Below are 288358 nucleotides of genomic sequence, written 5' to 3' on the forward strand. Positions count from 1 at the left end.
CAGAATGTAAAGGGGCAGAAAATATAACAAGTCAGAGGAAGCACTTAAAAATGATGGGAAGGTATGGATCGTGTCAAGAGAACCAAGACAGTTGTGTTATAGATCCAAGGGAGGAGTTTTGAGAATGAAGTAGTGAAATAAATCATCCAACTTGTTGATTTCATACTCACCCGATATCCTTTAAAATTTGGCTTCTCATGTAAATGTTCCTTTTGAGTAAAAATGTGTACACAGTTTTCTGGTCTTCTTGGCAGTTATGAAGAATTTGGTTTATATACCAGTCTCTAGTAAGTCTGGTTGGCATGAATCATCCCACTGGATTTAAATTAGCTCTGGTTACATGGGACTGAGTGAACTGATGAGGATGATTATAATTTTTGTGACTTTGTTTGAATTAAAAAAAAAAATCCCCCCCCCCAAAAAAAATTAGCTCTGGAGGTTAACAACATTAACTTTCTATCTCTGCAAACTGAGGACCAGACTGTAGAATACAGAGTGAAATTTTAAGTTCACTTTCATACTGTAACACCCTTTGCTAACCATTAGGAACTATATTTGAAACATTTGAAATATAATGACTTAAGAATGCTCCAAGATTTTTGAACTTTTAGCTTTCCATGTTTGCTGTTTTGACTATTCTGTTTTCCTATGAAACTTATTTGCAGTGCCTACAACAAAGGGAAAGCTGAGTGGACTATCCCTGGCCCAGCTGGGAGAAGAGTAGGTCATGGTCATCTGTAGCCATTCCAGGTTTCTAGGGCTAATTCAAGTGGTCTTTGGCAAAGACTGGTCTGGGAGTGGTAATCAATAAGGAAACAACTGTAATGATAAATGCCAAAGAAAAGCTGGGGACAGTCTGGTTGAGAAAGAAGAAACTGATTTCAAACCGGCGGGATGAATTAGTACGATCCAGTGATTGAATGGTGAGTGCAGTGATTGGTGTGTATTAAGGATCTAACAAGGCAAGATTTCAAGTCCAGGTCACTCTTGAGAGCTGGACCACTACTGACATCCATCTCTTGTGAGTACAACTGGGAAAGGAAACTTTCCTTACAGATCAGAGTACAATGTTTTGCAAGTATTTGTGCAAGCAGTATCTTAACAGGTGTTCTTGTAAATGCACTTATCTTTTGTTTTTGTTTTCGTTTTTTTAGTTATTACAGGTATCCATATGGCAATTAGCAATTGAAGGAGACGGAAGCAAAATCTCAAGTTTGAAACAAATTTGGCAAAGGTAGCCAATTATTAAAAGAACCTTCTCCACTTCTTTTTCTCATCTGGTGTGTGATCTTCGCCGCCGCTCAGGCACAGTGTTTCTTTTTTTTTCTTTTTTAAATTTATTTATTTAATTTATTATTTTTGGCTGCGTTGGGTCTTCGTTGCTGCCCGCGGGCTTTCTCTAGCTGCGGTGAGCGGGGGCTACTCTCCATTGCGGTGCGTGGGCTTCTCATTGCGATGGCTTCTCTCCTTGCACAGCACGGGCTCTAGGCCCACGGGCTTCAGTAGTTGTGGCTCGCGGGCTCTAGAGCGCAGGCTCAGCAGCTGTGGCGCATGGGCTTAGTTGCTCTGCGGCATGTGGGATCTTCCCTGACTAGGGCTTGAACCCGTGTGTCCTGCACTGGCAGGCGGATTCTTAACCACTGCGCCACCAGGGAAGCCCCAGGTGTTTCTTTTTAATGGCGCCTCTCTTCCTAGACCTTCTTACTTTCCAAGCCTGCACAGAACTAGCTATTACACACAGGGAGGCCCCGGAACTCGTGTTTCCACGTCTTCAGATTCGATGGAGAAATCCAGATTTCAGGATTGCTGGCCGGGGAGCAGGCGGCACCCACGGCCACTCCAGCCCCGACCCAGTCCGTGACCTTCGGCCGCTGCCCGCGCGTGGCTGGGCGCCGGAGCCTTCGAGGACCCGCAACGCGACGCACATGCCCGTGCCCGCCTTCCGCGTCGGCGAGAAGAAAGGGAGCCCGGACGCGCGGAGGCTGACCCGGAGCCTACCCATGAGGCAGCGCGCCGGCTCCTCGAGAGCCCCCCCACCCCGCCCACGGCTCGGCCGCCTGCTCCGCAATGGGAGCCGCCGCCGTCGCCGCCGTGTAGTTTTTCGTGCTCCTCCTTTTCCTCCTCCTCTTTCTCCTCCTCCTCAGGGCCCCAGTCAGGCCGATCCGCTCCGCTCACGGTAAGCGCCCCCCGCCCCCGCCCGCCCCGCGCTGCAGCAGGCAGAGGCCCTCCCGCGCGGCCTGCGCCGCCTCACTCCGGGGGCGCCGGGCTGGGGGTGTCGAGGCCGGCGCGGGTCGCCGAGAGCGCCCAGGGCGCGGGGGAGGGGACCGGCTGCGCGGCGGCGGCCGGACCGCCATCTTGCGCCGGCCCTGGCGGGGGAGGGATCGCGGCGCGACGCGGCAGCCAGCTCGGTGCGGCAGGCCGGGGCCGCGCAGGCCGCGAACGACGCCGTTTCCCCGCCCCGCCTCGCCCCCCAGGGCCTGTTTGCCCCTGGCCTGGTTTGGGCTTTTCTTTTCGGAGGCTGCTCCGTTGGTCTTCCGTACATTTTGTGCCGCTGTTTGGCGGGGACCCGTGCCCTTCTCGCTCCAGCTCTCCCCCCGAGTCTCGTGAGTCGTAGGCAGAGACCACAGGGGGTGCCGAACTTTGAAGCTCGGGGACCCTAGGGCCCAGGTTCCCCCGCCCGGGTGACCAGTCAGTACCTGCTCACACCCTCCTTGTCAAAGGACTTCCCCGCTCTGCCCTACACGTCCCGTTATTGTCTGCAGGAGAGGGGCCCTGAGGAGAAACGTGGACTTGATAATACAGTTCCCTAACTGAGCTTGCAGGTTTCACTTCGTGAGACGGAAAGAATGATCTCACTCTGAGGTTTTATCCTGCTCTAGAGATGGACGGAGTTCCTCCCAACTTATCTCAAGTGTTAAACGCTTTTACGGAGCGATCGGCTAGAGAGGAGAAACGTCAAAGTAAACCCACTTCTGCAAGCACGGGAGACCTTCGTTCCAGGGGGTTCTCTTTGTTTGCCAAGAGTTGTTAGTTAAAAAAAAAAAAAATTCTGTGAACTTAAACCTGATTTATTTATTGTTTTCAGGTTTGAACTGTGTTTTAAGAATTTGACGTCTTTTAGCGGCATTAAACATAAAATTGAAGCATTAGAGGAGTGATTTAAAGTACAAAAGCCACCTCTCTGCAATTGTGAGGTGTCCTGCTTTGGGGGATTACTGTGCCAACTCAGGCTGTCTCTAAGCAGAAACTTACTGTGCCTGTGACCAAGGCACTGGTTTGCTTAGAGAATTAAGTTGGGGCTGTGTGCTCTCGATGTTTTAAAACATCAGTACAAATACCATTCTAATTGTATCTTGCATTTGTATGGGTCATTGTTACCGGCTGATACGTATCTCCTAACCCCTTTTACAGTGGTCTTTGCTGCTAGAACTGATTTTGAAGGTTAGGAAAGAGAGCTCAGGGTGAGAGGTCTCTAATGAAGTCATGGCTAGGAAGTGATAGAGCCTTTTCTAGAACCTTAAGTCTTCGGATTCCTCATTCAGTGCTCCATTCACTATGTTTCATTTTTTTGTGAGAATGAAGTGAGTGAGGAAAAGAGCAAAGGAGGCTCACCTACAAAATTTAAGAAGCACTATTCATTTGCCCCTTCCTTCGCATTTTTATTTTTCAGAGTTCATTTCTTAGCTTTTTAACTTTTTGTTATTTAAGTTTTCAGTTATTTTTTTCCCCAGACTTTGAAACGTTGAATAGCCGGGTTGAGCCCTCATACCCACCACCTAGTTTTTACGGTTGTTACTGTTTTGCCACATTTGCTTTACCCACCTATCTCACGGTTGTTTTTGGTGAACATTTTCAAAACATATTTCATACATCACGACAGTTCACACCGAAGTACTGTGTGTGTCTCAGTATGTAGATCATAAGATTAAGGTCAATTTTCTTTGTAACTGCAATAGGATAATCACACTTAAAGTTAAGAATAATCCCTACATAATTCCTGATAATCTAATGTATGTGTGTAGTATGTATTCACGTGTTCTTCACATGTTCCTTGTTGTCCCCAAAATGTTCTTTTTAGTCATTTATTTTGGAACAGTCATGCATTACATTTGTGTTAGTTCCTTTTAATTTAGTGTAGTTCCCTCTTTTTTTAAAATTACATTGACCTTTTGAAGAGACCAAGCCAGTAGGCTCATAGAATAACCTACATTCTGTATTTTACCGACAGTTTCTTCCTCATGGGGTTTAACTGTACCCTGTATCCCCTATACTTCCTATAAACTTGAAGTTAGGTCTAAAGGCTTGAGTAGATCAGGCTAAATATTTTTGGCAAGAATACTTCACAAGTCATGCAGTGTACTGCTCATTATACAACATCAGAAGGCACGTAAAGTGGGGTTATCCTGTTGGTAATCCTAAATTTGATCTCTTGGATAAGATGGTGACAGACTATCTTTCCACTGTAAGCATTTCCCTTTGCAATTAGCAGATAGTCTATGGGGTGATATTTTGGCATTAGTATTTGGTAAGAGTTTTACTGCAGTAATCTGATAACACATAGTTGGGAGCAATTGTCTAGAAATGGGTGTTTGGGGATGAAGGAGGGGAGCAGTTTTGAAGGATAGAACTAACTTACCTAGTTTAGGAAACTTGGAATTGCTGCTCTAGTTGACATCAGAGCCTACAGTGGCTAGGGGAGAGGAGACAGTAGATATCAGACTTTGCCTCCTTTGAAAGTTTGCTCAAGACCCTTGTAGGAGTAGTGAGCTGTGAGAAATAGAAAGTTCTGGGGTAGTTTGGTTTTGGAGGACTGCAAACCTCAGCATCCCCACTTCAACTCATTCTTTCCAGTTAGGCTATCTCATCCAGTCCTGCTTCTTCAGTCCAGTGTTTTACTACCCAGCATTGGCTTTCTTAGTAAGGGAGAGGAGGGCAAAGGAAAGGAATAAATAATTTTGTACCCTTCTCTCCCACACTGTTTTATTTATTGAAGAGAACATTTAGAACCATACCAAGATTTCTTTTTCTTTACTAATTGGGCAGGGGATGTACCTACGCGGAATAGCAATTTTTGTAAATAGAAAGTAAATGATAGTTTTAGATGACAGGAAATTGGAGATTGTTGACAATATATTTTGTTATTTCAAAAGTAACTTTTGAATGATGAGAAATATTTTTGATATACTAATTAAATATATAGTCCTGAATAGTTTATTTTTTCCTGCTTCAGAGGACTCAAAAATATTTGATTTTTTCAGTCAAGTTGTTTTAAAGATATATAATGATTTGATTTACTTGGTAACATTTTTCAAAAATGTGTTTTTGGGATTTTTATTGATTTTTTTTCAAAGCAGTTTTGTTTTAAGGATTCTTTTAATTCTCAATATAACAGGAAAAATAGATACCACTCTTTATCTTCTAGATCAAAAGGAACTTTATTTTTTAAAAATTATTTATTTATTTATTTATGGCTGTGTTGGGTCTTCGTTTCTGTGCGAGGGCTTTCTCTAGTTGCGGCATGTGGGGGCCACTCTTCATCGCGGTGCGCGGCCTCTCACTATCGCGGCCTCTCTTGTTGCGGAGCACAGGCTCCAGACGCGCAGGCTCAGTAGTTGTGGCTCACGGGCCTAGTTGCTCCGCGGCATGTGGGATCCTCCCAGACCAGGGCTCGAACCTGTGTCCCCTGCATTGGCAGGCAGATTCTCAACCACTGCACCACCAGGGAAGCCCAAAAGGAACTTTTATTTTTTAAACATTTTAAATTATTTTATATTTAAAATGTTTTTATATATTTTATATAATTTTATATCATATAATTTGTATAATTAACAGAAGAATAAAGAGGTAATGTAAAACAACTTATTAGAGCTTTTAATAAGAATTCAAACATAGCAAATATTTTTGTATATACTTAGAAAAATAAGAAACAAAAAAAATATTTCATGCATCTAATTAAATACTACCCCTACAATTAATATGCATCACATTTGAATGCTCTTGGCAAATACTATAATTGTAGCCCACAGTTTTTTGGGTTTTTTTTTTAGTTTTTTACCCACGCAAAGAGCATCTTCCTTTATTCTTACACTCGTGCGCAAGAATATTGTATCTAGAGGGTAAGAGAGAATTCTCTTATAGTTCCTGCAAGTGCTTTTCCTAGTTGCATGAGGAATGTTCTTCTTGGTAACTTACAGTTTTGTAATTGAAACTTTCCCCATACAATGATCATAATATCAGTCATAGGCCATCATCTTCAAGTCATTATTTTGCAAGTACAGTTGACCCTTGAACAACATGATTTTGAACTGTGCAGGTCCACGTGGATTTTCTTTTTCAATAAAAGTGCTACAGTACTATATGATCAGCATTTGGGTTGAATCCATGGATGCCGAACCATGCATACAGAGGGGCCCGCTATTACACACTGATTTTCAACTGCACGGGGCTTGGTGCTCCTAACCCCTGTGTTCAGCAATCAACTGGATAGATTCTAACTTTCTTAATCAGTGTCTATCCCTCCTTCAGTCTTTTTATACAGTACAACTCTCTCCAGGTTAACTTATGCAGGATTTTTAAAAACTCACTGATGCTTGAGAATGCATTGAGCTGAGAAGAGTACTCGTTTTTCTTAGGACCATAAGAATCATCACATATGTTTGAAAACCAGATTATGTGCAGTTGACTTCTCTTCCTTTCCCTTTGTGAAAATGCACAGAAGTTCAACCTTGTTCTTCCTGATATTGCCAACTGAGGAAAATCTCTCACTAGATAATACTAAGCCAATTCTAAACTTATAAAAATTTGTCACAAGTTGTGTTTCTGACAGAATTTTCAAATTCTTTTGTCAATTCTTGTAATAATCTTGGTTCTGCTCTCACCCCTTTTCTGAATCACTGTGTAGATACGCATTTTTTCAAGCTTACAGTGTTACACTGTCACATGTTGCCCAGATTTTTAGTCTATATTTTTCAGGATTGAAGCTTGCCTGAAATGGGCAACATTGTCTGCATGTGACTAACTCATCAACTGTCATACGTGAACCTGGAACATAGTGATTTGGGATTTCAAATACTTCCCCAGTAGGTTCTTGCTTATCATTCCTTCTGGATCTTCTTTTTGCAGTGTGCATCATCAGATGCAACACTTGAAGGATTTTTTGAAAACTTGTATGGTTTAAATTTTTGTTGAAGGGAAGATGGCCATCTTTGCTTCATAATTGCAAGGTATTTTCAGTTTTAGTTTTCTAGACACCAATTAGAATAATCAATCCAATGAATTAAAATTTCTACATCATCTGTTTCCTTCTAATCACCATTGTATACACCTGCATTCAACACTTCTCCACTTATGAACTGTATCAAGTTAAATTTTAGCCTACAAACGTGAAGGATGAAAGAATACTGTCACATGTCCTTTTAGCAAAATAGCATGGTCCTGCATTTTTGTAAAAACATGGCATCATGAAGTTCTTCCTGCTGAATGAGAATACTGTATTTCCTTTTAGTTTTTAGAAATATATTGTTCACTCGTTGATTGTTGGAGTTTGAGAAAATCTATTTAGGGACTTAGTCTAAGATTTCCCACATTTCACTGTCATTATTACAGTCTGAAGTGCTTGCTATCTACCTTTGCATTTATCTTTAGTTTCATCTAATAATTCTGAAATGTCTCCTCTGTTAGTTTTCTTCTCTTCATTATGAACAGAAAATAAAAAGTTCTGACTTCATAACAGTAGTCAGTGAAAACTAAAAGCAGATGAAAGGATCTGCCACCCTAAAATGTGCCACTTTGACATAAGGATTATTTTGAGCAGAAGGCAATTGAGAACCAACAGATGCAGGAAGAGCCCTCTTCCCATCCCCTCCCCCCCCGCCCCGCCCCAAATTAACTGCCTAAAAGCAGGGCATACATTTCTTTTTGTGAAGGTTCTTACCTTACTGTACCAGGAAAGGAAGAGTGACTCGTATCACCTAAGATGGAGAGTTGATAGATGAGTGTGCATAAACAGACCCAACTAAAATAACCCTTATCTTCCATTAGTTCTGCCACGTATTTCCTAGTTTATTCCCCAGGATTTATTGTCTCTCAAAGCCCCAATTCCCTTTCCTTTGTTAAAATGGTTTATACACCCTGAGTCTAACTGCTTCTTTGAGTTTTACTTCTTTTCTGTGAACTCCAGTGCATGTAAATATTAATAAAAATTATGTGCTTTTTCTCCTGTTGATTTTTCTGTTGTTAATTTAATTCACAGGCCCCAGATACTACAACCTAAAAGGGTAGAACTAAAGTTTTTCCTTCCTGACACAGACTGCAAAGATAATGCCTTGAGTCTTCTATACCTTTTGGGAAGCTGATGCAGTATTTCGTGCGAAACAATAGGAAAACTCAAGAAAAGAAAGGTGAAGGATAATGCATTAGTGATGATTTATTTCACTCTTCCATTATCCTTCTAGGCAATTAAATCGTTCTTCTGTTTTCTTATTATTTTAGTTTTTTTTAAAGCATAATTGGGAAAAATTGATGCTCAATGGTGAAATAACACCTAGGATGGTGGAATTAGCAAAATATTTTGAGGTGTAGGAAGAATAAAATCACTAATATCCCATAATGTACCTTAGATTTATAAAAGGATTCTATGGGCTCACCTACTAATTGTAAGAATGAGTTTTATTTTCTTTTAAAGTAATAAGTAACTTTTCCCTTTGTTGTTTGAAGATCTCTAGGAAACAATGAAAGTCATAAAATGTCAATTTTTAAAACTAGAACTGCTAAGGAAAGAAAATTAAAAACAACCTATAGACTCTGATAGTGTGCTGAAGGTTAATGGTTAGTTTGGATGGTAAGGTGCAGAGTTCCACTGCTTTCCAACACTGCTTTCCTCCTACTACTATGATAGGTTTTTTTCACCCTTTTGCACTCCATCTCTAATGGAGTAAGAGTTCTACAAGGCCCTCCCTTTACCACGTACCTATTTTATGAAACTGGATTTTCCTCACTTCAACAGAACAAGATGGTGTAACAGATTGAATACAGAAGCAGATAAGAGAATCCAGCTGTCTTTATGAACACAGATATTAAAATTAATGAGATTGTAAAAATGGAAAACAATGCCACTCCTCTAAATTTTTGTTTTGGAAAATACATCTATTTTTTATAAAAGTATTTGTGTTAATATGCAATGGGTTTGTTATAGTCACTTTTAAGTATATTAATATATATTTCTTAAATTTCTCAGGTTGGGTTTGTAGGCTTCATCCTTAGAAGTTAATCAACTGCACTCTTTTTTTTTTTTTTTGCCAGGTTTGATTTCTTCAGCATGACAACTGCCTGAATGCCTTTCAGTTGAGGGATATTAACCAAAGCAAAGATCATTAGTCTATGAAATAATTTGCTCCTTGCTTCTAGGTTCTACCCGTGTGTTCCTTATTTTGTGGGTATTTGTTCTTAACCTTTGGCAAGTTTGAGAAGCAAAACTTGGAGAGTTTGGGAGAGGTCTGAGGATTTTAGGTATATCCTAATCCCTATCTCCTTTGTTTACTCACTCACTCATTTTGCTTTTCCTATTCAGGGTTTAAGATTATCTGACTTTCAACTATACAGGATTGCTGACTGCTGATAGAAAGGTCCTCATGGAACAAAATGCACCATGGAAGTGGCTTTGTTAAATTCCATGAGGAAAAATAAATAATATATCTCCCAACTGTATTGAATAGAAAAAGGTAAATAAGAAAATTGGCACTACTTTTGACACTACATTGTTAGTATTTGTGTTTTTTTGAGACGTTATAACACAAGATATCTTTCTAATTTTTCATTTCTTTTATTGTAGTGTTTTAGTGACTATAAAGTATTTCATGGTTATATTTCATCCTCAAAATAAATAGTATTTGGAGATGGGTGGTATTATCCTTTACAGATGAGGAAATTGAGTTTCAGAAAAAGTTCATTTCATTCATTGTAGTACTTACTGGGTGCCAGACACTGCATATTCGTTTTGTAAGGTGTGATACCGTGGTCTTCCCTCACTTCAGCTTCAGCCTTTCTAGCTCAGAATTGTGTTCTCTTCTCTTTAGGTTAGACAGTGCAGGCCTGGCAGCACAACCTCTGGTGGAAGTGCCAGCTCCTAGAGCATTTGGTCTATTCTCTGCCTCACTGCATTCTGCAAGCTTCTGGTACTAGTATAACCTAGCTCTGCATGTGTTGGTGGAGAGTTACTGAGTTTGGAATTGATAAGTGACACAATAACAGCATTATTTTAGGAAATTGTTAATTTGGTGGTTCTGTATTGAATGGATGAAAGCAGATAGATCCAGATGCTGAGAGACAGTATAAAGTGAATCTTATAAAGTAAATCTGTTGCTATAGGTGTGAGGTTCTAAGGGCCTGAACAAGTACTATGAATGGAAAGGCAAGGTTGGTTGTAGGAAATATCTTGAAGGAAGACTATAGGACTGGGGAATTGATAGGATGAATGAAAGAGGGAAACGTTGAAAAAAACTGCAAAAGGGTGACAGTTTCATTTGTAGAAAAAGAGAAAGGCAAAAGTAGAACTAATTGTTAAAAATCGGGGTAAGATTAATCTAACATAAAATTACCATTCTTGACTAAAGTGTACAATTCAGTGGCATTTAGTATATTCACAATGTTGTGCAATCATCAATGCTATCTAATCCCAGAATGTTCTCAGTTTCTCAAACCCTTACCCATTAAGCAGTCTCTCTCCCCTTCCTCCCTCTCCCCCAGCCCCTGGCAACCACTGATCTGCTTTCTGCTCTATGGATTTGCTTATTCTGGGCATTTTATATAAATGGAAGCATAACATATGTGACTGACTTCTTTCACTTTGCATAATGTTTTCAAGGTTCATCATGTTGTCACATATATGAGTACCTCATCTTTTTTTAATTCCCTTGTATGGGTGTATCACATTTTGTCTATCCATTCATCAGTCAGTTGATAAACATTTAGCTTGTTTCTACTTTTTGGCTATTATGAATAATGCTGTAGAGGGGCTTCCCTGGTGGCGCAATGGTTGAGAGTCTGCCTGCTGGTGCGGGGGACGCGGGTTCGAGCCCTGGTCTGGGGGGATCCCACATGCTGCGAAGCGGCTGGGCCGGTGAGCCACAATTACTGAGCCTGCGCATCTGGAGCCTGTGCTCCGCGGCAGGAGGGGCCGCGATGGTGAGGGGCCCGCGCACCGCGATGAAGGGTGGCCCCCGCTTGCCACAACTGGAGAAAGCCCTCGCACAGAAACGAAGACCCAACACAGCCATAAATAAATAAATAAAATTTAAAAAAAAATGCTGTAGAACTAATTTTTGGGGGAAAGTTAATGTTCAGTTTTGGAAATATTGAATTTGAGGTGAGTTTAAGTATCCATATAGCAGTTTTCAGCAGTTAAGAGATGAAGGACTGAAACATAGTTAAGACGTTAGGGTTGGAAGTTAATATTTGATGATTTTATAGGCTACTATTGAGAACCGATAGCTAAGACTATGAAGTTTATTAGATCTGTCTTTTAGGGAACAATTTGTGTAGGGCTAAGGTCTAAACTTTATAGAACCTGATTTTACATTGTTTAAGAAGGAAGAGAATATGGAGAATCTGTAAAGAGTTAAAAAGGAGGAGATGGATAGAGAACCAGTCTGTTGGCATACAGAAAATTACTGAGGAGCATGTCTCAAGAAATTGGGTTAGGACTTCCCCGGGGGGTCCAGTGGTTAAGACTGTGCTTCCATTGCAGGGGGCGTGGGTTCGATCCCTGGTCGGGGAAGTAAGATCCTGCATGCTGTGTGGCATGGCCAAAAATAAATACACTCATAAATAAATAAAAGGTTTAAAAAAAATTGGGTTAAAATTGATGCAAGGTAAGGAAAATGAAAATGGAAGAAAGGGTTATTTGATTTGGCTGTTGGAAAGATTATTGGGATCTTAAGATGGATACCTTCAGCAGATTACTGTGTGGTAGAAAATGTAGCTGTCCTGCTGTGCTCAGCTCAGTTCTGACTGACTGGGTGGTGATAACTACAGTAAATCGACTGCATCCTGGATCAGGATCAGCAGGAGGTTTTATAATACTTGGACCAAGTGGAGATGGTGCAAAGAGAGATTCCCGATACCTTTTTGTAAAGAAGGGTTGCTTTTATCAATACATAGGAACTTTTAATGATTGTGCTGATTTGGATTGCTTTGTAGATTTAAGTAGTCTGCTCAAGCACAGGCTTGCTTTCTACTTATTAATATTACATTAAAATTTTTTGTGTTAACAAAAATGTTAAAATTCTAAAAAGTTGGTTTGTCATGATGATTTGAGGCTTGAGATGTTTGCTCTGAATCAGTATCTGTTAAATAGATCTTGATATCATTGGGAGTTCTGAGTTAAGCCACCAAACAGGCTTACTTATTAAAATGCAATTTATATTGTTTATTTAAAATTATTGGGGATTTCCCTGGCGATTCAGTGGTTAGGACTCTGCGCTTCCACTGCGGGGGGGCCTAGGTTCAATCCCTGGTCAGGGAACTAGGATTCTGCATGCCACGTGGGTGGCCAAAAAAAAAAAAATTATCAACTGCTTTTGTTTTTTTTTTTTTTTTTCAGGAATTTACTTGCTTCAAATAAACTCAAGAATTTCATTCTGAGTGTTGAGTTTCATTCTTTACGTTGTACTTGAGAGTTTCTAGAAAATCTTTGGGTATAGTAGGTAGATTACTAAAATTCTTAATTTCTAATTCCAAAATGAACTTTCATAATTCAACATTCTCAATTAGGGCAGTTTTTTTACTGAAATATGACAAATCCCCCTTTTCTTTCAGTCTAGGCAAAAAATTTACAAATACTAGATGAATATGTTTACAATATTAGGGTTGGAAGGATCCTTGGGGATCTTGAAAGTGACCATTTTCAATTGCATAATGTTTGAATTTTTCTTTGGTGGTCTGTCACATCTCAAGTTCATCTCATTTCCTGATATTTTAAGTGCTGATTGTTTTGTTTTTATATGAAATCTGCCTCCCTGTTATTTTGGTCTTGTTCCTGGTGGAGGCAAATAATATGTGGCTGAAATCTCTGGCCTTCGAAGTGCCTGGGTTTGAATCCTTGTTCTACCACTTAGTTTTGTTACTTTGGGTAAGGTGCTTAATCTCTATAATTCAATTTCCACAGCTGTAAAGCAAGGACACTAATGGTGTCTGCCTCATAGAGTTTTTTGGGGATTGGATGAAATGCATTGGATGCATGTATTTAATTAATTAGCAAATGGTAATGATAATTGTTATTATAAATAATAACATATAATAGTATGTAATGAATTAAGTAGTTGTATTGAAGCTCAAACTAGGAATGAAATTCTCTAGTTTACTCAAAACAAGTAAATATTAGCAGTGTTGTTATCGTTATTATCACTTGAGCCACAAGGAACAAGTCACCCTCTTGCCTTTTTTCTTATGACAAACTTTAAAATATCTGTAAACAGCTTTCACTTCTGCCACCCCTGCCTCACAGTCTCATGTTTTTCCTAGGTTAGATATATTAGTCCTTTGACCTAGACAAAGCTTTAATTCTAATTCTTTGTAGTGGGCATCTGTTGTTTTTGCTACCCAACATCCATTCACCCTTACCTCCCTTACCTTGGTAACATATGTCTTGATCTTGATTTTCCTGTGGGGAACCATCCCCTCCTCCAGTATTTATCTTGTGGTTGGTGTGTTGTAACTGCACCCCCCCGCCCCGCCCCTTTTGGGTCTCTGGTACCAGGAGGATCAATAGTGATTGGTTTAGGGAAGGGCATATGACTTTAGCCAAGCCAGTCAACTCCAATCAGAGCTGGTCCTCTTATCATTGTCCTGGTCTTGAATGTTGGAAGGTGTTAAGTTGAGCTGCTGTAGTCATTCACAATGGGAGGACCCTTTCTGAGGATAGAATCAGAATAGAGGAAGTGAAGCCTAGGGATGGAGAGAGAAAAACCAGGTTTACATATCATTGTTTAAAATGTGCCTACAGTGAATTCTGTAAATGAGCCAATAAATTCTTTTTTGCATAAGCCAGTTTAAGTTGGGTTTTCTTTCTGTTACTTAAAAGTTGAAAGAGTCATAGCCAATACACAGTATTCCAAGTGGGGATTGAATCCGACAGAATAGAATAAAACCATCATCTCTTTGACTTTAGACTCAAATTCTTTTATTTTGACACTGTATCACAAGTCTGATTATATCAGTTCCTGCTTAAAATCCCCTCAGTGGCTTTCCAGTTGCTCTTCGGGTAAGGACAGAATTCCTTAACATGGTCTCCAAAGTGGGGCGTTGTTTGACTCCTATCTTACCTCCCATTGTATACCATCTTGCTCTCTTTTCCAGTCACACTGGTTTCTTTTCAGTTTCTTATATTTTCTGTGCCATAGATCTTTTGCACATGCTGTTGCTTTTGCATGGAATGCTTTCTTCCCTCTCCTGTTTGCCTAGTTAACTCTAACTCATTCTTCAAACAACAATTAATCATTGCTTTCTTAGGGGAGCCAGTTTTGATTATGCTAACTAGACCTAATTTCCTTACTCTGAGTTTTAAATTTCCTTGTCCATAGCCTTCATAGCACATATTGTCAGTTTAATCTGTTTGTATGAGTGTTTGTCGCTGTCTCTAGACTGTAAGGTTCATGAGTGCAAGACCTGTGACTTAATTTTTGACCGTCATTGTATTCCTGCCTGGCACGATGTCTGGCACATAGTGCATGTTTAATAAATGTACTTTTTTTTTTTTTTGATGTGAACCACTTTTAAAGTCTTTATTGAATTTGTTATGATATTACTTCTGTTTTATGTTTTGGTTTTTTGGCCCTGAGGCATGTGAGATCCTAGCTCCCTGACCAGGGATTGAACCCTCACCCCCTGCATTGCAAGGCGAAGTCTTAACCACTGGACCGCCAGGGAAGTCCCTAAATGTAGTTTTTAAATGAATGAACTTTGGACTTACTGCCTCTCTGGTAACTAAAGCTGATAAATAGTATATCTTCAATTTATATTTTTTGTAAATTTTGGTTTTTGAGCAAATACAAAACTAATTTCATGCTAGATTTTACCATTCATCCTACTTTGTTGAGATCTGTTGAAAGTCTCATTTGTTATTTAACATGCATTATACTATTTACTCATCTATAAATGTAATCTGTACACAGTATGGTCTTTATCCAAATTATTGCTGTGAATATTGCCCTTTGTTAAGACATATAAGACATTGGAATGCCTTTCTTATCCCTGAACCATAACCCTATCTGTATCTTCAATCAGTATTATTATCCACTGCATCACATAGCAAACTCTGATGCGTGGGATTGGGGGTAGGGCAGGGGAAGGAATAAGGATTCATACTTTTTACTCTACACAATTCTGTATGTTTGAGTCCCCTTTTATTGAGCATTTTTACTTTAAAAAAAACACTAATGAAAACATCTTTCCTTTAGAGATTAATGGGTATGTTTATCCCATGGTGGGGCATTTCCAAATCCTCCAGCTAGATGTGATTACTTTTTTTCAACCCCTGACCTAGAGATTCTTAGCCTTTTTGGTTCATAAACCCTTATAACAGTTTGATGCCCCCAGAAAACGTATGTGTGCACAAAATTTTGCACAGTTCTTATTTCTGTGGTTTCCTCAGCACCTTGTCAAGAACCTCTGCTATAGCATTTCCAATTTTTATTTTTATTTTTGTTATTTGTTATTGGCGTATAATTGCTTTACAATGTTGTGTTAGTTTCTGCTGTACAACGAAGTGAATCAGCTATATGTATACATATATCCCCTCCCTCTTGGACCTCCCTCCCCACGCCATCCCACCCATCCAGGTCATCACAGAGCACCGAGCTGAGCTCCCTCTGCTATATGGCAGGTTCCCACTAGCTATCTGTTTTACACATGGTAGTGTATATATGTCAATCCTAATCTCCCAATTCATCCCCCCCTCCCCTTCCCCCTCTGTGTCCACATGTCCATCCTCTACGTCTGCGTCTCCTGCCCTGGAAATAGGTTCATCTGTACCATTTTTCTAGATTCCACCTATATGCATTAATGTACAATATTTGTTTTTCTCTTTCTGACTTACTTCACTCTGTATGACTCTAAGTCCATCCACATCTCTAGAAATGACCTAGTTTCATTCCTTTTTATGGCTGAGTAATATTCCATTGTATATATGTATCACATCTTTATCCAGTCATCTGTCGTTGGACATTCCAATTTTTATCATTGCAACTACCATGCCCTGTTTCGTATGATATTTATATATTTATCATAATCCCCCTACCAGATAGTTTCTAGATTAATAGGAGAAAAGGTGTACAAATTTTATTTGATGTTAATATTTTAACTTTTACGTTAGTGGAGGTCTTCATCCAAAAAAAAATGAAGACTCAGGGGTGGTTAGACATGGGGGCTTATATACCATTTTTTTAAAAGACGGTAAATTTCGGGAGAAGTGGCAGGTCAAAGGAAAAGAGGTTTGGGCTTCTAGGAGTGGTAAATTGAGGGAATGTACATATATGGGGGAAACTAATGGAAGATTAGGGCTATTTTAGTAAGGTTTGTTTGTGCAGCCCCATCTCGATGCCGACTTTCTGTCTCCAGTGATAATGGTAGTTTTTCCTCCTCCTGGAATGGGAGAGGGAAAGGGGAAGACCTTCACAATGGGAAATGTATGTCCTGCTTTTAGACAGATAGGAGGAGGGCGGAGAGCTCTTTCTGTGTTTCCTACTTCTTAATTGCTGAAGTGGCATATGTTGATCTCCTATAGGCTTTAAGGAATTCTGGATTTCTTCTAATTTCAGAGAATTAAAGTGTTAATTCTTTGATTACCTACCTTCAGAGAAAGAAGTTTTTTTTGTAAATTAAGAGGTGGACAGGAGAAGCTGGCCTAATTGCTTTTTAAGTCTTATTCTTGGAAGTAGCTAGGGCAACCTATTTCAAGACCTGGATTTTCCCTATCCTTGTTCTGATCTCATTGTAGGCCACTTCTTTCAAGGCTGACTCCCAACCCTTCCCCTTCTCTGTTTGCGTCTTTCTCTTAAGATTCCTGAATGAATCATCTTTTTTTAAAATGACATTTGAAATTTTTGGTTTATTTAAAAAATAAAACTGTGTATATCCATACTCTCCCTTTTTAAGGTCGTTTTCTCCCTTTCTTGAAGTGACCATTTCCAGAAGGCAATGTTCTACTTCAAATAAAAATTAGAATCTTTCAGAAATTGGGTGAGATTTGATGAAATATCTTCTAGAGTTTCTGTAATTCCCCAGTATTTTGTCTGCAGTATTTTAGCTGGTAGTGATCAGATGTTTTTAGTTGTACATTTTGTGTGGTTAGAATGTGCAATTTTCAAGAATAAGTCTGTGGTTTTTAACAGTAACAACTAGACTGATTCTGAAAAAGATAGATGTTTAGTTTTCTAACAATAAAACAAAAGCCATAAAAGGAGGAAATACTGATTTAAAATTTCATCTGCTTAATGTTTTTAAATAAAAATTATAAGTTATTTATAAAATTTCAAATTTAAATACCTGAATTTTATGAAATCAAATTTCTGTGGGTCTTTCAATTATATACAGGTTTATCTTATGATTTAAGGTTTCTATTTGTGTGACTTGTCTTAGAATGTCAAAGTAGACATGATCATTCTCTGCTTTTCTAATCCTGTTAAAATTAATTTCCATGATGGGATCAGTAGGTGATGGATACTAAGTGATAAAAAACTGGAATTTTAAACATGACTCTTCTTCTTCAAAAGACTGTATGGTTTTAAGATAATGAACATTAAATTAAAATTAATTTTCTAGTATCTTCTTGAGTTAGTGGAAATTCTTGAGAGATCATAAAACCAGGGTTGGAAATATTAGATTGTTACTCATAGTTAAGAACCCACTTCGAATCCTTAGAGCTCTATTCATTTGGGATTAGAATTCTAAAATTATAGACCTCCATTTCAGTATGACGTTAATGACAAAGACTAAAGAATTATTTATAAAAGGAAATGGAACATAAACCAAAGCTTTAAGTCAGTGGAATGATTTGAATGCCTGATTTCTTGTGAAATTTGTGAGAGGAGAAAAGTGATAAATCAAACTTTTTTGAACAATGTTCCATGACCCTGTGTCATCCAAATCATTCCTCTGAAGAACTCTTCTAAGTATATAAGCAAAATTGTTAAAGGTTTAATGTTTCTTATAGCTAGCATGTTAATCTTAGACTAAATTTATGTTAGTTGAACTTTATTTTTATGTGTTATTTTGAATATAAATTTTCACCATTTGAAATGATTTTATTAATTTCTGTTTCACATTTTCCCTTTTTTTTTTTTGATGTGGACCATTTTTTAAAGTCTTTATTGAATTTGTTACAGTACTGCTTTTGTTTTATGTTTTTGGTTTTTTTGGCGCCGAGGCATGTGGGATCTTAGCTCCCCGACCAGGGGTTGAACCCACACCCCCTGCATTGGAAGGCGAAGTCTTAACCACTGGACCGCCAGGGACGTCCTCTCACATTTTCCCTTTTATGTTAAGTTAATCATATCTGGTTTTGGAGTTGCCAACTTCTTGGTTAGTAATGTAACCCCCAATGAAAACATCATTTTTTATGATGAAAAAAAAACAAAGATTAACTTCATAATGTGATTTCTTGGATTATTTTTTTGAATAACTCTAACTTTTGGGGTCTGGTTAGATGGAGAACTTAACCATTTACCTTATTCTTCACATTCACTTTTGTATTCTACTTACCACCTACTCATTTTTAAAAATGATTTTTTTAGAATTAAATTATGGGGATGCATACATAATGAGAGTGCTTTTTTAAAAATGGAAATGGTATAAGACACTTTATCCAAATGTTAATTTTTATATGTTGGTATTTTTGAATTAGATACTTATTTTATTCTATAAGATTAGTAGTGTATAATTTAAGTGTTGATAAATTATAGGTGTGTGTTATGTGCATATGAGGGTTTAACATTTTTTATGTTAATGAGTGTTTTAACTAGTTTATAAATGCTTTTTTAAAAGATGAAAATATCGCAGGATAGATTTGACAGCCACATTCCAGAAGGTTTATTTATAAAGCTAAACTTTTATTATGAGGGATCTACTGTAATGAAGATGCTGTACGACGAAATGATTTCTAAATGCTCAGCTGATAGCTTATAAATTTCAGTATAATAATGAAATTGCGGTCTGTTTTTAGAGTTCTTTAAAATGGGATTTAGCCCAGAGTTAAAAGTGGTTAAGATTGGGCTTCCCTGGTGGCGCAGTGGTTGAGAATCTGCCTGCCAATGCAGGGGACACGGGTTCGAGCCCTGGTCTGGGAAGATCCCACATGCCGCGGAGCAACTGGGCCCGTGAGCCACAATGAGCCGGCGCGTCTGGAGCCTGTGCCCCGCAACAAGAGAGGCCTCGATAGTGAGAGGCCCGCGCACCGCGATGAAGAGTGGCCCCCGCTTGCCATAACTAGAGAAAGCCCTCGCACAGAAACGAAGACCCAACACAGCCATAAATAAATAAAAAAATTTTTAAAAGTGGTTAAGATTTATTCAGTGATTTCTGTGTGCCAGGCATTGAGCTATGTGCTTTATGTATATTATCATTTAATCTCCATTATAACTCTGTGAATTATGTTTTATATATATATATATATATACACACACACGTATATATGCATATATACGTGTGTCTGTGTGTGTGTGTGTGTGTGCAGGCAAAGCACAGAGATTAACTAACTTGGCCAAGGTCATACAGCTAATAAGTAGTTGAGTCAGAGTTTGAACCTATTATTCTTCACCAAATTTTACTGTTTATGGTTAATAAATGTTTAAAGTATACAGTAAAGTATAAAAAGCTGAATTAAACCTTAGAGGTAATTCACCTGAACTAAGAGCTGAGACCCAGAATTGTAAGGTAACTTGACTGAAAGTTGTGGCAGTGCTGGGGCTATGACTTGGTTCTTCTGGCTTCTAGCCTAGTACTCTTTTTATGTGTAGACTCTACAGCTGTGGATTGTGGAATGGCTTAATTTTTCCCTTACCAGAGAGTATATAGGACTAAATGCATTACCTTTATTATTTAACACAGTGACATTGCATCAGGTGGTATCTATCAATGGCTGAAAGTAAAATTTTCAAGCAGTTAAAAATTTAGACCCCACATTTCCTTTGACTTAAACAAATTTTTTGTAGGAAAAAATCCTTAAGATATAGTTTAATTTTAGATATATAAAATCTGAAACAAAAGATAATAAAGTAGAAATTATAATTATTTATGTGAGCAGTCTCCAAAAGTCAATGAATTATAATATAAAAAAGTCTTGTAAGTCATTTACTTGGAATTCATTTAGAAACAAGCATATTAAACATGGTCATAAAATTTCTACCTGAGTCAGTAGCTGAAGTGTAGTGTATTCTCTTTTTCTGGCTGTTTTGGAGCCACCTCTGAGCTGCAGAAGCTGTTGAAACCTTTTGGAGCTTTGAGATCCCCACTGCATACCTTTGTTGGATATTTCACTTCACTGGCAGCTGATTTAACCTTCATAGAATTCCATGCCTTACCACTAAAATTCTGAAGTAGTTGACTTGAGAGATTTTTACCGTGATACTTTTGGCATGTTCCAGTGGCTGACATGCCAAAGGAATCCATGAAAGTGTTTGTTTATTAACCAGAATGAAATAAGGCAATGACTCTTTAGACCAGCATTGTCCAGTAGAAATGTTCTGTAGCTGCACTGTCAAATGCAGTAGCCACCAGCCACATGTGACTTTGAACATTTGCAATGTGGTTAGTGAAACTGAGGAACTGAGTTTTAAATTTTATTTAGTTTTAATTAAACTTAGTCACCTGTGGCTAGTGGCTACTGTATTGCACAGTGCAGCTTTTGGCTGAATTACAGTTCTAATTGCCAGCTTTTTAGTGTGTTTGCTAGTGTGTCAGTTGAGGTTCCTAAGTAGCTACTATGATCCTCAGGCTTCTGAAGTAGGTTATCTTAAAGTCATCTTTATAGTCATAGGTAATGGATATCTTGTTCATATGGACAGGTCATTTATTAATTGAATATTTGTAAATTGAGTACTAATTTTAAAGTTTTGCTAAATGATATTTATATGATCACTTAACAAAAATGTTATATATGAGTCTCATAAGCTGTGTAATTAAGGCTCTTAGAGAATATTCTGTATTCTTGGTACTAGGAGGTCCTTAATGTTGAGCAAGGATTGTCATGTATCTGCTTAGGTACCGCTGATGTTAGTTTAGGGGCAGGCTACAACTATTCAAATAATTGAGTTAAAGAGACCTCATAACTTGGTGAATTTAGTTGAACACAATATTCACTAGAGTCTCTTGTAATAGTAATTTAAACATTTGTAGCAATAACTTCTGAGGTTAAAATAATTTTTTTTCCTGTGGACTAATTCAATCCAAATAACTTGGAAATTAAAAAGCAGGAAAACTAGCTTTTGTCAGCCTGAGAATAAAGAGGAATGTGAAGATTGTATTAGCTGTGTATCTTAATATTTTAGGTTTCTGTCATCTAATTTTTTCCTTTTTTTCCTTTATAAGTAAAGCAGTTTTAAAAATTTTTGTATATTTAAAAAAATTTATGCTATTGTATGTGTGGGAATCCAGAAAGCAAATTCTTGTTTTAAATAAGGCAATTCAATTTTTAAAAAATAGATTTTATTTATTTATTTATTTATGGCCAAGTTGGGTCTTCGTTGCTGCGCGCGGGCTTTCTCTAGTGGCAGAGAACGGGAGCTGCTCTTTGCTGTGCGTGGGCTTCTCGTGGTGGCTTCTCTCGTTGCGGAGCGCGGGCTCTAGGCACGCGGGCTTCAGTAGTTGCGGTGCACAAGCTTAGTTGCTCCGCGGTATGTGGGATCTTCCCAGACCAGGGCTCGAACCTATGTCCCCTGCATTGGCAGGCAGATTCTTAACCACTGCGCCACCAGGGAAACCCCAATTCAAATTTTTTTATGTTTATTATAAAAGCATTTGTTTTGAATTATAAACATATTAGATTATAAATTTTTGAAGGCAAGTACTGTGACTTATTTATCTTTGTTTTTTCCCTAGAACTTTGTACATTACCTTACATACAGAAAGCAATGAGTATGATTAGTTTGAATAGTTATTTTTTGAATGAATTAATCTATGATGAAGTACTATATCCAACTAATTTTTTCCTTTTAAATTTCATTGATTAAAAAACCCAGAGAAATATAAACTAAAACTTATTTAAGATTATGTTTTATTATGGAATGTGAAGAATAGGTAACAGTTAAAGATTAATGTCACTTAGCATCTGAAACATTCAGATTTATTAAAATAGTACATTATGAGGCGATTATTCATTTTTACACAAGGATGCTTTTAAAAAACTATTTGTAATTTAATAATTTCAGACTTCTTCAAATAGTAAGAGCTTAATAGAATCACCATTTTACTTATTAAATTTGGGTTCATTCAAGAATGAACCAGTTATGTAGAGTGAGTTAAATGTTTATGTTAAACTTATCAAATTTAAAAATTGAGCTTTTTATAGGAAGAGTGATTAAGTATGTGTATAATGAAATCCACTTTAATACTAGGTATCTTTATTTTATAGGAAGGAAAAGAGATATAACTTGCTGCCTTGTGTGGAGTCACATGATGATCAAAATTAGATCCAAGAATTTCTAAACCCCAGGTTTCACGTTTCAATATTTGGCTTTACTTAAAGTGACTCATAAAATTGACTGATATCTTGTGTCAGTACATAAATGACAATTTACAGAAAGTCAGCTCTTCAACTTGATTGGCGACAACCCTTTTCAGCCAAAAAGTAAGTGTTGCTGCCACTACTGATACTAGTATATGTGGCTTTTGTACCGATAACTTTGCGTCAGGAGAAAGGATGAGAGGTAGGCACATTTCCTTAAAAACAAAAACACTTAAAATTGTTAAGGTAACAATTGCTCACATAAAAACAAATAATGTGAATTAAAATATGAGTAAAGTAGAAATGATTTCTCTCTGTCCCTGGTGATCGCTACTATTATTAGTTTGGTATACATAATCATGTATGTTTCTTCTATGCATAGACAAAAATTAATTATTTCTAAAAAAATTGTAAAGCTGTTACGTATCTTCAAAAATTTTTTTCTCAGCAATATATCCTGTGTATATTGACAATGGCAGTACCGTGCTAAAAACAGTAAGGAAGGTCTTTGTCTTCTGCATGAGTTTGGTAGGGCTGCCATGACAAAGTATCATAGACTAGATGGCTTAAACGACAGAAATTTATTTGCTCACAATTCTGGAGCCTAGAAGTCTAAGATCAAGGTGTTGGTAGGGTTAGTTCCTTTTGAGGGCCGTGAGGGAAGGATCTGTTCCAGGCCTCTCTCCTTGGCTTATAGGTGGTCATCTGCTTCCTATGTCTTTCCCTTCAGAAGGTCTTTCCTCAATACGTGTATCTGTGTCCTGATCTGCTGTTCTTCTTTTTTTTTTTTTTTAATTAATTAATTAATAATTTTGGCTGTGCCAGGTCTTAGTTGCGGCACACAGGATCTTAGTTGCAGCATATGGACTTCTTAGTTGTGGCATACATGTGGAATCTAGTTCCCTGACCAGGGATCAAACTTGGGCCCCCTGCATTGGGAGCGCAGAGTCTTACCCACTGGACCACCAGGCAAGTCCCCTGATCTTCTCTTCCTTTAAGGAAACTGGTCATAGTGGATTAGCGCCCACACCCTGTCCCATTCATATATATATATATATGGTATATAGCTATATATACCCTCTTTATATATCTAGTTAAGCATCACTGTATCCATCTCCATTGCTGTTACTTTAGTTTAGACCTTTAGTACTGTTTCTCTTTTTTCCCTCCTCCCCTCCTCTTCCTTTTTCTCCTCCATCTCAGCTTAAAGTAATATATATACATAGTTTTAAAAAATCAAACAACCTAAAAAGGCTTTAAGGGGTTTAACCTCAGTTTCTTGAAGAGTGCTTATGTGCATATATGTGTGCTGTCTGTTGCATAGTCAGTTTTAACCATTTTCTAGTGATGTTTATCATGAGGATTTATGCTTTCTTACAGCTACGCCTTCCTTCCCTCTATCTCTCAACATAAAAAATCAAATCCGTATTTGATATTTTCATTATGATGACCATATAAATACTGTTCACTGACAAGCATGGTAATATGCTATTAATATGCCATTATATATAGAATAGCATATGAGAGGATACATTTCTTTTTATTTTTTTTCTTTCTTTCGTTGGTGTACCCAGCAATTAATACTTTTCATGTTTTTTAATTTGCTAACTTGTATTAAAGTCTATAGCTAAATCTCACACTCTCAAGAGCCTCTCAATCCAATTCTCTATACTGTAAAACTTGTCAGGTAGTCTAAAAGTTTATATTTTAATCATCTTTTCTTTGGCCTCCTAGAGACATTCCTCCTGAAGGTACTGTTCTCCTGAATTAGTCTGGACTGGTTGTTCTCTAGGCCTACTGAACTTCTGTTGTTCTGGGACTTTGTATTGTGTTGAATGCCATGTTTTCTTCATCCTGTGTCTTCCTCTTTCTTGATTGAGTCTCATGTTTTGGTGGATTGTATAGTAGCTTCCTGAGAAAGGGTGCCTGGGAAGTAAATCTTGTGTGATGTTGCTGGTCCTTACTCTCACACTTGATGAAAAGTTTGAATTCTAAATTGAAAAATAATTCTGGTAAGAATTTTTAAAGTATTACTTCACTGTCTTTTAGTTTCTGTTCTTATTACTCTTGATCTTTTCTATATGACCTGTTTCTGCCCCCCATCCCCTACAGATCTGAGGATATTCTCTTTATCTTTTTTGTTCTGAAATTTGATAATTATATGTCTTGGTATAACTTTTTTCTTGATTATTGTACTGAGTATTAGTGGGATCTTTCAACCAAGAGATTTTTGTCTTCTGATCTAGGAAATTTTCTTACATTATTTCTTTGATAACCTACCCCCTGCTTTTTCTCTATTCTCTTTCTGTAAATTTTATTAGGTGAGTGTTGTACCTTTGAAATTGATTTTCTAACAACCTTGTGTTCTCTGTTTTGTTTATATATATACTTGTGTCTGTGTATGTATTTATGTATATATAAATATTTTTTTTTCTCTCTTAGTTCCACCTTTGACATTTTGGTTTTTTTAACTGAATTAAAAAATTTGGCTATCGTATTTTAAATTCTATTTTTGTTTCTGAACATTACTTTTTATAACATCCTTTTTTGTCTCATATCTCTAAAAATGCTAATTATATTTTTTCTAGTATTTGTCTTGCTTTTTGCATTATCTCTTTTCCTTAGGACTCTTTATCTGTTTTATTGATTTTGGTCTGAAAGACAAGAGGTTTTCCTAAAATTTCTGGTGCTAATTGGTTGTCTATTACTGAGGCACTAAAATGCTTCCTAGGAGGTCTGTGCTTGGTCAGAACTCCTAGGATGGTGATATTTACTATATGTTCTTCGGTCTGTTTCTTCAAGCGAGAAATGTGTAATTTTCCCTGATTGGAATAAGCCTCACTTTGTTCTTTTATTTTAGTCTAGCACCTCATCCCTGCTTTGCTGTGTACCTGGCATTCCTGAGTTTGATTCAGTTTTTCTGTTATATCTCCCACCTGTTGCCTCTTATTCTTAGTTTATCTGCCTTTTGTTAGTATATTTTTTTTTTTTGATAATGGTTAGGTGCAATCTGTTTTTGTAGATGTAATCATATTCTAGGCATATGACTGAAACTGACTTTGTTCCCAAATTTTCTGTCCACTGTAAAGAACTACTATCAAACATCATCCATCTGTCTATCTATCTGTCTACCTATCTATCATCTCTTTATCTAAATCTTACTAGTTTATATCTTAGAGAGTGAGCTCTGGGTTTCTCATTGTTGCTACCATGTACTAACTATAAATATCAATTCAGAAAGTGCTATTAGGATTATTAAAGTAGATCTTAAATATCATACTATGTATTACAAAAAATGTATTTTTCTTTTTGAAAATAAGGTTTGCTTCTCTCCTTTTGAAAATTAGATAAATCAAAAATGGCAGAACTCTTTATGGAATGTGAAGAAGAAGAGTTGGAACCATGGCAGAAGAAAGTAAAAGAGGTTGATGATGATGATGATGATGAGCCGATCTTTGTTGGAGAGATATCAAGTTCAAAACCAGCAATTTCAAGTGAGCCTTTACTTTTAGTGAAGCCCAGTTTTGTAAGATACTGTTTCTAATAGAAAAACTTGTGAACTGTTTTATAGGTATTTAATTAAGTCCTTGTTCCTCTGTAGGGAGTTAGGGATGAAAGATTAGGTGGGAGGTCAGTAAGAATTTCAGAGTCAGGGTTTTGACTGGGGACTAAAGGAAGGAGGTAAGAGGTTAAAATATCAGATGTGAGAAAAAGAAACGGACTAAGATTAGCTGGTGACACTGGGGGTCTTTTCATATTAGAAATCATAATTTTTAGTGGAGCCAGGTAAACCTATTTATCTTTTTGTTCATTTTCTTTTTTTTTTTTTTTCCTCTTTTAAACTCAGAAACAGAAGAGTTTAGAATATTTTGCTTAAAATGTCAGAATACACTAAATAAGTTTGGGTTAGTCTCAGATAGGGGTTCTCACATCTAAGCAACTGCCTCATTGCAGTGTCATCTATACATAGCTACAGAATGTATAGGCAGTGAATGATTTCAGTTAGAGTAATTCGATTTGACATTGTTATAATGTTAAAGACAAACGACACTTGTTAAAACGTCCACTCAATAATGTATAGAAGTACAGAGAAATAATGTACAAATTTCAGGGGAGAAAGAGAAAATAGATCCCTTCCCATTGCATTTACATGTTTGTTTGCTTGTTTAAGTCAGGAGAATTTACCAAAGAATGTAACCAGCATACTAGTGTTTTCTTACCAAGTTAGTGCATAGAAGTGTAATTAAGAGACTACTTCTAAATTTTCTGAAGGCCTGGCTCTTTCTTCTGTTGCCTCTAAATTTGGAATGGCATTTTTAGTCAGTTTTATTAGAGGAAGAATAGCTTAACCAATTGAATTCTCAATAGCATTTTTTTGTGGCAGATTGATAATAACTCCTAGAGGTTCTAAGTGGAGTGCCACTTCGATTATAAATTGAACGAGGCATGATGGCATGCTTGTTGATGATAGTGGAACATAATTATATATTCTCTTAATTACTGTTTCTTGTCACTGTGATTATTTTATACTGGAATATTACCATATTGCAAAATTGTTACTCAAGTTCTCTTATTGAAAACATGACAGTTAAGATTTAAATTGAATTTATACTGATTGTAGATGACTGTTAACAGTATTCAACTGGAATAACGTATATTAGTTTTAAGATAATTCTGTCAGAAGGGGATTGACCAGGAAGAATTTCTTTTCTGTACTCTTAAGATGCACAATTTAAATGATTTTATTGCTGTTTATGTATAAGCCATAAAATATTTTAACATATGGAGTATGAGCTAAATGTTTATATACAGTTGCCAGAAAGGAAGGTACAAATTTTTGTAGAATACAAATACCGAAAGGACTTTAGCAATAGTTCTTTGATGGTTTGAGTAAATACTTAATCTTGAATTTCTGAATGAAAATGGGGTCAAGTTGCTTGAGCAGATTTTTCTCCTTTAAGACATCTCTAGTACTTAGGTATAGAGCACTGCATTGCCATTTTCAGAAAACAGTCCTACTTTTATATGGTCCTTTACTTTATAGAATTATTTTATGGGAGCTGGTTCCTTTCTACTACGAGGGGAAAAAAGGAAATTTATATGAGGTCTGGTGTTTGTGCTTTTACCTTTTTCTAACCAACAATTTCAGGCAATCCTTACTCTTCTAAATTTTAGTTTGATTACTGAAAAACCTGTAATTAGGAACTTTAAAATGCAATTAGGAACTTTAAACTGATCTTGAAAGTCATATTACACTCTGACTTCTGGTATAGTGATAAATTTGAAGCCCCTTAGGTTGTAAGATATTCTGGTAAACTGTATGTTCATTGCAGTCTGTATTCTCTGATAGTTTCCCTTTCAGGACTCAGTAATGGTGTAGATAATCCAGTGAGATCCCTTATGATGACACTTCAGGGCTTATAAGGGTGTGAATTGGATATGGACGTTAGACAGGGTTTGATTTTGAGTAATAGGAACTTGAGTGTATGTATAGCCCTTTCATCACTCAAAGAAAGATATAAACTTCAATTATAGTTGTATATGGATATATTTTTAGAAATTTTTTGCCAATTATATGACTATTTCTTTGCCATGCAGAAGGTTTGACTTATATGTAGTCATATTTATCAATCTTTAACTTCTGGCTTTTGGATTTTGAGTTACAGTTAGAAAGATTGTTCTTATTCTGTAAGATAATTAAGATGCATAATCTTATTTCTTTAGTAGATAAAGATATATATGTTTAAAATTAACTATATTCATAATTCAGTGTTAACTTGTATTCTCCTTCTAGGAATCTGTTTGTTTTCAGTGTGTGATTTCTATTATCTTAATATATATATCATTCAAACAATGAATTTTAAAATAAATGTAATCTTTTATAGATATTTTGAATAGAGTAAACCCCAGCTCATATTCGAGGGGAATAAAGAATGGTGCGCTCAGCCGAGGTACAGTATTATTGTACTATTTTTTTTTTTAAAGTGAAGTATTTTGACATCATTGATTACATAGAAATATATTCAATGTGTTGTGTAATTTTAAAATACAGGTATTACTGCTGCATTCAAGCCTACAAGTCAACACTACACGAACCCAACATCAAATCCAGTGCCTGCCTCGCCAGTAAATTTTCATCCTGAATCTAGATCTTCAGATAGTTCTGTTATTGTTCAGCCTTTGTCTAAACCTGTAAGTGTTTCTGAAACTACACAGTCAGCTCAGGGATACATTGGATATTATTTATCAGTATCAACAATGCCTAGTTAAAATTCTGTACTACCATGGGTAATCATCCAATGGAATCATAATCAGCATCAGAAAATGTCACCATCTCTATGATAGCTCAACTGGTACCCAAATAATAATTGCAGTAGCAAACTCCTCAGCCTGTTTTTAAATCAGGTAATATGCTTAAATTAAATAGGTACAGTATTGAAAACTGTGCTATCAAAACATGAATAAAAGTATAATTAGTAATGAATATTGCATAATGGCAAACTATTTCAGATTGTAAATTGGGCCAAATGTTCTTAGTTTTTAATTGGGAAAATTGCTAAGAGGTTACTGGAACTTTTTATTCTGAAAACATACCGTCATAGTTTAGTTAGTTTAAATAACTCTTAACAAAAACTAATAGTTAACATTTATTGAGTTGTTAATATGTGTAAGGCTTTGTGCTAAATGCTGTACATGAATTAATCTCATTTAATTCTTAAATGTTCCTATGAAGTAGGCACTATTATTTATCTCTGTTTTATAGTTGAGGAAACTGAGGCTCACAGTGAATTTAAATAATTAAATATTAAATTTAATAATTTAAATAATTCACTCAGGGTCACACAGCTGGCAAATGATAGATCTGGGATTTCAATCCAGACGAATCCGTAGTTTATTTGTATTTGTATATACATGCATGTGTATTGTACATAAATGTATACTTCTAAAAAAAATGGGAGCATTGCCTTAGTGTGAAAATTTTCAAAGTGTAGTCTTCAGTCCCCTGGGGTTCCCCTAAGACTCTTTTATAGGTTTTGGATCAACAGTATTGTCACAATAACACAAAGACACTATTTGCTTTTTTCACTGTGTTGACATTTGCACTGATGATGCAAAAGCAGTGGTGGGTAAACTGCTGGTTCCTTAGTATGAATAGTAGTTTTTGTATTAGTCACCACCCTGCACTCACAATAAAAATTATTCCAGTCATACTCCGTTCCCTTGATGAAGAATTAAGATGTTACTAATTTTATTAATTCTCTACCCTTGAATACATGTGTCTTTTAAAATATTTTGTGTGATGAAATGGGTGGTGTGCATAAAGTATTACTGTGTCTGAGGTATGATGATTATCTTGAGGAAAAGCACTAGTGTGATTAAATTGTGAGCTAAACTACCCAGAAGACCATTTTTTACTTGAAAGGATGACTGACAAACCATGGTTTATACTACTATTAACTTAGTGGTTTAAAAACACCTACTTTTATTATCTCACAGATTTTGTGGGTCAGGAGTCAGGTCATATCTTCATAGTCCCTCAAGGCTTCATTCAAGGTGTGGGCTCTGTGCTTGCAGTCTCATCTGAAGCTCAACTGAGGAAGTATCTGCTTCCAAGTTCTCATGGTTATTGGTACCATTCGGTTCCTTAAGGGTTGTCAGATTGAGAGTCTCAGAATTTTAGTGGCTTTTGGCTGGCTCCTTGCCAGGTGGGTCTTTCCAACATGGCTTCTTACTTCCCCAAAGCACACAAGGAAGAGAGAATCCTTAGCAGGATGGCATTACAGCCTTATGTAATGTAATCACATACAAAAAATCATGTACATTCTGTCACTTTTGCTATATTCTGTCAGAAACAAGTCACATGTCTTGCCCACACTCCAAGAGAGGGAATCACGTAGGACATGAATACCAGGGCGTGGGGATCATGGAAGCTACTTTAGAGTCTGTCTGCCACACACGAGTTCTTCAGTCTTTGCCATATGGTAGACAGTTCCTCAAAATTGAACAAAGTGCACCTGTCACTTCAAGGAAAACAACTGGTGGTATTTCTTGCCACGGATGAAATTTGAGCTATCAAGCAAAGTTAGAATTTTGAACAACTTGTATCTGCCATCATGATCTTGACAGCTTCCCAGTACGTAAAGTCTTTTCTGGTGGGTGGCGGTATTAATAAATACGATTTTTTGATATTGCGTAATTTTTCAACATTTGGAAGATCTGCGTAATTCAAAGAAACCAATATTTTCTAAATAACTAATGTATGATGTAATAAAATCATGCATGGATAAGATTCATTCAAAGTGCAAGATAAGACTAATAGATTTTAATGTAACAAAGTTCAAAAAACTCAGTGTTAAGGAGTCAGATTCCACATTGCAACAAACCTTTAAGAAAATACCAACTGTTGAGTTTTGGTATTGTATCGAAGAAATATAACCCCATTTATTCTAATTTGCTATTAAAATATTCCCTTTTTTCAACTATTAATCTTTATGAAGCCAGATTATATTCTTCAGCCGAAACAACATATTTTAACAGAATGAAAGCCAAAGCAGGTATGAGAGTATAGCAGTTTTTGATTAATCTAGACATTAAAGAGATTTGCAGAAATGTAAAACAGTGCCACTATTTTCACTGATTTTTTGTGTTTGCTAGATAGCCATTTTTTACAAAATGTTATTTATGTTAATCTGTAATGGATTTATTATTGTTTAAAATGAAATTAATAAATAAATATTTTAAAAATTTCTCTGTTTTAATCTCTAATATGGTAAATATCAGTAGATATAACCTACCTAAATAAAAATTCTTTTGGGTCCTCAGTAATTTTTCAATGTGTAAAGGGGTTCTGAAACCAAGGAGTTAGAGTACTAAAACAAAAAGTTACCGAAAATGTGAAGATTCTTTGCTACTGGAATTGAATTAACTCAGTGGTTTTTTTCATGCTTCATAAGCTATTTGGCATTGGCCTTACAGAAATAGTAAATTTCCCCTAAAATGTTTGTTCTTTTTACAATAAGTGAAACAACTACCAAAGCACCTATAAATTTTCTTGCAAATATTCAAGTTCAAAACCAGAATTGAATCCAGATATTTTTGGTATGACTAATCCATTTTTCCTTCACTTTATATCGTATTACTATAAGGTAATCTACATATTTGTTACCACTAAAAATTGATATTTGAGGTGTAGCTTTCATAGAAGACTTACTAAATTTAATTTTATTTACATGAAAAGAAAAATCTATGGCTAAATAAACTCTGCCCCCACTTATATTTTGAAGAGGTCATATATCATAAAAAATAAGAGTATCTTTGGGCAAATACCGCCCCCCCCAAATCTTTTCTGTAGTTTTAGCATTCTGAAATAATAATATTGATATGAGCCCTGGACTAGTAGTTTAAATAACTTAAGATTGAAGCAAGAGACTTGAATGCTGATCCTGCCCTGTTCTTAACTAAAGCATTGGCAAAACCTCTCTGAGCCTCATTTTCTTCATTTCTAAAATGAGAGACAATTTTACCCAGACTGCTGACTCTCAATCTTGGATCCTAAGATGGTAAGCTACCCAAAATGTAAAGATTCTTTGTTATTAGTGGAATCAAATTAACTTGGTAGGTTTCTCATGCGTATTGTAAGCTGTTTGGCATTTGGGAGGATAGAAAACCGGAAAAAGAAACTTTATTATTTAATTCAGTTTGATAGATAAAAATCTTTCCAACATTGGACCCAGGGAGAAAAAAAAATAAAGTGAGGGGTGGTATCTTTGGCGTTGTAAAAGTTAGAAACTAGAGCTTTTTCTAACTCAAAATGTTTTACTTCTATGGGCATAGTTTTAAAATCAAAACACCTCAATTGATAGTTCCAGATCTTGGGGAATTTTTAAAAGGCGAAATTTTGTCAATTGGTCTGGGTGGATGGGTCTTGGAAATAATACACTTTAAAAAGCTCTCCAGGTGATTCTAATGTGCACAGATAAGAATGACATATTCTGGAATGAATTGAGGATGCTATGTAAGGGAATTATTTACTGTGAATTTTGGAAGCCACTGCTTTTAATAAATTATAGTTTTTCATTTTATGTCATGTTTTGTGTGTATGTGTATATTTACTTTTTCATGTAACATCTCTATACTTCAGTGTCTCTTTCAAATCTGTTTGAGGTAGTGGGGATATATTGCTATCGTTTAAAAAGTCAGTGTGATATAGCTTAAGGGCATAGGCTTTGTAATTAGACCCAACTTCTAATTACAGCTCCATCAGTAATAAGGGGCTGTATTGGGAACCTTGCATAACCACACCTAACCTTAGTTTACCTACTTATAAAATGGGGTATAAGGTCTTTATTAGTACTGTTGTGACAACTACTTGATTTAATACATGCAGTGAACCGTGAAGTGCAAGTATATTTAAAATATGACTGTGGCTGTTTTTTAGGTGTGAAGGGTGAATAACTTCAAGTTCAGAAGTGACTTGCCCAAGGTTTTGTAGCTAAATAAATGTGCGGATTTTCTGGATCCCAGTCTAGCACCCATTCTACCCTTACTATTGTGTTTGATATTTTTCTGAACAGTTTTAGGAGACATTAAAATTCCATGTTGGATAATTATTTTAACCAGTTATTTTTTGTTTTTTAAATTTTTAAAATTTATTTTTGGCTGCATTGGGTCTTCACTGCTGCACGCGGGCTTTCTCTAGTTGTGGCGAGCGGGGGCTACTCTTCGTTGTGGTGCGCAGGCTTCTCCTTGTGGTGGCTTCTCTGGTTGTGGAGCACGGGCTCTAGGCACACGGGCTTCAGTAGTTGCAGCACGTGGGCTCAGTAGTTGTGGCTCGTGGGCTCTAGAGCGCAGGCTCAGTACTTGTGGCACATGGGCTTAGTTGCTTCGCAACATGTGGGATCTTCCCAGACCAGGGATCGAACCCATGTCCCCTGCATTGGCAGGTGGATTCTCATCCACTGTGCCACTAGGGAAGTCTACCAGTTATTGTTGAATAATGTGTGCCTGCTCTCTGAAATTGTGGTGCTTACATTAGCCAGAGTTATTTCCTAGGAAAGTGTTTAACAGTATTAACTTTGTACTTCTGTTAAAGAACTGTTTTAGAAAATGTAGGTGAATATTATCCATTTTTAAGTGTAAATATTTGAAGAAAATATTTATCTTGAAGCAAGATTGTGCTTGGTTACAATTAAGTTATATGGCATCACAGATTTTTTTTTTTTTTAAATGTTGCACATTAAGGCTCAAATGCAAATATCTGCCTGTTAGGCCTCAAATTCTGTGAGTGGCTTGGGTTACTTCGATACCCGTTTCCATAACAACTTCTATTTTTTTAAACAGCAACAATCATTTATTTAGTCACAAATCTGCAATGTGTGCAGGGTGTGGTGAGGAAGGCTTATGTCTTTTCTAAATTAAGAAAAAAATTTTTATTGAGGTGTAGTTGACATACAGCATATTTGTTTCAGATGTACAGCATGATTCAATATTTGTATATATTGTGAAATGATCACCACAGTAAGTCTAGTTAAAGTGCATCACCATACGTCGTTACAGAATTTTTTACTTGTGATGAGAAATTTTAAGATCTCTCTTAGTAACTTTCACATATGCAGTACAGTATTATTAACTTTAGTCACCATGCTGAACTTCACATCCCTATGATTTATTTATTTTATAACTGGAAGCTTATACACTTTGACTCCCTTCACCCATATTTTGTTTCTATAACTTCCTATAGACAAACTCATGTCAATAGAAAAGTTAGTAGTAAACCAAAATTCTTAAAACTTATTTGTCCCTTAATTTATAAGCACAAAATAAGCAAAACCTTCCTGTTTGTATTTTGAAATAATCTGTATTTTGAAATAATATGTATTTTGTTGGGAAAGTTTAGAGAGAAGTGTACATACTGTATTTTGATTTTTTTCCCCCTTCAAACAGTATAGATTATATCAGTCAGAACCATACTATATACACAGATGCGTATTTCTCTTTTTTCACTGAACATTCTACTAGGAATGTGTCACTGGATATTTCTCAAAAACATATTAGTGGTTGCATGGTAATCTTTTAATTTATTTAACCATTTTTCCATTGTTGGACATAAAGATTTTAATTTTTTGCTGTTAAAAATAATTCTCCAATAAACATTTTCACTTCCTTACTATAAATTTTTAAAGTGGAATAGTTGGATGAAAGGATGTGAACTAATATAAAGCCTGTGATAGCTACTGCCAAAATTTTCATGTGGAAAAGTTATACCTAAATATAGCTTCTATTTTGCCAATAGTATATGTTATCATTATTTTTTAATTGATAAATTTTAATTTTATTTCAAGCTAATTTTAGACTCATAGGAAATATAATACAATATCCCTAATGCTTACATTTTACTTATCAAAACTAAATTGCAGACCTTATTTGAATTTTACCAGTTTTCCCATTAATGTCATTTTTCGTTCCCAGTATCCTATTTAGGATCACACCTTAACAGTTTGTTATTTCTTTTTAGTCTCCTCATATTTTTCTACAGTTACTTACTCTTTGTCTATTACGACCTTGATACTTTCAAGAGAAGTGGCAATTATTTTGTATTATGTAATTGCCATTGTCTTTATTTGCATTTCTTTGACTAGTAAGTTGGGAAAAAAGTTTTTTGTATGTATTGGTCATTTGATTTTTGCTTTTGAAGTGCCTCAGTTTATGCCCTTTGCCCATTTTTCTTTTAAAGTGACTTTTTCCCTTTTGATCTTTACGTCTTGTTAAATCTTAGAGCTTTTGCTTGTTATATATTATGACTCATAGAATGGTCCAAAATCACTCTAATGAGAGCTCACTCTGTACAATGATGGTCTTTTATAAATAGAATTGGGATCTATTTTTTTGTGTGTATCAGTATATTTAATATATAATAGTTTTGGAGTACATATATATCCCTAAATTATACTGACCACATTTTATGATTACTTATATTAATATATGTGTGTGCTAACATATAAATTTATACTACCTTATATTTGACTATATTATGATTCATTTCATACTTTTCACTCTTAATATCTTCTTGTTAACTGGGACCACACTTTCTCCTGATGGAAGGGCTGAAACTTTCCTTGAGCTCCAAGCCCTTCAGGAGTGGAGCAGGTGTCCCAGATCATTCCTATAGACAGCTTCCATTCTAAACCCTGTGTGCCTAGCTTTCTTGTTTGTTCACCCTGCTGACCTGGCAGTTTTGTATTTGCCCTAAGAGGTGGGAGATTGCCTGGCCCAGCATGGCTTTCTGTAGGGTGCTGGGAAGAGGGGGGACCCATTCATTTTCTTTCATACACTTGGCTTATAAATTTTGCCAGTAAAGACGATCCCAAAACTCATATCATGTGATATGTTCATCCTTAACCCTGATGCACCGTACTGCAGATTAATTCCCAGTATGTTTGCCCTGATATTTTTATCTGTGGGGTTTATAGAGGTATAGAAGCTTTTAAAATTGTACGTATGTCAGAATATTTACATATTTTTTTCCTTGCTTTTACCCAAAGATTTTGGTAAGTTCTATTATTTGCTCTTTGATAGGAATCCTGCATTTTTATTGACTCTCTGAAGTGTATCAATCTTACTGATTTAAAATGGGTTTGTATGTTTCTTTTACCTTGAAAAAAATCAGGCTAGAATTTTCCCCCCATTTTAATTGACTAGTCAGGAACAAACCAGCTCTAAGTAATAGCTTGCTTTCAGTTTTAGTAGATGATAATTTTGGCATAATGGTAATAATTGCCTTTGTGTTTTATAACATTAGTAATGGAGTCATCAAAGGTTATCCTTATAATATTGGCATACAGTTAAATTTACCTTTATAAAAGCTTATGAAACAAAATAATTATAATTATGTTGAATATATGTAATGTTCTTCCTTTGAAATATTTTAACAGGGTTATGTAACGAAGTCATCACGAGTTGTTTCTAATAATTCTTCAGAGTTACTGTTTGACTTGACCCAGGATACAGGATTACCACTTTACCAAGGAGGACCAACACTTTCTATAGCAGGTTGGTTTTAGCACTTTTTCAAAAAATTAGAAAAAGAAACTTGATGAATATGCATATGGAATTGACTTTCTGTTTTGAAGTCCATGCCTTCAAGTTAAGTTTTTCACATATTTTAAGGTGTAGTGGCGCTAATAGTTCTCGAATGCCTTTTTTGGTGGTTTTAAATGAAATCTTATTTACTAATAGAATATTTTATTTCTTCCTGTTAATTAAGTAGGCTAACCAACTTTGACCTTGTTCGCACTTGGCATTAAACATGGGCTGAAAAAATCTTTATTTTTATTTTTTTTATTTTAATTTTATTGGAGCAGAGTTGATTTACAATGTTGTGTTAGTTTCAGGTGTACAACAAAGTGATGTTATACATATACATATATTCATTCTTTTTTAGATTCTTTTCTCATATAGGTTATCACAGAATACTGAGTAGAGTTCCCTGTGCTATACAGTAGGTCCTTGTTGGTTTTCTATCTGATATATAATAGTGTGTGTATGTTCATCCCAAGATCCTGATTTATCCCTCCCCCACCACGTTTCCCTTTTGGTAACCATAAGTTGGTTCTCGATATCTGTAAGTCTGTTTCTGTTTTGTAAATAAGTTCATTTGTATCATTTTTAAAAATTAGATTCCACATATGAATGATATCATATGATATTTGTTTTTGTCTGACTTACTTCACTTAGTATGATAATCTCTAGGTCCATCCATGTTGCTGCAAATGGCATTATTTCATTCTTTTTATGGCTGAGTAATATTCCATCGGATATATGTACCACATCTTCTTTATCCATTCCTCTGTTGATGGGTTGATGGACATTTAGGTTGCTTTCATGTCTTGGCTATTGTAAATAGTGCTGCAATGAACATTGGGGTGCATGTATCTTTTCAAAGTATGGTTTTCTCCGGATATATGCCTAGGAGTGGGATTGCTGGATCATATGGTAACTCTATTTTTATTTTTTTAAGGAACCTCCATACTGTTCTCCGTAATGGTTATACCAATTTACATTCCTATCAACAGTGTAGGAGGCTTCCCTTTTCTCCACACCCTCTCAAGCATTCATTGTTTGTAAACTTTTTGATGATGGCCATTCTGACCGGTGTGGGTGATACATCATTGTAGTTTTGATTTGCATTTCTCTGATAATTAGTGATGTTGAGGATCTTTTCATGTGCTTTTTAGCCATCTGTATGTCTTCTTTGGAGAAATGTCTATTTAGATCTTCTGCCCATTTTTTGATTGGGTTGTTTGGTTTTTTTTGACATAGAATTGCGTGAGTTGTTTGTATATTTTGGCGATTAATCCCTTGTTGGTTGTTTCGTTTGCAAATATTTTCTCCCATTCTGTGGGTTGTCTTTTCATTTTGTTTATGGTTTCCTTTGCTGTGCAGAAGGTTTTAAATTTAATTAGGTCCCATTGTTTTGGTTTTTATTTTCATTACTCTAGGAGGTGGATCAAAAAAGATATTGCTGTGATTTATGTCAAAGAGTGTTCTTCCTGTTTTCCTCTAAGAGTTTTATAGTGTCTGGCCTTACATTTAGGTCTTTGATCCATTTTGAGTTTATTTTTGTGTATGATGTTAGAGAATGTTCTAATTTCATTCTTTTACATGTAGCTGTCCAGTTTTCCCAGCACCACTTATTGAAGAGTCTGTCTTTACTCCATTGTATATTCTTGCCTCCTTTGTCATAGATTAATTGACAGTAGGTGCGTGAGTTTATTTTTGGGCTTTCTATCCTGTTCCATTGGTCTATATTTCTGTTTTTGAGAAAAATCTTAAAATAATATATATAAGTTAGAGAAGTCCTCTGATACCCTAAATACTCTGTTAAAAGAAATATTTATTAGGTTCTATGGCCACTAGTATGGAAAAGTGTATGGTTATAGTTAAATTCTCAATTAGGTTAGTGTGTTTATATTCAATAAACGATTTAGGTATAAAATATTATTACAGAGTGCTGTTATAAAGTGGCTGCACTAAATTCGTCTATAGTCATTACTCAGTAAATGCCTATTGAAGGAGTAATGAAATTTCCCTATTGAAGAAGAGTTACTTTTATTATATACTATTAACAAAGTTCTTCATTAACCTAAAATAAATTAGTGTGTTATGAAAGAATTTTATCTAATTGAAAATTCCTTGTACAGGCAATTATGCTTTGTATACTAGCAATTTTGATATATTTCAAATACTTGACTAAATAGAGATTTGGGGGAATTTTTAGATTATTCACTAATAAATCAGTGTGGAAAATTTACCAAATGCTTCCTGATTTTTTTTATAGTATTATCAGTACCTAAAATGTTTTTCCATTTAGATAATATTTAGTTGATATTCATTTCTTTGGGTATCACCTACAGATTTGTAAAAAACTAGTTAGTAAAATAGGTAAGAACCAAAAGAAACAAGGAGAAAAAATAATTGTCTTAAGTCTGGTTTTACAAAACACATGAACTTTATAGAAAAAGTCTGAGTTATTGAAACTTCTTGGGACTAAGGACAGTGACTCCTGCTCTCCTTCTAAGTTTTTTTCTGCAGAGAGACTTTAGCCTGTAGATTTGAACTGCTATTCTTAAGATTTTTGTAGTCTTTAGCATGTCTTTACACTTCAGTTTTCTCATACTATTAAAATGGAGATTTTATTTTTCTTATTTAATGCAGTCATTCTCCAGACCTTCAATCAGCCATTTGTAGATATAATTTTAATTCTTGCTCTATTTTAGTTAGGGCTTCTGAAGCCCAAATAAGATAAATAAAATGTGAAATGCATTATAAGCTTTAAAGGACTCTACAACAAATATTTGTTATGAATGGTAACAGGTGCAATATGTTCAGTTGCATTAACTGATCAAGGTCAAGTGATCATGGATGTTTGGAGAGAACTGGGTTTGAGTTTGATCTTGAATGAGAATAGGATTTTTACTGGCCGAGATAGAGGTGTTGAGTGTGGGCAACAATACAAGCCGAAGACAATAGAGATAAATTAAAGGGTCAGAATTTAAAACTCTTAAATTCAGAGTAATTTTATTTCTTATGTTAAAAAAAATACTTATAATAAAAGTCTGATGTACTGTCTAGCCTGTTATATAATCAGAATATTAATGCAAAATACCAGCACTCATTAGCTTTTCAGGTAACCTCAGCATCTCACAAGAATGCTACTGTGATTACACAAAATGTTTCCCGAGTTCCCATAGTATAGCCGTCAGTAATCACATGCTTTGAAGATAGAAAAAGAAAAAATCATTTTTATGTTCAGTAATCACATGCTTTGAAGATAGAAAAAGAAAAAATCATTTTTATGTTATCTCAAAGGATGAAACAGAGGGGCCAACTATTGTAATACTCTTATTTTCCGGGCATATTTCTCCTTATTAAAAAGCTGACAGGTAAATCTACTACAATAATTTTTTCCCCTCTGAAGTAAGTTAAGATAGAAAATATTTTATTAGTAATGATAATAGCTGTTTTTTTAATTATTGAATACTTTCTATGTGCTAGATGTTGTGTTGGTTGCTTTTAAAAGTAAGTTAAGATATGAAATTTTTTTAGTAATGATAATAGCTTTCATTTATTATTGAATGCCTTCTTTGTACCAAATATTGTGTTCGGTGCTTTAAATACAGTATCTTATTTGATCTTAAAAGCGCTTTGTAAAATAAGGTATTAAAACTCTTACTTTATAAAAGAACAAACTGAAGCTCTGAGAAGTTAATTACATAAGCCAAGAATACATAGCTATTATCAGTGACAGAGCCTGGATTTGAACTTACCCTGTCTGGTTTAAAAGCCTGGAATATTTCTAGTGTATTTACTGCTTCTACTTTTAGTGTACAGTTGGGAGCATTAAAATATGATGTGCAGTTTTAAAATCCTTGTTACCCAGCCTAGTTATAGCCTAAATATCCCTATTTCCCTTGCTAATGCTCTGAATAAGGCTAAAATCCTTTAGCAAAAAGGTTATAGTTTTCAAACTAAGACTTCATTTAGGAGTAAAATCCCTGTAAAAACAAAATTTTATGCAAAAGTCTAATAAATAAAATATAAAAGCAGAGTTTCTCTGTCAAACACACCCAGTGTATTCCCTATGAGGAGCCCATTAAGCTCTGGGGAAGATAATTTGAAAACCATAGTATAATACTAACTCCTTCTATTATGAACCCTTTCACATGAATGAATGAGGTTTTATCATTCAAGATTAGTAGTTTCCACTTTGTATGTAGGAATAAATGGATAATATAACCTAAAGCCATGAGTAGACCACCTCTTTGTTAGGTGGACAAAACTAACTTTTCATTGGACATTTTAAGTCGTTAAATAAACAGCTTCTAAAGTGTCTCTCTAAATTTTTGGATTTTTTTTTTTTTTTTAAACAAACTCACTCACTTAAGCATCTAAAGTTAATTCATTTGTGGGAACCCTGGCATATTCTTTGTGCTTTAACCTTTTTTTTTTTGCTTGCTCTGCCTTCTTTCATAATAGCTGTTTATATATTTCCTTATTTGAAGTTATATTTAGTATTGTCTTACATAGAAAGGTATTTTATGACTAATTTGAATATATATAGTATGTAATAGATATTTATACAGTTTCTTTATATCCCTTAACTTTTGATCACATCAATTTTTGTCATTATTTATTGTTATTTGTATGATGTGATAATTCAATTATATTACATTTAATTTCACTCCAAAGTATTTTTACTTAGTTGTAAGCAATGTTCTAAAGTCTTTAAAAATATTTTCTCACTATTTAAATCATTATAGGTATGAATGAAAGTTCATTTTTATCAAAACGTCCTTCTACTTCTGAAGTAAACAGTGTTAATCCAAAGAAGTCTAAACCCAGTGAAGGTGTTTCTGGAACAAATTCCTCAGCTGTATTTTCTTCAGTTAAATCTCTTTCAGTGACATCTCCCCAGGCTGTGCCGTCAAAAGGTAAATATGAAATGTGGCATATAAAAAAGAAATTATAGTATTTATATATGAATTATAGAAATTGTAGTACAGACTATCAGTAGTGGTTATTGAAGGTTAAAAAGTGATGAATTTTGAATCATATATATTTTGAATTTATTTTAGGTACAAATATCTCATCAAATCAATCTAAAAATGGAACACCTTTTCCAAGAGCTTGTCCAAAGTGCAATATTCATTTCAATCTTTTGGATCCTTTGAAAAATCACATGAAGGTAAAACTTTTTCAAAATTTAATTTTAAAAAGGTTTGCAAATCCCTAAAAATATTGATTGATTTGCAGTAAATAATGATTTGTTCAGATATTTAGATAAGAAATATTCTCATATTGGTATTTCCATATAAGTTAGGTAAAAGTTTATATTCATAATGATTGTCTTCATATAAGATTTTAAAATTTCTGAATCATCAAATTTAAAAAATTAAGTTCATATACATTATAATGTCTGCTTATTGTATTCTAATTTTAAATGAAAATAATGCATTATTCAGAATATCTTATTTACTAGCTTATGCATACTTGAAACTTCTTAAAAATAGGCATTTTATTATGTATTTAATATTTCATATAAGTTAACAGTTCCTTTAGTTATCTTTTTTGTTCATACTAACATGTGCATGTCATATTACACAATGAAAATCTTAGTTTTACTTTAATTTCAACACTCAGACATAAACTTCAAATGATGGAGGATTTTATATGAAATAATTGTTTTAACTTAGTCCATAATATAGTTTGTGTAATTGTTATAAATTAATTTGAGCTTTTTATTGGTATAAGAAGTTCCTGAAATTAGATTTTAAGAAATTTTCAAAGTACAAATGAAATAGGAGGTTTAGGTAACACTTCACTTAAAATACTTTGGTAGAATCTTACAGTACCCTGCTGTGTCTATGGAAAGATAGCCTGTATTCCTCTTCTGTGCCCGGTATAAATGCAAGGAAGGGGGAAAGAGACAAGAAAAAAGGCAATGTAGATCATATGGAGAAAAGAAGGAAGGAGAAGGATGCAATGGTAAAGAAATATCTAAGGAAAAGTTTCAGGGATTGCTCACTGTTTCAGGGATTGACAAATCTTTTTTGAAATTCAGTATTTTACAAAAAAAGTAGAAAAAAATAAAGGAACTTTTTTATTTCAAATATAGTCTCTTTATTTAAATACAAAACTCTATTTGGTCTGTCACTACTTCTAGCTCACAGTATGTACTCCCTGATAATTGCACTTTGTGGTTTGTTCTTATATGAGAATTAACCTGTACAAGTGCTTTCAGTTTTCCTATTTATGTAATATTTTGATGAGATACCTGATGTTTTTTCATGTTTTGCATTTTGGACATAGGGAAAAAAGAAAGGGCTAAATTCTTTAGTTATCTTTAGTTATTTGAATAGGTAATAGTCATATGATTCAAAATTGAAAAGTTTACAAAGGCATACAAGTAAAAACTCTTATCCCTGTCTCTTATTTATCTGGTTCCCAGTATGACTCTCAAAGAAAATAATTTTTATTAGTTTGTTTTCTATCCTCCCTGGTCTTCTTTCTGCATAAACAGGTGAACACAAGTGCTCTTACTTCTTTTCTGTTTTGTGTACAAGCTGTAGCACATTATATGTACTGTACCTGGTGAGACTGGCAATCATTTTCCAAAATGTAGTTTTACTTTCAAAACATATTATAGCATTGTTTGTGATTACTCATATTAGAAAGAATCACAACTTCATATAATATTCATATAATAAAACACTATGCAGCATTTTTAAAAAAGGTGGAATCTCTAGAATGATGATATGGGAAGATAGCTCTAAGATATATTATTGAACTAAGTTGAATGTAATATGAATAATTTATTATATTCCTTTATATCATAAAGAAATCTTAGAGAATAGTCACCAAATCTCGGACAGGGAAGTATAAAATTATGGAGACTTTATGTTCTAGATTATGCATTTTATACATAAATTATAATTTACAATAATAATTTCTATTTTGAAAAAAATAAGATTTTTAGATTATTTGTAAATGATTTTTTTGCTTTTATTATAGGTGAGTAGATGACTGTACCACAGAAATAATGTTTTCTTTCAATGAAGAATACCTAAAACATAATTCAAATATGCTACAATAATAAGAACAATATACTTACCTGAGACCATGTGAGACTACTAAGCTTTAAATACATTATTTCATTTAATCCTTAGAAAATTCTTTGAGATAGACATTTTTCTCATTGTTTTATAGCCAGTTAATTGGCATAACTGGTGTTCAAACTTTTAATGGTAAAAAGCTCAAGTTCTCCCAAATACTTATTGTTATTCCCCTTTTGACAAGTGTATGGGCTATTTAACTTGAAGATAGGTACGTTATTTCTTTTTTAGGGAATTTGATATTTATCAACCAGATCTAGCTTATTAATTACATTATTTAGATTTCTGTAACTTAACTTATTTTTTTGTTTACTTGCTCTGTCATGGATTGAGAAATACCACATCTCAATCTACATCTTTCACCACCAATATATTTTTTTGGTATATTGCAATTCTGTTTTAAGATTGTTGCTATTGTTTGTGATACAGATGAATCTCTTTTATAACTGTATTGTGAATGCGTCCTTTAGCATTTTTATAAAATGTCCTTTTTTGTCTTAAAGTTTAATGCCTTTTAGGCTCACAACCCTTGTTTTCTTCTGGTTTCTATTTGCCTAGTGTATTCTTTGTTTATCCTTTTATTTTCAACCCTTCTGAGTGGCTTTGTTTTAAGTATGCCTCTTGCTTTAAGCAGAAAGTTGTGATCCTATAATGAAAATCTTTTTTGTTTCAGTAGTTGAGTTAAATTTACTTATTTTCATAGATGTGACAGGTTTATTTGATCTTGGTTCTGTCACAATTTTTTGCTGAACTCTTTTCTTCCTCTCTTTCTTTCTCTCTTTCTTTCTTTCACTATGTGGTTGCTTTACATGCATGTAATTTGGGTTTTTAGGGAAGTTGTATTTTTGTTTTCCTGTTTATCCTTCTAATTTTAACGTTAATATAATTCTGGTAGTCTTCTATTCCTTTGGCTATTCTCTACTATTAAAATTGATTAAAGTAGCATTAAATTTCCTATTCTTAACCCCATCCTTACTTTCTCCTCTCCTACTGATTTTAGTCAATATTATCTTTCTGAGTGTACTATTTCTTTGTACTATTGAAAATGCTCATACCTTCACTTCTTTATTTGGTAGCTCTAAATTATATTCCTTGATGTACTGCTACCATATGTGAAGCAATCTATGAATTCTCTTGACCTCATATTTATTGTCCTTTTACCTCCTTTCAGTTTTTATTTGTTGGTTGTATCATTTTTCCATTGTCAGGGCATATGACATTTTCATTTAGTTTTCTTAACCTTATTTCTGTATTTGTTTTAATCCTTTTCCACAGTAAATATATTCAGTACTCATCACCAGTCTTTCTGTTATGGTTCCTTTGGTTATCTCTTGTTTGACTAAAGTTTATCCCACAGTAATTTCCTCAGGAAGGGCCTGGGAACAGTATTCTTTGAGTTCCTTCATGTTCAAAACAGTTTGACTATAGTCCATTCATGAAAGACAGTTTGGCCAGATATAAAGTTGGATCCCACTTTGAGGATCTTGTTGGTGTTGCTTTTGTTTTACAGTATCTAATGTTGTTGTTAAGAATTTGGGATAAGCTTGAATTATTTTGCCCTATATAAATGATTTGCTGTTTTTGCCTGGCTGTCCAGAGGATTCTTTATTTTGAAAGACTGATAATTCTACAGTGACTTCGTGTTGAGAATTTTGGATCAGTCTTTTCTGAGATACAGCATGTTCTTTCAGCTTGTAAATTTGTGTCTTCCTTTATTTTAGTGTAGTTTTCTTCATTTGTATCTTTAAATTCCATACAATTGTTTTGTTATTTGGGGGGCTGGGTGTTGTCCAGTACTCATTTGTTCATTTGTTCAATGTCCTTTGTCTGGCATATTTGTGATTTTCTTCCTAATCCTTTTAGTTCTTTCTCTTTTCCCTCTTCTCCTCTCCTCTCCTCTCCTCTCCTCTCCTCTCCTCTCCTCTCCTCTCCTCTCCTCTCCTCTCCTCTCCTCTCCTCTCCTCTCCCCTCCTCTCCTCTCCCCTTCCCTCCCCTCCCCTCCCCTCCCCTTTCCTCTTTCTTTTAATTTACTTTGCTTTTCTCATTTATTTTATTTTCCAACATCTGTTCACCAGTGTACTTTTCTAATTTGTGTTTAGCTATCTGGTTTTATTTTTTTTCTCTACTTTTACTCTTGATTTTGCCACTCTTTATGTCTTCTTTTTGTCTTGCCATCTCTTCTTGCTTTTTGGTCTTCCAAATAGACACAGTTGCTTCATTAAGTTTTTTAAAATTTATGGCAAAAATTTTGGCCCCTATTTTCATCTGCATCTGCTCTAAGGTGTTTTTGTGAGAATTTTACATTTCCTCAATTTATCTTAAAGTATTTTTGTTTAGATGTAAGTCCCTATCATATTGAACAAGTCAGATTTTCTTGGGTTAGTTGTTTTGTACAAAGCTCCTTTTGGGAAGCATAGGTTGCCAGGATAATCTCACAACCTATTAGCTGGTTTATACAACTTCTTCCTATAAGTATAACTTGTGTGTCTGATTTTATATGTAGCATTCCTTTTCTGTTTCTCTGTACTGAATGAGGTTTGAGGAATTTCTGCCATCCTTCTTGCTCCAGCTCCTATACTTGGTTTTGCAAACAAAGAACATAGATTTGTGCTTCATGATGTGCATTTCACCTTAGAATGTATGTTTTGCTGACACTTTCTAAGGTCTGTTAACATTGGGTTCTTTTGATTTCTCTGGTCTGCTTCCAGCTGCCTGTCTTCTGCCTGATCTTGCTGCTTTTGGTAGTGCTTTCATATGTTGTGGAGTCTGTGGATTCTATCTGACTTTGAGTTTTAATGAAAATTAAATTTTTGGAATTTGGTTGTTGTGGCTTTTTGGATGTATCTCACAAGGAGAAGGGAAAAATGTTGACTTATGTAGGATGACCATATGGGAAGTTTTTTTTTTTACTATTTAAACATGGTACCCCTTCTTTGCTCTGGAAATCCCATCTAAATTTTTAGGTACTAAGAAAGCAACAGAACATGGTATGTCTATTGGGAGGAGTTAAGATTAGAATGGTGTTTAGATGTTATCTACTGTTTGTCAAATTATAGTATATGGCATTAAAGTGTTTAATATTTGCAGAATGACTAACCCAGGAAAATAAGGGATGAACCTGGGGTTACAGTGAAGGGCTAGAACCAAAAGTGTACTAGGGCTGAATAAAAGGTGACCAGTTAGTGTTGGGCCATAGCTCAGCCGTGCCATCCATCACTTGTTCTGTCTTACCATAAAACTTTAAATCTAAGCCTAGTTCTCATTTCTTAACTTGCTTTCTTGCCTTTTGGATATTTTCTGGAAGATACTTTCCTCTCAATTACTAAATCCCCCAACCTTCTTCAGTGCACCTCATCCATTCTTGGTTGTCAGTGGTTTATCATTCAGCTATTTTATAGGAATATGAAACATTGTTTAAAGGATATTGTGAATGAGATTTGCATGTTTATTTTTAAAATCTTGCTTTTCTGTAGAACAAGAAAGAAAATGGAAGAACAGCAAGCAATTGATCGTCTATTATGCATTTATGAGTATTTAGAGTAACAAACGTTTATAATGTACTAAATTAGACATTTCTGGAGAATATAAACCTTACAGCACACTCTACTGTAGATTACATAGATTATTTTGTAGATTTCAGAAGAGAATCAATTCTCAAATATGACTCAGAGTAACTCCTACAGTCTGAAAGCCAGATTTAATGTTTGAGTAAATAAGATTATCCACATTTCTAATTAGTGAGACTATTCTGTATTATGTCATTTTGTGCATTACAATTTTTTCCAGTTGATGTTTGAGATCATCCCTATAGTAAAACTGCAGATAAGATGAGGAATTTTGTCTATCAAATGATGTTACTGATACACATCATTTGTAGTAAGACATATATTAAATCATTTTTCTAACAGTGCTGGTGAGTTTACTCTGACTCATCCTTTTCTCCATTTGTCCTTAAAGTCAAAAACAACATTTTTAGACTTTAGCTTTCTAAAGTCCTTTGTAACAGTGTGACTTTTTAAAAAAAATAATTTATTTATTTAATTTATTTATTTTTGGCTGTGTTGGGTCTTTGTTGCTGCAAGCGGGCTTTCTCTAGTTGCGGTGAGTGGGGGCTACTCTTTGTTGCAGTGGGTGGGCTTCTCATTGCAGTGACTTCTTCTGTTGCAGAGCACGGGCTCTAGGTGCATGGGCTTCAGTAGTTGCGGCTTGCAGGCTCAGTAGTTGTGGTGCATGGGCTTAGATGCTCCGTGGCATGTGGGATCTTCCCAGACCAGGGCTCGAACCCATGTTCCCTGCATTGGCAGGTGGATTCTTAACCACTGCGCCACCAGGGAAACCCCAGTGTGACTTTCTTAAGTTTGAGCTCTTAAATTTTATGTGTCTTAAGAAGAATCTAGAAACATAGGTAGCAAAACCTTTCTCATTTCCCTCTTTTTATCGTGGTTTCATTTCAATTGTGTTTATTCAGAGTGGTAGACTACAGAGGGTCATATTGTATTAGAGAATTAATACCCTTATCCTAATTCAGCTTATGGGTGCAACCTTAACTCCTAAGCATAAATTCTGTCACTTTTTTGTCAGTTCGTTTTATTTAGTATTTTTTTCTCCTCTCTTTTGGATCTATTTCAGATTTTTTTGTGTGTGTTGTTTTCCTCTGTAGGTTTCAGAATTGACAGGTGAACAAAATAAGAGCAATCGAAGGAAATATTATAGGTCTGTCTTGCATCAAAAGTCCAGCTTCTCATGTGACACAAAGTTTCACCAATAATGTAACATTTCAATATGGCAGGAGAGGAAGTGGATTTTGTTATTCTTAGAAATGGAATAGAGTTGTGTTTAGATTTTCAGACTTTCTTATGATGCTACTAATTTACGAGATGACATGTTTAGGAAGGGTTTAAGTCAGTTGGTTTATGTTGTAAAAGAATTACATAGGTGCCTTGTTAAAAAATATAGATTTCTGGGCCCTACCTCTAGACTTTGTGGCTTATTGGTCTGAAGTAGGCCCAGGAATTAGCATTTTGACAAGCACTTCTGGTTTTTCTAATGCAGGTCTTCCTTGGATAGCCCTCTGAGTAAAACTGCCTTAGAGAAATTCTAAAACTGAAAATTATGTACAATAAATTAATTATCTTGTTGGAAAAAAAAAGCTCATGTATGAAAGTATTTCACATTGGAACCAGTTTATATGACATCTTGATTTTCCAAATGAGGAACTAAATTTCCCCGTCAAATATATAAGCATTCTAGATTTCAAGATGTAACTGTTGAAGCTTTCAAGACATAACTGATGGTTCTTTATTTTTTCCCTATGCATTTTTTAGCACCTTGAGTCTAAGGAATGGCAGGTTAGCTGTGCTCAATGTCCAGTTCCAACCAGATATTATGAAATTTAGTATATATATAGTTAAACATATACATTATGGCATGTAAAACTACATTTCCTTTCTATACTCTGTCATGGCATGGATATGAACAATGTTTAGTTTTGTTAATTTAAGTGTTGTTAAATATTTACATCTGAAAAGACAAATTATAAGGAAAAGACTATTAGATCAATAGTTGAGTCCTGGTTTTAAGGTTTCTCTTTTCTTTCTTTAAAAAAAATTTTTTTTATTAAGGTAATAGATGTTTATTGTTTGAGATTTTGAGAGTATGTATATGCACCACAAGCTTTTGGTGAATATTCTTCCAGATATATCACCAAGCATAGTTTTACATGGTCTGACCTTAGTTGTAAACAAAGAACCGTATTTTGGTTTCTAATTGTTTTAAGAGATAAATAAGACTTCTGTTTTTTCTCTTTCAGTACTGTTGTCCAGACATGATAAATAACTTTTTGGGACTGGCTAAAACAGAATTTTCAAGTACAGCAAATAAAAGTAAGACTGTTGATTCAGAAAAAGGAAAACTGATCATGTTAGTTAATGACTTTTATTATGGAAAACATGAAGGAGATGTCCAGGAAGAACAGAAGACTTACACAACCTTTAAGTGCTTCAGTTGCTTGAAAATTCTTAAAAATAATATTAGGTATGTTAGCACTTATTTTTATTTCTATTTGAAAATTGGAATGCTACAGATATAAATGTTGTATCTTTATCTTGCATTTTTTAATGTTATTCTAGGTAAGAGATTTTAACACTTTGCACTAAGAACAAAGACAGATTCTCTTGTTAAAAAGCTTTTGTCCTTTCTTATATTTTAGAGTTGACTCTTGGATCCAGTTAGTTGTATTTCTTTAAAATAACTTAAGAAAGGATAAACTTTATTTCAAATAAAACAAAATTAACTTCTTTTACCTATATTATCAGTGATCTAGGAATTTTCATGAGATAATTTTCATATTTAACTGCTTTTGAATTTTATTTTTTTTCACACCACATGAAGAACCACTTATTTATGTTTTGTCCAGTTTGACCTCTTATATAATCTTGTTTAATGCTCAAATCTCTCAATTTATAATTTTTAGAACATTTACCTTGCAGGTAAAGTGATATTCTTTGGAGAAGTACCAGTTCTAGGAAACATGACTGCTTTGATTTTAAATTTTAACACCTTTAAAAATTAGAGATTTAATTGCAGTGGAATTTTGAAATTTTTACACATGTATGCTTCAAATTTTAGGAACTTACAGTAATCTTTGAGTTACATGGCATATTAGTAGCTGTCATCCTATAAAAGAGTTAGTTATAAGAATAAAATGAGAAGACATATTGATTGATATTTTTATTGGTTACATAGCTTGACATTTATATTTGGTAAGGTTTTTTACCATCATTTTATTATAAAAATGTTCAACATTCAACAAATTTAAAAATATTTTGTAATGGACACTTGTATACTTATCATCTTGATTCTATCATTAACATTTAACTGTACTTGCTTTATCATATAGCTATTCATCCTTCCTTCAAACTATTTGGGTTTTTTTATGCATTTCAAAGTAAGTTGCAGATGTCAATGTACTTCCGTCAGTTGAGGCATGTGTGTGTGTACAAACATATATATGCATACCTTTTTATGTTTACCCTTGGTGACTGTTATTTGTAATTAGCATTCTTAGGCACCTATAGTTTACTTGTAGACCCAGCATTTATTTTATTTTCCTGTGAGTTCTTGGGTCCAAGAAGAAGCATATAGAAAAACCCTGAAATACACTGCGATAAACTCCTATAATAATTATTTTTTTATGGTAGTGCTTTATAGTTTTAAAAATTCTTTTAGATACATTATTTCATATGAGTTTTCACATTTATCTCCTTTCATCAAGTTTTAACAGCCATCAATAGCTAATGGTCCCAGTAGTTTCACAGAAGGAATATTGTACTTCGTGATATAACACTGAAACAATATTACAATAGAACTCTTTCCCCTATTTTCATATTTTTACCATTTTAATAGTAAAATACACCAGAAAAATCATGTTAATAAATATAGTAAAATGCATAGAAATACGGCTCCCCTGCTTAGTTCTTTGTTATTCTTAAATGTTATATATATATGATATTAGAATTTATTTCAGCAGTAGCTTTTTTTATTTTCCGTTGAGATTAACACATTAATATTAAACATATGAAAGTAAAAATTTTCTTTTTTTTGTTATTGTTTCAGAATACTAGTTACATATTTCTAGAGTGTCCTAATATCTAGAAATTTTAAGCAAGCAGCATCTGGTAACATCCAGGAATTGAACGTTTTTGGAAATACTGATTGTTTAGTAAATGTAAACTTCATAGAAAACAACTTATAACCAAAGAAGTTGAATATGTTAAGTAATATTTTACCTTGATAGTAAAAACTGGGAGGGTAAATTGATATTTGTAGAGAATGGTAAGAAGGTGATAGCTGTAGATTTCTATTCTCTGCCCTGTCAACGTATGGTGGTTTTTTTTTCCCCCTACATTGAGTGTCACCCAAAACAGGTTTATTTTATTCTGTGAATATCCTTGCAAGATGTTTGCTTTTTTTGTTTCCCTCATTTCCATCTGTTGGTTTAAGTAGTATGAGCTCCTGATGGGGGCTCATATAATAATTGAGAGAAAGCTTGCTAGTTAAGAAATTATTTTATTTAGATATTTTAATTGCTGAAAGTTGTAAGCTGAGAGTTTAATGGCTCATGACATTTTCTCTATACATAAATATTTAGCCAAGACTAGGATTTCCTATAGGTGTTTGTAGAGCTGGTGTAAAAACCAAAGGAAGTCTAAAAGATATTTCAAAGTGTACCATAACCTGTACTAAAGAGTAGTGTTGTGCGAGGTGTGAAAAAAAATAAATGTTATAACCTTTATGATGATTGCTATCCAGATTGATGATATTATCACTTAATTTCAACATTATTTCCTGTAGTGACTCAAAGTGAGTAATTGTTAATAGTTGACCCCGTCTAAAAATTGTTATTTTGATTGAATAACTTTACTTTCAAATTCAGCAAAAAGCTTCAGTAAGCTCTTTTTAATAGGCATTCCCATTTATATTGCACTCTCTGCTGTTGAAGGTCATAGTTCCTGCTCATAAGAAGCCTTTTTAGGGAAGCTGAAATAGCAGAATGTAAAACTGAAAAATGGACGTTGCCTACAAAGGGCACAGTCTGCAAGTTAAAATGAACAGTCTTTGCTAACAGTAAACCAGTATCATTAAGTAAGACAAAAGGTTCTTGTAATTGTGGGCATTAAAATTGCTATTACATGCATTTAGAAACCAAGACACAAGTAAAAATACCAGTAATTTGTCTTTTAAGCAGCTAGAATTTATTGTATATCTTCATAGCTTAAAAGATTTCTCTCATGACTCTGTAGCTGCTTTTGGTGGTAGAGTTTCCTTCCTTTCAGTATTTTATTTAAAAATGTAAGTAGTATTTCTTGTATGGAGAAGAAACCTGCTGTTTTATCTTTAAAAAAATTTTAATAATCTGAAATCAAGAGAGCAAATTAGTGATATTTCAAATTAATAATAACTATTTATTTTAAAACAAGGGTGAAAAGATGTTTACTTAGTTACTTAATAAAAGTGATTATTTAAAGTGCACACTTTTCTAGAGGACTTTAAGACTTTAGAGATTTTATTTTCAGTAATCATATCTCTAATTTTAAGATTTAGATTCAAGTACTTATTTGTGAGATTTTTGTTTTTAAATCTGAATTTTTGCACCTGTTGACAATCATTTATAGGTTTATGAACCACATGAAACATCATTTGGAACTTGAGAAGCAGAGCAGTGAAAGCTGGGAAAACCACACCACCTGCCAGCACTGCTACCGTCAGTTTCCCACACCATTTCAACTGCAGTGTCACATTGAAAGTACACACACACCCCATGAATTTTCTAGTAAGTTACAATTTCATTTAAATATTGAGTATTGTTGATTTTAACAATGTAAACTCTGAGAAAAGTTTGTTACTGAACTCTGAACAAGTGTGTTAGAAAAATAAGAATAAGAAGATGACTTTGAAATTTGAGAGTAAAGTTGAAAAAGTTAATTTTTAACTTATATAAACTTTTAAATAAAATTAGTTACTGAAATTAAAGTCCCTCTTGTAAATAATTCACTATGGTAAATAACCTGTGCATTACATGTGGGGGACTAAATTAGAAGCCTCAGATCATAGTTTTCAAATATGAAATCAGTGCCCTTCTTTTAAATTTGAATGAGAAAAGTAAATACAACGGTAGTTAAAATCACAGATTTTGGAGCAAGATAGCCTGGGTTCACATCCAAGCTCTGCCTCTTAATATGTGATCTTAATGTGATCTCAGACAGGTCACTTAATATTTGAATAATGGGGATAATAAAAATACCTGCTTCATAATGTTTTGATGGGAACTGAGTGAGTTAATGTAAGTAAAGTCCTTAGAACTGGGCATGGCACACAGTTAACAACTATGCAACTGTTCACCACTACCACCACCACCAATACTACTACTATTATTACTGTTGTTGTTGATATAGGTGTACAAAATGAATTATATATGTATATATCTGATTTTGTTTATTTGCCTCAATAGGATACTTTAAAAAAAAATTGAGGTATAATTGACATATAACATTGTATTAGTTTCAGGTGTACAACATAATGATTGAATACTTATGTGTGTATATATATCTTAAAATGGTGTAATGTCTTTTTTCCCCCACTTTTAGCCATTTGCAAAATATGTGAATTATCATTTGAAACAGAGCATATTCTTTTACAACATATGAAGGACAATCATAAACCTGGTGAAATGCCATATATTTGCCAGGTATACACATATTTTATTGTATACATCGTGTTTGTTTGGTTTGTTTGTTATCTCTTGCTTTGGGTACAAGATTTAAACCTATTAGGCCAGGCATCATCACATTTTTTATATAAAGGGCAGGATAGTAAGTATTCAGGCTTTGAGGATCATAGATCTCCATTACAACAAATCAACTCTGCCACTCTAGCACACAGGCAGCCATAGACAAGTGAATGAATGGATATGACTGTGTTTCAATATAACTTTATTTATGGACACTGAAATTTGAATTTCATATAATTTTCATGTCATGAAATATATTTTATTTTTCTAACCATTTCGATAAAATTGGTTGCTAAAATTAAAGTATCTTCTGTAAATAATTTATTAGTAGGAAGTCCCTTGGCATAACTCATACATTGTTATGTAGGGTCAGCAGACAGTTGGAATTGGCCCATAGGCCATTGTTTGCCCACTCCTGTACTAGACAAAGAAAAGCCCTGTGGCAGAAAGACAAACATGAACTTATCTTACCCTGTAGGGAAGAATGTAGGCATACAAGGGAAATACAAAATGCTTTTACTTCAGAGAACCCTACCAAATGCTTTGGGACTAGTATTTTTCCAGAATTTGGAGAAATGGGAAAGTAAGATAAAAATAAATTGTCACTTCTATAGCCTGGAGGCCATTTATAATCTAAAGGAAGATGCTATTTTATATAGCAGAGGAACTTTATAGGACCAGAGGTGTCAGAGTTTGAAAACTCAAGTCAAGATTGGGGGTGACAGATAAAAATATCTGATAAAAATAAGGGAATCTAGTTATATTTTGGGAAGTATCCTTAAGCTTTGAAAGGTAACTCTTCTGTCTCAAAGATTATCTTTCGATGTTTGCATTAATGGGATTCTTGGTTGTGTAGGCATCAGAGCTGAATTAATAGTACAAAATATTCTTCTGAACAAGTGACCTATCATTTTTACTTTGAAATTGGATATCATTATAAGTTTTCAAGTTAAACTAAATCTTTTTTTTTGTAGGTTTGCAATTATAGATCATCATCATTTTCTGATGTAGAAACTCATTTTAGAACATCCCATGAAAACACTAAGAACTTGCTATGTCCGTTTTGCCTCAAAGTTATTAAAATTGCAACACCCTATATGCATCATTACATGAAGCATCAGGTGAGATTTGCCAGTTTTTATTCCTTTATGTTGTTTTAGAGAAAAGATAGATTATGACTTAGAACGTTGGTTAGATTTGTTCTGCAAGGGAAACAGCATTGTTCCAAATGACATGATTAATTTGCAATTTATGCTGAATTACCTGTGAAACTTCCACTTCTTTTCCTTTCTTCCTTTCTGGTGATGATGTGGTTCATACATGAAAATTCTGAAAGATAGCTAGAAATAGGAAACCTTGGATTGAAGGAAAAAAGAGAAGATGAGTGGAAGAATATCCAAAAGATCGGATATTTCGAGGCTAAGAATTACCTTCTGGGGAAGGTAATTATCAGGAGCAGGGGAAAAGATGAGTTTGAACTGATAAAGAAGATTGATGACTCATAATCGTGTTTTCCTCTTTCTCTTCAAACTTTATTCCCACTTTTAGCTCCCATATTATAAGAAGACATGTTGGCGTCATTGACCAGGAGTGGTCTTTTATAGCTGCCAGGGATAGAGGAAACAGTAGTGACACTTACTGCTTGATATATGAACTCTGGCAAAGAACTGTATTTAGTCCTGCTATGTAACTTTTGGGACCCAGTATTAGTGCTTATACCCATCTCTTGAACTCTGATGTTATACTTACTGGTTCTTTTCCTGAAGCAATTAAGTCATCCTTTGTTTGGGCTAAAAAGTTTAATGCAACATTGATCCTGTTCTTAAGCGCTTGAAAGAACAATAACAGCGCCTTTGCCAAAACCAGAAGTCAGTGGATTTATTGAATCTGATCATGTAATCAAGTTTTGCCACCTCACTAATTAGCTCATTACGTTTTCTTGTTATTGATTAAACTGGCATGTCAATTTATTCAGCATTGGTGCTCACTTTGCTTTCCATTCTAGTCATTAGATAATCATGAAATCGGCTTGCGGTTCTTCATTGGGAAAGATAATAAAAGTAGAATTTCCAAATAAATTTGGGATCACCTATGTCGTGACTGGGATGCTACCTATCCTTGAGGAGTTCTGGCAAGATCTTTCGATTCTGGGTTTCCCCAGCAATGTTCCATCAGTTGTTAATACATGTCCCCCGCCACCAATTGCTAGTGGTAAATGAATTTGGTAAAGCCCTAGTTTACAAAATTAAATCATTGTTTCTTTTTTAAAACAGGATTCCTCAAAAATTTTAATATGCTAATGAACATTGTAAATCTCTAAGTAAGGATATAATATGTATTCCCCAGACTTATTTGGCTATTGGACCCTTTATTTGCTCAATATCTATTAACATTTCTTGAGGAACAGAGTTTGAGAAACACTGTTCTTGGTACTCTGTATTTCTTCTTTGGCTTTTAATTTTCAAAGGAAGAATAAAGTATAAAACAGTAGTTTTATTTCATTATGGGGCTTTTAACATCATTTTCCCCATATGCTATATTAAGCTCCAGAGTGAGATATAGATGTAGGAAGAATGATAATTATGAAGGAGATGTGTGGGCCAACTGTATGGACTATGTGATTTTTTTTTTTAACGTTTTTATTGGAGTATAATTGCTTTACAATGGTGTGTTAGTTTCTGCTTTATTACAAAGTGAATCAGTTATATATATACATATATCCCCATATCTCTTCCCTCTTGCGTCTCCCTCCCACCTTCCCTATCCCACCCTTCTAAATGGTCACAAAGCACCGAGCTAATCTCCCTGTGCTATGCGACTGCTTCCCACTAGCTATCTACTTTACATTTGGTAGTGTATATATATCCATATGTACACTACCACTCTCTCACTTTGTCCCAGCTTACCCTTCCCCCCTCCCCGTGTCCTCAAGTCCATTCTCTAGGAGGTCTGAGTCGTTATTCCTGTCTTGGCCCTAGGTTCTTCATGCCCTTTTTTTTTTTTTTAGATTCCATATATATGTGTTAGCATACGGTATTTGTTTTTCTCTTTCTGACTTACTTCACTCTGTATGACAGACTCTAGGTCCATCCACCTCACTACAAATAACTCAATTTCATTTCTTTTTATGGCTGAGTAACATTCCATTGAATATATGTGCCACATCTTCTTTATCCATTCATCTGTCAGTGGACACTTGGGTTGATTCCATGTCCTGGCTATTGTAAATAGAGCTGCAATGAACATTTTGGTACATGTCCCTTTTTGAATTATGGTTTTCTCAGGGTATATGCCCAGTAGTGGGATTGCTGGGTCGTATGGTAGTTCTATTTTTAGTTTTTTAAGGACCCTCCATAGTGTTCTCCATAGTGGCTGTATCAATTTACATTCCCACCAACAGTGTATGAGGGTTCCCATTTCTTCACACCCTCTCCAGCATTTATTGCTTCTAGATTTTTTGATGATGGCCATTCTGACCGGTGTGAGATGATACCACATTGTAGTTTTGATTTGCATTTCTCTAATGATTAATGATGTTGATCATCCTTTCATGTGTTTGTTGGCAATCTGTATATCTTCTTTGGAGAAATGTCTATTTAGGTCTTCTGCCCATTTTTGGATTGGGTTGTTTGTTTTTTTGATTTTGAGCTGCATGAGATGCTTGTAAGTTTTGGAGATTAATCCTTTGTCAGTTGCTTCATTTCAAATATTTTCTCCCATTCGGAGGGTTGTCTTTTCGTCTTCTTTATGGTTTCCTTTGCTGTTCCAAAGCTTTTAAGTTTCATTAGGTCCCGTTTGTTTATTTTTGTTTTTATTTCCATTTCTCAAGGAGGTGGGTCAAAAAGGATCTTGCTGTGATTTATGTCATAGAGTGTTCTGCCTATGTTTTCCTCTAAGAGTTTGATAGTGTCTGGCCTTACATTTAGGTCTTTAATCCATTTTGAGTTTATTTTTGTGTATGGCGTTAGGGAGTGTTCTAATTTCATTCTTTTACATGTAGCTGTCCAGTTTTTCCAGCACCACTTATTGACAAGGCTGTCTTTTCTCCACTGTATATTCTTGCCTCCTTTATCAAAGATAAGGTGACCATAGGTGTGTGGGTTTATCTCTGGGCTTTCTATCCTGTTCCATTGATCTGTATTTCTGTTTTTGTGCCAGTACCATACTGTCTTGATTACTGTAGCTCTGTAGTATAGTCTGAAGTCTGGGAGCCTGATTCCTCCAGCTCTGTTTTTCTTTCTCAAGATTGCTTTGGCTATTCGGGGTCTTTTGTGTTTCCATACAAATTGTGAAATTGTTTGTCCTAGTTCTGTGAAAAATGCCAGTGGTAGTTTGATAGGGATTGCATTGAATCTGTAGATTGCTTTGGGTAGTATAGTCATTTTCATAATGTTGATTCTTCCAATCCAAGAACATGGTATATCTCTCCATCTATTTGTATCATCTTTAATTTCTTTCATCAGTGTCTTATAATTTTCTGCATACAGGTCTTTTGTCTCCTTAGGTAGGTTTATTCCTAGGTATTTTATTCTTTTTGTTGCAATGGTAAATGGGAGTGTTTTCTTAATTTCACTTTCAGATTTTTCATCATTAGCGTATAGGAATGCAAGAGATTTCTGTGCATTAATTTTGTATCCTGCTAGTTTACCAAATTCATTGATTAGCTCTAGTAGTTTTCTGGCAGCATCTTTAGGATTCTCTATGTATAGTATCATTTTATCTGCAAACAGTGATAGCTTTACTTCTTCTTTTCCGATTTGGATTCCTTTTATTTCTTTTTCTTCTCTGATTGCTGTGGCTAACACTTCCAACTATGTTGAATAATAGTGGTGAGAGTGGGCCACCTTGTCTTGTTCCTGATCTTCATGGAAATGGTTTCAGTTTTTCACCATTGAGGACAAGGTTGGCTGTGGGTTTGTCATATAAGGCCTTTATTATGTTGAGCTAAGTTCCCTCTATGCCTACTTTCTGGAGGATTTTTATCATAAATGGGTGTTGAATTTTGTCAAAAGCTTTCTCTGCATCTATTGAGATGATCATATGGTTTTCCTCCTTCAATTTGTTAATATGGTGTATCACATTGATTGATTTGCGTGTATTGAAGAATCCTTGCATTCCTGGGATAAACCCCACTTGATCATGTTGTATGATCCTTTTAATGTGCTGTTGGATTCTGTTTGCTAGTATTCTGTTGAGGATTTTTGCATCTATGTTCATCAGTGATATTGGTCTGTAGTTTTCTTTCTTTGTGACATCTTTGTCTGGTTTTGGTATCAGGGTGATGGTGGCCTTGTAGAATGAGTTTGGGAGAGTTCTTCCCTCTGCTATATTTTGGAAGAGTTTGAGAAGGATAGGTGTTAGCTCTTCTGTAAATGTTTGATAGAATTTGCCTGTGAAGCCATCTGGTCCTGGGCTTTTCTTTGTTGGAAGATTTTTAATCACAGTTTCAATTTCAGTGCTTGTGATTGGTCTGTTCATATTTTCTGTTTCTTCCTGGTTCAGACTCAGAAGGTTGTGCATTTCTAAGAATTGTCCATTTTTTCCAGGTTGTCCATTTTATTGGCAAAGAGTTGCTTGTAGTAATCTCTCATGATCCTTTGTATTTCTGCAGTGTCAGTTGTTACTTCCCCTCTTTCATTTCTAATTCTGTTGATTTGAGTCTTCTCCCTTTTTTTCTTGATGAGTCTGGCTAATGGTTTATCAATTTTGTTTATCTATCTGATCTTTATGATTTCTTTCCGTCTGCTAACTTTGGGGTTTTTTTGTTTTTCTTTCTCTTATTCCTTTAGGTGTAAGGTTAGGTTCTTTATTTGAGATGTTTCTTGTTTCTTAAGGTAAGATTGTATTGCTATCAACTTCCCTCTTAGAACTGCTTTTGCTGCATCCCATAGGTTTTGGGTCATCGTGTTTTCATTGTTATTTTTTTCTAGGTATTTTTTGATTTCCTCTTTGATTTTTTCAGTGATATCTTGGTTATTAAGTAGTGTATTGTTTAGCCTCCATGTGTTTGTATTTTTTACAGATTTTTCCGGTAATTGATATCTAGTCTCATAGCCTTGTGGTCAAATAAGATACTGGATACAATTTCAATTTGCTTAAATTTACCAAGGCTTGACTTGTGACCCAAGATATGATCTATCCTGGAGAATTTCCCATGAGCACTTGAGAAGAAAGTGTATTCTGTTGTTTTTGGATGGAATGTCCTATAAATATCAATTAAGTCCATCTTGTTTAATGTATCATTTAAAGCTTGTGTTTCCTTACGTATTTTCATTTTGGATGATTTGTTCATTGGTGAAAGTGGGTTGTTAAAGTCCCCTACTATGATTGTGTTACTGTCAATTTCCCCTCTTATGGCTGCTAGCATTTGCCTTATATATTGAGGTGCTCCTATGTTGGGTGCATAAATATTTACAATTGTTATATCTTCTTCTTGGATTGATCCCTTGATCATTTTGTAGTGTCCTTCTTTGTCTCTTGTAATAGTCTTTGTTTTGAAGTCTATTTTGTCTGATATGAGAATTGCTACTCCAGCTTTCTTTTGATTTCCATTTGCATGGAATATCTTTTTCCATCCCCTCACTTTCAGTCTGTATGTGTCCCTCGGTCTGAAGTGGCTCTCTTGTAGACAGCATATATTCAGGTCTTGTTTTTGTATCCATTCAGCCCGTCTGTGTCTTTTGGTTGAAGCATTTAATCCATTTACATTTAAGGTAATTATTGATATGTATGTTCCTATTACCATTTTCTTAATTGTTTTGGGTTTGTGATTGTAGGTCTTTTCCTTCTCTTGTTTCCTGCCTAGAGAAGTTCCTGTAGCATTTCTTGTAAAGCTGGTTTGGTTGTGCTGAATTCTCTTAACTTTTACTTGTCTGTAAAGGTTTCAATTTCTCTGTCAAATCTGAATGAGATCCTTGCTGGATAGAGTAATCTTGGTTGTAGGTTTTTCCCTTTTATCACTTTAAATATGCCCTGTCACTCCCTTTTGGCTTGCAGAGTTTCTGCTGAAAGATCAGCTGTTAACCTTATGGGAATTCGCTTGTATGTTATTTGTTGTATTTCCCTTGCTGCTTTTAATATTTTTTCTTTGTATTTAATTTTTGATAGTTTGATTAGTATGTGTCTTGGCGTGTTTCTCCTTGGATTTATCCTGTATGGGGCTCTCTGTGCTTCCTGGACTTGATTAACTATTTCCTTACCCATATTAGGGAAGTTTTCAACTATAATCTCTTTAAATATTTTCTCAGTTCCTTTCTTTTTCTCTTCTTCTTCTGGGGCCCCTATAATTCGAATGTTGGTGTGTTTAATGTTGTCCCAGAGGTCTCTGAGACTATGCTCAGTTCTTTTCATTCTTTTTTCTTTATTCTGCTCTGCAGTAGTTATTTTCACTATTTTATCTTCCAGGTCACTTATCCGTTCTTCTGCCTTAGTTATTCTGCTATTGATCCATTCTAGAGAATTTTTAATTTCATTTATTGTGTTGTTCATGATTGTTTGTTTGCTCTTTAGTTATTCTAGGTCCTTGTTAAACGTTTTTTGCATTTTGTCTATTCTATTTCCAAGATTTCGGATCATCTGTACTATCATTATTCTGAATTCTTTTTCAGGTAGACTGCCTATTTCCTCTTCATTTTTTAGGTCTGGTGGGTTTTTACCTTGCTTTTTCACCTGCTGTGTGTTTCTTTGTCTTCTTTTTTTGCTTAACTTACTGTGTTTGGGGTCTCCTTTTCACAAGCTGCAGGTTCGTAGTTCCCGTTGTTTTTGAGGTCTGCCCCTAGTGGCTAAGGTTGGTTCAGTGGGTTGTGTAGGCTTCCTGGTGGAGGGGACTAGTGCCTGTGTTCTGGTGGATGAGGCTGGATCTTGTCTTTCTGGTGGGCAGGGCTGTGTCTGGTGGTGTGTTTTGGGGTGTCTGTGACCTTATTATGATTTTAGGCAGCCTCTCTGCTAATGGATGGGGTTGTGTTCCTGTCTTGCTAGTTGTTTGGCATAGGGTGTCCAGCACTGTAGGTTGCTGGTCATTGAGTGGAGCTTGGTCTTGGCGTTGAGCTGGAGATCTCTGGGAGATTTTTGCCGTTTGATATTACATGGAGCTGTGAGGTCTCTGTTGGACCAATGTCCTGAACTTGGCTCTCCCCCCTCAGAGGCACAGCCCTGACACCTGGCTGGAGCACCAGGAGCCTGTCATCCACACGGCTCAGAATAAAAGGGAGAAAAAAGGAAAGAAAGAAAGAAAAAGATAAAATAAAATAGAATAAAAAAGTTATTAAAATAAAAAACAAAAAGTAATTATTAAAAACATTTTTTAAAGTAATTAAAAAAGAAAGAAAGAAGAGAACAACCAAACCAGAAAACAAATCCACCAATGATAACAAGCGCTGAAAGCTATACTAAAAAAAAAAAAAAACGGACAGACAGAATCCTAGGACAAATGATTAAAGCAAAACTATATAGACAAAAGCACACACAGAAGCATATGCATACACACTCACAAGAAGAGAAAAAGGGAAAAAAAATATATCGTTGCTCCCAAAGTCCACCTCCTCAATTTGGGCTGGTTTGTTGTCTATTCAGATATTCCACAGATGCAGGGTACATCTAGTTGATTGTGGAGATTTAATCCACTGCTCCTGGGGTGCTGGGAGAAATTTCCCTTTCTCTTCTTGGTTCACACAGCTCCTGGGCTTCAGCTTTGGATTTGGCCTTGCCTCTGCGTGTAGGTCCCCTGAGGGCATGTAGGTCCCCTGAGGGTGTCTGTTCTTCTGCTCAGACAGGACGGGGTTAAAGGAGCAGCTGATTCGGGGGCTCTGGCTCACTCAGGCCGGGGGGAGGGAGGGGTACAGAGGAGGCGGGGCGAGCCTGCGGCGGCAGAGGCCTGCGTGACGTTGCAGCAGCCTGAGGCTAGCCGTGTATTCTCCTGGGGAAGTTGTCCCTGGATCACAGGACCCTGGCAGTGGCAGGCTGCACAGGCTCCCAGGAGGGGAGGTGTGGATAGTGACCTGTGCTTGCACACAGGCTTCTTGGTGGCTGCAGCAGCAGCCTTAGCGTCCCATGCCTGTCTCTGGGGTCCGCGCTGATAGCTGCGGCTCGCCCGTCTCTGGAGCTCCTTTAAGCGGCGCTCTTAATCCCCTCTCCTCGCGCACCAGGAAACAAAGAGGCAAGAAAAAGTCTCTTGCCTCTTCAGCAGTTCCAGACCTTTTCCCGGACTCCCTCCTGGCTAGCCGTGGTGCACTAGCCCCCTTCAGGCTGTGTTCACGCAGCCAACCCCAGTCCTCTCCCTGGGATCTGACCTCTGAAGCCCGAGCCTCAGCTCCCAGCCCCCGCCCGCCCCGGCAGGTGAGCAGACAAGCCTCTCGGGCTGGTGAGTGCTGGTCGGCACCAATCCTCTGTGCGGGAATCTCTCCGCTTTGCCCTCCGCACCCCTGTGGCTGCGCTCTCCTCCATGGCTCCGAAGCTTCCCCCCTCCGCCACCCGCTGTCTCCGCCCGTGAAGGGGCTTCCTAGTGTGTGGAGACCTTTCTTCCTCACAACTCTCTCTCACTGGCGCAGGTCCCGTCCCTATTCGTTTTTTTTTTTTTTAATTTTTTTTTAAATTTATTTATTTATTTTTGGCTGTGTTGTGTCTTCATTTCTGTGCAAGAGCTTTCTCCAGGTGTGGTGAGTGGGGGCCACTCTTCATTGTGGTGTGTGGGCCTCTCACTGTCGCGGCCTCTCCCGTTGCGGAGCACAGGCTCCAGATGCGCAGGCTCAGTAGTTGTGGCTCACGGGCTTAGTTGCTCCGCGGCATGTGGGATCTTCCCAGACCAGGGATCGAACCCGTGTCCCCTGCATTGGCAGGCAGATTCCCAACCACTGCGCCACCAGGGAAGCCCTCGTCCCTATTCTTTTGTCTGTGTTTTTTCTTTTCTTTCTTTTGCCCTACCCAGGTACGTGGGGAGTTTCTTGCCTTTTGGGAGGTCTGAGGTCTTTTGCCAGCTTTCAGTAGGTGTTCTGTAGGAGTTGTTCCACATGTAGATGTATTTCTGATGTATTTGGGGGGAGGAAGGTGATCTCCACGTCTTACTCTCCCGCCATCTTGAAGCTCCTCCCTGGCTATGTGATTTTTAATCAGTTTTTATACCCTGAGTTTTATGTCTTCATTTGCCATGCGTGTCCAATTTTCTTTTTTGTTTATTTGGAGCACCTAGGAGGTAGACAGCCAGCAGTTAAGAGGGGAAAATCTATCAGTAAGAAGGATCATCATGCATCCTTCAAGAAATTTACAATTTGTATGATTATTTACAAAAGACTGGAAAATTATAGCTGAGCAAAAACTCGTAACTGAGATGACATTATTAGAGCAATATGAGAGAATAAGAATTGTTGACTCTGTGGCTCATTTTATTGTTTTAGAAGGCTTTGGTTGTAACTTTTGTTTAAAACAATGTATTGTTAGGTCTTGGGTGATTTTAGAGCTAACAATCTAGTTGTTATGACTTTTAAGAAATAGTGAAAGTGATTTTGGATGTGTTAAATATGTTCATTAGATCTTTAATAAAAATAGTAAGCAGTTAACATATGCAGTCATTTACCTTATGACAGCAACAGGTGCTTTACATGCATTATCTTGTTGAATCCTCACAATCACACTTAGAGATGAGGAAACAAAGTTTTGGAGAAAGTAAGTTGCTCCATGTCACATTACCTAATAAAAAGCAGAGTTAAAATTTGATTTCTGAGCCCAGCCTTTTATTGTTCTACCACAGAGTCAGATTTCATTTTGGTATTATTAGGTCTAAGGTCAGAAATTACATGTAGTCAGTATTACCCTAAACAGTGTAGTATGCTTATCCAAAATTCAACACAGACAATTATTTCTCTACCCTTGGAATAAATCACTACTTCTTTGGTTGAACATCATGTTATTAAAAAATGTACCGTGTCTTTATCACCTTTTGCACACTTAAATGCATACATACACAAGAGAAATGTGCAAGACTTGTGTCCAACTAAGGGAATAGTAGATTAATGTATTCTATCTCAGGATTCTGGATGTATTTTCATTGAATGGAATGGCAGACATTTTGAACAAGTTAAATTGTACCTGCTGCTCATATGCACTTTCTGTCAGTCTCTTGCTTTCTGCCTTACTGTCCATTTATTTAACAAATATTTATTGAGTGCCTTACTAGTGCCAGAGACTGTTTTAGGTATTACATAGCAGTGAACAAAACAAAGTTTGTATCCTCTGGAATTTGGATTATAGTGGAGAAAAATAATAAATATATGTTTGAAGGTATATGCATACTGGTTGGAAATAAGTACTGTAGAAGGAAAATGTGGAAGATAAGGAGTACCTAGGATTGGGGAGATGTTGGGAGTGAAGGGGTGAAGTGGTTGCTGTCTTGTATATATAGTGGCCAAAAACGGGCCTCTCTGAAGGACATAAAGGAGTAAGCTGTGAGGAAATCTGGGGGAAGTAACATTATATCGGGAGTGAAGTGAGTGTGTACCTGGGGCACTCAAAGAACATCACAGAGGCCAGTTGTGGCTGGAGCAGAGTAAAGTAATAAGAGGAAAAGTAGTAGGAAGTAAGGTTGTAGCAATAGAATGCAGGCCAATTCATATAGAGCCTTGTAAACCAGAATCAGGACTTTGGAAAACCATCAGCATTTTAAGCATGTGAAAGATCTGCCATGTTTTAAGATCATTGGCAGCTGTGAGGAGACTAGACCATAGGGAAGAAAGAACATGAAAGGGAGAACATAGGAGGTTATTATTAGTCAAGTTGAGTGTCTTGGACAAGTATGGTAGCAGTGGTTGAAGGTAATAAGGGGAAATGTTATGACAGTTTTTGAAGGTAGAGCTGACAGCTTTTAGTAATGGGTTAGATATGGGATGTGAGAGTGACCAAGCTTTTTGTCCTAAGCAGCTGCAAGAGTGGAATTTTCACATACTGTCATATGGTGAAGACTGAGGAAAGAACATATTTTGGGGGGCAGGGAGGTAGGGAAGAAATCCAGAATTCAGTTTTGTCCATGTTGGTTTGAGATGCATATTAGACATCAAGTAGTGATATCAAGTAGGTAGTTGGATAGATGATATTTAAAGCCGTGAAATGAAAAGGTAACCTAGGGAGGGATTATAGATAGAGAAAAGATTTCTGGGTACTGGATTCTGGAGAACTTTTTTTCTGTCCTTTTGACTTGGTATCTGTTTCTTGCCCACGTTTTCTCTTTTTCTTCCTCTTCTTTGAGCAAATATGAGTGAATTTAAGTTGCCTGTACCTCCAAGAATGCATCACACTTCTAAAATAGTCTTAAGATGCACCTAAAATACAATACAAACATATTATATTTATATATTGCTTTGAACTTTGTAAAGAACTTTAATTTATGAAATGCCTGCTGTGTGCCAGTACTGTGCTAGTTACTTCCCAGTGTATTATCTGTTCGAGTTTTATAAATGATTGATTGTATTTAAATGGAAATAGTGCTGTATCTGGCAGATCGTAGCTTTAGAGAAAACATTCTTTTGTATTTATATGTTGTTTCAGTTTATATATATGTTTGCATATACATATATAATTTTTAAATTAATGAGAGCATAAATATCAGTATTGTGTAGTAGAAAGAACACTGGATTAGGTGTCTGGCAATTGTCACTGAATAGCTATGGTACAGTGATTTGGATTTTTCTTGGGTCCTGTTTCCCATCTGTGGAATAATAACAGGATTAAGTTTGAGGAGGGACTCAGTCAAGGGGAATCAGCCAGTAAGTAGATTGGGAATAGTTGTTTTTATTTATGCTTCCATATCCACACTGTCCAATGTTGTAGCCACTAGCCGTATGTGGCTATTTAAACTTAAATTAATTAAAATTAAATAAAATTTAAAATTTGTTTGCTGAGTTGCACTTGGCATATTTCAGGTGCTCATTAACCACATATGTCTAGTTGCTACTGTATTGGGCAGTGCAGCTCTAGAACATTTTCATCATTGAAGAAAGTTTTATTAGACAACACTGCTTTATACAACCATTGCTATAACAACTTTCTTTGAAATCTGTGGTTGGCTATTTGAATTTATTTTTCCAGCTTGTCAACCAACTAGAAATAGCAAAAGTTAAAAAGAATTTACTCTTTTATAGGATAAAAATGTAGTATAGTTCATTATCACAGTATCATGTGTCTAAGTACTTTAAAATTATAATGAAAGGAGCTTTCATAGCACTATTGAGAGAACTTTCATTAGAATCTATTGATGCAACTTTCATGCTCAATTTCTGGATAGTAACAGACATTTTTGAAACCTAGATACTAATGCAAAGAATGTTTTAAAAAATAAAATAATATTTTGCTATTATATATGATAAGAGATGTAAAATACTAGTTTTAAAATTAGTATCATTAAAATTAAATCAGAGCAGTTTCAGGACACAATATTTGTGGTTGTAGAAATTATTTTTCTTCACTTTTTCTGTTTTCTAAACAGAAAAAAGGAATACATCGTTGTACAAAATGCAGACTACAGTTTTTAACATGCAAAGAGAAAATGGATCACAAGACTCAGCATCATCGGACATTTATAAAACCTAAACAGCTAGAAGGATTGCCTCCGGGAACAAAAGTGAGTTCAAATATGTTGTATTTTAACATTTTGTATGATAATAGACATTAACTCCTGCCTGGTTTTATTTATTGAATATAATACTTTAAAAATGATTTCTGATTTAATTAAGACTTTAATTTTAGGTTTTACCATTCCTGTGTTTAGGAATAAAACTTCTAACCATTGCTTTTTGGTCAATAGTGTGTGCAACTCTAGAGTGGTATTCCTTTGTAAAAAGTGTAACTAGATTAACTGTTCGAGGGTCAGTGGGTTATGTCAATGTTACGTAGGCTATTTTGGAGCTATTCCAGTTGGCAGTGTATATGTCATTTTTATCTGTTAAACTGTATGATGCTTGAGATCAGGAATCATGTTTTATTTATCTTTGTGTCCTCAGCATCTGGTATAGTGCCTTGAATGCTGTAGGTTCTCAGATGTTTATTGAAATTGTTATTACTGAGTCTACTCTCAGAGAAGCAAGTTCTGCTGCTGGATAGCATTATGTTTTAAGTGAGCAAACACATGTCTGACTGCATACTGATGATTGTAATTTACTTTTCCCTTTTTGCCTTATATACCTCTGTTTTTTCTGACTTCTTTATACACAGTCAGCTCTTGAATATTTGCTCCAGTGGAGGGAAACAGAGGCATGGATAATCCAAAGTGAAATAATCCCCAAAACATTTATATTTGGCTTTGGGTTCTTACCTTTGAATGTGGGTATGTCTGTTATTTGAATTAACTAAAACAATATAAAGCCATGCTCTGAAGACCTAGAGCAAGAGAAGCTATCCAGCATCCTTCCCTGCAATCCATTCATTCCATGCTGGGACTAGACATGCAGAACACTAATGTAAGCAGTGCAGTCCTCTCTCATATTTTCCCTTAATAATAATAATAATAATAATAATAATAATGATACTAAATGTTTTTATAGCACCTTAGAATTAGGCTTTTGGTATGCTTATTCATATATTCTATTATTTAATCCATATAGTAAGCCAGTGAGGTAGATGAGGGAAGTATTGTCCCTTATTATAGATAAAGAAGCTTAGAGAGGATGTTACTTATTCAAGGTCACATGGCTAGAAAGGAGTAGTATTAGCTTTAACCTCAGGTCTTTTGATTCCTAGTCCAATGCCTTTGTATGATACTAAAGCACATGTTTTTCATGGTACTTCCTCATAGGCTGTTCCTCAAATACATGGAGGGTGTATAGTCAAATGATTAATGAGAAAGTTGGTAGGCAGTTGTGTTTTTCATTGTCAAGCAGCAAATTTAATTTCTTAATACCAAATGTTAAGTCTTGTATTAGCTTCCTTTAAGGAAATTCTAAGTATTATTAAGCTCGCCATGCAGTATAGTGAATTGATATAACCCCTCACATAACCTTTGTAAACATAAATCCTGCCCAATGAGCCCCTGGAAAGAAGTCACATTTACTGTAGATCTGTTTGTTTTATAGTTATCGAAGGATGACACAGTCCTTTCTAGGCTTTGAGATTTAAATTTTGACCTCTGTGTTTGTGAATTTTTAGTTATATCAGAGCATAGAAATAGCTATGGAATGTGCTCTTTTAATATTCATATAATTTGCTTTAACTGCTAATTATCATTAATAACTCTTAACATGTAACTGATAGCAGTACAAAAATGTAAGATTACAAGTGAGTAAATATCAAGTTTAATTTCATTTAATTGATATGAACATTTAGAATAAATGGAAGACTTACCCAGTTACAGTTTATACTTGCCCTTTCCAAAAACTTGATGTTTAACTTTTTGTTATGCAGTGATATTTTAACAGTAATGCAGTGATTAATTTTCTAAAGCAAATATTATCTTCATTTTTGTAGGTTACTATTCGAGCTTCAGTTGGCCCTCTTCAATCAGGATCTTCAACTACACCTACCATTAGTGCAAGCACTTCTACCCTTCAGCTCTCACCTCCAAGGACTAAAAATATAACTGCTAAAAATCCCACAAAATCTAACACAAGTAAACCTAATATAACTAAATCCATTGCAAGTAAACCTAATGCAAGTAAGCCTAATGGAAGTAAATCTAAATACAAATCAAAAATATCTAATATGCAAAAGAAACAAAGCACATTGGCTAGTAGCAATAAAAAAAGTAAAGTCAATACAGCGTTGAGGAATTTAAGGTAATCTTTTATTCTTGATACACAATACTAATATAGTCTTATGTATAAAAACTTTATTTAATATAAATTTACCCTATTACACAACTCTCTTGTACATTTATACACTGTCACTTAAGGCCAAGCAAATAATAAAAAATATTTTTTACAACAGTTGAACAGTACTTGAATTACTGTTTTTCTATAATATTCATTTATTACTCTGGTGTTTTATGTTGTGCTTATATCTTGTGAAGTTTGAATTGGTTAATTTAACCAATTGGTTAATCCCTTTATTCCAGTAAGAAACATTAGTTGATATTAGATTTTTTATACTTATTCTAGCTGCTGTTCCATAGCAGATTTTTCAAATTATAAGTCTCTGTTGAAGATGTTAATTTAAACACCTTAGCTTTAATTAACAACATTAATAAGGCAGTCCCTTATTATTTTTGTTTTAAAATATATTTTTATCATTTTCTTTATATCTCTATAAGGTATCGTCGGGGAGTTCACAAGTGCATTGAGTGTTGTTCTGAAATAAAAGATTTTGCAAACCATTTTCCTACATATGTCCACTGTAGTTTTTGCAGATACAACACTAGCTGTAGCAAAGCCTATGTGAATCATATGATGAGGTAAGATGAGTTAAACATCTATAATTACCAATTAAAATTACAGTTCAGCAAGTTTGTTTTTGAAAACAGTTATCCTATTAGAAGTCAGTTTTCCTCTTCTAAGAAAACTTCTAAGATGATTCCTGGTACTATTTTTCGGCGTAGTAATTCATGAAGTTCCTGGAAACTCGAATTGTAAGAACAGTTAGGCTAATGAAATTAGGATAGGTTTGTTAGGGAAAATAGTTTTTCTATGGGAATTTTTTTTCCTGTAGAACTTTCAAACATGGTTACTACCAAAGACAGAAAAGTAAATGTTTTAAGTATATTTATGAAACAAATACATGTAATCTCATGAGTGTTATTCTCTTCAAAGCAGTCACTTTGAGAGATTCCAGGGTTTTCAGTGATGTTAGAAACTTTATTGAGTCTGTTTCTCTCTCTTTCTCTTTTTCTCTGTAATCCATCTGTCTGTCCATCCATCAAGCCATCTCTCCTTGCATTCATTCAGTGAAATGAGAGACTATTTCAGTCATGATGCCATTGTTGGAATTATTTTTCTTTAATTCATTCAACTTAGATAATTTGAGTATTTTATGCAGAGAAAGCCTTCATAGCCTATGTTATCTTCATTTGTATCTCATTAGTTGGGGCATCCTTCAGGATGGATTTTTATTTTTTTAAAAATAGTCAAAAATTGGGACTTCCCTGGCAGTCCAGTGGTTAAGACTCTGCGCTTCCAGTGCAGGGGGCGTGGGTTCCATCCCTGGTCAGGGAACTAAGATCCCACATGCCACGTGGCATGGCAAAAAAAAAAAAAGAAAGAAAAAAAGAGTAACGACAGATTATGAGAATAAAACATTTTAAAAATAAATAAATAAAATGTTAAAAAATAGTCAAAAGTTGTTCAGATATAAGCCAGATAGGTTGATTATTCAAAGTGAGGTTCCATTTTTTCAAAAGTTAGAATTAGAATATAATTAATAAAAGTGATTTTCTTATAGATCACAACATGACCTCTGTGTTACTTTCTGGTCATTATCAGGTACTCCTTTCAAGGACTCTCCCACGTTTCTTGATGGCTCCAGCACCTCTCTCACAGTTTTTTAACCCCCTTGATGACTAGCCTGACATTATGGTAACTTGACTTCTTTAGTGCCAGTGCTTTACATCAACTTTAAACTTGTTGTACCCCCTTTCTTACCACAGTACTATTTTAATCTTGTCATATATACTGTTCATTTCTTTTGAATTCCCATTTCCCAATGACTTTCTGAGCTTTGAGTTCTTTTTCCAGTCCAGCAGCACCTGTCTAACTATAGTCATCCTCACCCTCAGGGTCATCTGTTTTGATTGCTGCTTTGTTTTTGTTCTAGAATCCTTTACACATTTAGTCATGCTCACCTGGCATAAAGGCCAAAGACTTGACCATCTTCTTCTTCTGAACTTTATGCTCAATTCTAGACCCCCAAATAGTGCTTGATTCAATCAGCTCTGACTCATGATCTTTAACTTGAGTTGGGTCCTATCTTTTTATTTTTAAATACTTCTTTATTCTTACCTGATTAAACATTTTTTTGGTACTCTAAAGATTTTATTTCGGCTTCTCTTAGTTATTATTAACATGGCCTACAAATACTCAGTTGGAGGTCATCCTTTTAATTAATCTTTTCAGCGTCAAATTTTTTTCCTGTTACATTTATCCAGGCATTAACCTCAGAAATCAAACATGTTCTACTTCTCCAAAGTTAACCCTGCCCCTTATCTCCTCTAGTTCTTCCACAACTTCATTCAGTTAATTTGCAACTTCATCTCTTCTGTCTACCAGGTTCCTTCTGCTTACAAATGATTTCAGGTATATTTTTTAAGATGAGGGAGACTTGTCCTTACTGCCTGCTTTCCTTATCTCTTGTCTTCTTATTACCATGAACATTTGTAAAAAGTGTTTGTTACTAGCATTCGTGATTCATTTCTTTACCTTTTAATTTGAGTATCATCCTCACCTACCAACTAACACTGCCCCTTTAAAGATTATCTGTCAAGTACTGATCCCCGTATTTATTCACTTTTTTTCAGTCTTACTACTCTATGACTTCTTTAGAGTCATTGTTGTCACTCACTTGAAACTGTTCCCCTAAGCTTGTGTTTAACCGTTACCACTATTTTTCTTCTTCCTTTTTGCCTACTCCTATTCATTGCCTTTTCTTCCTTCAGCTCTTCTCGCCTCCTTACATTTCCTTTCTTCGTAATGTAACCACTGTCACTTTGACCTTTCAACTTTGAATCTTCCAGTTTCATTCCTTAGTTTTCCTGAGATCTAACTCTGTATTTCTAATTATTTCGTGTTTTGGTTTTTTTTTACCTTTGACTCATTGGCATCTAAAAAGAACCTAAATAAACCAAACATTATCATCTTTCCAGAATTCACTTTACTACCATCCAAAAACTCTTTCAGGGCATCATTTGTGTGGATGTGGAATACCAGCTGGAAAAAAATTCACTGTTGCAAGTATCTTAAGCTTGTGAAGTTCTCTTGATCTGCCACTGTGCATCATGGCTTCCTGAGACAACACCTTCTGCATTCTGCCTCTCTGCCTCCCACCTACTACAGTGGACTACACCTATAATCCATTTCCTCTAAACCAGGCCCCGGCCATCCTTTCCCAAGTGTACTTCTGTGTGGAATGTCTCTTGTGCTTTGACAAATGTATGGCTCCCCAAATGCGGCTTTAATTCTGCCCTTAGTTTATAGGGGATCAAGTCGGAAAATATTTTGTGTTTTCCTAAGCCAAGGGTCATTCTACTCTTCCCTCTCCCATTTATCATAGGCTTCTCATTTGTCCTATAAAACCTCCAAATCCATTCTATTCTAAAACATTCCCAATTAGCCCAACTCCCTTCTACCCTTATCCCAATTCCCAGTGAGCCCCAACCCTGCACTTCATTGTCAGGACACACAGTCTTACTCATGGTTAGCCTCATGTGGAACTGAAAGCTTCCATTGCCACTCTTAGGGTTTGGTAGATCACTTTTCCTTTTTCTCTACTTCATATGTACCCTTGCCTCACTCACTGCCTTAGATATCTCCCATTGAATGGCCCAACCACTACTTCTTCCCAGTTGAATTCTTGTTACAGGCTTGAGTTTTATATGTACAGAAACTTCATTTTCTCCAGAGGATGAGTCCCTTCAATCCCTATCCTATACTACCTCTGTACTCTCAATTGGTCTTTTCTCCTCCAGTCTCAGACTGCTCTTCTCCAGAATAAACTTTCTGCCATACTCATTTTTGACAGTGGCTTTTCCTTATTCTTTGTTAGTCCCTGGAATGCCCCTGTCCTTCCTTTCACTTTACCTTCTTTGAAGTGTCTGATCACCACAACCACTCACAGGGATCATTCCTCGCTTTGAGTTGTGTGCCATTCATCTGTTCTGCCTTTTTTTTTTTTTTTTTTTAATGTGCAGCAGGCGGCTTTTTTAAAAAAATTATTATTTATTTATTTATTTTTGGCTGTGTTGGGTCTTCATTTCTGTGCAAGGGCTTTCTCCAGTTGCGGCAAGCGGGGGCCACTCTTCATCACAGTGCGCGGGCCTCTCACTATCGCGGCCTCTTGTTACAGAGCACAAGGCTCCAGACGCGCAGGCTCAGTAGTTGTGGCTCACGGGCCTAGTTGCTCCGCGGCATGTGGGACCTTCCCAGACCAGGGCTCGAACCCGTGTCCCCTGCATCGGCAGGCAGATTCTCAACCACTGCGCCACCAGGGAAGCCCCCTGTTCTGCCTTTTGTTATGTTTGTTTGTATCTGTATTATCTCCTTGAGAAGAAGGGGCTCTTTGTATTTACCATGTCACCTAGCACATTACAAACAGCAAGTGGGAGTCATTATTGTAATTATAAAAGAAAGCCTTTAAATGAAATCTCAAAAGAGGATATTAAAAAATCTTACGCAGTTGGAGCATTTTTGGAATAAGACTCTTACAAAGAAGAGCATCATTAAACATATAATTTTTAAGTGATTTTTTAAAAAGTAGCATTATTTGGGTTTGGTTGTTTAAATTATTGAACCCTGTTTGCTTATAGCTTTTAGGTAGCAGTAGAAGTCACCTGAAAGAATGCAAATGCATTACTGTGTAATATTGCTATTATTCTTCAACATTATGTATAAGAAAGAAGGCTTTTTTCTCTACGTGTAATAGAATTAAGGTAACAGCCATAAGTACCTAATATCTCTATTTCTAGCAGAGCTTACTGTTTGCTAAGAAGTGTGGTAAGCTGGTGGTGAAGAATCTGACAAATCTGGATTTGAAACCAAACTTCACCATTTATTTATTACATGTGTGACTTTGGGCAAATTACTTAACTGATTCCCATTTTCCTTTTCTTGAAGAGAAAGTTACTGTGATTATTAGAGGAAATGTACTTAAAGTGCTTAATAAAATGATTTGCACTTAGGAGAAATTCAAGTAATTATAGGTATTATTTCTAAATTGTCATTATTCGGTATCGTAAAGTCCTTGCCTTTAATTTTCACAATTTAGTAGGAGAGGTATATTTACCTAGCTTAATGTGATAAACAAATGACTGTGAGAGCCCAGAGAAGGTAAGGATGAATTCTTTAAACAAGAAATGAGAAGGTATTGTATAAATGACATTTCATTTCGGCTTTGAAGGATGATTTAAAAATTTTCCAAGGAAAAAGAAAGCTGGTAAAACAATTTGTTCCTATATAAAAATAAGACAGATTACTGAATTAATTTTTATAGGATATGCTTTAGTTCATTATATATTTTATATAGATTTATTGGCACTAGATAATAGTCATTAGAAGAACAGTTAAGATTATTGTGATGGCATCATAAATGGTCTTCTGTCCACAACCCACCCCTTCAGCCTTTTTCCATTTCTTCCTTCCTTTTGTTACTAATATCTGGTCAGGATATTTTTTGGCCTAAAATCCTTTACCTTCCTAATATTAATAGATGAAGTTCAAATTTTCTGGAGAATGTAAGACCTTTTAATATCTAATTCCTAACTACTTTTGCAAGAGCCTTCAACTCTTATTTTCTTTGCTTTGACTGGAGTAAGTCAGTATATGGACCTTCCTAACTGAAATGTACTACTAATTGTTAGCTGACTTCTCCATTTACCTGCAGCTTTCCCTCATGCAACCACAAAACTGTGTGTGTGTCACTGTTGATGTTTATCCTGTGATAATGAATATGTATTCACTTGTTTAGCAAATGTTTATTAGGCGTTTATTCTGTGCCAGATGCTTTTTGACCACCTTCCCCCCCAAACCCTGGACCATGAACTCTAAGGCAGACAACCTGCTTTATTGTATCATCAACCCCTAGTCTGGTGTCTTAATAGTAGGCATACTGTCAATATTGTTGGATCCTTTGTATTTCTTCAGAGGTAAACTTTTTACTTATATCAAAGCAAGATGGTCAAAGGGAGTTTTTTTTGCCTCTAGTCTTATTGAGGTATAATTTATATACAATAAAATTCATCTATTTTTAGAGAATAGCTTAATGAGTTTTGATAATTATGTATATATAGTCTAAGTAGATGGTGAATTTTCAAAACCTAGATTTTAATGTTATGTTTTACTGTATCGTAATAAAAATCTTAACCTTTTTTCTCCTTTCTTAGATTATTTCCCTATTGTTATTAACTTTACACAGGTCTAATAGGAAGAAGAAAGGTAGTTTTTTTTCCCCTCTTTATTGGTGAGCTACAGATCCACTTTTCCATTCCTATAATACACAAAACTAGAAGAATGGAATTTGTGTAATAAATATAAATAAAATGACAGTATAGTCTTTTTTTTATAGATAGGAACTCTAAATTAAAACTGGATTCAGACAACTAAAATTTAAAAGTACTAACATTTTATAAGGTACAAGTTATAGACAGAAATGGAAGCCCATAAAGACCCTAAACGTAATTTTTTCCTCTCCTCTTACCAAATAAAGAAACGGAACAGTCTGTTTGAGAAGGAAGAAAGAGCTTTTAAAAGTTACTTTAAATCTCATTTAAAAAAATAATTTACTTGGTTCACATTATTTGGGAATCAGATAAAATCTTGGACACGCTCTGAGGAAATACAGTTATGTGCACAATTTTTACATATAATTTCAGTGGTTCCCAACCTCTTGATGGTTTCTTCCTAAAAAAAAACCATTCAATTATTTTGTCATGTTATGTTGAATTCATAAACTCTTTAGTAATAGTTATCCCCAGATTGAAGAAATAACTATCAGAAATCTTCTGAGAATGTTCTCTGGGGATTATAACTGGTCAGAGTATTTCTTTTCCCATACATACATGCTCTGCTGGTGATGGTTGCCTTGTATCTGAGACTTAGAATTGACTTGGTGTGTTGGCTACTTTAGGTCTATCATTGCAAGCTACTGCTCCTCAAACTTAGCTTGCCATAAGAATTACTGAAAAAGCTTGTTAAAACAGATTCCTGGGCCCCACTGCCAGAGGTTAATTCAGTAGCTTATGTGGGGGTGGGGGGGGCGCAAGACTTTGCATTTCTTAATAAGCTCCCAGATGATGCTGATGTTACTAGTCTATGACTCCACTTTTATCTGTGCTAAGTAGTACTGTGGCTAAGCTGATCCTGGTTTTCCTAGTATAGGAAAGCTTTCCTTATCAGATTTAAAAAGGGTAATGTAAAAGCTATCATCATGGGCTACAAAGCTTGGTTAGGGGTTTTCTGTTCTGTGCTTAGGGGAAGCATTGTTTTAGCTCAAGAGTTCTGCTTTAATTTTTGTTTTAAAAAACCTCTACTAGTAATTGGAAAGAATTCTAAATGTTTGATTTTTACAAATGGTAAACAGTGGCATTTAGCTCAACTACTGTTTACTTCCGGGATAATTTGGATTCTACTCCCCTTCCTCAACACAAACACGTTAAGTTGGAAAAGGATTTTTAAAATGATTCTTATTGGTAACCATTCATATTATAGCAAAAATGTGATTAGCAAAACTTTTAATTGTTTTCAACTCTTAACAGTTGAAGAAAATAATTTGATGTACTTTACTTTTTTAAACTCTTTGAGTATTTCCTTTTTTTATGTTGAGGGTGAGGTACTTATCGTATAAGAATATGGTTAGTGAAATACATTTCACTAGAAAATAATAGATAAGTTGGAACGTAAGCTAAAATGCTGAATGAAACAGAGATGATGAACATTATATTATTATTTATATCATAATATTTTATTCAAAACTAGAGATTTAAGTATAGACTTGATATATAGCTATAAATTAATATGACTTAAACTGTATAGTAAATTAATAAAATCTGTTTTGTCTCTCCCAGCTTTCATAGTAAATCGTCCAAGTAAAAGGTTTTGTATCTTTAAGAAGTATTCAGAAGATCTCAGGTAACTAGTTGATCTTTTAAATTTTTTTCTATTGAAAAATTATATGACTTAAATCTTTTGTATATACATTTTTATTGAGATACAGTTCATATACCATGCAATTCCACATTTAATTGTACAATTAATAGTTTTTGGTATATTCACAGATTGTGCAGTTACCACAGTTAATTTTAGTATGTTTTTATCACTTTAAAAAGGCACTCTGTACCCATTAGTGGTTATCTCCATTTCCTTGCAACTCCTTTCATCCCTAAGCAACCATTAATCTACTTTCTGTCTATTTAGATTTGCCTATTCTGAACATTTCATGTAAATGGAATGATAAAATATGTGATCCTTTGTGATTTGTGTCTTCCATTTAGCATAATGTTTTCAAGATTCATCCATTTTGTAGCATATATCAGTGCTTCTTTTTCTTATTGCTGAATAATATTCCATTGTATGTATATATGATAGTTTGTTTATCCATTTAGGTTATTTTAACTTTGAATCCGTTATGAATATTGCTGTTGTGAACATTTGTGTACTCATTTTTGTTTGGACATGTCTTCATTTTTCTTTAGTATATATCTAGGATTAGAATTGCTGGGTTATATGGTAACCCTATGTCAAGCCTTTGAGGAACTGCCAGAGTGTTTTACAAAGTACCTGATTAGCCTATATTCTCTCGCTAAATTTGTTTCAGGGGTGACCAGTGGTGTCAAGATGAAGTCTTCATGTATTTGCACTGTAAAATGAGAACAAAAATAGGGCTGTCCAACAATATTTGAATTAAAAAAAGATACCTAAAATATGTAGTAAAGTGACTAACACTTTTTCAGTTTTGAAGTAAATTTCTTAAACCACTGGAATTCTTGAATTAGTATGTAGTCTGTATAATTCTTACTTTTTCCTTTTCAAATTAAGAAAGTGTACAACTTGCTTACTGTGCAGAAAGAAACTGTTTGATGATATTTCTGAGGACCATTGAGAATTTGGTTTTACCACACACTTAACTCAGAATTCACTGAGCACCGTGTTTTCATATTCTTCTGATTTCTTTAGACCCCACTGCTCTTTATTTTTGCTCATGTTGCCTTTGCTACCTGAAATATCAGTATCTTTGCTGCACCAAGCTAATCTATATAGATAAGGTTAACCAATACTTGTTTTGATATTTTGGGTTAGTGGAAAAGATGGAAGAGGGGATGATATTATGTCTCAGGACCTTTGTACTTATTATTCTCTGTGACTAGTTTGCTCTTTCCCAGATTTTTGTATGATTAGCTCCTTTATCTCCTTTGGGTCTTTATTCTGATGAGTGAGCCTTTCCTTGACCACTTGATTTAAAATTATATCCTTTCTCCTGTGCTTTACCCCAGTGCTCTTTATCTCCTTTTTATGCTTCATTTTTCTCTGGATCATCTTCTATCATCTCATTCACTGTATACTTTGTTTATTTTCTGTGTCCTCTCACTAGAATGTGTGTGGTTTGGATTTTTGTCTATGCCAGGCATTGATAGTGATTAGGCACCCAGTAAATATTTGTTGAATAAATTAATGTATGTATTGAAAATGACTTATGTGGACAGTAGGTCCCATCTATGATGTTGGACCAGTAGCTCACAGGGAGAGAAAAATTTGGTTCAGTTTTAAAAATATATTAGTACTAATTTTAAAACATTTACTGAATTCAAGGAAATAGATTAAGCTATATTAGAGGTTGCCTATACTGAAAATTTTTATAAGAATGACAGAGTTTATTGCATTCAAAAGATGAGATTTTTGATTTTCACCCTCACTATTGTTAAGCTCAGTTGTTTGTTTGGTTTTTAATATGAATCATATGATTTTACAGCTCTGGATGTTTTTCTCTCAACTTGAGTAAGTCTCAGATTGAAATTTTGCCTATTTCTGTGAATGGAACATAGAAACTTATAATTGTATAGAACAATAATTTTTGTAGTTATTCTTTTATTGGAATGGAATATTTGTTCTTTAGCTATTTACTATGTATCTATTAGGTCTATAATGTAGCAGATCCTGTAAAGATAATAGTAATAATGAAGAAGTCTTGGAACCAACCTTCAGAGAATGTACATTTTATTGGGTGGGAGATAAGAGGTGAATGTAACTAACCACAATAAAGCAAGAGGGATTTTAATAAGTGCAATAATGGTTATTTTTTTCCCAAAGGGGAGCGAGATTACTTTACTTGGAATGATCTATATAGGTGTTAGTTTACTTGGCTTTAAAGGATAAGTATTGTTTATACTGATAGAAGAGGTACAGGGGCATTTGAGTTGGAATAGCATGAATAGAGGTGCAGAAATGAAAAAGTAGAAGGCGTACAGAGGGGGAATGGTAGTAGTAAATGAATGGAGCATTGAAGTTATAGTAATAATATTGAAATCGGGGGCAATAGTTTTGAGCTTAGAGCCAGATTGTAAAAGCGTTGAAAATAAGGCTAAGGAGTTTGGACTTATTTTGGAGGGCACTGGACAACCTTTGATGTTTTATATAGAATTGAGTGAAACTGAAGGAAGGTTGAATTTCTTCTCACCTTTAACAATAGGGTGGATTATAGATGCATGAATCCTATTGATTAGGACTTTTGTGGTAGTTATGAATAATCTAGTAAGGACTTGAGTTAGAATGGTGAGATAGTATTATATCATCTTTAAGAAACTGGGCTCTGGGATGAAAGTGCTTGATTTCAAACCTGGTCTTGATTTTACCAGCTCTGTATCCTTGGTAAATTACTAAGCTAACTCCATCCTCTATTAAAAAGGTGATAAATTATAGCATCTACCTTTTATGGGTTGTTTAGATTTAGATGAGATGGTATGTCTAAAATTGTTAGACTAGCACAGAATAAGTACTCAATAAATTGCTGATATAAAATGCTTGACATACTGACTGTTTAAAGAAGAAGAGACAGAGATAACTATAGGTTGAGCTTTATTTTCAGAGGAAATGACATCATAAGAAAGGCCAGTCAGGATAAGTTAATTTGGGAAGGAAGTACATGATTTTAGTTTTATGAAGGTCAGTTTTTTATGTGCCAGTATGACATCTAGGGGAAAGTATACAGCAGACTGTTAGAGTGGAGCTTTAGGGGAGAAGTCAGTCTAAGGTATGTTATTTGTTTGTATTTGTATATTGGTAAAACATTTAAAATTTTAACGTACGTGATGAACTTCAGAAATGTATTTATGCTTTGTTAATAAGCTGACAATAACAATGATCACATTACATGATCTATTTTTTTTCCACCTAAGCAAAAATAATTTATTAGCAGGATTCCAAAGACCCTCATGGACCCCTAGAAGGAAGAGATACAGCCAGAACATCCAAGGGAAACAGAAAGCCATCAGTTACTAACACAGCTTCTTTCTAGTCTGACCTGCTGAAGCAGGATGATTTTGTCTCTATTATTTTCTCTGGGCATGGGTTCCAGTCTCCTTTCTCTGTGTAGACCAGCTTTCTCTATTGATGACCCAAACATAGTATTCCTAGCCTCCTACATTTTCCCAGATCAAGAAATGTGATTATATATCCCAATTACAAATCCCTGTTCAGAGAAGGCTTGAGTTAGACATTCCATCCCTGGTCCAATTAACTATGTCGAGTGGAATAGGCATTTAGCTACTTACCACTGAGACTACTTTTAGTGTCTGTTGAGGGCAGTTTGTTAATAGAAAAAGACTGTAATTATTAAATTTAAGTATTTAAATCTTAACTTTCCTTAAGCTTAAAAATATTCCATTTAGAAATCTAGTACATTTAATAACCACTTTCAGGACTTCCCTGGTGGTGCAGTGGTTAAGAATCCGCCTGCCAAGGCAGGGGACACGGGTTCGAGCCCTGATCCGGGAAGATCCCACATGCCGCGGAGCAACTAAGCCCGTGCGCCTAAAGCCAGTGCTCCAAACAGGAGAAGCCACCGCAATGAGAAGCCCACGCGCTGCAAGGAAGAGTAACCCCCACTCACCACAACTAGAGAAAGCCCGCGTGCAGCAACGAAGACCTGACGTAGCCATAAATAAGTAGATTTATTTTAAAAAATCACTTTCAAGCGGGCCTTTAAATAATGTTTGATAAAGTTCATTTAAGCTGAACAGACTAGAATTTTTAAAAGTCTCATTTACATTTCAATTACCTTTAAACAATGTAACATCATTTATATGTTTAATATATTTGATTTTCTTTTAAACAGCTCTTCAGATGCTTGACCCACAAGCTCCCAAGTGCTTAACTCTAATAAACATAATAAATTAAACATAGTGGCTTTCTAAGTTCTCTGAAACATTCGCATATTTTTGCAGGCTTAATATTTTAAAATAAAACTCAAAGTTAAAAGTTTAAACATTTTAAATTAGAGTCTTAAGACCAATTTTACATGCTATAATATGCCAATTATGTTTAAATACTTCAGATAGCAAATGCTACACAGTTTGATCCAATAAGCATAAAAACTGTTCGTGAATTCAAAAAAAATGTATTGATGACTATGGGAATTGCTTTCTAACCTTTTTGAAAATTTATAATCATTACATATTTAAGAACTACAGTACTCAGTGAAGTTTTGTTAAGGGAACAAGTAGTTTAGGTCCAAGCAAGTGGGCCAGTTCAGAGTACTGGGATGCTGAGGAACTCAGACGTTGGACTTCAATAGTGAATTAGCTACTTCAGTTAATTCAGTGTTATATGAGAATAATACCAACCTTGGATGCTTGTGGTGAGAATAAACTAAATAACATATGGGAAAATCTTTAACACATAGTATACAACGATAGCAGCTACGACATGATCTATTTTTAAAGCCTTCACATTTCTAATTTTTTCCTCACCTAGAGAAACACTAGATAAATGTTCCATGAGAGCACAGACTGTATTTTTTGGTCATCATTGTATTCACAATACAGTACACTAGTAGTACAGTATGTGTAAAGACAGCCTTAGTAAATATACATTGACTAATGTATATATTGTACATTTATATATACTGAACTCTTGCTTTGCAGATGGGCATAGACACAAATAGACTGTGACTTGTCCAAGTGACGCATGTTGTTAGTGGAGCCAAGACTGGACTGTAGGTCTCTTGACTCTTAGCTTTCAGTAACTGGTATGAGAGAGAAAAGTTTATAAAGCAAAAATACTTTCTGCAAATAAATGGTAGTATAATTTGAATATGACTATGACATTTTCTAGAGAATCATTTCAGTTATATCAAGTTTATATAACAAAAATTGGAATGACAGTTATGACACAGAAAGCAAATCATGGAAAAGTATTCATTGAACTGGTGTGTGGATTTTCATAAAAGATAAAAACGTTTTCTTTTATACTATTTGCTTTGTTTTTTATAGGGGCATTACTCTAGTGTGCCTTAATTGTGATTTCCTAACTGATGTTTCTGGCTTAGATAATATGGCTACACACTTAAGTCAACATGAAACTCATGCTTGTCAAGTTGTAATAGAGAAAGGTACGTATATAAAATTGTTCTACTTTGGATTTTTGATATTTATTCTGGTATTATTGGTCAGCCACAATATGTGCTCTTTACTAAATCGTTTTTCTCACTCATCATATTTCATATGCTGTTTTAAATATAATACTTTTCTTCTAATTTCAGTTTCTGTTTGTATCCCAACTTCTGAACATCTTTCTGAGTAAGTTTAATTTTTATTCAGTGCATTTTACTTTGATGGATTTTAGCACTATTGCATTTTTAAATGTATCATTAATAGAAATGAAAAATATTAAAGTATTTTGTTTTTTTTTGTTTTTTTTTAAAGCTGCTTGTTGAAATAGGTTCCTGCTCTATGGAGCTCGTGACCTGGTGCAAGACAAGTTGGAATTTCCTAAGTTCAAAGTTCTGAGATGTTTTCTTACACAAAGGCAGTTAAGCAGCCAAGTTCATGACACTAGCTCTCATTATTCAGCTCTTTTCAGCTTCAAATGGGACTAGATTCTTATTCCACCTTATCTTTGTGTCAGGTTGACATATCTTAACATACATTTTTTGTTTTCCAGTGGCTCTCTCCAAAAAAACGGGGTAGTTATGGAAAAAATAAGGGGTACTTGAGAATAAGAAATGAAGAAAAAATGATATGGCTGTTTGTCTTTTTGTCTGTTTTGTCTGCTTCTGCTTAATTATAAGTCTTAAGTTTTTTAGGCCAGATGATTGTCTTTTTCCTCATTCGTTGTCTGTCATTGTGCTATTTTTCTTATTTTTCAGATGGAGAAGCAGCCCAGAGATTTCAAAAAATGTTCAGGGTACACCTGGACAGTGTCCCCCTTCGATGGACACAACTGATGCCTGTTCTCTCTTTCCAAGGAATGTGACTAATTTGACTGTGGGACCTGCTCTAGGTTGTGGTCTCAGGAAATCAGATCTTGGGGAGACTCCCTTCCCTCATGGCTGGCCTTCCATGAGGCTGATGTTGATATAGTCAGAGATGGTATCAAGGCCCACCAAATAGAGCACAGCTTCCCACTGGGGGCTTTGGCTCTTGATCTTAAGCTTGTGGGTCACTTCTGGCCAAGAAAATCAAATCTGTGCTTCAGCATCCCAGTTGAAGTTTAGTCATTTTGGCGGCTGCCCTTTAATCTTCCTCTAGCATGAATGCATCCAAGGAATACAAAATCTCCAGTTATTAGGAAATGGTTATTTTTCATGTCCTTGGAACAACAGGTCTCTACAATTATGTTCCAAAATTTCACTTATTTTTACTGTTATTTAAAATGTATTACCCAGGAGTAACTTCATAGTTTTTTGACAACATCAATTATCAGATTTTTTATTTTTTAAAAATTTAGTTTAATTTTGATAGCTTGGTTTTATGTTCTCCAAATGTATTGATGTCTATTTTATGATGTCTATTTTTATATTCTTTTCTTTAACACTGTTGTTTAGTGTTTGCTTTGTTTTGTTAAGAACTCCAAGATATTCCCTAGAATTCTCTACAGATTTCCTATAGCTGCTTATTTATAGTTTTTTAATTTGGCTGTTGTTCAGACCATTAGACATTATTATATCCATTCTTATTTCAGGATTATTATTATTAATATTATCTTAATAATTGTGAGTTCTAAGGTGTAAAGAATTGACAAAACCTATTCTTGCAGACCTTAAAACAAGTTTTTTTTTAAAATTTAGTTTTATTTTTTTATACAGTAAAACAAGTTTTAAAGTTACATATTTGTACATCTAATACATAATACCTACTTAGCTATTAATAGTTCCTTTGGGTAGTGGTAACATTAAAAAATATAGGGGCCAATAATGCACTTGTTTCTATCATATATAAAACATATTTTCACATATATATTTTTTTAAAAGTTGACATTTGTTTATTTTAGTTACATTGACTATAGCTCTAATAAACAGTTTTGATGCTACTATTTTGTTTTAATAAAAATTCTGTTGTTTAAGTGCCTCAGGAATTATTTACTAATAAAGAATTTCATATGAAAGCTGTAGATTTAATCATATAAATAGGAGCATTGCCTTTATCGTTTCATGGAAACCTTATTATTTGGCCTGCACACTGAGAGCTGTATCTACTTAGTGCATCTTGCTCTTTTTCCTCTGGCACAATTGAAAGGTCACTGTTCATACTTTACCAATTTACTGAATTTTAATGACATGCAAAATACCTTTTGTGATCTTAGTTGCTATAAGGGTTAGGCAGGCTCTGGAAGTATGACTCAGTCATGTTTTTTTACTCTGAAGTCAGAACTTGCTCAGTTTTACTTTGAAACAGATTTAAAGCCAATATAGATGACTACTTATTATGTAATGTGCTTCTTGCAATTAATAATCAAAAAATTTGAACCCATTAGTTTTAAATTTCCAAACTAATTTCTACGGTAAATGAATAATTTTTCAAAAGCTCTGGAAGTGGCTTGTCTCTCAGTAGGTGGATTTGGTGTTATGCTAGTCTTTATTTCCTTATCTGTCTCTAGGAAGTTTTGTCATTCACCCTCTTTCTACCCAGTTTTTTAAAAAATTTAAAAATTTTGCCCAGAAACAACTTCTTTACGTTTTTAACATAAGTTCCTTTTTCACTTATAGATATTTGCTCTACCTTGGCTATAGTTAAAAAATATGAGAAATTGTATTCTTGATATAGCAATGTAGGAGTACTGCTTTGTGTTCTTCCATAGGACTCTATTTTATAGTATTATCAAGTTCATTTTCTTAAAGTTTAAACTCCTAAAGTTCTATCACCTATAACTTCCTTTTTAAAAACATAATTTAAATAAAACACCTAAGGCAGTTAGTACAAAACTTGTTGATTATAGGCAGTTGGTCATATTTTAATTTTGTGCTAATGAGTTTTAGCTTGAGTCTAATCCCTCCTTGCCATCAGGTTATTCTAAATAGTTTATTCACCTGATCAGAAATTGCCATTTCATGCATGTGTGCTTTTGGTTACCACTGAATAAAAAATGAGATTGGTTCAGTTTAAGTCCATCTCTATTTTGAGAAAAAATGACTGCTAAACTACAGAGACTTGGATTCTTGCCCTATTTTTGTGATATTTTGGCATAACACCTCACCTATTTGGGCCTCATTTGTTTATTCAGCAAATATTTCTTGAACATCTGCTTTGTGCCTGGCACCCTTCTAAGTGCTAGAAAAATGGACTGAAATCTCTGCCCTCACAGAACGAACATTTTAGTGGTGAAAGACAGACAATATACAGTAAATAAAATACATAGCATGTTAGATAGTGGTCAATACTATGGAGAAAAATAACATAGGGAAGGGGGATAAGAAGTACTGGGTGGGAGTTTGGAGGCTGCCATTTAAAATTTGGTAGTCAGGGAAGGTCTCACAAAGAGATGACATTTGAGTAAAGACCTGAAAGAAGAACTGCATGGAGACTGGTCTGGCTGCAAATAAGTGATTAAGAGGGAGAATAGTAGGAGTTGGGGCCTGCAAGGTAATGTGGGCCATGTGTATAGGACGTTATGGACAGTTGTAAGGAATTCGCCTTTTACTATGAGATAAGTAGCTATTAGAGCATTTTGAATAGAGGAGTGTTTTACACCTCAATAAAAACCACAATCAACGAAAACCTTTAAATACAGAAGAGTGTCTGTATTACCATAGCTGCTGTCTTCGGAATAAACTGTAGAAGACCAAGGACAAAATCAGGGAGATTAATTAGGAGGTTATTGTAATAATCCAGGTATGAGATGGTGGAGATTTAGGCTAGGCTGCTAGCAGTTTAGGTGATAAGAGTTTTGACTTGGGACATGTTTTGAATTCGTTGATGGTTTATATGTGAAGTGTAGAAGAAAGAAAGTTTTGAGGATGATTCCAGTTATTAGTGTGAGCAACTGCAAAGATGGCATTGATATTAACTGAGATAGGGAAGACTAGAAGTAATAGATTTGAGAGGGAAGATGATGACTGTGATTTGGGACATATTTTAGTTTGTGATATCTATTAGATATGCAAGTTGACATGTCATAAGTATTCACCTGTATGAATTTAGGGGGGTGTTCTAAGCTGTAAATATCATTTAATGTCATGGAAATAAATACAAGTAAAACTGGGGAAAACTGAGTAAGGTTGGTATATGTATCACTGCCAACATCCTGCTTATGCTTTTGTGCTATAATTTTTTACTGTTATTTTGTATTGTAAGATGTTATCATTGGGGAAACTGGACAAAGGGAATATGGAATCTCTCTGTGTTATTTCTTATAACTGCATGTGAATATACAATTATACCAAAATTTAAAATTCATTAAAAAAAATCAGGGGACTATATGAGATCACCAAGGGATACAGTAGAGAGAGAGAAAGGGCAGGGTCCACAGGCTGAGCTCTGGCGAATCTGACAATAAAAGGTCAGGGAGATGAGAAGGAATTGGCAAAGGAAACTGAGAAGGAGTGGCCGATGATATAGAAAGAAAACCAGGGGAGTGGCAGTGTTCTTGGAGCCTCAGTTACCCTATTTGTAAAATGTGAGTGCTGACTTGTTCTAGACTTCTGAGATTCTATTATTCAATATTGGTTATACTTACATTGTCATAATTTGTTCTTATGACAAGATAAATTTAGAATGCCACGTATCCTATTCCCAGTAGCAGAAACAGGGACTCTTTGACCTTGAGAAAATTAAATGTTCACATTATTCCTCAGCACATTTAACTCTTTCATAGGCTCTTGTAAAAGTAGTTCTCTTATACTTCTATTAAAGAAAGTAACTAGGTTATTTTTTCCCAGGTTCTGTACTGTACAATTAATGTCCATAATTTATAAGTTGGGGGGAAAAGTTTCCATGGTCAAATAAATTTGGGCAATGCAAGTTAAAGTTAAATTGATTCTTTGATATGGGCTTTTTCATGCTGTATGTGACTTGTGAATGTCTAAGAGAATATTTATTTGACTTTAGAGTTTTTTTCTTTGAATACTTATTCACTTCTTAATCTCCATGGAATAGTGTGTAGAATACTGATCTGGAGTAATCCTTCAAATTTTATGAACTGGGAAATAAAAAGTAGTTGTGTAGTGTTGCCTAAGATGGATTCCTAGACATTTCATTTATGTTTATGAATCATTTGTAAGATAGTGTTTGTAACTAGAGGCTAGCAATGTACATTTTCATATTTTTAGAAATTACATCAGAAAAATGATATCCTCATTATTATGTTTGTAAAATCTAATAAATGCATAACAGGGACAGACCAATTATTAGTTTATTCTGCCTCTGATTATGGCAGCAAGGGATATTTTTGTTGGAGAGTATGGTTACTTTATATGATTTCACACTAAGAAGCTTAAGAATCTCTCATTATCTGTTTCTAGCTTCTCTGTAACTCCTTATGCTTAGCTTATCAATCTACCCACTTACCTACTTTTCTTGAGACTATTTTCAGCCTTTTATTATCTGTTAAGGAATTTCTTATATAGTAAAGTTTTACTTCCTACTTAAACAGCTTCAGGAGAACTTCTTTGATACTAATATTGGGTGATTTGATAGCCAGCTTCATTTTAAACCCTCTCAGACCCTTAAAGGTACAGTGTGGTGTAGTGGTTAAAGAGCGTAGGCTCTGCAGTTGATTGCCTAGTTTGGAGTTCCTACCCTGCTGTTTACTAGAACATGTGTGACTTTGGGTAGATTACAGACTTCTGCCTCATTCCTCATTTGTAAAATGCATGTAAACAACAGTACCTGTTCATAAAGTGTAGACGGAATTAAATGAGTTAGTATATGTATATAGTACTTAGAAAGTGATTGTCACATAGGAAGCACTGTGTAACTGTAAAGTTATCATTGTTACTCTTATTACTTTTCATAATTTTACTTCTGCCTGCATTTTGTTCAGATAGAATTATCCTAATCTTCAGCCTGCTTTTCATTCTGACCATCTCATACCATTTTCACAAATCATTTATGTTAACTTTCTTTTCCTAACCCAGTAAATCTTTCTTAAGAGCTAATTGTTTGAAGCACGTATTAGTCATAAAATTAGATTTTTGGTGCCTGAAGCTCAATAAACTTGTAGTTTTAGGGAATAGTTATGAATCCTAGGTTCATTTTAGTAATCTCTGTCTTTAAAAATAGTATAAATCGTATCTTCCCCTAAATTATAGTGCCTTATACTGACCACACTGTGGTTCATCTCATCTTTCAGCCCACATCTCTGATTTTGAGATCCTTCTACGGCCTCACTCTAGTCACTTTGGTGTTTGCCCACCTGGAAGACCTTACCTTCCTCTACAAACATGGAGAAGCTACTGTGAATCTCTTTTTCTATATCATTTACTGAAATGTAGGAATCTACTGTTTTTAATCCTCCACACTGAAAAGTATCTTTATCCTTACTTCTGTGAAGTGTAGTGTTGGGAAAGGAGTACAGCTTTAAAATAAGGCAGTCCTAGGTTTAAATCCTGGTTGTATATCTAACCAGCTCTGTAGCCTTGTGAAAATTACTTCACCTTATCTTCCTCATTAGTGAGAGGTATGTAATAATTTTTTGCAGGGTGGCTGTAAGAAATAGAGATAATCTGTGGACGTTAAATTATTAATTTAAATAATTCAAATTATTTAAATAATTAAAATTATTTGGCACTGGCCTGACAAAAAATGATCATTCAATAAATGCATGTTGTTGGTGCCGTTGTTGCTCTAGCTGCTGCTGCTGCTAATATTACTACTACTAATTACTGCTGTTCCTGCTGTTGCTCCAGCTGTTATTGCTGTTAGCACTGTTATTACTGCTGCTACTTACAGGAGACCCTGGGAACTACATATCAGTGGAATCTTCTCATCATTGAGAGTTTTAGTGGCAATCCACTGACTGTACTAACTGTACTGTGGTTATTTGTAATTTTGGCTCATAGTTCTTGGAGTATATTCCTCCAAACTGCTGGTTGGATGGCATTTTATTACAGTGTTCAGTTGCACCTCATATAATTGTCAGATGTCAGAATTTGATTGTAGTTCTGACTTTTCCTATCTGAAGACTGAAACAGCAAACACCCTTGTTGAAAACTGGTACATAATCCTCTCTGCTTAGGAGGAAAACTTTTATTTTTTTAGCTTACAGAATTTGTTTCTTAAAGAAAACCTTTTATTAATTATTGCCAGGCATTCATTTCCAGTCATCTTGACTACTTATCTATTACTACTAAACTTACGAAAAATGTGTAATTGTGCTAGTAAAGTGGCTCTTTCTTTTGTAGACCTTTGAAATGATTTTTTTTTAAATCTGCTTTTCTCAGATATTAGAAAGATTGTAACTCAATCATGGAATTGCTCTTTTCCATCTGCTTCTCCCTTATTTTGCCCTTTCTCCATTTTCTTCTGTATATCTACCTGGATAGATTAATTATTACATAGAATGGAAGTAAAGTTTTAAATTTTGCAAGGTTTGTTTTCTTGACAAAAAGTTGAGAATAGGTGTTTCCCTCTAGCAATCTTCAGAGCATAAGAATCCATAGTAAATCCATAATAACTCAAGCTTGGAAAACTTGGCTACTTATTGAAAGATGTCTATTTATTGACTGAATCAAATGTCCTAAATGCCACAGTTTGAAGTGATTTTAAAAGTTGATTTAGTTCTCTCAATGACTTCCAATTTTGTTCTAAGCAAAGTATAATGTAAGGGCACTGACTGGAGTCAAAATATCAGAGTTCCAAACCCAGCTCTCTCACTTTATGTTCAAGTTACTTCAGTTTATTCATCTGTAAATAATCTTTACATGATTGTTTTGAAGACTTAAAAGAGATGTAAACTGTGTTTTATAGATGAAAATGTCTTTTATATTTTATTAAATTCCCCTAATTTAAAGAGTACTAGGAAAAAAAAGAAAATGTAAAACTGACTCTCCTTGAAGCTGTGAATTTCCCTCTTGTATTTCTGGCTACTGAACTTTATACTTAGCTCCAGTGCTAACTACATGGCTCTTTCATAGTATAATATAGATAACCCTTCCACATATTCATTGACAACAAACATTGATTCCCTGCCTTCTGTATGCAAGACTCTTTGTCAAGTGCTGGAAATGGAAACATGAATGAGACATAGTTCACGCCACCAGGGTAATTACAGAATAGGCAGTCGGAAATGGAGACACTGAATCTACATCTTCACAGGGCCACACAGTAAACTGATTTCATAATTATTTAAACCCCTAATACCATGTATATATTAGATTATGTGATTTTTGTGAAATGCTACACCAGAAGAGAATCTGGACTTGGTCCAAAGAGAAATACCACTGTATTATACCACTCTAAACTAAACCAATAAGTCATTAATTAGCTTTCATAAATGCAAGCAGAAAGTAAGCTCTTTTAAGAGCAGAATGGCAACCTTTTAAAAATGTTTTGTATTTGAAAATAATATTTCTGTTAAAAATGTTTACTTCTACTAACTCTATTTCCATTGAAGAATATGTAAAGAATCACTCCATTATTTTCCTGTGAAGTTCTGAACTTATTTGGAGGAATTACTGACTCTGGTCATAATCCAAGTTATTAGAGTCTTAAATGTTCAAAATGGTCAGAGTGTCTTCATTTCATATATTTGGTTTAGCAGAAAAAAGAAAAACTGATCTCCTCTATGAGATACACAGAATTTATTTTGGGTTTGTTTCTTTCTCTAACCTTTTGAAATGTAACTAGGATTGGAGGTAATGGGGGATCATGTCCTTAGATTCTCTTATCCTACCACGGACATTACTGTCTCATTACTGTCTCAAACCAAATCTTTAGTAACTGCAAGATAGTTTTTCCTTTTCAAAGTGGATGCAATACATTTGCCCCTGGTATGTAATTGCAAGTTAGCAAGTAGGAACTGTGTATCAAAATACAGTGGTTTCTGGCATTTTGGACTTCTGCCTTTGATAGCTGGTAAGCAGGAAGTAATGGGAAAACCCATTGAAAGGGAAAGATAAATGAAACTTTGGTATAGTCCTTCATTTAGGGCAAATGCTACCAACTTCTACCAGTGTTTCTGAGGTTACTACCATTTTTTCAGTCTCCCGATTCTGAGGGTAGTTTGCGAATACATTATAAATTAAGTATTCAGGGCTTAATTCAATATTGCCAACAAAATAAAAAAATACCAAAATTATAGCCCGAGTCTGGCATTAGAATCTTCTGCCTCTACTGATGGTCTTATTTTTTGCTTCTTATTTTACACATAAATATTTTGTTTCTCTTGATTCTTTGTCTTTGGCTTTACCTAGTTCTTTCCTCTGTCCATTTAGAATGATTTTTTACTCTATCTTCCCTGATGACCAAATTATAGCCACATCTTCAGAAGTGGGTAGATTATTTCATACTAGGGTAAATTGCTCAGCAATCAAAAACTAATACCTAATGTATTTTGTTTGAGGATGGGGGAGGTATGGCAGAAAAATCTCAAAACATTAAAGATATTTAGGTAAAAAGCTTTAAGAGCCTGTGTGGCACACTTAAGTAAATTCTAGACAGTAAGATTAGATTCCTGATTCTACCCATGGCAGTAATAAGAGCTAACAATTATTGAGTACATACACTAAATGTTTTACATTTATCCACTCATTTAATTCTCACAAACTAATGCGATATGCACTGTTCTTGTCCCAATTTTGTGGATGAGACAACTGAGATACAGATAAGTCATTTGCCCAAGGTCACATAGCTGTTAAGAGCCTCAATTTAAATTATGGTAGTCTGTTTTCAGAGGCTAAACTAAGAAGTACTATAGTCTATTGCTTCCCTGGTTGTGCTTGTGGTTCCAAATGTACTTTCCTACTTTTACTATATAAAGTATGAGTAGCTGAATGGGCCTGAGCTTCAATGTGAAGACCCTTTGTTTCCCCAGGAGAGCAGGCAACAACTGATACAGTTGTAGCATTGGGACCAGAATCTAGCCTCCCAATCTTAGAGTAGTATTTCTATGATATATGAGCAGTAGAACATTTCAGCAAAACTGACATAAATCGGTCTATTAGTAAGATTAATTTGGCAATGATAGCTCAGCATGTTTTAGAGTGGAAAACATCAAGAGGCAGAGAGATCAGTTAAGTTTTTCACTTTTCCTGGCATGAATTTAAGGGAGCCTGGTTTATAACAGGGGATTTGGCTGTGAAGAAATGCAGTGGAAATTTGAAGTAGAACCGGTTCTGTTGCTTAATGGATTTATTACTTTAGCATTTTTAGGCTGTAGATTTTTCTCATTTACAAGATAGGGGCAATTGGATAATATACTCTCGTAGGACTCAAGTCTAATTCTAATATACTATGATATTTTTGAATTGATTGAAAAATAAATAGTAAAATGTAGGGGTCATGTTCTGGTTGTTGATTTGCGGGTTATTGGTTTAGAAGTGATTGTTGGAATTGTGCCAAAGGATGAGCTGTATAAGACTAAGTAGGTCTGAGCAGTAAATATATTTATATGAATGGCAGACATGTAGGGGGTCATGTTTGCTCTCCTCATTTACCTTTATCCAATTGGTACCTATATTCTGTTGGTTTTACTCTATCACCCTCCTAAAGCCTTCCTCTTCTTTGACACTCCTACTGCTTTACCTGGGACAGTCATTAACTGTCTCTTTTTTTTTTAAATAACAAAAATTTATTATTAATATGTTAAGTCAATATTTCATGATAGAAAAATTATGTGAATGCAATGACATAGAAATTTCTGGGACTTAAAAGTAAGAAAAATAGTGATCATAAGTTTTTCCTGCTATTTTTGAGCAGAAACTTCCTGTACTGCCTAGGGATCACAGCTGCATAAGCAAGCATTAGGACTGCAAGTAACTTTGAACTCTTTGTAGTTGAGATGCCATATGACTTCCCAATTTCTGTGGCCTTTTCATTGACTCTTTATGTGTCTAACCATTTTTTTTTTCTGAGTCAAAAACTAGGACCCATAATTCTGATAAAAGAAAGAAAAGAACACTTTGTTGTTCTTTTATCAGTCATTAACTGTCTCTTATCTGGACTCCTTGTCTGGAGCTTATCCTCTTCTGATACTGCCCTTTTTCTTTCTGATGCACAAATCTTATCATACTTTCTTATTAACCTTAGAGTAAAGTTCTTAGCACAAACGCTTTAGTGTAACAATCAAGATCTTTCCTAAAGTAGCCCTTGCTATCTCTTCAGTTGCATCTTTGACTACTCTCCCTTGTTCCCTACCTCCTAGTCATATGAGACCACTCAGTATCATATCATTGCTATGTTTTATATTTCTTTGCTTTTCCTCCACCTTGACTCTCCTTTCCCTGCTTTGCTAACTCCTGCTCTTGCTGCAAAACCTTGTTCACTGTAGTATCTTCACTGCCTCCTTGCGCCTTTCTCCCTCATAGTGGCTCAGTCCTTTGTATAGCCACAATATACATGTCTCTTTTTTAGCACTTCACAATTCTGTAAACATTTGCTTCAATACATTTCCTTGACAGTAACTCCTTCACAGGAGGGACTGTGTCTTTGGACTGGAACTTTTAGCACAGTACCTAATGTACGTGCAACCTGGTAAATGTTTAGATCAATGATCCTTTCCACACATCTGTTAACACCTCTCAGAACAAACGGTCAGAAATGGTGCACTAGATGTTTTACTCTTATTTATTAGTATAATGATTACTATCCTAAATTTAATCTGGAATGGGTAACTGGAAGGTCTTGAGAACTGGTTGACCTTACTACTGGCTTGTTGTAAACCTTTTTTCAGCTTTTTAGTTTGCTTATAAGTATTTGCAAAGATTACATTTTGAAAATCAGCATTGAAATTTTTGGCTTTTAAATGTTATTAGAAGGAAAGAATGTGGTCTGATTGAAATGAATATGAGCGTTTTCCCTCTACCCCATTTATTTATAGTATGAATGAAACCTCAAAAGAATGCAATGATGTAATTTAACCAAAGTGCTCATTTTACATGTAGCTTTGGATTGGTCATGTGATCTGCAGAAAAATGCAAGTAGGGACATTTATTTTATTTTGAACTTTAGAGGGAAAGTAGGTTTACATACAGAAGAAAAATTAATTATTTGCAATCTTGATCACTAATGGTTGTTGTTGAAATCCATAACCGTCAATCCTTCTGTTCTCCTTACATTGAAATCTTAAATAGTGTTTGTTTTAAATGCTATACAAAATTTTTCTATTAAAAAATATTGCAAGAATTCACAGGTGAAAAGTCTAATTATCTAATGGCAGGTCATTAGCTCAGAACTTTGAGCTTAGCAAATTTCACTGTCTTCTACCAAGCAATTGAGTATCTCAAATGATGACTATTTCAGCAGGCATCTTTAACGGAATAAGATTAAAGGTAAGAACATTTTTTTCTTTTCAAAAGTGTTAATGATATATTAGTAGTTGTATTAAATTTGTTAATGTCGAGTATGCTTTTGTAGTTGCCAAAACATAGTGTACATTTTAATGATGAATTTATAACTCAATGAAATTTTATTGTAGTGTGCTTTTCTAATTTTTTTTAGATTTATTTTCTAAATATTTTCACTGGTTATTACAATTCTGTCCCTTGAACAGAAATACCAGTATGGTTAAAGCCACACAACAAAATAGGGCACATAAGCCTCTTATTGGTAGTTACTTCAATAATTTATTTTGTTCTCATCTACGAGTTTCTTAGTCAGTAAAATGAAGGGTAATAAAAACCTGTCACCAACCTCCCTTGCGAGATATCAAGAAAATTCAGTTTCCCAATTGAAATGCCAGCAATAATAGTAACACATGCTTAATAGCTTTCATTTTAATACTGCATAAAATCAATTTATTAGAATAGCTATATGTGAAAATGATTAGCATGGTAATGTTTCTTTTGTAAGAATTTAAGGTCGACCTTTGATAACATTGTCAACAGTAAGCGGAAAAGGAAAATTCTTTTATAAAATATTTTTAAACTAGTTTGTAAACAATATGTTTTACAGTTTTTCAGACTGAGTTTAAAATTATTAAATGCTTAGAAATAAAAATCAATTAATATCTACTTTTTGTTTCTTCCAACGAGAAACAAATTTTTCATGTTTTCTTACTTTATACACGTTATTCTTAAAACAATTATTTTCCCATATAAATTATTAAAGCAGTGAAGTTGTACTGTACACTTGATATTATTTCATCTTTATGAATATTGTTCACAATTAAATACCTGAGAGAATTACAAAATCTTTAACCCCAAAAATGATAATTTGTGCATTTTGTCAATTTTTTGTGCAAGTTTTATTAATTTAGATTTATTTAGCAAAATTAGTTGAAAGTTATTGTAAACACTACCAATATAGTACTTATACAAAAAAGGACATGTTCTATTTTAAATTGTTTACAATTTCATGTAATAACTAAAATGTACATAAGTAATTTTACACAGTTATTATTAATATCTAGGAAGATAACATTTATAGACCTAATTTTTTAAATATGCCCTCAGAGAATGGATAAAGAGGGGTGTTTGCCATTGACATTGACATTGACATTTCTATCCTACTAGATGACTAGGGTTGACATTTCTATCCTACTAGATGTCTTCATTTTTGTCCATGAAATTTAAGTTAGTATAGCTGTTGCTTATGTTAAATATATTAATCCTTAAGTATAGATATTAAGCCTTCATTAAGTTATGAATCACTTAACTATTAATGCCATTTCTGATCAGGTAGTCACTCTACTTATGCAGATTAAAATTGTTTAATGTATAATATCACCAAATAATATTTAGTCATCAGCAGTTTAAAAGAAAGGTCCTTTGGTACAGGTAGTTTTTATGTTAAATTGACATATTGGGTTGGCCAAAAAGTGCCTTCGGTATTAAAGCAAAAATAAAAGACACATTTTTTATTTTCACCAAGAACTTTATTGAACAACGTATTCACCCTTTTGTTCCACTACCTTCTGCCATTTTTCAGGCAACTTCATAATTCCATCTTCCCAAAACTTTCTATCTTTTTGAGCAAAGAACCGTTCCAGGTGCCTTTTACAGTCTTCCAGGGAATGGAAATTTTTTCGATTAAGCGAATTTTGTTAAAGACCTAAATAAATGGAAATCCGAAGGTTGCAATGTCTGGTGAATACGGTGGATGAATCAGAACTTCCCAGCCAGCTGTAACAGGTTTTTGCCTGGTCATCAAAGAAACATGCGGTCTTGAGTTATCGTGATGGAAGATTATGCGTTTTCTGTGACTAATTCTGGACGCTTTTCGTCAAGTGCTGCTTTCAGTTTGTCTAATTGGGAGCAGTACTTGTTGGAATTAATCGTTTTGTTTTTCCGGAAGGAGCTCATGACAGAGGACTCCCTTCCAATCCCACCATATATACAACGTCACCTTCCTTGGATGAAGACCGGCCTTTAGTGTGGTTGGTGGTGGTTTATTTCGCTTGCCCCCACGATCTCTTCTGTTCCACGTTATTGTACAGTATCCACTTTTCATTGCCCATTCACAATTTGTTTTTAAAACGGAACTTTTTCCTTACAATTAAGTAGCGAACCGCAGGCGGAAATACGGTCAAGAAGGTTTTTTTTGCTTAACTTACGTGGAACGCAAACATCAAGTGATGAACGTGACCAAGCTGGTACAAATGATTTTTTCAGCGCTTGATTTGGTATTTTGAGTATGTCGGCCAACCTCCCACGTGGTAAAACGTTGATTGTTCTCAATTAATGTCTTGATTTGATCGCTATCAACTTCAACTGGTCTACCGACCGCGGAGCATCATCCAGCGAGAATCTTCAGCATGAAACTTGGCAAACCACTTTGACGTGTTTAATCAGTCACAGCACCTTCTCCATACACTGCACAAATCTCTTTTTTGCGTTTCAGTTGTGTTTTTACCTTTCTTGAAATAATAAAGCATAATAAGTTGAAAATGTTGCTTTTTTTCTTCCATCTTCAATATTAAAATGGCTGCACAAAAATTCACCAATTTTGATAAGTCCTTTTTTATATGCACAGTGATACGATAGCTGTCACATACAATCTAACAAAATTGTTTCGAATGAAGTTAAAGACAACTAAGTGCTGATAGAGCCATCTTAAGGAAAAAAAACGAATGAACCTTTTGGCCAACCCTATATTTTAAAAGATTTTATAGATGACATATGCCTTTGTTACTGTTGTCATAAGTTATAATTAGTATTTTTTAGAAATCAAAGTTTAAAAATTTATAGTTAATATTTGAGCTATGCTTATGAGGGTTTTTAAGAGAATACATTCTTCAAAATTCTAAATTTCTGTAATTTTACTACCTCTAAAGTAGGTTAATTGTAATATATATTGAAATGACATTACCATTTGAACTTTACAATAGATAAAATATTTATTTTCTCACACTTTTTGAGGCCTATAGTAGTAAATACTGGTGCATATTATATATATTAAGCATATAACCTGCTTTCATTTTTTAAAGGGTAATTGTTTTTTTGAAACCGTTATACTAATGTGTTACGTCTTTTTAAAAAATTGTACTTAACATAGAGAACATTAGTTAAGTGCTCCTGTTTTTAGAGAAGAGGAAATACATGTCTGTATTCATTTATTTAGAGCATATATTGAATCTACTGTTTATTCTCATGCATTTTATTTTTCCCTTAAAATATTTACAGAGATCATTTACTATTACAGTATAATGTGCATTTAATTAGATTACATTTAAATTATGTAAGCATGCAAAAAACAAACATTCATATTTTTTGTTGTAACATAAAATTAAATACTCAATACTTATTTTGTTTTCAAGATTAAAAAATGAAGCTCCCACTAAGGAACAAGAACCTGGTGTCTGAGGTAAATTATGTTATATTTGATACCTCTTAAAGATTTATACATTTGAAAGTATTGTGGGTGTGATTTTTAAAACACTTCAATATGTGTACGTCACTAACAATTACTGGTATGTTTTCAGAAAGAAAAAACTTGAGATTTTTGTTTTCATTATATATAAAAATATTTAACCCTCTGTAAAATTGTAAAGTGTTTTATTTTGACAAAGACATTATTATATTTCACTTGCCTGTTATTTAGTTCAACTAATAAGTAATAGAGATAAATTTATGACTTAAAAATTCTGAAATTATTAAAATATCAAACGTTTGACACATTGGAAAATTAATCTTTTTAGAAGACTCTCAAAAAGATTTAAATAATTTTTAAAATAGAAATATTTTGAATATATATTAAATACATTTTAGCTATCTTAAACAGGCACTCTGAATATAACACTCAGGGTTATCATATAAATGTTACGTACTGGGCAGTCTAATGTATGAGTGTAGAAATAATTTTGCTTATGTATGTGTTTTCTTGGTGTCAGTTTTTGAAATATTGCTTAATGTTACTTGTCTCTTTCTGAGTATAATGAAGTGAGGCAGGTTCAGCATTTCTATTTTGTAGAGTGAATAAGTGAAACCTAGACAGTATCAGCCTTCTCCCAAGTGGCTTTCTTTTATCCCACGGAAAGTTTTCATTTGCTTGAAATGTTTTTAACTACAAATAAATGTCTTTACTAGATATAGGATTTCTTGGTTATCTGTTTATTCTTGAGTGAGTTTTGGTGTTTGTGGTTTTTGAGGAATCGGTACATTTTATCTATAATGTTGAATTTATATGTATACAGTTGTTTGTTGTATTCCCTTAATCTTTTAATGCCTGTGGGGTCTGCAGTGATAATCCTTTCTTTTATTTCCAATATCAATAGTTTGTGTGTTCTTTTTGTTTCTAATGTTGTCATATATTTTACTTTTTAACTAGGTTATAAAGACAGAATACAGTGTTACCATTTTTACTTTAAATCATCTTTTAGAGCAATTAAATACTTAAAAAATTTTATATTCATCTTCATTTTTTCCATTTCTAGTGTTTCATTTCTTTATGTAGCTTCTTGGTTCTTTCTAATATTCATCATTCCTTTTGCCCTAAACAACTTCCTTTGAAATATCTCATACTGCAGATCTACTGGTGATTACTTCTTCCTTTGCTTTTTTCCTTCAAAAAAATCTTTATTTTTCATTTTGAAAGTAATTTTTTGGTGAGTATAGAATTCTGGGTTAACTTTTCTTTCAGCAGTTTAAAGAAGTCATTTTATTGTCTCTTGGCATGCATATTTTCTGATGTGATGTCTTACTGTAATTTTTATCTTTGTTTCTATATATGTATATAATGTGTCAATTTTCTTTGGCTGCCCTCAAGATTTTGTCTTTATCTTTAGTTCTTATCAGTTTGAACATGATGTGTCTAAGTCTGGTTTGCTCAGTTGTTTATTTATACGTTTATGTATTTATTTTTGGCATTCGTCCTGATCGGTATTCTCTGACTTGTCCTGTATCTTCTACTTCTGGGGTTTCAATTTCACATATGTTATACCATTTGATATTAATCCCTGTTCTTAGATGCCCTGTTCTAGTCTCCCCATCCCCTCCTTCCCGCCTCCCGCCACACTTTTTTTTCTTAGTGTTTCAGTTTGGGTAATTTTTATCTGTTGACCTATTTACAGATTCATTTTTCAGCTGTGTAAGGTCTACTGTTGAACCCATCAAAAACATTTTTCATTTCTGTCATTGTGGTTTGTTGGGGTTTTTTTCCCTAGCATTGCATTGATTCTACAGTTTCTGATCCTTTGATAAAATTCCATCTGATCATGCATGTTGTCCTCCTTTTTCTACCAAAGCATTTAAACATATTAATCATAGTAATTTTAAAATTTTCTGTCTGATAGTTCCAACAGCTGGTTGTATCTAAGTCTGGTTCTGCTAATTGTTTTATCTTCTGACAGTATACTTTTGTTTTTTTCCTTTGCTTTTTCTGTGTATGTTGGTGGAAAGCAAGACATTATGTGTAGGACTGAGATAAATAGTATTTATATCTGAAAATGGGCATGATTTTTCTCATGTTAGGCCATTAGTGTGGATTTGGTCTACCTAGTAGTGAGTTGACTTGGGTTTTGTTTTTTTTTTTAATCACTATGGTTACCCTCCATATACTGCAAGTTCAATTCCTGTAGTATTTCCTTGTGCTTAGGGTGGAAGTTATATTACTGGAGGTTTTTTTCTCGGTATCATTGCTTCACACTCAGTTTTAGCCTTTCTTGTGAGACTGAGCCACAGAGGTTGTCTCTCTCTCTCTACACTCTTACCTTTCTTCCAGCAGTGCTGCTGTTGCTTGTTATTTGATGTTTGCTAGCCCAGTGGCAGGTGGTGGGGATTGCTGTGATGTTCTCTGTTGTTCTCTGTTGTTCTCAGACTCTCAAGCTGGCTCTGGTGTCTCTGGGTCTTGAGAATAGATAGGTTTCTTCCATCACCCAGTTGGCCCATGTACCCTGGGGACAACAGGGTTTGCCTCTCTTCTTTCCAAATACATAAAAGCATGGACATGAAGAAAACTTCTGAATTCATCATTTCATAACATCATCCACTGATTCTTTCCCGATGCATTTCATACTAGAATAAATCATCAAACTCTTACTTTCCTTTGATTCCCTGTTGCATCTGTGTCAAGTGTAAAACCAGCCTTTTCTTACATAAACCAACTTTCTAAGTTTATATTTTGTTAAAAGAGAAAAGCTTATGCTAAAAATTTAGCAGGCCATAAGCAGAGTTAAAGGAAGCCATATTGAATGGAAGGCCACATAGAACAGTTTTGGTCTGGTACTTCTTTCAAATATATGTGGTGTGGATGGTCCCTCAAATAGACCCAGGTGTTTAAGTACACATGTGAGATGGTGGATAGCTTGAATTATTCTTCAAGAGTTTGATCAGATGCATTGTAGTGGAATCAATGTTATACCCCAATAATATTTTCCTGTTGTCACTTTCATTTGTATAGTTTTACATTTCCTCTTTCAAAATTAATTCCTTTCATATGCTAGATTGTATTTGGAATTCATATTATATAGTGAGTTTCTGAAACAGTCTCTGTTCTGCTACTATGTATATTCTATACACTGCAACATTTTACTGATTTTATATCCTAATTATATATATATATATATATATATATGTATATATATACCATAACTCTTCCCCTCTAGTCTGATGGTTAGTGTAGTTTCATTATAACTAAGTAGAGGGGTAAGAGAGAGAAGGTGGGTACAGATGCCTTTCTCTTTCGTTGCTTCCTTCAAGGCTTTTAGGGAACACTTGATAGCATGTTCCAGGAATCTTTGTATTGGGAACAAAGATTAATAAAATTATTTCCCTATCCCCACGGTGGTCAAAATCTAGTAGGACAATTAGACATGAAAGAATTGTAATCCAGTAAGATAACTACCATATTCCAAGCATATCAGGTATGGTAGGTACACACAAGAGTCCTCTCAGGGTGACTTTATGGTGTTTTTCTCTCTCTTTTTAAAAATATTCTTTTCTCAATTCAAGCATACACATAGTATGCAAAATAGAGGTTCCCTGTAATTTCACTAATGAAATGGCAAATTAACCCTATAGCCTCTTTCTGTAAGACTACTTGGGGCCATCCACAAAGAATTTCTAAGGTTTTTGTTTTTCTTTTTTGTTCTGTTTTTATTGCTTTTTGCTTTGTAACTTTCAGACACTTGAGAGTTTCAGACTTTGTAAAATTACTTTTTATTTTTATCAAATTAAAAGTTAAAAATTTGTGTGGATAGTTTATCATAAAAGTAGTGACTCATCTCCCTCACCCTTTTCCATCCAACTCTTCAGAGGTAGCCATTTTCAACTCTTTTAGCTATTTGATGTAATATTTATCTCCATATTTCTAAATAATGTAACCAGAGTTTTACTTGTCTTTTTTTCAACTAGGAGTGACTGTTACAGTAATTAAGAATTTGCTTCTCTAGACCACCATCCCTACTTTCCTTTATGCCCCCAACCTCAGCATCCCAGCCAGGGCCAGAATTAGAATGAGGCAAGTGAGACCTCACCTCTGGCAAAAAATTCAAGGGAGCTACAAAAAATTCAATAATCAGATAAATATTTTCTTTTAATATGTTTAAGAATAAAAATTAATGCAGAGTAATCCATGATGAACATAATTTCATAATTGTAATTATAGACAGCATCCAGCCTTGCACTTGTATGACCCTGAGAGTCAATGCACATGGGGGACACAAGCACAACAAGGTCTCAGTTCTGCTTTTTTGATGGTCCTTGTTCAGTCATGAGGGAAGGTGACAAGTTGTTTTCATTGTTTGTAGCTTCACATGGTACTGCTAAGTAAAAGGTAAACTTTAATTACAAAAACATGTTTATATGATATTTTTAACAATATTATTAAGGGCACTAAGGTAAGTAATACAAATTTTATTTGTTAATATATTTGACCTTTCATAAATAAATTTGATGAAATGTGAAAATTTTCTGAAAAAGTATTTTCTTACCAGGAAACTTTATACTTTCTTCACTTAAAACAGTGATAATTTACTGTTACTCACTTGTTTATATAAAAAATATTTTTCACTACTTTTTTTTCACCCCATTGGTCTGGAAACCTGGTATGTAGTTTTCTGTTGTTTATAATTATTGATTTTTGTATTTTTCATACAAATGTTTATGTAGACCTGTTAAATATTATAATTTATATGAACTAATTCACATAAATTAAGTATTTATTATATTTAACTGAATGTATTAATTAAAAATAAATATATTTAAAATTTATACTAAAATTCTTAAAAATAAATATGGCATTTAAAAACTCAAGTGGTCCATTGTTTAGAAGAAGAAAAATGCATGCAGAAATTGACCAAAATTATAGGGGACAGTAACAGGTTTGGTAGAAAAAAATATTCCAGCTACTTAAAATGAAATCTCTAACATTGACACTATTAGAATAGAATTACTATGAAATATAGAGTTAAATAAAGAATTTTCTTTGAATTGTGCAAAAAAGGTAAGATAATGGCATGTTAGAAATTTCAGAAGCTAGTGAATATAAACATGTGCAAGAAAATAGAAGATGCTATTTGAATTAAATGTTTAATTCTTCATCATGGCCACCACCTGTTTCTAATAAAGTAAAATGATTTTAATAGAGCATGGGACCATCCAAGGACAAGATGCAGATTGTAGAGTATGAGTTTCACATGGTGGGCAAAGATTTTCAAAAGATGGGTCTTTTAAAAAATTGTCTAGTGGTGGGTTAATTCATTGTGACTGGCTCATTTATTCCAAAGAATCCTTGTCTTTAGTTTGTTTCCTGTGCATTCTTTTTAGCAAAAATTACAACAGAATCAAATATTTACAACTCAAAAAGTGGTTCCTAAGATTGGAAAAATTTAAACAGAATTTGTGATAATGAAAAAATCATATTTCGTCATGATGCTTTTTTTAAATGGAAGTGTTTTTTAATGTATATTCAGACTGATAGTTTAATAGATGATGCTTTACAGAATGTGATAAAATATGTGTGATTTTACATATTGTATGTTTTGTGCAAAAATAATTTATCTCTCAAAGTATCACAAGAAATTATTGGAAGCTCAGATGCTGGAATGTTCTAAATTCAGTTGAACTAAGGACATTAAAATCATATAGCTAATCATTAAAAATATTATGTGTTTCATTTGTATAGTAAAATTCAAAGCAAATTTATAATGTTATTAGGAAATCATGTTAAATCTGAAATACTAGGAAGAATAAAAGAAGCAAAATAATTTTTCTTACTTTTTGATTATAAACCAGATATAGTACATCATGAATTAATGTTTATGATTACTAGGTATATTTACATTAAGAATGATGTCATTGCAAGAGAAGAAAGTTTTGACTTAATTACAACAAAATTAAAAACTGGATTAATTATATCTCAATAAAGCTGTTATTTTTTAAAAAAACTAGATATGGTCTAGCTTATCACATTATCAGTAAGTTAGCAAAAGTTGATACTTATGTAAAAAAATTGTCCTGGCCAGGATATGATAATGGAATAGATATGACACATGTATACAAGTGTGTATAAGCCAGTATTTCTCCCCCAAAATAATTATGCCAAATTTGTGCCTTGCTCAGCTCATAATCATAAGTTAATACAAAAAATGCTGCATTTGTGAATTCAAATATGATCATCTTTTTTTTAGTATTGTACAAAGGATACATATTTTAGGACTGGGGTAATACAGTGAGCAGATGGACTATTCTTGTCAATTCTGAAAACAATATTAAAATCACAGATACCTGATGGGCATCAAGATTAAATGCAATCAAGATACTTGATACTTTGCACACAAATTAGAGATGTGTATCAGATATGAAAAGATATAATATCAAATGTCAGAATATATTATGTTGAGGTCAAAAGCATCTTGGTACAAAAATATTACAGACTTTTACACATTATATGGGATGGTATTTTGAGCAAAGTGGCAAAAGTTTAATAAAGCTTTACAGTTAGAAAGCATGACCATATATAAAGCTCCATGCTTAATAAAAATCCTATTCCTTTCCTTACCACAAATGAAAGTAATTTTGAAAGTGTGTTCAATGAATGTAAAACTTGAGCAAGAAATGTGAATATTCTTCCTGAATTTGAAAATAAGTGAAAAAGAAATTGGAAATGCATGAATCACTAAATGAGAGTATTGATAATTATGGGAAAAGTGCTTTTCAAGTAGACATTAGGTTATAAATGACCTAACTTCATATTTGAAATAGATATATGAAAAATGAAATGTCTTCAGATTTTGAACTTTTAAACTGGAGAAAAGTTATTTTCTATAGATTACATCTGATTTACAAAAAGCAGCTACTGACCCAGTTTTTAAATATTTTGACAATTTAAATTCTATAGAAATTTCATGTGGAATTGTTTAAAGCAACATACAATATTAATAAATTGTGATATAATGTAAGCCTTATATTTGGGTCTTCTAAAACTGATTAACAAAGTGGTGTTCAAAATTTTAAAACAATACCAGCCACAGTAGCATCCTGCAAAAGATGTTTTCAGTAAGCTGAAGTTAATTTTAAATTATTTAGAATTGTCACTTGGTCAAGAGAAATTGCCAAGCATGGCAATTTACTTATTTGAAACAAGATAAGAAAAGAATTAGACTTTGAAAATGTTATTAATGTGCTTGCTTCCATTAAAGCCAGAAAAGTAAAATGATAATAAATTCTGGTTTTGGTAGGCATAAAATGTTTAAACTTAAACTACTATTGTGAGTTTAATACACCTACTTTTCAACTTTTCAATACTTTTCAATTGCTTTAATGTTCTGGGGGAAAAAAACTTTTAAAAATATACAGAGAGGAGAATTGTGGGAAGATGGCACAGTAGGAAGCACCAGGAATCTGGCTCCCCACCTAGACAGCAATTGCACAGATTGAATCTATCTGATATAACTATTTTGGAGCTCTAAAGTCTGTTGAAGGCTTGCAACTTCGAGGCGAAGGCTTGCAACTTCGAGGCGAAGACTTGGAGAGTGAATTGCTGTTAATTTCCATCAATTTGAGCACTTAGCACTGTAGCAGCCATATGGCAGGCAGCTGTGCACATGTTCCTGGAGCAGCTTGCACACAACTTATGGGAGCCAGAGTGGGCAAAAAAGACCTTGTCCTCCAGATATTGGGGAATCTGGTTGCTGCTTCTTATCAAGGAGTTGCAGACAAAGAAGTGGGCACATTATTGTCGCACCCCCCCCCCATTGTTGCAAGCCCCTTCCCCTCCAGCTGAAGTGACTTCCAAGGAATTTAAATGGACAGCCCTTTTTCTCCCTTCATTTTTCACTTTTCCCCCTTTCAGAAGCCAGACATTAAAGACTTAGGACATTCAAAAGCAACTGTGTATGTGGGTAAAATTAGAAAGAGATTGCATATGCCCAGGGAAAGGCTCAGAAAAGACATAAGAAGACCTTAAGTTTACAACTCAGGGTGATTTGGGAACAGAGACAGCCTACAACAATAAAAATTAAAAATTAAAATAAAAATTAATAAAACAGGCAAATACTGGGCAAGGGGAAGAATCTGATTCCCAGAGTTACTACATTATTAGACTCAACTGTCCAGTGTTTAACCAAAAATCACAAGGCATACAAAGAAACAGGCAAGTATGGCCCATTCAAAACAAACAAAAAAATCAACAGAAACTTTTCCTGAAAAAAACATAATGGCAGATATACTAGACAAAGAATTTAAAACAACTGTCTTAAAGATGCCCAGAGAACAAAAGGAATGTGTGGAGAAAGTCAAGAAAACAGTATGTGAACAAAATGGAAATATAAATAAAGGGATAGAAAACCTAAAAGAAACCAAAAAGAAATTCTGGAGATGAAAAGTGCAATAACTGAAGATGAAAAATTCACTAGAGGGATTCAAAGGCAGATTTGAGCAGACAGAAGAAAGAATCGGCCAACTTGAAGATAAGACAATAGAAATTATTGAGTTTGAGGAACAGAAAGAAAACAGACTGAAGAAAAGTGAACAGAACCTGAGGGAGCTGTATGACACCATTAAGCAGTCCAACATTCACATCATGAGAGTCCCAGAAGGAAAAGAGAGAATATTTGAAGAAATAATGACTGCAGACTTCCAAAATTTGATGAAATACATGAATGTGTAAACATTCAGAAAGCACAACGGATTCCAAGTAAGATGAACTCAAAGAGACCCACACTAAGACACGTTATAATTAAACTTCCAAAAGATAAAGAGAATCTTGAAAGCAGCAAAGAGAAATGAATCATCACATACAAGGGATTCTCAATAAAGTTATCCACAGACTTCTCATCAGGAACTTTGGAAGCCAACAGGCAGTGGGTCGATATATTCAAAGTTCTAAAAAGAAAACCTCCAGAATCCTCTATCCAGCAATTCTGTCACTCAAAAGTTAGAAAGTAAGACATTCTCACATAACCAAAACTGAGAGAGTTCTTGACCACTAGATCTGCCCTGCCAGAAGTGCTCAAGGGAGTCCTGCACGGTGAAATGAAAGGACAGTACATGACAACTCAAAGCTCTGTGGCAAAATAAAGATCTCAATAAAGGTAAGTGCATGGGAAATTATAAAAGCTAGTATTTTGTAACAGTGATTTGTAGCTGTACTTTTTTGTTTTCTACATGAGTTAAGAGATGAATGCCTTTAAAGAAAAAAAAAACAATTTTTAGTGTAAAATTTAGTATTTCTCTAACTTTGGTTTGTAACTTCTAATTTTGTTTCCTACATAATTTAGGTGACTAATGCCTTTAGTTTATATCTAGGTATACAATGAATAAAGGTGTAATTTTCTGACATCAGCAACCAAAAGGAATGGGGATGGAACTATAAAGGAACAGAGTTTTGGTATGTTATTGAAATTAGCTGGTATAAATTCAGATTAGAGGGTTATAACTTTAGGATATTACATGTAATCCTCAAAGTAACCATAAAGAAAATAGCTATAGAATATACACAAGGGGAAATGAGAAAAGATTTTAAACATTTCACTACAAAAAAATCAACTAAACAGAAAAGAAGTCAGTAATGAAGGAAATGAGAGCCAAAAAAGTAATAAGATATATAGAAAACAAATAGCCCAATGACAAAATAAGTCCCTCCTTATCAGTAATTAATCTAAGTGTTTATGGATTAAACTTTCCAATCAAAGGACAGAGGTTGGCAGAATGGATAAAATACACATGATCCAACTACATGCTGTATACAAGAGACTCACTTGAAATTCAAAGACACAAGCTGAAAGTGAAAGGATGAAAAAGATAGTCCATGCAAATAGTAACCAAAAGAGAGTATGGATGGCTTTACTAATATCAGACAAAATAGACTTTCAATCAAAAAAGCTTACAAGAGAAAAAGAAGGACATTATATATTAATAAAAAGTTTACTACAGCAAGAAGATATAGCAATTATGAATATTTACACACCTAATGACAGACTGCCAATTTATATGAAGCAAAAACTCACAGAGTTGAAGGGAAAAATAGACAATTATACAGTAATAGTTGGAGACTTCAGTACTCTACTCACAATAATTGATAGAATAATTAGACATAAGTAAGGAACTAGAAGATTTAATAAACCTACTAGATTTGCAGACATACACAGAACACTCTACCCAGCAACAACAGAATACACATTCTTCTCAAGTACACATGGGACGTTTTCCAGGGTAGGCCATATAGTAAGCCACAAATTAAATCTCAGTGGATTTTAAAAGATAGATGTCATACAAAGTATCTTCTCTGATCACAGGATGAAATTAGAAATCAATAATAAAAGGAAAAATGAAAAATTCACCAGATTTTAGAAATTAAACAATACACTTTAAAACAACCAATGGATCAAAGAAGAAATCACAAGGGAAATTAGAAAATACTTAGATAAGAATGAAAAGAAAAATACAACATGCCAAAACTTCTAAAATGCAGTGAAAGTGATGCTAAAAGGGAAATATATGGCTGTGAATCCTTATATTAAAAAATGAGAGATCTCAAAGCAACAACCTAACTGTACAACTTAAGGAACTAGAAAAAGAAGGAGAAACTAAATCCGAAGCTGGCAGAAGGAAAGGAGTAAAATTAGCACAGGAATAAAAGAAACAGAGAATAGAAAAGCAATAGAGAAAAGTTGGTTCATTGCGAAGGTCAACAAAATTGACAAACCTTTAGCCAGAAATACTTAAAAAGAGAGAAGACTTAAATTACTAAAATCAGAAATGAAAGTGGGTACATTACTACCATTTCTATAGAAATAAAAATCATCTTAAGAGAGTACTATGAACTCTATGTCAACAAATTAGATAACCTACATGAAATGGACAAATTTCTAGAAACTCAAAACGTAGCAAGACTAAATCATGAAGAAATAGAAAATCTGAGTAGATCCATAGCTAGTAAGGAGATTGAATGAGTAATCAAAAATCTCTTAACAAAGAAAACCCCTTGACCTGACGACTTCTCTAGTGAATTCTAACAAACATCTAAATAAGAACTAATAGCACTTCTTTCAAACTTTTCCGAAGTTGAAGAGGAAGAAATATTTCTAAACTCATTCTGTGAGGCCAGCATTACCCTGATACCAAAGCCAGACAAAGACAATACAAGAAAAGAAAACTACAGATAAACATCCCTTATGAACATTGATGCAAGTATCCTCAACAAAATACTAGCAAACAGAATTAAGCAATATATTAAAAGGATTATATACCATGAACAAATGGGATTCATTCCTGGAATGCAAGGACGGTTCAATATATGAAAATTGATCAATGTAATAAGCCACCTCAATGAAAGGAAGCAACAAAAACCACATTATCATCTCAATTGATGCAGAAATGGTGTTTGACAAAATTCAGCACCCTTGCATGTTAAAAATGCTCAACAACCTAGAAACAGAAGGAAACTGCTTCAACATAATAAAGCCATATAAGAAAAACCCACAGCAAACATCATACTCAATGGTAAAAGAGTAAAAGATTTTCCTCTAAGATTAAGAACAAGCAAGATGTCCACTTTCACTGTTTCTTTTCAACATAGTACTGGAAGTTTTAGCCAGAGCAATTAGTCAAGAAAAAGAAATAAAAGGCATCCAAATTGGAAAAGCAGTAAAGTTATCTCTGTTACCAGATGATATCATTTTATATGTAGAAAACCCTAAAGATTTCATACAAAACCCTATTAGAACTTAAATTAACTCAGCAAAGTAAATAGCAGGACACAAAGTCAGCACACAAAAATCAGTTGTATTTCTATACACAAGTAATGAACAATCTGAAAAGGAAATAACAAAACAATACAACTTTAATAGCATAAAAAAGAATAAAATACTTAGGAATTTACTTAATCAAAGAGGTAAAAGACTTCTACAAAGAAACTATAAAACTTTACTGAAAGAGATTTGAGAAGACATAAAAAAATGGAAAGACAACCCATGTTCATGGATTGGAAGACTTAATATTGTTAAAATGCCTATGGTACCCAAAACAATCTACAGATTTATTGCAATCCCTGCAAAAATCCCAAAGATGTTTTTTGCAGAAATAGAAAAACTCATCCTAAAATTTATATGGAAGCTCAAGGGACTTCAAATAGCCAAAACAACTTTGAAAAAGAAGAAAAAAATTGCAGCACTGAAATGTCCTGTTTTTAAAATTTATGACAAAGCTGCAGTAAACAAAACAGTGTGGTATTGGGATAAAGACAGACCTATAGAACAAAGGAATAGAATAGAGAGCCCAGAAATAAACCTTTGTATATATGGTCAAATGATTTTTATGGGGGTGCCAAGACCAATGGGGAAAGGACAGTCTTTTTAATAAATGATGCTGGGAAAACTGGATATCCATATGCAAAAGAATTAAGTTGTACTCTTACCCAGCACTATATACAAACATTGACTCAAAATTGATAAGGGACTTAAATGTAAGACCTAAAATAATAAAGTTCTTAGAATAAAACAAAGGACAAAAACTTCATGACATTGAAATTGGTAGTGATTTTTTGGTTATTACACCAAAGGCACAGGTAATGAAAGAAAAAAATTGTACAAATTAATAATTTTGTGCATCAAATATACTATCCAGTGAATAAAAAGGCAACCCATAGAATGGGAGGAAATATTTGCAAATCATATATATGATAAGGAATTAATATCTAGAATATATAGAGAACTCATAAAACTCAATAACAACAAAAGCAACCCAACTCAAAAATGCGTAAAGGACTTGAACAGGCATTTCTCCAAAGAAGATATACAAATGGCCAATAAACACATAGATGTGCAACATCACTAATCATTAGAGAAATGCAAATCAGTGAGATACCACCTCACACCCATTAGGATGGCTACTGTTAAAACAAACAAAAACCAAAAAACCCACAGACACATAAACACACACACACACACACACACACACACACACACACACAAAACCACAAAAAACTCCAAAACCAGAAGACAGGTGTTGATGCTGATCTGGAGAAATTGAAGCTTTGTACACTTTTGCTGGTAATGTAAAATGGTACAGCCATTGTGGAAAGCAGTATGGCAGTTCCTCAAAAAAATTATATGATCCAGCAATTCCTCTTTTGGGTATACTGTACCCAAAAGACTTGAAAACAAAGAGTTGAAGAGATATTTGTACTCCTATTTTCATAGCAGCATTATTCACAACAGCTAAAACATGGAAGTAAACCAAGTGTCCATCAATAGATGAATGAATAAGCAAAATGTGGTATACACATACCATGGAATATTCAGCCATAAGAAGGAAGGGGATTCTGCAATATGGATCAACTTTGAGGACATTTTGCTAGTGAAATAAGCCAGTCACAAGAAGACAGATATTATGTGATTTCATTTGTATGAGGTACTTAAAATAAAAGAGAGAGTATCGTGGTGGTTTCCAGAGGCTTGGGGGAGGGGAGAATAAGGAGTTGTTGTTTAATGGGTGTAGAGTTTCAGTTTTACAAGATGAAAAAAGTTATGGGGATGGATGGTGGTAATGATTGCATAATAATGTGAATGTATTTAATACCAGTGAACTATACATTTAAAAATGGTTAAGATGGTAAATTTTATGTTATGTGTATTTTATCTCTTGTTTCTATATGGCTTGGCATAGCACTGATGTCAGCATAGTTAACATCACAGTTTTTGAGACCATTATGTATACTGAGCCAGGAAGTGTACTATGATTTTCTTTCCTATACTTCATTTTACTTTTCTGGTTAAAAATATATTTTTACTGATTTGTTTAGTCTTCTGTGCACCTAATGCTGTTTTTTAAAATGTTGCAATGTGTTGTCTAATGTTTGGAAGTATTTTTTCCAAATGTTCACACACATCAAAAAAAAAAAATTGTTGGAGGGCCTGGAGATCTTCTCTCTGATCTGCTTTAGTTTAAACTAGTTGCTGTCTAAGCCTAATGCATAATTTGTTGTATCAGGATTTTACTTTGCCACTTTCTTGTGTTGGATGTCCTGTTTCCTGAACTGTGAGTTCCTCTTTTCTTATTTTACTCCTTATTTTGATGAAACATGTCGTCTAACAACTTCCACAGAAAGGTTGATTCTTTTTTCACTTAGTGTAAATTTAAAACTGTATTTACTCTAATGATAGTTTGGCTGAAGTACATAAAAAACATTTTTCCTACGCATATTTGAAAGTATTGTTTTCGTTAAGTCTGATGCCATTTTTGGTCCACTTTCTTTGTGTTTATGTTATTTTATTCTTTCTGGCAACTTTAATGATTATCTCTATCTCAGGTGTTTTGAAATTTCATATGTTCACCCATCATCCTTTTTTCATTCATTATGGTAGGAATTTGATAAGCCTTTGTAATTTTGGATATTTCTGTTTGGGGGAAATTTTCTTGTTTTATTTCTTTGGTAAATTTTCACTTTTATTTTCTCTGTTCTCTCTTTTTTTTTGAAACTCCTATTGATCTGACACTACTTCCTGCATCAACTCTTTTGATTGTATGGCATTTTCTTTCTTGCCTTCCATCTTTTTGTCCTTTCATTCAACCTTTCAAAAAAGATTTTCTAAATTTAATTGCTTATTTTAGTTGCCATATATTTAGTTTTGAATTGTTCTTTTAATTTGTTCTTCCGTTGTTTTGCCTTCATAGTTTTTTGTTCTTGTTTAATGGACATAACATTTCATACCTCTCCAGGGATATTAAATATATATTATACGTATTTATTTTGTTCCCAGCAAAGTCTCTGATGTCTCCTAGCCCCTTTCTTTATTCACTTGTTTATTTTGATCTGTCTGATGTAAAGGATGTCTTCAGTTGTGTGGTGATCCTTGGCTGTCCATAAAAGTGAAGCGCTAAGATTATCGAAAACCCTGTGTTTGGACAGGGACAGGGCTGCCTTGCATGGCCATACAGGTTATGCACTGCATCACTCCACAGGGTACAACCCTGGTATATTTATATATACCCCTTAGTACTCTCAAAATGTATTGATGTTTACAGTACTAGAAATTAAAAGTATGAAATTTTAAAAATACTGTTACTTAAAATGACAAATATTTTTCTGAAAAATAACTGTTTGTCAAAACAAAAGAAATTTAGTTAGAAGAATGAAATTGTTTTACACTTTTGTATATCTCTTTAATGTCTAGTTAAATAGAAGGAAACTGGATCCTCATGTTTCTGCATTCAATCTGTTGTGATATGTTATTTTGGTTGAAATATAAGAATACCCAGCCTCATCTAGTACTTTAATCTCTTCAGATAATTGTGATTATTCTTTTTTATGACATCAAAAGTAGACAAGTGGACTTTTTCTTAAAAGGTTTGTTGCAATGTGGAATCTGACTCCATATCACTGAACTTTTTGTACTCTATTACATTAAAATCTGTTGGTCTGGCTTACACTTTGATTGGCTCTTTTATCCATGCATGATTTTATAACAATGTGCATTTAGTCATTTGGAATATATTGGTTCACAAGTTATATAGATCTTCTAAGTGTTGACATGTTTCATTATATAATATCAGGTAATCACATTCATTAATATTAGCATTAATCTCATGAATAGTGGATACAAGTTATCCTAAAATTTAATTTTTCCTTGAATTTTATTACTGGCAACAAATACTGTCGGTTGTTTTCTTTGATGTGACATGCTCACTTTGTCAGTTTTGAAGAAAATGTCTTCTAAATACTCAAGTCTAAATATTCATAGTTTGACAGTCATTCTTTAAAATAAAAATCATGTTCCATGAAAAAAATGTGGCCAAGTTCAGCTTGCAACTCAGTCACAGACCCAAGTGTTTTTAGTGCGCAATAGCAGTGCTTTATGCATATTTGGTATTTCATTACACAGAATATTAAAAAGACATGCACTCAGTGATTGATATTTAATAAAATTAATTTTACTGCTGGTGTATGCCAGTGGAGAATACAGTGACTACTAGTACAGTTTTGGTTCTATGTCAGTGCCTTGATTTGAGTTAAGATGCCAGCATTTTTACTCACCACTGCTTTAGTACCAAGAATTTTAACCTCACATGCCTCGTGAAAGTGTCTTGGAGGCCCCATGTGTCTGTGAACCACACTTGGAGAACTGCTGACATGGATTATATTGTGAAGGTTGCCTCATGGATTAGCGTGCTGTACAGCCTGCACAGTCTGCATGGCAATTGTTTAGACTTCAACATAGGAAAATCAGTTGCTGAGCTGACCGATTCTTTGGTAGGGAGGATGCTCTCAAAGTCTTTGAGGCTGATAATTTTCTCCAAAGAGGAATCTCCTAGATTCCAGCTGCGGGTGGTGGAGTGAAGAGTGGTTCCTCTGGCTGCTAGCATTCTGGGAGCCAGGCAGAGAGATAAATGTGGGTCCTTTTTTTCAGTTTATGGACCTCTACTAAATTTTTCTGTTTTCTTTGAGTACCTCATGCCTGCCCTTTGCCATTCCTGGTGTTCACAAGTGTAGACTATCTCCAGTTCACAGAGTTAACCTTTGGCCTAAGTGGTAGAGGAAAGGATAGGTACCTGTTGTGTGAGTTGGGGAAAGAGCATTTAGATTTCTCAGCAGTATTCATACTTCATTTTTATCTTTTATGTACTGGATAGTGTACTGAATTTCTCCAAATACCAGATCTCTTATGTTCTCTGGGAAAACTGATTCTCTTTTCCTTGCACTCCCTGCTCAGACATTTAATTGTAACTTCCTCCACACTGTGAAGTCAATTTCCATTCCTCCAGCTACTATCCATCTAAAAATTTGTTGAAATCTCTTTGACAGTTAGTATGCTTTGATGTTTTCTTGGTCTTTATGAGTGAAAATATTTTATTTCTTTGCCCTCATTTTAGCAGGGCTTTTGGAGAGTGAGGAAATATTACATGTATGTGATTAATACACCATATCACTTTCACAGATTTGAATCAATCACTATTGTGGCTGAGCTGGACCTAGTTTTGAAACTTCACCACTTACTGTAGTATTGCCTTGGGTTTTCTACTTAACCCCCACAGTCTTTATTCTTATTTGTAGAAATGGAGTTTATAATATCTAATATGAGGATTAAGTGATGAGATAGTGAATGTAAAGTTCTTAACATACTACCTCATGCATCATATATGCTCAATAATTTGTAATTGTTATAAACTGTTAGGCTGGCCTCAGGCTTACTGAGGTTTTAGTGTATTCTTTCCTCACCAAAAAACATTTGAAATAAGCAAAATATTTCATTTGTCTATTGTTTAATATTACTAGGTTTGACAATGGAAATGTTACCATGGCTCCAAATATAAAATCATAATTTCATAAATGTTTTATCTAAGTACCTGTATTTAATATGTGTGTATAAAATACTGTGGATGACACATTCAAATTCAAGCTGTGTTTTACTAGTTTTCTATTCAAGTAATTGTAATTATGGCCCATATTTGAAAGAATCTAAAGAAAGCAGGTATTGTTATAACTGGATAACTGTTTCATGTCCTTGATTCAGAAGCTTTTGGTACACTGAAATTCTTACAAGTTTTTTAAAAAACAATTTTTGAAATCATGCTTTCAGTTATGAGAATTATTTTAATAGATACTTTAAATTAAGAAAATTTTTTTCTCTTTAGTATACTAGGTAGCACACTTAAGTTCTTTTTATCTAGAAAGTTTAGTGTAATAAAAGTAGTTTACTTTAAGCTTAGTTTTGAATATAAAAGAAAATTATTATTAATCATTTCAGGAAATTGCAAGACCTAATATGGCTGAAGGAGAAACAGAAACATCAAATTCTGAAAGGTAAATATAAGGAAAAACTGAATCTCATGAAATTCATGTATATAAAATGATACTTGAGCTGTGTTATATTTCAGTTAATTGGCAAAAGGCTATTTAAATTTTGTATATGGTGTTCCTTTTAGTAATGGCTTTTAATTAAAATAAAATTTTGAAATATTAATATAACAAAAATATACTGCAGATCTTTAGTTTTGAAATCTTAAACATGTAGAATACATTTTATAAGTTGTTAAATTTTTTAAAAGTACTTAAAAGTAAGTAAAATGTTAACAGATTTTAATTGCCTCTATTAAATGAAAATAGTTACAAGATGCTACAGGTTATAAGATGGTGACGATTCTTGCAAATAGGTAATTTTAATATCTTATTTTTTAAGTATTTTCAAAAAGCTGTAAAGCTACTTCTTTGGTGGGATCTCAACATAAAAGGTTCAAAATTCAGGGATTGGTTTTTAAAAATTTAATGCTTGAGTAGAACACTGCAGAACACAAAAGATTTCACAATTTTTTTTTTAGCAAAAGAAAATCCAACATTCTAATTAGAACTTTATTCCAGCTAAAGGTGATTTTGTCTTTTAGATTAAGTACTTTCCCCATTTCTATCTTTATGCTGTGTGTTTTGTAGTAGGCTGCTTGTTAACCTGATGAGATTAATTAATCTATTGCCTCCAAAAAGAAAATTATGGAGTAAGACCTTTTGAAGATGTTTCTTAGACTTCACTAGAAAAATTATCTAGCCCTGGGACTTCCTTGATGGCCCAGTGATTGAGACTTCGCCTTCCAACGCAGGGGGTGGGGTGGGGGTGTGTGGGTTCAATCCCTGGTTGGGCAGCTAGAATCCTACATGCCTCAAGGCCAAAAAAACAAAACATAGACCAGAAGCAATGTTGTAACAAATTCAATAAAGACTTTAAAAATAGTCCACATAGAAAAAGAAAAGAAAAGAAAAATTATCTAGCCCTTTCTTCACCTAGCATTTTTCCTAGAATTCTGGTTGGGGAAAGTTAACAAAAATTCAAATAAGGATTTAGAAAAAGCAGACTAGTCACATCCATATTTTTTAACATTTTCTGTAAATTATAGTTAGTTCAATAAGATCTGAACAAAAATAAGAATTTTACAAATTTAAATGAGAGAAATATTATAATTTTTTGCAGATGATGTAATTGACCTGTAAGATCCAAGAAAATGATCTAAGAATGATTGAAATTAATCAGGGTATTAATTAAGGCAGCTTGGTGTAAAATTCAGAATCTTTACGATATACCAATAACATGTGATTACAAAATATAATGGATAAAATTCACAGTAATAACAAGATGAGAAAAGTGCAGCATCTATTTAGAAGATTTCGAAGAAAAAACTTACTGAGATAGAAAGTAATATATTAGTAACTTACATGATAGGTCATTTCCCAAATTAGTTTATGGTTAATGAACATTTAGTTGAAAATCCAAATTGGATTTGATTTGGAAACTAGTAGTGTTTAAAGTAAGATTCATATTTTTCTACTTATTAATACCATAATTTTAAAAATCACAGCTGTGTTAGATATTAGGTTGTTTCTGTATTCACTATTTTAAACATTGTTTTAATGAGCATCCTTGTACAATTATCTTTTACTTTTTCAAACTATTAATTTAGGGAGAAGAGTAGTATAATGTAGGTGATTTGCCCTATTAGATAATAAAGTACAGTGTTAATTTCTAATTGTTAAAACTGGGTGGTATTGGCCTGTAATAGTCAAAAGACACATCAACAAAATAAATAGCAGAGAAACAGCCTTTTAAATATAATTTAGTAAATAATAAATGACTATCTGATAACATTGCTTTGATATTTGGCAGTTCATTAGGAAAAAGTCTAAATTCCAGGTGGATTAATGTAAGAACTAATATAAATGTAATCATTAAATTTCTTTTTGTTAAAATAAGCATTGTTACATCTACATAAGGGACTGGAGAGCCTCTTAGAAATCTCCTGTTTCTAAGACTCACAGACATAGAAGACAAACCTTATGGTTACCAAAGGGGAAAGGGTGGAGGAGGGATAAATTAGGAGTTTGGGATTAACATATACACACTACTATATATAAAATAGATAAACAACAAGGTCCTACTATATAGCATAGGGAACTATATTCACTAAATAGTTTCTGTTAACACACCAGGGTAAGAGTAAACACAGAGACAGGTATACACATAAGCATATATGTATGCATGTTTTATATTTACATATTTTTTACTAAAAATAAGCAAGGGTATGAACAGATAAAAATAATGATAACCAGGACTAAAACCAGTGAATAGACTCCTCAGGACTCCTTTTAATATGTGACTATGGAGTTTCTCACTCTGTTGCCCAAGAACATGGCCACCTCCTAAATTGTAACATCATGGCAAAGACCGGGGACCTCAATTTTTTTCTTTTTTTTTTTTTTTTTGGTGGGCAAGTGTGCCTTTTTTTAAAATTTTTTAGAGAATGTCTTTATTTTGATAAAGTGTTCAAATACATTGTATTATGAAGAAATAGATAATAAATAGCTTTATTTTTTCAGTAAACAAGATGAAGCTTCTTCAGAGGAAATAAAAAATGGATGTGATGTGCATTTATTTGAAGGCTCATCAACAACAAAAAGTGAAGAAGGTGTATCAGGTTCAGATAAAGAAAATGATACCTGTCTTGAAGACCAGGAAACTGGCTCAAAGAATATCTTCAGTTATGATTCAATTATTGATGCAGATAAGGTGGAAAAGGAAAAACAAATAGAGCACATTTGTCAGGAAACAGAGTTGAAGAGGTGCCAAAGTTCAGAAAACCTCATTGCATGTGATCAGACTGAAGATTGCAATGCCAGTGAAGCTAGATTTTCTTCGAAGAATATTAAGGATTTGCAGTTAACATCTGGTGATGTTAGCATTGATCAGTTTTTGAGAAAAAGAGATGAACCTGAATCTGTTACTTCTGATGTTAGTGAGCAAGGCAGTATTCATTTGGAACCTTTGACTCCATCAGAAGTGCTTGAGTTTGAAGCCACAGAGATTCTTCAGAAAGGTAGTGGTGATCCTTCAGCCAAGACTGATGAAGTAGTGTCTGATCAAACAGATGACGTTCCTGGAGAAAATAGCCTTAGCACAACAGAGACAACAGGAGACCTGGCAGATGAAAAAGAAAGAAGTTGAAATTAATTAGGCATGCTAAGTTTTAGTGTACCAACGATAAGAGCATTTGGAACAGTGCTATCAGGTGAGCTCAGTGGTGCTGTTGCAGAGTGCAGACATAGAAAAATGTGAGGGAGGTCATTCATACACTTTACCTGTATATTCAACCTAGGTTATTAAATCAGTTCATCATTAATAGCATGATTAGTATGAATTTCCAAGAAGTTTGTAAGACATGAGTAAGATTTTAATGAAAGTTAAGTTTGCAATGAAAAAGTCTCATTTAGCAGTTTTCGAGGTTATGGAACTTGGTGGTCAATATGAATTGAATATTAGAATATTATATTAATAAAGCTTTTGAAATTTCCATCAGTTCTAAACTAAAAGTCTTTATTACCTGTACATCCTTTTCAATTAACTTAAAGGAAGAGATTTGGAAACCACATACCTTTTGGGAATAATTGATTTAAAATAATGGCCGATTGGCTTTGTTAATGAAGGCTTCATTTTGAGTATGATACTGGTAAATGGAGCATGTTTAGAATGCTAAATTAGTTGATCTAATGAGAATTTGGATGAACATAAACTTAATTTTGGATATAATATAACATTCCAGACTGCCAGAAGCATGTAAACAGAATATTTGAATCTGTGTACCTCCATACAAGTGTTAGCCTGCCAGGCTGTAAGCTTACCTTAATTAAACTTTCAGTGAAAGTGAAATTATTAAAATAAAAATTTATATTTGTGCTTTTTGTCAGTGTGTAAGCTGTGCAGAAATCCCTTGATGTACTAGTTGTATAAAGTAGAAACCCATTGTTGAAACTCCTGTAGCTATTATGCTCTTAATATTGTTTTAATGATCTTCTTTAGAAATAGACCCATAAAAATGGTCTGGAAACCAAACCAAAGTATGGATTAATGTAGATATTGTAAAGCAGTAAACTGAAAACATGTCCTGGCATGAATTCAGCCATGTTTAAGTGACTTCTTCTGTAATTGTAAAATAGAAAATTCAAATGGGACCTAAAGCAGGATGTAAAAAATTGGTTTGGGATATTTAGCCTAATTTATCCATAAGATGGCTGCTAAATTGATTTTTTCAGTTTTTTATCATATAGAAAATAATAGATATAGAAATGAATAATATGAGTAACAGTAGTTTGCTTTGAAGTACTAATAAACTTTTATTTAAAATGCTACATTTTTACTTCTTAAAATGTGCTTTGAATTCTTAAATTTTGTTTCACTGAATGTTAAATGTTTAAAACGGCTATTAAAATTCTGCTGTATATAGTAGTTTTTGAGTAAATATTTGCAATAAAAATCTGTCCCTGAATAATTTTATTTTTCAGAAAGCTGCTTGAGTCGGATTACCTTTGGCGCCTCTAGAAATTGTATATTGCTCAAGGAAATTTCATGTTAAAGTTAGTGGTAGATTTTATTCCGTATTCTTCAATTGATGCATGATTTATTTTAAATTGAGACAAAGTACAGGGGGAAGAACTGCTAATATTTACAGAGAATTGATTTGCTTTATAAATTCTTCTACTTCAAGAGAATTATAATTTAATATTATAGTTTTCTATCTGCTCAGTAAATTAAAGAGGCTAAATAGGCAAAATATTTTATTGACTTATTTTCTTGAATATTTTTGAGGGTGGGGGCAAATATTTTTATCTTTCCTGCTCCCAAGAAAAGATGGGATAGAGGGACTTATTAACTGTCATCCTTCACCTTGTTGAAACATAAATCTATAGCAGAGAAGACTTTTGGAGTAAGGGGAAGAAAAAATCTGTGTAAGGACCATTTTCTGAATCTCATTCAATTAGTTGCCAAGGCTGTCACCTAATGCTTCAAAAACCTAGAGCACTGTACCAAAATAAGTCTCTAAGTGACACTGTAGTCCCTTGTGAGCTTTGAGTAGTTCCTCCTCCTGCCCCTATATACTTACAGTAGTGGTATTGAAAGTACCTGATCAATGAATAGTTTATACCTATCCACTGTGAGAAAAGGAACTTGTACCAGACTATAAATCCTTCATTGAGAAAGTCTAGCAATGAAAACAAAAAAATAGTTGAAATAAACATTGTACTTGGTAACATAGTTGGTTTCTGTTTTCACATAATCTCCTTATCTCATTTCTGATCAGGAACAAACAATTCAGGTATGCAAACCAAACCTTTGAGTAGCAGTGCTTTAGCACAGTGGTCAGCAAACTTTTTCTCTGTAGAGCCAGATAGTGAATAATTGTGGACTGTGTGGTCACAATTATCCAACTCTTCCTTATAGCTTAAGAGCACCTATAGACAATATGTAAATGGTAGCCTGTTTGTGTTCCAATAAAACTTTATTTACAAAAACAGAATGTTGGTTGGATTTGGCCAGTGGGCTGTAGTTTGCCACCACCTGCTTTAGAGTGCTGTTTTGTCTGGGCAAATTGTGCTCAGGGACTGAGATTTTCTTTGCCAATAACTTACTTAACACCAGTTCACTGTGAGAATTATAATTTATAAAAATAATATTTCGCAAGCCGATACCATACAGGATAATGTCTGTTAATAAGCTAATAAAGAAATAACATGCTCCAAACTAATAATAGATTGATTACACTGTTGTTCCAGGCAAAGAGGAGATGAAAGAAAGTCCAAATTTAGTTGAGGTGTACCTTTCCAGGAATTGGTTGTCTGTAGAGTCAGTCCTTCCAACTAAAAGCTGGGTATCAGCTGCCAGCGTAGGTCTCTTGCTGCTGGGGCACGTAGCTAGGGGGTGACAGTACCGGTGTTGGTAAGCAAGCTGGGCTGTTCCAAATGTTATGACTCCAGGGACCATTACATGACTTACACCACTGCCTACCAGGAGTAGCCTTGCCAAGGCAGGAACAGATGTCCCTTCTCTTCCTGAGACTGCTGCACAGTTTAACACTGCTGAGGACCAAGAGTGGCCTGGCCATGGCAGGAGCAAGTGTCTCAAGATCTTCACAGAGCTATGTAAGTCAGCAAAGAGTAGCCTTGCCCAGACTAAACACTCTCGGTAAGTCCTCATAAATTCTCGGTATTTAAAGTTTAAGTGTCCATCACTCGATAGCTGCTCTTCCATATGTTCGTATTGATTATCCTCCCCAGCGGCACCCCTTAATGGCTGAGCTGCTGAATGCTTATCAACAACAGCAGATGTTGATGACATCATCCTGGCACAGCTTCCTTAGTGTAAACAAATTTACCTGTAGATCAAAACAACTTCACTTAAGTCATAAACAAGTGGATTTGAAATCATAACAAACCAATACACAACAAGCACTTAGACTTTCTTGATTGACTATGAAAGCCAGTGATGCACTCAAGTGACTCTTTGCCTAAGAACTAACTACCAAGGTGCCTTACTGTATTATAGTCTCCTGTTACCTAACAACAGAATTATGATTGATTACATGTGCAGTTCAGTGACGTTAAGAAACATTCATTTTGTGGATGCACTTTTAATTTACGTTGAAAATCTGAATGCCATATTTATTTATGTTATTTTTTCCTCTTTGTATCTCTCCAATGTTTTAGGAAGGAAATTGTAATTTTTTTCACCCTATAAATTTTTAAAGAACTATTCTAAACATTTTTTTAAAGGAACTGACAAGATATGAGTCACCTTGTTTCAGCTATAAGTAAAAAGATATCTGGGCAATTACTTGTCTAAGGTTACAAAGCCAAGATTTGAACGTAATTTGATCTGATTCTGAAGTTAGTGTTTTCTACCACATCTATAGTTCCTAGCATTTATACTGAATGTCACTTTTAAAAATATATCAGTTTTTGCAAATAACCCTTCCATTGATGGTACTAATTACAGTTTTATTTATTATTCCTACAGTGATTATATGCATATGGAATGGAGGACCTCTTAACCTAAAGAAGAGGACCTACTGATCTCTTTTACTAATAGGAATTGAGGAATTTTACCTCAAGAGGAGGGGTTAGTGAATATTCTATTAACAGGAAAGACAGCATGTGATTTAAAGATACACTTTATATAATAATTATAAATGTTTTGACATCATTACATTTTTTTAGGCTTCTGTAATGTCATTTTAAAATTATGGTTGACATGATCATTTTTGTTCCATCAAACTTGTTACTCCAGGATCACTCACTTGTACTGACTTCAGTGAATTAGGACTTTTGTATGTATACAGGCACTAAAAAGAATTGCAAGTGTTTCATTTTTACTAGATTACTATAACACTAAGACTTGTTTTTTTCAGCTAAAAAATAAAACACAATTTACCTATGTCTAAGCATTAAAAGAGAAATGATTATTTTAAAAATATTGTTTACTAATGAGGCATATCTGCCAATCCATGTACACAAAATGAATAGTCAAATAGATTTTTTTAAAGTCATGGTAATGTTTAATTTTCACCTCAAAATCTATAAACTCAAAGATACTTCACTTGGATCATCTTGTAAGGAATTAAACACATCTGTAGCAGCATCTGTAACATCATCGAGGGATGAGGTGTCCTGGGTGAAATTACTTTTACAGTTAGCTAAAGGTAACTTTTAATTGCTTTTTAAAAGTATTATAAAATCACTTTTGTTATTTAAAAGAATATACTATGCATAATTTAGTCTTCTTTGATGACACAGTGGGTCATCATTATGGAGATTTTTGGACCAAGCTATAAATGAAGCTGTAGCTGCAGATATTAATGGCCTGAATAACTACTGATCACAGAAGTGACCTTGGATTTCAGTTTACAGAAATATTTCAGGTACATCTAGGGTCATTTGACTTTTCCAAAAACAGAACAGAAAAACTGACTACATTACTCACCCAATTCAACCTCTTTTTTAAGATGAATTTTCCCTCTTAAATACTAAAGTAAAACCTGCCATTTGTGGAGAATTTGGTAATTATAAATTGTAGTTTTAAGCTTTCAAAATATTTTAAGCATTTACGCACTGCCTTAAAAACTTGATTTTAATTGCTCTATATCAGGGGCTAGCAAACTATGACCCACAGTTGGCTACCTTTTTTTGTAAACAAAATTTTATTAGAAAACAGCCATGCCATTTGTTTATATATTGTCTGTTGTAGCTTTTGCACTACAACAGCACAGTTGTACATGACAGAGGCCGTATGGTCCGTAAGTCTCAAGGATTTACAATCTGGCACTTCAAGAAAAAGTTTGCCAACCCCTGCCCTATATTTTTGTATGGGTATAATCATAACTTTATAACTGTTCTTTTATTTTCACTATTATAGACACTGCAGTGAAACTCTTATTCCATACATTTTGGTCCATATTTTATTTACCTGTACTAAAATTCTAAAGTGTATAATTTATTAGATTGAAGAGTATTCAGTTTTTAAATTGAAAAATAGAAACCCATACTTATTTTAATTATCATACCATAGTACTTACAGAAAGCTTCTTGGTCCAGCATTAACTTGTAGGAGTTAAGAGTTTATTCACCTAGATTTTTTTCTTTGATTCTTCAAAGTCAGCTTGTTTTTAGCCTAATGTAGATTTTCATTCCTGCTATTCACCAAATATTTCTAGTGTGTGGCCATATGACTAGTTTCTGGCCAGTGAGTTGTGAGTGAAAGTGACTTCTGGTTTCGAGGATTTAGTTGTTAATGTGAGACTCTTTAGAACCCTCTTTTCCCTCAAGCATGGTAACATTTTTACTATTCAGATGGTGATTGCTATATCAGGCTTGGTTCCTGAGGGACTATGAAAAGAGCCTTCCTGTTTATTTAGATACACATATAGCATGAAGGAGAAATAGCATTTTTATTTTAAGCTACTGCAGTTAGAGAATTTTTGTTCTACAGCATAACTAAGTCTCTCCCTACTGATGTAGGAATTAATCCTGAAAGTGGATTGCTGCCATTAGAAGAAACACAGCTGAGCTACATTACACCAGTGTATTGCATTGGCTTAGGTGGCAGATGGCAAGGCTACACGAGGTGATCCACATTCTGCTATGGTGAGAGATTTGGTAAACTTGACTGTAATAGTTGAAAGACAAATGGTGTACGTAATGAAGTTGTATCTCTATTGGAAGAGTTTGACTAACAAAATGTTAATAGCATGTTTTGGTTACTATATTGGCTGCATTTGACAACTTACTCTGAGAAAGAAGTGAACTCAGATGAGAAATGGTAAGATTGAAAGTGGGAACAAAAGAGAATAGAAAAAGTCCACAAATCCAGATACTTGCAGGGTTGGAAAAGGCTAAACTTCTCACCCCCAACCAGTAAAAGGAGAAGGCCTAAGCAAGAAAACTTAATTAAATTATGAATATGGCCATCATACCAATTAATTAGATTAAAGAGAGGCCCCGAAGTGTTTCTTCTATGTGTAAATTCCTTCACGGCATTTCTTGGGAAACACATATTTTTCTGAATTTCAAGACAAATCAGTCAAGAAATCGATGAAACAGGAAAAAGTATTGTAACTTTCCTATGAGAATTAAAGCTAAGTAATGAAGTTAGAGCCATTACTGGTTTGCAGGAATCCTCTGAAGTCAAGCTCAAAAGTAAGACTAGGGAATGCTGACAGGTGGAGTCCAAGAGTAAAGTCAACATTTCCAGGAACCACAATAGGAGTCCACAGAAGAGAAGTGGTCATAGTCTGATCACTCAGTCATACTTGTAGCTATTGCCATGGTATAAATGTGTATTCATACCCCTGTTTGCTGCTAATGGTGAGTCATTCTTGCAAGTAAAATAAAAATTAGTAAGTTTATATTCATAGGATACTTTATACAAATCCCATCAATGGTCTTCCAAAAATAACATGTTGTGGAAGCAAAATAATTCCATAAATTATCAATTTTGACTTGTGATTCTGTGTGGTGTTTTTACTTTTGAGAGGAGAGCCAAATGTAACATTAGTCAAGTAACTACCAAATAAATTTATTGGCACTTCCCAGTGTATGATTATTTGCCAAAGGGTGCTATTCTTTACAAATACTTAAACAATAAATGCAAAGAAAAGAAGTAAATGTTGTGGAACATTCTGAAATGAGATCAGAAACTGATCTAAAGTCTAAATTAGCAAAAGCACTATCAATTGCAACAATAAGACCAAAATCTGGGCTAGCAGACAAAATATTTTTTATCATTAAAAAAGGAAAAGAGCTTCTATGAAGTAACATGTAACCTAACACCAACTTGAAGATGTTTTTGGACAGTCCCTAGCAACTTCACTAATATCGATGCAAAAATGAAAGAAGAATTTCTATGTCTGGAATAGTTGTTATAAAATACAGATAAAGACTATCAGATAGGGCAATTAATGTGTTGTATCTTTTTAGATTTCTTTTTAAAAAATTTTATTGAAGTATAGTTGATTTACAATGTTGTGTTAGTTTCAGGTGTACAGCAAAGTGATTCAGTTATACATATATATATATTCATTCTTTTTTTCAGATTCTTCACCTATATAGGTTATTATAGAATATTGAGTGTAGTTCCCTGTGCTATACAGTAGGTCCTTGTTGGTTATCTATCTTATATATAGTAGTGTGTGTATGTTAATCCCAAACTCCTAATTTATCCCTCCCCCCGACATTTCCCCTTTGGTAACCATAGGTTTGTTTTCAAAATTGGTGAGTCTGTTTCTGTTTTGTAAATAAGTTCATTTGTATCATTTTTTAAAATTAGATTCCACATATGATCGATATCATATGATATTTGTCTTTCTCTGTCTGACTTACTTCACTTAGTATGATAGATTTCATTTTAAGAAAAACTTTTAAACAAATATTTGTAGTGCTTCCAATTTAACAAATGATTTTTATTGGAATTTTTGTTAGTTTCCTTTATTTAATGTTTTCTGTTATCAAATATCTATGTCAGATAGATATAATGGTATTGAAGTATATAATCTTGTCCCAATACATTGGTTCATGTTAATAAACATTTATTATTATGTCTTTTTTAACAGAAAATATCTGGAACATTTAGTAAAACTATCACAGAAAAATGATTCAGTATTTATTTTGGTCACTCATAACTATTTTAAATATATTAAGTATGGTGCTATGAAAAATATAGAATGACAATTCTGTGTAACTTGGGGATACCTGAGAATTCCCAGAAGTTTTCATTTCTCATTCCCACATCCTAAATATTAATACCTGTCAGGAATTGGAAATACCAATGCCCAGTAATTTGTTCAGATATATAAAATGGCTTAGGAAACAGTTGCTAAAACGTCAGTCTTCTACCAGTGCCTGATGGGCTCAGGGTACTCCAGTCAAGTGTAAAGAGGAGCTGGGGGGAGCACTTCTTTAAATTTGTGGGTGTGAGTATTGGCTCACTGCTGACTGCAGTCAGATAAATAAAAAGCAAACATTTTGAGAGAGTTGAACTGTCAAACCATGAGCCTGGACTAAAAGTTTATGACTGATCAACTCAAAATGACCCTTGGGCCCCCAACTTTCTACACGGGGTAGCAGACAGAGAAAGTTGCTTGGTCCCCAAATAAAACATATTCCCCAATGTCTACCTCTGTGGTCAAGAAGGATAAAGAAAAAAGGAAGGACCTCCTGGATGGTGGGATCAATAGCTTTGGACAGCAATTGATTAGAGATCCCCTTCCAGCAAGCAGAGTCAGATTCTCATCAAGGAATTTTTGCACCACCAGAGTAGTGTCCTTGTAGCAGAGAATTGTTTTGGACCAGTGACTGAGTGTTTCCCATCTTTCTCCTTCAGGATAGGAGTGTTTATTTACAGTTTTTCTATCTCTGTTTCAACCTTGTGTGTGTAGAGGACAGCTTTTTAATTCATAGGATAACCAATCTAGAGGAGACTAGTGCATGCTATCCCCTGATTTAGAGACTAGCAAGAGATACTGAACTTTGAGCTTGATGCCGTTGATTTAATGGTACTGTTGAGTTATCTCTCCTTCGAAGAGAAGGAGTGTGTTTTGGCTATAAGAAGGAGGATACACTGAATAACTGCTGACCAGAAGCGTGCTCTGTGATAGTCATTAGGGCTCTTCACCTTGTAGTTACAGTAGTTCTCTCTAGAGAACCAGACACATAGCAGGATTACACTTCCCTTATGGTTGGGTGGTGCCATCTTTCTGGGTCTGGTCTGTGAATTGCGGGCTCCACTTCTGAACTGGAGAATTGAATTGCCAATTTGAGACTCTCTAGATGCCTGTCTTTCCTCTAATTTGTTTATTGGCAACGTTTGAGTTGGTGGTTGCTCTGTCATTTGAGTAACTGTGATGAAGAGAAGAATCACCTTCCCAATTTGCAGTGGACTTTTAAAATGAGTAAGAAATAAACCTTTTTGATTTTAGTGATTGAGATTTGAGGGTGGTTACCATAACATAATTCTAACCTATCCTAACTGATAAACTTAGTAACATTATGAAAATCTTTTCATGCCTGTGCCTGAGGACCTATTAGAATTTTCTAACCTTTTTAGATCTATCTCAGCATTTCCTATCTTTTACTATTATCCTATTGCACAGTAATTTTATATTAGTCCCCCTAAGGATTTTTAAAAATTGTTTTATTGCATAATTTAAAACATAATTTTAGAACTTTCACTTCTGACCAACTTGTAGTAATAAGGACTGGATTTAACCCTCCCCTCTGAAACAAACAAAGCAACATGAAACTGGTTTTCAAGACAGTGATATCAGGAAAGACAGTGATCCATGAGAGAAAACAAATTAGGTGAGCCTTATGATTACCTCAGCTTACTTCTTTGAGAGCTTCCAAGCTTTAACACAGGGAAAGGAAACTGAGACAAAAACTGGGAGATTCCCTAGGTTGAGGAGACAGAGCTGAGAGTCTGGAGAAACCCAGGGAGTTCGAGTTCATAGGGCCAAGTCCCAAAGAGGAGAGAGCTGCGCAGAGAGATTTGTAGTATTCAGCAACTACCCAGGGCTAGAGAAAGGACAATCTGAAAGGATTAGGGGGGTACAGAAACAGTGCATATTCCTACCAGACGGAATGAAAAAAAAAATTATAATTCATGGAGCACTGGGTAGAGAACTCAGGAAGTTGTTACTATGGGAGTAATTAGCCCTAGGCTGAGCCCTGCTCTTTACCCAACTAACAAATCATAAAAGCAAGACCTGAAAGGGTTAAATAATTTACATACAAGTGTACTGTATCCCAGAACAAAATTCAAGAAGATATATAGGGATACAAATATATCTAGCACCCACAAAGGTAAAACTCACAGTGTCTGACATCCAGTTAAAGATTACCAGGCATACAAAGAGGCAGGAAAACATGACCATAATGAGAAAAACAGCCAGTCAGAACTGACCCAGAACTGAAACAGATGTCAGAATTGGGACAGGATATTAAAACATATCATATAACTATCTTCAAAAAGTTAAGAGGATGTTAAAAAGACCCAAATTAAGCTTTAGAGATGGAAACTACAATGTCTGGGATAAAAATTATGCTGATGGAATTAATGGCAGAGCAGACATAGCGGAAGAAAAGATCACAGAATTTGAAGACACAGCAATAGAAACTATTTAGTGAGCCGTGGGACGTCAAGAGGCCTAATATTTTCTAAACTTGAAAACTCTAAACCCCCAGATCCAAGAAGCTCAACAAGCCGCAAGGGATTTGATGATACATGATACATGAAGAAGACTCACAAAGACAACATAATCAAATTGCTTAAAACCAGTAATAAAGAGAAAAAATTTAAGAATTTTAAGCAACCAGATAAAAAAGACAATGACATACAGAGGAACAAAAATAAGGATGACATCAGAATTCCTTAAAAGTACTGGAAAAAAAAAACAAACCCTGTAAACCTAGAACTGTATTCCCAGCAAAAATGCTTTTCAACCAAAGGCAAAACCTGTGAAAATGTACCACCAGGAGACCCACGTTACAAGAAATGCTAAAAGAAGTCTTTGGGGCAGAAGGTAGACACCTGAGATCAAATTACTTAACTATGTTGCTCAAATCATCTATAGCTTTACTGATTTTTTTTCCCTTGATCTATCAGTTACTGAGAGAAATATTTTAAAATCTGACTCTGATAATGGATTTGTATATAAGCTGTAATTTTATCAACTTTTGCTTTGAGATTATATGCCTACAAGCTTAGTTTATTTTCCTGGTGACTTGAGCCTTATTATGTAGTGACCCTCTATATCTCTAGTAATACTTACAATTTACAGGCATAGCTTGTTTTATTGCACTTTGCTTTATTGCACTTCACAGATACTGCATTTTTAACAAACTGAAGGTTTGTGGCAACCCTGCATCAAGGAAATTGGCACCATTTTTCCAGCAGCATTTGCTCATTTCATGTCTCTGTGTCACATTTTGGTAATTCTCACAGTATTTCAAACTTTTTCATTACTGTTACATTGTTATGGTGATGTGTGACCATGATCTTTGATGTTACTACACAGCTCACTGAAGGCTCAGTTGATGGTTAGCATTTTTTAGCAATAAAGTATTTTTAAATTAAGGTACGTACATTTTTGGGCATAATGCTATTATTGCACACTTAATAGACTACAGTATAATGTAAACATAACTTTTATATTCACTAGGAAACCAAAAAATTCATGTGACTCACTTTATTGCAGTGATGTTGAACTGAACTTGCACTGTCTCTGAGGTGTGCCTGTATTTTGTTTGATACAGCTATACAAACTTTCTTTTGGTTAGTATATTTTTAATATTTATTTTCCCACTATTATACTTTCTGTAGCATAAAATTATGTTATTAAAATTCAGGGACTTCCCTGGTGGCACAGTGGTTAAGAATCCTCCTGCCAATGCAGGGAACTCAGGTTTGAGCCCTGGTTCCAGGAAGATCCCACATGCCGCAGAGCAACTAAGCCTGTGCGCCACACCTACTGAGCCTGTGCTCTAGAGCCCACAAGCCACAACTACTGAGCCTGCATGCCACAAATATTGAAGCCCACGTGCCTAGAGCCCGTGCTCCGCAACAAAGAGAAGCCACCACAATGAGAAGCCCATGCACCACAACAAAGAGTAGCCCCCGCTTGCTGCAACTAGACAAAGCCCGCGCGCAACAATGAAGACCCAACGCAGCCTAAATAAATGAATTAAATAAATAAATTTATTTAAAAAATCAATCAGATAATCTTTGTCTTTTATTTATAGCATTAAGTCTACTGCATTTATGGTACTGATCAATTTTTCTATTTCTAGAAAACATATTTCTGTTGCTATTTATTTTTTTATCTTATTGTCTTCTTTTGAAGTATCCTTTTTCACATTTTTTTTTTTATTCTACTGGTTTTGGAAGTTATATGTTCTATATTCTATTTTTTAAAAATCTTTTTATTGGGTAACCCAAGAATTATACCATATATCCTTAATTTTTTTAAATTTAAAGTTAATTATATTTACCCTTTCCCCAAACAGGAACTAAAAATACTTTTAGATTCCACTTGAGACCACATACCCTTTTCTAACGGTAACCTCTGCTAGTCAGTCAGTTCTAATCCACTACTGCCAGTCAGAAATGCAGACTCAGGGGCTTCCCTGGTGGTGCAGTGGTTGAGAATCTGCCTGCTAATGCAGGGGACACGGGTTCAAGCCCTGGTCTGGGAAGATCCCACATGCCGCGGAGCAACTAGGCCCATGAGCCACAACTACTGAGCCTGCGCGTCTGGAGCCTGTGCTCCGCAACAAGAGAGGCCACGATAGTGAGAGGCCCATGCATCGCCATGAGGAGTGGTCCCTGCTCGCCGCAACTAGAGAAAGCCCTCGCACAGAAATGAAGACCCAACATAGCAATCAATCAATCAATAAATAAATCTTTAAAAAAAAAATGCAGACTCAGAATGGGATATGCGATCTCTTGATTTTTAAGTGTTGGCCAAAAATGTGTAAACAAAACAAAAACATGTTGACAGTTCATCAGTTATAAGCCTCTGCTAGGGTCTACAAAAGAGGAAATTTCATCATGGTTCTATTCAATAGTGGTTACAACTATTTTCACGCAGAAAGCCTAACTGTAGTCCCTTGCCACATGTGCCATGCTTTTTTTCCCTGTTAGGTAAGAGAAATAAAAATTTTAGTAGTCTCTGCTTGCCAATTATACCATATATCCTTAGTTTATTAATGAAGTTAATTATTGTTAACCTATTCCTAAATAAGGATGTAAAAACACTTTAATTCCAATTGCCTGTGGAAGACTACATGCCCCTTCTAAGGTGGTAGCTGTGAGTTAGTTGCAGTCCACAACTGACCACCAGGAACATAAGCTCAGTTCTTGATGTTTAATCTGCTGGGTTTTTTTGTGTTTGTTTTTTGTTTTTTGGGGGTTCTTTCTTGGCCAATGTGTTGTCAGCCAGTAGTTTACAAACTGTTTGCAAACCAGAAATGGTTGACAAGCAGCCAGTTTTTAGCCTCTGCTAGAAACTAATAAAGAGCTAATTATAATGTTCATTCACTCATTCGTTCAATACATGTTTATTGTGCCCTATGATGGTTAATTCTATGTGTCGACTGAGCTAAGGGATGCCCAGATAGCTGGTAAAACACTGTTTCTGGGTGTGTCTGTGAGGGTGTTTACAGAAGAGATTAGCATTTGAATTGGTGAGCTGAGTAAAGCAGATGGCCCTCCCCAGCATGGGTGGGCATCATCCAATCCCTCCAGAGCTCAAATAGAGCAGAATGGCAGAGAAGGGTGAATTTACTCTCTCTCTCTGCTTAAGATGAGACATCCATCTGCCCCTGACTTCTGACATAGGCACTCCTGGTTCTCAGGATTTCCAACTCAAATTGGAACTATACTATCATCCCCCCAGTTCTCAGTCCTTGGAACTCAGACTGAATTATATCATGGACTTCCTTGGCCCTCCAGCTTGCATATGGCAGATCCTGGGGCTTCTTGGTCTCCATACCATGTGAACCAATTCCTATAATAAATCTCCTCTTACATATATCTCTTTCTATATATCCTGTTGGTTCTGTTTCTTTGGATAACACTGACTAATACAGGCCCCTAGAATTGTCATGTACATTAATCCTTTGTTTTGTTTTAACCACTTGAGTAGTGCCTCCAAATGTCTGACAGAGCTAATTCTCTTTAGGCCTTCATTTTAGGCCTCTAAGAATTTCTCATGAGAGAAATTAACCTATCAGGTTCATTCAGATTTACCATCATATTTACTAGTTTATTCTTCATTCCTTCTTGTATTTCAGACTTCTATCTGGGTTCACTCTCCTTAGCCTGAAGTACATCCTTTATGCTCTTCAGGGGGGAGTTTTCAGATTGTAGATTCTCAGCCTTTGCCTGATGAAAAATGTCTTTATTTTAATCCTCATTATGGAAAGTAATTTTCTGAGTATAGAATCATATATAGAAGAGTAATTTTCTTTCAGCATATTAAAATACCATTTATTTTTTTCTGACTTCTGTGTTGCTAAAAAGTCAGCTGTCCATCCTATTGTTGCTCCTTTTTCTCTGGCAACCTTTAAGGTGTTTTAGTCTTTTTTGCTCTGTAGATTCATAATGATATGTTTAGGTATGGGTTTTTGTTTATTATCTTTCTTAATTTATTAGAGTTTTTGAATCTGTGTATGGATGACTTTCTGGAACCTTTTCAGCCACTGTCTGTTCATTTTCAGCATTTGTTCCATTCTCTCTTTTTAAAACTCTGAGTAATGGGGCTTCCCTGGTGACGCAGTGGTTGAGAGTCTGCCTGCCAATGCAGGGGGCATGGGTTCGAGCCCTGGTCTGGGAAGATCCCACATGCCACGGAGCAACTAAGCCCGTGAGCCACAATTACTGAGCCTGCGCGTCTGGAGCCTGTGCTCCGCATCAAGAGAGGCCGCAATAGTAGAGGCCCGCGCACCGCGATGAAGAGTGGCCCCCGCTCGCCGCAAATAGAGAAAAGCCCTCGCACAGAAACGAAGACCCAACACAGCCATAAATAAATAAATTAATTAAAAAAAAAAAAAAAAAAAACTCTGAGTAAGACTTTTCTTACTCAGACTTCTTTTTTTTACTCTTTACTTCATTACTCTTAACCTTTTTTTTCTTTTCATGTTCATTCTGGGCTACATTCTACTTAACACATTCAGTTCTTCCAATAATATCTTTCCCTGTATCTAACCTGCCATTAACTATATCCGTTGAATTTTTTAAGTTTCAGTTATTATATTTTTCATTGTAGACATTCTCTTTGAGTATTTCTTCAGCTCTGCTTGTGATTTACTTATTATTTTCAAACTCCTTGAAGCATATTAAGCAAAATTATTTTCATGTCTGAATATTCTCATCTGTGAAGTTTTTTCAGCTCTGATTCGGCTCACTGCTGTTTCAGCTATTCTCACTTATGGGGTCTTATGTTGTTGATGTTGAGTGCTTTTGTTTTTATTGTGATCTAAGTGTTAATTTTCCTCACATGGTAATTTTTAGAGGCCTGAAATGAATGAAGTTTCCTCCAAAGAGGATTAGATTGTGTCAAGCATCTGATGGTAGTACTAGTCCCATCACAACTTTTAATTCATGATTTGAGGTTTTATGGACTACCAAAATAACAAATTCAGGCTGCAAACCTGCTTGAAGGCCAGCTTGTGAATACAAATTCTCAGGGGAAATCTTCCCTACTCCCAACATGCCACAGTTCTCAAACTGATCATTTTTCTTGCAGTCCCAGTGGTTGAGGGAGTTGGGGGGGCGGTATTTTTAATTCACCTTTACACTACAGAGTAGACTTCTGTGGTCTTGGTTTTGTAGGACAGTCTCCTATTTGACATAAACTTTCTTTTCCTTCTTCAGAGTGAAGGCTGTAAAAACTGATGCTCAGGTTCATCTTGTTCAGCAAGTGACTCAAAGCAGAAATCAACTTCAGTACTCAAATTCTCAAATTTTCTGCGTTCCTGCCTTCAATAAGTTTTCTCCTGTGTTCCTTCTTTCTTTCTAGATTATGGACCCATTTAGGAAGATTTTTTAAATATTTGTCCAGACTTTTGGGTTATTTTCAGCGAATTCTATTCTTGGCTTTCTTTGATAATGTTAATTTTCATCAGGTGGTTTGGAATTTTCACCTGCAGATACATTTTCAGTGGGAGTATTTTTCCTCCTCTCGTTTTTTCTGTGCTCACCCTTCCTTATTTGGCAATTTTGTGGTTTCCTCCCTCTACTCATCCAGGACCCTAGTCCAAAACTAGGCCTCCATGGCTAAAAACTCCTGCCCCAGAGTGGTTTGGGGCTATAGCTGGCCCTGTATCCAAGGCAGTATGCAGCTTTGCTAAGGTCTCTGTGCAGTTTTCTATGCTTTTCTTACCAATAATAAAGTTATCCCGGTTTACATAAGCAGTTATGTCAGGCAGCAATCACCAACTATTTTCACACAGAGAGCCCAACTATACTATGGTTCCATGCCACATATGGAGTGATTTTGTCACCTCAGAGTAGTAAATGCTCCCAGTGGCTTCTGGCTGCTTCCTGGACCTAGAAATCTGCAAGGCTGTAGCTTTAGCTACATCTTTCTGTTGATACTTTGTTGCCTTCTACTTATGACCCAGAGAAATTCTTATTTTGTATTTGAGCAGGAGTCAGGCTTTTTCTTATTGTTAATTGAATCTATAATTCACATATGTAGAGCAGGAAGAGAGTTTAAAGTGTGAATTTACCACACTCTTGACCTAAAATGTCCCTTTCATATTTCTCTAAGTTTATTTTGTTGTCCTCTTTCTAGCTTCTTTATTTGGATGCTTAGATACTTTTGAATCATTCTTGTTTTCTAGAAATTAGTTTAAGGTGCTTATATTTTACAGCTAACGTTTACTAACCATTTGCTATATGCCAGGCATTAGGCCAAAAGTACTTTATATCAATTATGTGCTATAATTATCCCCCAAATCTTATGAAATAGAAATTATTAGTGCCATTTGTAAATGAGGAAACTGAGGCACAGAAAGAATAAGAAATTTGCCAAAGATAATCAAATAGGTAGTCTGTTTCTCAAAAGCCTGTGCTTTTGACTAGAATTAGACCAACCAGTTAAAAGATACAATATGTATAAAGAAAATGTAATAGATTTTCTTTGTTTCTCATTCCCCCCCCTTACCCAACACAAAATAATCAATGATAATAATCTGGTGTGTATCATTCCATTCTTTGCGCTCATATAAACATATAAATGCACACATGTATGCATGCACATACAGGCACATACAGATTTGCATTTATGTGCACAAAACAGCTCTGTAAAAGCTCTTTGAACAAGGAGTACAATAGGGAGGGGAAGTGGATGCCTGGGGGTCTGGGGTGTGATGAAGACTTTTCACTTTATACCTTCACATACCTTTGGCATTTTGAACTATGTAAGTGAATTGCCTATTCAAAAATCAATTTAAATAAAATACCTGTTTTAAGCCACTAAATTTATAGTAATTTGTTATGCAGCACAGAAAACCAGTAAAGGTTGTTTTCAGTTTTCAGCCATCATAAGCTGCTATGACCATTGTATACAAGTCCTTGTATGGACATATGTTTTCATTTACCTTTGATAAATACCTAGGAGTGGGATGACAAAATCACATGGTAAGTGTATGTTTAATTCTTTAGGAAATTGCTATACTCTTTTTCCAAAGGGGCTACATTGTTTTATATTTTCATCAGCATTATATGAGAGTTCCAGTTGTTCCAAATTGTCACCAGCACTTGTTATAGTCAGTCTCTTTAATTTTATCCATTTTAGTAGGTGTGTAGTAGTACATTTATTGTAGTGGTATAACAGAGAATATACTCTACATGATCTTAACCTTTGAAATGTGTTGCGAGTATCTTCATGGTTGAGTAAATGTCAATTTTGGTTAATGTTTCATATGTACTTGAAAGGTATATATATTCTGCAGTTGCTGGGTATAGTGTTTTATATATGTCCACTAGGTCAATTTTATTAATTTTTATGATTCAAATCTCTTACGTCCTAACTGATTTTGTCTACTTGTTTTATTGCTTACTGGGTAATGTTAGTTAAAATCTCACTCTGATTCATATGTTATTCCTTTCAGTTCTTCAGTTTTTTGCTATATTGCAACCACTGACATAGTCTCTGTTACTACAATTTTGTCTTTTTGAGAATGTCATATAAATAGAATAATACCTTTTGTAACCTTTTGAGACTGGCTTCAGTCAGTGTAATGCGTATGAAATTCATACAAGCTGTTCCATATATTAACAGTTTGTTCTTTTTTATTGCTGAATATCCATTATATGGATAAACCAAGTTTATGCATTCATCTATTAAAGGGCATATGAGTTCTTTCTTGTTTAGTGATTATAAGTAGAGTTGGTATAAATGTTCATGTACATATTTTTATGTGACCATAAGTTTTCATTTCTCTTAGGTAAATACCTAGGAGAAAGATTGCTGGGTCACATTGTAAATGTATGTTCAACTTTATAAGAATCTAAAAAACTGTTTTCCAGAGTAGCTACACAGTTTGCATACCTAACGTTTCACATTTTACTTAGGATAAGTATTTTACCTCTTAAAGTGGAATGTAGAAAACTTACCACCCTATTTCCCTTTATCCTCCTTATGTTGTGTTGTAATTTTCCTATATATTACATCTACATTCATTAAAAACTCCATTAGATAGTGTTATAAATTTTGCTTTTAAACATCAAATATATTTTAGACTTCAAGAGAGAATAGTTTATTATATTAGAAATTACCATTTCTTTTGCTCCTCCTTTATTAATGTTGTACCAAGTCTCCTTCAGGTGTCATTTCTCTTTCGTCTGAAGAACTTCCTTTAATAATTTTTTTAGCATAGATCTAAATGGCAACAGATTCTCTTAGTTTTCCTTCATCTGAGAATGCCTTTATTTCACATTGGCTGCTAAATAACATTTTAACTGGATATTACATTTTGGGTAGACAGATTTTTTTTTTTTTTCTTTCTGCACTTTCAAAAACGTTGTACCATTTTGTTTGTGTCTCCATGGTTTCTAGTAAGAAATCAGTAGTCATTTGAATCATTGTTCTTCTATAATAAGGTGTTGTTTTTCTTTGGCTGCTTTCAACGTATTTTCTTTGTCTTTGGTTTTCAGCAATTTGATTATGGTATGTTTGGGTGTGAATTTCTTCGGGATTATACTATTTGGGATTTGTTGACTTCTTGAATCTGTAGGTTTCTGTCCTTTGCCAAATTTGGGAAGTCTTCAGCCAGGGGGAACCCTTTTAAAAAATTTTGGTAAAATATACATAACATAAAGTTTACTATTTTAATGTTTTAAGTGTACAGTTCAGTGGCATTCAGTATATTCACCATGTTGTACAACCATCACTGCTATCTATTTCTAGAATTATCTCAAACAGAAACTCTGTGCCCATTCAGCATAACTTCCCATTTCTCCTCCCCCTAGTCTCTGGTAACTTCTATTCTACTTTCTGTCTCTGTGCCTTGTATAAGTGAAATCATATAATATTTGTTGTGTCTGTATTGTTTTATTTCTGTATTATTTCACTTAGCATAATGTTTTCAAGGTTCATCCATGTTGCAGCATATTTCAGAACATAATTCTTGTTTATGACTGAATAATATTCCCTTGCATGTATATATCACAGTTTGTCCATTTATCTGTTTATGGACATTTGGGTTGTTTCCACTTTCTTTTTCTTTCCTTTTTTGTCTTTTGGGTTTTTTTTTTTTTTGGCCAAGCCAGGTGGCTTGTGGGATCTTAGTTCCCCGACCAGGGATTGAACCCAGGGCCACAGCAGTGAAAGTGCTGAGTCCTAACCACTGGACCAGGGAACTCCCCAGGGTTGTTTCCACTCTGTAGCTATTGTGAATAATGCTGCCCTGAACATTTGAGTACAAGTATCTGAGTCCTTGTTTTCTGTTCCTCTGGATGTACACCTAGGAGTGGAATTGCTGAGTTGAATTGTAATTCTACATATAACATTTTGAGAAATTGACAAACTTTTCTACAGTGGCTGCACCATTTTACAACACCATCAGCAATGCACGAGGGTACCAATTTCTCCACATCCTCACCAAAACATACTAATTTCAGGGGTTTTGATACTAGTCATTTTAGTGAATGGTATTAGCTGTTATTTCTTTCTCTTTGTCTGGAACTCTGCTAACACAAACATTAGACCTCTTGGTAGTGCCTCATAGGTTCCTTAAGCTCTGTACTTTTTAATGTAATATTTATTTATTTTTAATTAATTAATTAATTAATTTTTGGCTGTGCTGGGTCTTCGTTGATGTGCGCTGGCTTTCTCTGCGGCGAGCGGGGGCTACACTTGGTGGTGGTGCACCCGCTTCTCATTGTGGTGGCTTCTCTTGTTGCAGAGCACAGGCTCTAGGTTTGTGAGCTTCAGTAGTTGTGGCACATGGGCTCAGTAGTTGTGGTGCATGGGGTTAGTTGCTCCATGGCATGTGGGATCTTCCCGGACAAGGGCTCAAACCCGTGTCCCCTGCATTGGCAGGTGGATTCTTAACCACTGCACCACCAGGGAAGTCCCAAGCTCTGTACTTTTTAAGAAATATTTCTCTCTCTGTTTTCAGACAAGATCATTTCTATTGATCTATATGCTAATTAACTGAGTTTTCTTTGCCATCTCAATTCCATCAAGTGAGATTTTAAAAAATATAGTCATATTTTTTAATTTTAAAATTCTCACTTGGTTTGTCTTTTTATCTTTCACTTCTTTGCTGGGACTTTATATCTTTCCACTCATATTGAGTGTTGCCCTTACTTCCTGGAACACTTATAATAGCTTCTTTAGTGCTTTGTCAGATAACTGAAACATCTGTGTCAAATCAGCTTTGGTAGTAAAGTAGATAAGGAACACAGATATATTGTACAGCACTAGGAAATACAGCCATTGTTTTATAATAATGTTAAATGGAGTATAATCTATAAAAATATTTAGTCACTACGTTTTACACCTGAAACTAATAAAATCAACTATACTTCAGTTTAAAAAATCAGCATTGGTATGTGTCGATTGTCTTTCTCTCATGTGAGTTCAGAACTGTCTGGTTCTTCATTTGCTGAGTAATTCTGGATGGTATCCTGGATGTTTTGAATATTATGTTATGAGACTCTTAGTTTTGTTTAAGTCCTATGAAGAATGTTGATATTTTTGTTTTAGCAGGCAATGAACCTGGTTGGGTCCAGGTTGCAGGTTCCAACCAGCCATCTGTAAGTTTTAGTTTCAATGTTAGTTCCATTTCCAAAGCCTTCAGGTTATATTCAAATCGGTCTCACATGTATGCTGCTCACTGGCCAATCTGAGTCCTGGGCAGTGGTCTCTCTCTCTTAGTTCAGTTCTCAGTCTGTGGATGTCATTTATGACCAGAACCGTAGGTGCATTCATCAGAAGTGATACCAGGAGTATTGTCAGGTAATTGTCAAATCTTTCTTACCAGGTAATTGTCAAAAGCTTCCCCCTCTAACTATTCTCCTGAGTGAGTACTTCCCAATTTCCTGTGGCTCCCTTTTGATCTTCCATCTATAATGCTGGGGCTTTGTTTACTTCATTCTGTAACACACTTACCATAACTGCCCTTATGTCCAGTGCTAAGAGGAGGGAAGCCCATGAAAGCTAAAAGAGCAATGGGTTGTCTTTTCATCTTGTTTATGAGGTATCACCTCACACTGGTCAGAATGGCCATCATCAAAAAATCTACAAACAATAAATGCTGGAGAGGGTGTGAAGAAAAGGGAACCCTCTTGCACTGTTGGTGGGAGTGTAAATTGGTACAGCCACTATGGAGAACAGTATGGAGGTTCCTTAAAAAACTAAAAATAGAACTACCATATGACCCAGCAATCCCACTACTGGGCATATACCCTGAGAAAACCATAATTCAAAAAGAGTCATGTACCACAATGTTCACTGCAGCACTATTTACAATAGCCAGGACATGGAAGCAACCTAAGTGTCCATCGACAGATGAATGGATAAAGGAGATGTGGCACATATATACAATGGAATATTACTCAGCCATAAAAAGAAATGAAATTGAGTTATTTGTAGTGAGATGGATGGACCTAGAGTCTGTCATACAGAGTGAAGAAAGTCAGAAAGAGAAAAACAAATACCATATGCTAACACATATATATGGAATCTAAGAAAGAAAAAAAAAGATTCTGAAGAACCTAGGGGCAGGTCAGGAATAAAGATGCAGACATAGAGAATGGACTTGAGGACGCGGGGAGGGAGAAGGGTAAGCTGGGACAAAGTTAGAGAGTGGTATGGACATATATACACTGCCAAATGTAAAATAGATAGCTAGTGGGAAGCAGCTACATAGCACAGGGAGATCAGCTTGGTGCTTTGTGTCCCCCTAGAGGAGTGGGATAGGGAAGGTGAGAGGGAGACGCAAGAGGGAGGAGATTGGGGCTATATGTATATGTATAGCTGACTCACTTTGTTATACAGCAGAAACTAACACACCATTGTAAAGCAATTATACTCCAATAAAGATGTTAAAAAATAGGAAAAAAAATTCAGTGTTCAGGACTTCCCTGGCGGCGCAGTGGTTAAGAATCCGCCTGCCAATGCAGGGGACACGGGTTCGAGCCCTGGTCCGGGAAGATCCCACATGCTGTGGAGCAACTAAGCCTGTGCGCCACAACTACTGAAGCCCTTGCACCTAGAGCCCGTGCTCCACAACAAGAGAAGCCACTGCAATGAGAAGCCTGTGCACCGCAACAAACAGTAGCCCCCGCTCGCTGCAACTAGAGAAAGCCTGTGCTCAGCAGCGAAGACCGAACATAGCCAAAAATAAATAAATAAATTTATTTATATATATATAAATAATTAGCGTTCAAGCTACACTCTAGACAGAGAAATTGTTGTGAGTAGTACCCAGGCATCTTGATTTTAAATCTTTATAGTTGATCTGTATCTGGCCAAAGTTGAGTGACCTAGAGCATCATAGCACATAGTAGGCATTCAATAAAGAGCTGAATGATTGGCTAACTTGTAATTTGAGAAAGGCAATAAGGACTTGATAACGAGTGTTCTGGCTTTCAGAAGCATGGTTGCCAATGCAAAGTTGTCCCTGATAGATTGTGACATGTTTAAAACCTGATTCTGGAGGTTACTTGATGCTATGGGCAGAGAAAACAGTCCTTTCCTAGGACAGAGGATGAGAACATTTTTATTTGCTGCAGTTAAGCAACCTACCAAAATTGTATTGCCAGAATAACAGCTAGGCTTCTAAAGCTACTTTCAGATATACAGAGCCAATAAATAAAAGATAAAGATCCAGGGTGAGACCCAGAGATTAAACTTCTTTACCCAAATATGCAGTCTCTAGCACTTGTTTTTACCTTAAATGTTCAAAGTGTTTTCAGGATGAGGAAAATGTGATTTCTCCTCAAAATACCTACGTTACTGCATATCCACCAAGATTTGAGAGTAGGCAGTTTATCTCAACTAGCCTTCTTTGGTTTCCCTCAAGCATTTTACCTGGAAGGGTAGTAGAACACAGTAGATTCTAGTGGAAAATTCGTTGTTTCAAACTAACGAATTCATCTACACAGTCACCCTTTCCTATGAACTTTCTCTTAATATTTGTTTCATTATATATAAGCTTGGAGATTTGAAAGAAGTGTTCAGGGATTAGTTAACCTTTAGCTATTTACTATAGTTACTTAAATAATACTACTGCTGATTGGCTGTCTTTCAGTAGCACGTGTACTGGAGTAAGGCTGTTGACTGGCTAACTTTCAGAGGGGGCTGTCATTGATTGGCTGATTACTGGTGTGAAGTTATTATTGATAGATGAGGATGGGTTTTTAATTGGTTCTGGTTGGTTATTGTTGTTAGGGCCAATAAATGGTCAGCCCTTTTCTAGAAGAATAAGAATGTTTTTAGTCTCAGCACTTTGTTACTTTATTTCACTCATTTATAAAATAAGTGAGATCATAGCAACTTTTCTCCAAGTATATCCCACACCTTGGTTCTAAGGCATACAAATAGGAGTGTTGTGTGTAAATAAGAGTTCTCTGGCAAATAAATAAGGTTCGTTTCATCTGGATTAGGCAAAGATAGATGTTTCTTTATTGCATAAGTTTTCAGAGTGTTAAATATCCACAGCATGAATCTACAACTGAGAAATATAGTATGCAGCTTTTTATAATGTTATTTGACTTTTTATTCTTGAGAAAGATTTCCTAGGAGTAGAGTTCCTCAAAGCACATTTTAATAAATACTATTTTAATGACCTTATAGGTTAGGAGTTGGCAAACTATGATCTAATGTCCAAATAAGGCTTGCTGCTTGTTTTTGTACTGCCTGTGAGCTAAGAATAGTTTTTACGGTTTTTAATGGTTGGAAAAAATCAAAAGGATTATGTTTTGTGATACATGAAAATTATATGAAATTTAAATTTACATGACCTTAAAGTTTTATTGGAACACAATCTCACTTATTTGCTTACATACTGTTAATGGCTGCTTTTACACTCAACAACAGAGTTGAGTTGTTGCAACAGAGATCATATGTAGCACTCTGGTCACTTCACACTGCTGTTTGATGCCACTATAAATTGCAGTGATGCAGTTATAACTGAACCGTGTTTCAAGTGTCATGTGTACTTCCAAAGTGCAACATTTTATTTTACTTTTATTACCAGTTCATCCTCACTATGTCAAAACAAGTTAGGCAGGTAAAAGTGGACTCTAAATGTCACATTTTTAAGGCACAGTGGAGTGTGGAATACTTTGTTGTCAAATTAGATGGCAAATCATTGTATTTACTATGCAATAACATTATAGTTGTGCTATAATGGACCCTTATGACAAAGATGCTATTCCAAATCAGAGGAGAAAGAAATCCCCATTGGGATGAAAAATATGAATTTGACCTTACCTCACATTATACATGAAAACAATTCAAGGTGGATTATAATCTAAGAGTGAAAGACCAAATGATAAAACTTTGAGAGATAATGTAGAAGAATGACTTCATGACTTTGGGGTATGGAAAGTGTTCTTAAACAGAATACAAAAAACACTAACCATAATGGAAGATTAATAAATTTGACTAAATTGTACTTAAGATCTTCTATTTATCAAAAGATAACACAAACAGAATGATAAGGCAAGCCACAAACCTTTGGAATTTAGATGGCCAATCCCATGACAACCAAGAGTTCAGTTAAGTGACCCTTGTAGGTATCAAGTTCCATTCAAAATATTAGCAGTCACAGAGCTCAAAGTTTGCAGAAAAGAGAGCTAACAATCTTACCTTTCTATTCACAAAAATATATACTAAATATAATGCTCATTCTCACATATAAAAGTTAATTTCTCAAATGAGCAATAAATAACTTGTTGATATTTATTAACACTATTAAGCAGTACTTTGAAAAGTACACAATAGATGGTATTAGAACTAATATGTTCAAACACTTTAAAATACAATAATACAAATAAATTGTTGTTCATTCATATTACACCAACCACAACATTTGTAAGGCACTAGTTCTGCTATATACAGAATTAAACCTGACTAAAGTGAAAAGAAAACACATTACAATGCAATTATCTATGTGGTTGTCATTTAGAGCCCTGAGTTTGCTGAAATAATCATTAGACTAGTAAATAAACCTCAACAAAACCAGTGCACTATTTTATGTTGGTAGATGCATTAGCTTTATTGTAGCTGGTGGGCAAAGACAATTTGATGAAACTCCCGGAGGATAACACATTTCACAGTGAAATGTTTTTGCATCCTTTGCTTCATCTGGTAAATATAGGAACCATTAGGAGTTTAAATGTGGCCAGTTTAGGTCAATTAAAAACTCTGAATACAAATATTTAAAGTCATTATTTTGAAATCAAAGATAGAATCCCAACAGAAACATGTTAATGAGGCTCAATCAAGTGATTCTATGATGTTCATATATAACTACTAAAAAGAATTATTTCAGGAGTATAGTATTACTCATCAAAATTTCCTTCATATAACCTAAGTCTTCATGCTAAAAAGAAGCTTTCAAAAAGTTCTTCAGCAGAAAGAATATGGGGAAATCTCTACCATCCCTCTAAATTTTGCTGTGAAATTAAAACCTATCTAAAAAAACAAATTCTTAAATAAAAGTGGCTGAAGAGGGCTCCCCCCTTTTAGGGACATTCACATCTTTTTACACTTCTACTTAAAATGATGAAAGGGAAAAAACCTACAATCAAGAATACTCTACCCAGCAAGGCTATCATTCAGATTTGAACGAGAGATTAAAAGTATTAAAGACAAGCAAAAGCTAAAAGAGTTCAGCTCGATGAAACCAGCTATCCAAGAAATGTTAAAGGGTCTTCTCTAAGAAAAAGGAAAAGGCTACAACTAGAAATATGAAAATTATGAAAGGAAAAATCTCTTTGGTAAAGGCAACTATACAGTAAAGTTAGTAAATCAACCACTTGCAAAGCCAGAAGGAAGGTTTAAAGACAAAAGTAGTAAAATGTATATGGTGTGAATGTTCTAATTTCATTCTTTTACATGTAACTGTTCAGTTTTCCCAGCACCACTTATTGAAGAGACTGTCTTTTCCCCATTGTATATCCTTGCCTCCTTTGTTGAAGATTAATTGACCATAAGTATGTGGGTTTATTTCTGGGCTCTCTATTCTGTTCTATTGAACTATGTGTCTGTTTTTGTGGCAGCACCATGCTATTTTGATTACTGTAGCTTTGTAGTCTGAAGTCAGGGAGTGTGATCCCTCCAGCTCTATTCTTTCTCAAGATTGTTTTGGCTATTTGGGGTCTTTTGTGTTTCCATACAAATTTTAAAGTTATATGTCATAGTTCTGTGAAAAATACCCTTGGTATTTTGATAGGGATTGCATTGAATCTGTAGATTGCCTTGGGTAGTATGGTCATTTAAAAAATATTAATTCTTCTGATCCATGAACACAGTATATCTTTCCATCTGTCTGTGTCATCTTCAATTTCTTTCATCAGTGTTTTATAGTTTTCTGAGTACAGGTTTGTAGGTAGGTTTACTCCTAGGTATTTTATTCTTTTTGATGCGATGGTAAATTGGACTGTTTCCTTAATCTCTCTTTCTGATAGTTTGTTGTTAGTGTACAGACATAAAACAGATTTTCGTATATTAATTTTGCATCCTGTAACTTTACTGAATTCTTTGATGAGCTGTAGTATATTTTTGGTGGCATCTAGGATTTTCTATGTATAGTATCATGTCATCTGAAAACAGTGACAATTTTAGGCCTTCCTTTCCAATTTGGATTCCTTTTCCTCCTTCCTTCCTTCTTCCCTCCCTTCCTCCCTCCCTCTCCCTTCCTTCCTTCGTTCCTTCCTTCGTTCCTTCCTTCGTTCCTTCCTTCATCCCTCTCTTTCTTTCTTTCTTTCTTTCTTTCTTTCTTTCTTTCTTTCTTTCTTTCTTTCTTCTTTCTTTCTTTCTTTCTTTCTTTCTTTCTTTCTTTCTTTCTTTCTTTCTTTCTTTCTTTCTTTCTTTCTTTCTTTCTTTCTTTCTTTCTTTCTTTCTTTCTTCTTTCTTTCTTTCTTTCTTTCTCTTATTGCTGTGGTTAGGACTTCCAATGCAATGTTGAATAAAAGTGGCAAGACTGGGCATCCTTGTCTTATTCCTTATCTTAGAGAAAATGCTTCCAGCTTTTCACCATTGAGTATGATGTTTTCTGCAAGCTTGTCATATATGGCCTTCACTATGTTGAGGTATGTTCCCTCTATGCCCACTTTCTGGAGAGTTTTTATCTTAAATGGATATTAAATTTTGTCAAAAGCTTTTTCTTTATCTATTGAGATGATCATATGGTTTTTATTCTTCAATTTGTTAACATGGTGTATCACATTGATTGCTTTGTGGATACTGAAAAATCCTTGCATCCCTGAGATAAATCCCACTTGATCATGTTGTATGATCCTTTTAATGTATTGTTGGATTTGGTTTGCTAATATTTTGTTGAGGATTTTTGCATCTATATTCATCAGTGATATTGTCCTATAATTTTCTTTTTTGGGATATCTTTGTCTGGTTTTGGTATCAGTGTAATGCTGGCCTTGTAGAATGAGTTTGGAGGTGTTCCTTCTCCTGCACTTTTTGGGAATAGTTTGAGAATGTTAGGTGTTAACTCTTCTTTAAATGTTGCATAGAATTCACCTGTGAAGCCATTTGGCCCTGGACTGTTGTTGGGAGTGGTTTTATTACTGATTCAATATCATTACTGGTAGTTGGTCTGTTTATATTTTCTATTTCTTTTTTGGTTCAGTCTTCAAGATTGCACATTTCTAGGAATTTGTCCATTTCTTCTAGGTTGTCCATTTTATTGGCGTATAGCTGTTTGTAGTAGTCTCTTATGTTCCTTTGTATTTCTGCGGTGTTGGTTGTAACTTCTATTTCATTTCTGATTTTATTGATTTAGGCCCTCTCTCTTTTTTATTTGATGAGTCTGGCTAAATGTTGATCAATTTTGTTTCTCTTTTCAAAGAACCAGCTCTTAGTTTTATTGACCTTTTTTTTTCTTTCTTCCTTCCTTCCTTTCTTTCTTTTCTTTTCTTTTTTTTGTCTCTATTTCATTTATTTCTGCTCAATCTTTGTCATTTCTTTACAACTTTGGGTTTTGTTTGTTCTTCTTTTCTGTTTCCTTTAGGTGTAAGGCTAGGTTGTTTATTTGAGATTTTTCTTGCTTTCTAAGGTAAGTTTTTTTTTCGCTATAAACTTCCCTCTTAGAACTGCTTTTGCTGCATTCCCTAGATTTTGGATCATTGTGTTTTTGTTTTCTTTTGTCTCCAGGTATTTAAAAATTTCCTCTTTGATTTCTTCAGTGATTCATTTGTTGTTTAATAGCACATTGGTTAGCCTCCACATGTTTGTGTTTTTTGCAGTTTTTTTTCTTGTAGTTGACCTCTAGTCTCATTGTGTTGTTGTTGGAAAAGATGCTTGATATTATTACAATTTTCTTAAATTTACTGAGACTTGTTTTGTGGTCTAGCATCTGATCTATCCTGGAGAATGTTTCATGTGCACTTGAAAAGAATGTGTATTCTGCTGCTTTCGGATGGAGTATTCTCTATATATCTATTAAGCTCATCTGGTCTAATGTGTCATTTAAGGGCAGTGTTTCCTTATTGATTTTGTTTGGATGATCTGTCCATCAATGTAAGTAGGGTGTTAATGTCCCTTAGTATTATTGTGTTACTGTTGATTTCTCCCTTTATGTCTGTTAATATTTGCTTTACATATTTAAGTGCTCCTATTTTGAATGCATATATATTTACAATTGTTATATCTTCTTCCTGGATTGATCCCCTGAGCATTAAATAATGTCCTTCTTTGTCTTTTGTAACCGTCTTTATTTTAAAGTTTATTTTGTCTGATATAAGTATTGTTACTCCGGCTTTCTTTTGATTTCCATTTGCTTGGAATACATTTCTTCATCCTCTAACTTTCAGTCTCTGTGTGTCTTTAGATCTGAAGTGAGTCTCTTTTAGGCAGCATATATACAGGTCTTTTTTTTTTTTTTTTCCTTTCAGTAACTCTATGTCTTTTGATTGGAGCATTTAGTCAATTTACATTTAAAGTAATTATTGATATGTATACTCTTATTGCCATTTTATCAGTTGTTTTGGGGTTGTTTTTAAAGGTGTTTTTTTCTTCTTTTGTTCTCTTCTCTTGTGATTTGATGACTATCTTTAGTGTTATGTTTGGATTCCTATTCTTTTTTATGTTTGTATCTATTACAGATTTTTGATTTGTGGTTACCATGAGGTTTATATATAGCAATATATCAATATCTATATCTATCTCTATATTTATGTGATTTTTTAAATGTTGCTTATCTCTTAATTTCAAATGCATTTTAACAACCCTGCATTTGTACTCTCCTCCCCTCATGATTACTGTTTTTGATGTCATATTTTACATCTAATTGTTTTGTGTACCCCTTAAGTGCTTATTGTGGATTTAGATGATTTTACTATTTTTGTATTTTAACCTTCCTATGACCTTTGTGGATGGACGATTTCCTACCTTTACTATATGTTTGCCTTTCCTGATGAGCTTTTTCCTTTCACTGTTTTCTTAAACTGTCCTCATTTCTTTTCATTCTTTTTTTCTTTTTTCTGTTCAGCATCAGTGATTTCCACTACTCTGTTTTCCAGCTGGACAATCCATTCCTCTGCATCATTTAGTCTACTCCTGATTCCTTCTACTGTAGTTTTCATTTCAGTTATTGTATTCTTTATCTCTGTTTGGTTGTTCTTTATATTTTCTAACTCTGTGTTAAAAGCTTCTAACTTCTGACTCTGTGCATCCATTCTTCTCTTGAGTTATTTGAGCATCTTAATAATCACGACCCTGAACTCTTTCTTGTGTAGATTGCCTATCTCCACTTCATTTAGTTCTTCTTCTGGGGTTTTATCTTGTTCCTTCGTTTGGAACATGTTATCCTGTCTTCCTGATGCAGGACCCCTGGGCTGGGGAGCCCTACCTGGGGCTTGGACCTTTCACTCCTTTGAGAGAACTCTCTACAATTGCAATTATTATCCCATTTGTGAGTCGCCCACCCAGGGGTATGGGATTTGATTATATTGAGACTCTAACCCTCCTGTCCATTTTGTTTTGGCTCCTTCTTTATATCTTTATTTGTAAATCTTCTCTGGTAGGTTCCAATCTTTTTCATCAATGATTATTCTGCAATAGTTGTGATTTTGGGGTGCCTGTGAGAGGAGGCAAGCTCAGGGTCTTTCTATTCCATGATCTTAGCCAATCCTCCATCAATTTCTATTCTATCTCTATGGATTTATCTATTCTAGATATTTAATATACATATGTAATCATACAATATGTGACCTTTTGTATCTGGATTCTTTAACTTTTCATAACATTTTTGAGTTTCATTCATGTTACAGCATGTATCAGTACTTCTTTCCTTTTTATTGCTGAAGAGTATTCCATTGTATGTACATATCATAATTTGTTTATCCATTCATTTGTTGATGGGCATTTGGGATGTTTTCACCTTTTTCCTATTGTGAATAGTGCTGCTATGAATGTGCATATACATGTGCTTGTTGAAGACTGTGTTTTCATTTCTTTTGGGTACACACCTAGGAGTGGAATTGTGGAGTCATATGGTAATTCTATTTTCAACTTTTTGAGGAAACACAAAACTGTTTTCCACAATGACTGGACCATTTGACTTTATTACCAACAATGTGCAAAGTTTCTAATTTCTCCACATCCTCACCAGCACTTGTTATATTCCATTGTTGTTTTTATTATTATTATCGCCATCCTGGTGAATGTGAAGTGGTACTTCATTGTAGTTTTGATTTGCATTTCCTTAATAATTAAGGATATTGAGCATTTTTCTTGTACTTCTTAGCCATTTGTATATCTTCTTTGGAGAAACGTCTATACAGGTACTTTGCCAGTTTAAAAATTGGGGTGTTTGTCTTTTTTGTTGTTGTTGAGTTGTAAGAGTTTTTATATATCCTGACCCTTGTCAGATATATCATTTGTAAATATCCTTTCCTATTCTGTATGTTGTCTTTTCACTTTTTGATTATGTCCTTTGATGCACAAATTTTAAATTTGGTGAAATCCACTTTATTTTTTTGTTTTGTTGCTGTGCTTTTGATGTGATAGCTAAGAATCCATTGCCAAATCCAAGGTTATGAAGATTTACTATATTTTCTTCTAAGAGTTTTTAGTTTTAGCTCCTATACTGATCCATTTTGAGTTAATTTTTGTATGTAGTGAGAGATAGGGGTACAACTTCATTCTTTTGTGTGTGATATCCAGTTGTCCCAGCATCATTTGTTGAAGAGACTTTTCTTTTCCCATTGAATAGTATTGGTTCTCTTGTTTAAAATTAATCAATCAATGACCTCAAAGACACAGGCAACAAAAGAAAAAATAGACAAATAGGACTATATCACAATTTTGATACTTGGTTTCTCGAAAGACACTGTCAACACAGTAAAAAGACAACCCACCAAATGGAAGAAAATATTTGCAAATCATATAGCTGATAAAGGATAAATATCAAGAGTGTATAAAGAACTTCTACAACTCAACAACAACAAAAAACCCATTTCAAAATGGGCAAAGGAATTGAATAGACATTTCTTCAAAGAAGATAAAAAATTATCAGGAAGCACATGAAAAGATGCTCAACATCACTAATAATCAGGGAAATGCAACTCAAAACCACAATGAGATACCACCTGACATCCACTGGGAAATCTACTGTCCAAAAAAAAAGAAAATAGCAAGGGTTGACAAGGTTGTGGAGAAATTGAAGCACTTGTGGACTGTTGGTGGGAATGTAAAACGGTACAGCCACTGTGGGAAACAGTTTGGTGCTTCCTTAAAAAATTAAAAATAGAATTACCATATGGTCCAGCAATTCCACATCCAGACCTATACCCAAAATAATCGAAGGCAGGGTCTGGAAGAGATATCTGTACACCCAAGTTCATAACAGCATTATTCACAATACGCAAAGGGTAGAAGCAACCCAAGTGTCCATTGATGAGTGAATGGATAAACAAAATATGGTATACACATCCAATGGAATATTACTCATTGAAACTCTGGCACATGCTACAACATGGATGAACCATGAGGACATTATGCTAAGAGAAATAAGGTGATTACAAAAAGACAAATACTGTATGATTCCACTTGTATGAGCTACTTAGAGTAGCCAAAATCAAGAGACAGAAAGTAGAATGGTTGTTGCCAGAGACTGGAGGGAGAAGATAATCAGGAGTTATTATTTACTGGCTATAGAGTTTCAATTTTGCAAGATGAGATGTGTTCTGGAGATTGGTTACTCAACAGGGTGAACATACATAACACTACTGAACTGTACACTTAAAAATGGTAAAGATGGTAAATTTTGTAATATATACTTTACCATAATTTTTTTTAAGTCTGTACAGTAAGTACATTTTGAGAGGTAGGATGGGGTTTTGATGAGGAAGGGGTATACCTATTTATTGCCATTTTACCCCTTTACTATAATTTTAATGGAATTTTGGGAGTTAAGCAAAATTGTAAATTTAAACTGTTGCATAGATTTTTGTTTGTTTTTTGATATTTTTTAGGAGATAATATTCAGTTACCAATGTGTGAAGGATAGGCTGAAATCAGGAAAACCTGATGGCAATAGAAAGCTACAGGGAGCAGTTATAATAGTCAAATTTAAACACACTCATGGGGTCGGACTCCAGCCTCTAAGAGTATTTGCAAATTAGCTTCAATTATTTATCAGGGAAATCTCTCTCTCTCTTCCAGTATCTCTAGGACTGACAAATACAGCAACAATCCAATTCAAACAACAGACATCTTGGTATGCTCACATTACTGTGATTCTCAAGAGCTTCTAATTTATCTGGAATCACTGTACCCCTCAGTTTCATTTCTATCAAATATTGAAATTTGACATGGATTATTTTCTTCCTCCCATTTTAAGTCAACCTCGGCCTCATACTGTTACATGGCATTATCCAACTTGTAGATTTAGACAACAAGTGAAGTCCAAGGTACATTCTACCTGGGGAAGAGGAAAAGTGGTAGAAAACTGGAAGAGAGATGGAGGGAACCAGCACCTACTGAGTACATCTGTAAAGCTGTATTATTGATTTTAAATAGGTTATGTCATTTAATATTTATGACAACCCTATGAGGTATATATTGTCATTTTCTGTTGTATAAATTAATAAAAAGAGACTTGGAGAGCTTTGATAACATTCCCAAAGTTAACTAAATCATACAGAATAAGAAAATTGAGTTTAGAACTCAGGTGGTCTAAATCTGTTCTGAGGTTGTTTTCTGACCTGCCAGGGGTGGTTAGCCCTGAGCTTAGCTTGATTTTAACCAGAAAGTTGTCAGAAATTGGCCTTTGATTAAGATAAGAATGCATCACTGGGTTTTCTCATTTCTTCATGCACGTTTTCCCGGTTGCTGTAACAAAGATGCTTCATCAAATGGAGAACAGATCCACACTTTGCCAGTAGGAAACAGGATTCACACTCAACAGTTGCCTTTGGTGCCCAAATACACTATGAGAGGATAAACAGATTCAAATTCTGTATTTTGAAATTGAGAGCTGTGGAATAAAACATCACAAATTCAGTGCTGATTATGGTTAGATGTTAAGTCTGTTCTTGCTACCAAATAACAAAACAAAATAGTGATGAGCATTGAATTTGCACCAGTGCACTCTTTGTGCTTACTTATTCATGAATGCTACACTGATTTTTTCCCAACTCATGAAAGGTTTATAAGAATACAAGAGGGAACATACTGAAAAGTTTTTAAATATTTAGTAATTGAATGGCAACTTTTCAAATTATGCTAGAAAATTAAAGTCATCTTTCTTGTTCAGTGGAACAAACTTGCATTAGAATTTTGAAGTAGTTCATTGCTTAAATAGATCAAAATCCTGTGTTTAGAATCTGCTTCTCTTATGTGGGGATATGGAAAATAGTGAATATGTTTCTAGATCTTCATAAAGCAAACCTTTGTTAGAATATCACTTCCTCCAATTTCTCCATCCCAAGCTGACCTATATAGCTGACCACTCTCTAAACTTGTGTTCCTACTCATTGTGAGAAGCACCTGACCATTGAGATGACTGTTAACTCCTTGAAGAAAGTTTCAGCCTTCAAATCTCATTCTTTGCAGTACCCGGAGCAGCGCTTCTCAACCTTGCCTACAGGTAAGAACAAATTGTGTTGGTTAATTTTATGTGTCACTTTGACTGGACCATGATGCCCAGATATTTGGATAAACATTATTTCTGGGTGTGTCTGTGAGGATGTTTCTAGACGATATTAACATTTGATGGATAGATTGAGTAAAGCAGGTTGCCCTCCCCAGTTTGGGTGGGCCTCATCCAATCCACTGAGGGCCTGAATAAAATAAAACGTAGAGTGAGAAAGAAATATTTCTCAGCTACCTTTTCTGAATCAGTTAATGTTCCCTGGGCAAAAGCAAATCTCTGAATTGTTATCCACCTACTCTGAATCTAGCTCCAGTATTTCTTCAATATCTTGTACATTTTTCAGATGCTTTTAAGAATATGATTGTTTTATTCTAACACTTTTAAAGTTGTCTTCAACAGGAGGATTGATTCAGATTATCTAGTCTATCATCACAAGAAGGGAAGTCCTAATCATGCCTAAATTAGGGATTGGGGTTTTAATGTTTTTACAGTGACTTGGCTAACTTTGGGCTATAGCCTTGAGTCCAAATAAGGAACTGGAACAAAGCCCCCAGAATAAAACTAGGATCGCCCCCCCAAAGGGGATCACACTTTTTGTTTCTATGAAAAGGAAACTAGAAAAACTTCACCATGAAGGTTTGGAAAGATGCAAAGTAGCTGATCATTTGCCTGATTTTGTGACGTGGGGGCGCTTCAAAGTCTAGGAAATTGAAACCTTGAGGCCACTCCACCAGTGGTCTCACTGTGGGCGTGATGTAGAGGATCTGAATTTATTCTACCCCATAGTGTAAGACCTTAATTTAAAATTATCCCTAACTATTACAATAATTTGGGGCATTCAGCAGGGAAAAAAAGAAACCACAAAATTGCTCCATGGAGATCTTTCCACACCCCAGAATTCATTAACTCACACATATAAAGCAAATCCCCATTAAAGTTAAGCTAGCAATAAAAATTTACAGACAGCATGAGCATAAGATGATCTGGCATGAGGAAGAGTCACCAGACACAGCAAACTAGAGAATTAATAGGCTAAGAACTTGAGGTAACAGGATAATCTCATGAAGTCTACAAAGCAAATTAGTTTAAATGATCAAAGAGATGAAAGAAGTAGTAGAAATCACACTGATGAACAAGCCACTGTGATTAAAAAAAAGAGGCAAATATTTAAAAGAACCAAGTATATTTTTATTAATGAATATAGTCATTATAGTCATTGGAATTTAAAACTCAGTAAATGTTTAAATAGTGAAAAAGAGAACTAGTGACATAGAAAATAAATCTCTGGATATTACACACACACAGATTAAAAATATAGAAAACAAAAAAGAAGTTATAAGACATGAATGGTGTAATTAGCAGGTCAAACATGTCTCAAAACAGTTCCACAATGAAAGAACAGAGTTACATCAAGGTTTGAGGAGAAAATGTCTGCAAATTTTCTAGAATTGAAGAAAAGACACACACACCAAAAGGAAAGACATGAGTATTCAGACTGAAGGTACATTAAGTCCCCTGTTCAATAAATCAAATGAAATGCAGAAGTAGACACACTGTCACCAAAGTAGAGAATACCAAAGATAGAAGGAAAAATTTAGAATACACCAAAGAGGAAAAGACAGTATATTTATAATGCAAATAAAACCTCAACTGACTGACTGAAGACTTGTTATATTGACAGTCATAAGATGATAGGATAATAATTTCAAAATGTTGAGGAAAAATAACTCTCAGTCTATAAATCTATATCCAGATGAATTATCTTCAAGAATAAAGAAAAAATAAAACCCCTTCCAAACAAGCAAAGAATAAGTTTATTGTACTCAGATCCTTGAAGAAAGATTTATAAAAGTAAATACTTTAGGAAACTTAAACCAGAGTAAAGTGTGGGCTGTAAGAATAATATGAGCAAAACAATGTAGATAAATCAAATTAATAGTTGAGTATATAAAAAAGAAAAAGTAAATGAAGAATCACTATTATGGGACTGGAAAAAAAAAGGTGAAACTGAGAAACAATCCAAATTAACATGGGTAGTAGGTGCTTGTTGTAATCAGAGCCCTTACATTTTAAGGAGGAAGAACTATTGACTAATTTTAGATTTTCAGTCAAATACAATCAGTAACCCTTACATCCATAGAGGGGGGATACGTGAGTAAAGAAAACTCAATCAATCAAAAAAAAAAATACATAAAAGTAAGTAAGCAAAGTAGGAGAAGGAACAAATAAAAAGCCCGGAAAGTAGAAAACACAATACAATATGGTAGGAATTAAACCAAATAATATGAGTGATCATGATAAATGAAAATAGAATAAACTGGTCTTTTGAAACACAAAGATTGTCAAATAGGATTGCAAAATATAATCTAAAAAAAAAATACAATCTAGCTATATGTTTTACACAAAGAACTCATCTAAAATATTATGACACAAAAAGAATGAGGACTTGCAGTCATTGCTGTGACAATGACCCCATTTGTACCCAGGCTGGGGAGACCATGGAAAACTCATAATCTGCTGGATCTGTAGACAAATGGTGATTCGTGTTTACTGACCCTGTTACTAAAAAAGATTAGTTCTCCATTCTTCCAATTTTAACATACTCATTTAGAACAGAAGCATTATTAATTCTTCAGTATTTGAAGAAATGACTGTGGACAAAATGTGTCTTTTGGGTTTTCACATGCCAATCTAGAAATGGTGCCAAGGTTCATTCACTACTTGTACCCTTCTGCAGTCTAATTCAAAATGTGCCAGCTCATTCTAGCTCAGTCCTAATGAACTAGATCTGCAGTGCAATCAGAAAATCACTGTTTGCTGAACTAAACATAATACCAATCATTCCTTGGAGGATACCATAAAGCTACAAAATGATTTTGTTATGTTAGAGGTCTAAATAGGGTAACTAAAGATAATACTGTTAAGTTCATTTCACTGATGCTAAAAGATTAAAATTTTCCTAGTATCCTTTGTCATTACATTTTTCTTTTTAGAGTTATTATTTTAATCTAATATAAATATAACACTCAGTAATATGTATTAAATAGTATATCTGAAAGACTGATACTTTGCATTCAGTTTATTAAAATTCTAAGCTGAACATTTACTTATCTTTCTCGTGATAAGATGTGGATAGAAGATAGATGCACACTCATTTCTCAGGGCAAGATTGTGAATATTATCAACACTTAAAAATAATATTATGGATGACTAGAAAGATTAATGGAATAATAGAATCCATAAATGAAGTCTAATAGTCATATGACGAAGGTGGCTTTAGTGGAGAAAAGCCAGATTCTTCAAATAAGTCATGTTCAAACAACTTATACCAAGATATATTCCATGTGAAGCTAAATTTGATGATAAAAATGACTCCATAAGGTACTAGAAGAAGACATAGATTGCTATATATAATCTTGGCATATGGATGGCCTTTCTTAGTATGATATAAAACCAGGATCATATAAAGGAAAAGAATAAGTAAATCTATTTAAAAATTAGTAACATTTCCATGAAAACTTTATATAGTAAAGTTAAAAACAACATATTGGCAAAAACATTTGAAGATAAATTACAAAGTGCCATTTAAAAATCCACATTGAGTTTTTATAACTCAGTAAGAAAAGATGAACACCACCAATAGATATATGGGAAATGATATGAAAAGTCATTTCATATATAAAAAATACTGAGTGAAAATAAATGCTCATCCAGCAAATAGTTTAAAAGATGCAAGTTAAAAAACAATGGGATAGGGCTTCCCTGGTGGCGCAGTGGTTGAGAATCTGCCTGCCAATGCAGGGGACATGGGTTCGAGCCCTGGTTTGGGAAGATCCCACATACCGCGGAGCAACTGGGCCCGTGAGCCACAACTACTGAGCCTGCGCGTCTGGAGCCTGTGCTCCACAACAAGAGAGGCCGCAACAGTGAGAGGCCTGCGCACCGCGATGAAGAGTGGCCCCCACTTGCCGCAACTAGAGAAAGCCCTCGCACAGAAACGAAGACCCAACACAGCCAAAAATAAAATAAATAAATAAATTAATTAATTTTAAAAAAATTAAAACAAACAAACAAAAAAACAAAAAAACAATGGGATACTATTTTCTAATGTATAAGCTTAACAAAGATTTAAAACTTTGTTTAATATTACCCCATTAGCAGGATATTGAGGTACAGGTGCTCTCATAATGTGGGGATGCAAATTAAATTAGTTGTAACTGCTATAGCAAAAATTGACTACATAAATCATTTTTTGTCAGATTTACTGAGATATAATTACATATAATAAAATTTATTCTTTTAGAGTATATGATTTGATGAGTTTTGACAAACACATATATTACTATAAAAATCTCCATTTCCATCATTCCCAAAAGTTCCCTCCTTCCTCCTTGAAGTAAAGCCCTTTTCTTCATCCCTAGGCCTTTGCAACAATTAATATACTTTCTGGTCCTATATAGTTTTGCCTTTGTAAAATATCATCACCTTTTTTATCTGGCTTCTTTCATTTATCATAATGCTTTTGACTGTTGTTGTATGTATCAGTTTATTCCTTTTCATTGCTGAATACTATTCCATAGAATGGATGTGCCACAGTTTGTCCATTTATGACTTGGGCATTTGAACCCAGTTTGGGGGCATTATGAATGAAATTGCTATGAATATACATGAGCAATTTTTACATGGATATATGCTTTCATGTTTCATTGGTAAATATCCAGGAAAGGGATTACAGGGTTATATGGTAGATGTATGTTTAGCTTTATAAGGTACAGCCATACTGTTTTCCAGAGTGGTTTTACGTTTTGAGCATTTTAATTACTCCATATCCTCACTAACACTTGATATTGTCAGTCTTTTAAATTTAACCATTCTAGTGGGTCTATAGTAGTATTTTATTGTGGTTTTAATTTGCATTTGCCTAGTGACATACTGCAAATCTTTTCATCTGTTAAAAGAAAACATAATGATAACACCAAGTGCTGGCAACATGAAGAAACTGGATCACTCATACATTGTGGTGGGAATGTAACATGGTGCAGGCACTCTGGAAAACAGTTTGGTAGTACCTTAATAAACTGAACAGGCAAGTACCATATAACCACGCAATTGTACTCCTGGACATTTATCCCAGAAAAATTAAGAAGTATGTTCATAGCAACATCTATACATGAGTGTATATAGCAGCTTTTTTCTAACAGCCAAAAACTGGAAACAACATAGATGTACTTCAGTGAGTGTATGGTTAAACAAATTGTGATAAATCCATATCATGGAATATGACTCAGCAATAAAAAGGAATGAACTATTGATAAATGCAACAGCCTGGATAAATCTCCAGAGAATTATACTGAATAAAAAAGCTAACCTCAATAGGTTACATACTGTATTATTCCGTTTATATAATATTCTTGAAATGAATTCTAGAAATGGAGAATTAATTAATGTTTGGTTAAGGAGGGAAATGAATGTAGCTATAAAAGGACAAAACGAAGAATCTTTGTGGTAACAGAAACATTCTGTATTTTGACTTTATTAATGTCAATATCCTGGTTTTGATATTATAGTATAGTTCTGCAAGATTTACTAGTGGGGGAAAACTAGGTAGAGTGTACTCAGGACCTTTGCAATATTTTTTGCAACTGCATTTGAATGTTCAATTATCTTAAAATAAAAAGTTTAACTTAAAAAAGTTAAATATACACCTACCATATAATCTAGACTTTCCATTCCTAGGTATTCACCAAAGAGAAATGAAAGCTTATGTCCATGCAAAGAGTTGTATAAGATTGTTCAAAGAAGCTTTATTTGTAATAGCCTAAAACTGAAGAGAACTCAAGTATCCTTCAACAGGTGAATGGATAAACATATTGTGGTATATCCAAACAATGAAATACTCAGCAGTAAAAAGAACTGAACTTTTGGTACATGCAACACTATGAATGAATCTTAATATAATTAGGCTGAGTCAAAGAAGTCAAACAAATATAAAATTATACAAATGCACTTTAATCTTTGATGACAGAAAAGAGATCAGATGAATTTACAGGTGCATTTCAAAGTTTGTCAAATTCTACACTTTTAAGTGCATAAAACTTATTGTATTTTAAAATATAACTCAATGAAGCTGTAAAAATAGTCATTCTCTTCGTGTTTTTACAGAATTTTATTTAAAATCTCTATTGCCGTGTGAGCTGTGGAGTTAGAGGCCTGGGATGGAGTCCCATTTTCATCATTTATTAACCATGTAACTTTAGGGAAGTTAAAATCATTTCATCATCTATAAAATGGATATAACAAAAGTGCCTACCTCAAAATGTTCAGAGGATTGAATGTAAAAATGCAGCTCTTGACGCACTGCCCATCAACTAGTAAGTGCTCAAAAATGCCCAATGCTATTATCAATAACACTACATAGTGACCATTTAAAGGTTAGGAGGGACCATGTTTTATCCATTCTTGTATTCCCACTATCTGTTTTGTGTTTTTTTTAACATCTTTATTGGAGTATAATTGCTTTGCAAAGGTGTGTTAGTTTCTGCTTTATAACAAAGTGAATCAGCTATACATACACATATACCCCCATATCTCCTCCCTCATGCATCTCCCTCCCACCCTCCCTATCCCACCCCTCTACGTGGTCACAAACCACCCAGATGATCTCCCTGTGTTATGTGGCTGCTTCCCAGTAGCTATCTATTTTACATTTCGTAGTATATATAAGTCCATGCCACTCTCTCACTTTGTCCCAGCTTATCCTTCCCCCTCCCTGTGTCCTCAAGTCCATTCTCTATGTCTGCGTCCTTATTCCTGCCCTGCCCCTAGGTTCTTGAAAACTTTTTTTTTTTTTTTTTAGATTCCATATATATGTGTTAGCATATGGTATTTTTTTTCTCTTTGACTTACTTCACTCTGTATGATAGACTCTAGGTCCATCCACCTCACTACAAATAACTCAATTTTGTTTCTTTTAATGGCTGAGTAATATTCCATTGTATATATGTGCCACATCTTCTTTATCCATTCATCTGTCGATGGACACTTAGGTTGCTTCCATGTCCTGGCTATTGTAAATAGTGCTGCAATGAACATTGTGGTACATGACTCTTTTTGAATTATGGTTTTCTCAGGGTATATGCCCAGTAGTGGGATTGCTGGGTCATACGGTAGTTCTATTTTTAGTTTTTTAAGGAACCTCCATACTGTTCTCCACAGTGACTGTATCAATTTACATTCCCACCAACAGTGCAAGAGGGTTCCCTTTTCTCCACACTCTCTCCAGCATTTATTGTTTGTAGATTTTTTGATGATGGCCATTCTGACCAGTGTGAGGTGATACCTCATTGTGGTTTTGATTTGCATTTCTCTAATGATTAGTGATGTTGAGCATCCTTTCATGTGTTTGTTGGCAATCTATATATCTTCTTTGGGGAAATATCTATTTAGGTTTTCTGCCCATTTTTGGATTGGATTGTTTGTTTTTTTTAATATTGAGCTGCATGAGCTGTTTATATATTTTGGAGATTAATCCTTTGTCCATTGATTTATTTGCAAACATTTTCTCCCATTCTGAGGGGTTTTTTTGTCTTGTTTGTAGTTTTCTTAGCTGTGCAAAAGCTTTTAAGCTTTACTAGGTCCCATTTGTTTATTTTTGTTTTTATTTCCATTACTCTAGGAGGTGAGTCAAAAAAGATCTTGCTGTGATTTATGTCAAAAAGTGTTCTTGCTGTTTTCTTCTAAGAGTTTTATAGTGTCCGGTCTTACATTTAGGTCTTTAATCCATTTTGAGTTTCTTTTTGTGTATGGTGTTAGGGAGTGTTCTAATTTCATCCTTTTACATGTAGCTGTCCAGTTTTCCCAGCACCACTTATTGAAGGCTGTCTTTTCTCCACTGTATATCCTTGCCTCCTTTGTCATAGATTAGTTGACCATAGGTGCTTGGGTTTATCTCTGGGCTTTCTATCCTGTTCCATTGATCTATATTTCTGTTTTTCTGCCAGTATCATATTGTCTTGATTACTGTAGCTTTGTAGTATAGTCTGAAGTCACGGAGTCTGATTCCTTCAGCTCCGCTTTTCTTTCTCAAGATTGCTTTGGCTATTCGGGATCTTTTGTGTCTCCAAACAAATTTTAAGATTTTTTGTTCTAGTTCTGTAAAAAAATGCCATTGGTAATTTGATAGGAATTGCATTGAATCGGTAGATTGCTTTGGATACTATAGTCATTTTCACAATATTGATTCTTCCAGTCCAAGAACATGGTATATCTCTCCATCTGTTTGTATCATCTTTAATTTCTTTCATCAGTGTCTTATAGTTTTCTACATACAGGTCTTTTGTCTCCCTAGGTAGGTTTATTCCTAGGTATTTTACTCTTTTTGTTGCAATGGTAAATGGGAGTGTTTCCTTAATTTCTCTTTCAGATTTTTCATCATTAGCATATAGGAATGCAAGAGATTTCTGTGCATTAATTTTGTATCCTGCCCCTTTACCAAATTCATTGATTAGCTCTAGTAGTTTTCTGGTAGCATCGTTAGGATTTTCTATGTATGGTGTCATGTCATCTGCAAACAGTGACAGCTTTACTTCTTCTTTTCCGATTTGGATTCCTTTTATATCTTTTTCTTCTCTGATTGCTGTGGCTAAAACTTCCAAAACTATGTTGAATAATAGTGGTGAGAGTGGACAACCTTGTCTTGTTCCTGATCTTAGAGGAAATGGTTTCAGTTTTTCACCATTGAGAACAACGTTGTCTGTGGGTTTGTCATATATGGCCTTTATTATGTTGAGGTAAGTTCCTTCTATGCTTACTTCCTGGAGGGTTTTTATCATAAATTGGTGTTGAATTTTGTTGAAAGCTTTTTCTGCATCTATTGAGATGATCATATGGTTTTTCTCCTTCAGTTTGTTAATATGGTTTATCACATTGATTGATTTGCATATATTGAAGAATTCTTGCACTCCTGGGATAAACCCCACTTGATCATGGTGTATGATCCTTTTTATATGCTGTTGGATTCTGTTTGCTAGTATTTTGTTCAGGATTTTTGCACCTATGTTTATCTGTGATATTGGCCTGTAGTTTTCTTTCTTGTGACATCTTTGTCTGGTTTTGGTATCAGGGTAATGGTAGCCTTGTAGAATGAGTTTGGGAGTGTTCCTCCCTCTGCTATATTTTGGAAGAGTTTGAGAAGGATAGGTGTTAGCTCTTCTCTTAATGTTTGATAGAATTCGCCTGTGAAGCCATCTAGTCCTGGGATTTTGTTTGTTGGAAGAGTTTTAATCACAGTCTCAATTTCAGTTCTTGTGATTGGTCTGTTTATATTTTCTATTTCTTCCTGGTTCAGTCTTGGAAGGTTGTGCTTTTCTAAGAATTTGTCCATTTCTTCCAGGTTGTCCATTTTATTGACATATAGTTGCTTGTAGTAATCTCTCATGATCCTTTGTATTTCTCAGAGCCATTTGTTACTTCTCCTTTTCCATTTCTAATTCTATTGATTTGAGTCTTCTCCCTTTTTTTCTTATGAGTCTGGCTAATGGTTTATCAATTTTGTTTATCTTCTCAAAGAACCAGCTTTTAGTTTTATTGATCTTTGCTATTGTTTCCTTCATTTCTTTTTCATTTATTTCTGATCTGATCTTTATTATTTTTTTCCTTCTGCTAACTTTGAGGTTTTTTTGTTTTTCTTTCTCTAATTGCTTTAGGTGTAAGGTTAGGTTGTTTATTTGAGATTTTTCTTGTTTCTTGAGGTAGGATTGTATTGCTATCAACTTCCCTTTTAGAACTGCTTTTGCTGCATCCCATAGGTTTTGGGTGGTTGTGTTTTCATTGCCATTTGTTTCTAGGTATTTTTTTATTTCTTCAGTGATCTCTTAGTTATAAAGTAGTGTATTGTTTAGCCTACATGTGTTTGTATTTTTTACAGATTTTTTCCTGTAATTGATATCTAGTCTCATAGCGTTGTGGTCAGAAAAGATACTTGATATGATTTCAATTTTCATAAATTTACAGAGGCTTGATTTGTGACCCAAGATATAATCTACCCTGGAGAATGTTTCATGAGCACTTGAGAATAAAGTGTATTCTGTTGTTTTTGGATGGAATGTCCTATAAATATCAATTAAGTCCATCTTGTTTAATGTATCATTTAAAGCTTGTGTTTCCTTATTTATTTTCATTTTGGATGATCTGTCCATTGGTGAAAGTGGGGTATTAAAGTCCCCTACTCTGATTGTGTTACTGTTGATTTCCCCTTTTATAGCTGTAAGCATTTGCCTTATGTATTGAGGTGCTCCTATGTTAGGTGCATAAATATTTACAATTGTTATATCTTCTTCTTGGATTGATCCCTTGATCATTATGTAGTGTCCTTCTTTGTCTCTTGTAATAGTCTTTATTATAAAGTCTATTTTTTCTGATATGAGAATTGCTACTCCAGTTTTCTTTTGATTTCCATTTGCATGGAATATCTTTTTGCATCCCCTCACTTTTAGTCTGTATGTTTCCCTAGGTCCACTATCTAACTGTTGAACAATGTACACTCTCAATATTTAATAAATTGAATTGAATAAGATGGCTTATTATTACAGTACTCCAAAGTACCTTTACTGTTCCTCAGCATTTGAACATTTGGGCCATTTCCAGGTTGTTTTTTTTCTGTTGAAACATACACAGCTACAGTATGTTGTCACAGTAATCACGCAGACCTTCCCCAACCCATTTCAACTTACTTCTTGGGATACAGTCTCAGGAATAATATTATCACAGCAGTGGGCATGATTAGAATATTGGATTGTGGTGACTTTTATTTTGTGTAGGATACCTTCCCATCCCCTGTCATCTGGTGCCATCATCTTTACTTTGAGGGATGCATGAGGAGGAGAGTAGTCTGGAGAGTGTGGTCATTCATGGTGTCTACCTTCACTGGTGAGTCTCTCATTATCCCGTAAACCTCTGGGCAAGTGACTGGTTTGTTAATGGGAGGGCATGTGACCTAAGTCTATCCAGTAAGTGTCCAAGTTGGAGACGGAGAGATAGCCCTCTCTTTCTCTTGGATCTTGAGATGTAGGATATAGGCCTCAGATGATCAACTGCTCATTCTTCAATAATGTTAGCAACTCTAGTCCTTCAAAGTTATAGAAGAATGCTTTTTTTACTTAAATATAAAAGAGGTCTTGACCAATATGATTAGTTTTATGTTTTTTTCCCCCAACTCTCATTTAACTTACTGTACTAAAAGCTTACTCATTTGTAGTGTTACCAGAAACATATGAGTGTACTTAATCCCCTTTGCCCACCCACACACGATTTTAGAAATTTAAAAAATTATCTTTTACCAATTTAATAGGTGCAATAATTGTCTAAGTTGAGGGTTCTGAACCTGCAACCCATCTTGTCACATTGTTTTTCTCAGACTCTTTAAGAAATGCAATACAGAAGACTCTGCAACCCAATGCATAGTCTACACTCCTAACTAAAGCTTCTGACTCCATCTTTGTCTGCTTTACAACCCTGGTGAGCTGGCCTGGACAGTAAACAAAATGATCTGATTCACCCATTTCTCTGAAATCCTGAGATAGGCCTAAAGTCTGGCTGTGGCTCTCTGCAACATTCCAGAGCCTCTTCCACCCCTTGCTACTACTTACTGCAGTAGAGAAATACAGAGAAGACAGAGGGCAAGCAAGAAATAGAGCAGAAGAAATTTTCATTATTTCTTCACTCTTCCCACCAAAGGTTTTATCTCCTAGTGCTGAGAGAGTGATGAGCAAAAAGACTGTTAATACATAGTTACCATGTATGTAGTGCTTATTAGGAGCCAGGTCTTATTTATATATATAGCCAGTTTAATCCTCATAACAATCCCATGAGCTTGGTGTAGTTATCCCAGTGAAGCTAATGAAACTGACCTAAGGGAGATTAAGTAAATTTCCCAGGCTCACATGTTCATAAGGGACAGAGCCAAGATTTGACCCCCCAGCCCAGACCACTGACCTCCCTGACACAGAGCATGCTGCCTCTCAGAGGTCACACCATTTAGAATGCATAATGCTTGGCAGTGACCCTCTCTCCCTTGGCAGGTACAGAAAGACAGTAGATAGTTTAAAAAGCCTTATTATTAAGAAAACACCTCTGTCATAATATAAATTTTGAACATAGCTTTAGGGTCAAGGGAACCATCTTGTATACCTTTTCTTGCTGTAGGGAAATTGATCAAAAGAAAAGGAAAGCACTGGTTCACATAATCTTAATAGATTTTAAATGATCTTTGGACCACCAGATGCTACCAAAATGCTTCTAAACTCTAAAATGCTGTGAAGTTATTTTAAATTTTTCAATCAATTTAAAATACATCATTTATATTTATGTTCCTAATGTGCTATGCCTGTAATTTACAATATGTTGTGATTCTCTGTACGAGCAATATGTTTACAAAAATATCTTTGGAACTTGGAGCATAAGTTTTCTGTTTTAAGATACAATGAAGAGTTATAATTATATGTATTGTCAGGCCAATAAATCCACAATCACAAAGCTGTTTCTAAGTGAAAATACTTATGCTGTGTTAAAATTTCTAGTATCTCATTGTATAGTAATGGCCCAGTTTCTCCTTTTCAGCTGCTCCCTGGTACCCTCTTTAAAAAGTTGTAGATTTAAAAACAGCAACCTTTGCCTTAAACTTTATAATAAGTGGCACTCCTGTTCTTATCCTACTAAAGATACTTAATGCCTACAGTATGTAAGTATAGTTAAGTAAATGACAAAAATTCAATGGTTTCTAATTACTGTGTAACAACTTTTATTAGTTTTTCTCTTGCAGTTAAGTAGCAGACTTCTCCAAATATATTTAAAATATATATATATATATATATATATATATATATATATATATATATATATATATATATGTTCTTTTTTCTTGTTTCCCTCACTTTACTTGGGATTTTCAGAGCATTTTTGCTCTCAGAATCGCATGCCATTTTAAAATAAGACCCTTCTCTACATGTAGCTTGTGTCAAAAAGTCTCTGGGTATAAATTCTACTTCTATTAATAATTGAGAGTCCTGGTGGCTTTGTTTCTCTGCTTGTTAGTATTCAGCTCTCACTAACTTTTCTCTGCCAAAAAGTGTTAATAACAAGTTGGCTATTATATACTTTAAGTGAGCTATGCACATGAAAAGGATTATTAAAATGTTACATGAGATATAAATTCAAAAGTATACAATTATACATGAAAAGCAAGAATATGGCTAAAATACCACTATACCTACTGAATAAACAGAAAAGACATGTCAGAACTTCACTGGCTTTGCTGACACTAACAGCAGTGAAGTCAGGAGAAGGGTTGGTACTTCAGTAATAATATCCTTGGGGGCCTTTGAGATAAGGAAAATGACAAATCTGCTTATTTTTCTTCTATGAAATTTGCATAGAGCTGAAGAGTTGTATCTGTCATGAATTAATATTTATAGTGAGAGAATAAAATGTTTCATTAGGAACAAGACTGGCTGCAATTTTACTGATTCACTTCTTTTGTATATCTGTCACACCTTATTTTACCTTTGTAATTTTTCACTTCATTTTAAACTACACATCAGATTTTCTTAGTGAATCTGAGATCAGTTTCATCATCCGCAAAATGAAAGGATAGTAAAATAGATTATTATTATTTCTTTTATTGGAGTATAGTTGACTTACAATGTTGTGTTACTTTCAGGTATACAGCAAAGTGAATCTGTTAAACATGTATTTATGTATGTGTGTGTATATATATATATATATATATATATATATATATATATATATATATATATATCCATTCTTTTTTAGATTCTTTTCCCATATATGTTATTATAGAATATTGAGTAGAGTTCCCTGTACTGTACAGTAGGTCCTTATTAGTTATCTATTTTATATATAGTAGTGTGTATATGTCAATCCCAATCTCCTAATTTATCACTTGCCCCATGTTTCTGCTTTGGTAACCATAAGTTTGATTTCAAGATCTGTCTGTTTATGTTTTGTAAATAAGTTAATTTGTATCACTTTTATTAGATTCCACATGTAAGTGATATCATATGATATTTGTCTTTCTCTGTCTGACTTACTTCACATAGTATGATAATCTCTAGGTCCATCCATGTTGCTGCAAATGGCATTATTTCATTCTTTTCTAGGGCTGGTGTATATATATATGTATATATACACACACACATTTCATTGTATATATGCTCCACATCTTCTTTATCCATTCCTCTGTCAATGGACATTTAGGTTGCTTCCATGTCTTGGCTATTGTATATAGTGCTGCAGTGAATATTGAGGTGCATGCATCTTTCCAAATTATGGTTTTCTCCAGATATATGCCCAGGAGTGGGATTGCTGGATCATATTTTAGTTCTATATTTAGTTTTTTAAGGAGCCTCCATACTGTTCCCCATAATGGTTGTACCAATTTGCATTCCCACCAACAGTGTAGGAGGGTTCCCTATTCTCCACACCCTCTCCAGCATTTATTGTTTGTAGACTTTTTGATGATGGTCATTCTGACTGGTGTGAGTTGATATCTCACTGTAATTTTGATTTGCATTTCTCTAATAATTAGTCATGTTGAACATCTTTTCATGTGCTTTTTGGCCATCTGTATGTCTTCTTTGGAGAAATGTCTGTTTAGATCTTCTGCCCATTTTTTGATTGGGCTGTTTGCTTTTTGATATTGAGCTGCTTGAGCTGTTTGTATATTTTGGAGATTAATCCCTTGGTAGTCGCTTCATTTGCAAATATTTTCTCCCATTCTGTGGGTTGTCTTTGATTTGTTTATGGTTTCCTTTGCTGTGCAAAAGCTTTTGAGTTTAATTAAGTCACATTTGTTTATTTTTGTTTTTACTTTTATTACTCTAGGAGGTGGATCAAAACAGATATTGCTGTGATTTATGTCAGAGAGTGTTCTGCCTATGTTTCCTCTAAGAGTTTTATAGTATCCATCCTTACACTTAGGTCTTTAATCCATTTTGAATTTATTTTTGTGTATGGTGTTAGGGAGTGTTCTAATTTCATTCTTTTGCATGTAGCTGTCCAGTTTTCCCAGCACCACTTACTGAAGAGACTGTCTTTTCTCCACTGAATATTCTTGCCTCCTTTGTCATAAATTATTTGTAATCAAACTTTTTTAATGCTGAAAGTCAACATATCAAAAAGATAGAACTAGAGCTATTATGGCTGGCATTGGGATAGGGAGTGGCTTTTCTCCCAAGGAGAACACTGATTCATCTCCTTCCCTTCCACCCTGTAAGAACTCTAGAGAATCTAGTAAAAACAAAACAAAACACTTATTAGAACTAAGAAGTGAGGCCATATGATACAATATCAATATAGCAATCTAGTAATGAAATTTTTAAAAATTTCATTGTAGCATACAAAAGAATAAAATACTTACAAATAAAGCTAATAAAAGGGCAAGACCTATACACTGAAAACTATAAGTCATTATTGAAAGACATTAAAGGCCTAAATAAATGGAGATATATACTATCTTCATGAATTGGAAGAGTTAATATTGTTAAGATGGCAATATTCCCCAGGTTAACCAATAGAGTAAATAAAATTCCTATCAAAATCTCAGTAGGTTGACAAATTGATCCTAGAATTTATATGAAAATGAAAAGCACCTAGAACAGCCCCCCCAAAAAAACCAAAACCAAAACCAAAATCAATCATGTTGAAAAGAACAAAACTGGAGGACTTATCCTACTTGACCTCAAAACTTACTACAAAATTTAAGAAATTAATATATTATGGTGTTGACATAAAGCTAAACATACAAATCAATGTAAAAGAACAGCAAGTCCAGAAATAAATCCACATATTATGGTCAGTCAATTTCTGACAAAGTTTCCAAAACAATTCAGTGGAAGAAGAATAGTCTTTTTTTTTAATGGAGTTGGAGTAATTGAATATCCATTACAAAAAAAAACACAAAACTATAGAACTTTACCTCACACCATACACAACAATTAGCTCAAAATATGTCATAGACACCAGTGTAAAAGCTAAAACCATAAAATTTCTAGAAGAAAACACAGGCAAAAATTTTTGTGACTTTGGGTTAGGCAAAGATTTATTATATATGATACCAAAAGCACAATCCATATGAAAAAGTGATATATTGGCCTTTGCCAAAATTAAAAACTTTTCCCCTTCAAAGGACACCACTTAAAAATGAAAAGACAGGGCTTCCCTGGTGGTACAGTGGTTGAGAATCCGCCTGCCAGTGCAGGGGACACGGGTTCGAGCCCTGGTCTGGGAAGATCCCACATGCCGCGGAGCAACTGGGCCCGTGAGCCACAGTTACTGAGCCTGCGCGTCTGGAGCCCGTGCTCCGCAACAAGAGAGGCCGCGATAGTGAGAGGCCCGCGCACCGCGATGAAGAGTGGCCCCCGCTTGCCACAACTAGAGAAAGCCCTCACACAGAAACGAAGACCCAGCACAGCCAAAAATAAATAAATAAATAAATTTATAAAAAAAAAAAAAAAAAATGAAAAGACAAACCACTGGCTGGGGAAAATATTTGCAAATCATATATCTAAAAATGGACATATGTACACAATACACAAAAATCAACTCAAAATGGATTAAAGATTTGAATGTAAGACCTGAGGCCATAAAACATCTAGAAAAAAATATAGGGGATAAGCTCCTTAACCTTGGTCTTGGCAGTAATTTTTGGATTTGATACCAAAAGCAGAGGCAACCAAAGCAAAAATAAACAAGTGGGATTACATCAAATTAAAAGCTTCTGTAAAGCAAAGGAAACCATCAACAAAATGAAAAGGCAATCTACAAATCAAGAGAAAATATTAGAAACTTGTATATCCAATAAGGGGTTAATATCCAAAATATATAAAGAACTCATACAACTCAATAGAAAAAGAACAAACAATCTGCTTTAAAATAGCCGAACCTCTGTCCTAACAAATACAGGAGCCCAGTGTAGGTAGAGTAGTGTGTGAGGAATCCAGAGTGTCCAGGGTTAAGGGGGATTCGGGATTAAGGGAGTGAAGGCAGCTCATGTGGACAATCCTTATCAGTATTTGTCAGTAAAAGGACCATGAGCAAGGCATGAGCACTTGAAGAGATAATGAAGACATGGGACAGAAACTTCCTTAGGGAAGCTGTTTGTTTTTAAAAAGGGTAAGTATATTCATAAACTAAGGCCTGAAATAGTTAAACTAATACAGTTTGCTGCTACATTAGTCACTGATGAATATAAGCCAGTTTAGGAATAAATGCTATGAAAATAAACACTATGAACAGCAAGACTGGAACCTTCTGTTAAGTGCTTCTTAATAGCAGAATTTACATTTCTACAAATCTACTGCATTGATGTTGCACTTTTAACAAAATTAAAACCATTTTATTAAGTCAAATAACCTTAATCTGGTTTGATTATGAATGAGATTATATTAGTCAAGCAACTACTATATGTACATTATCACATTATTTAAAGAATCCTCTTGTGATCATTATGACAAGAGGTGAGCATGCAGTAAACTTAGTTGAACATAAGGCAGGACATTTTCAGCATCTTAAAAATATTTAAAAACAAATTTGCATGGAGATTTTGTAGCATAGATATAGATATATTTATATATACAAAAGATATACAAAACAAAATATTTGGCAGTGGTTAGGTCTGGTTTTATATTTTCTTTTTGTTTATTTGTATTTTTTGCATTTTTGACAATAAAAATTTTTTAAAGAGGAGAAAAACTAACATTTTAAGTTTAAAAATCTTCTTTCTCCCAAACTGACATTTGTTGAAAGGAAACTAGTTAGTTGAATGTGGAAGTAATAGATGTAACAAAACATAAACATGCACTCTGAACTGGTTTTACTTTTGTAAAGGAAGATGAGGAACAAATTCCAGAGTCAAGAGTGCTCTTTAGCTGTAAACATGCCTTTGACTGTGGTCAACTCTATTACCCCTGTGCAGGACAGGGATTTTCCACAAGAGTCTAAGATTAAAATGGTGAATAGAAGTGACTGTGATGAGCTAAGGTGTGTTTTTAGGATAACTGACAGTCCAGAGAAGAACTGAACAAAATGACCCAGTGGAGAAGTTGGAGAAATACCCTGTCAAGCAGGTGGTACAGCCTTAAAATCCGAGGACAGGAGTGTTTGCTTGGGCAGAGCTGATGGGGAAGGCACTTGGAATGGGCTTCTGGGGGAGGCCCCAGATCAGAGAAGTGGAGTCAGGACTAGGAAACTGGAGCATTTTCCTTTGAGGAAAACCCAGGGGAGAGTCTGGCTGAGGTGGGAACAAAGGCAACTTCCAGCATGGCTGGTGGAGAAGCAAAGACCCTGCTCTGAGATTTGGAGGGTTACGAGAAAAGGAATGTGGGTGAAGTAGGAAGATTAGTAATCCCAAAGACTGAGCCTAGAAGAGAAATCTCTGGACTGAAAAAAAAAGGCACTATCACTAGGGAGGAGCCAAAAGTTCCCAGAATTTTATATCAAAGCGTGGGAAATTGCCTCATTGTAAGTTTAAAATTGTTTGTCTCAGCTGCATAACCATATGAAGCACACACCTCCAGATGTCCCCCTGCTACAGGAAGTTATATCTGTATATTGACACTACAGTGCACCCTGATGGGAAAAGAAGCACTGGTGGAGACTAGAGGGTCAGAAAAGGAAGGGTACTAACATCAATAGAGAAAATGCTCCTCCACAAAATTTGGCTACGAGTGTTAAGCATGCAAGGTTTTCTTTCAATTTTCACAAGGACCTTGTGCAGTCAATATTATTATCCTTGTTTTATAGACATGGAGAGAAAGGAGTTTGATAAGTTGTGGCCTAGTTGACCAGTCAGCTTCAGTCTGCTCTGAACCCAGGCCTTTATTTCTCATTTCACCACACCCATAAGTACTTTCTGACTTGAAAATGGAGATTAAATTTAGGTGAGTCAAGATACATAATTCAAGTGGGAAGAATCATCTGTTTGGCATCGTTATTACTAGAAGGTGTAATAGTTTCAGCATATTGCCTAATTTCCCAAAGATTCCCAAGAAACACCTCTCTACAAACTATTATGTATAAAATAAGCTACAAGGATATATTGTACAACACAGGGAATATAGCCAATACTTTATAATAAGTATAAATGGATTATAACCTCTAAAAATTGTGAATCACTATATTGTACACCTGTAACATATAATATTGTACATCAAGTATACTTCAATAAAAAGTTTTTAAAAACAGAGATACGCATTTCAAGACCCAAAAAGCAGAAACATTCCATTCTTTAAATGAAAACATTATAAGTAGTATTTTTAAAATGCAGCATCATTATAACTGTGGTGCTAATGGAATCAGATACACTCAGCTATATAAGCAGGGCATACCATGTCCAGCTGGCCTGAGAGGGTGAGGAAATCAAATATTATTAAATGTGATTTAGAGATGTACAAAGATAGCTCTCATAGAGGAAGCCATTAGCAGGTTTATACCATGTCTAGATTTTTCTTTTCTATTTTTGTATTACAGCATAGCTGTTGATAATCAAGAAAGATTACTTGTTTCCAGGGTGAAGGAAAAGAAGCAGCCAATTACACTGAATCAGAAGTATCATTTGGAAGGGAATAATAACTGATAGGAGTGATGAGTGACAAAGTTTCAACGAAGAATTTTAATGAGAACATTTTCACTCACTCATTCATTCATTCATTCATCATTCATTCATTATTCATTTTTTCCTTCCAATGCCAGGCCCTGATAGGTGTCAGAGAAAAGATAATGAGTAGGGCACAATCCTTCCCTCACAGAATTTGCAGTCCAGTGAGGGCAATAGATATGCATAGCTACTACCTTGAAGTGATGGGCTTTACAAGGACAGGATGAGCAAAGGGCTGTGAATGCCAGAAGGAAAGAGGCCTCTAATGCACCTAGAACTGTGTGACTGTTAAAGTAACCCAGGGGCCAGAGGCCAGCCCCAGTCCCCGCAATGCTGCCATTGTAGCAGCTGCAGAGCCGCCGTTACACCGTCGTAGCAACAGCTAGAGAGCAAGGTGAAGCCAGGGCCGGCAACCTCAGTGTTGTGGTTAACAGGTGTTGAAGCAAGTATGAAGAAAATGTTAAGATCAAGCCACAGCCGGGTTTTGAGAGGTAAGAGCTCTATTAAATGCATAAAGAAATAACATGAGCAGGCAATGTTGGTATTTCACTGAAGTTTAAATCCATCTTCAAATTATCAGGATCCCAATACTTTTTCATCGGTTTTTCTCAGGCTTGACACTTACCTTGGTTATAGCCCTGATTTGGAAAGGATGGAAGTGTTGAGAGTTAAATGTTTGGAAGTGAAAGATGAACTTCTGTAAGAATGTGGCTGGAGTTTTGATTAGACCCTCATCTGGAACTTTCTCACCTGCTAATTCCTCACACTCTTTTCATTATTCTTTAAAAATTGTAGTGCCCCATTCATCCATTAAACATATATCAAGTGCCTAATGTGAGCTAAACACTGAGGATACAGAGGTGAGCAAGTGCCATCATTCCCTTCTGGGAGTTCCACCTTGATGAGAGGGCAACACTGAATCCCAACATAAGACAATAAATGTGTAAGACATACACTGGAAACACAGTGGAGAGACTGACTGATCTGCTCGAGAAGGATGTCACAGCAGACAGCACCTTTGAGCTTGGTTCCAAAAGATGGGCAGGAGTTTTCAAATGGAGGATGGCAAAGAGCTTTCCAAAGAGCCTGAGCCAAGATATGAAGGCACGGAATTGCATGAAATGTTCAACAAAGGTGACCAGTTGTAGGTAAGAATTGGAGTGGCAGGAGATGAGCTGGAAAGGTAGGTTGAGACTACTGTACAGAAAAGAGGAAACAAGTAATTGCATTAAAAGCTTTAGCTCCTCCGAACGTGTGGGTTCAGAGATAAGGGGGTTGCTTCTAGTTGACCTTAGATTGGCTTTTGCCTGTTGTCTACCAGCCCAGTCATTTCTCAAAGTTTTGAAGCAGGCAGAGTGCATATAGAATGTCCCTCTCCCCCACTTCCGCTTCCCCTCCATCCTTCCCAAGAGTACCCTCTGTCTCCAGACTCCTTTCTAGCTTCTTTTACTATGGTGATCTAACAGAGTCGACCAGCTAGAGACTCCCTTCCTCCTGGCTTTGCTCCAGGCTCAAACAAATTCGATAAACATATTAAAAAACACAGTGGCTTCACTGTGTCACTTCTCAATACAACACAGCTGACTCTTAGCAGAAGTGTTCAATGTTTTACGTAAATTTTTGGATCTGGCAAGTGCATGCATCTGTGTTTGTGTATGTGTTTGTGAAGATTTGGGGAGGGAGGGAGCAGGTGCCTTTTGGGCTACTGAAGTCATCACCTGGATTCCCATTTCAGTGAGAGTAAGGAGCCGGTCACACCTAACCACTTATTGGCTGGTGTGGTTGTGGTCCTGTCACCAATAGTCTGGTGGTGGACAGTGGTGGTTGATTGCAGCTTCAATGTACAACGTTCACATGTTTAAAATATTTATAATCATTACCTGCGAAAGATGTAATAAACTATTTACACTAGCAAAACAACCATCACCACTACAACAGATTTCATTCATAAAGTTCCACTGTATCTTGATGAATCTGTAGGCTTCCTGCTTTAAGACTACTTGGTGTTTAATGAGATGCTTTGGACAAATTAAAGAGAGAAAACATAAACAGACAAAACTGTAAATTATATGATGGTTTTGTTGCCAGAATCAATCAGTGACCTATGAGAAGAAGCATCACCGTCGTAGTCTATGAAACCAAAGATGTTTCCAGGATCCTACTATTCTTTCTTTCACACACAGCCCATTATAGTAGATATAGATTTCTACTATATTCTCCATTTCCTAAGTGGGGGTTCTAGAAGATATTGGGATTATGAGAATGTTTAATATTATCAGTATGGATAGGGGAATATAAGTCTATCAGTGCAAGCAAGAAACTGCACTGTGGTAGTAAAGGAAGAGCCATTTGCCTTTCAGGGTGTATAGTCTAAGACTTTCACAGTCTCTGGTGGCAACGTTAGGGGGCAGAAGTAAGAGATGATACTAATAAGCTCTGATCTTGCAGATGCAGAATGCTGGGCCAGGAACTGACTATAAAAGGCTTTGCCAGCTGGGGATCCAAGACTGGCACTTAAATTAAAATGTGAGAACTTCTGTTTTTTACATGACCTCTTTCCTCCCTACAAAGGAACAGAGGGCCTACAGTACTCTTTTCCTAATTCTACTGAGGGGTTTTAGCTTCATGAGCAAAGGGAGATGGAAGTTTTCTTTTAAACCAACATCCTAAGCAGGTCAGCTGGGAACTCTTCTACAGCCCCCCGGGAAAGGTAAAAATAGTAACATGCTCCCTGGAGGGGACGATGTCAGAAAGCGGGTGTGGCTCTATTATATAGGGCTTCACGACAGCATCATGATCTAGGCTTTGACTGTGAGGGAATACTTAAAATGCTCATTGCCAAAGGGGATGGGCTACCTCCATGCAGTCACGGGAAACAATTGTTGGAGGCTGGTGAAGTGGAGTCTGGAGAATTTTGAGCATTATCTCTTCTCCTGAATTGAACTCCTTCCCTCGTTTGATAGTTGCTGTGTACAAAGCAGGTTAGCCCATCGCCTTGGGGAAAGGAAAATCCAAACTGAGGGGCCACAGAAGCATTATCCATCTGCAGCTTGGGCAGGGCATATTAGTACAGAGCTCAACGAGCAGCAGGAGGGTTGTTTGTGTTTGGCTTATGTTTGCTGTGTTTCAAAACTGAGGTGAAATCTGGCCTCTGATCCCCGAGGTCTAACTAATCCAGTAATGAACTGAGACAGCTTGATAGGCAATGTTTCCACCCAATTCCCAGACTGTTCTGTTCCAGGAAGATATTTTCTAAGTTGAAAATGGGGTAAGTGTAATGCGCCCCACTCAAAAATGACAAATCTCATTGTAAAATCATCTATAAATGAATTGAGCTGGTGATGCCTTAAAATATTCCTCTGTTCCTAAAGTTATAGTCAAGAGTCTTATTGTCAAGAAGACATGATAGGTTTATTAAATACCCTATAGAATAATATACTTGAAGTGTCTGCCTTATGCAATTTTTCTGTTTAATCTGAGTTGTATGTATGCTACTGTAGCTTCAAAACATCTGGGCACAGCAATTTTTTTTTTTTTCCCACACCTGCAAGAGTAAGTACACACAAAAACAAAAAAGAAATTAGATCTTCCGCAGAGGCGGGGAAAAAAAGAACCCAACCAGCCATGAAGCTCAAGGGAGCAGTATGACAAGTGCTGAGCTGTAAACAAGCTTGAGAGGGATTTAATTCTTATGACAAGTGCCAGTGGTGGCATCTCACATGGACGCAGCATATGCACACATTTCAGAGAGGAGCCACACAGGATTTAATGCAAATAGAAAAGAGGAAAAAAAGGAAAAAGCTCTCAGTGCATCAGCTTCTCCTCATCTATAAATAGCCAAGCAAATCAGGATGAGCTAGTGTTGTAATTATCTTGATCTTCAGAATTTTTGCCACTCAGAAGAGATTTTTAGAGTCTCCTCCCTGCTCTTTATAATTATAGTTGCTGTTCCAACCTCTGCCAAGTGTTGGTAGTTGCAAAGTGGTATTAACCAGGTGGTTGCTCTGCAGCAGAGAAAATTACCAAGCTTCCTTGGTTGGTCCGGTTTTGTCACTTAGGATCCAAATCAGAACTTCAGAGGGCAGCCATTCATCATCTTGTGACAGCCACTTCTTCACTTTGCTTGTGCCTTCTAGACTCTGGCGCTGTGGGGCCCTCCTGCACTTGAGTAAATGACATGACTAAGATACCAAGTAGCTGTGTTCCACTTCGCTTAGAATCACAGACACCTGTGTCAGGAGATGGTTAGAAACCAAGACTTGTAACAGCCCAGAAGCTGGACCCCTTCCAAATGTGAAATGCCATGTTTGCTGATCCCTATTCTCTTGGTGTATTTAAGCACAGGGAGATCAGCTCGGTGCTTTGTGACCACCTAGAGGGGTGGGATAGGGAGGGTGGGAGGGAGGGAGATGCAAGAGGGAAGAGATATGGGAACATATGTATAACTGATTCACTTTGTTATAAAGCAGAAACTAACACACCATTGTAAAGCAATTATACTCCAATAAAGATGTTTAAAAAAAAAAAAAAAGAACTAGAATGCAGGATGGGAAAGGGGAATGGAGAGTGATTCTTAAAAACAGACGGGTAGGATGGGAGACGTTGCTCATTGCCTACCTAATATCTGTCTCCTACATCAAGAGTGGGCAAACTATGGTCCACAGGCTAACTCCAGCCTGCTGCCTATGTTTATAAATAAAGTTTTATTGGAACACAGCCTCACCATGTATTACCTACGGCTGCTTTCATGCTACAAGGGCAGAACTGAGCAGTTGCAACAGAAACCATCTGGCCCACAAAACATAAAATATTTACTGTATAGCTGTTTACTGAAAAAGTTTGCTAATCCCTGTCTTATACTAACAGAGCCCCATTTTGATTGTGGCAGCTATATGCCAGTTTTGTTTTTTTTTTAATCAACTTCTTGAAGCTAGGGGTAGACACGTGATCCAGTTCTGCCTAATGAGATGTAAGAAAAAGTGAAATTGGTGAGGGTGGGCTCTAGGAAAAACTATTGTTTGTCTAGATTGTAATGGGAAAGCTCCCTGAATCTCTTTCCCAAAAGTCATCTGCCTTTGTGGTATACATTAGCTATTCCTTGTGGTCAATAGTAGCGTTATGTGACGGTATAATTCTCTGACTTAGCAGGTAAACATGGTTGAATTTCGGATGTGAGAAGAGGTGGAACCAGGTAGAATTCTCTCCAGTTCTGTATTTGAAGATTTTCTTTTTGTTCCACCTATAAGGAGGTAAAAACCATTTCTAAATGATTTCCCCAGCTCTTCCCGCAAGACTTCTCCTCTGCCTTTTCCCTGCTCTCCTCTTCCTTCTCTCTGCTGTGGTTCCCATGCTTGATATGCAGGGGATGGGGGTGATGAGAGAGAGGAAAGTGGGAGGGGCAGGGATTTCATTAAATATGCAGTGCAATGTCTTCCCCTTACCTCCTCATAACTTGATCAAACTGCATCCATTAATGGACTTTACTCAAAAAGTGATCATCACAGTTACGAAATCAGTCCATGCCAAAACGATAGCTTCAGTGCAGACGCTTCCAAAACCATCCCACGGCTTCCCCTGCTTCATTCTCTGAGCCTCAGTAGGACAGAAAGATTCTGAAAGAAACCCTTGAAATTCCTAATCTTTTCTCATAAAATCCGAACAAAATCCAAAGAGACAAAATGCAGTCAAAGTTTTAATGGAAGATAATATGCCTGATACCTTCCTCCTTTGAATCTTAAAAGTCTACAATCAAATAGCTCATCTTATATAAGACCCATCTTGATTTTTAAGACACAGAGAGGGTAAAGTTCTGGAGTTGAATTACTATAAATATTTACCAGTAGGAATTTTAAATGAAAAAAATCTTTAAAAGGATTCTAATGTGGTCATTTGCATGAATGTTTCTATCTGAGAGACATCATTCAGGAAAGCATTAAAAAAACTTTTTTTTTGGTATTAAGTTTAAACATTATTTGGTCTATTAATGCTATCTTGATTTGGTTGTAAACGGTCTGTACCTGGTTTAACTTTTCATGGTTTTGTCTAAAAATTATTGTAGACTCTGGCTACCATGCTTGTGAAGTTTTAAAGAAATATGATTGAATCCATAAGGCACTTGGTGCTTCAGAAATCACATTTCCACAATTTAAAGCAGCCATTCTTTCCTCTTTGTTCTTTTGGGAATGACATCAGATCCACCAAACCCCTTCATCAGAAATGGTTCTAAAACACAGGCATAGCTACTGATACCCCAGCCTCCTCAACATGCATCTCAGAAAATATAAATGGCCTGGCAATATTCCCAAGTTAAGACAAAACAAAACACCCTAGACTTTAAAGATTTGAGGTCAGTATGACAAATGTAAACAGACTTTTTACTTGAAAAAATATCTAGGAACTTTGAAGAGCACTAGAACTTGCAACACTGTGAAAGGCAGAATTCTGCAGCAGCCCCCAAGATTCCATCCCCCTGGAGTGAACGCCCTGTATACATATCCCCTCCCCTTGAGTGCAGGCAGAACCTGTGAATATGGTGAGATATTAGATATCAGGTTACTAATAAATAAGTTAACTTTGTTTAATCAAGAGGGAGATTGTGTAGGTGGACCTGACAGATTGGAAGTGTGAGAGGACTTATGGAGAAAACCATGTAGCTAAATTTGAGGGCAGCCTCTAGGAGCTAAGAGCAACTCCTGGCCGACAGCCAGCAAGAAACAGAGGCCTCAGTCCCACAGCTGAAAGGAAATGAATCCTGCCAACAACTTGAATGTGCTTAGAAGAGGCCCCCAACCTCCAGATGAGACCCCAGCCCTAGCCAACACCTTGATTTCAGCCCAGTGGGATCCTGAGCAAAGAATCCAGTTTACCTATGCTTAGACTCCTCACGCAGAGAAATAATAAATTTGTATTGTTTTAAACAGCTAAGTAAGTTGGTGGTAATTTGTTATGAAGCAATAGAAAACTAATACAATCACAAACAGAACCCTATCTCTGATAACGCTTACAGCTATGGGACTCCATATTCTGTTGTGGGGAGAAGATGTCTCTCTTTATAACTTTCCAGCTGAGATGGATGGTCTGTTGACTGGATGTTGTACTTGGCAAGAATCACACAGGAGTAATATTCCATTGTATATATGTGCCACATCTTCTTTATCCATTCGTCTGTCGATGGACACTTAGGTTGCTTCCATGTCCTGGCTATTGTAAATAGAGCTGCAATGAACATTGTGGTACATGACTCTTTTTGAATTATGGTTTTCTCGGGGTATATGCCCAGTAGTGGGATTGCTGGGTCGTATGGTAGTTCTATTTTTAGTTTTTTAAGGAACCTCCATACTGCTCTCCATAGTGGCTGTGTTAATTTACATTCCCACCAACAGTCCACAAGGGTTCCCTTTTCTCCACACTCTCTCCAGCATTTATTATTTGTAGATTTTTTGATGATGGCCATTCTGACCGGTGTGACGTGATACCTCATTGTAGTTTTGATTTGCATTTCTCTAATGATTAGTGATGTTGAGCGTCCTTTCATGTGTTTGTTGGCAATCTGTATATCTTCTTTGGAGAAATGTCTGTTTAGTTCTTCTGCCCATTTTTGCATTGGGTTGTTTGTTTTTTTGATATTGAACTGCTGTTTTTTTGATAGTGAACTACATGAGCTGCTTGTAAATTTTGGAGATTAATCCTTTGTCAGTTGCTTCGTTTGCAAATATTTTCTCCCATTCTGAGGGTTTTCTTTTCATCTTATGTTTTCCTTTGCTGTGCAAAAGCTTTTAAGTTTCATTAGGTCCCATTTGTTTATTTTTGTTTTTATTTCCCTTTCTCTAGAAGGTGGGTCAAAAAGGATCTTGCTGTGATTTATGTCATACAGTGTTCTGCCTGTTTTCCTCTAAGAGTTTTATAGCGTCTGGTCTTACATTTAGGTCTTTAATCCATTTTCAGTTTATTTTTGTGTATGGTGTTAAGGGGTGTTCTAATTTCATTCTTTTACATGTAGCTGTCCAGATTTCCAAGCACCACTTATTGAAGAGGCTGTCTTTTCTCCATTGTATATTCTTGCCTCCTTTATCAAAGATAAGGTGACCATAGGTGAGTGAGTTTATCTCTGGGCTTTCTATCCTGTTCCATTGATCTATATTTCTGTTTTTGTGCCAGTACCATACTGTCTTGATTACTGTAGCTTTGTAGTATAGTCTGAAGTCTGGGAGCCTGATTCCTCCAGCTTTGTTTTTATTTCTCAAGATTGCTTTGGCTATTCAGGGTCTTTTGTGTTTCCATACAAATTGTGAAATTTTTTGTTCTAGTTCTGTGAAAAATGCCATTGGTAGTTTGATAGGGAGTGCATTGAATATGTAGATTGCTTTGGGTAGTATAGTCATTTTCACAATGTTGATTCTTCCAATCCAAGAACATGGTATGTCTCTCCATCTGTTTGTATCCTCTTTAATTTCTTTCATCAGTGTCTTATAGTTTTCTGCATACAGGTCTGTTGTCTCCCTAGTTAGGTTTATTCCTAGCCATAAAAAGAAACAAAATTGAGTTATTTGTAGTGAGGTGGATGTACCTAGGGCTGTCATACAGAGTGACGTCAGAAAGAGAAAAACAAATACCATATGCTAACACATATATATGGAATCTAAAAAAAAAAAAAAAGGGTCTGAAGAACCTTGGGGCAGGACAGGAGTAAAGACGCAGACGTAGAGAATGGACTTGAGGACACAGGGAGGGGGAAGGGTAAGCTGGGACAAAGTGAGAGAGTGGCATGGACATATATACACTACCAAATGTAAAATAGATAGCTAGTGGGAAGCAGCTGCATAGCACAGGGAGATCAGCTCAGTGCTTTGTGACCACCTAGAGGGGTGGGATGGGGAGGGTGGGAGAGAGACCCAAGAGGGAAGAGATATGGGGATATATGTATATGTATAGCTGATTCACTTTGTTATAAAGCAGAAGCTAACACACCATTGTGGGGCAGTTATACTCCAATAAAGATGTTAAAAAATAAAGAAAATGAACATAACCTAGAAATTATTAGTCATAAACAAAATGCTTTCATTTTCGGGCCTTGTCTATTCCCAATAATAATAGCATTTATTGAAAAAGAAAAAAGAATCACACAGGAGTTCATAAGGATGGCTTGATCAACAGTAAAATTAGTTGATTAATCAATTCATTTATTTGAAAAATATTTGAGCACCTACCACATGCCAGGCATGCTTCCAGGCTCCATTTTATATGATTGTCTTATATGATGGCGCTCAATTTTTTTCTGTTTACTCCTCTAGATACTATCTCCACTTGTTTCTGTATCTTAGGAGGCTGAATTTTAGGGCCTTCCATGTGCTCTGGATTCAGCTAATGGAACAAACCAGCAGGAAGATGAAAGTGTAGAAAGAGAATGAAGTCAGGAAACTTATTTCCCTGGATTTTTCCCTAGTGGGCTACTTAGAGTTAGTTGCAGCCCCCAGCTCTTGTTGGTGTTCCTCTCCTAGGCTTCTCTCTTTCGGAGCAGCCCCCTCCCCTCCTCCCAGCCCCGGGCTGGTAAGAGCTCCCCACTATTGCTAGCCTTGGCATACTGCACCCTCCCTGTTGGTATACCTAAACACTGGCCACACCTTTGTAAACAATTCCCTTATCAAACTCTCTTCATTTCTTTGATGTTTGACCGTACTCTTTCCTACCAAGACCCTGAGGATACAGCACTAATAATCCCCCCACTAAAACTTGATATTTAGAACCAGTGGATCAGGGGACATGGATGCCAATCTCAGTTCATCGTCTACTTAATGGCAGGGACATGGTCTTTCAGGGACATGTTTCTTTATCTGTATAATGAGAGAAGAGGGTTAAAGTATTTCTAAGGTCTCTATCAGGTTTATGATATTGGTAAGTGGGTTGTAAAACACATTATGTGATGTTCAGAGAAAACCTAATATATTTATCTGTGACTGATCTGGACTTCCTCATGTTTCTCAACCCATACATGGATCATGTAACCAAATATAGTTAGAGAAACTATATTCAGGCCAATCTAATGAAGTAATAGAACTAACCCTGTAGGTAACACTCACTCTTTCTAGGTAAAAATGCTCAGCCTCTTAAATTTCTTCATTTAGTCTTTAGTCCCTATTCCACCTTCTCTCCAGGACAGTTTCTGGGTGTATAGAGGGAGGGGAGTGGCTTATGTTATATGACCTTATGACGAAGGAAAGGAGTCAGCTTCTTAGATTTTCTTGGTATCCTCTGGCTCCTCTGATCTCCAAGGTACCATCTCTTGTTTGCCTCATTGCAGCCTGTCCTGCAACCTTTCATAAGGTCTAGGGCAGGGGTTGGCAAACTTTTCCCATAAAGGGCCACATAGTAAATATTTTAGGCTTTGTAGACCTTACAGTCTCTGTTATAATTACCTAGCCCTGCAGCTCAAAAGCAGCCATAGACAACATATAAACAATTGGGCATTTACCTTATTTACAAAATCGGCCAGCAGGTTGGATTTGACCCACGGACCATAGTTTGCTGACCCCTTGGCTGACTCGGCTTCCCTGAACTCTCACTCTCGTAGACCCTGCCTTCTGCATGCGTACCACTCACGGCTCAACTGGCTCCATCTGGAACCCTGGCCTGAGGGGTCCACTCCAAGTCTCTGCTGTGAGGTCATCTCGCCAGCTCCAGGGTTAGCCCGCAAGGCCCCCGACTCAGAACCAGGGCACACGGGAACAAAGACTCTAGTTTCTTTCTGTTGTACCCCTCCCTGCGTTGTATATGCCCCTCAGTTTAGTTGGCGTTTCTACAGCCAACCTGTCTTAAAGCTTTGCCCCAAGAAGAGAGAAAAAAGTAAGAACTCTGGAGTCCACTGTCTCTGGTTCCCTTCTTCTCACTATCCCTTAGGGTCAGAAGGGTCAGGGTTTTTTTTTCTCCTGACCTATATTTTTACTCTTATCACAGAACAATAAGCTTCCTGGTCTAGCTGCCTTAGTGGAAGGAGTCTCTTCTCTCTAATATGAGAGAACTCTTTGAGTTGGTGCTTCCATACTTAGTTCTTAACATGTTTAAGGGGAAATAAAGGAATTTTGAAAATCTTGTCTTGAGAAAATAATCTGTTTGCGGACTAACATCTTTCTGCAAAATTCTCTTTTAAATATTAAAAGCTGGGTATTAACTCTTTCATTCTCTTTATATGCTTTTTGGAGCCACCACTACCAGTAAACATACAAATGTCTTTAGTGGAAGTACAAGACTGGGGGGAAAGTCTTGTATTCAGGAAAACAAACGAGAAAAGCACATTAATGCTTTTTTTCTAAATACTACCCCTGTTACAAGTGAAAGGAGAAGCGAAATGTGGCAGCTGTGGAAGAGTCGCCAGAAAAGCAGCCTCATTCCTAAATAGTTGTTTTATCTTTTATTCAAATCAGTATTGATCATTCACCTTATTTAGCACATGGGGCTCCAAATGAGTCTGGGCTGCTTATTCTCCAATATACTCTCAAAAGACAAACTTTCCTGCCAAGGATGTCAGAAGCATGTGCTGGTGGCTCTGAGGCACTTCCTGAAAGAGAGGTGTGGAATGGATGCGAGAACTTATGCTTTAGGGTCTTACAGGACCACGTTCCCATCTCTGCTTTGCCCTTCAGTTGCTATGAAATCATGGACTAGTTTTTTACTGTTTCTGAGTCTCATGTTTCTTATTTCTAAAATCAGCTTTGTGATATGTAATGTTCTATAACTGACTAGAATAGGGCCTGATTTTATGGTACATGTTCACTACATGGACTTTGATAGCTAAAGCTATTATCAGGAGCAATCTAAGATGTCTGATGACATCTTAGATGACTGAATAGTCATATTAGTGGATAGTCACAACTCTGTTTTGTAATCTCTGTGTTTTTGTAAAGGATCTTTAGCAAGTTGAATTGAACTTGGATTGAATTGGACAGTGTCTACATAAATCTCTGCTACCTTTGACTGTTTCTTCACTCATTACAGGTGACCTCCAGTGGAGGAAAGCAGTGATAGGTTGGTTGGTACTGGATTTCAAGTACAATTTATGATAAGAATTACACATAATTGTCTTTTCTTTAAAATTTTTTTGCCTTTATATTTTAAAAATCATAATTCTTGGTTGGCAAAGAATAAACACACCAGCAGAACATACCACTTTAATTGACCAAACTGACATTTAGACCCTGTAGTTCATGCAAGAAAGGTGTGGGTTTCAGATACGTATAAGCAATTCAATTGTTGTAAGGGTTTAGTTCCATTTGTCCCTTTTGCAACAAACAGACAAGAAAAACTTGTCTCCCCTGACCCCTGTCTTTTGGCTTTACTCATAACACTTACTGGGAAATGAAATGTTAGATGAGGTCAAATAATAAATAGGTACAGAACTGTTTAAAAGTCAATACCAATTGTTACATTTCCCACAACAACTTCACACCAGAAAATAATTAGATTTGGTACCAAGCTCACTGATGCTGAGTCTATTCTCTGTGGAGAGACAGACTCAGTGTTATTGCCTGAAGACTGTTTTATGGATTTTAGTTTTTTAATTCCCATGAGAGAGTTCAAATGGCCACAGCTGCTGGGCTTATCAAAGTGTAGCTGCAGACATCTGCGCTGTGTTTCCTGCTGTTTTTGATATTCCCTATGCTTATTTAAATGTACTGTGACTGACCTTTAGCCCAATCAGTTTAACTTTACATTGAGAGTTTATTGGGGACAGTGGAGGTGGGGAGAAGAGTGAGTTTCATGATGAAAACTCATGTGAGGAGGTAAAAAGGCATCTTTGGAGAGACCCTTTGTCTATGAAAGTGAGGAAGTAGATCAAAGAGAAGAAAAAATTAAACGCACAAAGGCTGCCCAGGTAAAAACTCCATAATGAGAATGGAAGAACTGTGGAAAACAGGAAATAAATTTGAGAAATTAATAACACGTGCTTGGTCCATCCTATGCCCATTCTCTTTCCTTTGACCTTTGGCATTTCCTCTACTGCTCTCCTGGCTGCCTATGCCTGGCCCAGGGACACTTTCCCTAACTTCCCCTTTCTTCCTGCCTTGTCCTTAATCCTCATTAGGATGTACTTCCTCTGCATCCCTGGCCCTGGTGATGGGATTGCTAATGTGATGGTCTGATAATAGGTGTAAGTATGTTGGTATCTGCAAGGCACTGTCTTTAAAGTCTAGAATGAAGGTTTGGGTAGCCTGGGACTTGTCTGACTCTAGTGGAGAGAAAATCAATCATGGAAGCAGGACAGCTGGGGAGATCATTGTGGGCAGGAAGATGCACTGAAAGATCAGAGCCCCTCAAGTCATACCTGCTTACTCTAAGTGATGAACCAGCCCAGGACATGCATATCAGAATATAAAATTTAAGTCTGATGAGGATAAAGTTGCAAGACTGAGGGAAGATTGTAGGGTGGGAGGGCACAAAGGTGACGACAATCACAGCAGCATCCCACTAAGGGCAATTCAATAGGTCAGAGATGCTAGGAAAGTGTAGCTCCTAATTTGGTGCCTGCTGCTATTTACAGAGTAGTAGAGATGGAATGCCACAAAAAGAAGGGGGAGGTGGCAGAGTCATTGACAAAATGGAACTTCCCTACAATTTAGCCTCAGTCTCCATAACACTACACATTGGTGTTTTCGCAACACTTCTTTTAAGAGGGTCTCTTAAAGATAGACACTCATTAGAAATCTATGCAAATTCCCATGATGGAGCATGCATTCATTCATTCAGTTATAGTTATAGGAAGGCTGTGTTTTTTAGGCATGTTCCGAGGATGCCAAAATAAGACAGACTTCATGTCCTTAAGGAGCTCATGATCTAATCCAGGAGAGACACGTGAGCAAGTAATTGCAATGCCATGTGACGAGTGCCCCAGTAGTTTCATGGGTGGGGGAAGAGCAGGTGAAGCAGGAGAAAAGGCAAAAAGGGGTTCACAGAGGAGGTCATGTTGAATGAATAGGAGTTTGCTGGCTGGACAAGTAGGGAAAAAGCATCCCAAGCAGTGGAAGTAGCCAGTGCAAAGACACAGAGGAATGAAATAATCTAGTGCCTCTTTAGGGAGCAGATAGATAGAAGTTCAATGAGGTTGAAGGGAGCAGGGGTCAGATGATGAAAAGTTTTGAATGTATTACTAAGGATCTTGAGTATTATGTTATAGGTGATGGGCAAGTTGAGGAATTCCTGACACCTCTGGACCTTGAAGCAATAGAGATTCGTCCCAGGCCAGTTTAGCGCTCTGCACTGTCCCTTTCTTCCTTTCTATGGGCTTGCTTCCCCTCAGGTGCCAAGAGCTGAGTTAGTCACACTCTGGTTCATGTCACTCTGTTGACATGGGTCTATGCACAGCCCCTCATTTATTTCATTATATTATATTTTAATTTTTATTTCATTTTCCCCCTTCAACCATGATCCCTACACCCATTCCTTCCTCCCCACGGAAGCCTCCAGTCTGGTGGATTTGGCAGATGTCCTCAGATATTTAGGTATCCTTGTAACTTATGCTGTGCTCTTTTGTATGTGTTTTTGTTTTTTCTGTTGTATTCATTTATTTATGTTAGCACGTAAAAACGATTTAAAATTTTTATTTTATATTGGAGCATAGTTGATTAACAATGTTGTGTTAGTTTCAGGTGTACAGCAAAGTGATTCAGTTATACGTATACATGTATCTATTCTTTTTCAAATTCACTTCCCATTTAGGTTATTACAGAGTATTGAGCAGAGTTCCCTGTGCTTTTCGTATGTGTTTTTAATTCACACAAACAGTATTGTGATGTAACTTTTTTTCATTCAGCACTATGTTTTATAACCTATCTTATGGCTATATGTATACTTGAATTATTACTTCCTACTCCTGCATAATATCCCACAGAATCTATTCACATTTCCCGATCCCTTCTGCTAAAGTTGAACAAGAAGTTCACTGCCCTCTAGAACAAACAATGCATCAATAAACATCCTCCTATATGTCCCTTATGGATCTGGGTAGAAATTTTTTTAGGTTATGTAATCAAGACTGGGATTGTAGGTATGAGCTGTATGTATCTTTGGTTTACCAATTTGGCAGATTGCTCTCCAGAACAGCTATACTAGTTTACACTCCAACTAATTATACATGAGAGTACCATGTCTCTTCATCCTCACCAACACATAGTATTTTCTGACTTTGTAATTTTTACCAAACTCAAATACATCAAGTGGTACCTCATTTTAATATAGGTGTTTCTCTGACTGCTAATGTGGTTGAGCATCTCTTCAGTGATTTGGTAATTGTTCAGATTTCCCTTTATGTGAATTATTCACTAATATACTTTCCCTATTTTACTCCTGGGTTTCCTTTCCTTTTCTTATTTATTTTCAGGTATTCCTCATGTATTGAGATATTAATCCCTTGGCTTCTTCAATCATTGCAAACGTCTTTTCCCATGGTGTCACCTGTTAATTTTGTCCATAGTGTTCTTCATCCAATAGAAATACTCAATTTTGATAAAGTCAAAACCATCAGGTTTTTTTCTTTAACTTATGACATATACTTTTAGGCCTTGTTTATTTATTTATTTTTTATAAATTTATTTATTTATTTAGTTTTGGCTGTGTTGGGTCTTCGTTTCTGTGCGAGGGCTTTGTCTAGTTGTGGCAAGCGGGGGCCACTCTTCATCGCGGTGCGCGGGCCTCTCGCTATTGCGGCCTCTCTTGTTGCGGAGCACAGGCTCCAGACGCGCAGGCTCAGTAGTTGTGGCTCACGGGCCTAGTTGCTCCACGGCATGTGGGATCCTCCCAGACCAGGGCTCGAACCCGTGTCCCCTGCATTGGCAGGCAGATTCCCAACCACTGTGCCACCAGGGAAGCCCCTAGGCCTTGTTTAAAGAAGTTCTCTTCAACCCCCAAGTGGACAAAGATACTCTTTCACATTTTCTTCTTTTGGCTATATAGTTTTAATCTTTTATACTTAGGACTCCTTGATCTGAAGTTCACTTTTGTGTATGGTGTAAAGGAGGGATCTAGATTTGTTTTTCTCCAAAAAGCAAAAAATTACCCCAACTCTGAGTACTAAGTAATCCATTTTTTCCCACCGATATGTCACCTTTTTCATTTATCAAGTACTTATACGTCCGTGGGTTGATTTCTGAGGACTCTATTTTGTTTCATTGTTCTTTTTGTCTATTTCTATAGCATTACCACAATGCTTTTTAAAAAATATCTCTTGTTTCTGATAGGGTAAATGTCCCTCAACCCCATCCTTCTTTTTCACAACTGGTGATGTTATCTGTGGACTTGTATTCTTACATATAAATTTTGGAATGTTTGCAAATCTCCTCAAAAATTGCTGCTGAAATTTAAATTGGGATTCCTTTGCATTTATGGGTTAATTTGGGGAGAACTTATTTTTAAAACAAATAAGTCGGGACTTCCCTGGTGGCGCAGTGGTTAGGAATTTGCCAGCCAGTGCAGGGGACACGGGTTCAAGCCCTGGTCTGGGAAGATCCCACATGCTGCAGAGCAGCTAAGCCCGTGCGCCACAACTACTGAACCTGCGCTCTAGAGCCCGCGAGCCACAACTACTGAGCCCGCGTGCCACCACTACTGAGCCCGTGCGCCTAGAGCCCATGCTCCGCAACAAGAGAAGCCACCGCTGTGAGAGGCCGCGCACCACAATGAAGAGTGGGTCCCGCTCGCTACAACTAGAGGGAGCCCACGAGCAGCAATGAGGACTCAATGCAGCCATAAATAAATAAATAAATAAATAAAAAACAAGTCATTTCATCCATTAACATGAAAAATTTCTACATTTATTCAGGGTCTTTTTAATACCCTTTTAAAGGTCTAGGTTTTTCTCCATTTAGGTCTTATGCATGCTTTATTATTTCATTCCTAGATATTATATAGCTGTTGTTATTATGAGCAGTGCCATTTTTAAAAAATAAATTTATTTATTTATTTTAATTTTTGGCTGTGTTGTGTCTTTGCTGCTGCACGCAGGTTTTCTCTAGTTGTGGTGAGTGGGGGGCTACTCTTTGTTGAGGTGCGCAGGCTTCTCATTGCGGTGGCTTCTCTTGCTGTGGAGCACGGGCTCTAGGCATGCGGGCTTCAGTAGTTGTGGCTCGTGGGCTCTAGAGCACAGGCTCAGTAGTTGTGGCACATGGGCTTAGTTGCTCCGCGGCAGGTGGGATCTTCCCGGACAAGGGCTTGAACCCATGTCCCCTTCATTGGCAGGTGGATTCTTAACCACTGCACCACCAGGGAAGTCCCAGTAGTGCCATTTTAAAAATTACATTTTCTCTTTAATTGCTATTAGTGTAATGAAACCACTAGCTCTCTTATTCTGACAGGTTGTTGGTTTTGAGGGTTTTCCAAGTAAGGGATCATGATATCAGCAAAAAATGATATAATAAAGTCTCTTCCCTCTTAAAACTTTCAGTTCTTGCTTCTTTTTCTGTGTTATTGCTCTGTCCACGACTTCCAAAATCATACTGAACAAGAGTAGTGATAGCTGTTTTCTTGCCTCGTTCCTGCTTTTAAGATGGCTACATTTAGAGTTACTCTAGTAAGTATGAAGTGTGCTGCAGGTAGCAATACAGAGCCTTTAACAAGTTCCAGACATTCCCTTCTATTCCTAGTTATCTGAGAGTTTATATTTTTATATTACGAATAGAGGTCGACTTTTTTCAAATGCGTTTTAGGCTTCTATGAGATAGCTGTGTATTTTTTTCTTTTTTATTCATTAATGTGGTGATTTACATGGACAGATTTTCTGTTATAAAACCATCCTTCATCCCTAGGATAAGTCCTATTTCATTATAATATATTATTTTAAAAAAACTCTGCCAGGTTCTGTTAGCTATTTTTTTTTTAGGATTTTACATCTATTTTCATATATGAAATGGTTATAATTTTCTTTTACTACCATCATTTTGTATTGGAATCCAGGTTATACTGACTTTATAAAGTGAGTTGACTAACTTTCTCTCTTTTTCTACTTTCTGTAACAACCTACATATGGTAGAAATTACATATCTCTAGAATATTTGGTAGAATTTACTTGTAAAACAATCTGGGGCTAGGGGATTTTTATTCTTTTCATGAAAAGGTGAATTCTTATTTTTCCAATTTCACTAGTGGTTTTAGCCTATTCATATTTTAGATTTCATCTTGTATTAATTTTTGGCATTTGTATACTTTCAAAGACATTTATTTATTTTGTCTAGGTTTTCAAATATATTAGTTATGTATATATGTGTGTACAATTTTAAGTTTGTACTTTCTTTCTGTATTTTGTTTATTTTCAATTTCTCTCTCTCACTTTTTTCCCCTTTAACATTCTTGCCAGAAGCTGTTCTGTTTTATTGATCTTATAAAAAAATTCAGGTCTTCATTTAGCTAAATTTCTCTATTTTTTTGGTGTTGCTGCTGTTCGGTATTTTATTGATTTTAATCTTATGTTTATTATTTCCTTCCTTTGTATATCTTTGGCTATCTCTGTTGTTCATTTTCCAATTTCCTGATGTAAGCACTTAGCTCATTAGTTTTAAATCTTTCTTGTTTTCTGATAGATATAAGTTTATTAAATCTATAAATTTCCTTCTAAGTAGTGATTTAGCGTGTCCTACAGATTTTGACTGGTATATTTTTAATACCATCTAATTTTAAGTTTCCTCTTTAAACAAAGGGTTTTGGTACATATTTTTTAGTTTCCAGACAAGTACATTTTAATATTTTTTTCTTGTTACTGATTTCTTATTTTATTACATACAGTCAGGTCACACTGTATCATTTGATTCTTTGGAATTTATTGTGGCTTCCTCTGTGTACTATTACACAGTTGCTTTGTGTAAATGTTTTGTATGTGCTTGAAAAGAAGTGTATTCTCTCTTAAGAATAATAAATAGATACACGATAGATAGGTAGAAAGACACAAGTTCTTAATTTTGTTCTTTAAATCTGTCTTCTTTATATTTGATTTTTAAAAATCTGAACAAAGTTGGCCATATGGACTTCAAATTTCCTAATCCAGGGTTGAGTGGGTGTCAATGAAACAAGATTGGGCATGAGTTAGGTGATGGAGGAGGGAATTTTTTTCACCCTCTGTGTCCAATTTGACTGTACTATGCTAATAACTTATTTTTATAGAGACGTGTTTTATTGGCAGTGGTTGTAAGAAGAGTGGAGAATGAAGAAAGGAAATGAATGAAGTTTGGATGAATGCCTCCCCACAGTGGAAGGAGAATTAAAGAAAGTTGCTCTAATTTGGGCCCTGTGGATGGCTTAAAACCTGGAGAAAGGTAATGTGTGTATGTATGTGTGAGTGTGAGTGTGTGTGTGTGTGTGTGTGTGTGTACCTGCAGGTACCTTTAATGAATTGGAACATTTGGGCACCAAACTGCTTTGCTTTGGGACATCCTGGATGGAGGGGAAACACAAAGAAGAGAGAACAGTTTGGTATCATCTCCAAACTGCTCCTTCCTGAACAAAACAAGAAAGCTCTATGCTGTGGCTGGCAGGAATAGGTAATTATTTTGGAATCACTTTTTTTCATAATTCTTGCTTTGTGTGAACAAATCTCAAAATTACCATAAATGTAGATGGAAGTTACACATTAATGCAGCCATCGGGTCTGAGACTAATATTTGTTTATGCATGTGAGCTCCCCTGGGGCTTTCAGAAATATTTTGGGAAGTGGACTTTGTAAAAGACTGGATAATCAAGCAGCAGAAGAGCTCAGGGCCATTGGATTTTGGCCATTAAGTGTTAAAATGACTTAATTTGTACTCACAGATAGGGACATACTAATTTTTATATGTGTGTGTCTTTGTGTGTGTGTATTACCAGATTATATGTATTTGGAAAAATATAATATATATAAGCACATATATAACATTTTTCACAACTAGCATACAGCTTTGTTAACCTGCTTCATCCATTCAACCATATGTCATTGATGTGATCTAACAGTCAATAAAACTATTACTAGTAATCCACAGTTGGGAAGAATTAATACATTTGAAAATTTGAGGAATTCACCCACTACTGGCTTCTCTGATCAGGCCAAATTTATTTAGCAAGGTAATATCCAAACATTTAAGTATGCAAATATATAAAGCCAAGTGAGACATCATTTAATTCCTTTATTGTCTTACAGTGAAAGAGAGCAAATGAGCAAGTTGATGGCTTTATGCCAATTATTTTTACTATGATTTCTTTTATGCTAAGGTATAGCTGAAGGCAAGCCCTCAAATTCTAGCATGAACATGCAGCAGCAATAACATGAATATTTCAGGGGCTATAAGATTCTTTTCATGGGTTATGGTTGGAAATAAAAAATTTAAGTTACAACTGTTTTGGCAAATATCATGAACGACTGGGACTAAATGTAAGAGTGTGTGTAGCCTCAATCGCAGACTTGCTTTAAAAGACCCAAGTTCAGGACTTCCCTGGTGGTCCAGTGGTTAAGACTCCATGCTCCCAATGCAGGGGGCATGGGTTCAATCCCTGGTTGGGGAACTAAAATCCCGCATGCCGCATGGCGCGGCCAAAAAATAAATAAATAAAAAAGACAAAGACCCAAATTCTGGGTGTTCAAGGCCCTCCACAATGGTACCCTCTTTCTTCCTTTCTTTCTAGATTCATCTTTTACCACTCACCCCACTTAATGCAGCTCCACACCTCCTTCCAGTCACACAGACTTACTTAACAGGACATGCATTTTCACATTCAAGGAATATGGCCTAAGGACTATCTTCAATTATCAAAGCCAGCAACCCTGCAGTACAATGGTGGCAACACCAAGAAACTCAGACGACTGAGGCTGCCTGGCTGAGTCCCACAGAACAGTGGGTTTACATGGCTTAGGTCATGACCCCCAGCATGACAGCTACATTTCCTTCAGTCCTCTACCAGACTGCAGGCTTACCTTCATGCAGCCCTCTTGAAGACTGTGTCTATTGGTCGCAATGGTGACCACAGCAGGGACCACATAAAGACACTCTCCCTGTCCGAATGACAGCTTGTTGGGAACATCCATTCACACTGAAAGGGAGACATTACTAATCTTGAGGAGAATTAACCAATCAGAGTATCTAACCTATTTGTGTAAGGGTGGGTTTTCCCATTCCAGGAAAAAAAAAAAGTACAGTATTTCTGTGTTTAAAGCACATCAAGAATTAATGAACCTCATTCTCTCTTTCTTACCCAAGGCACATCACTGCCTAAAACCACAAAGTGCTGACCAAGCCAGTGGTTCCAGAACCCGGGGCCTCCACACAGCATTTTAAAGACTCATCCTCATAATAACTTACCATTTTAATGATAGTCCTGGTAACATATGGTGAATGGAAAACACTTTCTGTAGATTAAGCAACATAGTTCCCATTAATGGTTTACTATACTTGAGACCTTAAAGAGATTTAAGTAACTGTTCATTTGGTGCAGTTTCTGCTGAATTATTTAAAACGCCTCCTTACTGCTTTAACTTTGAATCTGCATTAGAAAGTATAATGCCAATTAGGATTCCTCCATTGCTTCAAATGCTCTAAAAATAAATACAAGCTAAATCCCACCCCCAAATACATTTCTCTCTTTACACGGTGAGCTGTCATCTTGAGCTTAGGCATAATAAATAAACAACACACAAAAGTTTGTGAAAGGAGAGAGCCAGAAAATTAGGAAATAATTAAGGTAACAAAAATTAAAGTCTAATGGACGGTTTTTTGGAAGTGCCGAAGATACGTGGTTCAGAGTTGTACACTTAGGTAAAAAACTCAGCGTTTACATTTGACTAGTACAAGTTTCAGAATTACATAATCTAAAATATAAATGTAAGTACTTACACTTATATAAAACCAGAAATGAAAGATATTGGCTCAGTTGACTGATTTGAATTTTATTTACTGTGATAATCAAAAGTGAAAATCAGATGCAAGGCAAAACTTTGGCTGACCATATTTTATTTTTGTTTATTTTTGCAAAGCTGAGTATTTCTCTTGCTCCCCCTCACCCACCTGCACCACTTTCTTCTCATGATATGAAGCTTAGGTGTTAACTTTAAGCCTACGTCAGATAAGTTTCCCAGAGTAGACCCAAACTGTTTCATATTCCTCATATACACTTGTTTGGCTCCCAAGAAACCTTTCTACAGGCCACTTCTCCTACCTGGAATGTCTGTCCCTTGCTGCCTCACGTCCTTTCCTCTCCATTCAAAGCACTCTACTTAAGGAAGCTCTTCCACAAAAGAGTTCTCAACTAATCCCATCTGGCATCAGGCATTCTGATCTCTCTATAAGGATTGTGCCCTATATCCTTGTACATGCCAACTCTCCTAAAATAGTTTGCAAATATGGTTTTGCATTACTTTTGTTATCACACATTTTCACCTGGATACATCTCAGCTGATTGGTACACTGTCTTCCTCACAGTTACTGCTCAGGACCTGTTCCTGCTGGACCACTGGAGGCTTAGAATATCAATTTGAACCAGAGTGCCATCTACTGGTAGGAAAGCTATAATACATCAACATGACTACCTTCTTCCCAATGTACACATACACACACACACACACACACCAGTTCTCACAGTTTGATTAAAGAATAAGGAATATGCTATATCAAATCAAAACTTTACTCCCACCTTTAGTAAGATCTATGTATTCCAAAAGAAATGACAATGAAATAAGAAAAGATCCCCATTTGGATCCTCTAAATGAAACTGTCATCTTCAAAAGATGGGTGTGAATTTTAGACTATGTCCCCCGGCTGTTTTGTAACTTTTTCCTTCTATTTATTAAAAAGATTATATATGAAATGAGGAACTGGAGCAATATACAATAAAACGTCTGAATGCCATTAAGTTTCTATGGAAATGGCACTGTTTTATGAGGAAGACTAATTTTTGTTTTTGTTTTACTCCAAGAACTTAGGCCTTCCATAAGGTGAGCCATCCCTCCAGGACTGACCATATCTTTGAGTCATGAGTCTCTGAGTGCATGATTTCTCAGCACATTATGGAAGGAGTACATAAAAGCACAAAATGAGAAATATTTAGTCCCTGTTTATCAGGCTAACATTTTAGCCTAGTACATAATTCCTCAAACCCTTTAATAATGTCAATCTTTCTACTCACTATAAAGCACATCACACTGTGGGTAAATTTAAATTGCGCAGAAGTGGGTCTGTAAATTAAGAGAAAACTTTTCTTTCCCCGCACAGAGGCTGATTTAGATAGCATGGGATCATTAGTGACAAAACAGATGCCCCCATCTATAACCCAGAGACAGCTCTCAGCTGTACAGAGAACCTTTCGTTTCCTACAGAGAGGTGAACTCAAAACTTGTCACTGATTTTTGCACCCTCTTAATCTTCCTGTTTATTCTGTGCTTCATTAAAGTCAATCTCCACGGGGCAGGCTGTCATCCGAGCTCGGCCTGTCCTGCTGTCTGCTCTCTCGAGATCATCCTTCATCCTGATAAAAGGGCTGTGAGCTGAGCACGTGACTTCTTAAAGTAAATAGATTACAGAGAGCTGCTCCTTCCACACTCGCTCAACAGAATTTGATAAGCAGGAGCTCTGACGTGGGCATCACGGTGGAGACAATGCTTTCCCAAAAGATGGGGTTTCAGATTTACTGTTGTAAAATGAGATAGAGGATATTTATCTTTATCACTGTGTCATACCATCCGTTTAAGACTGCATTAGCTAATGTTGTTGATCTGCCAAGTGCCTCCCTCAGGATTTGGCATCATTATAGGATGTCTGCTGTGTGACAGGCTCTGCGCTAGGCACTGGAGACATAAAGATACTTAGAGGGAGGGACAATGATGACCGTGGTGGGAAACACAGTGAAGCTCCATGGGAAGCCAGAAAGTATGCTACTATTACAACGCCAGCCCATGTTCTGAGCTTAGGGTGTGCCTGTTTGTTGCACTCACAGACCATGTTATCCCGGAGCAACTGTTATATCTGCATGAAAAAGCAACACTGGGGCCCATGACTGGTTTCTAGGCATCTCTGCTTCTTCCCTGACTCATGCTGACAGATAAAGCAGCAAACCTACCCCGAGGGTGCATGGCTCCTTCCTACATCGGAAACTGGACGCAGACCAGACTCTGGAGAAGGAAAGTCTCATCTCTCAGAGAGGAAGTTTAGAGGCATCTTGGATGCCTGAGCCGAGGACAGTTGTGTTCCTGTGACCACCAGTGGAGCACTGGAATCACTTCCCAATACCTGGACGATGGGAACTGTGAAAAAGACACCTCATGTGTCATGGCAAGGGTAAAGGTATGGGCAGACCCATAAGACTTTGGAAGCATCCATTCCTGGATGGCCAGGGCTAGAAGCTCACTTGTACTGAGCTAAGAAGCAGGATGAGTTCAAGGGAGACTCCCAGCCACCCCACCCCAGTTTTCCCAAGGTCTGAGTAGCAGAAATCAAATCCAAGAAGGGTCCTGATGATTGGTGCTTCTTAATAATGATTGCAACTTCCGCCTGGGAGGCTTGAAGATCAACAAGAAGACAGGACTCCAAGGAGATGGTGTCCTGCTCCACCAGGGGCTGCTCTGGGCTCCTGACTTGCCTCTAAGTTTACTTGGTGATCATAGCAGCAGTGAAGAGCCTGCACGGGCAAGGCATCAAGGGCAAGGACTGCAACATCTGTGGGGCTGTTGAACTGTGCAAATCCACCCACCATCAAAGCTTAGTCCGGCTAACTTCTCTTCCTTTTGGTTCTCCAGGCCCTCGCTGGATCACATGCGTCTCTCTCTCCACTGAGCTCCTCTTACAATGTGCAATTTAGCATTTTATTATAATCAGTTTCATAATCTAATTGTTCCTGGTACACTGAGCTACCACAACAAAACCACATTTGTGTCTTTCGCTTCTTTGAAATGAGAGAGACACAGTATCAGGTGTGCACCAGGTGTCTAATACTTAATCTAATTGGGAATCAGAAAATAAGAGCTTGTAGAAAATGTAAGTATAGCTTCCTCCTTTCAAAGAATAGTACACAGATCCAGAGAATTGCTGCTTTATTCATCCCACAGGTGTCTAATGAAACTTTCAAGTCACTGTGCTGGGCGCTGTGCAGGAGACAGAGGTGCCCAAGAGATGGGCCCAGCTCTCACGGACCTTTCAGTGAGGCGTGGAAAATAGGAGTCGTGCCCCAATCACCAAAGGGCGAAACCCAGGAGGAAGGTAAAATAAGTCTGAGGCGGGATCTCAGGTGAGGGAGATGATGGGTCGTTTAAAGACTCAGGGTGATTTTTATGGAGAAGGTGGCAGCTGAATTCCATGTTGAAGGACGTGCTCTGCGGGAATGGGGGAAGAGTATTCCAGTATGAACGCGCTGTGGCCTTCACCAAGCTTTACATCCAACTCAACACCAGCCACAGGAGTCCGCTGGGACAAGTGTGATTGTGGCTGCCGTGCACGCTGAGCCTCCTGAGGGTTTGCTGAAGGAGGACACGACCGTCCACCAGAATCAGAGCTCCTCTTGACGTGGCTCTCAGCTCTCCACACCCAAAGAGGGCTGCCTCTCTCCTCTCGTTTCTCAGTTCTAATTGCCCCCTCTTCCCCCCACCAAGGGCAGGGAAGCTTGTAGTCCGACTTGCCTTTGGCAGCTGAGATGCGCTCTGACCTTCTCGGGTGGCCCCAGCCCCAGGGCCCTAGACCAAGGCCCAGCTGTGCCCAGCGCCCCTCTGCCCAAACGCGCTGTGAGTTTCTGCTCTGCCCGGGCCTGGCCTGGTTATCGCGCCCCTGGAGGGGGGACAGGTGCGGCCCACTTCTGTCTCGACTCCGCCTCCGCTCCGCCCCCCGGGTTTGCTCTTCCCAGGAGGGAAGCCAGGCTGGGCCTGTTTCTGGGAGAAGAGGGGAGTGTTTGAGTGAGCTCGGAACGCACAGGCCAGGAGCTTCCGAGCCCTCCGCACTGGGGCCCCAGCTCGCCCCTAACTCTGCCTTCAGATGGCTCCGCCCCGCCCTCCCGCCTGCACGGAAGGCTCACTCTCCCCGACGCTGCCTGCGACCCAGTTCCGCCCTCCCCCATCAACCGGAGCAGCGGCTTCAGCCCTGCTGGCGCCTCTGCTCACCCGGCTTCCCCTCGCTGGGCCTGTGCAGTGGCCAAAGCCAGCTCCTCTCCAGGTCTGCTTGCTTTCTTTTGTCTCCTGTCGCTTATTCCCTTTGGATTTAGGGAGAGAGGGAAAGCGTCAGGAGGCCAGCACAGCAGCCCGGGGAACAGAACAGAGCAGAGAGGTGCTGGGTAACGTGCTTCTCTTCTTAGCTTAAAAGCCTGTCCCACAATTTCCTCTCCATTCTCCCCTCTAGGCCTGGATCTGCAGCTTCCTGTCTCCAACTTAACCGCCACATCAAGGGGAGTTCTGCAAGTGGCATCTGGATGAAAAGGCAGCTTCTTGGGCACTCCAGCAGCTGGTGAGGCCTTCCTGCCTTCTGATTGTTTAGGTTTCTGTCTGGTGGCAACGTGGGGGTAGGTAGTGTGGGAAGGTGCTCCAAGCCAGGGTACCCTAATGTCCTCCCTCTTGGCTCTGAGGCTTCTTGCCCCTTTGGCCTGGGCAGGCTTTAAGTCACTAATTCTTTACAGGTATGATATCCTTTTTACCTTTTATTTAAGTTCCTCTATCCCAAAATTTAGTTTAAGGAAACATTTAGATATGGCAAAAATATACGATTCACTTCTAATCCTTTGGTAGATGTGCGTTTCACACTGTTTAATGTCACCCTGTTTGAGGTAGGACAGTACATCAGGGCCGTACCCAGTTTCCCTTTTTCCACCTTCCAACTACACCTCATTCTTATCACCTGCCCATGGATGGGGGCCTCCGTCTTCATGTCCGTCTGTCTGGCAGGCACTGGCAGTGCTGCTGCTGGCCAGACTGAGCTCACATTGCTGCCTCCGAACTTCCAGGTACTTTAAAAACCACCTCGCTTAGGGCTGTCTGTGGATTTGGACTGAGGGAAAAGGCTAGAGGGGTGACTTCTTTGCTGTAATCTGCCGCAAAGGCCTCATATTTGAACGTGTAGGCAGCAAACTCTGGTCTCCTGGCCTGATGATATGACAGCCCTGGGAACCAGTGGTCACAGACCACCCCCGCTTCAGTCTGAGCAAGCAGGGAAGTCATTGGACAGGGTTTCACCTGATCCTTCTCTACTTCCAGCCCCCCAAACCCCCGTTAGCTCACGGTTAAGCTTCAGGAGATATTCACAGACAAAAATGACATAAAATGTGCAGACGTTAAGTACTTAATATTGATCTCCTCAAAAGAGGTTTAACACCAGTAAAAACTGAAAATAGACTCAAAATAATTTTCATTTTAGAAATTGTCCTATGGAAGCATTTGAACGTATGATAGAGTATCCTTCTCAATCTACTAAGCAAATGTAGAATCCGTGAACCCAAGGCTGACTGAGCCCGGAAGCTTTCTCTCCGGTCTGCAGGCCATGGCTCCCTGCCTGACTCAGCCTTTGTTTCAGGCTTCAAACGGCCCAGGACCTGAGGAGTCTATTTATATGGAGATTCAAAGCCAGGTTTAAAGGAACTTCTCTTCCTCTTAACCTTCCAGGGTGACTCTTGACCACATGCATCTCCTGCCTCCATGAGCTCCTTTGTTATTTTCTGTTGCTTACAACTAACATTTTATCATATTCTGTGTATAAGCTAATTCTTTCATGTCTTTACCAACCCCCCGCCAAAAAAAAAAATCCCACAATATCAGTCATGCAATAAGTATCTAATACTTACTTTAAATTTGGGAATCAGAATATTAGAGTCAGTAGGAAAGCTAATATAGCTTCCTTCTTGCACAAAGTGGGAAACAGATCCAGAGAATTGCTGCTTTATTTATCCCACAGGTGTCTAATGAAACTTTCAAGTCACTGTGCTGGGCGCTGTGCAGGAGACAGAGGTGCCCAAGAGATGGGCCCAGCTCTCACAGACCTTTCAGTGAAACATGGAAAATAGGCGTCGTGCCCCAATCACCAAAGGGAGAAACCCACGAGGAAGGTAAAAATAAGCCTGAGGGATCTCAGGTGAGGGAGATGATAGGTCAGCTGAGGGCCTCAGGGTGGTTTTATGGAGAAGGCGGTACTTGAGCCCCGTCTTGAAGGATCTGGATATGAGGGAATAGGGGAAAGTGTGGTGGTGTGAAAGCACATTCAGGGAAGAAAACATGAAGGAGAATGTTAGAAGCTAAGACCAGAATGCCTCAGGGTCAAATTATAGCAGACCTTGAATGCTGGCCAAAAAGCTTGTACTCTAACCAGTAAGCAGGAAGCACTACAAAGGAAGAATTTGTTAAAAATTTCCAGATTCTTGAACATGTATTGAACTCTTTTTCAAAAGTGAATTCTCCATCCTTGGAGGTTTAAGGACCAACTGGATGTGCTTTTCTCCACCTATCCACTTATGATTTATAGAGATTCGTAAAGAGGATTCATGCATGGACTAGGTAACTGCTATGGTTACTTCTGATTGAGATTACAAAATCAGGATTTTGGAACTAGAAATTGACCCTAACATCACAGCAGGGAAGACTGAATTTCTTTTTGTATTTAGTAGGTGCTAAATGTATGCTTCCACAATTAATGAATGACGTGAACAGAGTTGTGCTTTAGGAAAAGGAATTTGGCAGCAGTGTTTAAACTAGATTAGCAAGAAGGGAGAGACTGGATATAGGGAGACTGCTTAGGACACTGTTACTCATTTTCAAGGCCTAAACTAGGTTAGTGGAAATGGGAATGGAAAGTAGATAGACACGGTGGATGTAGAATCAAGATGACTACTTTGTTGTAATTATCTGTCACTCTCTTCCTCAATGGATTGAAAATTCCTTGGGAGCAAGAAGTGTATCTTATTTGACTTTCTATCCCCACTGCCTAACAATGACTAGCACATGTAAGTGCTCAGCAGGTATTGAATGAGGTTGTGGAGTCAGTGTTGCCTGGCTGAATGAGTAAGTAGTTGAGATGGTATCATTTGAGGGGCACTGGATATCCAAGCTGCTGGGCAAGGGGCAGCCAGAGTCCCTGGATCGGAGCCCAGGACTTGGGTGGTCCTGGGGCAGAGGGAACACAGGACATAGCGTCTGTCTCTACTTCCTCACTCTCCATGCCAGGCAGGGCTTCATCCCCACAGCCCCACCAGAAATTTTCACATTTAGGTCACCCCACCCTTGCCCTGTCTTTCCTCTTTGACTTAACTTCTCATCAGCATTTGACACAGTTGACCATTTCATTCTTGGAACATTCCCTTCACTTAACTTCCAAGACATTACTCTGCTGGTTTTCTTCCTACCTTACTGATGGCCCCTTTCGTTCTAGGCATTTTGGCTTAACCTCCTATTCCCAATCTTTAAATCAATGGTTCTAAGTCTTAGCTGCACATAAGAATCACCAGGAGCTTTTTTTTTTTTTAACATCTTTATTGGAGTATAATTGCTTTACAATGGTGTGTTAGTTTCTGCTTTACAACATAGTGAATCAGTTATACATATACATATGTCCCCATATCTCTTCCCTCTTGCATCTCCCTCCCTCCCACCCTCCCTGTCCCACCCCTCTAGGTGGTCACAAAGCACTGAGCTGATCTCCCTGTGCTATGCGGCTGCTTCCCACTAGCTATCTATTTTACATTTGGTAGTGTATATATGTCCATGCCTCTCTCTCACTTCGTCCCAGCTTACCCTTCCCCCTCCCCGAGTGCTCAAGTCCATTCTCTACGTCTGTGTCTTTATTCCTGTCCTGCCCCTAGGTTATTCAGAATCTTTTTTTTTTTAGACTCCATATATATGTGTTAGCATACGGTATTTGTTTTTCTCTTTCTGACTTACTTCACTCTGTATGATAGTCTCTAGGTCCATCCACCTCACTACAAATAACTCAGTTTCGTTGCTTTTTATGGCTGAGTAATATGCCATTGTATATATGTGCCACATCTTCTTTATCCATTCATCTGTGGATGGACACTTAGGTTGCTTCCATGTCCTGGCTATTGTAAATAGTGCTGCAGTGAACATTGTGGTACATGAACTCTTTTTTTAAAAATAAATAAATTTATTTATTTATTTTTAATGTTGGCTGCCTTGGTTGTTTGTTGCTGCACATGGGCTTTTCTCTAGTTGTGGCAAGCGGGGGCTACTCTTTGTTGTGGTACGCAGGCTTCTCATCGGGTGGCTTCTCTTGTTGCAGAGCACAGGCTCTAGGCATGCGGGCTTCAGTAGTTGTGGCACTCGGGCTCAGTAGTTGTGGCTCGCGGGCTCTAGAGCGCAGGCTCAGTAGTTGTGGCGCACGGGCTTAGTTGCTCCGCGGCATGTGGGATCTTCCTGCACCAGGGATCGAACCCATGTCCCCTGCACTGGCAGGCAGATTCTTAACCACTGTGCCACCAGGGAAGTCCCTGAGTAAATGTTTTTGTCATTCCCCACATCTAATCCATTATCAAATCCTGATAGTTTTATTTCTAAATTACATTCTAGACCCAACCACTACCCATCACCTCTGCCACCACCATTCTCAGCCCTCACTGTTCCACAGCCATGGCTTCCCGACTGTTCTTCCTGACTTCACTCTTGCTGCTTTACAGCTCACACAGCCCTTAAAGGGCTCTTCAAAAACTTACATCATATCATATTTCTTCCTCTTTAAAAATCTGTCCAGTGGCTCCCTATTATATATAGAACAAAATTCAAACTCTCTAGTCTGGCCTTCAAGGTTCTTTATGATCTGACCTTTCCTACTATCCAAACTCTCCCTCACTCTCCCCTTCATTCACTCTGTTCCTGCTGTACCTCCTTTTGGCTGTTTGTGATAGTCTTTGCCTCTGAAGCTCTTTGCCTAAATCTTCATGTGGCTTGATGCTTACACTGTTCAGATCTCTGCTCACATGCTATCTCTTTAAAAGAGTCTTTGCTGACCTAGCCTCTCACAGCTGAAATGGTCACTATCCCTCCGCCCAGTGGTCCTCTATTTTAACCTTGCTTTATTCTCTTCTTAGCTCTTATTATTATCTGAAATCCTGGTATTTGTTTATTTCTGTCTCCCCCCCCCACCTCCCAGTAGGAGACAGGGGACTTGTCTGTTTTGTTTATTACCAGTAGTTTCTCAATAATTATCTGTTGAATGAATTGTTAAATCCGGACTTGGAATTCAAACTGATAGTGAAGCAGACTGTACCACCAAGTTGTCACTGTGAGGTAGATGAACAATCTCAGCACGAGGCATAGTTAATTCAAGACTCTATCAAAGGTGTTTTAGGAGAGTCTCTGCCTTAGCCGGTAGGCAGGCTGTCTGCCCTAAACTTCCTTCCTTCCTCTAGTCATGGTGTCTGAAACTCTCCCATTGGCAATTCAGATTCATGCCTCTATGTTGGAAGGTTTTCACCTCCTCTTGAATTCTCTACCAAAATTCAAATGCCTTCAGCATGTGTCTGTTGGCTAATAAAAGATTCGGGAAAAAGGATTTTCTGAGAGATCAGACCAAGAACAGAAGGGACTAAGAGCAGAGGGAAGGCAGCCGATGGCCATACTAAGTTTTCTTCACCGTGCTATAATGCCTTTGACAGAGTCACTGGAGGCAATCAGTCCTATAGAAAGCTGGATTGCTACAGCCTTAACAAAAGACTTTCTGTGTGGATTCCAATGGGACTAGCAACCTCCTAATCTCTCCCTCTCCTGTGTACTTCCTATTCCACTCCGCAATCCCCAGTATAATTTCCTGCACAGGGGGACTTGACAGTTTGGTAGTCTACCCTCCTGATTGTTTTTCTATCACAGTAAATCAACCAGCCCAACCTCTATCCTTAAGAAAATAGTGATTTTTTAAATGCCTAAACAATATGTTATAGTATTCTTAAATGCCAGTTGAAAACATTTTCTTATTATAAGGTAATACTTATATTTTAATAACACGTTAGAAACAAAGAATTTAATTTCCCTAGTATTCAAATTTGGGTTCCCTGAGAAGTAGACTCAGAGATGGAGATTAGCATGCAGAGCAGGTAGCAGGGAGCACTCTTGAGATCAACATTTGTGGAAGGGAAGGAGGCAGGACTGGGCAGAGGGAAAAGCTGAGATCAGTGCAGCTTCCACAAAGGCCTCAGCTCAGCCCCTGGAGAGCTCTTCAGAAGAGCTGGGATGGCCTTTTAGAGTTGACTCCCCTTGCAGTGAGGAAGCTAGGGTTTCAAACTCCCACATCAGACAGACAGTGGATGCAAGCTGATCCCCTGTGAGAGAGGGGGCTGTGTGGCCAAGGGCAATTTCTGGAGAGGACTGACAGCTGAGGGTTATCTAGTGACAGCGCTCCTAGCATCTAGGAAAATAAGTCCTTAGACCAGAATACAGATCTGGGCAACACGACACAGCATCCATTACACCTAGTGTTTTCATGTTGATGTCGCTTTTTGGTTGCTAACATTATTCTGGGTATCTATTGCAAGGCAGTTTGATTAATTATGTACTAAGAATCTCCCTCCACTGAATTGGCTTTACTACTGAGGAATCTTTTCTTGTTCATGCTGTGCTTCTGAAATACTTTCACTTTTCTGTCCATAACATGTGCTATATTCATATGCAGACGAGAACTGTGTTTTTTGATGTTGTTGTCATTCTTATTTGACATTTTGTGAAGCACTCACAGGATGTACGAGGGTTCTGAGATTGTTTCTTGGCCATCTGCAGTGGCCAGTCCGGATGATTAGAAAAGTAAGATTCGACTCTCATTAATCCTGCAGACTCATTTGAATCCATGTCCCAGAATTTTCTTTAAAATAAATAAATAAACAAAATAAATAAATAAAACCCTCAGCCTAGATGATGTTGGAGGAACTAATTACCCAGGCTTCCCATTATAGTTTTGTCTGTGTAAGGACTGCCAATTGGGGCCCTGAGTAAGCGTAATTGAGAATTAATGTGTTCTGCAGCTCAGAGTTGGGAAATAAAACTGGGACGACCCACCTAAAGGAAAAAAAGATGATTCTTATCATGTAAGTGAGGCAATAAGGAGCCTTGATTGTTGGCTTTATTGCTCAGGCCTAGCCCACGGACAAAGACAAAAGGACCTTCTTTCTGCTATGGTTTTTCAATCTGGCAAATTTGGTCTCTGAAATAAGACTAAATTATACCTTGTTCATCTCTGCAAAAACATGGACATGAAAGAGCAAAGAAGTTATACTTAGTAAGTTCAACACGTGTCCCAGCGAGCATTAAGCAAATAATAGATTCTTATTTGAGATGGTCTACTTGTCTGGAATTCTAATATTGTGGTTGGGACTGGGAGTTGGTATCAGGTGCATCATGGGCCTATATCCCTCTCCCTGCACTGCTCCCAGCATCTGAGGATGATGAGGGAAGTTCACTTTTTTCCTTGCAGCTTTGGTTTATTGCTAGGGAGGCTCTACTCAGTGTTTTTGTTTGGATGGCAATATAGTCCAGTGGCTTGGCATGTGACTCTGAAATCCTGGCTTCATAACTTAGTAGTTGTATTATGTTAGGCATCCTAAACTATCTGCTCTGATCCCTTAGTTTCTTCCTCTCTAAATTTACAATGACCAGAGCTCCTACTCCTAGAGTTGTTAAAATAATTAGACAATACATGTGAAGTGCTGATGGTGCATAGTAAAACCAGTAAATATTAGGTATTATTGTTTGTGCAGAATGAGTTCACAGGTATAAGATTAGGTTGAGAGTCACTTGGACAATTTCTGGGACAAAGAAAGGGGCAGATAGATTTGGTTGAACTGCTAATTCTTTTAATATATACAATTAAGTAAATAAAATAGCAACAAAGAAGTTTCCATGCAGAGTTGAAACCAATGAGATAGATTCCCTCTTTAAAGTTAGATCTAACTGTGGGAGCTGGATTAGATAATTTATTGGTAGCAAAGGTAATATTAAATGTTAAGTTAGGAGTGGCCATTGCTGTCATTGCGAGTCCAGGAATAGTCATTTCTGTCAATCACAAAAGATATAAGTCAGTCAAGGAGTTGTATTTTCCTATACCAAAAAGCCTTCCCTAGCTGAGCAGAACAAGATGTAGACTCACCAAACTCAACAACCTGCTTTTCTTACAAGAAAGCATTATAAAACTTAAGAACAGAATTTTAAATTTTGATCTGGTAGCCAACTTAGGCTCTGCTCCACTAAGGTATTATTAACTGGGTAGGAAAAATGGGTCTCTGTAAAACCTAAAACGTTTCTAGCACACGTATTCCTTAATCTAGGTATTTTATTTGGAAATTTTTAACTTCTATGTTAGAATGCCTGTTGATTTTTATGTTTAAGAGAAGTGTTTCTTCCATATCATGTTGTCTTTTCTAGTTGAATTTGCTCCATCTTTATTCACTCAACAAATATTTATTGAAGGGCCACTATGAACCAATGAGGTAGTAGGTGGGTGTTCTGAGTGGAGGTAAAAGGAGGAGGATATAAACGGTTAACAGGCAAATGTCTTTCAAAATTCTATTGAAAATGTGTATTATTTTTATGCTTTACATTCATGTGTCTGAATGAACTGAACTCTATGCTTCCTTAGAGTTGGGACCACATCTCCATAGCATTTTGGTAAAATTTCTGTTATCTCTGACAAGCATCCACTTGACACATTTGCTAAGGGATGCTAAAAGATTGTTGTAGTCAGTAGTGGGAGCCAATGACCCTAAGGGCAACGTGATTACCAGTAATATAGTTTCTCTGATTGGAAGAAAGTTAGCTACAGGTATAAATGCAACCTGAATAAATGATACAATTTGTGGATCTGTTTCTAGACATCAAGCTTTAAGAAAGTTTGAGGAGTTAAGTTTTATTTATTTAAAATGAAACACAAGAAAATCAAGCTGCAATAATCAGAAAAAGGAAAAATGGAATAGAGAGAAAAGGGAAGTTAAAATGAAAACCATCGCTTCTCTCTGAAATTATAACAGTGTTGGTAAAGGCTTTGGTATCTTGCCCAGTACATGTGAGAATAATTTCTAAAATATAAAGTCAAGGTTTCACTGAAGGCATCCGGAAAGATTAGCATCCAGTAGAATTGAAAGGAATCAGGTTTAGTTTTTTATTTATTTATACTGCATTCTTCTATTGCTTCTTCCATCCTACTTCCTTTCACTTAAGGGAATCTCAAATAATTTGTTTTGGCTTTTCTGTGAAGACTGTGAGAGGGAAATGCAGGGCTCTACCCATAACCTCCTGAATCAGACCATCTAGAGAGTGTGATTCATTCACCTGCACATTTTTTTTGGTAGTAAAATAAACATAACATGAAATTTACCATCTTAACCATTTTTTAGTGTATAGTTCATTGGTATAAGTATATTCACATTGTTATGCAACCATCACCACCATCCATCTCCCAAACTCTTTTCTTCTTGCAAAACTGAAAAGTCTGTGCGCATTAAACAATAACTCCCTGCTCTTGTCTCTTCCCCCAGGCCCTGGCAACCACCATTCTACTTTCTGGCTTTATGACTTTGACTATTCTAGGTATCTCATGCAAGTGGAATCAGACAGTATTTGTCCTTTTGTGAGTGGCTTATTTCACTTAGCACAATGTCTTCAATGTTCATCCAGGTTGTAGCATGTGTCAGAGTTTAATTTCTTTTTAAAGGTGAATAATATTCCCTCGAATGTATATGTCACATTTTGTTTATCCATTCATCCATCTGTGGACACTTGGGCTGCTTTCACCTTTTGACTATTGTGAATAATGCTGCTATGAATTTGGGTGTACAAATATCTCTTCAAAACCTGCCTTCAGTTATTTTGGGTATATGCCCAAAAGTAGGATTGCTGGATTGTATGGTAATTCTATTTTAATTTTTTTAAGGAAGAACTAAACTGTTTTCCATGACAGCTACACCATTTTATATTCCCACCAACACAAGAGTTCTGATTTCTCCACATCCTTGCCAACAATTGTTGTTTCCTTGTTTTGTTTTTTTAATAGTAGTTATCCTACTAGGTGTGAGATGATATCACACTGTGGTTTTGATTTGCATTTCCCTAATGATTAGTAATGCTGAGCATCTTTTCATGTGCTTGTTGGCCATTTGTATCTCCTTGAAGTGTCTATTCATATCCTTTGCCCATTTTCAAAATTGGTTGGGTTTTTGTTGTGTTGAATTGTATGAGTTCTTTATATATTCTGCATATTGACCCCTTATCAGATATATTATTTGTAAATATTTTCTCCCATTCGCTGGATTGACTTTTCACTCTGTTGATTGTGTCTTTTGATGCACAGCAAGATTTTTATTTTTACGTAGTCCAATTTATCTGTTTTTTCTTTTGTTACCTGGGCTTTTGGTAATGTCCAAGAAAACACTGTCAAATCTAATGTCATGAACTTTTTACCCTATGTTTTCTTCTATGAATTTTACAGTTTTAGCTCTTACGTTTAGGTCTTTGATTCATTTTGGATTAATTTTAGTGTATGGTATAAGGGAAGGGTCCAATTCATAAAACTAAATTCCCATTCAGGATTAAAACTCTTCACAGACAAGGGAATAAAACACCTACAATGTGAAAAGCAGTTTCCAATGTGTAACTTTTATATTACAGCATATACAGTATAATTTCTGTTAAAAATCTGTAAGTATATATGTGCATGGCTCACTAAAGTGTTAATAGTCATAATCTCTGGGTAAAGAAATATAGTGTTCTGTACTTATATTTAGTTATCTATATTCTTACTTTCTAACAATGTACATATAATACTTTTGCAATAATAAAGCAAAAAACAAACAAAATCTGCAGCAAACATCATACTTAGGGGTGAGATGTCAAACATATAAGTTAAGGTTGCCCCTATTAGTTCTTCTATTTGTCATTTTATTGTAGGTTCTAGCCAGTTCAATAAGGAAGGCAAAAGTTTTAATGGTGTAAGGAGAGGAAAGAAAAGCAAAAAAATGTTTATAAACATGGAAACTCAAGAGATAACAGATAAATGATTATAATTTTAAATGAAATTCAGAAAGACTAGTGGATATAAAGTCAATATGCAGAAACAATTTGCATTCTTATATAACAGCAATAAGCAGAAAATTAATTTTGTAAAAGATACAGTGCTGGATGTCTATTTGTCCCTCCAGATTTACTCTCTACTCTTGTCCATGCCTGGTAATGCCTTATTGACTTGTGATAAGAGGCTCCCTTGTTCTTTGGCTTCTCATTAGTTTAAGCAGCGGGAGATCAAGGAAGGGTGAAAGAGGATGGGGATTATATTGCCTCACCTCTCTTCCTTTGAGGTTGTTCCTGGCTGGCTGTATCCCTTGACCAAAGGTCCCAGCTCCCATCAAAGTAGCAGTTTTTTACTTTGGGTTCTGGAAAATTGCCTCTTCTCCTTGCCTTTAGGGTTAGGAGTGGTAATGGTTCCCCTCAGTACTGTACAATTTCTGGTTTCCTTAAACCCTGCTTACATCTTTGTAAATGACCCAAATGAGCTGCTCTTTCCTACTTGAACCTTAAATGATATAGATATTATTTGTGACAGCAGCAAAGAATTTAAAATAACTAGGAATAAACCTAACAAAAAGAGGCACAAGATCTTTATAGAGAAAATAACAAAACTTAATTAAAAGATTTTTAAAAAGACATTCTAGAGATGTACCATGTACATGGATGGGAGAACATACTATGATAAAGACATAGGGTTTTCTCCAAATTGATCCACAGATTCAATGAAATTCCAATCAGTTTTTTTTATTTCATGGAACTTGGCAAGGGAAATCTAAGTTTATATATATGAACTGAGGGCAGAGAATAGCCAAGGAAGTTTGAAGAACAGCAAATCTGGTCAAATATTATTATAATTTTACATAATAATAGTATTATATAAAAGTATTATAGGAAACATATAGTAATTAAAACCATGAAATTGGTGCATTGTAAATTATTAGGAAAAGACAATGATGCTGGGACAATGGTTTTCCATATGGATCAAAGAATAATAAAATTGTATACTTATATCACATTATATAAAAGATATGTAAATTCTAGGTGAATTATAGATGGATCATGAAAAGCTTTATGAACTCACATTATTAAAGGATTGTTTAAATAAGGCAACCCCCCCATAAGACATAAAGGAAACAATTGATAAGTTTGACTACATTGGACTTAAAATTTCTGTGCATTAAAAGGGATCTTAGAGAAAGTAAAAATATAAGCCAGAGCTTGGAGAAAACAAAGTAGATGTATGTGTACTACCATGTAATTTCACAAGCACAATGTGGAATTAAAAGCTATTTGCAGAAGTATGGCTCAGTTTTATCATTAAAGCATGCAAAATAATATCACATTTTTTTCAGAGATTGAATTGATTCATGGTATTAAAAGTATAAAGACATGCATGAGAATGATAAATGCTATTAAATACAGAATAGTGTTATCTCTAGAAGGACAAAATAAGACAGGGTGATGTTTACAAGTGCACAAAACAGCTTCCATAGTTTTTCTTATGTTGTATGAAAACATGGGTGTCATATTATTCTCCATACCTTTCTGTATGTCAGAAATATTACCAATGCAAGTGGACACGATATAAAAGTAGAAACTAGATACCAGCAATAAAAGTTCAAGAAACTAAAAGTTGTGGGATTTAAGTTTTAAAATCTAAACTAGATATGACTGTAATATTTAAGGGAAAAGTAGGAAAATAAAGCATTGTTTAAATGAATAGATGTTAAAAGGAGGATAACATAAAATATTTCCTTATTAACAGGAAATAGAAACTGTGGGGGTTTTTTTGTTTGTTTGTTTTTGTTTATTTTTTTGCTAGAAAATTTACCAACATCTTTTCTACTAGTAATTCAATGTTGACCCAAGGTAAAGACTATTTATGGAAACTCAGAAGCCAAAGAAGAATAAGAAAAACACAGTGGAATTAGATGAAGTAGGTGTGGACAGAACTAAAATCCCTGATCAGATGTCCTTGAGCACTTCAGAAATTGGCAAAGAATTTCACAAAACCACTGTCTATTATTTTATAAAACTCTGGTAGAGTTTCTGCTGAGGTTCTGAATGCAAAAAAAAAAAAAAAATGTCAGCACAAAGACGTTTTTTTTAATGGAAAAGAACGGCCTTAGTATTAAAATATATCTTTCAAGTCAAATTCCTTGCCCAGGAAGCTATTGAACCTGTTTTGAAAGGATTAATTTGCAAATCTTAAGAAATAGTGTTGAACTTAAAATCAACATGAATTGGTGACGATTAGAATCTGTCAGTTGAATCTAATTTCCTTCTGTGATGGGTCTGTTAAAGGGCAGAGACAGTGTAATTAATTGCTTGAGGCTGAGAAACCCAATTAATCTCTAAGCTGACTTTTATTTCATACAATGTTAGTGCTAGAAGAGGCCTCAAGGATCATCTAGACTACTCTGTTCATTTTATAGACGAGGAAACACACATCAGGGAGGTTAAACGATTTGTTCAAGGTCAAAGATACAGTCTGTCCTTGCCACTGAGTCCTGTAAATAGGTTCATATTGCATCCTTAAAGCTTTTATGAGTTTCTTTGCATCTGATCATGAAATATTATTTGAACATGGGTTTTTCTGGCAATTCATCTCATGAATGTCTCCTTGGAAGGATTTCCAAGCCTCCGTTTTTAAAATTTGAAGCCTGCTCCATAATGTTTATGCAGCAAAGGGGGAGTGGGGAGGGGCCATGTCCTCGTCTACACACTCCTGGAGACAGAGGAGCAGCCCTTTGTGGACTTGTGGAAAAACAGGGGTCCCAATTTGACGGTGTGAGTGACACCTAATCCTGATGGTAACTTGCAAGCCATGCCATCCCTTAAGGATTCTATGGGCCTGATTGTAAGACGTAAGTAGAAAAAGCTGGTATGTAGAGTATTTTTCGAGAAGTTATCAGTCGGGTAGCTATGATAACAAAGATGACATATGAGAAGATCAGCGGAAATGAGACAGCTACTGTAATTGTGGGAAGCATGGAGGCATGCCTTGTGTCAGTGTGGCAGCCACGAGGTGTTCTGCTCAAATCTCCCTTTAAGAGAACCTGCTGCAAGGGTCGTGGGTGTCCAAGAACCTCCAGTTGCTGTGCATTTGGATCTCAGCAGCATTCATGCTGAGCCCTCGCTCTCCCAAACCTGCTCCCAGCCAATGCCTGAGCATGGCTGGGTGTTTTGGGCCCAACATGGGACACCTCTAATGCAGAGTCTTTGCCTGGGGACTCCCCATTGGCCTGGCAGAGACTTTCTCAATTGTGCTGCAGTTTGAGGCTCCTCCTGTTTTGTTTCCTCTCTCCTTTTACAGGTGTCAGATCTGTAGCAGTTCTGAAGGCTCTCCCTGCTTACCTCTATTTCCCCTCCTCTTTCATCCTTTATAGACCCTTCCCAAAATAAATGTCTTGACAGACCAATTCTGTCTTGGCATCTGCATCTCAGAAGACCCTAGCTGATGCAGAGTATAACAATTGCCCTGGTTGATGCCAAGGAGGGATAAAAAAGTAACTTGAAAAAGAATTAGGATCCTATTCTGCTGGTGAGGGCTGCATAGTAATTGTTTCTGTTTGGTTGTTGTCGTTCCCATTATTATAATTCCTTAACTGTGCTCCTTCATGAAAAAATTCCATGTTTCATAGATTCTAAGCTATACTTTTTTTTGTTTTCATTTTAAACTTTCTGAAATTGGGATAGGTCTTAAAATTGATGATGTGCCAATTTAATTGGCAGAGTTTTTTTCTTCTTTACTGATGAATAAAATAACGGTGCATCCTACCACTGATGTATTGTAGATTCAGTAAAATACATTAGCTCAATTCAGGTCACCAGATGCTAGGTACTATAATGGATTTTAAAGAACTAAGAGGCTGGATTAGCCTTAGTGGGCTGTAATTTTGCTATTTCTTAGGTATATCTATGAGGAAAGGAGAACCCTAAGGAACAGGATTGTATTATAGAGAGATGTACAGCAGAAAACTGTTGCCATGGGTATATTAATATAGAAAAGACTAGAGATCCAGTGAAACATTAAGTAATCATAGAAAGCAAGGAAATATGTTCTTTCACTTCTGGCTCTATTCATTCTTTTATTATTCCTTTCTGGGCTACTTTTATGACTGATAATTCCTTGCAGGCCATAGTCACCTTGTTTTCCTGGTTATTCTGTCATTCTCCCAGTAGTATCTTGTATACCAAAACCTGTGATAATAAAGGTTTTCCCCTCTATGTGTTGAACCCCATGTTGGTATGTGGGCATGGAAGACCAAGCAAATTTAGTAAGCTTACTAACAGTCTCCAGGGAGATGGGTTAGATGGAAGGATCTGTTGCCTGGAATCCCATAAATGTATCTGCTTATCTAAAATTGGAATCCTTGGCACTGACTGCTTCTAAAATTAGGATTGAAACCATTGTTTCCTTTCTCTCCAGGCACAGCCTTTAGGCCTGGATAAGTTTCCCCTAGCACTCCCCATTTCCAAAATGGGGAAGTCTCTGCCTCTGAAAAAACATAATTGTTATTCCTTATCTGGACACAAATCAAAGAGTACTGGATACTCAGTAAATAGTTACTATTCTTGTTCTATAAATCCTATGCAGAACATAAACTGTGTAATGTATATATCATTAGTATATTACATATTTTATTATGTATAAATTAAAAGTGTTATGTAGTCCATGATCTATTGTTAACATATGCATTTTATTATAGCCATTAATTATAATGCATATTTTAACAAAACTGAAGGTTAGGTTTGCATAGGAAAGAATAAATGAGGATCACCTTGATATACTAATCCATAATCGTTAAAAGGACTGGTATAGTTTGTGGAAAACATTCCATAAAATGAGAAATTTGCTATAATTCAGAAGTGAAGTGCATCTCCCTAAGATTGGGAAAGAGAGGCAATGTGATCTAATTCAGTAGTTTTTAAACTTTTTTGAGCTTGACCCATAGTGAGAAACACATTTTACGTCATGATCCAATATATACATGCATTCTTTCTTTCAATAACTAAAAAGTTTCACAAAACAATACCCATCTTACTAGATTTGACGCCCTCTAATATTTTTCAGGCTATTCTATTTCTATTTAAATACTGTTCGTGATCCGCAGTTTGAAAAATTCTGAACTCATGAAAAGAGTGTGAGCTGGGGAGACAGACTTGGTACAAAACTCTGTCCCACTATTGGCCTTGTCTGTGAACTTGGCAAGTTGTTTCTTCTGAATCTTGTTTTCTGCATTTGTAAAATGAACTGGGTTGTTCTGATGATTATAGACAATTATATACGAAGTGACTGGCATGTAGTAGGTGCTCAATAGATGATAAGGTAGCAGGATAATACTTTCCAATATTAACTGTTTTCCACTACATTTCCGTATACACGTTGCCATCTGTTACCTCAAGGTAAGCTTGTTACAGAATTTCTGGACCATTCTTTTCTGTTAGCTCTATCACTTGATGGATACAGCTTCTCTCTTTCTGTCTTTCCCCCTCACACTCCCTACTCCTCCCTCCCCTCCAGCAATGGACCTAGCAGGGCTGGGTCTGAGGACAGAACAATGGAAACAGCCTTGTACCAGTACTTCTCTGCCTGGCTCCAAGTTCGAAGCCAGCTTGGGTCCTTTGACTCCCTCTGCAGGGGGCTGCCTTCTTCACCTGCCATTCCTCCTGGAGGGTTATTGTGTCCCTCTTCCTCCCCTAGGACCTTAGTGTTACTCCTCAGGTTCTGAGTGTCCAGTCATTCTCCTTTCCTGTGAGGGTGCTTAGGCTCCCCACAAATCACCTCTCCCTGTCCTGCCCTCCAAACACACCCACATTTCTCTAGGTACATAGCTGATGTGCTATCATTTACTTTAATCATTCCTTTATCATTGCATATTTCAATCACCCCTCATTTTTTGCTAAATTAGAAAAATTTACAATGAATATAATAATGCATTTAGTGGTTTGTAAGTTGGAGTCTTGTTAATTTTTAATTAGAAAAAATTGCCGTAAATGTACCAAATTTGATCAAATTAGGCACTTTTTCTAAAGTTAAGAAATGAAAAAAATACCTTTATAATGGTAATTTACATATATATCTACATATATATTAATATGTATACATATACTTTTAAAAAATTAATTAATTAATTAATTAATTTATTTTTAGCTGTATTGGGTCTTCGTTTCTGTGCAAGGGCTTTCTCTAGTTGCGGCAAGCGGGGGCCACTCTTCATCGCGGTGCGCGGGCTTCTCACTATTGCGGCTTCTCTTGTTGCGGAGCACAGGCTCCAGACAGGCTCAGTAGTTGTGGCTCACGGGCCCAGTTGCTCTGCGGCATGTGGGATCTTCCCAGACCAGGGCTCGAACCCGTGTTCCCTGCATTGGCAGGCAGACTCTCAACCACTGCGCCACCAGGGAAGCCCCAATATGTATACATATACTTTTAAAAATCATTAAGAGCTTTATAATTCAGAAGCGGATGCCTCTGCTCTTCACAATGAATTAAGTGTGGTCATCTTTGCTTCACCACTAACCAAATTACAGTCTCTGTGCACTGTAACACTGGACAAATCCCTAAGCAACTGTTACTTCATATCACAAGTTCCATACCCTGTTTATGTATACATGATTTTTTATATATTCCAATACCCTGTTTTACTACTAATTTACATCACTTTCATTCAATTCTGTGCCTATACCTGTTTGTCTCTACTTTGTTTTTCTCCTATGCTTAGAATTTGACGTTCAAGGCACAAAAAAAGGACATCTGAGGCAATTATCTGGATGAAGGTAATTTTTTTCCAATTATATGGTATTTTAAACAGAAGTGGCTTTTTACAAAATTACCCAGATAAAATTGTGTTCGTATCCACAACGAATAAGCCTTCTTTCTGTGTCGTGTTCCCCAGCCCTGGAAATGAGTATATAGCAATTCTGCAGTTATTTTCCAGTTTTACTTCAGAATTTACAAAGTCAGCAACTTCCTGGTCCCTGTAGACTTGGTGGGTGAGGGTGCCAGAGCAGGAGTGAAAGTGGGAGAGCAGGAGAGGAAGAGACCCACTACTCTAGGTTTAAATGGGGCAACAAATAAGCCATTTAATAGTGCCCTTCCCCTCACCCCAAACAATTATGTGACACTTGATCCCATCCTCACAGAGTCAATGTGATTCCCAGCTTATGGTGGCTAAAATATCTAGAAACAGATTTCATTGTCTTAACGAAACAATCAGATTCAACACATGGAAGCTGGCCTATTCTGAATCAACCAGAACATAGTCATTTCCTAACTGCATATAACAGAGAGAAAAAGTACAAAAGGAAGTTATATACGATGAAACCATTAAATGCAGATTTGCCACAAGGCAAGTTGGTAATGCTTGAACATTCTGAAGTGCAAAAACTGCACAAACACATTATATTTTAAACACTCCATCTATTTAACAAACTATGTACGCTCTTCAGCTAAATAAGATGAATTGAGATTCAAGAGGCAGCACCGTACTGGCAAATCTCATCCTAAAGGCATCCATTAATATAAATCAACAGTAGCAATTTGGTTTGATCATTTATTTGCAAGAATCATTAAGGTTTATTAGCATAATTATTCCCTGTGGGATTTCATGTCAAGGAAATGAAAAATGGCATTATCAATATTTAAAAGATAAGTGTGTAATGTTCAGAGTACTTAAACAGTCATCTGCAGGTGGTGTCCAGCTGCAGCAAATTAGATTAGATTTGGGCATTTTTCTGAACAAAAGAAAAATTGTTTTGTTCTAATTGCTTCATTTTATAAAGCAATACAATTTTGTAAATAATTTCTCCTGCATAGTTAGAACTTACAGTGTGTACCTATTAACATGCCTTATTTCATATCAGCACCTCCGATATGTTCAACCCTTTTATGTTGTAACTATTGGGGAACATTAATCAGTATAATCCATCATTTATTATCAGGGAAAGCTTTTTCCCTTCAGTAATCTAGACCTCTAGTCTAGACCTGTAAGTGAAAAGCTATATCCCAAAGGGAAATGAACCAGGAGATTTCCCCTTAATTCTGGGAGGGCATAAATCCATCCTTAACAATGAAATATCATTTATAATAGTAATAATTTATCATGAGACATCCTTAAATGTGATAATTGTTTTTTTAAAAAGCCATACAATGGAATATTATTCAGTGATAAAAATAAATGCTCTATCAAGCTGTGAAGAGACACGGAGGAATCTTAAATGCATATTACTAAGTGAAAGAAGTCAGTCTGAAAATGCTATATACTGTATGATTCCAACTATATGACATTGCGGAAAAGGCACACTATAGAGACAGTAGAAAGATTAGTGGTTTCCAGAGGTTTGGGTGGAAGGAGGGAAGGATGAATAGGTGGACCACAGGGCATTTTAGAGCAGTGAAACTATTCTGCATGATATTGTAATGGTGGATACATGACATAATGCACTTGTCAAAATCCATATAGACCTGCACAAAACAAAGAGTGAACTCTGATGTAAACTATGGACTATAATGAATAATGTATCAATATTGGCCCGTCAACTGTAACAAATGTATGGTGCTAATCATAGTGGAAATTGTGTGGGTGTGAAGGGAAGGGGGGACATATGGGAACTCTCTGTATTCTATGAATTTTTCCGTAAACCTAAAACTGATCTAAAAAGCAAAGGCTATTATTTTAAAAAAAATTTTAGGGTAATTTTCTTCAGATAAAATCAGTTAATCATTGCAATTGATTAAATTTGTCTTTGTTTTAGATGAACAGTCAGGCCAAAAATCTTTTTCTCTGGCAGACCCCCTATTAAATAGCATAAATTATTGTAGAATCTTTCTACAATACCCATGTGTGGACTAGACACAAGGAGCTATAACTAAAATTCCCTTTAGAGACAAAGATCCTCAGTTAGAGAAGCAAAATAAATGAAAAGCATACATGTGTGCTAAAATACTTTGCAATACTGCATGACATTTCGCTATTAGGAATTAACAAATTCTACGCTATTGAACCTGTTATATCCTGAAGTGATCCTCATCTCTTACGCTCACTTCAAGGAGCCTAACACTTTGAGGAGATGGTTATGTCAAGAAATCTGCAGCAGGCTTCATCTCAAGTCAATTTATACACAACACCAAGACGGTAACCTTCTCTCTGTTCCTCTTAGACAGTATTGCCAATGACTAGAGCAGTAGAGGTAACGCTGATATGCAATCATGTGACCAATGACTCAAGGAGAGGGGGGAGCAAAAGGTTTGCAGCTCCCAGAAACTCTTTCGAGGCTCAACTGAAGCTTTTTATTCATGCTTTGTATTCTTTTTCTCATGGTCTCAGTCTTTGCCACATACAGTGGTCCTTGGGTATCTGTGGGGAACTGGTTCCAGGACCTGCCCTGGATACCAAAATCCACAGATGCTCAAGTCCCATATATAGCCCACGGTGCCCGTGGTTCTGCATCCGTGGATTCAACCAACCAGTGATCCTGTAGTACTGTATGTATCTATTTTAAAAAATCCCTATATATGTAGACCTTTGCAGTTCAAACCCATGTTGTTCAAGGGTCAACTGTATATACCTTTTAACCACAATTTCCTTCAAGGTGACTGTTGCATGTTTTAACTTGATTATGTATGGCTCGATCTTTAATCACTGTTTCTTCATTAGTACACTTTGTTCTTATTATAATGCCATTACCTTAAGCTAGAGGTCCCTTTGCTAGGGCAACCGGGAGTACAGTGTGAGTACTCTATAACTGAGAACTTGACTTGTACTTGGTCAGAATCCTATTGGTTTTATTCAGCTCCCCTCACTATTGTGATTAAAAGTGTGGCAACCATTCCACAAATCCTTCTTTTTGTCTCTCATAACTTCTGATGACCTACATGGCTTCCCCTTAGTTTATTTGTACTAACTGAATGCAGTGCTTCCCCCACCACCACATAATAGATTCCCTACCTGAATTACCCTTCTAATCATCCTAACACTCAAATTAGTACATTCTAAACATAATGTTAATCCTTCAATGGATATTTATTAAGCTATGCTATGTTCAGGGCTCTGTGCTAACCACCTTTTGGTAAATTTAGACAATACTGCATTTAAACTATTGCTGTGTGTGATGTTATGAAATATTAATTGCATGTTTCAAGAAGCAAATAGTATTGATATATTTAACTGCCTGATGAAACAGATAATCTATATATCGAAGAGTGACATACTTTATTTGATTAAAGAGTAGTCTCAAAGTTACAAATATTTTCTTGCAAAAACTAATATACTATTGTGATTTAGAAATCCACTGTACATGATAGAGCTTACCTTCATCAAGTAACTAAACATTTAATGATCAGATTTGTACCCTGTTTATGTTTCAAAGACATTTATATTTATTGATGTGTGAGCATTTCAGATAAATAATGTTGACTTGAGTCTATGTATGCAACCAAAGAATTTGTCATTTGGACGCCAAGCAATTAATTAGATTGTGTTAGGTAGATAAGGAAATGAAGAAATCATAATGTATCTAGACTTTAGAGAAGTCTTTTTGGAGAATTCCCTCATTATATTCTTATAGAAGGGTATAGAAATATTGGTAGTGTATTAGTAAAATTAGTGCATTGGTAAATTGTTGAATGATCGTACTCAAAGTTTGCTGATCTAGTTCCACCTGGAGAGATACTCTAGTAGTGCATATCAGGGCTCTGTGTTCTCCCAGTCTTACTCAGCATTTTTATCTATGAAGTATTTGAAAATATGAAAGGCATGTTTATCCAATTTGTAAATGATGTCAACTGAAGAAAAACGCACAATGTAAGAGCTGTGAGTTAAGTTTTATTTGGGGCAAAATGAGGGCTATAGCCTGGGAGACAGCATCCCAAATAGCTCTGAGGAACTTCTCTGAAGAGGTAGGGGGGGAGATCAGTATTATAGGTGATTTTAGTGGAGGTGGATACATGCAGTCAAGTTTACTTTTTTTTTGTAAAAAGTAAACTTGACTGCTAGTCTCATGAAGGTTGCTGCTAGTCATGAAGAGCAGATGTCTCTGTTAATGATTTTAGTGTCTTACTGCATATGAGAAGATGCAAGTATTTGGGCTCATAAAATCTTCTCCTGAAAGTTTCTAACTATCTGAAGGCCTGTTCTGCTAGTTGTTCCCAGAGCACAGAGTGCCTCATTCCTGATCTCCACCCTGAACTCCTTTCAGGGTGTATTGAAGGTCAGTGACTGCAGTGGCTAGTGACTTAATCCTTGTAAAGGCAGATGGCAAGTGCCAACTTTTAGATAGCAATGACATGACTCTGGGTTATCGAATTACTAGACAAACATGTTGCATGGATATTTTGGAGAACAAAACCAAGAATTAAAAATTGCAGTCAAGACTCTGAGATCACAGGGATTAAAGGAAGGAAACTGGCTAGTACCTTCTAGAAAATAAAGAAGGGAGAGAGGAAAATGTGAGAAAGGAAATTAGAGGTTTTCCACTCTAACTACTAATAATCTTTAAAATCAAACATTGATTTTGATTTAAAAAGGCAATTAATGCTGCAAAAAGTTTTGTTTTTCTTAATCATTTTCACCCATGAAATTAAACAGAGATAGTGGTTGTATCAGTTAGGAATTGCATTTGGATAACTGTAATAGAATCCCGGGTGGAGAAGAGGACACAGAGGCTTAGACAAATTAGTTTACTTTTCTGTCAGATAGCATGAGGTCATGAGTTAGGCAGCCCAGGGCTGGTGTGGTAGCTCTGTGGTCATAAGGAAGCAAGGCTCCTTCTCTTTTTCTGCTCTGCCATCCAGAGCATGTGTTATCTCATTGGCAAGACAGCTGGTGGACTTTGTCATCACATACTCTTATTAAGGACAGAAACCCACACATACAAAGGCCCTCTGACAAGAAAAAGCTCAGAGAAATCCATTTTGGCCAAAGTTTGAAGAAGAAACCTGAAGGGCTAGATATATAAGCCTTTACAGGTCAGGTTGATGGTTTTAGACTTTCTTTAAAGGCCAAAAGAAAACAGTGAATTCTTATCATTAAGGAAAGTTTTTCCAATATGAGACACCAGAGACCTAGTGTGCCAAGACCTGTCTAAAATGCTGAGACTGGACCAGGATAACAGAGAACCCCATTCCTCCCACCTCCTGGCTAGTAAGCAGGAGCAACAAAGAAGAGCAATCTCCTGCTGGGGGAGGAGACGAGTATGGAGAGAACCTCTGACATGCAGGAACACAGGGAAGCCCTAAAGCTAAGGGTGAGTCAGGAATGTTGAGAAAAGCAATCTGGAAAACCAACCCCCAACATAAGCACAAGATAACACGAGAGAAATTTGAAGACAGTGGTGCACTGAAGATAACCGAAGCAACACGAAGTTCAAATCCAGCTCAACTTCTGACTATACATAGTCAACCTCCTACATTCACTGTAGGAGAATAGGTGTGCTATTGCCGGGCATAAATATGACTTATCTCAGTCTCTGCTGTCTTACACATGATGTCTGGCATTCAATCAAAAAGTATGAGACACACACACACACACAAAACCAAGAAAAAACACTGTAAAAAGTGTACAAAGGTGAAGCAGTCAACAGAACAAAACTCATATGACCCAGATGGTGAAACTATCAGAAAAATTTAAATACTATAATTAATATACTAAAGTCTCTAATGGAAAAGACAGACAATATATGTGAAAAGATGGGTATTTTTAGCTGAGAAGGTGGAAAGTATAAGAAAGAGATAATGGAAATATTAGATAAAAACAAAATAGTACTGAACATGAAGAATGCCTTTGACAGGCTCATCAGAAGACTTGACATAGCTGAGGAAAGAGTCAGAAAATTTGAAGATGTAGCAATAAATATTACCTAAACTGAAACACAAAGATAGAAAGATTGGAGGAGGAAAAAAACAGAGCATTTGAGAGCTTCATGACACTATCAAATCACCTAACATATGTGGAATCCTATGTATTGTAGATTTAAATATGTAAATAAAATGTATGATAACAATAGCACAAAAGATGGGATGGAGGAATTGAAATTAAACTGTTGTAAGGTTTATATATACGTGTGTGTGTGTATATATATATGTATACACACACACACATACATATATACATATATATAGTAAATCTTAGGGCAATCACTAAAAAATAAAGAGGTATAAATAATAAGCTGATAATGAAAATAAAATGGAACTATAAAAAATAATCAAAAAGAAGAAAGAAAAAGAAGAGAAAATGAATCAATAACAGATGCAACAAATATTTTAAAATTTGCAAAATTGTAGATATCAATCCATGCATAATATCCATAATGATATGTAGATATAAACGGCATAAACACCAATTAAAGGATGGTGATTGTCAGACTGAATAAAAAAGCAACACCCAACTATACACTATCTACAGGAAAGCCATTTTAAATATAAAGACACATTAAAAGTAAAAGCAAGGAGAAAGATATATTATGTAAACACTCGTTAAATAAAATCTGGAGTGCCTACATTAATATCAAAAAGACTTCAGAACAAAGACTATCACCAGGGAAAAAGAGGGTCATTTCAGAATGTTAATGTCAAAATATTTTTAGGACATAATAATAATCCTAAAGGTGTATACCTCTAACAATAGAACTTTAAAACACATGCAGCAAAAAAAGAACTGAAAAGAGAAATAAGCAAATCCACAGTTATTCTTGATGACCTCAACACTCCTCCCAGTAATTAATAAAGCAAATCAATAGAAATACAGTAAGGATATAGAATACCTGAACAGCATTCTCAATCAACTTGACCTTATTGAACATCTCGCCCAAAACATCAGAATACATATTCTTTTCAAGGACACATGAAACATTCACCAGAACAGACCGTATTCTGAACAATAAAACAAACCTCAATTAAAAAGATTTGAAATCATACAGAGTGTGTTCTCTGACCATAATGGAATTAAACTAGAAATCAATAACAAAAAGGCACCTGGACAATCTGAAATGTTTGGAAAGTTAACAAAACGGCTCTAAATAATTCATGGGTCAAAGAAGAAGTCTCTGAATATTCTGAATTGAACAAATGAGAATGCACAACATATCACAATCTGTGGGAGGCAGCTAAAGCAGGGCTTAGAGGGAAATATAAGTTATACATTTATATTTGAAAAGAAGAATGGTGTTAAAGATTTAAGCTTTCACCTTATGAAACTATAAAAAGAAGAGCAAATTAAACCCAAAGCAAACACAGAAAATAATGATGGTTAGAGCAGAAAACAATGGACTTGTAAATAAAAAAAAGTAGAAAAAAATTAATAAAACCAAAAGTTTGCTCTTTGAAAACATAAATAAAATTAATAAAACTCTGATGAAGAACAATATTTCTTCAAAGTTATTTATGGTAGAGCTTTCTCTTGTGTGCATAACAGTAATATAATTTCAATCATTTGTTCATTTAACAAATATTTATTTATCACTTACTATATGCCAAGCACTATTTTAAATGCTTGGGATACATTAGTGTTCAAAACAACAACAACAAAATTTCTGCTGACAGCCCAGTCAACAAGGTTTAATTAGAGGCTACTTTAAGAGAAGCTATACATAAGCCATGATTTTCGTAGAGTTCTTTTGGAAGTTGCTAGACTAACAGGGGATTAAATGCAAATAATAGTTACATCCTGGTTTCAAAGTGTTTTGTACTGTACACACCCTGTTGTCAATTTTACTTTTGTAGTAACTGGGTTTATAAGACTCCCAAAAGACAGAAACATTGACAATATTCTCCCTATACACACACACACACATACACTTGCACAAGTCCCTTTTGACGTTAGAAAACAATTTGAGTCTAAGGTGAGGTCTAAAAGCCCATTAGGGTTATCTATTTGCTATTAATCTCTTTGCATTTCAGTTTGGGAGGTTTCTATTGACATATCTTCAAGCTCACTGATTCTCTCTTCAGTGGTGTCCAGTCTACTGATATCCTATTAAAGGCATTCCTCATTTGTTACAGTGTTTTTGATTTCTAGAATTCTCTTTGGATTCTTCCATTTCCATGTCTCTGCTTAAATTACTCTTCTGTTCTTGTATGTGGTCCACATTGTTTGTCAGATCCCTTAGCATATTAATCATAGTTATTTTAAATTCCTGTTTAATTCCAAATGTGTGTGAGAGCTGAGTCTAGTTCTGATGCTTACTTTGCTTTTCAGACTGTGCTTTCCCTTGCCTCTTAACAATCTGCCTTTAGCCTTGTAATTTGTTGTTGAAAGGTGGACACGGTATATTGGGTAATGGGAACTGAGGTAAACAGGGCTTTAGTGTGAGGTTTTTTTATTATATGGCTAGGAGTTAAGCTGTGTTTAATGTTTGCTGTAGTTGTAGGTTCCAGAGGCTTCAGATTCCTCTGTTTTTGTTTTTGTCTCCTGTTGTCTTTGGATTCCCTAAGAATTCCTTGTTAGAGTGTGTGTTTTGAAGGACTTCCAGCTGTAATCAACTGTTATTACACTGGAGCATTGTTGGTGTGGTGATAAAGTGTGGGAAAGGGGAAGCATTTTATGGTTTTATGGTTAAGTCTTTTGGTAGAGCTGTGTCCCTGGGCTGTGACCTTCACGAATATTTCTTAGATCCCCTTTGTCCACTTAGGTGAGACAGGAAGGCTGGAGGCAGAGAAATGTCCTTGACCCAGGTAGAATTAGGTTCTGGTAAAATCTTTTCCTCTGTAAAGTAGGCCTTTATTGTGGAGAAGGCTCTGGACATATTTCACAATGATTCTTCTTCTCAGCCTCCTGCCAGGACCATGAGAGATCTTTTTCGGTTCTTCATTGTGAGAACCTGGTGAGATTCCTGGAGACAAAACCCAGAGCAGTGTGGAAGCCTCCCTAACACGGCAGCCCCCGCTAGTTTCACTGATTCTAGTCCATACTCAGTCTCCAGCAATCCATCATAATTACCATTTAATTATTCCTAATTCATGGCTTCAGGGGCCACTGCTCCATGTAAGGAGGTCTTGACTGTGACTCTCTGGATTTACCTCTCCCCACATTTCAGGGTGATGGGTTGCCCTGTGACCTCAGTTTTATGATGAATGCAAGAAAAGTCATTAGTTTCGAGTTTATCCAGCTTTATCTGGTAGTAAGGAGGGAAGTGATAACTTCCAAGTTTTTTATATTTTGGAGCTGAAACCATAAGTCCTATTTTTTTTTTTAAAGATTTATTTATTTATTGACTGATTGATTGCTATGTTGGGTCTTCGTTTCTGTGCGAGGGCTTTCTCTAGTTGCGGCAAGCGGGGGCCACTCTTCATTGCGGTGCGCGGGCCTCTCACTATCAAAGCCTCTCTTGTCGCGGAGCACAGGCTCCAGACGCGCAGGTTCAGTAGTTTTGGCTCACGGGCCTAGTTGCTCCGCGGCATGTGGGATCTTCCCAGACCAGGGCTCGAACCCGTGTCCTCTGCATTAGCAGGCAGATTCTCAACCAGTGCGCCACCAGGGAAGTCCCATAAGTCCTATTTTTAATTAATCTTTAAGCAGACATATTGCTACACAAGATGGACTTCAAATTAGCACAAACTAAGCCAAGTTCACATGCTAACTACCTTAAAAAAATTTTGTTTCACTTTTGACAAGATTTCTCTAAATATGTCATCTCTAAAATCAATATATTTGACTAATTTCTCTGACCCATTCCTGTTCTTAAGCTCTTCCATTTAAAATGGACTTCAGTGTGTAACTTGCCAATATAATAAACCTAACCAAAATCCTGCCATCATCTGTCCGCTCTCTCATTGGTACCTGGACCTTGTATTACATAGAATAAGATCCATGTGGCCCATATATTTTATTCCCCCAATTTACCAACAGCTTCTGTGGGTCCCCCCACAGTGCACAGTTACTCAGCTAGGGAGACCGTGACCGTGCCTCCCACTGCCGAGGACGAATGCCGTCATCAACCCTGCAGAACCTGCATTGAGGCTGCAGTATGTTTTGTGCACGGAAAGTGACTTTGGCCTCATATCTTAGACAGGAGTTTGCCGTATTTCTCTGTAAACAGTTTCCACACCTCAACTTGGCTCCCAACTCCACCAAACCGACAGATAGTTGCTTGAGGGAAATCTTGGCTCCTAACAGACTGCAAAGGGCTTGCCTCAGTACACATGTGGATTTCCCCCCCGTCTCCTTAAAATTTATGGAAAAACAAAAACAAAAACAAAAAACTTATGGAAGTAGCCGCCCTGCCAAGCCTCCTAAGAAGCTCAGCGCTCATTGGATAGGGCTGCGCCCAATGGGAGGCGGCGGCCTTCGCGGGTGGCTGGCGCGCTGCAGCGGCAGTTGCCGGGAGACCGTATCAAAACCGGAGAGCTCTGCTGGCGTCTTGGTTTACCGCCTGAGTTGGTGGCCGCCAGAGCGGGAGAGGGGGAGTTTCGTCGGCCGAGATGGTGAGCTTGTCGGGGGGTCTCAAAACTAGTTGGTTGTCTATTGATTTAATTCTAGTTTAGAGCCAGCCTGCTTCTAAAAAAGGATTTGAAGTGCCCAATCTGAGAATAAAGTGGGAAACTCGTATTTGCTTTCAGAGACCTCAGGTGCTATTATTTAAGGGACTACTTGGTTGTCTATTGATTTAGTTCTAGTTTAGAGCCAAACTGCTTCTAAAAAAGGATTTGAAGTGCCTAATCTGAGAATAAAGTGGGAAACTCGTATTTGCTTTCAGAGACCTCAGGTGCTATTATTTAAGGGACGCTCCTGGTGGCTTCCAGCCTTTTTTCGCATTTCTCCACAGTATATTAAATCCGCCCGGTAAAAATCTTGCTTCCCACACATCTGGAAATTTGGGAAATGTTTAAGAACCGCTGAACAAATGAGTGGAAATGAAGGTCCAGGAGAGAGCGAATGAATAAATAACAGCAGGTTGACCTATTAAATGTATATTAGAAAAACGTGACCTTTTTTTTTAAAACATCTTTATTGGAGTATAATTGCTTTACAGTGTTGTGTTAGTTTCTGCTGTATAACAAAGTGAATCAGCTATATGTATACATATATCCCCATATCCCCTCCCTCTTGCATCTCCCTCCCACCATCCCTATTCCCCCCCGCTCCAAGTGGTCACAAAGCACCGAGCTGATCTCCCTGTGCTACGCAGCTGCTTCCCACTAGCTATCTGTTTTACATTTGGTAGCGTATATAGGTCCATGCCACTCTCTCACTTCGTCCCAGCTTACCCTTCCCACTCCCCGTGTCCTCAAGTCCATTCTCTACGTCTGCATCTTTATTCCTGTCCTGCCCCTAGGTTCTTCAGAACCTTTTTTTTTTTTAAACATTCCGTATATATGTGTTAGCACATGGTATTTGTTTTTCTCTTTCTGACTTACTTCACTCTGTATGACAGACTCTACGTTCATCCACCTCACTACAAATAACTTAATTTCATTTCTTTTAATGGCAGAGTAATATTCAATTGTATATGTGTGCCACATCTTCTTTATCCATTCATCTGTCGATGGACACTTAGGTTGCTTCCATATCCTGGCTATTGTAAATAGAGCTGCTATGAACATTGTGGTACATGAACTCTTTTTGAATTATGGTTTTCTCGGGGTATATGCCCAGTAGTGGGATTGCTGGGTCGTATGGTAGTTCTATTTTTAGTTTTTTAAGGACCCTCCATACTGTTCTCCATAGTGGCTGTATCAATTTACATTCCTACCAACAGTGCAAGAGGGTTCCCTTTTCTCCACACCCTCTCCAGCATCTGTTGTTTGTAGATTTTTTGATGATGGCCATTCTAACTGGTGTGAGGTGATAGTTTTGATTTGCATTTCTCTAGTGATTAGTGATGTTGAGCATCCTTTCATGTGTTTGTTGGCAATCTGTATATCTTCTTTGGAGAAATGTCTATTTAGGTCTTCTGCCCATTTTTGGATTGGGTTGTTTGTTTTTTTGTTATTGAGCTGCATGAGCTGTTTATATATTTTGGAGATTAATCCTTTGTCCGTTGATTCTTTTGCAAACATTTTCTCCCATTCTGAGGGTTGTCTTTTGGTCTTGTTAATGGTTTCCTTTGCTGTGCAAAAGATTTTAAGTTTCATTAGGTCCCATTTGTTTATTTGTGTTTTTATTTCCCTTTCTCTAGTAGGTGAGTCAAAAAAGATCTTGCTGTGATTTATGTCAAAGTGTGTTCTTCCTATGTTTTCCTCTAAGAGTTTTATAGTGTCCGGTCTTACATTTAGGTTTTTAATCCATTTTGAGTTTGTTTTTGTGTATGGTGTTAGGGAGTGTTCTAATTTCATCCTTTTACATGTAGCTGTCCAGTTTTCCCAGCACCACTTATTGAAGACTGTCTTTTCTCCATTGTATATCCTTGCCTCCTTTGTCATAGATTAGTTGACCATAGCTGCGTGGGTTTATCTCTGGGCTTTCTATCCTGTTCCATTGATCTGTATTTCTGTTTTTGTGCCAATATCATATTGTCTTGATTACTGTAGCTTCGTGGTATAGTCTGAAGTCAGGGAGTCTGATTCCTCCAGCTCCGTTTTTCTTTCTCAAGATTGCTTTGGCTATTCGGGGTCTTTTGTGTCTCCAAACAAATTTTAAGATTTTTTGTTCTAGTTCTGTAAAAAATGCCATTGGTAATTTGATGGGGATTGCATTGAATCTATAGATTGCTGTGGATAATATAGTCATTTTCACATTATTGATTCTTCCAATCCAAGAACATGGTATATCTCTCCATCTGTTTGTATCATCTTTAATTTCTTTCATCAGTGTCTTACAGTTTGCTGCATACAGGTCTTTTGTCTCCTTGGGTAGGTTTATTCCTAGGTATTTTATTCTTTTTGTTGCAGTGGTAAATGGGAGTGTTTCCATAATTTCTCTTTCAGATTTTTCATCATTAGTGTATAGGAATGCAAGAGATTTCTGTGCATTAATTTTGTATCCTGCTCCTTTACCAAGTTCATTGACTAGCTCTAGTAGTTTTCTGGTAGCATCTTTAGGATTCTCTATGTATAGTATCATGTCATCTGCAAACAGTGACAATTTTACTTCTTTTCTGATTTGAATTCCTTTTATTTCTTTTTCTTCTGATTGCTGTGGCTAAAACTTCCAAAACTATGTTGAATAATAGCAGTGAGAGTGGGCAACCTGGTCTTTGTTCCTGATCTTAGTGGAAATGTTTTCAGTTTTTCACCATTGGGAATGATGTTGGCTGTGGGTTTGTCATATATGGCCTTTATTATGTTGAGGTAAGTTTCCTCTATGCCTACTTTCTGGAGGGTTTTTATGATAAATGGGTGTTGAATTTTGTCGAAAGATTTTTCTGCATCTATTGAGATTACCATATGGTTTTCCTCCTTCAATTTGTTAATATGGTGTATCACATTGATTGATTTGCGTATATTGAAGAATTCTTGCTTTCCTGGGATAAACACCACTTGATCATGGTGTATGATCCTTTTAAAGTGCTGTTGGATTCTGTTTGCTAGTATTTTGTTGAGGATTTTTGCACCTATGTTCATCAGTGATATTGGCCTATAGTTTTCTTTTTTTGTGACATCTTTGTCTGGTTTTGGTATCAGGGTGATGGTGGCCTCGTAGAATGAGTTTGGGAGTGTTCCTCCCTCTGCTATATTTTGGAAGAGTTTGAGAAGGATAGGTGTTGGTGCTTCTCTAAATGTATAATAGAATTCACCTGTGATGCCATCTGGTCCTGGGCTTTTGTTTGTTGGAAGATTTTTAATCACAGTTTCAATTTCAGTGCTTGTGATTGGTCTGTTTATATTTTCTATTTCTTCCTGGTTCAGTCTCGGAAGGTTGTGCTTTTCTAAGAATTTGTCCATTTCTTCCAGGTTGACATGACCAGCTTTTGAACCTCACTTTACAGCCAAGGGGGAAGGGGTAGAGGGTGGAATGAGGAGGAATTCCCTGCGTAGTGGTAAAGAGCTGGGTCTATAGAGCTCAGCTGCACGTCTTTGAATTCTAGTATGGCTGTTTATTAGCTGAGGAAACTTGGGTCAATTTGCTTTAACTTTTCATGCCTCATATATAAGATGGGCAACACTAATAGTACCTGCTTCATTGATATATCATGTATTTACCTACCACATTTGCTTTTTTATTATGATATATTTCTCTGAATTTAGGAAGGAAGCCAAAAGCCTCTCGTTTTTTACTGTTAGCTATCTTCATTTCATTTGTTTCTGGGGGCTACATCAATATATTTAAAAAAAATTAGATCCTGGAACACCAAAGTATGCTTTTTCTCCCCCCCTCATTTTAGGCTTCCAAAAGGAGAACTCTGAGCTTTAGTGAAAGGCATCAGAAATTAGTAGATGTCAACTATTGCAAAAAATTGCATGTCGAGGCACTACAAAGGCTACAGAATCAAATCAGGGACCAAATGGTGCAGAATGAGAATGATGACCGGGCTGAGCGCAAAAGGTTCCTCAGATTATTACGGAATGAACAATTTGAGTTGGATATGGAAGAGGCCGTTCAAAAGGTAAGTCTTACTATTCATTTTTACATCATTTTTTCCCTTCATTTTCTCTTTGGAAACAATGAAAACCAACTGGAATTGAATAGAGAGACTAAGCATCAGGCAAAGGATGCCTCCCAGTGAGTCAGCCCAGTGTAGTGGTAAAGAGCTGGGGTTTTGGAGCTGGACTGTGTATCTTTGAGTCCTAGTACTACTATATGTTAGCTGTGGAACCTTGGGTAGTTTGCTTTTACTTTCTCTGCCCCATCTAGAAAGTGAGAAGAATAATAGTACCTACTTCATAGGATTGTTTTAGTAATTAATCAGTAAATACAGGCAAAGCCCTTAGAATAGTGCTTGGAAGAGTAAGCACTCAGGTTTTTTTTTTTCCATAAATATGAAATCCATAATTACTAACTTCCACAGTTTTGTTCACATAAGTATAATTCTGTTGCTTTCCCTAAAATTCTAAAGACAAAAATTTAAGAATACCTTTTTTGAATTTATTGAGATTAAACATGTACATTAAGTGGTAGAAAATGAACACTTATTTATTAGCTATGAATTTACTTGTATTTTTGATTTTTGAAATACTGCCTTGAAAAATTCAGGTATAATATGTAGGTATGTAACTACTAAAGTGTGGAGACAGTTTTTCAGTGCATATTTTAAGGGATGAGGTAGGTAGAAAAAGGGAAACCAACAAGAAACGAAATGAGTTCTCATAAATGTGAAAAAGATGTTCTGATATTTCAGTGTTTTTTGAGTGTCTGCTGTACGTTCAACATTTTGTAAGATATTTTGGGGAATGGCAAAACCAAGTTTTAAAAGTGGTATTCATCCTTCTGAGTTTCAAATTCCAGAAGCTTAGACATGACTTTTTAACCCTGAGCAAGAAGATCCTTGGGGATTAGATTTTTTTGCCTATTCTTTTTATTCTTTTTTTTCTTTAATTTTAAAGAAAATCCCAGATATCATATCAACTCTCTCTTGTATACTTCAGTATACATCTTACAAAATATGGATTTATTTTTATATAGCAGCAGCATAATGCCATTATCTTACCTGATAGAATTATCAGTAAATAACTTCAAGGTATCATTTAATACCATTCCATAATCAAATTTCTGTGATTGTGTCAGAAGACTGCTTTTATAGTTGGTTTGTTTTAATCAGATCCAAACGAGGTTTATCCAGTGTATTTGGTTATGTCAGGTCCCTTTTAATCTAAAACAACCCTTCCCTGTGCTTTTTTTTTTTTAACTTCATGGTTTTAACTTGTTAAAGAAGCTAGGCCAGTTGTTTAATAGGATATCCCACTTTCTGAATTTATCTGTTTGCTTCCTCAGTGGTTCCTTTACTTTGTTCCCCTATCTCTTATATTTCCTCTAAATGAAAGTTAGCCCTAAGGGCATGATTAGATTTAGGTACAACTCTTTTGGCAGTGACTCCATGGCAATGCTATCCTCGATATTTTATCCCACCAGCAGGCGCATACTGGTGCTGATGTTGATGCTAATGTTGATTAGTGGGTTTAATGAGACAGCCTGGTTCCTCCATTGTAAAGATCCCCATCAAACTTTAATCTTTGGTTTCACCAATGAATCTTTTTCATTATTAGGGGTTGCAAAACACTGATTTTCTAATGTTATTGTTCCTTTCACATTTAATTAGCTGCAATTCCTCTGTAAAGAACTTTCCTTCATCAACTAGAGTAATTTGGTACCCTGAGATACAGTTTTTACTGGAAAGGGAGATAAATAATTTTCAGAGTAAGAATTGGTGCCCTAGTCACTTCCATTGTTGTATGCCTATGTTGCTTTTTAAAGTTTTGTTTTGAGCTTTGGACTTTTTCTCTTTTTATTTTTTTTGGAGTCATGGGCCTTTATATACTTGAATTAATTGTATTTATTATTCTTTTTCATGCTCAGATTGTCCTACATTTGGCCAATGGATGCCCTTTGATTGCTTCTGTGTCCTTTTGACAAGACTCCCTTAATTTGTGGTAGCTTCCTTGCTTTTTGTCAGAATACAGTGTTACAGGCTAGGGATGGTTAATTTTACGTGTCAGCTTGACTGGGCCATGGGGTGCCCAGATATTTGGTCAGCCATTATTTTGGGTGTCTTTGGATGAGATTAACATTTAAATTAATAGACTGAGTTAAGCAGATTTTGAACTGAAACAGCTCTTACTGAGTCTCAAGACTGCCAGCCTTCAGACAGGAACTACACCAGTGGCTCTCAGGCCTTTGACCTTAGACTGGAACTAAACTGTTGGCTGGCTTCTGTCTCCAGCTTTCCAACTCACCCTGCAGATCTTGGGACTTGCCTGCTTCCGTAATTGCTTGAGCTGATTCCTTATATTGTTTCTGTTTCTCTGGAAAACCCTAATACAAGGTTCATCTTATAAATTTCTTGCTTCATACCTGGAATTGGCCATTGTACCAAGAAGTTCTATTATCATTTAGTGGAAATAATATTTAGAGACAATTTTGGGTTTAGATATGCTTATTGCTCTTGGGTGTTAGATATGCTTATTATATTGGTTCCAGGTCTTTTCAGCAGATAGAACTTGGACATATGCATATTTTTAACTTTTTGAGATAAGTTTAGTTTTACAGAATAGTTGCAAAAATAATACCCTTGACCTGACTTCCCTTTATGTTACCGTCTAACATAATCATAGAACAATTATCAAAATGAAGAAATTAGCCTTACCACAATACTATTAACTAAACTGTGAGATTTATTCAGATTTCATCAGTTTTTCCACTAACAACTTTTTGTTGTTGTTGTTCCAGTATCACAAATTGCATTTAGTTGTCAGGTGTCCTTAGTCTCCTCTAAGTCTCCTCCATTCTGTGGGTTCCTCCCTTTTTTTCTGTCTTTCATGACCTTGACAGTTTTGAAGACTATAGTTCATTTGTTATATTAGTTTTCTGTTGCTGTGTAACAAACTTCCACAAACTTAGTGGCTTAAAACAATATCCATTTATTACCTCACAATTTCTGTAGGTCAGAAGTCCAGGCATGGTGTAGCTGGATTGTCTGCTCGGTCTCACAAGGCTGAAATCAAGGTGTTGCCTGGGATGCATTCTCATCTGGATCTTGGGGCCTCTTCTCGGCCTGTTTAAGTTGTCAGCAGAGTTCATGTTCTTGTAGTTGTAAGCCTGAAGTTTTCATCTCCCAGAGGTTGCTGACATTCCCTGCCACGTGACCCTCTCTACACATGCAATTTACTTACTTCCTGGCACCACAAGATGTTCCAGGCTCAGCTTATTCTTCCCTTGCCTTGGAATCAACCAGTTCTCTAAGAAGACTTGGTTCCTTTTATTGGAAAATGGTATTTAGAAACCAAGGTCTGAATGATAGACGTGTTCATTATTACTGGGGTTTTACTGCTCTACTCCCTCTAGGTGGAAAGAACTAGAAAACAAACTAGAAAATAACCATACACACACATCTGTGTTTACATTTGTGTGTCTATCTGCATGTATTTATTAATAAAAAAAAACCATGAGCCTGAGTTGGTACTGCTGACTGCAATCTGCCACCACAGGGGTCATTTTAGTCTTTTCCCTTTCCTGATTTGTAATTGCATTCTCCCAACAAAAAGAAAGCTGGCTCTCATTATCTACAATATATTTATTTATTCTTTCAACCGTAGAATACAAATAGTTTCAGAATTGCTAACCTGCACCCTTGTGAACAACAAATTTACTTACTACAATATAGACTTGGGTACAGTTCTTTGTGTGTTTAGCCTTGCAATATCTAGTCAAACTTTTTTCCAAAGTTACTTATGTCCACTCCTACCTATCTCCTCCATTGTGGTTATTTGATTGATTTTTGTTTGGTTGGTTTTTTTGTGATTGATTTTTAATACAGTTAATTTGTTATAGTCTGCATTCCATTGTCCTCCCCACATCTGATTGATTTCTTTTTTTTTTTTTTAATGTTGAAATAATTACATATCCTTGGGAAGGTGCAGAGATAGTGCAGAGAGGTCCACTGTGCCCTTGGGCAGTTTCTCCCAATGGTTACATCTTACACAACTGTAATATGATATCAACCCTGTAAAATGACATTGCTATGTTATGCGTATATATTTCTATGTCATTTTATTACATGTGTAGGTTTATGCAAGCACCACCTCATTCAAGATACAGAACTATTCCATCACCACCAAGACCTCATTCATGCTACCCCATTATTGTCACACACTCTCTTCAAACCCCACTATGCCTGGCAATCACTAATTTGTTCTCCATCTCTATAATTTTGTTATTTCAAGAATCTTATTTTTAAAAGAGGATGTTATATAAACAGTCCTGCATGTGATTCCATACATATGTGGAATCATACATCTATAACCTTTATTTATTTATTTTTTTAAACATCTTTATTGGAGTATAATTGCTTTACAATTGCTTTACAATGGTGTGTTAGTTTCTGCTTTATAACAAAGTGAATCAGCTATACATATACATACATCCCCATATCTCCTCCCTCTTGCGTCTCCCTCCCACCCTCCCCATCCCACCCCTCTAGGTGGTCACAAAGCACCGAGCTGATCTCCCTGTGCTATGTGGCTGCTTCCCACTAGCTATCTATTTTACATTTGGTAGTGTATATATGTCCATGTCACTCTCTCACTTCGCCCCAGCTTACCCCTCCCCCTCCCTGTGTCCTCAAGTACCTTCTCTACATCTGTGTCTTTATTCCTGTCCTGCCCCTAGGTTCTTCAGAACCCTTTTTTTTTTGTCTGTAACCTTTAGAATAGGCTTTTTTCACTCCACATAAGGCTCTTGAGATTCATCCATGTTGTTGTATGTGTCAGCAGTTGATTCCTTTTTATTATTAAGTAGTAGTACATAGTATGGATGTACTAGTTGATTTCATTTTAAATTTGCATATTATAAAATTCATTCTTTGTTATGTACAGTTCTATGGATTTTGGCAAATGCATAGGTTACTGTTTCCACCATCACAATGTCATACAAAGCAGTCCATCACACCAAAAAAGTCCCCTCATGCTTCCCCTTTATAGTCAACCACACTCACACCACCCCCCAATCCCTGGAAACCATTGATTTCTTTTTTGTCCAATAGGTTTATCTTTTCCATAGTATCATATAAATGGAATTATGTAATATGTCACCTTTTGGGTCTGACTTCTTTCACTTAGCAAAACAAATTTAAGATTTTGTGTTGTTGCATGAATCATTCATTTTAATTGCTGAATGGTATTGTAGTATTCTATTATATGGATGTACCACAGTTTGTTTATCCATTCACAGCATGAAGTAAATTTGAGTTGTTTCCAGTTTTGGGCAAATGTGAATAAAACTGAATACAAACTTTTGTATGAACATAAATTTTCATTTCTCTTGGATAGATATCTGATAGTAGGATGGTTGGGTCATATGGTATGTGCAAGTTTCATTTTATAAGAAACTGCCAAATCATTTTCCAGAGTTACTGCACTACTTTGCATTTCCTCAGGTAATGTATAAGAATTCCAGTGGCTTTGTGTCCACACCAGTACTTGCTGTTGCTTTTTGTTCATTGAAATTTTTATTGAGATAATTATAGATTCATATGAAGTTGTAAGAAAAATACATAAAGTTCCTATATATCCTGTACCCAATTTCTCCCAATGGTACATCTTGCAAAAGTATAGTACAGTATTACAAACAAGATATCAACAATGATGCAATCCACCAGTCTTGTTCAGATTTCCCCAGTTTTACTTGTGTGTGTGTGTGTGTGTGTGTGTGTGTTTAGTTCTATACAGTTTATAACATGTGTAGCTTTGTATATATAATACCATAGCCAAGATCCAGAAGAGTTCCATGATCACAAGGATCCCACGTTTTGTCCTTTTATAAGCATACCCTTCTCTTTCTTGTCCGTCCCTACCTCATCCCTAACTCTAGCAATCACTAATATGTTCTCCATTTCTATAATTTTGTCACTTAAAGAACATTACGTGTACAACTCATCAGTAAAAAGAAAAAAAAAATTTTAATGAGCAAAGGATTTCAATAGCCATTTCTCCAGAGAAGATATACAAGTGAGCAGTAAGCACAAAAAATGATGCTCAACATCATTAGTCATTGGGGAGATGCAAATCAAAACCACAGTGAGATACCACTTCAGACCCACAAGGACTGCTGCAACTGGAGGAAAAAAAAAAGGAAAATAAGTGTTGGAACCCTTGTGCATTGCTGCTGGAAATGTAAAATGGTGTAGTGGCTGTGCAAAACTGTTTGGTAGTTCCTCAAAAAGTTAAGCATAGTTACTATTTTACACAGCAGTTACATTCCTAAGCATATGACCAAGATAATTGAAAATCTATGTCCACACAAAAACTTTTACATAAATGTTCATAGCAGCATTAATCATGATAGCCAGATAAGTGGAAACAACCCAAATGCCCATCAGCTTGTGAATGGATAAACAAAATATGTTATATCTATACAATTGTATATTATGCAGCCATAAAAATGTATGCATTACTGATATGTACTGCGACATAGGTGAACGTTGAAAGCATTATGCTAAATGAAAGCAGCCAAACACAAAAAAGGCCACATATTGTATGATTTGTTTTAAATAAAATATCTAGAATAGGCAAATTCACACAGATAGGAAGTAGATTAGTGGTTGAGGGGTAAGTGGAATGGTGAGTGACTGCTAACAGGTATGGGGTTGCTTTTTCGCGTGATAAAAATGTTCTGTAACATTGAAAACTTACATCCACGCAAAAAACTGCACATGGATGTTTATGGCAGCTTTATTCATAATTGCCAAAACTTGTAAGCAACTAAGATGTCCTTCAGTAGGTGAATGGATAAATAATCCAGAAAATAGAATATTATTCAGTACTAAAATAAATGAGCTATCAAGCCATGAAAAGACATGAAAGTGAAAGAAGTCAATCTGAAAAGGCTACATAATGTATGATTTCAACTATATGACATTCTGGAAAAGGCAAAACAATGGGGATAGTGAAAAGATCAGTGGTTTCCAGGGGTTTTGGAGAGGGTGGAATGAATAAGCAGAGCAAAGAGGATTTTTAGGGCAGTGAAACTACTCTGTATGATATTGTAATGGTAGGTATATATGTCATCATACATTTGTTTAAACCCATAGAATATATAACACCAAGAATGAACAGTAAGGTAAACTGTGGACTTTGGGTGTTAATGATGTGTCAGTGTAGGTTTATTGATTGTAACAAATGTCCCCTCTGGTGTGGGATGTTGATAGTGAGGGGGCTGTGCATGTGTGTGGGCAGAGTGTTTATTGGGAACTCTGTTCTTGTCAGTTTTGCTGTGAACCCAATACTGCCCCAAATAATAGTCTATTAAAAAAAAAAATGTTCTGGAACTAGGTAGTGGTGTTGGTTGCACAACATTGTGAATGTACTAAAAAACTGCTGAGTCGTGAATTGTGAAATGTGAATTTTATGCTGTGTGAATTGTTTCAGCTTTAAAATAGAACATGTTCCAAGAACATTATATAAATAGGATCAAACAGTATGTAACCTTTTGGGATTGGATTTTTTCACTCAGTATAATTCCTGGAGATTCATCCAGATTGTAGTTTATATGAATACTCATTCTTTTTTGTTGCTCAGTGGTGTTCCACAGTATGGATATACCACAGTTTATATGACCATTCACCTGTTGAAGGATGTCTGGGTATTTTGAATAAATCTGCTGTAAACATTTGGGTACAGGTTCTATAATAAACATAAATTTTCCTTTCTCTGGGAGAAATGCTTAAGAGTACAACTGTTGAGTTGTATTGTAAAAACTATTTTCCAGAGTAGCTATACCATTTTACATTCCCACCCAGTGAATAATGCTGTTTCTCACCAGCATTTGGTTTTGCTGCTACTTTTTGTTTTAGCCATTCCAGTAGGTATGTAGTGATATATCATTGTAGTTTTAACTTAAATTTCCTGATGTCTAATGATATTGAACATCTTTTCATGTGCATATTCTTTCCTAAATACAGAATGTAATCAAGTCTCTAGATCTTTCTACCATTTTATAGGAAATACAAAAGAGAAACGAGATACCCTGGTGAAGCAGTCGGTCGAATTCAGAATGTGGGACATTCTGTGGGACATATGTCCTAATGGGGGGGGGGGTAGTGTGTGAGGAGACTGTTAAAAAATAAAAGAGACTTAAGAGAAATCATAACTAGATACAATCTATGGACCTTGTTTGGATTTTGATTTGAACAAACCAAAAAAAAAAAAGGATCTTCGAGACAGCTGGGGAAATCTGAATATGGAAAAGTTATTAGACCTTACTAAGGAATTATTGTTAATTTATTTCAGTTTATTACTTGTATGGTTATATAAGAAGAAATTCTTGTCAGGTAGAGATCAATATTGAATTATTTACATGGTAATGATATATCTAGGATTTGTTTTTAAATACTCTAGCAAAAAAAAAATATATAGGAAAAAATGGGAGTGGAGTGGAAGAGTAGAGAAAAAAGATTGGCAAAATACTGATAATTGTTGAAGATGAGTGATGGATACCTGAGGGTGTGTTTCAATATTCTTCTTACTTTTGGTGATGTTTGAAATTTTCCATGAAAAAATGTTCAGAAAAAAAAAAACATTCAGATAAAATGTTCAGAAATTTTCCATGATAAAATGTTCAGAAAAAGTATTTATTGAAATTATATTTTGTATTTTAAAATAAAACATAAACAGTTGACTTCTCAGAAGGTACTTGTAGTTTTTTGCTATAAAACAAGTTCAACCTTAATGAAAAAAAATCTGGTTCTGGGGGACAAATGACTAAAGTTATTTATTTTTTTATTTAGGCAGAAGAAAACAAAAGATTGAGGGAGCTCCAGCTTGAACAAGAAGAAAAATTGGCTATGGAATTGGCAAAACTTAAACATCAAAGTCTAAAGGATGAAAAGATGAGGCAACAAGTAAGAGAAAACAGGTAACTTGGCTTCCAAAAATTTCATTTATTTAGTCTTTTTGGCCACTTTAAAAAATTTTTTTTTTTTTTTGCATTAGGTCCTTGGTTATCTATTTTAAATATAGCAGTGTGTACACTGTCAATTCCAAACTCCCAATCTACACCTCCCCTCTACCATTCCCCCCTGGTAATCATAAGCTAATTCTCTAAGTCTGTGAGTCTGTTTCTATTTTGTAAATAAGTTCATTTGTATCATTTTTTTTTAGATTCTGCATATAAGTGATATCATATGATATTTGTCCTTCTCTGTCTGTCTTACTTCACTTATCTTTAAACTTTTATGTAATGCTTAGCACCTGAGAGTGAGATTTCTTTCTTTATGTCATTGTACTTAGTTAATATTTTGACTAGAAATACTGCTTTAAATCCTATATATATGTTCATTTGAGAAAAGAGGTCATATTCCTAGAAATAAAGTGTTAATATTTAAGGTGAAAATCAGTATCATTTCCCTCTTCTCTAAAGAAAATTTTAAAATGACCTCTTATAAAAAATAGACTCATGGGGCTTCCCTGGTGGCGCAGTGGTTGAGAGTCTGCCTGCCAATGCAGGGGACACGGGTTCGAGCCCTGGTCTGGGAAGATCCCACATGCCCCGGAGCAGCTGGGCTCGTGAGCCACAGTTACTGAGCCTGTGCGTCTGGAGCCTGTGCTCCGCAACAAGAGAGGCCGCGATAGTGAGAGGCCCGCGCACCACGATGAAGAGTGGCCCCCGCTTGCCACAACTAGAGAAAGCCCTCGCACAGAAACGAAGACCCAACACAGCCATAAATAAATAAATAAACCCAAAGTTTAAAAAAAAAAAAATAGACTCATGAATTCTACTCATAAGAAAAATCTTAGGTGATACCTAATTTAATTTTATGCCCCTACATAAATTTCCTACAGTATTTCTGGAAGGTGGCTGGTCAGCTGTGGTTTAGCACGTCTAGTGACTGCGATAGGAACTTTTTCATTCAGCCCTATCTTTGAATAATACTTTTTTCCCTATTGTTTTAAAATTAACTTCCCTGTAATATCCAGGCATTTATCTTAGTTCTGCTATCTGATTGAAAACGAAATAAATTGAGGTTTTCTTTAGGACATCCCTTCATATTTATGAATCCACTAAACATTTCCTTCTGTAAGTTAAATGTCCGTTATTCCTTCATTTGTTCCTTAGATAACATAATTTCAAGCTTCTTTACCATCCTGGTTCTCTTCTGTAGATGTAAGTTAGAATTTTAGTGTTCCTTAACAAAATATTGCCCCCACAATTATGTGTAATACTCTAGGGTACTGTTTATTTTATGTTATTTTTTAAAAAATATTTATTTATTTATTTGGTTGCACCGGGTCTTAGTCGTGGCAGGCAGGCTCCTTAGTTGCGGAGCGCCGGCTCCTTGGTTGCAGCATGTTGTCTTCTTAATTGTGGCATGTGGGCTTCTTAGTTGTGGCATGTGAACTCCTAGTTGTGGCACGCATGTGGGATCTAGTTCCCTGACCAAGGATTGAACCCGGGCCCCCTGCATTGGGAGCACGGAGTCTTATCCACTGCACCACCAGGGAAGTCCCTAGGGTACTGTTTAGTACTCCTAATAGTGAGACTATTAACCACATTGTTCTAGAATATGTTTCTTAATGTTGCCTAAGATCGAATTACTTTTCAGTGGCGGCCTATCACACGGTTGATTGAAACTCAGACTAAATAAATGCCTATTCTGTACTTAAGTAGTTGAATATATTAAGAATTTACTTTGATAGTTGTTACATTTTATCTTAACTGAGCAAGGCTTCTGTAGAATATTATATGACCCATGGATGAGCTCCAGAGGTTTTGAGCCCATTAAATTATATATGTATGTTTGGCAAATGTACCCATGTGTATTTTTCTGTGTCCACAACTTTTATCACGTTCTCTAAGGGATTACTAATTCTTAGAGAAAAAAAAAAAAAAAGATTTAAAATTGCTGCTAATGTCTTCGTATTGCTCTAGTCTCAAACTATTTTTTTTGAACTTAATTCTCCAATTATTGTTAGCTATCACTCACACATTTATGTTATCTGAAGATGAAATAAATGTTTCATATGTCTTTGTCTAATTCACTGATAAAAGAATTAAATACAGGACCTTTCTAGCAATTGAAGACTAGGTGATTCAGATAAAAGCTCCCTCTCAGAGCAGACTGTCTGGAGAAAGTATAATAATAAGATATGGGAGAGGAAGGAAACCAGAATGGTGAGCCTGGCATTTGTAGCTGCATTTCTCCTGGAAGTCTCTGCAGATGGCAAAAGTATGGCTGAGAGTTAACAAGTGAAGCAGAGCTTGGCCAGTAAGCATATAGTAAGGTGTTCAACATCATTCTACACGCTGTATGCTTAAGAGTTGTGTACTTTGGTGTATGTTTTACTTTAATAATCCAGAATTTCATTAGATTTTATTAGATAGAAACAGATGAAGAGACAACGTGCAGTTTAGTGGAAAATATCCAGAATAAGCATAGAGAGACAAAAGGGTAGAAAAATACAAAAGAGAACTTAAAAGAGATAAGGGCTGTGCTGGAAAGTTCTACCACAGGGGTCCCCAACCCCCGAGCTGTGGACCAGTACCAGCCCACTCCCCGTTAGGAACCAGGCCACACAGCGGGAGGTGAGCAGTGGGCAAGTGAGTGAAGCTTCACCTGCCGTTCCCCATCGCTCACATTACTGCCTGAACCATCACTCACATTACCGCCTCAACCATTCTCCCCACCCCTCACCGTCCGTGGAAAAATTGTCTTCCACAAAACCAACTGGTCCCTGGTGCCAAAAAGGTTGGGGACCGCTGTTCTACCAGATGTATAATTTTAATTCTGGTAGTAGAAATGAAAGTGGATGATGCAGAAGCAGTATTCAAAGAGATACAGGCTGAGAATTTCCAAAAATAATAAAAGGCATAAAGCCACAAAGGCATAGTAAATAATTAAATATACATCTATGCTCATCCTAGTCAAACTTTAGAAATCTAACAATAAAGAAAATCATAAAAATCACAAAAGTAGCCACACAAAAACGACTACTGCCTTCAAAGGAGCAACAGTGAGAAGTATGACTGAATTTTGAGCAGCAACATTAGAAACTAGAAGACTGGATTTAAAGGACTGAAAGAAAGTTGAGTATTCTATACATTGTGGAAAGTTTCTTCAAACATAAGGCAAAAGTCATTCATTGAGTATTCTTTCAAATAGAGTATGTTTCCTCTCAGCAGTGTCAAAACTGCTAAGAGTTTTTAATTTTGTGCATAAGCCGTGGTAAAATTTTGACTGACATGCAGAAATGGACCATTTTCTGATCAGTGTATTCATCTGGAAATTGGCAGGTCTAAATTGAAGGAAATGTTTGCTGTGGTGCTTGAAATGTATCCAAAGTAATTAAAAATCACCTATATCATGATTAGGCTCTTTAAACTTAAAAGAAATTAATTTTTAAAACCCAGGGTAAATTTTTAAAAATCAGTGAAATTTATTTTGAAAATAATTGTTCAAGTTCAGAGGTCATGAAACTCTTTTATATTATTTAGAACACATGATTTTTTTTAATCCAAGAAAATATTTAAAAGACAATCTAATTTTATTATAGCTTTTAACTGGAGTTGAGAAACTCACTGTCTAGTTTTATTTATTTATTTTTTATTGGAGTAAAATTGCTTTACAATGTTGTGTTAGTTTCTGCTGTACAATGAAGTGAATCAGCTATATGTATCCCTATATCCCCTCCCTCTTGGACCTCCCTCCCACCCCACCCCACCCCACCACCCATCTAGGTTGTCACAGAGCACCGAGCTGACCTCCCTGTGCTATACAGCAGCTTCCCACTAGCTCTCTATTTTACACATGGTAGTGTATTTATGTCAAACCTAGTCTTCCAATTCCTCCCACCCTCCCCTTCCCCTGCATGTCCAGATGTCCGTTCTCTATGTCTACATCTCTATTCCTGCCCTACAAATAGGTTCATCTGTGCCATTTTTCTAGATTCCACATATATGTGTTAATATACGATTTTTTTTTTCTCTTTCTGGCTTACTTCACTCTATGACAGACTCTAGGTCCGTCCACATCTCTACAAATGACCCAATTTTGTTCATTTTTATAGCTGAGTAATATTCCATTGTATATATGTACCACATCTTCTTTATCCATTCATCTATCGTTGGACATTTAGGTTGTTTCTATGTCCTGGCTATTGTAAATAGTGCTGCAGTGAACATTGGGGTACATGTGTCCTTTTGATATACGGTTTTCTCAGGGTATATGCCCAGTAGTGGGATTGCTGGATCATATAGTAGTTCTATTTTTAGATTTTTATGGACCCTCCATACTGTTCTCCATAGTGGCTGTATCAATTTACATTCCCACCAACAGTGCAAAAGGGTTCCCTTTTCTCTACACCCTCTCCAGCATTTATTGTTTGTAGATTTTTCGATGATGGCCATTCTGACTGGTGTGAGGTGATACCCCATTGTAGTTTTGATTTGCATTTCTCTAATAATTAGTGATGTTGAGCAGCTTTTCATGTGCCTCTTGGCCATCTGTATGTCTTCTTTGGTGAAATGTCTATTTAGGTCTTCTGCCCATTTTTTAATTGGGTTGTTTGTTTTTTTGATAATGAGCTCCATGAGCTATTTGTATATTTTGGAGATTAATCCTTTGTCAGTTGCTTCATTTGCAAATATCTTCTCCCATCCTGAGGGTTCTCTTTTCGTCTTGCTTATGGTTTCCTTTGCTGTGCGAAAGCTTTTAAGTTTCATTAGGTCCCTTTTGTTTATTTTTGTTTTTATTGCCATTTCTCTAGGAGGTGGGTCAAAAAACATCTTGCTGTGGTTTATGTCAAAGAGTGTTTTCCCCTAAGAGTTTTATAGTGTCCGGTCTTACATTTAGGTCTTTAATCCATTTTGAGTTTGTTTTTGTCTGTGGTGTTAGGAAGTGTTCTAATTTCATTCTTTTACATGTAGCTGTCCAGTTTCCCCAGCACCACTTATTGAAGAGGCTGTCTTTTCTCCATTGTATGCTCTTGCCTCCTTTGTCATAAATTAGGTGACCATATGTGCATGGGTTTATCTCCAGGCTTTCTATCCTGTACGATTGATCTATATTTCTGTTTTTGTGCCAATACCATACTGTCTTGATTACTGTAGCTTTGTAGTATAGTTTGGAGTCAGGGAGCCTGATTCCTCCAGCTCCATTCTTCTTTCACAAGATTGCTTTGGCTATTTGGGGTCTTTTGTGTTTCCATACCAATTGTAAAATTTTTTGTTTTAATTCTGTGAAGAATGCAATTGGTAGTTTGATAGGGATTGCATTGAATCTGTACATTGCTTTGAGTAGTATAGTCATTTTCACAATATTGATTCTTCCAATCCAGTAACATGGTATTTTTTTCCATCTGTTTATGTCATCTTTGATTTCTTTCATCAGTGTTTTATAATTTTCTGAGTAAAAGTATTTTGCCTCCTTAGGTAGGTTTATTCCTAGGCATTTTATTCTTTTTGTTGCAATGGTAAATTGATTGTTTCCTTAATTTCTCTTTCTGATTTTTCGTTGTTAGTGTGTAGGAATGCCAGAGATTTCTCTGCATTAATTTTGTATCCTGCTCCTTTACCAAATTCATTTGATTAATTCTAGTAGTTTTCTAGTGGCATCTTTAGGATTTTCTATGTATAGTATCATGTCATCTGCAAACAATGACAGTTTTACTTCTTCTTTTCCAATTTGTATTCCTTTTATTTCTTTTTCTTCTCTGATTAGCGTGGCCAGGACTTCCAAAACTATGTTGAATAAGAGTGGCGAGAGTGGACATCCTGTCTTATTCCTGATCTTAGAGGAAGTGCTTTTAGTTTTTCACCATTGAGTATGATGTTTGCTGTGGGTTTGTCACACATGGCCTTTACTATGTTGAAGTAGGTTCCCTCTACGCCCATTTTCTGGAGAGTCTTTATCATAAATTGGTGTTGAATTTTGTCAAAAGCTTTTTCTGCATCTATTGAGATGATCATATGGTTTTTATTTTTTAATTTGTTAATATGGTATATCACATTGATTTGCATATATTGAAGAATCCTTGCATTCCTAGGATAAATCCCATTTGATCATGGTGTATGATCCTTTTAATGTGTTGTTGGATTGTTTGCTAGTATTTTGTTGAGGATTTTTGCATATATGTTCATCAGTGATATTGGTCTGTAATTTTCTTTTTCTGTAGTATCTTTGTCTGGTTTTAGTGTCATGGTGATGGTGGCTTTGTAGAAAGAATTTGGGAATGATCCTCCCTCTGCAATTTTTTTGGAAGAGTTTGAGAAGGATAGGTGTTAGCTCTTCTCTAAATGTTTGATAGAATTTGCCTGTGAAGCCATCTGGTCCTGGACTTTTGTTTGTTGGAAGATTTTTAATTACAGTTTCATTACTTGTGATAGGTCTGTTTATATTTTCTAATTCTTCCAGGTTCAATCTTGGAAAATTGTACCTTTCCAAGAATTTGTCCATTTCTTCGTGGTTGTCCATTTTATTGGCATATAGTTGTTTGTAGTAGTCTCTAAGAATCCTTTCTATTTCTGTGGTGTCAGTTGTGATTTCTCCTTTTTCATTTCTAATTTTACTGATTTGCATCCTCTCCCTTTTTTTCTTGATTAGTCTGGCTAAAGGTTTATCAATTTTGTTTATCTTCTCAAAGAACCAACTTTTAGTTTTATTGATCTTTGCTATGTTTTCTTTATTTCTATTTCATTTATTTCTGCTCTGATCTTTATGATTTCTTTCCTTCTGCTGACTTTGGGTTTTCTTTGTTCTTCTTTCTCTAGTTGCTTTAGGTGTAAGTTAGATTGTTTATTTGAGATTTTTCTTGTTTCTTGAGGTGAGATTGAATTGCTATAAACTTCCCTTTTAGAACTGCTTTTGCTGTGTCCCATAGGTTTTGGGTTGCGTGTTTTCATTGTCATTTGTTTCTATCTATTTTTTTATTTCTTCTTTGATTTCTTCAGTGATCTCTTGGTTGTTTAGCAGTGCACTGTTTAGCCTCCATGTATTTGTGTTTTTTACAGTTTTTTTTCCTGTAATTGATTTTCAATCTCATAGCATTGTGGTCAGAGAAGATGCCTGATATGATTTCAATTTTCTTACATTTTCCGAGGCTTGATTTGTGACCCGAGATGTGATCTATCCTGGAGAATGTTCTGTGTGCACTTGAGAAGAAAGTGTATTCTGCCACTTTTGGGTGGAATGTCCTATAAATATCAATTAAATCTATCCGGTCTATTGTGTCATGTAAAGCTTGTGTTTCCTTATTTTCTGAGATTGGAATGACATCTGAGAAATGGTGTAGTAGGCAGCTCCAAGTTCCTGTCCTCCCAGTCAAACTAGCAGAAACTGTCAGAATCAACTTTGTAAGAACTCTGAACAACAAAGTTTTATAGCAACCAGCTGCATGCTCAAACAAGAAAAAGGCAACTTAGCAATGGAAGCAAAGTCTGTAGTGTTTTTACTTTTCCTTGCTCCATCCCCTCCCAGCTCTGAGGCAGTCTTGAGGACAGCAGCCCATAGAGTACCAGGCCCTGGTTCTGGAGGAAGAAGAGCAGATCTTATTTGCAAATTATTGTGTCTATATTCTAACCTACCTGGGAGCTACCTGAAGGACTGACACAATGTGCTTATCTGTGTTTCTCCTAATTCAGAACTCAGGCCAGAAAAGCAAATTTTATCTCTGGTTAAGATTTAATTTCCATAATATATAAAGGATGCCTACAGTTCAACAACAAAAGACAAACAACCCAATTCAAAAATGGGCCTGGTACTTAAAGATTTCTCCAAAGCAGACAGACAGTAGGCAATAGCACATGAAAAAGTACTCAACATTTGTTATTTGGGAAATGCAAATCAAAACCACAAGGAGATACCATTTCACACCTGGTAGGATAGCTGTAATAAAAACAATGGAAAATAAGTGTTGGTGAAGATGTGGACAAATTGGAAACCTCAGACATTGTTGGTAGGAATGTAAGATGGTGCACTGTGGAAGACAGTTTGGCAGTTCCTCAAAAAGTTAAACATAGAATTACCATATGGTCCAGCAATTCCACCCTTAGGTGTACACTCAGAAGAATTGAAAAATTGAAAACAGGGACTCAGTCAGATACTTGTACACCAATGTTCAATGCAACATTATTCACAATAGCCAAAAGGTAGAAGCCACCTAAGTGTCTATCGACAGATGAGTAGATAAACAAATTGTGGTATATACATACAATGAAATATTATTCAGGTATAAAAGGGAATGAAGCTCTCATACATGCTGCAATATGGTTGAACCTTGAAAAGCATTATCCTAAGTGAAGTAAGCCAGAAACAAAAGGATAAAGACTGTATAATTCCACTTACATGAAATATCTAAGGACAGATTTGCAGAGACAAAAAGTAAATTAGCAGGGAAGGGAGGAATGGGGAGTTATTGCTTACATGGGTACAGCATTTCTTTTTGGAAAAAAAGTTTGGAAATAGTGTTGATAGTTGCTGAGCATTATGAATGTAATTAACACCACTGAATTATACACTTAAAAATGGTTAATAAAAAAAAATGGTTAAAATGACAAGTTTTTTAATATATATTTTACCACAAGAAAAAAATTCTAGGATTAAAAAAAACCCCAAACTTGTCCCCATAAGTAGCTAAAGCTATTCCTTGAGGATAGCTTATAATAATATAAGCTAAAATAATCTAAATAATATATAATCTAAAATGACGATTAGAAAAGAAGACTCCATCTGGAATTATTTGAAAACGAAGAGAAAATTCCCATCTGGAGTGATTAAAAAATAATGTAGGATAAAGATAAGGGCAGAAATGAGCAATTTAGAATGTAGACATAAAGTAGAATAAACAAACCCAAAAATTGTGCCTTTAAAAAGGCCAATAAAATTGACAGTCCCTGGCAGGAGTATATAACTGTAAAAAAGAATGCACAAATAACCAATTCTAGGAATGGATAGTGCGATATAACTATAGATCGTACAAATGGGAGATAACTGTAGATCATAGTAGGATATTGTGAACAACTTTATGCAAATTTGAAAATTTAGGTAAATTACTAAATAGCACATTTACCAAACTGAGTAGCAGTAGTAGAAAGGGAAACTGGCTCTGCAGTGCCAGTTTTGTCATAAAATAAGTGTGCATATGTGCATGCATCTGTTTTTGCATTTTTCTATCCCATCCTTCCTCAACTGGGGTTCCATAAGAGAACCAAGTGTCACAGAAAGTTGAGTGATTGTATTTTTAATTTTCTCAAAGACAGTATATACAGTATATAGCTGGTATTACTTTAGATCCAGAGGAACTAAGTTAATTCACTGCACATAATAGTTGCTTAAGGGTATTAGGGCTTAAAACTTGTAGTTGAGAAGAGCTGCTCTAGTCTATTCCATTGATCCATTTGTTCATCCTGTGCTAAAACCACACTATCTTAAATATTGTGGCTTTATAATAAGTATTCATATCCTGAAGAAGTCTCCAATTTTGGTCTTCTTAAAGATTGTTTTAGCCATTCCTACTTTGCATTTCCATATACATTTTAGAATCACTGCAGGGCATTCAGAAATAGACATTTAAAAAAATGATACGGGCTTCCCTGGTGGTACAGTGGTTGGGAATCCGCCTGCAAATGCAGGGGACATGGGTTTGAGCCCTGGTCCAGGAAGATCCCACATGCTGTGGAGCAGCTAAGCCTGTGCGCCACAACTACTGAGCCTGTGCTCTAGAGCCCGCGAGCCACAGCTACTGAGCCCGTGCACAACTACTGAAGCCTGTGTGCACAACTACTGAAGCCTGCATGCCGTGAGCCTATGCTCCACAACAAGAGAAGCCACCACAATAAGAAGCCCGTGCACTGTAATGAAGAGTAGCCCCCGCTCGCTGCAACTAGAGAAAGCTGGCGCGCAGCAACGAAGACCCAATGCAGCCCAAAATAATAAATTAATTAATTAATTTAAAAAAGAACTTTTATGCAACAATAAGAAGTAGACAAACCAGTATAAAAATGAAAAAAAAATTTTAAAATATTGAACGAGAACTTCACAGAAGTTATACAAATGAGTCAACATATGAAGAGGTCTCAGTTCCATTAGTAGTTGGGAAACATAAATTAAAACCCCAGTGATAATTTACATCCCCCAAAAGAATGGTTAAAATCTATGACAAGACGAAAGGGTTGCTGAGGGTGTGGAGTGGTGTGAGTGCTTAGACACTGTTTATGAGAGTGTAAATCTGACAAAGCTTTGGAAAACTGCCATTATCTACTCAATTTGAACACAGCCTACCCTGTGACTCAGAAATTTCACTTCTAGGTGTATATCCAGTGGATATGGGTGCCCTTGTCCTTCAAATGAAGGTCGTTTATTTGAATGTTGGTTGTTTGCAATTTAATGCACATTTTTTTGTAGAGACAATATTATAAATTGATTGGGTTTGTATATTGGTGCATAATCATTAGTACCCAACTCTAACAAAAATCTTTGTAAATGTATCTCAAACTCTTAGTGGAATAAAATATGTAGACTAACCTAGAAACTTGATCCTCGTTTCTAACACTTTTTATGTAAGAAGGTAATCCTGGGTCATACACATTTGCACTTACAATGGTAAGGGCAAGAAGGACCCACACCATAATACCAGGAATATCTCTCTTCCCTTACCCCTTATGACTGTTTCTTTGTAGGTAGGGGGTACTTGTAAGTTGAGTTTATAGGTAGGTGAGTGCCTCTTTGTTCCAGTAAGAATTAACATGTACATCTTGGTGACATCTCAGGGCCCTTCCAACTCAGAATTCTCATATTCTGTCATATTCAGAATTATGACTGGCACAGTAAAATAAAGATTTTTGTATGGCATATTGTTTTCATTAAATTTAGGAGAGTGATAGATTAAAAAGTAATTCAGAGATTATCTGAGGCCAATCCCCATTTTTTTTTTAACAGATAAGTAAACAAGCCCAGAGAAGTGGCGTAAACTTGCCCATGTTACTCCCTCTTCATCATCATCAAAAAATAGTTACCATATGTAGTAGTGTGTCTACTGTTATACACATTAACTTATTTAATTGTCAAAACTACTCCTTTTACAGATAGCAAAACCAAGGTACAAAATTTAAGTAACTTGTATAGGTTTAAACCTCTCCACTATAGTTATTCTTTTAGCCTAATAATACTGGTAACTGGACAGAAATTTTAACCTATATTGATAGAGCGCCTTTTCTGAGCCAGGCACTGGCAGAAGGATTTTTAGTGATGATTATTGAAAATAAAAGGGTTGTTTTGTCTAGAAAAATTAATTACAATGTCTCTTTTCACATGCATTCTGATTTTTCTTGGGATGAATGGACAAAGGGGTATTTTTTCAAAATATTCTAAAAATAATGTAAATATCTTTTATACATTTAGAAAAAATTCATTTAAATTGCAGATACATATTATTTTTAAAATAGTAAGAGATATATGGTCCTCGAATTTAAATTTCTGTCTTTTTTCAAACAGTATTGAGCTCAGAGAATTGGAGAAGAAATTAAGAGCAGCTTACATGAGTAAAGAAAGAGCAGCTCAGATTGCTGAAAAGGATGCCGTTAAATATGAGCAAATGGTAATCATGTTTCTGGTCATTATGTTTTCCATATTTTCAGCTTCATTTAGAAAACCAAAAATAGACCAATTTTTGGAAAATTGTTACATTCTATAAAGAATTTACACTGTTAGATTTCTCAAATACTTTTATACTTTTCAGATCCTTAAGGTGTAAGAAATTATGGATATTGAGCTTTGTGTAATTTAATATTAGAACCTTTCAGAGACACAAGGAATTAGGTTGCTGCTTAGAATGAACAGCTATATTCAGTAACTCCCAGCATTCTTAATGGTCTCTAACTGATTATTCTTTGACAAACCAATACAAGTTGTTAGCATAATCAGTGTATTTTAGAATGTTACTAAATTTTTAATTTTTAAAATGTTTTAAAAAATAAACTATAAGTAGGAAAGTTTTCTGTTTCATAAACAGCAATCTTTTCTTCTCATGTTTTCCTCTATTTTTATCCTCTTTTATTACTCCTGACCTACTGTGCATTACTGGTAATAGTTACTCTTGGGCAAAGGAGTTTCAGACACACGCAGCAGTAGTGTTACACTGTATAATATAAAATAGGGTTTATTAACACTTAAAAGCAGGGTGTACGTCATCACTTGAACTCTCGTTGTCACTCATAAAGGCTAGACATAGATGAAAAGGTCTGATTGCAGTATTACACAGTCTTTTAAGTTCCCTTCTCTCATTTCTCTATTTGTAGAGCATTTTGATAGCAGAGTTCCCTCTCTCCTAGATCCCTTTCAAAGATGTTATACAGCTATTAAAGAGAAAGAGGTAAAGGGAAATAGTTTGGCTTTTAAAGTTGGCCAGAATATATTTATATGTTAAAAGGAAAAAAAGCAAGTTGCAAAAAAATTGGAGAATAATACATTTCACAGTCCATTTTCATTTTTAAAAATTTGTACATGTATGTATGTATATATCAACACCTGTATGTGCATTATATACACACACACACATGTGTTCTGTATATCAACACACATGTTCACACACACATAGAATTAGAGGGGTGATATCAAAATACTTGACCAGTGCAGTGTTATATAGGCATCAAATAAGAACAGATGCTGGCTGTAGTGAAATGTGTGTGTGCATGTGTGTTAGTATAGAAAAAGTCTGGAGGGTTGTACAGCATGCTGTTAACAATGATAGCCTTTGGTGTGGCAGGTGATAGGAGAGGGTAAGGAGACTTCACTTCATGAGCCATATTCTACCCTTTAAAAAGTAAAGTAGAACATAAACAATGTACTATTTGACCAGTAGATTGCAGTTTTAATTATTTTGATAATTGAGATTATTCAAGGCAGTTGTAGATATTTATTCTGGCTGTTGAAAGAATTGCTGTTATTTTCTAAATAAAATTGATCCACAAAAATTAAAGTCAAATACTCCTAGGACTTGACTAGGTGTCAGGATATTTAGGTGCTAGTTTTGTCTCTCTCTCTCAGCCTTAGTTTTCTTATCTGTGAAATGAGAACATTGTACTTCTATAAGTGTGTGATAATTTGTACATACATGTTTTTGTCATGTCATATTTTTTCTGTAGAGCCTAGTGCAACATGTGCTAAGAAAAGAGAAGGAAAGAAAGAATTTTGGTCAAGTCATATTAACAGTGTATATGTTAAAGGCATCAATTAGATCAGGAATGGCATTAGCATTCATATTTTAATCTGTTTCTTCTTTTATGTTTGATGCTGCTAACCATTCTAGCATTTGGGATGTGATCCTAATGGGAAAGGATGATTTTTTAAAGTGCCCTAATATATTTACTTTAAAACATTTTGTTAAATGATTTCAAAATGCTCAAAACAAGTAAGGAGTTTAACCCATTCAAGAAGCAGGAATGTGTCTAACTCAGAAGGAATGGTCTTGAATGAGTGAATTAAAGCCTAAGAAAACAGGCACAGTGACATATGTGACCCTTTTATTAAATTAAAGTGATTACCAGGGGCCTTTAATAAATGAGAAAGAGGAGACTTCAAAGGCCAGTGGCAGGAAAGAAAATTTAGGCTGAGAGAAACTTAAGAGCTGCTCAGAGCTATTTAATAGCAGACCTGCATAAAAAAGATAGTACCATCCTTACTCTAAATAGCAGCCAATACCCAGTGGAGCTAAAATTTGTGAAAATTGCCTACATCAACTTTTAAATAGATGAAAAAGATGACTACTGCTTTGGCAGTTAACATAGTTGTTAACAAAGGACTTCTAATTTTACTTACTGTTTTTCAAATGTGGAGTTATTCTCCTTATTGCCCTAAGAGAGCTACTCGAAGGAATAGGAAAGCTTCTTTAGGGTTTAACTCATCATTCAAACCCTTCAGGTGACAGTGACTTACCTTTGCTTTTTACCTACACAGTTACATAATATTTTATATAACAGGCTTTATAGTATTCAATTCCATCTGCTAAAAGTATTCTATCCTATTGTGCTCAGATTTGAAAGTGGAAAGATGAATTTTGTTTTAATAACAGAAACGTGATGCTGAAATAGCCAAAACTATGATGGAAGAACACGAGAGATTAATAAAGGAAGAGAATGCTGCAGAGGAAAAACGAAACAAAGTAAAAGCACAGTACAATCGTGACTTAGAGAAACAACTTGAAGAACAAGGAAAGAAGAAGCAGGAAGCTTATGAGCAACTGCTGAAAGAGAAACTCATGATTGATGAAATTGTTAGGAAAATCTATGAAGAAGATCAGTTGTAAGTTTATCCCAACTTTCTTACCTGCCTAAACATTTACACTAGATTTATCTCAGGCTTGTCATGAAGAGTAAATCACCTAAACAGTGCCTAATACATGGTAAGTCCCAGTAAATGTTATCACATAAACTGAGACCAAGTCTTCTCTTTTTTTTTTTATAAATTTCTTTCTTTCTTTATGGCTGCATCGGGTCTTTGTTGCTGTGTGCCGGCTTCTTCTAGTTGCGGCGAGCCGGGACTACTCTTTGTTTTGGTGCGCGGGATTCTCATTGCAGTGGCTTCTCTTGTTGCGGGGCACAGGCTCTAGGTGTGCGGGCTTTAGTAGTTGTGGCTTGCGGGCTCTACAGCACAGGCTCAGTAGTTGTGGCACATGGGTCTAGTTGCTCCGTGACATGTGCAGTCTTCCTGGACCAGGGCTCAAACACGTGTCCCCCACATTGGCAGGCGGACCTCAACCACTGCGCCACCAGGGAAGCCCCCAAGTCTTACTTATCTTTGTTAGCATGATAATTGTCTGATAGTTAAGAAATACTTATTAAGTGACAATGGCTAAACCTTTGTTTTTCTTAAGTAAGCCCATATCAAGAGAACTTGTTTTCTGTTCAGTTTCCCTGGTAGACAGCTAAAGTGTAGAGTGCTGTGAAACATATATAAACATGTTGTGGCCTTTCTGAAGTGAGATGCATAAAACATCATCATAGGTTAGAGAAGAGGCATAGTAGTAGTTTACTCAGAGAAAATTCATACCTGTTATTATATTTAGTGGCACATAGTAAACACTCAAAATGTTTGTTGCATGAAAGGATGAAAAAATTGTAAATAGGGAAGCCATTTTTCTCCACATCATTATCAACTGAAGGAAATGATACTTATATTTTTTGATATTTTATTATTATTTCTGTTACTATACAACTGCATTCACTATTGCTTTTTAGGGAAAGACAACAAAAGTTAGAAAAAGTGAATACAATTCGAAGGTATATAGAAGAGTTTAAGAAAGAGCAGGCTCTCTGGAGAAAAAAGAAACATGAGGAAATGGAAGAAGAAAACAGAAAAATCATAGAGTTTGCCAAGATGCAGCAACAAAGGGAAGAAGATCGGATGGCAAAAGTTCAAGAAAGTGAAGAAAAAAGGCTACAGCTTCAGAATATGGTATTAAAATAACAATTTCTTTAACACTGGAGAAATTCTGAAATATTTGTCATAGAATTTGATTCCTTTACATGTTTGTGTGTTTTTTTAAAATTTAATAGCTGACTCAGAGATTGGAAGAAATGCTGCGGCAACGTGAAGATTTAGAACAAGTGCAACAGGAATTATACCAGGAAGAACAAGCAGAAATACATAAGAAGAAACTAAAAGTAAGTTTTGGAAATTGAAGGAATGATTAACATAGAGAAGAGTATCATTTTGAGATGAAGCAGTAGAAAGATAATAGATTTAAACCTAACCATATTGATAATTACATTATATGTAAATGGCATAAACACTACAGTTAAAAGAGATTTTCAGGCTGGGTAAAAAAGCTAGACCCAGGTAGCAGTTCACAAACTGCATCAAAAGCATGATGCAACTATGTTATCTACAAAGGAACATAATTTAAATATGAAGACACATATGGTTTAAAAGCAAAAGGATGGAGAAAGATATACCATACCAACACCAACCAAGAGCGTGTTAGAGTAGAAATCATGATGAATAGGCTAAATTAATCTAGAGGATGTAATAACCCTAAAGGTGTATGACCCTAAGTAAAACTTCAAAATACATGTAGCAAAACTGGAAAAACTGAAAGGAGAAATAAATCCATAATTATATTTGAATGTTTTAATACTCCTTCTCGTTAATATATAAAATAAGTAGTCAGAAAACCATGGAATATAGTGTTGAACAATAATATCAACAAATCAAGAAGATTTGTCAATTTTCTAATTGGGTGTTTTTTGTTCATTTATTGTAGAATTTTAAGAGTTCTTTATGTATTCTAGGCACTAGTCCTTTGTCAGGTGTGTGGTTTACAAATATTTTCACTCAGTCTATAGCTTGTCTTTTCACCCTCTTAACAAAGCCGTTTTCCAAGGAAATGTTTTCAATTTCTGTGAGGTCCAATTTATCAGTTTCTGTTTTTACGGATCATACTTTAGTATCAGTTCTAGGAAGTCTTTGCCTACATCCTGATGAATTTCCCCTATTTTTCCTAAAAGGTTTCATTTTCAGTTAATTTTTGTTTATAAGGTATGAGACGTAGGTCAGGTTTCATTTTGCTTCTCTGTGTCCAGTTGTTCCACACTATTTGTTGAAAAGGTTTTCTCTCTTACATTGAGTTGCTTTTGCACCTTTGTTTAAAACACAGTTGAGCATATTTGTGTGTATATTCCTGGGATCTCTATTTTCTCTGTTGATCTATGTGTCTATCCCTTCAGCAGTACCACACAGTTTTGATTACTGTAGGTATATAGTTGAAGTCTTCAAAATTGTTTCAGCTATTCTAATTCCTTTGCCTTTCCATATAAAGTTTAGAATAATCTTGTCTGTATCTACAGTAGTCATTGGGGAATTTGATAGGAATTACATTAAGTCTGAATATCAATTTGGGGAAAATTGACATATTCATTATATTGAGTCTTCCACTCCATGAACACAGAATGACTCTCCATTTACAGTGGCCCCTTGAACAACACAGGTTTGAATTGTGTGAGTCCACTTATATTCAGATATTTTTCAGTAGTAAATACTTCTATTTACACAGTCCATGGTTGGTTGATTCCACAGATATAGAGCAACTGTGGATACGAAGAGCTGACTAAATTTTGTGGATTAACCCCCCGTGTTGTTCAAGAGTCAAGTCTATTTAGATCATCTTTGAATTTTTTCATCAGTGTTTTATAGTTTTCAGCTTACAAATCCTGTACATGTTTTGTTAGATTTACACCTAAGTATTTCAGTTTTTTGAGTGATTGTAAATGGAATTTAAGTTTTAATTTCATTGTCCACATACTCATTGCTAGTGAATTGACTTTTTTAATGTTTATCTTGCGTCTCATGACCTTGCTGAATTCACTTAGTAGTTGTAGGAGTTGGTTGGTTTGTTTTTCCATACATAGTCATGTCTTCTGCAAACAGGGGCAGTTTTATTTCTTGCTTTCTTATCTATATACCTTTTATTTACTTTTTTTGCCTTATTGTACTGGCTAAAACTCAGCACTGGCTAGCACTATGTTGAATAAAAGTGATGAGAGTAGACATCACCTTTCTTTGTTATCTATCAGGGGAAAAGCATTCTGTTAATTGTAGTTTTTTTGGTAGATGCTCTTTATAAAGTTGAGGACTTTTTCTCCTATCACTGTTTTTCTGAAGATTTTTGTCATGAATGGTGTTGAGTTTTGTCAAATGCTTTTTCTACATCTATTGATATGACCATGTACTTTTTCTTCTTTAGCCTGGTTGATTGCAGTGATTGATTTTGGGGGTTACTGAACAACCTTGCATCACTGGAATAAATCTCACTTGGTCATGGTGTATACTTCTTATAATATATGACTGGATTTTAGTTTTCTAATAATGTGTTAAGGATTTTTGCATCCATATTCATGAGGAATATTGGTTTTTAGTTTTCATTTTTTATACTGGTGTCAGGGTAATACTGTCTTCATAAAATGAATGGAGAAGTATTTCCTTCTATTTTCTAGAAGAGATTGTTTAGAAGTGGTGTTAATTCTTTAAACATTTGGTAGAATTTTCCAGTGAAACTATCTAGGCTAGGAGTTTTATTTTTTGAGAGTTTTAAAATATTCAATATTTTATTGTATATTTATTTATTTTAAAGTTTTTATTTTATATTGGAGTATAGTGGATTTATAATATTGTGTTACTTTCAGGTGTACAGCAAAGTGATTCAGTTATACATATACATATATCCACTCTTTTCCTGATTCTTTTACCATATAGGTTATTACAGAATATTGAGGAGAGTTCCCTGTGCTATACAGTAGGTCCTTGTTGATTATCTATTTTATATATAGTGGTGTGTGTATGTTAATCCCAAATGCCTAATTTATCCCTCCCCCCGACCTTTCCCCTTTGGTAACCATAGATTTGTTTTCGAAGGCTGTGAGTCTCTGTTTTGTAAATAAGTTCATTTGTATTGTTCTTTAAATTCCACATATAAGTGATATCATATGATATTTATCTTTCTCTGTCTGACTTACTTCATTTAGTATGATAATATCTAGGTCCATCCATGTTGCTGCAAATGGCATTATTTCATTCTTTTTTATGGCTGAGTAATATTCCATTGTATATATGTACCACATCTTCTTTATCCATTCCTCTGTTGATGGACATTTAGGTTGCTTCCATGTTTTGGCTACTGTAAATAGTGCTGTAATGAACATTGGGCTGCATGTATCTTTTCGAATTATGATTTTCTCTGGATATATGCCCAGGAGTGGGATTGCTGAGTCAAATGTCAGTTCTATTTTTAGTTTTTTAGAGAACCTCCATACCGTTCTCCATAGTGGTTGTACCAATTTACATTCCCACCAACAGTGTAGGAGGGTTCCCTTTTCTCCACACCCACTCCGGCATTTATTGTAGACTTTTTGATGATGGCCCTTCTGACCGATGTGGTGTGATACCTCATTGTAGTTTTAGTGATGTTGAGCATGTTTTTGTGTGCTTTTTGGCCGTCTGTATGTTTTCTTTGGAGAAATGTCTCTTTAGATCTTCTGCCAAGTTTTTGATTGGGTTGTTTGTTTTTTTTGATATTGAACTGTATGAGCTGTTTGTATACTTTAGAGAGTAAGCCCTTGTCAGTTGCATTGTTTCCAAATATATTCTCCCATTCTGTGGGTTGTCTTTTCATTTTGTTTATGGCTTCCTTTGCTGTTCAAAAGCTTTTAAGTTTCATTAGGCCTCATTTGTTTATTTTTGTTTTCATTTCCATTACTCTAAGAGGTGGATCAAAAAAGATATTGCTATGATTTATGTCAAAGAGTGTTCTGCCTATGTTTTCCTTTTAAGAGTTTTATAGTATCTGGTCTTACATTTAGGTCTTTAATCCATTTTGAGTTTATTTTTGTGTATGGTATTAGAGAATGTTCTAATTTCATTCTTTTACTTGTAGCTGTCCAGTTTTCCCACCACCACTTATTGAAGAGACTGTCTTTTCTCCATTGTATATTCTTGCCTCCTTTGTCATAGATTAATTGACCATAGGTGCATGGGTTTATTTCTGGGCTTTCTATCCTATTCCATTGATCTATATTTCTGTTTTTGTGCAAGTACCATACTGGTTTTTTTTTGTTTGTTTTTTTATTTTTGGCTGCATTAGGTCTTCATTGCTGCACGTGAGCTTTCTCTAGTTGCGGTGAGCAGGGGCTACTCTTCGTTGTGGTGCTTGGGCTTCTCACTGCGGTGGCTTCTCTAGTTGCAGAGCATGGGCTCTAGGCACGCGGGCTTCAGTAGTTGTGGCACATGTGCTCTAGAGTGCAGGCTCAGTGGTTGTGGTGCATGGACTTAGTTGCTCATGGCATGTGGGATCTTCCCAGACCAGGGCTCGAATCTGTGTCCCCTGCATTGGCAGGCAGATTCTTAACCACTGCGCCACCAGGGAAGCCCTACCATACTGTTTTCATGACTGAGGCTTTATAGTATAATCTGAAGTCAGGGAGCATGATTCCTCCAGCTCTGTTTTTCTTTCTCAGGATTGCTTTGGCTATTTGGGGTCTTTTGTGTTTCCATACAAATTGTGAAATTTTTTGTTCTATGAAAAATGCCATTGGTAATTTGACAGGGATTGCATTGAATCTGTAGGTTGCCTTTGGTAGTATAATCATTTTAACAATATTGATTCTTCCAATCCAAGAGCATGGTATAATCTGTCCATCTATTTGTGTCATCTTTGATTTCTTTCATCAGTACCTTATACTCTTCAGAGTAAAGGTCTTTTGCCTCCTTAGGTGGGTTTATTCCTAGGTATTTTATTCTTTTTGATGCAATGGTAAATGGAATAGTTTTCTTAATTTCTCTATCTGATCTTTCATTGTTATTGTATAGAAATGCAAGAGAGTTCTGTGTGTTAACTTTGTATCCTGCAACTGTACCGAATTCATTGTTGAGCTCTAGTAGTTTTCTGGTAGCATCTTTAGGATTTTCTATGTATAGTATCATGTCATCTGCAAACAGTGACAGTTTTACTTCATCTTTTCCAATTTGGATAATTTCTATTTCTTTTTCTTCTCTGATTGCATGTTAGTACTTCCAAAAATACATTGAATTATAGTGACGAGAGTGCACATCCTTGTCTTGTTCCTGATCTTAGAGAAAATGCTTTCAGCTTTTCACCGTTGAGAAGGATGTTTGCTGTGGGTTTGTCATATATGGCCTTTATTATGTTGAGGTATGTTCCCTCTATTCCCACTTTCTGAAGAGTTTTTATCATGAAAGGGTTTTGAATATTTTCAAAAGCTTTTTCTGCAACTATTGAGATGGTCATATGGTTTTTATTCTTCAATTTGTTAATGTGGTGTATCACACTGATTGATTTGTGGATACTGAAAAATCCTTGCATCTCTGGGATAAATCCCACTGGATCATGGTGTATGATCCTTTTAATGTATTGTTGGATTTAGCTTGCTAGTATTTTGTTGAGGATGTTTGCATCTGTGTTCATCAGAGATACTGGACTGTGATTTTCTTTTTTGTGGTATCTTTGTCTGATTTTGGTATCAGGGTGATGGTGGCCTCATAGAATGAGTTTGGGAGTGTTTCCTTCCTCTGCAATTTTTGGAAGAGTTTCAGAAGGATAGGTGTTATCTCTTCTCTAAATGTTTGCTGGAATTCACCTGTGTTTGCTAGAGTTCTGGTCCTGGGCTTTTGTTTGTTGGAAGATTTTTAATCACAGTTTCAATTTCAGTACTTGTGATAGGTCTGTTCATATTGGGTTGGCCAAAAGGTTCGTTTGAGTTTTTCCGTGAAATGTTACAGGAAAATCTGAACGAACTTTTTGGCCAACCCGCTATTTTCTATTTCTTCCTGTTTCAGTCTTGGAAAGTTGTACATTTCTAAGAATTTGTCCATTTTTTCTAGGTTGTCCATTTTATTGGTGTATAGTTGCTTGTAGTAGTCTCTTATAATCCTTTGTATTTCTGTGGTGTCCATTGTAACTTTTCCGTTTTCATTTCTAATTTTATTGATTTGAGCCCTCTCCCTTTTTTTCTTGATGAGTCTGGCTAAAGGTTTATCAATTTTGTTTATCTTTTCAAAGAACCAGCTTTTAGTTTCATTGACCTTTTCTATTGTTTCCTTCATCCCTGTTTCATTTATTTCTGTTCTGATGTTTATGATTTCTTTCCTTCTACTAACTTTGGGTGTTGTCTGTTCTTTCTCTAGTTGCTTTAGGTGTAATGGTAGGTGGTTTATTTGGGATTTTTCTTGTTTCCTGAGGTAAGATTGTGTTGCTGTAAACTTCCTTCTTAGAACTGCTTTTGCTGCATCCCATAGGTTTTGGATCATTGAGGTTTCATTTTCATTTGTTTCTAGGTATGTTTTGATTTCCTCTTTGATTTCTTCAGTGATCCATCAGTTGTTCAGTAATACATAGTTTAGCCTCCGTATGTTTGTGTTTTTTACATTTTTTTTCTTGTAGTTGATTTCTTCTTTTTTTATTTATAAATTTTAAAATTTATTTTTGGCTGCATTGGGTCTTCGTTGCTAAGCACGGTCTTTCTGTAGTTGTGGCAAGCAGGGGTTACTGTTCGATGTGGTACACAGGCTTCTCATTGCAGTGGCTTCTCTTTGTTGTGGAGCATGGGCTCTAGGCGTGCAGGCTTCAGTAGTTGTGGCACGTGGGCTCAGTAGTTGTGGCACATGGACTCTAGAGTGCAGGCTCAGTATTTGTGGCACATGGGCTTAGTTGCTCCACGGCATGTGGGATCTTCCCAGACCAGGGCTCTAACCCGTGTCCCCTGCATTGTCAGGTGGATTCTTAACCAATGCGCCACCAGGGAAGTCCTTGTAGTTGATTTCTAATCTGATAGCACCGTGGTCAGAAAAGATGCTTGATAATGATTTCAATTTACTTAAATTGACTGAGGCTTCCTTTGTGGCTTAGCTTGTGATCTATCCTGGAGAATGTTCCATGTACACTTGTCCCTCCTCCCAATGCCAGACCCTCAGGCTGGGGAGCCTGACGTGGGGCTCAGAACTCTCACTCCTGTGGGAGAACCTCTGCGATATAATTATTTTCCAGTTTGCATGTCACCCACCTGGCAGGTATGGGATTTGATTATATCGTGAAAGCACTCTCTGTACCATCTAGTTGTGGCAGCTTCTTTGTCTTTAGATGTAGAACATCTTATATGGTAAGTTCCAGTCTTTTTTGTCGATGGTTGTTCAGCAGTTAGTTGTGATTTTGGTATTTTCGTGAGAGGAGGTGAGCTCAAGTCCTTCTACCCCACCATCTTGTCTCATCCTGTCAATATTCTTATTAGTTACTGAATAGAGTTATTCAAATTATCTTATTTCATATTTGGTGAGTTTTGGTGACTTGTGTTTTTCAAAGAAGTGATCCATTTTGTCTAAATTATCAAACTTAGGTGTGTAGAATAGTTTGTACTGTTATCCTTTTAATGTCTGCAGAGTCTCTAGTGTTTCATTTCTGGCACTGATAGTTTGTTTCTTCATTTATTTGGTCACTCTTACATTAGGATTTAATTTTATCTGATTTTTCTTTGAATTTCAGCTTTCTTGAGGTATAATTGCCACATAAAATTGTAAGATATTTAAAGTGTACACTGTGGTGATTTGATAAACATTTACATTGTAAAAAGATTCTCCCATCTAGTTAATTACACATCTATCACTTAACAGATTTTTTTTTTATATGTGAGAATATTTTAAGTTCTACTCTTTGGAAATTTCATATATACAATAAAGTGTTATCAACTATAGTCACCATGTTTTACATTAGATCCTCAGACCTTATTTGTTTTAGAGCCAGAAATTAGTACTGTTTTACCAATCTCGTCCTATTTCCCCCACCTGCCAGCCTCTGGCAACCACTTTTCAACTTTCTGTTTCAATGAGTTTGACATTTTTTTTCTCTTTTTCGATTCCACACATAAGTGTTACCAGGCAATATTTGTCTTTCTTTGTCCAGCTCATTTCACTTAGCATAAAGCCCTCAGGGCCCATCCATGTTGTCAAAAATAGCAGGATTTCATTCTTTTTTATCACTGAATAATATTCCATTTTATACAGATATACCACATTTTTTTATCCATTCATATGTTGATGGACAATTAGGTTGTTTCCACATTTTTGCTATTGTAATACTGCAATGAACATGGGAGTGCATATACCTTGTTAAGATCCTGTTTTCATTTCCTTTGGATGTATACCTGGAAGTGGGATTGCTGGATCGCATGATAGTTCTATCTTTAATTTTTTGAGGAACCTCTATACTGGCTACCAATTTACATTTCCACCCACAGTGATAAGGGTTCCCTTTTTTCCACATACGCACCCAACTCATATTATCTCTTGGTTTTTTTTTTTTTGATGATAGCCATTCTAACAGGTATCTCATTGTGATCTTGATTTGCATTTCCCTGATGTTTAGTGATGTTGAGTACCTTTTCATGTACCTGTTGGCCATTTGTATATCTTCTTTGGAAAAAAAATCTGTTCAGATACTCTGCCCATTTTTTAATTGGGTTTTTTTGTTCTTTTCTGTTAAATTTTATGTCTTCTTTATGTATTTTGGACATTAACTCCTATCAGATAAAGGATTTGCAAATGTTTTCTCCCATTCCATAGGTTGCCTTTTCATTTTGTTGATGATTTCCTTGGCTGTGCAGAAGCTTTTTAGTTTGATGTAATCCCACTTGTTTATTTTGCTTTTTGTGTCAAATCCAAAAAATTATTGCCAAGACTGATATAGAGGAACTTACCCCCCTGTGTTTTCTTCTAGGAGTTTCATGGTTTCAATTTCATTGATATTTTAAAGAGAGCCAGCCTTTTGCCTAATTGATATTGTCTATTGGTTTTCTATTTTCAATTCCGTTGATTTCTGCTCTTCATTTACTTCCTTCTGCTTCCTTTTTATGGGTTCCTGAGGTGTAGTAGCTTAGATTATTATTATTTTTAAAATTCTTTTTCAGACTCTTTTTCCTTATAGGTTATTACAAGATATTGAGAATAGTTTCCTGTGCTAAACAGTAGGTCCTTGTTGGTTAGGATGTAGTTTTTTTGTTTGTTTTGTTTTGTTTTTAGCTTAGATTATTGATGTGAGACATTTCCTACATGCATGCCCTTAATGCTATAAATGCATTTTACTAAATGTATGCATTTGGTGCTATAAATTTCCCTCAGAACTGTTTCAGTTGCATCTTACAAGTTTTGATGTCTTGTTTTCATTTTCATTAACTCTGATGTATTTATTTTCTTGAGACTTCCTCTTTAACCAATGGATTACTTAAAAGTGTATTACTTAGTGCCCAAATGTCCAGAAATTTTTGTGTTTTTTTAAAATTATTGATTTTTAGTTTGATTCCATTGTGATCAGAGAACACACTCAATATGATTTTATTTCCTTTAAATTTATTCTGTGAACATTTGAAAAGAATATTCTGCTATTTTGGGTGAAATGTTCTATAAATGTCAATTAGATCCTACTGATTGATAGTTTTGTTGAGTTCTTCTATATCCTTGCTGATTTTCTGTCTAGTTGTTATATCAGTTGTGGAGAGAGGATTGCTGATGACTCTAACCACATATTTGTGTGTTTCTCCTTAAAGAGTTTTTTTTTAATTGAGGTAAAATTCATGTAACATAAAATTGACTACTTTAACTGTTTTAAAGCAGCATTTAGTACATTCACAATATTGTGCAACCATCATCTCTGTCTAGTTCCAAAACGTTTTCATTACCCCAAAAGGATACCTGCATTAAGCAGTCACTGTCCTTTCTGTGCTCTCCTAGACCCTGGCAACTACTAATCTGCTTTCTGTCTTTATGAATTTGGCTATTCTGGGTATATCATATAAGTGGGATCATACAATATGTGATCTTTTGTATTGGGATTTTTTTCCCTTAGAATAATATTTTGGAGGTTTATCCATTTTGTAGCAGGTATCAGTATTTCATTCCTTTTTTTTTTTTGGGCTGAATACTAGTCCATTGCATGGATATGTAACATTCTGTTATCCATTCGATAGTTTACGGATATTTGGTTTGTTTACACCTTTTTTTTTGACTGTCATGAACGTTACTGCTATGAACATTTGTGTACAAGTTTTTGTTTGAATATCTTTTTCAAATTCTTTTGGGTAAATACCTAGCAGTGGTATTGCTGGGTCATATAGTAATTCTGTGTTTAATTTTTTGAGGAAGTGCCCAACTGTTTTCCACAAAGGCTGCACCATTGTACATTACTACTACCAATGCAGGAGGGTTCCAATTTCTCCACATCCTTGCCAACACTTGTTATATTCTATCATGCTATAACACAAAAAAGCTGAAACTAAAAAATTTCTAGAAAAAAACATAAGAGAAGGTTGTTATAAACTTGAGAATGGCAAAAACTTTTTTAGAAGGATAAAAAAGTCATGAGCCATAAAAAAAGTTTATAAACTGGCTACATTGAAATTAATAATTTCTGGACTTCCCTGGTGGTGCAGTGGTTAAGAATCCGCCTGCCAAGGCAGGGGACACGGGCTCGATCCCTGGTCCGGAAAAATTCCACATGCCACGGAGCAGCTAAGCCCGTGCGCCACAATTACTGAGCCTGCGTGCCTACAGCCCGTGAGCCACAACTACTGAAGCCTGCGTGCCTAGAGCCCATGATCTGCAACAAGAGAAGCCAGCACAATGAGAAGCCCGCGCACCGCTAAGAAGAGTAGCCCTGCTCGCCACAACTAGAGAAAGCCCACATGCAGCAACGAAGACCAAACGCAGCCAAAAAGTAAATAGATAAATATTTTAAAAAAATTAATAATTTCTTAACATTGTTAGGAAAATGAAAATGCAAGCCACAGTTTGGGAGAAAATATTCCCTATATGTATATCTTACAAATAACCTTTATCCAGAATATATAAAGAACACTCAGAACTTGATAAAAGAATATAAAAAACCCATTTTAAAAAAAATTAATTAATTAATTTATTTTTGGCTGCATTGGGTCTTCATTGCTGTGTGCAGGCTTTCTTTTTAGCTGTGGTGAGCAGGGGCCACTCTTCGCTGCAGTGCGTGGGCCTCTCACTGCGGTGGCTTCTCTTGTTGCGGAGCACAGGCTCCAGGTGTGCGGGCTTCAGTAGTTGTGGCTCACGGGCTCCAGAGCGCAGGCTCAGCAGTTGTGGCGCACAGGCTCAGCTGCTCCACGGCATGTGGGATCTTCCCAGACCAGGGCTCAAACCCGTGTCCCCTGCATCGGCAGGCGGATTCCCAACCACTGTGCCACCAGGGAAGCCCCCCAGTTTTTTTAAATGAGCCAAAAGTTTGAACACTTTGTTTGTTTGTTCTGGCCACACTGCATGGCTTGCAGGATCTTATTTCCTTGACCAGGGATTGAACCCATGCCCTCAGCAGTGACAGTGTGGAGTCCTAACCACTGGACCACCAGGGAATTCCCAAAAGTTTGAACAGTTTGTAAAACAAGATATATGAATAGCCAAGTATACAATAAATTATAGCTATTAGTACTATTATTTGTAATATTATCAGCTATATAAAAATGGAACATTATTTTAGATAGTTTCATTAACAAGGAGGAAATAGATACCATGTAAAATATCAAAACATTTCATGTAAATCCTTAATTAACTGCATGTAAGAATATAAAATGTGTCCAGTTCTTTTAAAAAAAATCTTAATGTAATCCACTTATAGATACCTAATGTCAAATAAACCCAAAAGCATTAAGAATAAAATGATGGAGGAAGGCATAACAGGCATATATGACCAAATGGGAAGCAGGTAGGCAGGGTTATCACTAGGTAAGTGGAACATCAAATGAATCCCAGATACCACAGATAAAAGCTATAATCACCAAGGGAGGTATAACAGAATGAACATTTAATCTTCCACGTAACATTGTATTGAAGTACGTAACTTTAAAAGCTGTTAGATCACCAAAGAAAATTTACTGGAATAATACAAGGGGAAAGGGTGTTTAAACATCACTAGAAATTAATAACAAATATTTTAAACTACCACCCATTCCTTTCAATTATTATTGGTTGAAGAGGATATTTGCAGAAAATTCAGAGGATGAGATTATGACCTATAAAAATCTATCAGGCAATTAATTATTAAATGAGAAATATTGGAAAAAACTGTGTAGGCAACCAACTCAATAACTGAGAAAACAATATAAATTCAAGTATGAGGCAAGAATATGGAAGGAAATAATAAAGATATAAGTAGAAATAAACCAAAAATCAGGAGAACACATTAGCATTTATTAATCCAGTTGCTTAATATTGGGGGGAAAAAGATTTTACTCTGGCAAAACATAATAAAGAAAAAAAGGTGAAAACAAAATTTGAAGGAATAAAGGGTCTATAAAGAGAGTAGATTAGAAAAATAGTGAAAAGTTATTCAATTATCTACTAATAAAATGAAAATCTCAATGGCACAATTTTCTGCATTAAAAATACAGTGATTTCAAAAAATGTAGAAAAACTAGACAAAATAAGATTATTAAGGATATTTCCTCTATCACAAGACTTTTCTGCCCTGCCTCACATCTTCTCAGTCTCACCTCTGATTTCAGTGACAGCTGTGGGGAACAGTTGTGAGGGCTTAGACGGACTCTGTGCTGACAGCTTCCTAAAGTGTAGGGGTGTGGGGGGGGCAGGGAGGTAACATTCTCTGGGGCATCCCTCAACCCACAGTGGACAGAAATTGAGGGATAGATTCTTCTCTGCCTGGCGGCCTTTGGGAAGGTCCTAAAAGGTGCTCCATGCATTCTTCACAGGGTCCTGGCAGGATTAAGCCTCCATTGTCTGAGGTGGTAACCAGCTCAGTGATGTACCCTTGTGTTGGCTTTTCTTTCTTCCTTGTTTTACTCTGTCCCTCACCACTGAGATTCCCTCCCTGGTAAAATATCTATATATAAGTCCTTGTTTAAGGCTCTGCTTTCAGAGGAGAACCCAGACTAAGATATCTCTAAAAAGTTTCCAGCTTCAGAGTAGTTTTACAGCAAATTACTTCAAACCTTCAGTGAACAGCTATTCCTCAAACCACATAATGGGTTTTAGAACACAGAAAAGGATGGAAAATTATACAATTCATATTATGTAACTACATAATCCTGATCCAGACACATCAGAGTACATGAACACTTTTCCAGTTGAAAAAACATAATAAATGGTGTGTTGTTTTGCCAAACTCTTCCCTGTTCTTTAGCCAGATGTCTTCACCATTGGATTAAACTAAAATTTTTATGGGAGATGGTTGCCAGGCAGTGTCAACAGTTCATTTAGTTCAATATGTACTGAATTTCTCTGTGCAAAGTATTACGATAAGCTCTGGAGGAATTCAAAGCTAACTGACACAGCATCTCTGCCTTAAGTGAGCCTTTGACTTCTATGAAATATATGGCAAATAAACACAAACTATATATTATAAAATCACTACATGCCCAGCATCCCAAAGGAAAATAAGATATGCCATCTATGAATTTATTTTTAGTGAGGAGATGAGGCATGTATATATGGAATAAAATTAAATGATGGAACATTAAATGGTATAAGAGCTCACAAAGAGAGAGAAATTTGAGTTAGAGTGATTAGAGAAGACTGTGGAGGAGGTAGGATTTGAAAAGAGGATTAGATAGGGATAAATGAAGAAAAAGAGGCTGAATGATCAATATAATGAACAAAGTTGCTGTAACTGATACTGCAGATTGGCTCACTTAAAAGCCACTCCTATTCCTACCACATCCTACCCCGTTTTAAATTCGTTTGTCTTTATTATAAAGACTAAAGTTAAAACTATATTTCTCTTCTTTTAGCTAGAATTCTTCATATGAACCATGTTATATCCAACAGTCATCACCCCCACTTCAAGGTGTGAAGATCGAAGTGAGCAAAATGAGATAGCAGTCAGAGTTACCATAGGCAGAGTTACCATAATAGGACTTGAGCAGTGGGAGGGCAGCTTGGTTCCCTGGCCTTCCTGGAAGTTCTGTATGCCACCTGATGGCCTATAGTAAATCCCTTATAGTTTGTGTTATCTGTAGGTAAGAACCTTGGCCATCTGGGTGTTGTTAAGGCAATATTTTGAATGCTTAGAAGATTCTGGCCTACCTGGAGCTTGTATTAGAATTGAGCGAAGTTGGTTAGATTAGCAAATGATTTAAAATTTACATTGGTCCTAACTGAATAGATAGATGATAAAGCAAAAATGGGTGATGACTGTAAAATTCTTTGTATTTTTTGAAATCTTTCATAATAAAATGTTGGGGAAATTAAACCTTATAGGAAAGGACTTTAACTGCTTCAGGTAAATTTGAATTTCCCTGAAATACTTCTGATTGTCATTGCTAGATTATCGTTCTGAAAAATATTTGTCAGTGATTTGAACGCAAGTTTCTAGAATAATTCATAGTTGGTACAAATTATACAGATGACAGATTTAATAAACAGATATGCAAAAAATTTTTATATCAGCTCTTTTCAAAGTTAATGCATTAATTCTGACTACAGAAACAAGGTGGTAAATATATATTAATTAAAATGTAAAATAAGTAATAGGAGGCAATCCAAGGGTAAATGTACTTTGTGTAACTATTAGTTTTTGTTTTTTTTTTTAAATTTATTTTAATTTATTTTTGGCTGTGTTGGGTCTTCGTTTCTGTGCGAGGGCTTTCTCTAGTTGCGGCAAGCGGGGGCCACTCTTCATCGCGGTGCGCAGGCCTCTCACTATCGTGGCCTCTCTTGTTGCGGAGCACAGGCTCCAGATGCGCAGGCTCAGTAGTTGTGGCTCACGGGCCTAGTTGCTCCGCGGCATGTGGGATCTTCCCAGACCAGGGCTCGAACCCGTGTCCCCTGCATTAGCAGGCAGATTCTCAACCACCGCGCCACCAGGGAAGCCCAACTATTAGTTTTTAAAGGATGGGGCAAAGTGTTATCTTGAAAAGGCTTAATTTTTCAGTTTTATTTCATATTGTAACACTAAGCTTAATCAAACTCTGTCCTACCCTATCTTTATAAATCTGCTGTAAAGAAATAGTTACTGAATTAACTTTTATATGTATTGTGATTTAGGAAGAAGCAGAAGAGAAATTGAGAAAGCAAAAGGAGTTGAAGCAAAATTTTATGGAACAAATGGCCTTGAAGGAACTAGTACTTCAGGCTGCAAAAGAGGAAGAGGAGATCTTTAGAAAAGCTATGCTGGCGAAATTTGCTGAGGATGATCGAATAGAATTAATGAATGCTCAGAAGCAAAGAATGAAGCAACTAGAACACAAGAGGGCTGTGGAAAAACTTATTGAAGAGCGTCGCAACCAGTTCCTTGCAGACAAAGTAAGGAAAAGTATTTTGGGTTTTTTTTTTTGGTAATTATTGAATAGCAACCAGCTAATTTATTTATCCACTAAACATTTAACTGAGAACCGTTTATGTGCCAGATGTTAGATATCCATTTACTAATCATATGATATATAAATTTTCTGACCACTTGTTAATCAATGAATCTAGAAAATATTTATTGATGCTTTCTGTGTGTTAGACATTGGTTGGTGTTGAGAACACAAAGATAAATATGACAGTCCATATCATCTATGAGTTTTTGGTGTTGGTTAAGAAAAACACATTAAAAACAATGATTATAAAGATATATCAGGTGCATGTGATGATAATTATACAGACATGGACATCTTGGTATGGCAGAGAGGAGACAGATCATGAATGCCCTGGCTGCTATTTTAATGGTGGACTTTATCCAGGGAGACCCACTGAAGAATTAAGAAAGCTACATGATAAGATCTGCACTTGGAAAGATGACTCAGGTAGCAATGTTGAGGACAGATGTGAGGGGAGTAAGACCAGAGACAGGAAGGTCAGTAAGGAAGTTATTATAGTTATCCCAGTGATAGGTGATGAAAACCCATGTGAACAGAGAAGGGATCCATCTGTGAGGTGTTAGGAAGGTAGAGTTGATGGGGCTTGGTGACCAATTAGTTCTGGAGAGTTGAGAGAAGAATTAGGCCACTACTAATAAATAATGCTATTATGTACTTCCATCTTCAGTGAGTGGTGGGTGATGTGCTACAGAAAGAGTATGTACAAAGAAAAACAGATTTTGAGGGAGTGGAGTATATAATTCCATTTTGTCCACATTGATTTTGAGGCCCAGGGGAAGATTTCTTAGCTGGAAGTGTGGATTTAAGAATTGGTGAGGAAACTAGGTTTGTGACTTTGGACACATTGATTTGTCTATTTGTGTTTCATCCGTAAAACTGAAATAATACTTTAAGAACCAAATAAGAAAATGTGTAAGTGTTTTGAAAAGATAAAGAGCTCTAAATATGAAAAGTACAGATTAGGCATATGGCAAATATTTTTAAGTAGTAATAGAAGTGGTAGTAATAATAACTAACATTTATTGAGCATTTTCATATGTCATTCACTATTCTATACTCATTAAAAGCAAAGTAATAACTTTTAACTTTCAACCCTGTGAGTTAGGTACTATTACTCCCATTTTAAAGATGTGGAAACTAAGGCATAGAGAGATTATATGTATTGCCCAAGGTTTCACAGCAAGTAAGTGGCAGAGCTGGGATTATTAAATTAATATCATAATGCTGATCTTTCCTGCATGGGTAGACAAAAAGAAATCTCAAGATATTCTTATAATCAACAGATACTGATCTGCTAGGCATTCTGCTGAGTGTTGGTGAGGGAACCAAAGCAAATAAAAGCTCATTCTGGTAGCTTCTAATCTAGCAAAAGAAAATAATGTCTAGATACCCAAAAGACTCGACTATATATAGCACTATATTAAGAATATATTTCTTAAATGTACAATGTAAACATTTGTAGAATGTGGTAGTGTGAGATTTACTAGTGTGCAATACCTTTACGACATAACTATGTGGATTTATCTGGAAATACATACAAAATGAATAAAAGAAGACAGAGGAAGGCTATTCCAAGTTGGCAGCATATGGAATTATCAAGTGGAGAAACCTGAATAATAGGCAGAGGAGTTTGGACATGATACAGTAGAAACTGGTTATCATAATATGGTCTTTAACAAGAGGAGAAAGTAGTAATTTAAGAGTGAAGAGAGGAGGACCTGGAATATAGGTTAACAGAGCAGTGGAAGGAGAGAGAAAGGGGAGAGTTTAAATATTTTTAAAGGAAGAATAGATGAGACTTGTATGATTTTTTTGGACCATATAAGGTAGAGTGGAGGAAGGAGTCAAAATAACTCTCAAAGTTTCAAACATGAGAAACTCAAGGAATACAAGTGCTGTTATATTCTGAATTGGAGCAAAAAGATATAATGACTTCATTTTTAGTCATACTGAGTTTGAAGTAGAAACGCAAGTTGAAAAGTCCTGAAGGCAGTTGAACAGAAGAAGAAAACTTAGGTCAAGTATTCTTAGACAAGCATTTCTGTTATTAAGTAGCACAGAGAGTTTCAAATTAAGATGATTCTTCCAAATAATATATTATAATGAGAAACAATCAGAGGGCCAGTGACTGAGACTTGGAGAACATTCTAGTTAGGAGGTGGAAGTAGTAGAAAAAATTGCCAAGACCAAGAAATGGTCAGAAAGATAAGAGAATCTGGAAGTCACAGAAAACCAAGAGAGATCAGCTCTTTTGACTGCTGCAATGACGTGTTGGGAGACTTGGGGTTCAATTTTTGGCTTTCCTCTATACTTAATCAACTCACGGTGTAGTTCTTTTTTTAAAAAAATATTTATGTATTTATTTATTTTGGCTGTGTCAGGTCTTAGTTGCGGCATGCGGGATCTTTCGTTGTGGCGTGCAAGCTCTTCGTTGCGGCGCCTGGGCTTCTCTCTAGTTGTGGAGTGCGGGCTTCTCTCTAGTTGTGGCCCACGGGCTTAGTTGCCCCGCAGCATGTGGGATCTTAGTTCCCTGACCAGGGATCGAACCCGCGTCCCCTGCATTGGAAGGCGGATTCTTAACCACTGGACCACCGGGAAAGTCCCCTCATGCCGTAGTTCTTTTGCCATATTTCCAGATGCCTAAAGGACACAGTTGAAAATCTTGTGGGTGCCTTAGAATTTAGGTTTCCCACAGTGAATGTAGCAGACAAACCTCCAATTTCTGTAGCCTCAATCTTGGTTAAAGACAGGCTTGGGTGACTGAGTGAATATGCTATCACCTTGGAATCATTCCTGGACTCTTCCTGTTTCTTACCTAATAATTTTTAGTCAGCCATCAAATCCTATTGATTCCACCTCAACAATCCTATTGATTCCACCTCATAAATTCAGTTTCTCTTCTCCATAACTTAATTTAGACATTCAGTATCATTCTGTGGACTACTGAAATTGACTTATAATTGGTCTCCTTGTGGCATCTGCTACCAGTTAGCAAGGTATAAAAAAAAATCTCATTATGTCCTCCTCCTGCTTAACTTAAGTGGATTCCTACTGGATAAAACTTCAATTCCGTAGCTTTGATATAAACCAACCATGATCTACTGTAACCTTTAAGGGAGATAATTACCTATAAAGCACCTAGCATTTTGCCTGGTCAGAGCAAAGGGATCAAGGAGACTGAAAATTAAAAGGATTTTGAAATTGACCAGAAAGCTTTGAATACTCCTTGTCTAGAAAGAGGTAGAACCAGTGACTGTGACTGTCCTATCTCATGGCTTACAGAGCTAATCTGAAAGCTATTGGAAAAGTTAGCAAGACAGCTATAAATGGAAGAAATCTGAAAATATTACCTAAAGCATAAATACTTTTACAAAAAATTTATATCTTAATTTTTTTTTTAATTGTAAATGTTCCCAATATGAAGCTGTGGGCTTAGTTTTAAGTATCAGTGAGATTGGGTCACATTTCTATTCTGGTCCAAGGGCAAGGATGAATTTTCATGATCATAGAATCATGAATCCATTCTATTACACAATCATATAAGGCTCTCTTTTTTTTTTGTCCTCATGAACAAATTGGTTTCATACCTTTCTAAAATATTTACCCTAATTAACTATAAAAATGTTTTTTAGGATGAACAGTTAATGTGGTCTACCACATCCTAAGAAGGGAAATCCTGTATTACACCCAAATTAGAGCCCATATATATCACTGGACAAAAATCTAATGAGTGAGTTTTTCTCATAACATTATAGAACTTCTTGGACCTCCCTATTATAAGGAATAGATCAGTTAGGATGATGCTTGGCTACAAGTAGTCTCAAATTAACAGTGGCTTAGTAGATAGTTTACTATTCCCTCACATGAAAGTCTAGAAATTGAGGCTTTATTCACAGTCTTCAGGAACCCAGGCTCCTTCTAGCTTTTCGTTATGGCTTCTGTAGGATATAGCCGTCATCTTCATGGTTTAAATTAGATCTTCAACCTTCATATCCATGTTTCAAGCAGCAGATGGAAGAAGTGCAGAAGGGACAAAGGATATAAGATTGATTCCTGGAAACTGCCATCTGACACTTTTGCTTATATTCCATTGGCAAAATCCGGGTCCTGTTGTGACCACATTTGACCCTAAAGGAGCCTTAGAAATGTGGTCTAAAAAAAAATTCAGGTATACTGATTCTATGGTAGACTCTATTACCCTGTTTCATCTTAGAGATAAAATAATTAAGACCAACTCAACCCTTTGATTCAGTAGCAACATGGGTGAAAGTGTAAGTCTTTTCTCAATTAACTGTCAGTGATACTTCTAATTCTGTAATACAAATGAATCTGACATGATAGTAGACAAAATATTCTCCTGAGAAGCAATTCCAGGTTTAACTGGCATTGGATATGGCTGTGTCCTAGCATTCTTCTGTATTTTCATTCAATAACTTTAAAGAGGTTATATAGAAGCTTGCCTCTCACTGTAGCAAAAAAGACAGATATCCTGCTTTCTGGTTTACATGACTTAAACTAGTGATTTCAAAGAAAAGTTTAGCATTAATACTACTTTAACTAAAGTAATTCTTGGCAGAAATTCATCAATGTTTTTTCAGTGGTCTGCCTTTAGTATCCTTCCCTATCCAATAGGACTATTTGGATATATTTCCATAAGAGTTCTTTTAACCTCTAAAACGTGTTAAAGCTAGTCATCTCGTCCATATTTATATGGCACAGAAGTTTGGTGTGGTTGCCTATCAGACTTTTGTTTGTTTATTTATTTTTGGCTGTGTTGGGTCTTTGTTGCGGGGAGTGGGGGCTATTCTTTGTTGTGGTGTGCTGGCTTCTCACTGTGGTGGCTTCTCGTTGCAGAGCAGGGCTCTAGGCACGCAGGCTTCAGTAGCTGTGGCTCACGGGCTCTAGAGTGCAGGCTCAGTAGTTGTGGCGCAGGGGCTTAGTTGCTCCGCGGCATGTGGGATCCTCCTGGACCAGGGCTCAAACCCGTGTCCCCTGCATTGGCAGGCGGATTCTTAACCACTGTGCCAGCAGGGAAGTCCCTGTATCAGAACTCTTGCCTGAGAAATACTGGTTCTCCTGTTGGAACTCTTGCTGTTACTCTTGTGCTTCATACAGGCTTTACAAAACTTTATATGGCAGTACTTATCTTTTAGATATCCCTATTCTGTTTTATCTACCTTTTTTTTCGTCTTACACTGTAAGCTGCTTTCAGTACCTGAAGTATGATAAGCATGCAATAAATATTTGTTGAATTAATTAGGAAATCATTTCTTTGAATCTTTTTTCCTTGGTAATGAAGATACTTGTCCTAAAAATATGTACTTGCCTCCCTAAAATCCCAGTCATAACTGGGATTTTTCTTGTAACTTTAAAAAAATAGTGACTATAATATATACATATATATGTGTGTGTGTGTATATATATATATATATATAAAATGTAAAAGATATATATTATCTAGTACCTATCAGTTTTATCTAATTTACTGCAAGAGTAAATTAGACAAATTTATTGGACAAATTCTTAGTTTAATGTGTTTTGTGACAATAAAATAAATTTTATTTATATTTCCAGCAACGTGAATTGGAGGAATGGCAGTTGCAGCAAAGAAGGCAAGGATGTATTAATGAAATTATTGAAGAAGAAAGACTAAAACTTCTCAAAGAACATGCTACAAAATTACTAGGATATCTCCCTAAAGTAAGTGACATTTAACACATAACCTCTAATAGTGGGGAAAAAAACATGGTATTAAGATTTCGGGGGGAAACTGAAGATGGCAGAGTAGAAGGACGTGCGCTCACTCCCTCTTGTGAGAGCACCAGAATCACAACTGCTGAACAGTCATCAACAGGAAGACACTGGAACTCACCAAAAAAGATACCCCACATCCAAAGACAAAGGAGAAGCCACAATGAGATGGTCGGAGGGGTGCAATCACAGTAAAATCAAATCCCTTAACTGCAGGGTGGGTGATTCACAAACTGGAGAACACTTATACCACAGGAATCCACCCACTGCAGTGAAGGTTCTGAGCCCCACGTCAGGCTACCCAACCTGGGGGTCCGGCAATGGGAGGAGGAATTCCTAGAGAATCAGACTTTGAAGGCTAGCGGGATTTGATTGCAGGACTTCGACAGGACTGGGGGAAACAGAGACTCTACACTTGGAGGGCACATACAAAGTAGTGTGTGCATCAGGACCCAGGGGGAAGGAGCAGTGACCCCATAGGAGACTGAACCAGACCTACCTGCTAGTGTTGGAGGGTCTCCTGCAGAGGTGTGAGTTTGGGGGCTGTGGCTCACTGTGGGGACCAGGACACTGGCAGCAGAAGTTCTAGGAAGTACTCCTTGGCATGAGCCCTCCTGGAGTCCACCATTAGCCCCACCAAAGAGCCTGCAGGCTCCAGTGCTGGGTTGCCTCAGGCCAAACGACCAACAGGGAGGGAACTCAGCCCCACCCATCAGCAGACAAGTGGATTAAAGTTTTACTGAGCTCTGCCCACCAGAGCAACACCCAGCTCTACCCACTACCAGTCCCTCCCATCAAGCCTCTTAGATAGCCTCATCCACCAGAGGGCAGACAGCAGAAGCAAAAACTACAATCCTGCAGCCTGTGGAAGGGAAACCACATTCACAGAAAGACAGACAAAATGAAAAGGCAGAGAACTATGTACCAGATGAAGGAACAAGATAAAACCCCAGAAAGACAACTAAATGAAGTGAAGATAGGCAACTTTCCAGAAAAAGGATTCAGAATAATGATAATGAAGATGATCCAGGATCTCAGAAAAAGAATGGAGGCAAAGGTCGAGAAGATGCAAGAAATGTTTAACAAAGACCTAGAAGAATTAAAGAACAAACACCTAAAAGAAAGAACAAACAAACAGAGATGAACAATACAATAACTGAAATGAAAAATACACTAGAAGGAATCAATAGCACAATAACTGAGGCAGGAGAACGGATAAGTGACCTGGAAGACAGAATGGTAGAATTCACTGCCACAGAACAGAATAAAGAAAAAAGAATGAAAAGAAATGAAGACTGCCTCAGAGACCTCTGGGACAACATTAAACGCACCAACATTTGCATTGTAGGGGTCCCAGGAGGAGAAGAGAGAGAGAAAGGACCAGAGAAAATATCTAAAGAGATTACAGTCGAAAATTTCCCTAACATGGGAAAGGAAATAGCCGCCCAAGTCCAGGAAGCGCAGAGAGTCCCAGACAGGATAAACCCAAGGAGAAACACGTCAAGACACATAGTAATCAAACTGACAAAAATTGAAGACAGAGAAAAATTATTAAAAGCAACAAGGGAAAAACGACAAATAACATACAAGGGAACTCCCATAAGGTTAACAGCTGATTTCTCAGCAGAAACTCTACAAGCCAGAAGGGAGTGGCATGATATATTTAAAGTGATGAAAGGGAAAAACGTACAACCAAGATTACTCTACCCGGCAAGGATCTCATTCAGATTCAATGGAGAAATCAAAAGTTGTACAGACAAGCAAAAGCTAAAAGAATTCAGCACCACCAAACCAGCTCTACAACAAATGCTAAAGGAACTTCTCTAAGTGGGAAACACCAGAGAAGGAAAGGACCTACAAAAACAAACCCAAAACAATTAAGAAAATGGTAATAGGAACATAAATATCAATAATTACCTTAAACGTGAATGGATTCAATGCTCCAACGAAAAGACACAGCTTGCTGAATGGATAAAAAACAAGACCCATATATATGCTGTCTACAGGTGACCCACTTCAGACCTAGGGACACATACAGACTGAAAGTGAGGGGATTGAAAAAGATATTCCATGCAAATGGAAATCAAAAGAAAGCTGGAATAGCAATTCTCATATTAGATAAAATAGACTTTAAATTGAAGAATGTTACAAGAGACAAGGACACTACATAATGATCAAGGGATCAATCCAAAAAGAAGATATAACAATTATAAATATATATGCACCCAAAATAGGAGCACCTCAATACAGAAGGCAAATGCTAAGAGCTCTAAAAGAGGAAATCAACAGTAACACAATAATAGTGGGGGACTTTAACCACCTCACTTACACCAATGGACAGATTATGCAGACAGAAAATTAATAAGGAAACAAAAGCTTTAAATGACACAATAGACCAGATAGATTTAATTGATATTTATAGGACATTCCACCTGAAAACAGCAGATTACACTTTCTTCTCAAGTGCACACGGAACATTCTCCAGGATAGATGACATCTTGGGTCACAAATCAAGCCTCTGTAAATTTAAGAAAACTGCAATCATATCAAGCATCTTTTCCGACCATGACGCTATGAGATTAGGAATCAATTCCAGAGGAAAAAACGTAAAAAACATAAACACATGGAGGTTAAGCAATACGTTACTAAATAACCAAGAGCTCACTGAAGAAATCAAAGAGGAAATCAAAAAATACCTAGAGACAAATGACAACGAAAACATGATGAAACCTATGGGATGCAGCAAAAGCAATTCTAAGAGGGAAGTTTATAGCAATACAAGCCTACCTCAAGAAACAAGAAAAATCTCAAACAATCTAACCTTACACCTAAAGGAACTAGAGAAAGAGGAACAAACAAAACCCAAAGTTAGTAGAAGGAAAGAAATAATAAAGGTCAGAGTGGAAATAAATGTAATAGAAACAAAGAAAACAATAGCAAAGATCAATAAAACTAAAAGCTGGTTCTTTGAGAAGATAAACAAAATTGATAAACCTTTAGCCAGACTCATCAAGAAAAAGGGAGAGGATTCAAATAATAAAATTGGAAATGAAAAAGGAGAAGTGACAACGGACACCACAGAAATACAAAGCATCCTAAGAGACTACTACAAGCAACTCTATTGCAATAAAATGGACTACGTGGAAGAAATGGACAAATTCTTAGAAAGGTATAACCTTCCAAGACTGAACCAGGAAGAAATAGAAAATATGAACAGACCAATCACAAGTAATGAAATTGAAACTGTGATTAAAAATCTTCCAACCAACAAAATTCCAGGACCAGATGGCTTCACAGGTGAATTCTATTAAACAATTAGAGAAGAGCTAACACACATCCTTCTCAAATTTTCTAAAAAAATGCAGAGGAATGAATGCTCCAAATTCATACTATGAGGCCACCATCACACTGATACCAAAACTTGACAAAGATACTACCAAAAAAGAAAATTACAGACCAATATCACTGATGAATATAGATGCAAAAATCCTCAACAAAATACTAGCAAACAGAATCCAACAACACATTAAAAGGATCATACACCATGATCAAATGGGATTTATCCCAGGAATGCAAGGATTCTTCAATCAATATGATACACCATATTAACAAATTAAAAAATAAAAACCATATGATCATCTCAATAGATGCAGAAAAAGCTTTTGACAAAATTCAACACCCATTTATGATAAAGAGTCTCCAGAAAGTGGGCATAGAGGGAACCTACCTCAACATAGTAAAGACCATATACGACAAACCCACAGCAGACATCATTCTCAGTGGTCAAAAACTGAAACCATTTCCACTAAGATCAGGAACAAGACAAGGATGTCCACTCTCGCCACTATCATTCAATATAATTTTGGAACTCCTAGCCACGGCAATCAGAGAAGAAAAAGAAAAGGAATACAAATTGGAAAAGATGACGTAAAACTGTCACTGTTTGCAGATGATATGATACTATACATAGATAATCCTTAAGATGCCACCAGAAAACTAGAGCTAATCAATGAATTTGGTAAAGTTGCAGGATACAAAATTAATGCACAGAAATCTCTTGCATTCCTATACACTAACAATGAAAGATCAGAAAGAGAAATTAAGGAAACAATCCCATTCACCATTGCAGCAAAAAGAATAAAATACCTAGGAATAAACCTACCCAAGGAGACAAAAGACCTGTACTCTGAAAACTATGAGATGCTGATGAAAGAAATAAAAGATGAGACAAACAGATGGAGAGATATACCATGCTCTTGGATTGGAAGAATCAATATTTTGAAAATGACTCTACTACCCAAAGCAATCTACAGATTCAATGCAACCCCTATCAAAGTGCCAGTGGCATTTTTTACAGAACTAGAACAAAAAATCTTAAAATTTGTATGGAGACAGAAAAGACCCCGAATAGCCAAAGCAATCTTGAGGGAAAAAAAATGGAGCTGGTGGAATCAGACTCCCTGACTTCAGACTATACTACAAAGCTACAGTAATCAAGACAATATAGTACTGGCACAAAAACAAATATAGATCAATGGAACAGGATAGAAAGCCCAGAGATAAAACCATGCACCTATGGTCAACTAATCTATGACAGAGGAGGCAAGGATATACAATGGGGAAAAGACAGTCTGCAATAAGTGGTGCTGCAAAAACTGGACAGCTACATGTAAAAGGATGAAATTAGAACACCATACACAAAAACAAACTCAAAATGGATTAAAGACCTAAATGTAAGGCCAGACACTGTAAAACTCTCAGAGGAAAACATAGACAGAACACTCTTTGACATAAATCACAGCAAGATATTTTTTGACTCATCTCCTAGAGTAATGGAAATAAAAACAAAAATAAACAAATGGGACCTAATGAAACTTAAAAGCTTTTGCACAGCAAAGGAAACTATAAACACGATGAAAATGAATCAATGGACAAAGGATTAATCTCCAAAATATATAAACAGCTTATGCAGCTCAATATTAAGAAAACAATCCAATGAAATAATGGGCAGAAGACCTAAATAGACATTTCTCCAAAGAAGACATACAGATGGCCAAGAGGCACATGAAGAGCTGCTCAACATCACTAATTATTAGAGAAATGCAAATCAAAACTACAATGAGGCATCACCTCACACTGGTCAGAATGGCCATCATCGAAAAGTCTACAAACAGTAAATGCTGGAGAGGGTGTGGAGAAAAGGGAACCCTCTTGCACTGTTGGTGGGAATGTAAATTGATACAGCCACTATGCAGAACAGTATGGAGGTTCCTTAAAAAACTAAAAATAGAATTACCATATGACCCAGCAATCCCACTACTGGGCATATACCCAGAGAAAACCATAATTCAAAAAGACATATGCACCCCAGTGTTCATTGCAGCACTGTTTACAATAGCCAGGTCATGGAAGCAACCTAAATGCCCATTGACAGATGAATGGATAAAGAAGATGTGGTATATACATACAATGGAATATTTACTCAGCCATAAAAAGGAAGGAAATTGGGTTATTTGTAGTGACATGGATGGACCTAGAGACTGTCATATAGAGTGAAGTAAGTCAGAAAAAGAGAAACAAATATTGTATATTAACGCATATATGTGGAGTCTAGAAAAATGGTACAGAAGAACCAGTTTGCAAGGCAGAAATAAGAGACACAGATGTAGAGAATAAACGTATGGATGGCAAGGAGGGAAAGTGGGGAGGGCGGGTTGTGGTAGTGGGATGATTTGGGAGATTGGGATTGACATATATACACTAATATTTATAGAATAGATAACTAATAAGAACCTGCTGTATAAAAAAAATATATATTTCGGAGGGCCTGGGTTTCACTCACTTCTTACTGTTACAAATTAACAGTGTGATATGAGCCAGTAATTGAACATCTCCAAAATGAGAGAGTTGGTCTTGGCACATTCTATTAAATATGAGCTGGAATTATTGAATTTAAATTTTAGAGGTTCTTTTCTCCTCTTTCCGTGTAGGAAGTCTAAAACTATAGCGGTTCTGACAGTCTGGTGATATACAGGAAAACCTTGTAATTGGTATCAGTAGTCACAGATACATGCTTGAACTGAGTCTGAGACAGATCTGCTGTATAGCAGGAGGTTACATTATAACTAGGTAACCCTGGTTTTTAAAAGTACTTCCATCAGATAGCAAATTTTCATGTATGTCTGAAATACGTTGACTATAAAAATAACTGAGTTTCCTAGGCCACATAAACATCTGGACTCATGTAAATAAAATTTCCATCCTTCAAATATAGAAATTATGCCATTTGATACTGTATTCAATCAAAAGAATCAAATGTATATTTTGCTTAGTCAGTGCAAAGGCAGGAGAAAGAGAAATGTGAACACTTATTACCTGTCCATAGGACCTTATAGTAATAGACACGATTAATGAATACAAAATGATACATTAATGACAAAAGCCATATGGAATTGATAAATTTCATAAACTAGACTATAATTCTGCGAGAGTCTTAGGGTTTATATATTTGTGTAGCAAAGTAATTGTGGAAATGGGAGAGCCTGATGATAACCTAAAATGATTTTATCCTAGATCCTAGTGGCTCCAAATGACCTAAATTATTCTCTGGATTCTTAGAATAAGTAAATATTCAAGTTTAATTTTGTTTTAAAGGGATTAAGATTAGTTGGCTTAACTCCACACCTGGATTCTTTCCTGCAAGATTGAATGTTTGCTGATTAGACACAGAACTGAGGCAAGAGCCAATCCCATGCATGAATCTGGCAAAGCTCAATCTCTTCACCCTGACCTCCCTCATATCATACTGTAGGGCTGTTTCAAAACAAGGGTAGAATATATAGTATGGATTAAATTAATTCCTATTCAGCCCATCAAAGCAGTAGTACTTGTAGTAATAAAGCAGAAGAGCCCAGATTCCTGACAAGTTCTAACACAGGATCTGGTAAATCAGGAAATCAGGTCAGGCTAAGAATATTTCGTATATATCGTCATAATTTCAGAAAAATTTTTTTCATAAATATATTAAATAGATTTTGTTATCTGGGAAATAACTTTACAAATTTCATGTGTGTATATCTGTTAGCCTTAACGAACATTTAGTGAATTATTCTGGCATTCACAGTAACCCACAAAATATTTTTCTTGTAGGGAGTATTCAAAAAAGAGGATGATATTGATATGCTTGGTGAAGAGTTTAGAAAAGTATATCAGAAAAGGAGTGAAATTTGTGAAGAGAAGTGACATCATCAAAATTTGGTAAACCTGGATTCTTTTGTATGTTACCACTAGATGTCAGTGTAACTTCTGTTTTACAGTTCAGTGAGGGTAGGAATCCATTGTCTTTGGATTTTCTAAAACATCTCTATTTCATCATTTATAAACAATTATTTGTAAGAAAACATTTGTTTTTGATAAAAATTAAATTACTGAGTATTTTTTCACTGCAAAATTAATGGCAAAGTTGATTGCTTTTAATCAAACTATTGTTTTTGTACTAATAATTTGAAGATCTGAATTCTACACCACACTCCATATAGAGAAATATATATATATAAAATCAAACAACCCAGGAGACTAACCTCTCCATACCACTTCCATCTATGTTAGTGTCTTGGAATTTTACTTCCCTGATTTGGCCAGGGAAAACTTTACTTTTCTCCTCTCCCAGTAGACAGGAAATGAGTGAGGAATTTCAACGTGCTTTACTAGTGAATGCACTTAATTGTAAATAAGAACAGAAACAGTTTCTCTCGTATAAACATCATTTACAAACTAGAGTTACATCTCTAGAACATAAAATATTTTCTATTCAAGTGCAGTTGAAAAAGGGCTAGATGGTCATAAGAAAGATAACAATGAAAAGTTAAATTCCTATTGCTTTATTTTATAAAATATTTCCATTTTGTAATAATTAGATATAAATTTTACATCCCCAGATCTACACAGGGAATTTGGAATTATTTTGATTTCATTATCAAGTATCTTCATTTCTTAGGGTAAAAATAATTCAAACCATTACAACTTAAGTTAAATAAAGGGTATATCCACCATAGGTTAAAAAAGTAGATCACTTATTAATTTCCCCATTCGAGTGCCTTCATAAATTCCTCTTCAGTGAAAGACAACATCTTGGCAGCTTCAATATGCATCTGTGTTTAAAAACAAATATTGTCTAATTTAGTGTTAAGAGTAGACCACAGAACAACAGGAAATTTATAAAAGTGTGTGTATAATATGCTATCAAATTAAGTTTTGTTGTAGGAATGTGTAATTCTAATTACAATAAATGTGACATTTTAGGTCAGCCTCTAAAAACCTTCGTTCACTGCTGGTATTGTACCAACCTGTTGAGAGAGCAATTCAATAATATTGTAATACCTAACCTTTGCAAAAAGGGACAGTGGCAAAGCCATGAATTCATATCCTCTTACCACGAGGTAACTCGTGTAGTGAACAGAACAAAAGTGGTTTGGAATCAGTTTTCACTCTTCAAGAGGCAAACTGATCCTCTAAGTTATTTTTATATATGGTATTTTCTTTAGTTAGGGAGTATCCGTATTATATTTACTAGTCCTATTTCCACATTTCTAATTTACTTGCATTGATGTATAGATAAAATTTTGTGACTAAGCATGTCAAAATAAACATATCTAAAGTAGAAATACTAAATATCTTAGTAGAAAGAGCCAAATAACATCTGTGATTTATTTTAACTTTGTTTTTTAGGATAAACTCACCTTCTGCCTTTTTAAAACATCAATTAATTTTAATTGTTTCTTGAACCCTATCATTAATTCTCCTTTTTGTCTTTCTAGCTTCTTGTTTTCTGATTTTAACACTTCAATTTTTTTGTGTTCTTCATTTGCTATATCCTGCAAAGGGAAAAAAAAATCCCATTTATTCTTTGCAGTATTTGAATGGAAAAAATGATACCAGCAATAAAAGCTATTTTTAGTTTTTGCATTACTAAATTACTGTAACTTTGATAACTTTTAATGATGCTCACACCTCTAGCATTTTAAAAAATGTTTTTAAAATAACAACTCAGTTCTAATTCCAATAATGCCAAAGTAGCTTATATTTGAAGGCAGAGATGAGTAATCAGTAGTAAGCAGAAACTGGAGATGGTTATGATCCTTGAAAAAATGGAAGCATACTGGTTGAGAACCACATTCAGCTGGTTTCTGAGAGCACTTTTCAGTTCATCGGTTCACAGGGGACAGACCTGAAGCAAAAAGTATCAGTCTTATTGGGCTAAGGAATTGGACAGCAGGGCTGCCACGATGGTAGAAATTTCCAGGTGGGAAATCCCTCAAAATTTGCATACACAGTTCCCTCAAATCCTTGGCACCTAAATAACATGTGCAGGGTGAGACTCCTAGGAACCCATGAAAGGTAAAAGTTGTGGTCTAAAGAGCTGAGCAGAGAATTCAGCCACTGCCCATGATAAGGAAGACTGAGTTTGTAATCTTGGTAAAAATTAATTGGATGAGCTCTGCAGCAATTTGGACAATGGAGAAAAAGGACCAGTGAACTTTAAGACAAGTAAGTAGAAACTATTAAGTAGAGGAACATCTGGTACTTGGAAAAAATGTGAAAGGATGTCTTTCATGCAAAAAGGGAAATGATACCAGAAGGAAATCTGAATCTACATACACACACATTAAAAAAAAAATGTATCAGAAATAGTAACATGTGGTAA

At 35.9% G+C, this 288358-nt stretch overlaps 3 protein-coding genes across 10 annotated transcripts in view; 2 read left to right on the plus strand and 1 right to left on the minus strand.

Annotated features, from left to right (window-relative positions):
* The first annotated feature begins 2037 nt into the window (after positions 1-2037).
* ZNF280D (zinc finger protein 280D) lies at positions 2038-127571 on the plus strand. Of its 2 annotated transcripts, XM_036840323.1 has the most exons (23): positions 22813-22834; positions 26059-26205; positions 28597-28662; positions 28764-28903; positions 36643-36760; positions 41530-41700; positions 41845-41954; positions 49691-49914; positions 53055-53212; positions 54027-54127; positions 55144-55290; positions 67638-67772; positions 69611-69918; positions 70392-70532; positions 73507-73514; positions 77853-77907; positions 83262-83380; positions 83531-83567; positions 99118-99155; positions 105710-105717; positions 116983-117038; positions 119595-120283; positions 121554-127571. In XM_036840323.1, exons 2-22 carry the CDS (start codon positions 26070-26072, stop codon positions 120217-120219), a joined length of 2901 nt encoding a protein of 966 aa, XP_036696218.1. In that variant the 5' UTR covers positions 22813-22834; positions 26059-26069; the 3' UTR covers positions 120220-120283; positions 121554-127571. The 2 variants fall into 2 exon arrangements, with proteins under 2 accessions (XP_036696208.1, XP_036696218.1); XM_036840313.1 differs by lacking the exons at positions 73507-73514; positions 99118-99155; positions 105710-105717; ... (1 more) ...; positions 119595-120283; positions 121554-127571 and adding exons at positions 2038-2176; positions 9569-9719; positions 84137-95686 and having other exon boundaries at positions 22619-22834; positions 77844-77907.
* Positions 127572-200483: 72912 nt separating this feature from the next.
* Positions 200484-286079, plus strand: MNS1 (meiosis specific nuclear structural 1). Of its 2 annotated transcripts, XM_036842656.1 has the most exons (12): positions 200484-200687; positions 200871-200975; positions 202413-202563; positions 232763-232984; positions 241814-241941; positions 253511-253613; positions 256086-256315; positions 257251-257467; positions 257569-257676; positions 272588-272845; positions 278479-278604; positions 285805-286046. In XM_036842656.1, the coding sequence occupies exons 4-12, from the start codon at positions 232883-232885 to the stop codon at positions 285895-285897; spliced, it is 1365 nt and encodes a 454-aa protein (XP_036698551.1). In that variant the 5' UTR covers positions 200484-200687; positions 200871-200975; positions 202413-202563; positions 232763-232882; the 3' UTR covers positions 285898-286046. The 2 variants fall into 2 exon arrangements, with proteins under 2 accessions (XP_036698551.1, XP_036698550.1); XM_036842655.1 differs by lacking the exons at positions 200484-200687; positions 200871-200975; positions 202413-202563 and adding an exon at positions 228820-228923 and having other exon boundaries at positions 285805-286079.
* A 438-nt stretch (positions 286080-286517) lies between these two features.
* TEX9 (testis expressed 9) overlaps positions 286518-288358 on the minus strand; it is a 247054-nt gene continuing 245213 nt past the window's right edge. For 4 of the 6 annotated variants that reach the window (XM_036842658.1, XM_036842657.1, XM_036842659.1 and 1 more), the window contains 2 exons: positions 287394-287528; positions 286518-286805 (listed from right to left, as the gene is read on the minus strand). In XM_036842658.1, coding sequence (XP_036698553.1) covers positions 286731-286805; positions 287394-287528 — 210 coding nt within the window. In that variant the 3' untranslated portion in view covers positions 286518-286730. The remainder of the gene's footprint in view (positions 286806-287393; positions 287529-288358) is intronic. The other 2 variants (XM_036842660.1, XM_036842661.1) reach the window with 1 other exon arrangement.

Source organism: Balaenoptera musculus, chromosome 2 (genome assembly GCF_009873245.2).
Source record: "Balaenoptera musculus isolate JJ_BM4_2016_0621 chromosome 2, mBalMus1.pri.v3, whole genome shotgun sequence".
In the NCBI taxonomy this organism is placed as follows: domain Eukaryota; kingdom Metazoa; phylum Chordata; class Mammalia; order Artiodactyla; family Balaenopteridae; genus Balaenoptera; species Balaenoptera musculus.

Coding starts and splice junctions, on each gene's coding strand:
- MNS1 (XM_036842655.1), top strand. Junction 232,985..241,813: donor TGGAAGAGGCCGTTCAAAAG/GTAAGTCTTACT, acceptor TTTTTTATTTAG/GCAGAAGAAAACAAAAGATT. Junction 253,614..256,085: donor CCGTTAAATATGAGCAAATG/GTAATCATGTTT, acceptor TTTTAATAACAG/AAACGTGATGCTGAAATAGC.
- ZNF280D (XM_036840323.1), top strand. CDS start 26,070: ATGGCAGAACTCTTTATGGAATGTGAAGAAGAAGAGTTGGAACCATGG. Junction 26,206..28,596: donor TTCAAAACCAGCAATTTCAA/GTGAGCCTTTAC, acceptor AATCTTTTATAG/ATATTTTGAATAGAGTAAAC. Junction 83,381..83,530: donor TCAAGTTGTAATAGAGAAAG/GTACGTATATAA, acceptor TTCTAATTTCAG/TTTCTGTTTGTATCCCAACT.